Source organism: Cimex lectularius, unplaced genomic scaffold (genome assembly GCF_000648675.2).
Source record: "Cimex lectularius strain Harlan isolate CLEC.00 unplaced genomic scaffold, Clec_2.1 scaffold35, whole genome shotgun sequence".
In the NCBI taxonomy this organism is placed as follows: Eukaryota; Metazoa; Arthropoda; class Insecta; order Hemiptera; family Cimicidae; genus Cimex; species Cimex lectularius.
The window spans coordinates 2,178,309-2,439,105 of NW_019392746.1; the positions used below are offsets into that span (position 1 = coordinate 2,178,309).

General features: G+C 34.8%; 11 protein-coding genes, 2 long non-coding RNA genes, 1 other non-coding gene and 1 pseudogene across 24 annotated transcripts; 8 read left to right on the forward strand and 7 right to left on the reverse strand.

Moving 5' to 3' along the window:
• The first annotated feature begins 11,379 nt into the window (after positions 1 to 11,379).
• On the forward strand, positions 11,380 to 11,452 carry Trnac-aca. Its single transcript has one exon. It is a non-coding gene; the product is annotated as a tRNA-Cys (tRNA).
• Positions 11,453 to 17,886: 6,434 nt separating this feature from the next.
• LOC106669325 lies at positions 17,887 to 66,168 on the forward strand. Of its 2 annotated transcripts, XM_014398731.1 has the most exons (4): positions 17,887 to 18,009; positions 44,069 to 44,123; positions 57,848 to 57,974; positions 65,681 to 66,168. In XM_014398731.1, exons 1-4 carry the CDS (start codon positions 17,950 to 17,952, stop codon positions 65,853 to 65,855), a joined length of 417 nt encoding a protein of 138 aa, XP_014254217.1. In that variant the 5' UTR covers positions 17,887 to 17,949; the 3' UTR covers positions 65,856 to 66,168. The 2 variants fall into 2 exon arrangements, with proteins under 2 accessions (XP_014254217.1, XP_014254218.1); XM_014398732.1 differs by lacking the exons at positions 57,848 to 57,974; positions 65,681 to 66,168 and adding an exon at positions 56,065 to 56,409.
• Positions 66,169 to 83,110: 16,942 nt separating this feature from the next.
• Positions 83,111 to 84,960, forward strand: LOC106669326 (annotated as a pseudogene).
• Positions 84,961 to 86,324: 1,364 nt separating this feature from the next.
• LOC106669324 lies at positions 86,325 to 92,777 on the reverse strand. The gene is made up of 3 exons (XR_001340919.2): positions 92,554 to 92,777; positions 90,268 to 90,466; positions 86,325 to 89,386 (listed from the first exon to the last, which is right to left on the reverse strand). It is a non-coding gene; the product is annotated as an uncharacterized LOC106669324 (long non-coding RNA).
• On the forward strand, positions 90,364 to 94,408 carry LOC106669323 (solute carrier family 25 member 35-like). Of its 2 annotated transcripts, XM_014398729.2 has the most exons (6): positions 90,364 to 90,491; positions 90,660 to 90,769; positions 90,833 to 90,988; positions 92,574 to 92,792; positions 92,855 to 92,972; positions 93,284 to 94,126. In XM_014398729.2, the coding sequence occupies exons 1-6, from the start codon at positions 90,383 to 90,385 to the stop codon at positions 93,478 to 93,480; spliced, it is 909 nt and encodes a 302-aa protein (XP_014254215.1). In that variant the 5' UTR covers positions 90,364 to 90,382; the 3' UTR covers positions 93,481 to 94,126. The 2 variants fall into 2 exon arrangements, with proteins under 2 accessions (XP_014254215.1, XP_014254216.1); XM_014398730.2 differs by lacking the exon at positions 90,833 to 90,988 and having other exon boundaries at positions 93,284 to 94,408.
• Positions 94,409 to 96,004: 1,596 nt separating this feature from the next.
• On the forward strand, positions 96,005 to 127,642 carry LOC106669322 (dual oxidase). The gene is made up of 21 exons (XM_014398728.2): positions 96,005 to 96,239; positions 111,922 to 112,002; positions 118,399 to 118,560; positions 118,645 to 118,832; positions 118,886 to 119,090; positions 121,682 to 121,848; positions 121,915 to 122,151; positions 122,222 to 122,413; positions 122,481 to 122,936; positions 123,280 to 123,464; positions 123,591 to 123,735; positions 123,796 to 123,957; positions 124,020 to 124,499; positions 124,757 to 125,066; positions 125,134 to 125,508; positions 125,581 to 125,798; positions 126,004 to 126,300; positions 126,360 to 126,524; positions 126,789 to 126,944; positions 127,007 to 127,135; positions 127,215 to 127,642. Exons 1-21 carry the CDS (start codon positions 96,185 to 96,187, stop codon positions 127,341 to 127,343), a joined length of 4,494 nt encoding a protein of 1,497 aa, XP_014254214.1. The 5' UTR covers positions 96,005 to 96,184; the 3' UTR covers positions 127,344 to 127,642.
• Positions 127,643 to 127,722: 80 nt separating this feature from the next.
• On the reverse strand, positions 127,723 to 130,354 carry LOC106669279 (GATA zinc finger domain-containing protein 14-like). Of its 2 annotated transcripts, none has more exons than XM_024227156.1 (2): positions 129,027 to 130,354; positions 127,723 to 128,626 (listed from the first exon to the last, which is right to left on the reverse strand). In XM_024227156.1, exons 1-2 carry the CDS (start codon positions 130,052 to 130,054, stop codon positions 127,777 to 127,779), a joined length of 1,878 nt encoding a protein of 625 aa, XP_024082924.1. In that variant the 5' UTR covers positions 130,055 to 130,354; the 3' UTR covers positions 127,723 to 127,776. The 2 variants fall into 2 exon arrangements, with proteins under 2 accessions (XP_024082924.1, XP_014254107.2); XM_014398621.2 differs by having other exon boundaries at positions 127,723 to 128,522; positions 128,665 to 130,354.
• A 575-nt stretch (positions 130,355 to 130,929) lies between these two features.
• On the reverse strand, positions 130,930 to 135,435 carry LOC112126992 (GATA zinc finger domain-containing protein 14-like). The gene is made up of 3 exons (XM_024227151.1): positions 135,304 to 135,435; positions 131,215 to 134,667; positions 130,930 to 131,072 (listed from the first exon to the last, which is right to left on the reverse strand). Exons 1-3 carry the CDS (start codon positions 135,308 to 135,310, stop codon positions 130,930 to 130,932), a joined length of 3,603 nt encoding a protein of 1,200 aa, XP_024082919.1. The 5' UTR covers positions 135,311 to 135,435.
• Positions 135,436 to 139,507: 4,072 nt separating this feature from the next.
• On the forward strand, positions 139,508 to 198,676 carry LOC106669286 (excitatory amino acid transporter 3). Of its 5 annotated transcripts, none has more exons than XM_014398634.2 (11): positions 139,508 to 139,588; positions 143,805 to 143,935; positions 176,503 to 176,684; positions 177,934 to 178,248; positions 178,327 to 178,369; positions 189,235 to 189,283; positions 189,370 to 189,550; positions 189,616 to 189,849; positions 189,902 to 190,096; positions 191,910 to 192,044; positions 192,108 to 198,676. In XM_014398634.2, exons 2-11 carry the CDS (start codon positions 143,846 to 143,848, stop codon positions 192,223 to 192,225), a joined length of 1,542 nt encoding a protein of 513 aa, XP_014254120.1. In that variant the 5' UTR covers positions 139,508 to 139,588; positions 143,805 to 143,845; the 3' UTR covers positions 192,226 to 198,676. The 5 variants fall into 5 exon arrangements, with proteins under 5 accessions (XP_014254120.1, XP_014254121.1, XP_014254122.1 ...); XM_024227153.1 differs by lacking the exons at positions 139,508 to 139,588; positions 143,805 to 143,935 and adding exons at positions 154,439 to 154,567; positions 154,845 to 154,875; XM_014398635.2 differs by lacking the exons at positions 139,508 to 139,588; positions 143,805 to 143,935 and adding an exon at positions 154,429 to 154,600.
• On the reverse strand, positions 182,368 to 189,228 carry LOC112126993. Its single transcript, XR_002910338.1, has 2 exons — positions 185,282 to 189,228; positions 182,368 to 185,112 (listed from the first exon to the last, which is right to left on the reverse strand). It is a non-coding gene; the product is annotated as an uncharacterized LOC112126993 (long non-coding RNA).
• Positions 197,216 to 208,507, reverse strand: LOC106669301 (tetratricopeptide repeat protein 17-like). Its single transcript, XM_014398675.2, has 7 exons — positions 208,432 to 208,507; positions 207,808 to 208,269; positions 204,263 to 204,422; positions 203,999 to 204,199; positions 203,789 to 203,929; positions 199,038 to 199,190; positions 197,216 to 198,970 (listed from the first exon to the last, which is right to left on the reverse strand). The coding sequence occupies exons 2-7, from the start codon at positions 208,086 to 208,088 to the stop codon at positions 198,794 to 198,796; spliced, it is 1,113 nt and encodes a 370-aa protein (XP_014254161.1). The 5' UTR covers positions 208,089 to 208,269; positions 208,432 to 208,507; the 3' UTR covers positions 197,216 to 198,793.
• A 3,151-nt stretch (positions 208,508 to 211,658) lies between these two features.
• Positions 211,659 to 218,470, forward strand: LOC106669304 (NECAP-like protein CG9132). Its single transcript, XM_014398681.2, has 5 exons — positions 211,659 to 211,884; positions 211,941 to 212,146; positions 214,498 to 214,688; positions 214,758 to 214,948; positions 217,550 to 218,470. The coding sequence occupies exons 1-5, from the start codon at positions 211,799 to 211,801 to the stop codon at positions 217,590 to 217,592; spliced, it is 717 nt and encodes a 238-aa protein (XP_014254167.1). The 5' UTR covers positions 211,659 to 211,798; the 3' UTR covers positions 217,593 to 218,470.
• An 86-nt stretch (positions 218,471 to 218,556) lies between these two features.
• LOC106669302 (26S proteasome regulatory subunit 8) lies at positions 218,557 to 221,633 on the reverse strand. Of its 3 annotated transcripts, none has more exons than XM_014398678.2 (7): positions 221,549 to 221,633; positions 220,973 to 221,120; positions 220,483 to 220,899; positions 220,282 to 220,414; positions 219,392 to 219,545; positions 219,122 to 219,331; positions 218,557 to 218,797 (listed from the first exon to the last, which is right to left on the reverse strand). In XM_014398678.2, the coding sequence occupies exons 1-7, from the start codon at positions 221,567 to 221,569 to the stop codon at positions 218,657 to 218,659; spliced, it is 1,224 nt and encodes a 407-aa protein (XP_014254164.1). In that variant the 5' UTR covers positions 221,570 to 221,633; the 3' UTR covers positions 218,557 to 218,656. The 3 variants fall into 3 exon arrangements, with proteins under 3 accessions (XP_014254164.1, XP_014254165.2, XP_014254163.1); XM_014398679.2 differs by having other exon boundaries at positions 221,438 to 221,592; XM_014398677.2 differs by lacking the exon at positions 221,549 to 221,633 and adding an exon at positions 221,176 to 221,414.
• Positions 221,634 to 224,330: 2,697 nt separating this feature from the next.
• LOC106669303 (dolichyl-diphosphooligosaccharide--protein glycosyltransferase 48 kDa subunit) lies at positions 224,331 to 230,789 on the forward strand. The gene is made up of 5 exons (XM_014398680.2): positions 224,331 to 224,549; positions 226,486 to 226,787; positions 226,845 to 227,165; positions 230,087 to 230,476; positions 230,536 to 230,789. The coding sequence occupies exons 1-5, from the start codon at positions 224,408 to 224,410 to the stop codon at positions 230,692 to 230,694; spliced, it is 1,314 nt and encodes a 437-aa protein (XP_014254166.1). The 5' UTR covers positions 224,331 to 224,407; the 3' UTR covers positions 230,695 to 230,789.
• An 861-nt stretch (positions 230,790 to 231,650) lies between these two features.
• On the reverse strand, positions 231,651 to 240,630 carry LOC106669316 (ADP-ribosylation factor 1). Of its 2 annotated transcripts, XM_014398716.2 has the most exons (6): positions 240,529 to 240,597; positions 240,300 to 240,442; positions 236,964 to 237,132; positions 236,781 to 236,890; positions 236,573 to 236,698; positions 231,651 to 232,966 (listed from the first exon to the last, which is right to left on the reverse strand). In XM_014398716.2, exons 3-6 carry the CDS (start codon positions 237,109 to 237,111, stop codon positions 232,802 to 232,804), a joined length of 549 nt encoding a protein of 182 aa, XP_014254202.1. In that variant the 5' UTR covers positions 237,112 to 237,132; positions 240,300 to 240,442; positions 240,529 to 240,597; the 3' UTR covers positions 231,651 to 232,801. The 2 variants fall into 2 exon arrangements, with proteins under 2 accessions (XP_014254202.1, XP_014254201.1); XM_014398715.1 differs by lacking the exon at positions 240,300 to 240,442 and having other exon boundaries at positions 231,652 to 232,966; positions 240,500 to 240,630.
• Between the last annotated feature and the right edge of the window lie 20,167 nt (positions 240,631 to 260,797).

A 260,797-nucleotide genomic window follows, 5' to 3' on the forward strand; every position in this document is an offset into this window, starting at 1 on the left:
CAATTCCCTAAATTGGTTTCAAGAGGCCTTCGATTTTAAAGTAACTCTCTAAAATTAAGTAATTCCATTAAATGTTTATTATCTGCCAACAATAGCCAAACAATTTTTCAAGCATTCGAGCAGAAAAATACCTGTCAATTCAGTTAATCTTCACTGCTTGAGTCCTTCAAAGTTATTTTTCCTTCAGAAAATATTCTACTGATACATATTGAATACTGCATTCATAAACGTCCTTATCGTTGATGCGGTTTGTCTCCTTGAACAAGATCAATCATCGGGGTTGTGCGAAAAGAACACCTGTAATGATAGGACCCCTATCCCATTAGATGTCAATGTATCAATCATTTCTCCACATACCAACTGCTAGCAGTCATATCAAACATTTACAATAGTTACGTTGTTAATTGCCGTATTGGTTTTTACTAGTAAACATTTATTATTCACACAGAAAGAAAGATATCTTCATGGGCTATTTGGAAAATACATCGCGCATGATGTAACTTGTAGCACGATGCCTTGCAACGTATGCATAGCGCGCAGGGATTGCTGCTTTATAACATCCTGTTTATATAATTGAGTATTTGCAAAATTCAATAATATTAGATCTAGGATGAACAGTTATTACAAGCAACATTCTTGTCTTTATTTTATATTTTAAAATTAAAATAGTAAAAAATTAATCCATTAATTATACTTAACACTATTGAGTTTCCTCAATAGGGAGGAAATCGGGAGGCCATTAGCGAGAGGACTGCCTGGAAGGGTTCGTTTTTTTTTGTTTTTTTTTAAAGGGTTCGCAACAGCAGAGGTTGTGTCGACCTTCGGGGTGACGGTGTTTTTGAAAAAAAGCCCATTTGTACGTCGGGTTCGAATGCAGGGCTGCTGGACGGTTATGAAAATCGTATGTGTATAAAAGTGTATTATTAATATAATGTATACAGAGTGTTAAACTGAACATGACCCAGGGGAATTTTTCGATTACTAAGCGGAATTATGAAATGGGTATTTATAATTTTTAATATAATCTAATTAAATATCATTAACCCTTTTGCGGAATTTCAGGAAATCGGTGTTAAGAACACTCAACTTAATTTTTTTTAATAAACCCCCTACGTTATATCACTGAAAAGTGTTTTTCACTTTAGAATAAACCTTTTTCTTAGAACTGGAAAAATTATAGTGATTTTTAATGGCGTTACATTAAGTAAATTATCGCTGTTATTGAGAGTTTCTCCTCTTTCATATTATAGGTCAATGTTTCAGCTCCGATAAAATAATGTCAAGCCGTTCAGGTAGCAATGTTTCTTTAAAAAATACAAATGTAGCATGATTAATTACATTTTATGAACATGTCAAAAAACATATCATCAAAGTCTGAGGCGACAACGAAACACAAAAAAATTCTCGGAAGATAATTGATTGATTTTTCTTAAAGTTGACATCATGAAACAAAAGTTTCAAAAAATAAAACGATTACTATGATAATATTATCAGCATTTCAAAATGCTGAGCCGGCATAGAGTTACTTATTAGCGGGTGTGTCGAAGATCCTCACTGAAGATGGCAATGTCGAAAAGAGTTTGAGTAATTCAACAAACCCGCGAGTGAGAACGGACCCAATAAGTGACCTCTGCCGATTCAGCATGAGTTCACCGACTAGTAGACCAGCACCCTTCATTAACTCTAACATTTCAAAACTTGGAAAAAACAGCAATAATTTCGATCTTTCGATAATACCAATAAACGTTCTGCAAAATTTTCTTACTTAAGGCCAACAAAAAAATATATCCAAAAATTAGGCAGTGTATAAAGATTGACAATATATGCATCACAGGGGCAATGACTACAACCCCATCCTTTTTTTTTTTTTTTTTCTCTTCTCATAGGATCATATTTCGCCTTGATCGGGCAGGCGAACAGGCGCCCAGCCAACGGCATTCCACCCACCGGGTAATACCACCTGCATTGAACATTTAAGTTTTGCTTAGCCGATCTTTCAGAGGGATGTGCACGACACTGCTATCATCCACATGCCTCCCAGATCAGGGGTCCTAGTGCTGATCCGGGGTTCCCTAGGAGTGGATACCACCAACAGATAAGGGAAAGTGGCCCTTATTCTTGAAAATTCCTGCCTATATCAATAAGGGGGAGTATTTTCTTTTGGGAATTTGGCGAGATCCAGCAGGACTCTAGGCTTCGGTATTGTCCATGGAGGTTTTGAGGCAGCTCCCTGTTTGTAGAGCTGAGGTACTGCGGCATTGAGTGAATTTAAGCAGATCGTTGCTCTGGACATAAAGTGCTTTCTTTTGCAGTTTAAGGCATAGTCTAGTGGGGGTAACCGAGTGTGTATTCTAAAAATAGCGGGTGAGTCTAAAAATAGAGGGGGATGACCGGATTTTGGCTATCAGTTTGCTTCTAGTAAGCTTCCACGCTGGTCGAGGGGAAGCTCTCCTGCACCTATGTGCAGGCTGCTCACTGGGCTAGAGCGGAAAGCTCCCAAAGCCGTTCGCAAACCTGCATTCTGAACACTTCTTATTAGATTGAGGTTACTTTCACTTGCGGATCCATAAGCACAGCAACCATAATCGAGCTTAGAGCGAATCAAACTCTATAAAGCTTAAGCATACTTACTCTATCAGCTCCCCATGAAGCGCCAGCTATCACTTTTAGGAGGTTGAATCAATTCGTACACTGCGTTTTTACATGTTTGAAGTGTTCTCTCCAAGTCAAGCACCTGTCAAAAACAATCCCTAAGTATTTGACGGAGTCGGTGAATCTCACACATTGCCCATTGATCATCAGTGTTGCCATTTCTCTGGGTCTTTTCTTTGCAAACAACCCCATCCTTAAAAACACTATTCAACCTACCTCCGTTAGGAACGTAGGAAAAACTCATACAGAGTCCAAAACAATAAATAAATTGCATGGGAACTAATTTCGGTTATACAACAATAACAAATAAAATTTATTATTAATTATTTATCTCGATTATAATCCCGAAAATAACTTTTGCAACATATGTAAAGTTTTAACAGACTACAAAGAAGAAGACGAAACCATGAGAAAATCAAATTATATGATACACAGATGACTCCAAAACCAACTAAGGTACCGGGACTGGTATATACAAGCCTATCAACTATCAAACAAATTAGCGAGGTACACCTTGATTTTCAAGCTGAAATACATCTATCAAAGCTTGTGCCATAGAAAATCGTAAAATAGTTTACAATGACAAAAAAATACTCACAAGATTAAAATAACCAAGCAGCTCAAAAAGCATTAGCATGTAAAACGGTCAAATCCAAAATCTCGAACCTGGGAAAACATAACAACCTGACAATATCTTGTGTGCCAGGGCATCCGCAAAACCATTCGACCAGAAACTACACAATATTGGGATAACACGATGAAACATAGACTACTCCATCTAAGAATGGTCCTAAAAAAAAGCGAAAGGAGAAAAAGGTGAGCTCCAAAGACGCTAGATATAGTAAACCTACGAAGTTATGGTTAAAGAACCCTCGATAAAACTGGCAAACACATTGCTACAGTTAGACAAGGTAAAACTCAAGGGAATGATAGGGCTCTATACTGGTCATTGGCATCTGATAAAGCACCTTCATAACATGGGTATATTCCAATAATGACAGTATTTGTTGGAGGTACCCCAAGGGTTCCAAGAAGACCCTGGAAAAGACTTGCAGCAATGAGCTATTACTTGTTAAAAGAAGGATCAAGTGAACTGAACAAAGGAACTAAGAAAAGTACAATCACCCAAATGGCTTTAGTGTTTAGGGAATACCCCCCTCTTCCTAACAACCTTCTCAACATCATCATTATCAATACTAATAAAAACAACTGTAACTTTTCCCCTAGGTCCGATTTCAATTTTGTGGAAAAAACTTTTTCAATTGCAATTCATAGCGTTACATTTAACATTTTTAAGTTGTCCTAAACCTCGACTTTCCTGAAGTACACAAGGGTAGATGATTTTAATTGTATATGAAAAATATTTTTATAAAAACGTATTTTTTGCAATTTCAAAGTCTGTTTTAATTGTCGAAAAAATGTCGGGGGAAGGGTTTATGTTAACTAATTGTCAAAATACATGTTACATTATTTCACCGTCATGAAACATACCTGTTGCTTTATTGTAATTTGTACTTGCAATGTCATTTCTTTTAATATCATTTGATTAAAAGTATTATATTTAGCATATAATCGCCTTGTGCCTTATTGCAGGCAAGTTAAGAGTATTTATTATCATACCATGATCAAATAATCCATTCTAGGCAATGAAACATTATTTTTCCTACATAACATAGTAGGCGCAAACAAGTTCGAGACGGGAGGATATTTTCCCTCATATTAAATGCTTCGTGTTAATGGAGATGTCAAGACATTTTATTGCATCTCCGGCGGAATAAGAGTGCCCAGAACGAGTTCTAATATATCTTCCATATAATATTCATTTTTTTAGGTTAATATATGTTTATTTTATTCTTATCACGTTTAAAGTAGTATGATATAAGCTATTTTTAAATTAATAAACGGAAAAAATGAAAACAAATTATATTTCATCGTAGAACAGAAGATTCATATTTATAGAAATGGGGTGAATCAGTTTTAACCCTTAATGCGACAATATTTGCAACAACGCGTATTTTCTTTCTTATGAGTTCACAACTGTTTAAAATTAGGCTGTTCCGTCTTCATCATGAGAGTATTCCAAATCGCATTACATTTTAGGTTTTCAGTACAGCCTAGAACATTCGTACTATAATGTATTCTGTTGTTAACTTCTCAATTACGCTTTGGCAAAAATAGGTTTTACTTATTTATTTTTCGGTTTCCTCAATTATTTAAAAAAATTCGTGTTAAAATTAGCTTATTTCCTTATTTAACATATTTTTAACGTTAAAAATTAATCTATGTAGGTTTTAGAAAGTCATAATTTTTCTCTGCGTTCCATCTTTACTTGGAAAGTATTTTAAATATTTCTGAAAAACATTTTATATTATTTTATAATTTGTTGAAGCCGTGAGGAACTGCATGCACCATGAACCAACACCTGAACTGCACCACCGCCCAGCATACTCCTATTCTAACATAAACTAAATCTAAATTTTAACCTATGAAATAAATACCCCACTATATACAAACCATTATCCCAATATCTCTTAAAAACCTAAAAAGTTTTTCCTTAAATTCGCTGCCATGCTCCAGCATTCTCCTATAATCCGGCGTTATTACATTTCGGTCCCTATACGGGGCTAAGCTGCGACACCCTTCCAACACGTGTGGCCCCGTGAGTCTGTCAACTTGGTATGCTGGGCACCTAGGTCGACTCGCGTCAACCAACAGGTACCTATGAGTCGCACGTGTGTGACCGATCCGCAGGCGGGTCAGAACAACGCTTTTCTTTCGAGATATCCCCTCCGGGCTCCACCGGTTAACCGTCGGACGGACACCAGCGCCTCAGTCAAGTCGGCCCAAGACGCTTCCACTTGTCTAATATCATATTTTCACTATTCTCCTAGCGTCGTCAGGCCGAATCGGGGTGGTCTCAACACCATCACTGTGAGGAACGAGAGTACCCGCTTTCGCGGCCAGGTCCGCTCTCTCGTTCTCCTCCAGTCCGACGTATCCTGGAATCCAGGCTAAAACCACCCTTTTCCCGGCGCGCACAATGTGCCGACCAGTGGATCCCGTGTATAGGGGTCTCTCAGTCGCTTATTTGTTATTGTTTTTGATTTATTTCCTTATCATCTATCACGGGTTCTTAAGTATGGGGACTTTGACTCTCTTCCCGAAAAAATATCAAAATTATTGCAAAGTCGAGAGTGATAGAGGAAGCCAAACTGCGGTTGAGATAATTACTAATGCGATTATTAATTTAGTTAACTAGATTATTGATTTATTTCTTTATAATTATAAATTACATAATTAATCATCATATATAATTAATCAGCCCATAGTAATGAAAATAAAGACCAAGAACATTTCGAAGTCCTAGAGTTGGAAGAACCTGAAACTCTTGACTCTGAAGAACATGATGATTCGCGTGTAATTGACGTACAGGAACCGTGATCTCTTAACTATTTAAAATGCCGAGGAAATGTCAAAACTTTACCAAGGCACCAAAAGTCCTTAGATTTTATGTAAAGACATTAATGACCCTGCTTGGTCGACCATATATATTCACAATTGGTAACTCGTTTTAGTACAGTAGATGGACAACAAACCAGCTACTTTCACTAGCTCTTTTCAACAATACAGTAAAACCTAGAAAAATATCTCAAAAGAAAAAAGAAAAGAAAAACGAAAAATTGAGTTAAGTTATTATTATAAAAGTTATTATCCATCACAATCAGCATATAATTGGTGTAGACCTGTTTCGTCTTTGTTGCATCATTTTTTATATATGTAAAACTTATTTATTTATATGCCAGGGTAGCTCTCTTGTAGTATTGGTGATACATTTTTGATTAGCCCATTTTGAAGACTAAAAATTTGTTGAAAAGCAATGTGTCCTTTTTTTTCTGAACAACTTCCTGATTTTTCCGGTTCGTTGGAATTGAGAGATTTTCAATCCTTAAGTAGTGTTTTTTTTTCTTTTAGTTTTGACTAACTTCCAATATCACAATTGCATTGTTTTTTTTTCCAAATTGGAATAGTTAATCTTACGCATTCTAAGATCTCAGTACCTAATCTAGCTCAGGTTACTCTTGAAAGGCTCAATTCACAATGAAAATTCTACATCGTGTTTTAGTAAGCAACATGATTTTTACCCGAGAAATTCACCATCAGATTCAATTAACTCAAATTAAAAAAAAAAAGTTCACCGAACATACCACATAAAAAGGGCCATTATTTAATTGATAATAAAGGGAAATTAAAACAACCAACGGCTTTTGTTCCAGGGCTTTCAAACGATTAAATCAAAATGATGGAATTAGCTTGGATCTTTGGTCAATAGCGAAATAAAAAAAAACATTACGGCATTTTACACCTCTGAACCCCAAGACACGATTAGAATTTACTGATGGCCCCATACCCAGCACTAAAACGTTTACGTTGATTTGATTACCGATTTTATGTTATTTTGGAATCAAGAATTTCAGTAGTAATTTTTGGACCCATTTAAATAAAATATAAATGTCTCTTATTCATCCGCCTCAAACGGGCTATAAATAAAGTTTTTATGCATAAAAAATAATAATAATCAAACAAAAGGAGGCAAAAATGCAATTTTGTGCTGTAAAGCGTACGGAACATGTGGATCGTTAAGTAGTAAAGTATTTTATTTAAAGGAGTTTATTAAAAGCAAGTGTTTTTCTTTTTAAAAAAATAGCACTAAAAATGGATCTGCCAACCATTGTGCATGTGTTTTACACATTTTTATGATTAAGCTTACCGTAACTTTGAAATCCTACTTTTTCCCCAATATCTGTGACTGAAATCGTTCCTCGTCTCGTTAGGGCGCAGAATGAGAAGTTGCAAGAAGAAGAGTGAAATTGTTCTTCTGAAATTGATGACTGGCCGAAGAGAAAAAATAAACAGGGGCAAAGCAAAGGAAAAAACTATATCGAAAAATTTATTGGACTTTGACCTCTCGCCAACGAAAATATCGACATTGGTTTGCACAATAATATAACGCCTAATTTTTATGTTATTTTTTATTATGGAAACTATTAACCAGTAAATCAATAAGAAATATACATATGTGTACAATTAATTTTAAAAATAAAAAAAGTATTCCAATATACGGCATGGTAGCAAAAAAAGAAACATATAAAATGAGCTAGAAAAAGAAAAGGAACGGATCAAATAGATAACTGAGACTAGATACCGTTGACATCGAAGAGACAAGGCAGCCGGGCATAACAAATGAGGTGGCGACATTTCATTGTAGAATTGGGGAATTCTAATAGACGAGAAGCAGAAAGCCGTTGCGTACCAAAAAAGAAAAGGTACCAGTCACAATACCTAGAACACACTCCCAAGAAATGAAACAAGTCCTCTACATCCTCAGAACCGCATAAGACGCTTTGTTCATCCATATGTTCTCTCTAAGGTGTGTGATTGAAATAAACAAGCTCTCTTCGTAATTTAAAAATCCATCTTAACTGGGACAAAGACAATACGTTTGACAGTCAGCTAGAAGGCTACACATATTAAAGCCAGGGTTTAGATGTGGTATGTTATGGTGGAAAGGATGCTAGGAAGCGGTGTTTGTATTCCCCAGGCACTGCAGCCTTCTGGTTTATTGTACCTTCCTAGTTCCTTAGTTCAGTCAATAGACTCAATCCTTCTTCTTAGAAGTATCAGGTCATTGACTGTTACTGCTGCAATTTCATTCCCTAACTATTTTCCGTACGTTAGGTTAAACCTCCATTGAGCTGTTCCTTCGCATTCGAAGATGATATGAGTATCTGCAAATGGGGTCACCGCTGTATATACCCATGTTGTGTAGATGTTTTCTCACATACCAGTGACCGGTTAGTAGTACTACCACTCCTCTGAGTTTGACCCTCCCCAATTGTAACAGTGTTTTTGCCAGTCTCGGTGAGGGTTGTTTCATCATACGTTTACTATGTCTAGCACCGATAAAGTTGATCCATTTCACCTTTTGTTTTGCTTGGATCCATTCTGCGATGGAGGATTCTATATTTGTTTTTGTTATCCCAAGGATAGGTTCGGGGCCTATGTATGGTCTTGCAGATCCTCCTCTGACCAGTCTGTCTGCTTTCTCGTTACCAAAAATTCCTCTGTGCCCTGGCGCCCAAGATATCATCAGGTTGTTGTGTTTCCTCAGGTTTTGGAGATTTTGGATGCATTCATTGACTAGTTTTGATGTGATTCTTTTACATGCTAATGCTTTAATAGCTTCTTGGCTGTCTGATCTTATGAGGATTTTTTTGTCAGTGTAACCTCTTTTAAGATTTTCCAGGGCACAAGTATTGATGGCATGTATTTCCGCTTGAAAGACCGAAGTGTACTTCCCTAATGAGTTTGATTGCTCATGTTTTGGGCTTGTACAGAAAACGCCGGCTCCTTAGTTTGTTTTGGAGCCATCTGTGTACCATATCATTGTATCTGATGCTCTCCAGTGTTCTTTCTCTCCTTTGTAGTCCGTTGAGACTTTATAGGAAGTTGTGAAGATTGTTTCCGGGATCATGTAATCAGTCCCAATTTCTAATAATGGGTATCTGAATTTGTTGATTATGGTTGTATTCCCGAATTGTTTAGTTCCTTTCCAATTTAATTGTTTCTGGAGCCTAAATGAGCTTTTCCTAACCTCTCCTTGTATAATATTTCCAGTGGAGGTAGGTTTAGCAAAGTTTCTAATGCGTTTGTAGGGGTTGTTCTCATCGCCCTTGTGATATATAGGTTTGCTAGTCTTTGTATGCTGCCTAATGTTTTGGTAGTTACTTTTTATTGAGCTTTGTTCCACCAGTTTAGATGTGAGTAGAGAAAAAAAATGTGCAGAAGCGGCACGAGACGTGAAATGTTAACGGCTAGCTAATAAAGCTAATAATTGTTCATTCCAGAAAGATATATTTAGAGGTGAATTATCAAACGGAGAATTATATTTCCGAGTGAGATCTATCCAACTTGCAAACCGAAACGTGTTTTTGTTTATAATTTCTATAGCAAATAACCTGGGATTATGAGAGGGGGTTAGTTAAACACTCCAAGACAATACTTGAAGTGTAGCTTCAGAGTGTGAAGAAAAAAGAATGAGGAGATGAAACATGTAATGAGGTTGGCATTCGCGTAGAGCTAACAATTTCTTTATATTATTCTTTATATTCTCTCAAGTACCTCGTAAGCCTCGAAAATTCCAATTTGAGCACAATAGGAAGTATTGTAACGCCTATTATTAATTGTACCGTCGCAGCCCAAAAATGATTTGTTTGTGTGCATGATTAGGTGTCCAAAGGAACGTTTGATAATAGGTTATTCAAAAAGCTTAAATGAGTAGATAAGAAGAAGAAGAAAAATAACTTTATTCTGGGACTGGTATCTCCCGAAGAATAATACATGAAATAAGTAAAGGATATTCCTTCTATGAAATTAAAAATAAAATGAAATAAAAATCTTGGCACAATGTATACAAGTAAGGCAAGCCATAAGAAAAAAATAACAAGAATATTAAACAAAAATATCAAATATTAACGTAAGGTCCCTGTTTGGAAGGTGAGGAGCTAAGAAAGCTAGATAAAAAAGGCCGGTCCGCCTCCTCACACCCACCCCACCATATCATCTCCTTACTCCACTTCACCATCAACACCACAGCCTTCACCACATCCAAGCAGAATAAATTCAATTTCAACAAACGATTTTCATCAAGTCTCTTTTAAACATCTAGCAACTCTGCCATTTTATTTATCTTTGAGGTTAGAAAAAAAAACCCATCAACCTCAAACCGCATACATCAAGACATCTGACTGAGATAGTGAATTGGGAAGTCAGATAGATAGAAGGATAGACAGATTAATAGATATATAGATGTATAAACCGGTTGTATATAGATAAACAGATAGATGGATTGAGATATGAATATAGAAAGTGGTATATACATGGATAAATAGATAAATGAAGAGAACGGGAGGGAGGGAGAGTGAGAGATAGGGAGAGAACGAAAACAGACACAGAAAGGTAAGAACAAAATAAAAATACAGACGCAATGAAAGGGAATTGAAGATAAAAGATAGGGAGAGGAGAGAGAGAGAGAGTGAGAGGGTGAGGGAGAGGGAGAGTTCCAAATTTTATTTATAGACGCAGAATTTGGCCAACATTGACTGACCACTCTTACATCCAACAACTTTAAATTCAGGCAACAGGTGGACTCAAACATCAGGACATAATATTATTCAGATAACGAGATAGATAAACAGATAGATAGAAAATATTTATATATAGAGAGAAAGAAAGAGAGACTTAAAACACTTCCACATTTATAATTTACAATAAAGTATAGTGAAATATGTACAATAGTAATAATTCAATTCACTAGTTTCGTGGTCCGCTTGACCAATTAATATATTACAATTAATTAAGGTTTTCAGTCGAGATAAAAAAAGTCAATGGCACGAGCGGGATTCGAACCCACGATCTTCGGCTTGATAGGCCGCTGCTCGACCACTTGAGCTATCGTGACCTCGATCGACTCGGACATCAACTTTCCATCTCAAACACACCTTTTGAATTTACCCTCCTTTTTGCCATTTTTCAAATGTCGTGTAATCAATTTGATTCTCGGCGACAAATGAAATGGCCACGGAGAGCTTTAGTGAAGATATACTTGATTTTAAACGTATTCAATTCACTAGTTTCGTGGTCCGCTTGACCAATTTATCTCGCATCGAGGTCATGATAGCTCAAATGGTAGAGCAGCGGCGTACAAAGCCGAAGATCGTGGGTTCGAATCCCGCTCGTGCCATTGACTTTTTTATCTCGACTGAATACCTTAATTAATTAAAATAGAAATAATTATTATAAATAATATTTTAACGCCTTTCGTTGTGAAATTGAATTAAACGGAAAACAGAACGTATTACATTAATTGCAAGTTTTTCTGCAACGATCCAAGTATGAAGTGATTTTAACCAATAAAGCCACCACATCGAAAAGAGGTCGCTACGAAATAGTGTTTTAGGTATTTATTACAACTATTTTAATAAATTCTGAATCATATCTAAAATAAGCACGTTATGTTGGAAAATTATCATGGCTCTCCCAGTCTCAGGATTAATTACCAAAAAATCCGAAATATTAGAGATATCAGAAGACCTTAACCTTTATTTTTGTGAAAAATTTTAAGAGGAATTAATAATTATTATTAATAATCTAATCTGAAAGGCTGACAGCGTGCATATGTTGCAAGCGTTTTGCCCCGAAGTTTACCGTTTAGATAATAAATGTTTTAAGATAAGCCCCCGTTATCTTGACTGTATGTTATGCTGGTAAAATACCCCAGGTGCTTTGACGCATTATCGAACAAATCAGAATTCGCCTATTTATTAATATTATTTTAAACCTCAGTTCGCATTGACGGCGATCATCGGTCAAAAGATTCCATCGGTTTATGGTTGTGTCGGTTTATGTCTTTCGAACTGAAAAGCCGTTCTACATCGAATCAGATACAAATAAAAACCTTATCGAGCTCAATGCAAAGTTTAATTCCGAAAAGTAAATTGTAGAGACGAATATAGTGGCCTTTTGTAAATAATTCTTTTAATTTACCTTCCCAGCTTTATTGTCACAAAACACAATTGAATTAAAATAAATAAGACATGTTTATTTAAGTGAGAATTATTTGAACTTAAACCTTAATAAACCGTAACTCAAAATACATGTTATACGTTGGAATTAAACGGAAATAAATCACTACGGATCTAGTATATTTTAAGTCTCCTCGAATACGGTAACATAGTTTTTACCGAATTTACAAGTTTATTAACGCAATACACAATAGGTAAATTAAAAACTAAAAATAAGGATTGTAAGGATGAACTGATTAGAATTATTATACAAATTTTAAATAATCTATTTCTTTTTTCTTAATTTGGGATTGTTCTAAGGGGCAGAAAAAAGATGGTTATGAGATTGTCACGCAACTTATACTCATTGACTTTTAAAATTTGATTTGGTTATATAATTGTGATTATTTCTGTTGAAGACGATCGACAAAAGGTTGTTATCGTGACTGGATGGTTGTAAATTTAATGGCCATTGTTGATTGTAAATTGGGCAAGTTATCACTGCTTTTTGAATACATTTTCATTACACGGTGCATAGGGGAGCCGGTTGATGACTTTCTATCGTGGATTTTGTTAACTCCATGTTAGGACACATTTGTTTCCAATTTTTCCAATTCGTCCAGTTAAAAACTCTGATTTAGTTAGTACTGATTTTTTTGTACCGCATTGACACTTATTCCATTCTCAGGTAGAATGTCCAAAGATGTTCATTGTAGAAGATTTATACAATTTATGGTTGCATTACAAAAATACACTATTAAACAGAATATTTTAAAAATGATGAGAGAAGAAAAGGAAAACTAATTAAAAATTAAATTTCTTAATTAAAATTTTTCCGTATAACAACGCATATTTTATAAATAGGGGAAAGAGAATATTAATAAATCATTTTTAATATTTCAAATAAAATTTAAATTATTGTTACTTATTTATTATACCAATTCTATTTATTATTATTATACCAATTCAGTTCCCGCCGCGTTGAGTAACGAGTAATCTGGGGTGAGTGTGTACGTCTGGAGAGTAAAAGTAAATTATTAGCGAGAATGGATTGAGTTCAAACCCGCCCCGAGTAAAATCTAGTACTCTGGGGGAGTGAATGTGACCATCATACGTTTTCGTTCGCATAGAATAGTGATGTTGTGCGTGCGTGCGTGTTGTGTGTGTGCGTATGTGCGTGCGTGCGTGTGGTGTGTGTGCGTATGTGCGTGTGTGTGCACTGCGAGTCGGTAACAGATCGAGACGCTCAAATGACTGCAGGTTAAAAAATACGCATGAAAGACCAGGAAAAGATAAACAAACTCGCAGATGATCCGCGATGACCTTTTGTCGCCTCTATACTGGGTTCAAATAATGGGTCAAAAATTCAAAATCTTATAGGAAATTGACGCTGAGTAAGCCTGGGCCCGGGACGCCTTCAGTACAGAGCTAGGGTTAAAAAAATCAAGAAAAAACATGTTTTCTGACCTTGTTTGTGAATAGTAAGTAAACCTCTACTACTGCCATAAAACGTCTCGAAACAACAACATTCATAGTGCATTTACTTCAGGGTCGAATAAGACTAAAGCCAGCTTGATTGCTTAAGAATTAAAATTTTCCCGTATGCGATTTGGCACGCTCTCGAGGCTCAGCCTTCCTCGTATGTACCGACGCTCTGAGAGCTGTCTGGGCTATATGCGACAGGTTCTTTGTGGACCCTCTCGTCGTGCTCTTGTTAGAGAAATACTCGGAGCTGGAGCCTCTCGGAAAAACGGTGGTTGTTGTCTGGATTCCTGGTGACGTAGGCCTGGAGGGTAACGAACAATCGGACGAGGCGGCGAAAGCCGGTACCCTCCGGATCGGACCATCGCGATCAGGCCCCCTGACGCTAAACACGCAGTAAACAATATGATAAAAGAAAGATGGCAACGTCAGTGGGCGGGGTCGTCGGAGAGGCTCTTGCGAGTCAAGAGCACAACCGGTAGATGGTCCTCAGAGCATCTGAGCAAGAGACGAGGGATCGTCCTCACCCGACTGAGGATTGGCCATACGCGGTTGACACATGGGCACCTGCTTTTGTGCCAAAGACCGCGCATGTGCCCCTATGCAGAGAAAAGTTGCTCGATGTGTCCCACATACTGGAAACATGTCATGCCTTGGCTCCCTACAGGGCATCCAATCTGAAAATGGTACTCGAGCACGGCAGCGGGTTTCTGGGTCCCCTGTTCCCTTTTTAGGGGAATTTTTTTTTTTTATAGTATATAATATGTCTTATGTGTAGTGTGTCCGTATGTTTTGTCTGAGTGCATGTATATATTAGCGAGGAGTGAGGGTGAAATGTAACGTCATCGAGAACTTTGAGAGGGTAAGAGTGTGTGTTCGGGGTCGATGGCGGAATATTTATAAAATCTACTAATCTAGATTAGTTTGTATATAGGTCAAGTACTCCACCGACCAAACGGAATGAGTGTATTGTATGAATGTAGTGTTTGAAAGGGTATATAGAATATAGACTTAGTTGGGGGCGCTGAAATGACCTAGATGTCGGAAGCCCCAGCCAAAAAAAAAAAAAAATTAAAATTTTCGTGATTTTTCAAAGTTAGGATTGGGGTTGGTGTAATTTGACGGAAAATTCCATCACCGACAAGGTTTGTTTTTTAGTAGGGGGTGCATGTTTTGAATCTTTTCGATAAAAATAAAAAAGTCAGAAACGGTGAATTTTTTGTGCCCCTCCTCCTAATTTTGAAAAACCACGAAAATTATAATTCCCAGCCAATCAGGCTAGTTTTAGCCTTCATTCGATCCTGAAATAAATGCACTATGAATGTTGTATCGAGTTGTTTTATGGTAGTAGTAGCCGTGTACTTACTACTTCATAAATAAGGTCAGAAAACGTGTTTTTTTAAACCCTAGCTCTGTACTGAAGGATTTCCGGACCACGGTTTATAGGACCTTTTTTACCCAGTGTTCAATTTCCTATAAGATCTTGAATTTTTTACCCATGATTTGGGTTCCACCCAGTATGTACTATATATAATATAAATAATTGACCAAGTGGACATGAAGTGATAAAATAGTTGGAAAAAGCTTTCAAAATTTTCCAAATCGCACGAAGAACACGCATAACGAGCTTTTATCATTACTTGTCCCCTTAAAGAGAACCCTTAAAGTAAGACGAAAAATTAATTAAAACTTCAAATTTTATAAGTTTTCCAACTTTTTATATTTATTTAACTACATGCAGGTTTTGGTCTTCTGTGCCAACTATAGTTTAGTATTCGAAATAGATAATTAATCAATAATAAATAACCAATGAAGCGAACAACCCCTCAACCTTGTGACATGATTAAAAAACATCAATCGTCCTTTATAACTGATTTAAACACATGTTAAAATAAAAGAAACTATTTTAAACTTTACTAAAAATAATTAATTAAATTAGTTTTCAGTACAACAAAATTTATGTCAATACATACCGTCTGTCACATCCAATGTATCTAGACAACCCGAAAGTTAATAACTCTTTATTATTGCATAACACAAATATAATTACTTATTACAAATGATAACATTTTTTGAAAAAATGGAAGAATTAACAGTAAGCTAATTAAAAGTTAAATATTTCAATTAGCATATTTCTGTACAGTAACGCAAAGGACAGGATTAAACAAAATAATCCATTAATTAGAACAAAAAATCTTTACTACAAGAGACTTAAAAAATATTATTATACTTATTATTTATCTACCATTTACTTACTCTATTAACGATTGGGTATTAAGCCACGAAATGGATGGAGACAGCTTTTTAACATCAACGGACACGTTTAGTTTTGCCCGATAAGCCAAGTTTATTCATTTCTACTTTACACTCTGTTACAGTTTACATGTTCATTTAGTCACATGCAGCTATTAGTTATTCTTATCATCTTTTGTTTTAGGATTCATTCTCGATAATAAATTTATGACGGAAACAGCTTTCAAACTTGTCCAAATTGCATAAAGAACACTTGTAATTTACTCCGATAAGCCATGTGTATTTGTTTCTACTTTACATTCTGCTACGGTATACATTTTCAGCCATATGCAATTTTTTAGTCACTCTTATCATCTTTTGTTTTAACTTTTCATGTTTGATTCATACTCGATAATACCAACATGACGAAACCAGATTTCAAACTTGCCCAAAATGTATAAAGTACGAGTCTTTCGTTATGTCATGTTTGTTATTCAAGGTTTAAAAATAAATTACAATTAATTAAGGCTTTAGTTGAGATAAAAAAGTCAATGGCACGAGCGGGATTCGAACCCACGATCTTCGGCTAGACACGCCGCTGCTCTACCACTTGAACTATTGTGACCTCGATCCACTCGGACACTAATTTCTCATCTCAACCCCACCTTTTGAATTTTCCCTCCTTTTTCCCATTTTTCAAGGACAACATATCGCTCATCGGTTAAGCTAGTCAAAAAAGTAAAAATAAATTGCCATAACCAAATAAATGACAACCAAATCTGAAATTAAAGGTTAATTATAATATTTGATTAATATTAATATTAGTATTTTAGTTGATACAATTAAAGTTTAAAAAAATATCTGCAAATGATTGTCTATGGATTTTTTATTGTATTACAAGTGATACATATTAGAATATTTTAAAAAAAGCAGTAAAAGTGAACGTATTAAATTTCTCAATTAATATTTTTGCACTGTAGAGCGTATTTTATAAATAGGGCAAGTTTAACCAAAAAAATTCTGTTAATTATGTAAAAAATCCTCTTTCTGTGAAAGACTTCTAACTAAAATTACACAGCTTACAAAATGTATGTAAACCGCTTTTAAATTTGTACAAATTGCATATAAAACACGTATGATATACAACGCTAAGCCGCGGCCTGTCAGTTTTACGCCAACTCAAAGAGAAACACAAATTGAAAACATAAATAAAGCCCTAAAACCTTCTGTTTCACCAATAAGTTTTTATTGTAAAACCAATAAAAATTATGAAGTATGATAAAAATAAGACTAATTAAATTTTTTAAAAATAATCAAAAGAAAATAATACAATCATTTACATTAAGTATCAAAATATTCTTGTACTGTGAGAGGCTTTTGGCTAAAATATTGCACATTATATTAATTAAGTATATGGCAGACCGTAACAACATGAATGGAAGCTGCGTTAAATCTCATCCAGTTTTCATAAAGTGCGTGCATAAATTTACTTCGTCTTACTAAGTTGTGGCTTGAATTTTCTATATCCGCTTTATGCCCAGGTTTTCGTTTCCTCAAAGATAAACCCAAATCGATTTCTCTAACACTTTTTGCATTTAGCCATCTGTTAATTTGTCTCCCTTACCATCTTTTATTTTAAGAGTCGGACACTGGATAATAGGATTTATTAAAAGAATAAATTAAGCGAAAATCCGTTAACATTTTACTTTTGTTTAACGTATAAACTGCTTATTCAATGCCTGGAGAGAAAGAAAAAGTATTTTAAAAAAGTAAATATAAAATCGTCCTTTATAAATGATAGGAAAAGCGGGGGGGATGACATTTCATTTGGCGATTCTAGTAGGGGGATGTGTCGGAGGGTGGTGGGAGAGCCAGCAAGGGTATAAAAGGCTCGCTAACTCACCCGCGGCCACCACTTCATCCAGTTTGATCTGAAGGTAGTCAGCAAGTCGACATAACCAAAATGATCAGCAACCTAGCAGTACTTGCGGTGGCAGTAGTCGCAGTAACGGCTCTACCCAGGGTAAGTGGAAAGGTGTAACGGCTTAACTCATACCGAAAATACTCCAGATTTTTAGTTTCTTAAGTTTGTTTTCTGTCTGTCGCCATGTATTTTCGATCAACGAAGCCTTAATTGGTCAATAAATTTAAATAGCAAACGTAATATCGTTTCGAAGTAATATCTTTAGTTGAAAAGCACAGTCAAAATCTTCAGAATTTTGTCGTAATTATCTTTCGTTATTTTGATGCTATACATAACGAAATTCCTTCACGTGACAGACACGCTAACGATATTTCACGCATGTCTGTTTATAATTAAAATTTCAAACTCTTATTGCCCAAAAACGTATTTGCCGAGTTTCTAAGAAGAAATTGTTTTGAGAAACGTTCCATATTTTGCAGTTTTAATTGTATATCGAAAGAATATCACCCTGAACAGGCCTCTGAAACGGATAAACGAGGAAGTAAAATCATTAGATAAATTTCTTCAATATGGTGGCTTAATTTAAAATTTAGTTCTGTACCATCACGGAATAATTCATTTTCAGTTTTACTAGCATAAAGAAAAGAAAATTCTTATCGGTTTTGTGTGATAGGGATAAATTTATTTAGATGTTTGTAGGCGAAAAGAAATCTGTGGCATAAGTATTTCCTTATGTTGTCCGTTTTGGACTCGTGGCCCATCAGCGGCGTAGTGGGTCAGTCCTCAATCCGAGTGTCAGTATAAAGGACGGTTTGACACGCACTACAACTAAAAAACCGTGGAACATACAAAAATATTAAATAAATTACCAAAAATTAAATTTACTGCTACACCAACGCGCATCGAACTACATTAAAACCCCTGAACATTCTTCCCTATCGAAGCTCTTAACTGCCTTAAAATAAATTTATAACTAACAAAAGATTTGCCCTATATTTGTGTTCAATAAATTAAATGAAACGACTAAAAGAATTCTATGAAGATTTACTTTTAATATTTGTGGAACCGGCACTTGGTCCGTCCACACTCGGGAGTGTTTAATGTTAAGAGAACCGCGTTCCGAAATTGCGCCATCACCAGTGAGGAAATCTGAAATCGCAGAACACCCACCATCAATTAATTACATGTCCAAAAAACCAAATCAATTTTATAATTGGTTACTTTTCATATTTTGGAAGTTTACTAACACCACGAAAAAAGCCTGCTAAGCTTTTTATTATACAAATACGTTTATGTACAAAAAGCCAAATTGTATTAAATATTTTATTCTATATTACCTACTTCATACCTTCTACATTAACGTCCTGAATTCCAATAATAACAAAGGATTTGCAGTGTATGAAGTTTGGTTCGATCACTATCAACGCTCTAAATGGCGTTAAAGCCCCTGAACGAATATTGCACGATTATTATGAACTTTTCTTGCTTTTAACTTCCTTTAAACTATTAGAATAATTGCAGACCAACCCAGCGAAAAGGCAGGCCAAAATGATTGGTAACGACCAATTTCATGTCGACATCCTCTCGACGGGAAGAACTCACAAAAGGTATAACACAAAATTAGTTCAACCTAAATTAACCAAAGGGATTTTATGTTCAGCTCTCTGAACTGCCTTTAATTAGGAACGAATTAATGATAATTAGCTAAAAATTACTCCACTACAGACATAAATTGGTTTAACAAACCAAATCATCTTTTATGTTATTATTATACCTCAGAATAATAATAGAACGAATCAGTTAATGACAGAAGATTATCCACATCATAATTTTAGATTTAGCAAACCAAATTAATTTGTTTCATGTGCATCATATTGAGTTCTGCTATATCAAAGATCATTATGACTCTATATTCTTAAATTTTTTAAATTACATCGATCGATATTGCATAATTTTTGAAGAAAAAACCATCAAATTGTCTTCTGATATTGGTCGCAATCTCTGTGATCTTCGTTGTTCTGCCTTACAAAAAGTTCAATTTGGAGATAGACGTCACTAAGTATTTCTTATTTACCTAAGATTAACTTATTTTCCTTCTTCTCTTGACTTGCAATACCATTTTCTTATTTTCCAGTCTCGAACAAGAACTTTTTTTCAGCTTGACCACGTGAAAAATACAAATTTTAAAGTGGACTCGACATAAAAATGTAAAACATTTATGCACCCTGTTTATGCTTTGAAATAACTCTAGGTTTGCAAAAAAAGTATTGAAACAGATTTGTAGGGATTTGGAGGAAAAATGGGTTAATTTTTATTCTATTCAATTTTATGCCCCTTCTCCTCTGGAGGAAAACTCCCTGCAAATAACCGTCGTATTTTAAGAGAAAACAACGAATCTTATCCAAACGAAAGGAATTAATTGGTTTCTGAATAATACTAATCTTACTAATGTTTTCTTTTAATTATAACTTATGTTAGCGATTTCTATTAAAATTGAAACAGTGAACCGTCCGATTAGCACTTTTAAAAATTGAAATCACGTAAATTGAGTTAAATGGATGAAGATTTAAAAAAAATAAGAAGCGGTATAACTATAAAATTGTAGCAAATATCGCAAGTAGTCAACTTAGCAAAAAACCCTAGAATAAACTAATTTCTGCACGTTTGTGAACACAAAATTATTCTTTCTCCCTCTGAGAACACGTAAAAAAGAACCGTATGTATTATGCTTTTTCAAAAACAAAAACCTAATAAAATTGGACAACAATAATATACATTTGTGGACTTGGCATTGCTATTTTATTTATTTAGTTTGATTAGGATTAACTTATTTTTCTTCTTCTCTTGCCTTGCAATAACATTTTCTCGTACTTTCCAGTCTCGAACAAGAACTTTTTTTCAGCTTGACCACGTGAAAAATACAAATTTTAAAATGGACTTGACATAAAAATGTAAAACATTTATGCACCCTGCTTGGCGGAAAAGAACTAGAGAAACATTCTAAAAAAATCCCCTCCTGCTTTAATGTACATGGAAACTCTCGAGTATTTATTTTAAATGAACAGAATATCAACTTGGTCTTTACATCATTTAATTTTTTATTTTGCCCTTTTTTTGAATCCCGTGTTGGTGTAGAAATCACGTTAAAAGGACAGTTTAATTTATATTTATAAGTCACCAAGAAATGGGAAATTTCGAATTGGTAATAATACGATGCTACAATAATTGTATTAATGTAACATTATAACTTTATTTTATGAAACATTTCACAATGGTAAATGTGTATACCGTATATGCATTTATACTTAAGTTTGGAATTACATTTTTTAAATTATTTATTAAGTCTATCTCAGCTGACATTGGCTGTGTAGGTTTGCTTAGGGCGTGGCACAGCTCCAGAGAAAGCCCTGATTACTTTAAAAAAATTTATTTCTGTTTTACAGAAAACCAACCCTATTCTCATAGTACATATATATTTTTCATATGATAGTTTTTCAAATATTATGGAATTGCTTTGTTTCTCGAGGAAAGAAGCTTGAAACGTATCTTTCGCTTTTCAAGATCAATAAATTTCAATAGAATACTAATTTTCAGTAATACAATATTGGCGATTTTAAAACATAAAAGTAATCCCTTTGATTCGTGCCGGTAAAATAAGGCATTTTAAACAATTAATTTGTATTATAGAGCGATAATACCAGTTTAGAAGACGGCTCTAACAATGCTTCGCGATAACAAGCTACCGATATTGATACGTCCAATTTATCCAATAATGGTAACAAGTAAAGGCGTTTCGTCCTTGCGTCCGCAATATCATCTAGTTTTCCCTTCGGTCAAGAGGGTCTAGCGATTGATTGTTGATTGAATTTTAGCATTAACCAATGCGATTCGTCAAAATGAACTAGTGGTTATTATTTCACATAACTCAATTAGGGATAGAAGAAACCGCAGCTAAAAAACGCGCGCGGGCTTAAACTTTAAAACTTTTTAAATAATTTTATCAAATCGTTATCAATACTAAACTCTCACAAGGCGCAAGATATTTCATTAATAATGCTATCTGACTATGTAAAATACGAAATATAGAGCACTTGTTTAACCTCACATTTAATTGACGGTTAGATTGACTTTATTAATGGTTTTGGAAAACTGTATGTGTATGGATATGCACAATATGCAATTTTTATGAACAAGAGAATATAGGTCATACATTTTTTAAGCAGTTTTTTAATCTTTATTAGTCTACGAGGTAAATTTATTTTAGCAAGACATGATGAAATGAATAAGCAAATACTATCAAGAAGGCCTAATATGTTCATTATTTTATTATGTTATTTTATTACATTTATTTGTTACTTACATCTACAAATATTACGCATACGTGGCGCATTTCTATTTTCAATGTCCCCTGCATTCCTACACATGTTAACCTTTCAACATAGACATTAGCTGACGATAAGGGATTCTTACATGGAATTCTGTCTCCTTCATTCCATATAGACTCAACCCTTACAACACCTGAATGAATGAACAGTAATTTTGTACATTATTCATACAGTAATCATATACACTACTATGGTAACAGTATATTCTGGGCACCTGCTTTTGGGCCAAAGCCCGCGCAGGTGCCCCGTATGCAGAGAACGGTTGCTCGATGTGTCCCACATAATAGAGGCGTGTCATGCCTTTGCGCCATACAGAGAGCGTGTAGGCATGCCGCCGGACTTAAGAAAAGTTCTCGAGCACTGCAGCGAGTTTCAGGGTCCCCAGTTCCGCTTTTTAGGGGAAATTGTTTTTTTTATTGTATATAGTATGTCTTATGTGTTGTGTGTCTATATGTTTTGTCTGAGTGCATGTATTTATTAGCGTGAATGGCGAGGGGTGAGGGTGAATATAACGTCATCATCGCCCCTCGAACGATGAAAGCGGGTGAGTGTGTGTTCGGGGTCGATGGCGGAATATTTATAAAAGTACCCCATCGACCCCAATCTAGTTTAGTTTAAGTGTAGGTCGGTGGAGGAATATCAAGTACTCCACCGACCAAACGGAATGAGTGTACTGTATGGATGTATTTATGTGTATGAATGTATTTATTTGTATGAATGTAGTGTTTGAAAGTGTAATTAGAATACTGACTTAGTTTGGGGCTGAAATGACCTAGATGCCGGAAGCCCCAGTAAATAAAAAATAAAAAAAAGTAAATTAAAAAAAAATAGTATTATTGAAGATTAGAATTGTGATTTACGCGATCATAATGATACCAACACGAAAACAGCCTAACATCTTTGTTTTGTTGAGAAAATGACGGTCAACCTTCGATAATCCTTTGCAATCAAATTCCTTTGACAACCCCTGGTAAGAAGTCATTTGGAAGTTCAAGATAGTGTTGTTGTTTTCTTGTCAATGATTGTTATGTGGATTATGTTGGAGTACAACAAAAGGCAGTGCAATACTTGATAATCAAGTCTGACTATCTTCAGACAGAGAATTGCCTTATCACGATAAACTTACGGCTCGTGCCATTGACTTGTTTATCTCAAATAAAAACCTTAATTAATTGTAATGTTTTAATTGGTTAAGCGGACCACGAAATTAGTGAATTTGTATGTTCTAGTTTTCAGGTTGTCAATAAACAATAACAAGGGTAAAATAATTTACGATTAAGAGCAAATAATGCTGAGTTTATTCGAATTTTTTTGTGATAAATAAAATATAGATTTAAGATTTAGTGAAAAATCTTAAAAATTTCATAATTTCCAAACCAAACGTACTATTTTTACGAAACCAATCTCGTTTTTCTTGACAATTAATGTTCTTGTATAAATAAAATTTAAAAAAGGTAGACACATCTAAATTTTCAATGTTGCGCTCGGTCACCTGCTTAATCTGAAGAGTAACTTAAGATGACTTACAGGAGGGATTACGAGTTAAATTTTTTCCTTTAAAAATCAATTATTCATGATTTTTAAGTCAAAAGTTATTATTCAATTTATTATATCAAATGAAACAATGGATGTTTTCAACATAATATTCGTCAATTTTCAATGTACAATACAACATAACAACCAAATTTGTATTCGGAAATTTTAAAAATGAAATAGGAAAAATAGACGTTTTATTAGGGCTATAAACATGATACAAAAATAATTCCTTTTTGTGAGAACAATTCTCTTTCTACCAGAATATGTTTGCTTTATGTTTTATTTTCCTTTAAATACTCACATCTCATATCATCAGCAAAGAAAAACACTCAGTTCCATTTGTCAATCTTTCGACAAATATATCCCGTATATCAGGGCTTTGAAAATATTATAAATAATTCACAAGGATGACAAATATGAACGTACAGCACTCAAACTTATGGTTATAAACAGCAAACATCCGGGTTGATTGTGGAACTAGGCTATTTTATATCGAAATCACTATTTTTTTCAATGCATGATTATAATTTTAAAGGGTGATATAAATTATATCAAGAATACTCAATACTAAAAAGGAAACCATCTTTTACACACAAAAATATTTAGGTGTTGGGGGGTAGCCACTTAGAAAAATAGGTTAAAATATTATTTTAGCAAGAAAAAGCTGCTATTCGCTTTTTCACCTCAAAAAACTCACGCGTGCAAATTAAAACAAAAACAAAACATAATTTTCCTACAAAAATTTGTCCTTCTCAAGAAACACTTTGATTTTTTTAGAAAATCGTAAAAAAAGTGATAACTTTAAAACGACTCCACCGATCTAGGGGAAACGATACAGGGGTTTAGGGTTGCAATAAATCACATGTAATGGCACAAAACGTCGCCTCCGTAAATAAATTAGAACCGGGAAAATATAATAAAACTTTTAAGCATGTTTTTTTTCAATTTCATCCTTATTTCTGTCACTTATAATGACATATATCTAAACGTTGATGACACAGTAGTACAAGATATATTCTTCTTTCCAACTGTTGTATAAAAGCTGAATTAGGACAAAATCCAAAAAAGTTATGGATAAAATTTAAGTGGAATAGCAGACATCGGCGAATAAATTGGACCCTCTCACATCCTGCCTATCTTTTATCGTGATAAAAAATTATTTAAGGGTAAAAAATATGCATATAATGATTCGAAAAATTAAGTTTTTTTGGCCTACTTTTTTGGTAACGTCTTTTAGTTTTTAAAACTTTTTATACATTCAATCAAATTCCAATACTAACCTGCTTATTATTTGGTAATCCTATGTAAAAAAACAAGTTTGAATGATAATAACCTTGAAATACATGCACAACAAAAGCAGAATATTATTTTTCGCGAAAGTATTTCAACTGCTAGTTTATGTGAACCATCGGGGTGTTGTTTTTTGTTTTTTTTTAATGTCCATTTATAACTACGTTTAGCTCAAATTAGCTTTAAAAAAATGTCGGCTACTAGGGCCCGTTGGTAATAAAGTTCGGACACGTGTCTAATATTTTTCTACCTAATACCACCAAAAAAAGTCATAGTCATCGCAGTCCACCGACAATTCCAGCTTTGGATATTTGCACTAAATTTCCAGCAGGTCTCGGTCTTATCCGTGCACCCACCGAAGTTGAGCTCCGGGTGCTGCAAACTGCTAGGTCAGTTCAGCACCCTAAGCAAGCAGTTCCTAGATATAAGACCATTGGCATTCATTCATCCTTAATAAGTTATTTCCTATTTACGTGCAATTCACTCAATTTTATTAGGGTTGAGGAGTACTCGATATTTCTCCACCACTCTTTACACTTATTGTATAACTAACCTAAGAGAGGGTCGATCCTGCTACTTCTATCCACAACCTCCAATCCCATCTTCATATGCTTGAACCTTGGCTTTCCGTATACTCGGTCGTCTTAAAAAGGACAATGAGGATCTTTAACGGCCGCACCTAGCCTATTCGGCCTTATCGGACGTTTTGATTCTCAAGCTGAGAGCTGACGCACCTCCGCATACGAAAGGATGGTGTTACTGCCGCAGCATTGATGTAGAGGTAGCTCAGCCCCGAAGGGCCAAGACAACCTCGCTCCCTGCTTGCCCATTCCGAGTAGTCGGGTCTGCATTCAGCCCGTATCATCAGGGTATCATCAGCCCGTATGCCGCGCGCATCGGGCTACATAAGCCGAAATACATCAGCCCGGTTTCCCGCGCACTCCCTAGATAGAGAAGGCGACTCTATCTCCTTGAGTATTGGGGCTTCTTTAGCGTAGAAACTACCGGATCCTCTCCGGCCGCGTTTTCGTTTACAGTGGAATTTCTAACCACCCCCTAGAGGAGTACCGTCTACGGTAAAAGCTTCCAATCGAACCCAGCCTACACCTACGTGCAAAGCATACTCGAGTAGGACCAAACGATTCACTACCCATTCCCATCCGCCACTACTCACGCATTCGACCCTGGCTTTGACAGTGGAGAATCAAGGAATACGGTCAAAAATCTAAATACACAATTTTCACTCTTAATCGTAAACCTCTCCCAACTGTCTATTTATACCCCAATTCCTCCAGCGAATAGTGTACGATATCTTGGACTTCACTTGGACAAAATCCTTACGTGGATTCCACGCACCCGACTAAAACGAATTGACTGTAACCTTAGATTTAAAATGCAGAAGAAACAACTTGACAAAAGATCTACCCTGAAATTACATAACAAAAAAACTATTGTGCACTACCCTAATCGCTCCAATTTGGACCTACGCACTTGAACTATACGAGACAGCCAAGCGTACTATTGGATTAATTTAATTTATTTTTATTAAATTAACTAATTTAATATTGTACCTTTACAAAATTAAATCCCTACAATCCAAAATCTTTCGCGCAATAGTTGATGCCGTTCATGTTTTTGTTAATATTAAATTTCCGACGTTATACTGTTTCGCAATGTTCAGAGTTCTTGCTTGTTTAGTCTACACCACGCCTTAAAATAAACATCCTTCCATTTACGTACTACCCTATCCTCAAATCCTTCCTAACAAACCGATACTTCCAAGTAACCCAAGTACCTATTCCTTTTATATTTTTCTCAATTTAGCCGGCGTCTCCCATGGAAGCACACTTGCGCCCTTATTTTACTCCTTCTTTATAGCTGATCTCCCATTACTGATACCTTGATCTGTTGATGATTACTGATGTGTGTAAAACATACGCTGATGACACCGCAATCCTCTCTGCAAAAAAAGACCCTGTTACTTCTATCCGCAACCTCCAATCCCATCTTCATATACTTGAACCCTGGCTTTCGAAAGTGGAGAATCAAGGTAAACACAAATCTAAATACGTAGTTTTCACACTTAATCGTAAAACTCTCACATCTGTCTATTTATACGGCACCCCAGTTCCTCTAGCGAATTGTATACGATATTTTGGCCTTTATCGGACAAAGGATTTACGTGGATCCACACACACGACTAAAACGAATTTGCTGTAACCTTAGATGTAAAATACTGAAGAGACTACTTGATAAAAGATCTAAACTGACATTATTGAACAAAAAACTATTATGCATTTCCCTAATTGCTCCAATTTGGACCTACAGACTTGAACTCTACGGCCAAGCGTTAAAACCTTAACAAAATCCAATCCCTACAATCCTAAATCCTTAGTTCATTATCCACTCCGATCTTAATATACCCTATGTCCCAAACTTGGCCCAATCCCGGTATAAAAAGTTTTACTCAAACTATCCTCTCATGACGACCCGGTAATACACAACCCTCTTAGAAGACTGAAGCGCAGGTGGCCTCGCGACCATCTGATTTTGTAACTTCGGCAACTCTAGGGACTGCTGCCGACTTGCGCCTTAATGGCCGATTCCGACCACTTTCACTGTATGGTGGCCGTTCAAATCAATCACGCCGAACATGTAAATGTGCATACAATACTGTGTACGTGCATGTGTATGTATACAATTGTAAATACCGTAATTTTTGCTTGTTGCATTTTGTATGCAGTTATAAAATAAATAAATGAGGGAAAAAAAAGATTCTCCGAGGAACCCCCCTATCAATCGTGCTCTTGACGCGTAAGAGCTTCTCGGACGACCCAGACCACTGATTATTATTACCATTATGTACATCTGTTTTATTGCATCTTGCAAAAATGAGTTTTACGTCTAAGAAAAGCGAAAAAAGTGTTTTCGTAACTCCTTCCCTGTATCCATTCAAACTATTTTTTTTTATCTACAATTTGTTTACCTTCTAAAGAAACCGCCCGAACTGGAATCTCTTGCAGAAGTGACACTAAAAAGCTCTGTATACCCATTTCCTCAAAATTAAAACCCCTTTTAAATTCGCAATATAAAAATATTACCTCCCATTGAAAAAAAATTACATATTCAGTGATAAAAGTATTTTTTAAAAAAACTGTAGGAAAAATCATTTGACTCTCGTGTTTCATTTGCTAGAATATTTTTATTACAGAAAAATAGTGGGTGGAGTATGTAATTCTTCCTTAATATGTGAAAAATTCTGGTGAAAATAAATTTTTTATTAGTTTGTCATGGAGATATCGGTTTTTTGTCTGAGATCTATTGTCGGTAGCTTCGTCTTCGTTGAAAAATTTATTTACTATACGAACAGGTGTTGAGTGGAGTATTTCACCGTTTTGAATGTATGAATAATGCAAATGCTAAGTAGTACTACTAACATAACTAGTCATGCAACTGGAACGCAAGTATGAGGAACACTTCATTTGACAGAAACGTGGAACTTTTCTTGTAAGACGTCTTACTAACCATTTGTACTATTGGGAAATTTTTATATTTATGTTAAGATGTTTGGTATGGGAAATGGAACAGTGTTTCACTTAATTTTCCGAGCCAATGCGGCTGTTTGGTCATATGTCAACATAGTCATATGCTTGAATTACGCAGCAAATGCGGCGTTTCATTGTTATTAATTTGTTATAAGAGTGCTACATCGGCGCAAAAACGGTTGATCGGAAAAAAGTTGAGCTAACGGAGAGAAAAGAGGAGTGGCTGGCAGAGTGAGCGGGCCGAACAGAATTGTTCGTAACAATTAACCCTCATGGTGTTGAGTCTGGACGAACATCTACATTTATCATACTGTCAGACTCTTCAGAAAATACGGTTTTTGTATAGGTAACTTTGTTTTATCTCTGATCGGGATTTTTTTAACATTCATATATTTAAATTCGTTGGAACTCTGTTTATGCTTTGAAATAACTCTAGGTTTGCAAAAAAAGTATTGTAACAGATTTGTAGGGATTTGGAGGAAAAATGGGTTAATTTTTATTCCATTCAATTTTATGCCCCTTCTTCTCTGGAGGAAAACTCCCTGCAAATAACCGTCGTATTTTAAGAAAAAACAATGAATCTTATCCAAACGAAAGGAATTAATTAGTTTCTGAATAATACTAATCTTACTAATGTTTTCTTTTAATTATAACTTATGTTAGCGATTTCTATTAAAATTGAAACAGTGATCCGTCCGATTAGCACTTTTAACGATTGAAATCACGTAAATTGAGTTAAATGGATGAAGATTTAAAGAAAATAAGAAGCGGTATAACTATAAAATTGTAGCAAATATCGCAAGTGGTCAACATAGCAAAAAACCCTAGAATAAACTAATTTCTGCACGTTTGTGAACACAAAATTATTCTTTCTCCCTCTGAGAACACGTAAAAAAGAACTGTATGTATTATATTCACTAATTTCGTGGTCCGCTTGACCAATTAATACATTACAATTAATTAAGGTTTTTAGTTGAGATGTATCACGCGTTAGTGTGAATCTCCCTTCACACGAAGCAAACTCGTTTCCTCGCGAGTGTAAAATAAAAGTAAGAAAAAATATTTGTGCCACAAACTCAATTAAATTAAACGGAAAAGACAAAAATTGGGACCTGATCCAAATAAATTATAACAAAACCTTAAAAAAAAAAAAAACAAATGTATACAGATTTGAAAAAAATATGTGATCTTTGACATACGCAACTAACTCCTTGCCATTTACATAAAAAAAGAGCAGGTGCCTTCAAGCAAAATTGAGAGAGGGTCCTTCCTCGTCCTTTCGTAGCTCAGCTCGCACTGCCCGATCCTGCTGTTGGGGATTAGCTTATCCTTTGAGATAAGCTTCTCATTTTTGAAAATATTGTTATAGATGAAAAAAAATGGCAAAAAGGAGGGAAAACTCTTAAGGTGGGATGAAGACTCTTGAGTTAGGAAGTTGATGTCCGAGTGGATCGAGGTCACGATAGCTCAAGTGGTAGAGCAGCGGCGTATCTAGCCGAAGATCGTGGGTTCGAATCCCGCTCGTGCCATTAACTTTTTTTCATCTCAACTAAAAACCTTAATTAATTGTATTATGCTTTTTCAAAAACAAAAACCTAATAAGAATGGAAGACAATATAGACTTTTGTGGACTTGGCACTGCTATTTTATTAATTTCGTTTAATTAGGATTAACTGCTAATTGTTTATTATAATATAAAAATAAACCTTGGTTAATGGGGGGGGGGTTGAGATAATTAACAAGAATACGTTCATTCACGTCCATTTTAAGAGTTTTATTATATCCATCGCCTGATTTGTTCTTTTATCTATTACAAATAATATTAAAAATCGAACATTAATTATATTGTAATTTGATCGTTACGGATCATCCTGGTCCTATCCTAACATAGTCTGTCTACGTTTCGGCATTTGTTTTTAGACCCAACACTGAAGATGGCAAAATGCCGGTACGCGCCTAGGAGTTTAACAGTGCAAGGATAGGCAGACCAAGAACATACAAATTGCAGTTCAACAGACCTCATAGAGAAATCTCATGATTAAATTACATTGACAAAAACGTTGTTTGGTTTACATTTTGGAACATATATTTCAAGAATGACGTTCGGCCGATTTGTAATGCAATTGTTCTGTATTTATTTAGAGACAATTTCTGGTGTGAATATTTTTGAAACCAAATATTTTACAACTTTAATTTAAATAAATATTAAATTTATTAGTTATTCAGATATCGTGAGATGCGGTCGGGTGTGATGTAGGTTTCAGAAAACATTTTCTTTATCGTGCCAACGTTTCGATCTTTTACTGAGATCATCTTCAGGGCCTGGGATTTACAAACAATGTTAACATTTAACAATTATTTTCTGACGCGCAATATATGCCCGATTTACCAATCACAACCCTCGTCCCTACCCTTTTCCAAAATTTCATCCCTTCCTGTCCTGTTCCTTTGTTTTTACTTGTCTGCTAACCGTGAATCGAGAAACATCCTTACGCTTCACCCTGCCTCAAATATTGTCTAAAAAGGGGTATTGCACCTAATCGCCTTCAAGTTCGACCTAGTGTTACTCTATCATCCCCGGATCTTTATACGGACTTTCAACTCTTCCGCCACCGCCTTGAACGTCGCGTTCCACTTCATTCCTGGACCGCATGGTCCCAGTTCCTTTATCGCCCTTCTGTTTCTCCCTGAGATCTCCTGGTCTTCCCGGACATTCATCATCTTCCCATTCCTTGATACCCTATTACTCCGTGGACCGTCATCGTCTCACTGTCAAACACCGGTATCGCCTCATCTTATCATCACCGCCGCCGGATTGCATCATCCAATATCATCATCTTCATTCCCAACGTAGCAAGAAAGGGCTAGTGAACTGGTCTCATCATCACTACTCAACGCTTCACTTCACACCGAGTAGTCCACCACGTGTCTCACCCAACATTCTTCAGACGCAGTGAGTCAATCCCATCCTTTTATCTTTAGATATATTTTTCTTTTCAATCATCCTTGTTCAATCGGGAATCTTCCATTCCCGTTGGTGCCGAAATCATTCATTCCTCAATTCCTCCCCTTCCCCCCCCCTATAACCTCGATCTTTTTCTCTCGGTGGTGTTCGTCGGCGCCATTTTGAATTTTGTTGTTGGCGAACAATTACTATATTTCCCTTCGTCTTTAATCGTGAGTTTACTGCCTGGCACCTCTGGAGTTTGTTCACCTTTAATAATAATTTTTTTTTTTTTGACATGAGGATTTGGAGGTGTCTATATTTGAGTTTGCTATTCCATATATAGGTTATGGGCCTACATGTATTATTTTGAGTACTCCTCTGGCCAGTTTATGTTGTCATTACGCATTTTTTGCCCTGGCACCCTGGATATTGTCAGGTTGCTGCTTTCCCAGATTTTTGTGATTTTAGATGTGACTTTTTACATATTGCTTTCAGGGATGCTATCTTTTTTTTTTACCCATCCACCTCCCCGCCGTACCTAAGGGAGACCCTAACCGGTGGACCACGGCCACTAAACTAATTCAAATGGGATGCAAGTTTAGATTTTATTGTGCTTAACGGCTTCCTTCGACCTTGCCCTGAAAGGGAAGACCCAAGGAAGGAGGGAAATATTTTTCTTATTATTAATTTACCTAATCTAATAGGTCTCCCCCTTGCTGGTTAATCCTTTTGAATACACTTTCTAATAAAGATATATATATATATATACAATATTTTAATAAATAACTAACAATTATGGGTACAAGAAGTAACCAGCCCGGAATTAAAAGTTCAGGGAAACGATAAAATCTAACAAGTAACTTAGTTATCACAGGAAGAAAAAAAAAAGAAAAAGGAAAGAAAGAAAAAACTAGTACTTTATCGACTATAGCTCGGCTAGCAGGCTTGAGGACCTCAAACGACTTCTTTTCTTTAACCAGTTCGTTGAGGGTCGGTGGCCAAGTGTGGCGGAAGAGGAGCTTTAGGTTCCCTCGCACTCTCAAGGAGGGGGCAGTTGAATAGTCTGTGTTGGACACTGTCATCAACTCCGCAGTCGGGACACAGTGGACTGTTGGCTCTACGGAATCGGTGCAGGTAAGCGTTGAAATTTCCGTGTCCTGTCATTATTTGCGTGATCCAGAAATCTGGTTGAAACCACCTTGCTCTTGCTCGGTCCTCAATACTAGTAGAAACTCATGGGTTAACCTTGGTGCTTATGTCCCATCTTTCCTGGCTCGAGTTGTCTATCCAAACTGTAAGCATATCCCGGATCTGCTTTCTAGGTGCAGTTCGTAGCCATTCCCTATCTAATATTTGTATGCTGTCTGAACATATGAAGATTGTTTTGTTTGTGTAACCTCTTTTTAGATTTACTATGGAAAAAGCTTTGATAGAGTGTATTCTGATTGTAAGGCCGAGTTGTACTTCCCTCATGAGTTTGATTGTTGCGCTGATTTGATTGTTGGGTTGCGCTCAATATCGCTAGGATATTAGTAAGAAGCAAATGTTTAAAAACTTGCATTTAAACGCGATTTTAATTTTAATTTGCAATGTTAAAACTTATTTACATCAAAGTACATCTCCAAAAAACTTGACATAAGCAAATTATTTGTCCGGTAATGTGGAATAAAGGGGCAGTATTTGGTTAAAGAGATGAAAAATTTTTAATTTCAATTTAAATTAATTAACAATGCCTACCCTTATTTAAGGTAGGTTTACATAAAAGTGCGTGTAAACTATGAACAAATATTTTTAGATAAAATTGGTTCTATTTTCGTTACATCAAATACCATATAATTAACGTGTAAAAAAGGTTGAAAAATTGGAAATAAGTATGGCTCAAGAGGCAAAACAGACTCCAGGTGAGTGTCGATAATGTCTTCTAAACAAACCATAAAATACAGCAATATCATATAAATGGCCAAATATAAAAAAATATAAGAAAGAAAGATGTAAAACAAATTATTTTAGTTTTTAATTAAAATTTGGCTGTTAACTTTACGTAGATCGTACATAAAACAAAACTTGGTAAAAAAGAAGTCAATCAATCCGGTTAATAGTTGTAACAGAAATTTTAGTGGAAAATATATATCTCTTATTGTTGTATCATTATGCAATTTAGATAAAGGAGGGATGATCCAATACATACTAATAGGACATACATACTTGTTTGTGGGACAAGGGATATTGGCTAGTATACATAAAGTGTAATTTTCGTTATATGGAAGATGCGAACTTGTGAAACTACCTTAGTCGTTAATTATGATGGTAATAACGATTACAATGTATTATAATAGATTGATAAGACCAAATGTACTTATGTTCAAGCATAATTATTTATTCGTAAATTGGTAGCATGTATCAATAACCTGATTTATCCACCTATTACAACTTGAGTCAAAATTCCATTGAAGAGTATAAAATCGAATTTATCCCCTCAAAGCCCGACTAACTTTCCAGTGGTAATAGATTTTATTACCCTACTCCACTTCCCAAACAGGCAAATCTTGCACATGAGAGGGTTAATATTTTGAATAAATTGGAATTTGAGAGGAAGCACGGGCCTGTGGAAAAACACACCAGGGGGGGGAAAATATTAATTGGGAAATAGTATCAGGGGATCCACTTGAAAGATGAAATAATAGCACCCTGTCCGAATTGGTATTTGGATTATGAACCCGGAAAGGATATACAACGATCGGAACTCGATTGCCTTCTTGGATTGAACCAGTCCTTTGGAGGAAACGATTCTACTTCGATATAGGGAATTGGGGGCAATAGGAATTGGCAAAATAAAATGGAATTCTAATTGTTGATTCTGCTTCCAAGAAAGTTTGAAACATTTCTTGTAAAAAGCATTTCATAATATTTATTAGAAACTATGTACAACAATATATAAATTCAACTTACTGCTCTTCTTATAGACTTTATTACATATCAATTCAATTTTTGTATATTTAACAAAATTAACATGCACAACATTCTAAGGCTCTTTACAAAGAGCGAGTAGGCATACCTCTGACATGAAACAGCCCTCGTTAAAAATTTTCCATAAAAAAAGTATATTAGGGTAATCACATACACTTGTTCAATTCCAAATTATTGGGTTTTTTTTGGGGGGGGAGGGTTTACGCTGGCATATTACCCATGAAGTTTTCTATTTTCATTTTACTGTCGAGCGGGATCGGCCGACCAGGACCAGGTCCCCGCCGCGCGCCCGCACCCATTCACTCAGCTCCATCATCTTCTCATCTTCTAAATTTTCATGGTTGAAGATAATCAAAAAGAAACGTTTATCAACTTTAGAAATCCATAGATTACGTTGAATGCTGATGGATTGTTTCTTATTAGAACAGATTCTAAGTTTATTGGTTTGGAAACGTTTGGGACTTTGCTCAGATTTTTTAGCAGTTTATCTCTTTCATGTTCGTATTCTGGACATTCAAAAATTATGTGAGAAGGATTTGAAGGGCAATCGTATGTGGGACAGTTCGGAGACGATGCCAAACCGATTTTCTTCTTGTAGCTACCCCATAGGCCATGATTTGTCTTCAGTCTAAAAATAGTAGAATAGAACTCCTTTGACATTCCTTCTGCACTATCGCATTCCGAAAACCATGTTTTTTTCTTGAGCTCAGGGAACAGTGACCAGTAATAATTGCCGACATTTGATGCTTTGTATTTTTCTTGCCACGGATTTCTACAAAACTTTTCCAAAAAGTTTTTCCCGTCATCTTTAGGAATTTTAATGTCAAGGGTTGGACCTGATGTAGCAGCCTCCTTTGCAAGTGCATCCACCGTTTCATTTTGCCATAAGCCTGCAAGCCCTTTCACCCAACACGATGCCACCCTTTTTCCCCATGATTTTTGTCTCAAGCATTTTCCTACAGATTTGGGCAAAAATATAGTTTCTGCATTTATTATTGTATTTAGCACAACCGTAATATTTATAGAACATAAAGTTATTTTTTAAAAAATAGACTTCATTCTGCCTCTCAAAGCAAAACCGGACAAGTCAAAAACACAACTTTTCGCGGTTACGATTTTAAGGTGCCTTATTTTTGGAAAAATACAATTGTTTGGTAGCCTTATTTCATTGTGCTAATGTTTCATCATATTCAATGTAATGAATAGGTTTACATAGTAAATAAGGCAATTTCTTGAGATATCTAATCACATTACATTTAAAATTAAAATATTTCCTTATTTTATAAATTATACACAGTTTTTTAAGCTTAAAGAGTTATGAAATACGAACTTATCTCATTTTGACAAAATTTGACTTATTCAGTTCTGCGGAATTAAAAACTTATGAGTTACGAAGCCTTATTAAACACGCAAAAAACGCATGAGTATATAATTAATTTATTCAATTAAAACTCCTCTGGAAGAAACATATATTAAACTTTCAGGGTGTCGAAACTTGGATCCTTAGAGAAAGCGAGTAGGCATGGCACACGGCATGAAGCAGTTCTCATCACACTTCCAAACAAATCGAAAGGAACATGGACCCAATTAGAAACTTCTGAGCAGAAACAAAAATTCAACATAAGGAAATGTACTAACTGACATGAACAAACTACGAAAAACTAGACAATATATTAAAGGAAAAAAACCATGGCCAAGAAAAATAAATAGAAATCAGGAATCTCGGAGCCGACCACCTCAAATAGTCTCTTTTCTTTTCTTCTTATTAATTTTCACATTTGTAAAACAATTACAACAATAAAAATGCTGTAAGAACGAGCCAATTGACATGAAAAACATACGAGAAGAACTCACACAATTGTGAGCTTCCTTTAGAAGAAATAAATGACTTCACTTTTTCAATTTTCTTCGTCACTACGTAGGGAATCCGTGGCCATTGGCGTTTCAGTAGAAGGGGAAGATTATCTGGGATGGTAGTAGAATTGAGTTGACGGTCCAAAGCATTGGGATGTCTGGAAAGGGATTTATGGAATTTTTTGTAATAGGTTTTCGCTATTTCTGGAACAAAGGGAACAATATTAAGGTCTCTGTGTAGGGTGAGGTTCGATACATAAAAAGGAGAGTTTACACTTTTTCTTAGGGTTTTTTATTGGAATCTTTGGATGCGTTGGGAGTTGGAATGCCTTGTTGACCTCCAGAGTTGGTTACCATAAGTTTACATAGATTTGAAAACCATGGTGTATATCACGCTTTTGTTGTTGGGTAGAAGTTTAAGTCGTCTGTCGAGTAGTGGTGATAACAGTGCGTAACGTCTGTTTAGTTCATTTCATTTCAGTGTTTGTGCAGATTCCAATTAAGTCGTTTGAAGTCCCAAGTACCTATACGACAGTGGTTAGTGAAATCCCGTTAAAGTAAACAGGTGATAGTAGCAAATAAGTCTGTGTGTGAAGTTAACATTCGTTGCATACATTTTAGTTTTTCACGTTTTGGACCAAACTTATAAATAATCTCAATGTGAGATTTATGATCTTTGTTTATACACGTCTTCTTTCCACTCTTTTTGGTTTAATTTTGCTTATTGTTGTATAAATTGGACGAATTACGGAAAATACTTTTCAATTGTATTAATCCAAAAGTGTGAAGACCTTGATTTAAAAAGTATAAGCATAAAGTAAAAGTCAAAATTTATCATGAACAGGACTATAGTACCCAATTTTAAATTTTTAGTAATAAGCTAGCCTTAATCTCGAAATAAGAAAATATTTATCGTTTTTTATGGAATTAATTATTTTTGCCCGATTTAGAATCGAATCGTTGCTTAGAAATGACCTTTGTTTCTAAAAATAATTGACGACATCGATTAGATTTTATTCCACGAAAGAGAATATGTATTGGCAGTACAAGTATTTAATTTCAAACATTGTGAAATTCGGTTTCTCGTAATGAGAACCTATTTCACTGTTGTAGCATCATCAGCAGCATGGAAATTGTACACTAAGCATACATCATTCATATCTATGATTATTCGGAAATCGTGAGATGCGGTCTGGTGTGATGTAGGTTTCAGAAAAACATTTTCTTTATAGTGCCAACGTGTTTTTCTAAAACCTACATCACACCAGACCGTATCTCACGATTTCCGAATAATAATCATTCTTAATATGTTTTTACTGCATACTACTGCACTTCAGTATGGCGTTAGTATACCCGATATACTTTCATATACCTTCTTTTCTCTATGCACAACATATTTATAGGTAGTAGGAATACATCCCAAACATTGAGGACAGGGCACGAGAGAAGTGTCTCCGGATTTGTGGGACTGGGCCACGAAAACCTTGACCGGTCATGGCAACTTTTTGGCCTGCCTTTTTAAATTCAAAAGGTCCAACTGCCCGTTATGCCCCGAATGCTATACGGATGATGACGGTGCGACACAAAATTCTCTCTCTCGTAGTCTTTTTGAAAGGGAAAGAGAAGAACTAAAAGCCCTCTTCCGCAACAATTGTTCTCAAAATTTAAGCGAAATTGTTCAGAACCAAAACCGTTTCCAGGCGCTCAAGATATTAAGCCTGAAAATTCTTGGCCCTCAAATATAGAGAGTATTAAATTCACTAATTTCGTGGTCCGTTTGACCAATTAATATATTACAATTAATTAAGGTTTTTAGTTGAGATAAAAAAGTCAATGGCACGAGCGGGATTCGAACCCACGATCTTCGGCTAGATACGCCGCAAAAATGGCAAAAAGGAGGGAAAATTCAAAAAGTGGGGTTGAGATGGAAAGTTGGTGTCCGAGTGGATCGAGGTCACGATAGCTCAAGTGGTACAGCAGCGGCATATCTAGCCGATGATCGTGGGTTCGAATCCCGCTCGTGCCATTGACTTTTTTATCTCAACTAAAAACCTTAATTAATTGTAATATAGAGAGTATATTTATTTTTAAATTCCTGCAGATATATTTATTTAACTAACTGTATAATACACTTTAATACGTTTAATAAAGCTGGTTTCTCCTCCCGAATTCTGCAAACATTTTGATCATCCTAGTCAAAATCGTGTTACAAAAAATAATAACGTAAAGAGGGGGCCAGCAAGAGGAGGCCCATTAGCTTGCGATGATTCAAACTCAAAATGGGGAAAATAAATCCCCATACTTCCTCGAGCATCACCTTCATAAGGCGAGGCCCGAGGATGACGATAAGCTCAAATATTTCCCCCTTTACATATTTCACACCCAGTTTTTAGTTTGAAGTGGTCCGCCGATGAAGGGTCTCCCTAAGGTACGGTGGATCATAATAAAAAGGTCGTACAATCGTCCTCAATCATTGCTTATAAATATTGAATCTCACAAGCCTTTAACATGGGAACAATGATTTATCTGCGAAAAAACAGTACAAGGTTATTTTTGATCGTATAATGAACTCGCAACTCGCAGCAACTAGCTCATTATTATTATTATTATTATTTTACGAGGGTTCGCAACAGCAGAGGTTATATCAACCCTCGGGGTGACGGTGTTTTTTGAAAAAAGCCCATTTGTAAGTATGTCGAGTTCGAATGCAGGACCGCTGGATTCGAACCCGGAACCCTTACCTTACAGCGATGAGCGCCGTATCAACACCTAAACCGTTGTGGTCACCGACGCCCCCTAGCTCATTATTATTATTATTATTGTTTCTCTTTATGGACCTAAGATAGGATACTTATCAATTATAAGGACATCAGGCCTCTTTTTGCACCGTCTAAGTAGCTCTTTAACTATCAACCGCATATGTAATGTAGTATGTTAATATTATGTAGCTACGTGAGGAGTCTTGTTCGCGACTCAGTTCTTCAAGGATTACCCATACACACTGCCGTTCCGTACCAGCAATACCATCAGATCTTTTCGAAGATAAGAACTAATCAACAACACTTGAAACAAAAGAATTCAAAAACATGAAATAAAGGAAGAAATAATTTTCTGTCTACGCCGTTTTCGTCCAATTATTACAATATAAATATTTAGGTAATATTATAAAAGAAATTACAGCGTTGAGGAGATTACGAAATTGAACTGAGGGTAGAATAAACTGTATTTGCTCGAGGTGGAGCGTTTCACTTTTAGTGCCCCGACCACCTCATCTCGGTTTTCACTGTTTAACTATGCAGTTTTAACAAGTCTCGGGGAACAAATAGCTAGAAGGCCACAGAATGGCACGGTCCAAGCAATTTATTAAATAAACACCCTCTTGGTGCAAACGGTTGGAAGGGGGACATTTTTACTCGCTCCTTCTGGGGTTTGAGTGGATTTATTTATTCGAGAACTAATGCTGTTATAATCTTCGACCTTTCCTTATTTTTAAGTAGTAATTAATATATGTATGGGTTTTATCTGCATACCATCATAAGTAAACATAGCTCCTTGTGATTCAGTCAGTAGTCATTTTTCAGCCAGTTGCTCGTTCCCATGTAACTCCTTGGATGGCTGACCAAAAACTCTCGAACGATGGAATTTTTTCTGTTGAACCGTGTGGATCATGGACCGAAATGAGTCATAACAGACAGAAGCAAAATATCATTATTTTGGAGTTCAGTTAACTAACGAGCTCTGAAGAGGGACCAGGGACGTGGCCCGAAATGCATTAGCGACTGAACTATATTGCATAAAAAATAACTGCTGTGTTTAGTTCAAATAAATAATCAACATTCTTGATTCAAAATCTCACCATATCTAATCCCAAGGATATTTTAAGTTTCCGTTTTGTATTTCTAACTCAGCCTGCTTATAGCCTTGATCCAGCACTGAAGATGGCGAGAAAGCGAAGTCATAGACCTATGTTTATAAGGATTTAGCCAAGGACCAAATTTTCACCTCATATGTCAATCTTTTGATAAACCTCATGAGCTTTGTAAAATAATTTCCCGTGTTTTCATCCTGTTAGGGTTTAGGTTCATGAGATGCTAATATTTTTCCTTTTTCTTTTTTTACCCATTTCGTGTAGATGTCTATTAACCAACGTCTTAAGTTACTCCACACTCCATAGTAAGCTATTGTAGTTGTAATACTGTCAGCGAATTGTTAGATAACATGCAGGTACAAGATGAAAAACTCGACCCAGAAAATTTTTTCTCTTGAACAAAAAGGAGTGAAATAAATAATAATGTGCAATATCAAATTCCGAAACTCGGACCGGACTATATGGTCAGAAGTTCGATCTTCCAATGATATTTTAACTTTCTGATTTGTTCATCTGGCGCACCCTGCTTTCATCCTGTACCCAGCACTGACAATGGCGACCGAAATTCAATGATACCTAAACAGCGAGAATGGGCAGACCAGAAAGATTGGAAAGACCCAAAGGTCAAATGTTGGTTGCTGGTTGAACCGGTTACTAGTTCATTACCCTCAGACCTCATGAATGGGTCTCACATTTTAAAAATTTAACTTTTGAATATACGAGAAAAGTAGACCGTAATCCACGGCAGTATAGACAATAAACTTACACACACGTAACAATCTTTTGATAAATCCTTGTATCACGTGAGCTTTGTTTCCATCCTTTTGGGGCAGATGCTCATGCTACTGTTCTTTTTGTCGCCACACTTCTAAGCTAGGATTGTACATCTTTAGAACCTCATCAGTATGGGTTGATAGTCCTTTTGACCCCTTCGTCCATCACAAAAACTCCAGTGCTGCATCGTTCTAGAGTGTGATAGTCACTCTAACCTTTCCTTAACTGCTTTAGCGGCATTAAATTTTGTGGTGCAACAATGAATTAATAGAAAAAAGCTTTATACAGCCAGTCAAACATTTAATAACAAATCTTAGATAGCTTTACAATAGAGTATTAATAATTAACTTACTTACCACCCTTGCATTTAATAAACGTTATTATATGTACAAAACCATAAACGCAAATAATGTTCCGATTGTTTAAATTTATCTCGAAATTTAAAACAAATAAAATTTAGAACTCTATTAAGAAAGTTGAACAATGCAGATTATTAATGTTATCGCATATATGGGGTTGTTTACGGTCGAATGATCATGAGATGAAGCATAACAGTGACTAAAACAAGGGCGCCCTTACAAAGGGCTAATTCTGGGGTTGAACACAACTTTTCCTTCGTGAAAACTTCAACGGTTTTTCGCAATCTTTAAAAACAAAGTAAAACATGCTTTAACCCTTAATACGGAAAGTAATAATGATAATAATAATCTTTTCTATCGATTATCCACCGAATAAAAAGAAAATAACATGATAATTTCGAAACCACACACAAATATTAACTGGCTAAATGCAGATAAAAAATAATTATTTGATAATCAAACTGCTTCATCTTTTTTTAACTTTTTTGTTTGTTCTATTTTTCAAAAGCGAAAATATGTGATCTAGTCAATCTGTCTTACTTCATCCTTAAATGTGTTTTTCTAGAAAAATAACTATTTAGGTCACAAGTAAAAACCTGACAAAAAACTTATTTTTATCAGCGATTTCGTTTAATAAAATGGCCCCGTATTAATACTCACTAATAATACCTCATTGACGTTTTTTATGAGTCGTTGAAGGCAATTCCCTCTACGAATATTCCACTATTTGTTCTGGTATTCCTCTGGGTGTACTTACGGTACCCATACTTCACCAGGTGTACACAGCATTCCCTCTTATACTCAAACTGCCACCCTGATTTTCGTATTCTGTGCAGTGAACCACGAAGTAACTCTGGTTAGTCGTTTCTTGATGTGAAAAGAAAGTCGGAAAATTGACAGAAAAATCCACCCACATAACCTTCGGTGCGGACAAGGTGCGGTACCTAGGACTTACATCGACTAAAACGGCAAGATTTGTGACACTGGGCTTTTTCATTATTTTCTGATAAACGCTCTGATATCCTTCAAAAATCAAAAGCTGCTTCATAACACCTTACGGAAGACGATGTGTACATACAGACTAAAAGTGTATGGTTTGACCAACAACCCAATATCCACCGCATTGAAAATGCCCAATTCAAATTTGTCATCGATCGTTTGCTCACATTCATGCTTAACATGCCATTTTTGTTTTTCATGTAACCTATTAGTTTATTGCATTTATTTGTAGATTAATAATGATAATAAAAAATTGAGAGCAATTTTATTTTCCCATATGGAAAACACCTGTAGAGCTTGCCTTGTTTGAAAATGAAAAAGAAAACAAAGGAAAAACTCTTTTACTGCAAAATTCTCGTGTATATCCTTTAATAGGCTCATTTTATTCAAAATTACGGTAATAAGACAAGGAAACCTAATGAGGAAAATGGTTGACATTTCAATATGGAGCCAGTATATTACCGGTTGACTGTATGCTTGCAACAGTTAGATGGGTTTTCCAATGAACTTGTTTTTAACTAAAAATAACTATGCTTCTATAAATACATTATCATTTGGATATCGGAATTGAATTTAAAAAAAATAAACTTGTTGGAGGTGCCTATCAGTTTTAAGTGTCCCAATTAGTATAGTCCTGTAGGTGATGATCAATTAAAATTCAAAATTGATTATTTTATCAATAATATTATAACAATCTTTAGTACTTTCATCAGTAAGGCTGTTTATAAATGGAAAACATCTTATTAAGACAAATATAATAACTGGACACGAAAATATGATATTGTTCATCTAATAACTGCAGTGGCAAACCGGATTGTTTTCTTCCCAGTGCCGTTAACAATAGCTAGACATGAAATAATAACGGATCAGATCAGAAAACAATCGATGTACGGCGTATCTGGTGTCAGGATGACAAAACGGGTAAATAAAGAAATCGGTCGTGTGGAGTTGTTAGCAAAAGGGGCATTTTTATCTCAGTCATGAACACATTGTGACAAATCCATTTCTCATCCCGAAACAAAACAAAAAAAAAACACCGGGATAAATTTTTTCCCGTCTTCAGTAAAATTATCCGATGATGAACGAAAATTATTCAGGATTGTAATATGATATACTTTACCGGTTACGATGAACTATGTTTTTTTAAATACACTGTAATTTAAAAGAATGTTTCGAGTCATACAGATCTTTATGAATGCAATATCTTGTCACCTATAAAAATTTAAACCATTATATCTATATTTATAATCGGATTTTATTACAAGATTGCTAATACATAATTCTTTGTCTAGGTTAAAATTGATAAAGATTGTAAATTGCCGTTTGATGTGTTAAATGGTCAAAAGTTAGATTGTTTCAACCACGATCACCATGATCTACTGGGTATAAATTATTCGAATGGAAGCAAATCAATTACAGACTGTATGCATAGTGCAGATGGTATAAGCAATAGGATCGCAGGAAGAACCTACAAGTGTATATTATATGGGCACATCATACGGGCAAAGTTACACAAACATCTACATGAGCGCAGATGTGCGACTAGGGAAATTTATACCCCTTTCGGAAAATTTATTGCCTATCTGTTCAAATATTACTTGCAGTAATTTTTCATTCGGATCAATATGTTGCAGCCAGAGCCAGCTGAAAACTCGTTGTTTAAGGGCGAAAGGAACCTATATGGACTAGGTAAGTTTGTGCATTTTCTTCCACTAATGCAAACACATTATAATTATTAAAAGGTCACAAAATAATTATTAACATGAGGTAAAATTTATATGTAATAAATTAATTTTAAAAATTTTACGTGTTTCTAATCAGTTTCTTTTTTAAAGCACCATTTATTCGTTATAACAATTTAGTCAGCACGTACATGGGCAAGAAATTGCACGATTGTTGTGGTTTTTGTTGTTAGTAGCTGAGCATGATGCATGAAATAAGAACATTTTACTCAATTTTCAGATGAAATACGATATGGTCGAGGTTCACCGCCAAGTCAAAGTTTTCTGAAGATAGCACTTCATATTTTCTTTTTTAATAACATGACATCTTATTTAACAACATATAATTTAATAAAGGGTTTTTAAGTTTTAAGTCAGTTAACATTGATTACAAAAAAAAACAGACCGCGTTATTCCATTCTATTTAATCATAAAAATTTAGAAAATGAAGTTCGTATTTATCAGCGAAAACGACAATCTACTGGTTTTTTGTTTTTTAACTTGGAATTTTTTATGAGTTATAATAGTTTTATACAATAAATGCAATTAATTCTTATTAATTATGATTTTTTTAAATTATTTATATCTTTCTTATTACTTAATACACGCTTATTTTAGGGATTTTACAATTGGTAAGTGTTCGGAAGCAGTGTTTGATTATCAAATCAAATTCTTTTTATGCTTGATGTTGTTGGGTAGATTTAAGGCCCAGGATTTAGAGTAAGACACGTTTCATTAGTTTAATAGTACCTTCTAATTCTAACCTTGACGAATGAAGGTAGCAAAATTGACATTTTTTTTTTTTTTTTTTTTTTTTTTTTTTTTTTTTTTTTTTTTTTTTTTTTTTTTTTTTTTTTTTTTTTTTTTTTTTTTTTTNTTTACGAGGGTTCGCAACAGCAGAGGTCATATAAACCCTCAGGGTGCCGGTGTTTTTGAAAAAAAGCCCATTTGTAAGTTTGTCGGGTTCGAATGCAGGGCCGCTGGATTCGAACCCGGGACCTTTACCTTACAGTGATGAGCGCCGTGTCAAAGACTAAACCTTGCGGCCACCGACGCCCCCCAATTGACATTATTAAATGGAGGATACGATTTTATGCGGATAACGACTATATAACAGTACCAAACATTGAATACCTATGTCAGTCGTGATAAAAAAAAAAAAAAGTAAAAAATGCGTTTTTGTGAAAATTAAATTAATAAATAATTCATTATAAGCAAGTAATTTAAGAATTTTGACAGTTCTCATGTACAATAATTACAATAATTTTTGGAATAGATGCCATAGATGCTGTTTTAATAATTTCTGCGAATTCCTTTATGTTAGTATCAAGAAGTTTAGGGGTCACTGAGTGTAGTGAGTGTCTTCAATTTCTGCTGTATTATCTTTCTAAATTGTCCCTTATTAGTTTGGTTTTAGTTATAGTTTATTGAATTATTTTGTGTAACAGTAAAGGGTTCATTCAATGTGTGGTGGACTGGATTGTGATTAGATGATCAAAGTCAAAACTGAAGTAAATTTGGATATCAAAAGGAATATTTTTGATCAAATACATGTCAAGAGTACTGCCTAAATCTAAAGCAGGAAGGGAAAGAGGTGGGCACGTTTGAGGTATTAATAACAAAACTTAGTTGATAACTGTAGCATAATTTTTCCATTTCTGTCGTTAAAACAATTCCAATCAAGATTTATGGCATTTCAATCACCAAACATGTCTGTGGACGGCAAAAATAGTTGACTGCTCACTATTTTCTATTTTATGCAATTTTGAACTTGGAGTCTGAGAATCAGATATAGTTAATACTTCATAATTTCAAATTAAATAACTACACCAACAGCAATTAAACTTTAAAGTTAGGAGCAGAGCGAAGTTTAAAAAATGCTTAATGTTTTGTTAATAATTTCCGACCAGTAGGGAAGTAACGATAAATATAAACAGTAAATTCACTAGTTTTCGTGGTCAGCTTGACCAATTGATATCTTTCAATTAATTAAGGTTTTTAGTTGAGATAAAAAAAGTCAGTGTCACGAGTGGGATCCGAACCCACGATCTTCGGCTAGATACGCCGCTGCTCTACCACTTGAGCTATAGTGACTTCGATCCGCTCGGACACTAACTTCCAATCTCAACCTCACCCCCTTATGGAAATTCTTCAAGCTAACGATGGATTTTCCCTCTTTTTGCCATTTTCCAAGAGGATCGAAGTTACGAGCTCAAGTGGTAGAGTAGCGGCGTATTTAACCGAAGGTCGTGGGTTCGAATCCCGCTCGTGACATTAACTTTTTTATCTCAACTAAAAACCTTAATTAATTGAAATATAAACAGAATTATACAAATATGATGCATCTCTAAATAAATCCAACTACCTGGAATGCTTGGTTTCTATTACCTAAATTTTTCAAATGTAGTGAAAAAAATTAAAAAAATTTTTTTTTTCCAAAATGAAATCGGCCTAACAAAGAAAAGGTGGAATGCTGTATTAATCTTTTAGTTTGATTTTCAAATGTTTATGTCAAAATTAAAAAGAAAAAAAGAATTATCATCTTAAAATCAGTAAATAAAAAACGTTTTTTCGTCTTTGAACGATGAGACATCGGTCTTATGCCAATAAAAATTTTAATAACAATTATGCTAATAGCAATATGTATCATGTTTTCATTTGCTCATTGATTGGATTTTCAATTTAAACAAAAAAACGCATATTAAACGGTTTTAAATTACATTTTTTTTATTCTTGTCACTGTAATAGATGATATGTTGGTTTCCCGTTTAGACGTTTCAATTGGTTAAATTCGTTTCATCTTGTTTAAAACATTAAACTTAATACTTTTTGCAAAATTTCAGTTGAAGACATCCAAACAGTTCCAGCCAATTTACAAAAAAAAGAAAGATTTTTTGGTCTAGGGAGGAATACAAGTTATTTACCTAATCCAGACGGTCCACCCTGTTTACAACCGCACGTGAATAGGCTAATAAACCGCTGTTTGGGATAAATTGAGTGAAGTGAATGCAATTCACGAATTACCCCTCAAGACATCCGTATTCAATTGGATCAAATTGATGGTGAAGTTCGCCCGTTTTATGCGAACATGTTTTATTATTATCTTCTTGAAAATTGTATTATATTATGAAGTTTTTGTTGTTGAGATAGCCTTTTCAGTTCATTTCAGGTTTATTCAACACCTCGTTTATTCGGTCGTTACAGATCAGCCTGGGCTGCCTACGATCGCTTTATTGGTCTGTCGGACGCGTTTCGACAAAACAAAAATACAGACCTACACAGCGAGGGTAGTCAGACCAGGAAGACCGTAACGATCAAATTACAGGTTCATCACTCCGCAGACTACAGAAAAGATTTGGATTTATATAAGTTCAAATATACACACGTATGTACATATAAACTCACATGTACATAGTTGAGCCTATCACTTTTCTCAGTACACCGGCAATTCCAGCTTTTGTAATTCGCAATAAATTACCATTGACTCTTGGCTAGTAGATCCCGCGGTCGTGGGTTCGATCCCCACCGTCGCCTCTGAACTTTTTCTGACGCCTAAGGGGACCGGTGGCCGCAATTGAAAGAAATTGACACGGCACTCATCAATGGAAGGGGCGGGATCGGATCTCAGCGACCCTGAATTTGGTCCCAACCTCCTTTAAAAATGAGTTTCTTCGATGGAAGAACACCGGTACAACGTGGGCTCAAGTTCACATTTGTGTAGCGAGCCCTCCCCCAAAATATGGAGCCAGGGATAAAGTACAATAAGCTGTACAGCTTAGCTGCAGTGCTCAGGAGGGAACTCCTCCAGTCCCTGGTATCCATTGTAAAAAAAATAAATAAATAAATAAAATAAATTCCCATTAGGCGTCCAGAATTACCCACTCCAAGTGTTGGAAATCTGGGGTCAGATCTTGGTTTTATCTGTTCACCCACTGAAGTTGAGCTCTTAAGCAACGGTCGGTCAATTCGGCTTTCTCCATCAGCCCTGTTACACGACACATTCATGCCAATAAATATTTTCCCTCTCAACTCACACTAGGACTAGATTTAGATACAATAAAACAACCCTGTTTCCTCCAAAAAATCGGAACCGGAGACGCTGCCATGCTCAAGCATGAATCCTATGTTGGGTGGCATTCCTTGTTCTCTATATAAACCCAATGAGTTGCACCCTTCAGTTAGGCGGGATAAATCGAGCAACCTTTCTCTACATTCCGGACAGGCAAAATTCAATTGCACAGAAAGAAATATCAGATTTCACTCGTTCATTGAAGCACCTTCATTCCTAAGTATATATTTCTTAATCCAACAACGAGGCAGAATACTCAAAATTTAATCAACTCAATTTTAATAAATACGTTTACCAGCCAAATATCTAACTGGCTTGTTAGTTTAATATAGCTAATTTCTCTAAAGAAGGAAACAGTGCTCTGCTGTTTGCAAGAACCACTCAAATACCGACGAGTGTTTGCCCTTTTATGCAGCTAGAAATGGCACCAAATGGTATTTTATGTGTGAAAATAATTATTTTTGATGGAAGACTGACGGCACCTTCTTTGCTGCTTAGACTGCAAATTTTACAATTAAAAAGTACTTACTTTGTGATTTTCATCGTATTTTTAAGGTAATTTTCAGAGATTTGGCCAATATGCTAGACCATAAGGCAAAAAAAAGGGTAATTTTCCAGTCTCTCTGTTGGAGAACTAAGGCTGGTGGGTTTTCCAAATGTAATTCGACAGTCATGAATGGACCAAGTAGGTCCGCTTGTTTGGTACGCCAACTGGCCCTGTTATTGACAACCCCTTTAACCTCAACTATTTTTAAATGTTCGCTGTATGTATAGGTAATCCACGCTTGCAGCCATCATCCATACATTCTCAGTAAAACAAAAAACCGCTTGAACAATGAAAGAACTATATTTTGTTCAAATAATGAACCCGGCAGTCTGTGTTAAAAGACCATCATAACAGGTGTCATGTCAACTCTCCATATGGGGTCAATAGGCAAGACCTGTGCCACACATCGATCCAACTTTTTCTACTCGCAAAAACTTAGGAAAACGTAGCCGGACGTTTTTTCCCCTAAAGTATTCACAAGTCTGCCTCTTATTTCTATTAATTTCTCTTGCTTTCTGTTTTATTGTTTACATTTCTCTAAAACACTGAGAAATTTGAATTATATTGTTAAGGGGGTTTCCTAAATAATATTTCTGGTTAGCTTTTTATCGCTTGACTTTTATTTTTAAGCGTTCGGTTCGTGATTTTTTCTGTATTACATTTACTTTCATACAGATGTGAATTGCACTCGGATGTGCCGAGAATGTTATATAGGCACTTCGAATCCGTGTATCCCATCCTTCCACTGTAATAACACCGCTCATGAACAAATTAACCAAGACGTATGTATTCACAATCGGCAGTGGAGTTCAAAATCCATTTGAATTCTACAAGTTAAATAGTTTTTACCGTTCCTACGTCTGAAATAGTAACTAAGGAGGCTATACACAGTCTATCATTTTTTTAATCCTACAGCAGTAATAGTAATATTTAAACATATTACTTAAAGCTAATTTTTTATTTTTTAAACTCTAAATTAGACTTCCTTCAAATGAAACTATTTGAAATATTACGTACGGAATGGTGATATTAATGTATTGCAATAAATATTGGATATTGCCTTTTGTTGTCCCGCCCGCCCGCTGTTCCGTCGCCTACCGAGATCCCCTATTTAGAGGGAAAAATTGCGAAACAAAATCCACGATACAAAGGTGATGGTTATTGGTTATAAAAGTCTTAATTTTCCTAATAATAACCAGATGCTTTGTTAAGTTTTCAACTGTGACTTTTCATTTTAACCTAACACACATTTGTATAATATATCAGATGGGCTAAGAATGGGCATCCTGACAGAGTTGGGAAAAATCTAACTATCAATCATGATTAAGAATTTTGATTGAAGTTTAATCATGATTGAATTAGTCATGAGTAAATTAATCATTATATGATTTAATCATAATTAATTCAATCATGAGGTAATACTAAATCATATAATGATTAATTTACTCATGACTAATTCAATCATGATTAAACTTCAATAAAAATTCTTAATCATGATTGAATTAGTTTGATTTTGCCCAACAATGACCAACTTACTAAAATCCAAACGACTCCGGATAAAAATTTTGAGATGAGAGTCCGTGCTCAAGGCCAACCTTCAAAAATTGTTATCATAAACGAAAATCAAAGTTACATAATTATTCTACATGTCTATTTTATTACAATCAAGACCCCTAGATGGTGTATTTTCCAAATAATGTAGAAATCATTCCTTTTAACTGGAATACATTTTAATTCAAAGAAATAATTTTTCCATTGATCGGTTATGTAAACATATTTACTTTTCAAAACGTAGCTTGTTCTAGGATTTTTTATTTTATTTTATTATTATTATTGTTATCATTATCATTATTTTTTGGCTTTTCATAACGACGGAGTTTTACTTATATATACTCATATATAATACTTTTACTCATATATTGGAAGAATGATTTTTGTTAAATAAGGTGTTAAAGGATTTTCGTTTTGATGAAATAAATTTCTGTTAGAAAATGTTTTAAAAGTGATGAAGTGTATTTTTCATTTTTTTAGCACCCATTTGAACATGATTTATCGAAATTTAGTCATGACTAACTATATTGTGACTAAATTAGTCATGCCTCGTATTTAATTACTAGTCATGACTAATTTAGCCATCAATCACATATGGCGACTAATGACTAAATTAGTCACTTACTACCAATCATGATTAACGGTATGAGTGATCAATCATTAATCATTAGACATGACTAATTTTTGCCCAACACTGCATCCTGACAACCATCTTCAATTCGTTCTATACAGAAAACGAACATCAGCATAAAAGTTCATAGCCCCTGACACAAACCAGGGACAGTCGGACCATGATGATCGAAAAAACATACGGATTTTACTTTTTTTAACCTTTTGATTAATTATATAAAGAACATTAAAGTGCGTTTATCTTCAATTTTATTAGTTACAGTCGGCCGGTGTTGTCTTAATCATTCGTGTCTTCTTTCACCTGATATACCTAAATTTCAACTTTTTTCAAAACGATTAGCCCGTTAATCACATCCGTACCAACAGTCAATCCCTTCTCGATATTTGTTCACAACACTTTTGCAGGGTTGAGAACGTCTTATAACGATGTGCTTCCCCTTCGTCATATGATAGTCTTGTTACGCAAAAATATTCATACACTGCCGGATTAGTTTACCAACTTCTATTTTGCAAGAATTTTCCCACCTTGGCTTAAATGTTAGATAACTGGAGGATGTTTATTCCTATTGGGATACACATTGGTCACAGGAAATTAATTTGATTAATAGTTTTCAAATAGTGGCACCTGGCGAATGTTTCTTCTGCCGTTACGATTTATTTCAACGTTGCAGACGATTTCAGTAACAAACCCGAAAATTCCTAAAAATCGCTAACTTGGTTTTTATATTCCAAAAATTCATTGATTAATTATCATCAACTTAGATAAATGTCTTGTTCTACCGTGAAATTTTTAGTGATGCCTCTGCTCACATAATTTATATTTAAGGTAAACTAAACAAAATATTTATAAATAACGTTTGATAAAATTAACTATATTGTTTAAGAAGCTTTGGTCAATCTCATGCAAATTGAACTTACTAAGGCATGATTGAGTTAACTTTTTCAATGTGAAATTTTTTCCGGTTCAACCGTTAATGTGCTGTTATTAATTACGCGTTCTGTCTTGAAACGTATTCATTTCTAATTAGTCAATTTGCACCATCATTTCCACGATAAATTAAATAATACAGTAATTCTTCTCTGAGACCTTTCCGATTCTTTTGTATTCGTTAAAATCTTCTTTTGAAACGAACTTGGCTAATTAAATGAAAACCAAAGTTACTAATTAAAATCTCAAATCTGTAACAGAAATAAAGTTCGTTTTGTTAATGAGATAAAGAATCTATCTATAATTGTATCTATCAACATGTTTCTTTTAATTTTATTCATTTTTTAACACAAATACACGTAATAATTTAATTTTATTAATAAATCATTTAAACGAAAGAAAAAAAGAGAAATGCTGTGTTATTTTAAGAATTAAATTCTACATCACTGGGCAGAAACCAAACGATTGAATGTTTCTGAGTAAAGTGCCCGCTTCAGCATCAGTAATAGAACTAATGGAGTTTTATTTATCTTTCCTCTTGATTACTGAACCTCTATACGGAATCCATTTTTCATCCCCGGTTATAACATTGTAAGAAAGGCGTTTGAGAGTAAGTGACACTGAAATAAATAATGATGTGCATTAAAATATTCTGTCTTAGGGCAAATAAAACTTTCTTTTATTAATATCACTAATATCACCCTCTCCTTTTACGCCGAAGTACCTTTTGTAAGCTTTCTCTTATGATTAGGTTTTAATTACCGTTGTGTCATTGCCGTAAAATCTTTTCGATTCAAGATCTGAACCTTGTTCTTGGACTGCTTCTGTTGTTAGGGTAGGATCGGAGTGTGTGGAAAGGATCTAGATGTCGCCAGCAGTTGGTTGTGATTTGTCTGTTCAAATGCGTGGGTATCAGTGTATACTGCTATCTGCTATATACATTCCTTGCAAACCGCCAGCTTTTATTGACATGATGCGTGAAAAATCGGAACTGATTCTCACTTTAGACCCGCGATCTCAGAGAAAGGACTTCAGTAGAAAATATTGGGTGAGAAAGACCACATTTTTATACAATTCACTAATTTCGTGGTCCGCTTTACCAATTAATATATTGCAATTAATTAAGGTTTTTAGTTGAGATAAAAAAGTCAAAGGCACGAGCGGGATTCGAACCCCACGATCTTCGGTTAGATACGCCGCTGCTCTACCACTTGAGCTGTCGTGACCTGGATCCACTCGGACACTAACTTCCCATCTCAACCCCACCTTTTTTCCCCCTCATTTTTGCCATATTTCAAATGTCGTGTAATTGTATTGGATTCTCGGCGCAAATGAAATGGCTACGGAGAGCTTTAGTGAAGTATACATCATTTTAATTCATTAAATTCACTAATTTCGTGGTCCGCTTGACCAACTAATATATTACAATTAATTAAGGCTTTAGTTGAGATAAAAAAGTCAATGGCACGAGCGGGATTCGAACCCACGATCTTCGGCTAGATACGCCGCTGCTGTACCACTTGAGCTATCGTGACCTCGATCCACTCGGACACTAACTTCCCATCTCAACCCCACCTTTTTTTTTTTAATTTTCCTTCCTTTTTGCCATATTTCAAATGTCGTATGATCGGATTGGATTCTCGGCGACAAATGAAATGGCCACGGCGAGCTTTAGTGAAGTATACTTCATTTTAATTCATTACATTCATTTTATACAATAGTGATCTCTTCAAAAACCAGAGACTCGTTTCCTTTGACTATTCTATTTAGTTATTCAGTTTGAAGATATTGTGTAGACATTTTTTTTTAAATTTACTTCCATTCATACCGAGACGGCGCTGATGTAGGGAGGTTTTACTTATATTTTGAACTCCACTTGACGGCAATGTTTGACATGCCCTAGTTCCTCACTTCGATGTTTTCCACCATTGTTATTTCATTCTATTTGATGCCAGACTGAATGAATTCTATTTAATTCAGGCAAGTTAAACAGATATCACACGCTTCATTTGGAAAGTTAAAACTTTTTCATTCTGCAACAAAGGCTTATTTTGATGCTCTAGCTCAATCGAGTTCCTTCTGACCATAATAAGGTTTCTTCTCTTCCTTCTAATGGTGAGTGTTTCGAGGGGATATGTGAGAATCCATCTAGCTATTTTAAGAACAGTATTTCGAAATGCCACGATTTTTGTCAGTAGTATTTCGACTAGTGGTCATTTTTATCGAACTTCCAGTTGCTGGGTAAATCCTTGTATTAATGATCTAGCCTTGGCGCATTTGAGACTGTCATCGATTATAATTTGGGTTTGTTTGTACAGCTTCATCCTACTTCGAATATACAAATTTTCTGAACAAACAACAAACGTCCCAGTGTTGTTTCTTACTCTGGACATCGCAATCCTGTTCTTGGTGAGCTACATATCTTTCTAGGTATTCCCATGTCCTACTTGGATCAAATTTTTTGGTCATCTTATTTGTCAAGGACTTAGATTTACATTTGGCATTATTACGTGTTACACGAGTTTTTTTTCTTTCATAAAAACACTGGTACATCACTCAGCAGACTACACGGAGAAACTACAATTATTTCTTTCTGTTGGCCCAAATTAGTCATCTCTATTCATTTATTGTCTATTTTCTGCTAATAAACCGAATTCAATACCCATTTGTCAATTCAGAAAATCCAAAAACGTTTCTTCATTCGAACAACAAAAACCCAATGAATTTTAGATTTCCCTTTCTTTTTTTTCTTTAAAATCTTCCATACCCAAAAATAGAAGTAGTCATTTCTAGCAATAAATATCTAGACGTTTACAGGTTTCATCTATTCGGCTTGTTCTTCGTTTAAATCGTCACATATCAGCAATTAGATGGAGTTGTGACTTTACGCCGGCGAGTCCTATCGTCAAACTACAATGCAAAATATTTGGCTTTTCTATACATTTTATTGTATACTACCCATGTTGGGTGCCTGGCACACGAGGCATAGAAGCAACGAAAAGGGTGACATGTTGGCCAAAGAGGGAGCCAACATGGATTTCTAGGTCCAGAACCCTACTGTGGCTTAGTGTCCTGCCACATAAGAAGGTATATCTTACAATGGATTCTTAATGAGTCCAAACCACCAGGTGGATCAATACCACAGGCATGAGGGACGCGAAGTATCGTAGAAGAACCATCCACAAAACTTACTGGAAGTCAACCGCGACCGAACCGGGATTCTGGTTGGACTCCTGACAGGGCACTGCAACTTAAGAAAGCACATGCCCTGGATAGGAGTACAGACAGAAGAAACACTGTGCAGATACTGGCAGGAAGAGACCACAGAACACATTTTATGTTTCAGTGAAGGTTTATGTACGAGCAGGTTATTGCACCTAAGACAGAAAAAACCACCAGCATGATCCTACACTAAGGAGCCGCTGGCGAGGTTATGGAGATTGATTAACCACCTGAAACTGGCCAGTAAGATGTAATGATAGGAAAGCGCAATAGATCTGCTCAGGTCGAGGTACAGAAGTCCTTATGGCCGCCTCTTTTATCCCTATACGGCCCACATAGGTTTATTGTCATTTCCAATAGCTCAGTTCATCTATTCAAAAATGTTGGTTATGTATGCGTCATGTTTGGCTTTTTTTACGCAACCTACTAGGTGGTACCTACATCCTGCAAGGTTCGCATAATTTTAAGGGAGTTTATAAATACTTAATATAAATCTTGTTTACCTTATCATTACCTTGTCGGAATGTAAATGTCTCGATTAACATAGCGAATTAAAATTAATAATACTATAAAAGTAAAGTGTTGTTCCTTAAGGTTTCTGTCACCCAATGATGGACGGAGGGAAATCTTAACTGTTGCAGACATAAAACTGTTCAGAACCAGCAAGCGTATTAAATTTTTGATATTACCTGACCTTTTTACATTCGCAACTTTAATCACTGAAGTGTTCATTTGTATAAATGTATACATTAACAATGCTCTAACGAGCACCAAGGACTTCTACTGGACGAGTTAATGAGCCAGTTATTGTGTAATTTTAATTATCTGCCACGTTTATTGTCAGTATAACATATATCGACCTAAGTAATTAATTGTTTCTAAATCTTTTCAAATGTACTATTTATCTTACTGGAGAAGTTATAATTAAGGGAAAAAATAATTTTTGTCTTTATTCAATACAGAGAGTAGCGACGGTGATGTACTTCCTTTCAAGCACAGTGTACACATGGGAAGACCAGTTGCGGACTCCTTCAGAGGCGGTAACTTGCCTACGTACCTCTACGATAAAAATTACTACATGAATTATGGATACTATCCAAGAAATGAAAATGGCTTCCAATTACATCGGTCTTATGAACGCCCTGCCATCGGAGAGAAAAGATGGTTGGATACTTTGGGTGGAGGAAACCTATTATGAAATCCCGGCTGTTAATATCCGGAGATTAAAAAGAAAAATAGCAGAACAGAAATATTTTAGCCATTACCTGTATATGTATTTCTGTTAATAAAAATGTTAAATGTTTGCATGCTAGTGTATTTTTAACTAATAAATAATTTCTCTGACGCTTATACTCTCTTGCGTAGTGCGCATTTTTCGTGATTGCATAATAAAACAGTCTCAGGAGCGAGAGATGGCACAAACCCGATTTAAAAGATCCTAAATTTAAATGCACAAGTTCATTCATAGTTTTCATTATTATTTAACTTCAGTGAAGTATGGAGTGTAGGCCAAATAAATGTCGGTCAGGCCTCCTCTCGACCCTGTGCCCTTTTGCAGCATATCAAATTTCAAAAAAAAGTAGATCCATCAGCAATGAGTTAGAAAGTCCTTAGTTCAATGGGACTATATCCTTACTGTATCCTGTATCTGTAAAAAGTTTAACGCAGAAATTAATACAGAACTACTATAACTGGGACGTTAGGTCTAGAATGTTAGTTTCGAATCGGTGAGTACATGTTAAACTGGCACTGGGTCACTTACCAGGCACTGCTTTGCCCTCACTGGAGAATTTAATCTATCAAAAATTCACGCAAATAACAATAAATATGTAGAGCAACACAAACTCATTCATACAACTAAAAACACTAAATAACTTTTTTTTTTTAAATACAACGGAAATAACCTATATCAGCGGCAACCGCCGGACCGGACCATAAAGAGGACCTACTCGGACCACGAGACAGATAATTTTTCACTGAAGACGGCACAAAGCCAAAACGCTTTTGAGTAACATCAAAAAACCGTGAGTGTAGATGGACCTATTAAGTGACCCTGTGGCGGTTCAATATAATTATTTTCCCTTTGATGCGAAGGCCCATGCAGATTCTTACTCGTGGGGAAGGAAAATTCGCTAAACGTAACGTCGTAAAAACGCCTAATTCATTATTCGAGCTTGAAATAACAATCATAGTTTCATCGTTATATACTTTTATCATTTTATTATCTATTTAAACCTTTCAAAAGTTTTAAACTTATAAAACAATGTATACACTTTTGTCTTGCCTTGAATTCCTCTATGTTTGCATGAACAAAAAAACCTAGTAGCCAAAAATTTCCTAACTAAAATCTCTTACCTAAGAATCACTTTAGTTGTTTTCTAGTTCTTGTTGTTCTGTTTGTTGTTCAGGTCGATAAAATTATTTCGAATTATTGACGTAAACGTCTGGATAATAGAAGTATGCTTTAGTTATTTGTATTAATTTGTGTATTTTATCTAATATTTTTAGTGTTATTTTAAGCTATTTACTTTGATGCAACGATGCATGGTTAATTGTTTGAATGGCATGGAAAGCATCACTACTTCACTGAAAGGTAATGTTACCTAATATTTTTTATACATATACACCGAGCTTAATGGGAAATTCACTTTTTTTTCTGTTGTAACTAACCTTTATTATTAACATCTAATAATCTGAAATTCAATTGTTAATGAGTCATTATCATCACATTTTTTATTTATTCAGGTGGCGGCCATCTTTTAAGGGATTTAGAAAGCGCCCTACGAGAGAACCCCATGGTTTATGAAAGACCTTCTAGGAACCTGGACTCACTAGACGGAGTGACATTTGGCTCATCAAAAAGAAATTCCGTGTAAGAAAAAAAAGGAAAACAAGTAAAATAATAGAAAAAACTTATAAGAAGCTCATATCTATCTATACTTTCTTGTGTATATGTATTAGACTCGTCCCAGATTGAAATTTCAATATTCAAAGGACCAATCGGTATAACTAGGATCGTGGTAAAGTTCAATTCCACTGTATTTTTAACAACAACATTGAACATTCTGAAACATCTTTGTAAAAGTACAAACTGGATACCACGGATTCCAATTCAATGTTTAACTTCTTGCCAGTAAATATATATTATGTTTGTCACTTGATCACCATACTCCGTCACTCTCGCTTCTGTATAATATACTTTCAAAGAGAAAAAACCCGTAAACACTACATTAATCACTTATTGTTTACCTTTATGGAGTGTTACTAATTCTTTTGCACTTTGGATTAAAAATAAAGTAACTCAATCCTTTCCAGAACCAACTTGTCGAGTGAGTTAATTAGTTTTTTAAATTGTTTTCTTTGATGAAACAATAAATTTGAGTATGAAGTTCATTACTAATATTTTCTTAAAAACGTGGTTTTAATTCGAAAAGATGAAAAAAAAAGCCCTGGCCGATGCTTTGGCCAACGACGGATGTAGCGTCCGTTACGTATCCCACGTCCTGGGTGTGCCCACATTGGTCTACAGCGGTTTAAGGCAACCGGAAGTCTCGAGTTAAGAGAAGGTAGTGGTCGATTGCAATGTACGATGGCCAGAATCGATCGTTTTATTGCTCTTACTGCACTACGTACCGTCATTAAACAGCTTCCTCGATAGTCAACTCCAAACAGTCCAAACAGGGTGAGCTCTAAAACCTTCAACATAAATAGTCATCAGAATGCTTCGTGAGAATAGCCTCTTTTCTAGACGTCCCACATCAGGTTCTCTACTAAAAAGGCATCGAATAAAAGGGCGACTATCCTATTATATAAGACACTGTGTGCAGAAGACGTGGAGAACGCTTTGCTTCATGTGCCATGCACGAGTCATAGCCTATTTTTTTATGCATAGTTTTTACGAGGGTTTGCAACATTGTGTTCCCCAGTACTCATCGTCAACAAGTCAAGAGGATCTTTAGCGTCCGCACCTGGCCTTTTGGCCTTATCGGACGTTTTGATTCTCAAAATGAGAGCTGACGCACCTCCGCATACGACAGAATGGTGTTACTGCCTAAGCGTTGGTATAGAGGCCCCCCAGCCCCTAAGGGCCGAGACAACCTCGCTCTCCGCTTGTCCACTCCGACTGTGCATCGGATCGTAAGCCGCACGCGAGGGGCTAACAGGCCGAAATACATCACCCTGTCTTCCCCTCCGCTTACTCCCTAGATAGAGAAGGCCACTCTATCTCCCTGAGTATAGGGGCTTCACAGCGTAGAAACTTCCGGGAACGCCCCGGCAGCGGTTTAGTTTAAAGTGGAATTGCTAACCACACCCTAGATTAGCACCGCCTATGGCAAAGTCAATTATCGAGCTCAGTCAACATCTGTCATGCGCATTCGAAGGACGCCATAGGCTCAGCCTAAGTGGTCAAATCCTTCGCTTCCCCAAGGGTACCACGCCGGTCATACGCACAACAATACAAAGCATACTCTAGTCAGAGACACCGATTCACTACCCGCTTCCATTCGTTTACTCATGCATTCGAGGGACTATAGCATGATCATTGCGTCCTCAACGCTTACACGCTGTCGTCCGGTCACAACGTCTCCCGTGAGGCCGAGGGGTTTTACGTTGGCCATACGCCAGCTTCACTAAGGTCACAGATAGAAGACAGCCTCTGTCTAAGTTCCCGCCTGGGACGTCACCACGCGCCCCCACGAATCCATTCCCAGTGTAACTAGGGCTGAATTTGGAAAGTTTAGTTACCCTGGTACAGATGGCCATACACCCTCCCCCGTCTATGCAGACAGCATCTAGTGCACTGGCCCTCGTGTGACTCTGCTAAGGCACCCGCCGCCCATACCGACCCTAGGCCGACACGAGTACAGCTTGTGCTTGAGAGAGGTTGCCACGCCCTCTGGGCTGCACCTTTATTTTGTGCCCGGATACACCCCTTGTAACCAAGGGTAGGAGGGGTCACAGGATAGAATGGAGGAGCTCGGATTGAGAAAAAGGGCCGTGGATGACAACACGAGGTGAGCCGTTTCGGGGTCTCGAGTCTCAAACCACACTATTCCACCGTTGTCGCCGTAGTTCCACATAAAGTGGGCCACGACTCCCAAGGTGGGTCGAGGGTTCGCAACAGCAGAGGTCATATAAACCCTCAGGTTGCCACTGTTTTTGAAAAAAAAAAGCCCATTTGTTAGTATGTCGTGTTCAAATGCAGGGCCGCTGGATTCGAACCCGGAACCTTTACCCTACACTGATGAGCGCCGTGTCAAACCCTAAACTTTGCGGCCACCGACGCCCCCGCAGTCTATTTCAAAACACTGTATATGATGGAACCAACGCCCGTTCCCGTACCAAACTGATTATCACAGAATAGATCTTTGACTACACTGAGAAAGGTTTTCTGGAAGCCTGGTCTCATTCACTCCACCTATTGGAGACAACTTCGTGTTAAAGCAAGATAATGCTCGACTGCATGTAGTTCGGAGTCGTCACCCATTACTTGGAGTATGTAAGGATTACATATTGAAATTAATTGGTTGTTGGAATGAATCCCATAGAACATTTATGGGATAAATTAAGAGACGGGTCAGCAGACATCGTTCACTGCCTCAAACAAACGTTGAACATCTTTCTATCACTAAATGATTTTACGGTATTTTGTTGAATTTTTTTTAAACCTTCATAATTTAATCATTTTTATTAAAACTCACAAATTTCTGAGCTAGTTTACATTAAAATAAGTATGTTGTCATTAATATAGCAATAGAAATAAAATGTAGTTTGAAATAAACAACAAAATCCGAGGTCCGGTTTTTTGACTTGAGACTGAGATTTTATTTATTTTGTTTTATTTTTATTATGAATTCAGGTTATCGAAATGTAGAAAACGAGCGAGGAATATTGTCCGATTTAGGAAAAGTGTAGTTGGATTTTAGTGCCGACACGTTTGAACGAAGAAAAGAGGTACATACATCTTCATCGCGTTACCTGTCCATACACCAATCGAGTTTGAACCGCATCTGCCAACGGACAAAAATCATCATGATTCATCGCCTTTTGCATAATTTCTACTGTCAAAATACAACCAATATCGCGCACACGTAAAATCCAAAAATATATAATTAAAGAGCATCGTTGTAGAATATGATTCTCGTCTTTATATGTTTTCAACTTTGGGTCCCATAATTTAACGTATTCCCAGTCGTCAATTAAATCCTATTTAAAATTTCTGTTTATAATCATATTAGTCCGATATTCTCTGAAAAACCCAAAACTTAAAAAATACTATTGAAATTACATACTAATATACATATTTCATGTGAAGAAATTGTTACATCAGTAAAAAGATGAGAATATAAACTCAATTATCAGAAGGGGTGCTTGCATAGTGTAGCCGGCCATCTTGGATCGAAATGCATGTGTCTGTAAGACATGACCGGTATAGCAATAACAAGCCAATCCCTATGACAATCTACATCCTAGACTCTTAATAAATGACCGAATTCATCCGTATTTGCAGTTTTCAATCAGAAAAGTATTTCTAAAAATTATACCCTTTTTATTTTGCAATGGAGTCTAGTAATTTTTGTTATAAAGCCTTCTCAATTATTAGAATAATATTAAATTTGTTAACGGCTATTGTTATTCAATCCTTTTTATAGTTGGTCACCTTAGTTTTATATACATGTCATGAGCATGCATTCGGATCTGTACCCAGACTCTAACCAACCAATAATAATTTTATAAGGACTTATTGGTCATTGACACAATTGACTATACGCTTATATTAAAAATAAGCTTTCTTCCCTCTTCACTAATAGCGTACATTTTTTATTTAGCTTAAAAAAAGTCCCTGCAATATTTCAGTTACTACAAAAAACAACTTATTGGTATTAGGAATTAATTGTAATTTCTGTGCGATCGATCAGCTTTTATTCAATAATAGTCGCATGTAGGGTTGTGGTCACAACCCAAATCCAAGGGACTACAATGGAATTAGGAATTAGACATCAATATGGCAGTCATAGACCAATATTTTCTCGGTCCTGCCGATTTGTCTCTACAACTAGGTCCTTTCATCGTTACCGACCATTTTGGTCCGTCTACCCTCGACGGGTTGGTCTGTCAGACGCGCACTTCCCCATCACCAGTGTTGGGTCTAAACTAAACCAGCACTGTCTGGTTTATATGGCGGGTATGGCAGGAGTTCTGCCCCGAGTTAATTTTCTTTTTTATCACTCTGTCTCTCCCTGTTTATATCCCCAATAATGAAGACTGCAAAATGCCAAAATGCACCTGACAGTCCAACCCAGCGAGGACTAGAAGAGTAAAATGATCGGTAACGATCAAGTACAGGTTGATCTCTTCTCATACAACGCGGAAAAACCTCACGATTTAAGTTTATTTGCAGATCGTGAGATGCGGTCTGGTGTGACGTAGGTTTTAGAAAAACATTTTCTTTATCGTGCCAACGTTTCGATCTTTATTGAGATCATCTTCAGGGCNCTATCACAGTAATAGTGAATTACAAAAAATATTCTAGGAATAGAGAAAAATCCTCTAACTTAAAATATACAGAGATCGTGAGTTGCGGTCTGGTGTGACGTAGGTTTTAGAAAAACATTTTCTTTATCGTGCCAACGTTTCGATCTTTATTGAGATCATCTTCAGGGCTCAAAGTATTTGTGCTGTGTGTCGTGTTGGGTGTGCCCACAAAACTCACAATTTATGTTATTTCAGCCAAAAACTAATTTTTTTAAGTCTTGACACACCCATATTCTCACTTATTCTTAAACTCTTTCCTGCATAAATACAATTTAATTAGGGCGAAGCAAGTTTTATATATTTAATAGATAATTGTGAGACTAAATTTCGCCCTGAACCATCTCACACAAATAAATACACTCAATCTTATAATGCACAACAAAAAAAACATATATTATATCAAACATGCAAATACGTCCGTTTGCTCCGAAAAATTGGAAAAGGGGAACAAACATGATCACCATTTCTCGCTTTATATATAGAGCCAAGGAATTAAACCCTTGAATTACGTATTACATATGTTACCAATATTTAACAAATAACATTGCTATTTTTTTCTGCATTTATAATATATTTTCATATTAATTACATTAGTCAATTACACGTTTTGATTATGTATATTTCACTAAACTCGCGCATTATTACAAGTCAATTTTATTGGACACTATAAATCTATATATACATTTGTAAATCTTCGTGTTTTTAAGGATCCCATGTAGATTGGTACGTAAAGGAAGCTTTTCCTCTTCGACCTTCTTGCAGATGTCCTGACGTGCATGATCTAGCCGGGGGCATTCCAGAAAGACATGGTTTGAATCTTCGATCGCTGCTCTCTGACACCGCCCACAATGAGGTGACTCTTTTATGCCTATGCGGTGTAGGAGTGACGCCAGTCGATGATGGTTGAGTCGCAGACGAATCAGTGTGATGTAGAATTTCCTTTTCTCTTTGAATGAATGGTACCATGCTCTTGCAGGGACACGAGGGACTAGGGTTCCATAATACTTTCCTCTCTCCTGTAGGGATGTGCCACAACCTTCGTTCCACGAAGAGAAAACATTTTTTTTATTTGGGCTACTATGTCTAAAGTCGTAATCATTTGATCTCTGCTTTCGCCCGTTGAAGTCGCCTCCTTGGCTAATCGGTCCACCTTTTCGTTTCCGTGTACTCCGCCGTGCCCTTTGGTCCATATAATCGCGGCTGTGTGTTCTTGCAACTCAAACATCAGAGATCTGATCGTGAATATCATTTTTGGGCTTTTGGAGCTAGGTGCGTTAATGCTTAGCACTGCACTTAGGGAATCTGAGATGACTACTATCCTGGGCATCATTTCACGATTGGCATATAGCAATGCATTGCTATTTACAAACGAAATGAGAAAATCATAACTTCAAAGTTCATCTTCGGCAATTTTTTAGCATCAGGTCAGTCTATGGGGCTCGATTCCTCACAATGGAATTGGTTTTAATAATGGACTAATAAACATTACAACCAAATGAATTTTTGACTTTCATCTCAAGGAAAAGAGGGAAACTGGTCTCAATCAAAATACCTACAAATAAATAATTTAAAGTTAAGATCTAAGATATGAATTTGCTCTATGTTATTATTATTGGATTGATGTTTCAGCTGGGAATCATAATACGTTTCACAAGCCCAATTTTAAATTCTCAATGGTCATATGGCTTAACCATCAAGCTGTGGAAGAATTAATCATAAATCATAAACGCTCTCAAGGCGGTGCGGACCGCGGAGGGCTCAGCCTTCCTCATATGTACCGACTCTCTGAGCGCTGTCTGGGCTGTACGCGACAGGTTCTCTGTGGACCCTCTCGTCGTGCTCTTCTTAGAGAAATACGCGGAGCTGGACTCTCTCGGAAAAACGGTGGTAGTTGTCTGGATTCCCGGACACGTCGGCCTGGAGGGTAACGAACGCGCGGACGAGGCGGCGAAAGCCGGTACGTCCCACCCTCCGGATCGGACCATCGCGATCAGGCCCCCTGACGCTAAACACGCACTAAAAATATGATAAAAGAAAGATGGCAGCGTCCGTGGGCGGGATCGTCGGAGAGGCTCTTGCGAGTCAAGAGCACGACTGGTAGATGGCCCTCAGGAGACGAGAGATCGTCCTCACCCGACTGAGGATTGGCCATATGCGGTTGACACATGGGCACCTGATTTTGGGCCAAAGCCCGCGCAGGTGCCCCTGATGCAGAGAAAGGTTTCTCGATGTGTCCCACGTAATAGAGGCGTGTCATGCCTTTGCGCCATACAGAGAGCGTGTAGGCATGCCGCCGGACTTTTTAGGGGAAATTGGGGTTTTTTATTGTATATAGTATGTCTTATGTGTTGTGTGTCTATATGTTTTGTCTGCATGTATTTATTAGCGTGAATGGCGAGGGGTGAGGGTGAAATATAACGTCATCATCGCCCCTCGAACTTAGAGAGCGTTTGAATGTGTGTTCGGGATCGATGGCGGAATATTTATAAAATACTCCATCGACCCCAATCTAGATTAGTTTGAGTGTAGGTCGGTGGAGAATATCAAGTACTCCACCGACCAAACGGAATGAGTGTATTGTATGAATGTATTTATTTGTATGAATGTAGTGTTTGAAAGTGTAAATAGAATATTGACTTAGTTTGGTGCTGAAATGACCTAGATGTCGGAAGCCCCAGTAAATTTAAAAAAATTGATCATAAATCAAAGAAGAAAAACGTCATTTTAATAAAAATAGTTAGCACCTAGTTACAATGCCCGATGCTTAAAGGGATCTCCTTCTTCGCTTGGAAGTTTATTCCTGATCTGCCAATGAACAAAAACCATCACGATCGATAATGTTCAGCCAATTCAAACTTCATCCAGCATCACAACGTTATGTCACAGGGCATAATTATACAACGAATGTATTCTACAGAGAAAAAAGCTTGGAAATGTTTTCGAAACTTTGAACATTTCAAAATATTATAACTGATTAACTGCATACTTATTAATAACAACATATAACTTAAATATTACAACTGCATTTGTTTTATTTTACAGTGATCCCTCTGAGACAAAGAGGAACATGGATGAGATTGACAGAGCTGGATTCGACACATTCGTCAAGAGACAACTCTACAACGTTGGACTAGCCGACCGAGTTGCAAGAAAACGGAACTTTGTACCTTCACATTATGAGATGTACGGCAATTACAACCCGGTCCCATTCTTTTAGATCTGTTCGAGACTATCTATCACGCCCCGAATCCATCCAGATGATACTTCAATCGGAAAAGCAATTCCCCAAATTACACTCTTTTCTCTTTGTTTTAAAATAAAGTCATATTTGGTATCGTAGCTTTAGCCTCTATTGATGTGTCGCACTCGGTTTTGTTAACAAGTCTAAACGAAATTGTAGAATTGTAATTGTATGTTTACAAAAAAATTTATTAAATTGTTTTCCCTTGTAAATGTTCAGTATAAATTGTATTTTATTTCCCTAAGCCTATATACTTAAATAAAAGGAATTTCTTAATGTTTTAGCAATATTTTTCCTGTGATTCATTAACACATTATTATTTTAAGAAGTGCACTAACTGGGGCGCCTTATTAACTTTTTGGCGTCAGTGTTAAAATTTAAAATTTATGCACTAGTTCGTTTTTACTGATTGGTTATTTTTTGTCATGTTGTCTTTAAAAAAATGATCTTAAATAAATTAATACATGTTTAGCGGTCATAATTGACCATATTAATTATTTCAATGAATTATTCTTTTTATCTAAGGTCTTGGTTGAGATGAAAAAGTTAGTGTCACGGGATGTCAACAATTTGTAACGATAGCTCAAGTGGTTAGAGCAGCGGCGTATTGAGCCGAAGGTCGTGGGTTCGAATCCCGCTCGTGACACTAACGTTTTCATCTCAACCAAGACCTCAGATAAAAAGAATAATTACTTAAGTAAATGTTGAAGTAGTGAGGGGTGTCAGGTGAGATGTATTTCACAAAAAACACCTTCATTTTATTGCCGATTGAAGTTTCGACCTTTATTCGGGTCATCTTCAAGGCCTGGGCAAATTACAAACATAATTATGCTGATTAGAAAAAATTTAATTATACAATAAAAATATAACGTAAAGTAAGTAATACACATAAGCAGAGTCGACTTAAAGCTAATTTTCTATACACTATAAGTCACTTATTTCATCAAAGCGACAATTCACGGTAATATAGCAAAGTCCAATATTCGATGAAAAATACTTGATCCACGGACTTAAAACACTTGATTGTAGAAAAATATGATTGTTGGGTAGCCGATTTTTGGAAAAATTTAAGGACGAGAGGTAACCAGAGATTTTGAAGGAAGTACTATTTTGCGATAGAGACTATTTGAACAGGCGTGCATCACTGCTTCAAATAAAAATAATAGTTAATTCCTAGTCAGAGAATTTAAAGCATGTATATTGTCTGGGAAGACTGGAGGCGTAAGGTGGTCACAGGAAAAAATTTCTTGAAGAAAAAAAAATACTCCAGACCTTCCCGAAAAGAAGAAACGCTTCTGATTCGGCTTTGAATCGGCCACTCCCGGCTCACCCAGTATCCTCCTCGAAAGGAACCTTAAACCGATGTTTTCAATCTGTACATCTCTTATCATTATTTCCCACACCATAATTAATGCACTTTTAACAATGCCACACCACGACCAAATCCACTCCAATATTTAAGCAGGGCTTCTAGTGTCGGGCGTCTTGAACTGGATTGATGGGTGCTTCCCCGGACTCGGGGATCAAAGTAAATCCAGTGAGCTTGCTTGTTGACTAGAAACCAACCCCTACTCGATAAAGCCCTCCTGTGCGAATTGTAATATTTAATAGGATTTGACGCCGAAGGGCTGCCTCTGCATCGTGATATGCGGGGGCCTGGCTATACCGCACAGAAAAAAAGGCTCTATTGATAAATGTGAGGAATCCTCAGATGTCTTATCGATTTTTTTATCAAAAAAAGCAACCTTCTCATTAAAAAGTCGTTTGAGTTTGAGACTAGATATATACTTAAACATTTAATTAAAATCCGAATCTGACAACAGAGTTAATATAATACTTATTTTAGAGAATAACTACAAATAAAGGAGAACTTTAAACACGCCATCGTGTCGACATGGAAAGCCTGGTAAAGTGCCGTAAAGTATGCTCTGTTTTTTTGTTGACTACGCCTTTTATTGAAATGCTATGCAGATAATAGTAACCCAATAATGAAGATTAAGCATAATTTCTTATATTTATTTCCCATTGGGTTGTCTATCAAGATTGTCTCTATTAAAAACTGCTCTATTATTTTTTTTTATAATCCTGAGTCGGAAACATTCCTGTTTTGAATCTCACCACTTTTCATTTCTCATTCTCATTGACTTTTTGGCAGATAGACATTATGTCCATGTCTATTAGTGTTTTCAAAAATTAATATTATAATAATTTTATAGATTGTTAAGTAATAAAGCAAATTTATTATTATTATTTTCATTGAAGTTGAAATTTGTACCGTCGAAATCGTCGGAATTCTGTCCCAGGCAAAAAGGTGTATTGACGTGCGAAGAGCCGTCAAGAAAACAATTTCTTTATCATATTGAATTAATCAACTGAATTTGATTAAACCTGCCATAACCATTAATCAGTCGTCGAATGTTGAACTAATTGTCAGAATCAATTCAATTGAAACACTCCTGGAGACAATTAAGTCCATTTAGACTTAATTTATTAGCATTGTTGGCCAAATTTCTATTCATTTTGAAAATTATCTCTTTAATACTTTATTCGACGACTCATATATTCTATTGAGGATCCCCTATGGTTTAGATCATACCATGAAAAGAGGACTTATTCCCACAGCTCTTTTCTCGGGGTCTCTTCGCGATTTTCTCTTGGTGTAACTTTCAAAAAGGATGTGCCGAATTCTCTAGAGTCTCTTGGCAGTCACTGTTTTGGTTATCATCTTTAGGTGTAAGTTAAGTGGCTGGTAGAAAAGTTTTTTTTTTTAACTTGGCTGCTGAGAGATAAGAGTTCCTTCGCCTTCCTTTTTGTGAGATCCACGAATCTGTTTGTGCTTTTCTCCATTGCTTCAATTTTTCTCTCAAGCCAACTTAATACATTTTCCGGTGCGCCTCGAAGTATTTACAGAGAGGGCTGTTTCATTTGGCTAGTTGGTCAGCTTGTTCGTTTCATTCTGTACCTTCACGTTACGGATCAACTCAAGGTAAGCTTGTTGTGTTTTTCCTGAATCTAGAAGTAAATTTTTTTCATTAACACTAGGTAGCATATGCATTAAGTACATTTGCAGTGCCTGACTGTTCAACTCCTATCAACCGCTGTGCACGAAGTTGAACGCATTGACTTCAACTTGAATTAAGGTGGAACCAGTTCAAGGGGTTTTCCTAGGGTGTAATTCGGTCACTACTTCATGGTGATCCATCTGGGCCCTTTCCCGAACTTTTGGGCTCCCCTTGGCAAAAGCCACCTCTTGTTCATGAATATACAAAGGTAGATTGTTGCAGTTCTAGCAATGCTGGGACTGAGTCGGTCTGTACAAAAATTTGAAATCGACCTTAAAATAGGGCGAAGGCTCGGCAGTAACAACTGAATTTGTGATTCATAGAATTTGGCAGTAGAAAAGTGGTCGATTCATATAACACTTCGTACATTAATGTGTAAAGTTGAGAGATCGAGTGCGATTCGGAACCGAACTACGACGGCCGTTCAACAGCTGAACTATTTGACCAAACGGACGACCGGCAATATAGCCGAACGCCGTCGTCCACTAAAGCCGATTTTCGTCAGTTCACGACACAGCCCAAATGGATGTAGAAGATATGTTGCTGCTCGAAAATTCTTAGTTTACATACAAATGGAATGAAAGAAATAAATAAAAATATTGGAAGTTCCATTTCTAAAGCTATCCTTGACCACAGCTTACGCTGGACATCTCTCCGATGATAGAGTGGATCACGCATGTCCCAAGAGCCTGCTCCTCAACCGCACTTATCAATTTTTCGCAATCCATCGAAATGAAAACGAAACGAAAAGGTAAGCAAAAAGCAAAGAACAGAACGAAAAATTTGGCCGAATAGGACTGGAAAATCCAACTTTATTTGGATCGGAAAGTGCTTCGGCCGTACACGGCCCAACACGACCGAACGAATTGGTTCTAATGGACGCGTGCTCATTCGTTTCTTCGCTTTTGGACCATCCGGCCCTATTCGGCCGAAAACGGCTTCAGTGACGGCCTACCAGGCTTTGTCAAGAGTTATACCTAGGTTTCTTTGGAAAAGGTTTAGGCTTCTAGAGTTAGATAAACAATAGCCGATGGAATGAAATATAAATCTGGCAACTTTCCTTTTACGATTAAAACATTCAACATCAAACAACTGTATTTAAAATTCTTATGTATTAGATTATGTAGTAAAAATCAAAGCAAAAAAAGCTATTTAAATACATTTTTGTCTTTACACAAAGCGACTAGAGAATCAAAGTGTATTTTTAATTTAATAACCGACATGGTGACTAAACCGTACAGGTTAAAATTACAACAACGAATACTCCAACTGCTATGGATATGTTAATTTAAAATTTTTAATAAAAGAATGAAAAGTAAATTATCGATCCCTGGATTTCTCCCTATGTTCAGAGGCATTGCCGACTAAACTTATGTCCACTGACAGTAATTAAGCTAATGGACCAAGACAGTATTAATTCTAATTGGGGCCCGACAGTGGCGAAGGTCCAAATATGTTTTTTATAATAAAATGATAAAACGTCTCTTTACTTAACCAGTTAATGGAAAATTAAGCCTAATTTTCATATCGTTATGCTGAATACGAAATTAGGACGATATTTTACCCTTTTTTTAAATAAGTTATCAAATATTTTTCCGTTAATACACGGAGAAGAGAATTTTCAATTTTATTGTACGTAATATACTTTTGTGAGCTTGGATAGGATCGGCTTCACCTTACAATTGTATTCAGATGATGGACTTATGGTAATGACCCTTATTCAAGGAAAGGATTTAGGCATCCTATCTGTGTTCTGATGCAAAATGCATTAACCTCGCAGAGAATTGGAGCTCCTGCATGGAAGAATGATTATTTCCCATGCATGTTTGTATATAATAAGTCATATTTATTGAGTGTATGTAGAGATCTTTACAGTATTTTTGATTAAGTTAACATTAGTCTTAGTTTTTGTGGTTTATTTTTATATACATAAAAAATGCACCTTATACGGTTTTCAAGTCGGCAATCAATTAAATAAGAAAGCATTTCAAGAACATTCAGAATCTGAGAGAAATGTTCATAATGTCGAATATTGTCATCATCATTATATTATCGACTGAGATATGAATGACTTGTTTTGTTTTTTCTCACAAAAATGGATTTACTCGTTTACCCGAGAGCACAGACCTTTTTGAAGGAAATTGAATTTGGTTCTGGCAAAGTGACATTCGCGAGAGTGAACATTAACCGACTTTACCCCAATCCCGGTTTAAACCAATGGAATTAGAAAAATTTGTAATATCAAAATATCCAAATCTCTTTTCGCTTTACATTTTTGGCCGTATATATTGCATTAATTTTACAAACTTAATACGGTTACAATCCTTTTTTTAAGGACCATTAAAAAAAAAAAAAAAAAAAAAACAATTTCAATTCAAATCTAAATACAAGAGTGTTACATAGTTTCAACAAAGGGAAAGAACTAGATTGGTTTGAGAAATTTGAAATTAAAAAATGTAAAATTGAACATGATGATAAATGCATTAATAATATAACAGATTTTGATCTACCTCCCATTTTAAATATGTTCATAAATAATATCAAACATCCAAATAATTAAACTAATTTATTTTAACTGTTATTATTTTTATAGTAATTTAATAATATTAAGTATTTACTATTATAATATTTGTTGGTGTTATAATTTCAGCGTTTCGCACGTTCGAATTGAGCGCCATTAAAAAAAATCAGCTGCTAATTGGAACGTCGCGTTGGCGGAGGTATCAGCGGGTTCATGTCGAGAGACGTGGTTGTAGAAGTCCTTCAACCTGATGATGAGCTAAAAGGCTCGAAATCCGGATCGTTGCAAAACACCTTACTGTGAGTAGGAACTATCTTTTTAAAAAAGGATTGAACACCACACTCACTCCACCATTTATCATTTCTATTAATACGGTTACTTCTACACGGAAATAAATACATATTTAAGTACCTTTTAAAATTAATTTATTCGTTGTTTCACCTGGTCACACTACGACAGATACTGTACAAAGAAGGCACAGGTGAGAAACGAAAGGTCAACGTCGTTAAGGGTGTAAAGGGCTTCAGCAGTATAGGATGGAATGGAACTAACAGAGCCTAAAGGGGTAGCAATGTTTTTTGGTTAAAGAAATCCATTTTTTAAATTAATTACAACCATTTAGCACAGAATGAAATTGGTCCGAGATTTAAAAGTGCTTCAGATGATTTTTTGAAAGTTGTGCATCAAGTGCTCTGGTCTTGCTTTGATGAACTTTCAACTCGCCATCCCTTTCGGTGTTTAAAGACTTGTCTTTTGTATATGTTCTGTTCTAAAAACTACATTCTTGGGCACCGAGGTAGTCGAGTGGTACTTTGCCAACTAAAACATCGTCTATCGACCCCCTAGTGGAAGAAGAATCGGCATAACGTTTTTATGGCGGAAATGTGGCGGCAAGTGTAAAAATTCGAGCACGATCGAAAATAGAAATAGGAAACTTTAAAGTTGTATGCTTTCACCTTTTGGTACACATTTCTCCAAACATCTTCATCATAATTAAATTATTGTTTTTCCATTTTGTAGAGCAGTTATAGATACGTGATCATAGGTGAAAAGTAGAACATTTAAAAAAGGCTCAAGAGCGGAAAAATACATTTTTTAAGTTATCAAATTTTGTTCCAACTTTAGGTTGTTGTACAGACAATCTTTTGCAACCCTTCACAAAAAGTAAAGCTAACAACGGATTTGAGGTTACTTGGATTATATTGTATACAAAATACCTGAATTGCGAATCCTTTTTATTCATAAACGAATTATTTCGTATCAAAATTGATTGATATAAAATCTCAACTCAGTAAATACATATACATCCGAGCTTATTGACTTCTTGCGACAAACCGTGAGAATCACCTACTTCGGGTTTTGGCTCTCTGGTGTCATACCTCTGTCTTATCGTTTCTACCGCCGAAGTCAGGCTCCAGAGGATATCAACAGTTTAGGTCATTTCTGCCATAATGCATGCAGTTTTTAAGCCTAGTCACATTCTCGTTCATTCTTAAACATTCTTTCTAACATAGCACTCAAGTAGGGTGGTGGGGTAATCGATATCCCTACACAAACTATAACACTCACACTACAAATTCACGTTCGTACATACACATCTTTGTACACATGTTGAAACACAACACGAACTATCAATACCGCACTGTTTCCTCCAAAAATCGGAACAGAGTCTCCAAATATTAACACATCCAACAACCTTTGTCTACATGCTGGACAAATTTGGACATTGGCTTGTAAGTAAGAGACCGTTTGACGTCACCTCTTATTAATCGGTTGAGGATAATCCCTCTAATACGATTTGGATTCTCCGAGGGCCTTCAACCGTGCCTTTAATACGAAGAAGCTTCTGTGGCAATGCGATCTATCTTTTATATTATTTATATTTTTATTGCTTTTAGTGCCTCTGTATATTGTTGAGTTCTCTACTAAATTGTATTCTTGGGAAATAAAAATGAAAATAACTAAACCGTTTTCATAGGAAAGAAAATTGAGCACATGAAATTTAGTTAAGTAATAATGTGTGGTGATTAGTTGATCGTGAGATGCGGTGTGGAGTGACGTAGGTTTTAGAAAAACATTTTTTTATAGTGCCAACGTTTCGATCTTTATTGAGATCATCTTCAGGGCTCAAAGTGTTTGTTTTCTGCGTAATTGTATCATTCTTGTGTGTCGTGTTGAAAGTGACTTTTAATTGTGGTATCAGTTCTATGGATGTCGCTGTAGTGGAAACATCATAGAATTGTGTTCTCTATAAAATCGAATTTTCTTTCGAGTACCGCTGCCAGTTTTGCGCTGCTTTGCGTAAAGTGCAAACTAGGAGCTACGTGCTCAATTTTGACGGGCTTTGTGTTTCGTTTAGAACACTTTCTCAACGGCAAATACGAGAAATAATTCTCATAATTTCCGGACGGGAAGGTGCACGAACGAGCCGAGTCGCCTGCGACAACAGCGGTGGGGACATCGGATTATCTGCATGTTAGTAAACACAGGTAATACTAATTCATTTAGCAGGAAGAGTAATGCTTCGTCGTGTTGTTGGCTGAGGCCGATAACATGAATGAAAACGGCGATACCATTCACTCGCAAGAAGATCTTCCGCCCGTAATGGACAAGGCGCAATTCACCGTGCTGGAATCCGACTCATCCTCAGTCAGCATCACGAGAGGGAGGAGGAAAAAGCAGCATAAAAAAAGCACGAGTGCCCCATCCTCCCCAAAAAGTAAACTGCCCAAGGGAGGAAACAATAACGATAACGTTTGCACCGGTTCAACATCAACGCTAGTCAAGCCTATATATAAGACTAGCCAACCTAAACCTGCACCAATAATGGTGAAAAACATTACGAATTTTTCAACATTCTGTAAACATTTGCAAAGCCTATTAGGCAACGAAAACTTTTATTGTCGCTCACGTGTAAATGATCTTTTCTTGAATACCAACGAAAGCAATACGTACCGGAAAGCTGTCAAATACCTGGCGGCAAACGATTATGACTACCACTGCTACCTGCTGAAAGAGGTTAAATGTTTTCGCGTGGTGATAAGAGGTCTTCATCAAATCACGTCAAACGACGAGATAAAAAAAGAATTACAGAATAAACACTATCAAGTCGTAAGAGTGCACCAAGTTCTTCATCCCGTGACGAAAACAGCACTTCCCTTATTTTTTGTTGATCTTGAAAAAAATAAAAATTCCAAAAACATATTCAAGGAACAATATTTGCTGTACACGAAGATAAACGTCGAGGAACCTCGAAGACGCACCAATATTGTACAGTGCACTAGATGTCAAGACTACGATCACACACGGACATACTGCAATCACGCCCAGATGCGTGAGATCAACTTAGACCCAAGCTACCTCTAATATCCAAGAACACCTTGAGCTCATCGAAGGTTGGTGCAAAAAGTGGAGGACAAGATTAAACGGATAAAAGTGCATCCAATGTACGTTCACTTTGAAAAAACAGTCTTGCCCTCCCACTATACATCAACAATGAAGAGATACCGACTTCCACTCAAATCAAATACCTAGGACTATACCTTGACAGCAGACTGACGTGGAATCCCCACACAAGACTTAAAAGACAACAACTCAACAGAAGACTTGGACAATTACGCAGATTACTAGGACCAAAATCCGGGTTGCCTATCAGCGCTAAACTGACCTTATACAAGACTTTATTGCGACCACTCTGGACATACGGTGTGGAAGTGTGGGGTTCCGCCAAACCATCCAATGTCCAGCGTATCTAGTCCTTCCAATCAAAAGTCCTCAGAAAAATCGTCAAAGCTCCTTTTTACGTCTCTAACCTCACTATCCACAAAGACCTCAACGTTCCTTTTGTCCACGAACTGATCCATTTCCGATTCCAAAAATTTCATACCAACCTATCGATCCATCCTAACCCTACCGCTAGAGCCCTCTTCATATATTCCCATCCCGAGAATCCACCACGTCGCCTAAAACGACGATGGCCCCGAGACCTTCTTGCCCCTTAACCTATTAAAATGAGTGCCAGCACTGGCTGGCTTCTCATGGCATGCGTCCTCCGGGTGCAGCGCTGGCATCAGTGTTAGTGCTGTGACCGAGCGGTGAACAATATACATTGTGATCACATTTGTATTATGTACAAGTATGTATTATTACAAATAAATAAATTTTAAAAAAAAATTGTGGTATAGTTGTGCTACCCATGACTGTGCCAAATAGTTGTTTGTAACATTTATTGTTATATGTAAAATATCCGTTAATAACACCAGTGTCGAACCATTGTTATGAACGAGTTTTTTGATAGACTTGTGTATGGTGATATGTTGGGCCATTTATCTTTAACAATGTTCAGTGCTGTGTTTATTGGAATGTTGGCGAAAAATGATGAAACATCTAGGGATATGAGAGAAGAGTGTGAGGGAATGTGAATATTATTAATTTTAATGAAATGAATCTTTTACGTTATATGTGTTATCTGTGATGTTGGTGAGTATGTTTGTTAGGTATTTTGTCATGCTGTATGTACGGGAATTTTCAAATTAAATTACTGGTCTTACAGGGTGTTCAGGTTTATGTGTTTTTGTAGATCCGTATAGTCTCGGGGGCATGGGAAAATTGTTTTGAAGTGATTTGTAGGTGTATATGTCAATTTCTTTTTGTTTAAGTGTTTCATGAAGGATTTTATTTGTCTGTTTGATGAGAGAAGGGGTAGGGTCTGATTTGATTGTGCTGTGTGTTTGTGTCGTTGGCAATTTTGTTAATTTTTCCTTGTACTCTTTTTTGCTGATTTGTTTTGTTTTATCAGCAGAAAGAATGAATATGTCAGGATTATTTTTGAGAAATTTTTTTGTTTTGGTGTATGTTTGTTGAGATATGATGTGTTGATTGGTAATGAGGTGTTGTAAGTGATTTGTTATTGTGTTAATGCATTTTGGTCGTGTTATGTCTTTTTCTTCTTCTGTTTTGTTGACTTTTGGATTAGTCTACATCAGTAATTAATTTAGCTGTTGGGAAATCTCTTTTGTTGTAAGGAATGGAATGTTTGGGACCAAGTGATAAGAAGTTTTGGATTTCTGGAGGAATGTTAGTTTTTGTTAGGTTTAGAAACCAATTGTTGGTGTGATCAGGTGTTTGTTTGTTGATTACGTTGTTAAGTTTTATGGTGTCTTTGTTTTCAATTTGATCAAAGTGGAAATTGTATGATCTTTTGATGTTTGTCGAATTTTTTTAAATTAAAGTGTTTATATGTATTTTGTTGTCGGCACTGAGTTTTAATTGGTGTAATTTTTGTGTTAGTGTCTTAATGGTTTTAATGCTGGTACTGATTTATATGTTTGAAATGTTTCTTTTGAAATGTATTGTGAAATAAAAGTTGTTTTTGATGCGAATAGGAAAAACCTTGTGTTGTCTGCATTCCAACAAAAATGTTCTTGTCTGATAGGCGATGCAAGTTTCTTCTCATTGTCTTTCAGAATATTCTTTACTTGGTGACCCATATGTAGTTGAAATTTGTTCATAGAATCCCATGTTCTTCGTTCTTCTCGTGTAGAAATGTGTGGTGTTTAGTGACCGTTAGTCAATGATTATTCGGAGATCGTGTGATGCGGTCTGGAGTGCCGTAGATTTTTAAAAATATTTTTTATAGTGCCAACGTTTCAATCTTTATTGAGATCATCTTCAGGGCTCAAAGTGTTTGTTTTCTGCGTAATTGTATCATTCTTGTGTGTCGTGTTGAGAGTGCCCTTTTAGTTGTGGTATAACTGTGTTTAGTAGATGTGACATAATTGTGCCTGCAAGTAAGAAAATGTTTTTTTTAAACCTACGTCACACCACACCGCATCTCACGATCTCCGAATGGTAGGTAATGATATTTAAAAAAAATCTGGTTTCAGGTATGGGAGAATGTACATAATGTGTAAATAATATTAATTGCAATTGATGAGCCATTGATTGAGTTTAAAGATTGGAAATTAGAAAATACCTGAAATATTAAATAATAAATGAAATAATGATTATTGGGCCCTTTTTGCTGTTTTATCAATCACTATGCTGGAAATAATAAATTTGTATATTTTTGAGGAAGAACTTTATGCCTAGTTCCTTCTGAGAACTGAAGCATTTATAATTAGGATTTATATTCATTTTTATTGCAACAGTTATATAAATTAATAACAATTCGAATTAATGAAGCCAGATATATTTGAATGAGTTTAACATCAACCGAGTCTAGAAAAGGGTGGCACACAGAACACCTAAAAATCACCTTGTTACCAGTTGATTGATTTGATCAACTTGATTTTGAACTGTGCCGGTAGATTGATTGCTCGTGTCTCAATGGGGAATTTGAATAAGCTTCAAAGGACTATTACTCGGCTCTCGGGGGCCCTAGGGCCTACCATCAAGCCATCGAACATACAATCGATCTGTACTTAAGAAATCAGAAATTAAAGAACAAAAGATATACACATTGTCGATGTACTAAAGAGTACACAACAAAATAAGTTTTGTCCGCTATTGTAAAAGGACGAAAATTGGTCTCCTATCATTCTAAGAAAAACAATAAACCTAAGTCTAAATTCTTTAAGAAAAATATAGATCTTCATAGTCTTTAATATTTCTTTAAAATGTATGAAATGTTTAGGCTTAATATTGAACCATTTAAGTAAATTTGGAGTCTTATATTCTTCAAAAACACAAACTACACTGACAGGAAAAATATTCCACCCACTTGTAATATAACTTGATTTGTACATATTTTTATATATTAATGAAAGTTTCAGGTTTTTAACGTTTTAATAATTGAATCTTTGTAAAAAAGTTTAAAAAATGTAAATTGCTAAGGAAAATTTTAAAAAAGACGGACAGATAAAATTTGTTTTAGATTTTTAATTAAAATTTCAATATCGCGTATTTTCTCCTCTTGCATTATATCTCGAAGACGCCTCGGCATACTTTCTACCAGTCTGGAAATGTCACTTTGCTGGAGGTTAGCCCATTCTTCACGAAGAGTCCTTTCAAGATCGTGGAGGGTATCAGGAAGTGATGGACTTGCTCTTATTCGCATTTTGAGGTTATCCCATAAATTTTCGAAGGGGTTCAAGTCTGGGGAACGGGCTGGCCAGGCTAAGACCCTGATGTTATGCTGATGAAGGTACGTTTGTACTATGGGAGCGACATGTGGTCGGGTATTATCGTCAAAGGCGCTCCATGAACAACAACTAAATCTGTGCGACTCTCCATACATTCCCGCCCACACCACCACTGAGTACGTTGAAAAGGTTGGCTCTGGGAAAAATTACAAGCTTCTTCCTTTCATTTCGCCTTTTTCACACTCTTTCACGCCCATCTGGAAATCGTTGAGAAAATCTACACTCAACTTTAAAAAGTACAGCAGATCAATCGTCCAAAGACGAATAGCTGTGTTCTCGAGTAAATGCGAGCCCCCCATAAATGTTCAAAGGGGTTCAAGTCTGGGGAACGGGCTTCTGGTCAATTCTGGTACTCTTACGGGGCCATCAGCCAAAAGCCATCATTTCACCTTCTTCCAGCAGTGCGTTCAGAATGATGAATGATCAATCGCTTGAACAAGAGTAAGGTTCTTCTCACTTCTCACACTTCTCAAAGTCAAAAAACGGTCATCCTATGGTTCTGTTACCCTTGGGCGTCCAGAAACGAGATTTCTATGGTTGGACCCAGTTTCTCGAACGGCATCTCGCTGTGTTTCGTAGGGAACTCCGATGGCAATGGCCGCATACGTGATGGAACGTCCATCATCATTAAGTGCCACACCACTTCCTCAGCTCTAAGTGACATATTTAAGTTTAAAAATTGAAATTAAGATAACAAAGATGAAAACTAAACAGTTTATTGCTTCAGAATTCAAACGAGACTGAATAAACATTTTAATTTCCGTAAAAAGTAAACATTGAAAAATCCTTTATCCTTATTTTGGGTAAAGGATTAAGTGTGTTTACGTTCAATTGATATTCCCAATTTAAAACGTAGCATAAACAAATATTTATTGATAAAGACAATAAGACAAATTAAGGGCAGAATTTTCATTTATCTTGAAAAAATCAATTGGGTGGAATTTTTTGCCTTTATTTTTGAGTTTTGAAACCATGTTATTTTTCTTAATTGTCACCATTCTTAAGAGTAAATATTTCATTATGCGATTTTGACCTATTTAGATTATCTAGTCCTTAGATACTTTATGGAAAAAGGACAAACGATAAATAGGTAAATATTTTAAGAGATGTTATATAAATGGAACAAAATATTCTATGACCCATGGTCCAGGGATGATAAAGAAAGCTAAAGTTCAACAGCTCTCTTTAATTAGTTATCTCTACCTATAATAAATTAATAATGTTTTCTTTATATCGAAACTTTAATTTCAGGAACGGTGTACATAATGTAAAAGAATTAAGCGTCAATCACATAAAATCTGCAGTGGTTCAAAGGGTTTTGCACGATGCTTCTTCTGACATAAATAAATTAAAGGAACTGTATGCACAAAGAGCATCGTTTGCAACACAACTCACAGCAAAAGAAAAAGTTTACTTTTAAGATTACATTTGCAAGTCAATTATATTTTGACATCCTTTTGATCGTTACTGATTTTATTTGTATCGGGTTTGGGTCGTTGACTCACTTTGGCAATACACAATCTTTAGTGTTCTTCCTTTGCCCTTTTCTATTAAAAAAATAAATAAAGTAAGTTGATATCTAATAAGTTTATTAAAATCGGAGTTCTTTTCTTTATATTCTGTAAATAATTACCGAATGCATATGCGATGAACCCATAGTTCGGTCGTTTCCGGTCATCCGGGTCTTTCAGATATGATTCGGCAATCGTCATCTTCAGTGGCTGGTCAGGAGTGAGACAACACTTCTTTCTTTTATATGAATTTCGCCTTTTTCAAATGCTCAAAAGTATGTCAAATCAAAACAGCTCGGATGCCAAGGTAATTATAAACGGTATTTTTCCGTATTTGAACAACAAACGCATGGAGACCCAATAAAACATTAACTGTACCATCACAGGTTTCTTCAACGTATAATAGACAAAACTAAAGTTGGTAACTTAAAAACTCACTAGATTCATTTGATCGGTTTTCAGTTTTTTTTTAGTCTGACATTTCATAGCGTTTTGCTCTCTTATTTTTAAGATTATTTTATCTCAAGAGGTATTTGACACCACAGAAAAAATTCACATAGATTCGGCGCCTTGCCTCACCCTGCTTATGACCCTGACCTACCAGTGAATATGATGTAATGCCAAAACGGCTAGCTGGCATGAGAAATCACCGACAATAGACTGACCACGGCCTAGCTTCAATATCTCATAAAACCAAAACTAGTTAGTATAAAACATTCTTCTTAAAAACCATCGTTCTAAATAACTCTTGTACTAACATCTTCAGTGATGGTTTAATGTTTTATAAACAAATGATGTACGGTTGCCTTCTCCACACGCTACTTATGCGCTAGGCCACCACTGAAGATGGTGGAAAGCCTAAATGAGTCTGTCAGACCGAAAAGAGTAATTCCAACTTTGTAAAACTGATAGTAAATAGACCCGTGGGATTGCAGGTGTGGTCTTTCGAGGCACATCAAAGGCTGCCAAGAAACAAAACAAGAAGACACTCAAACGAATTTTTTTTTCACCCGATCTTAATCTTGACATATTCACTAACCTGAATGCACCAGAGAGAGTCGCCTGAAATAGACAAATTAAATAAATACAACACACTTAGGACACACGCGCGCGCGCTCTCTCTCTCACTCTCTCTCTCTCTCTCTCTCTCTCTCTCTCTCTCTCTCTCTCTCCTTTTTCTTTCGATATAAAATAATTATTTATGATAAGTGTAAAAAATACGCGCGCTCTCTCTCTCTCTCTCTCTCTCTCTCTCTCTCTCTCTCTCTCTCTCTCTCTCTCTCTCTCTTTCTCTCTCCTTTTTCTTTCGATATAAAATAATTATTTATGATAAGTGTAAAAAATACATTAATTATGCCATTTTTTAAATCAATAACATCTACTAATTTTAACGCATTTTTTACATTTGATGTTAATTTCTTTGGTTATAAAATGATTATGTATGCTAAGTATAAAAAAATACCTTAATTATGCCAATTTTTAAATCAATAACATCTACTAATTTTAAGAACTTTTTTACATTTGATATTAATTTCTTTGGTTTTAGAATGATTATTTATGCTATATACAAAAGGAACTAATGAATTAATGTGTGGTGATTAGTGACCGTTAATCGATATTTATTTAGAAATCATGAGATGCGGTCTAGTATAAATAATATGTGTATAAATTCACTTTTCCACATCCAAAATGTAATTGTTATATGTAAGCAATGTTGTAAATCCCAGGCCTTTAAGATGATCTCAATAAAGATCGAAACGTTGGCACGATAAGAAAATGTTTTTCTGAAACCTACATCACACCAGACCGCATCTCACGATTTCTAAATAAATAATGAATAATTATGCCACTTTGTGCAGGAAAAATAATACATTGGAAAATAGTAAAAGAGTCAGTCTGCCACTTTTTACATCAATGAATTTGCAAATTTTAACACTGTTTTTTTTATTTGATATTAATTTCTTTTGTTTTAAAATGTTGTTGTGAAGTTTTACAAAAATAATATATTAATTACAGAAAATAACACGAATAATGGAAAATAGCAAAATGGAGTTAGTCTGCCACTTTTTACAGCAATGATATCTGCAAATTGTAACTTTTTTTTCATTTGATGTTAACTTGTTTTGATATAAAATAATTATTTATGCTAAGTTCAAAAAAATAATACATTAATTATGCCACTTTTGACATCAATAATATCTACTAACTTTAACATTTTTTTTACATTTGATGTCAATTTCTTTGATTATAAAATTATTATGTACGCTAAGTGAATAAAATACCTTAATTATGCCACTTTTTACATCAATTACGTCTAATAATTTAATTTTTTTTTTACATTTGATGTTAATTTCTTTGGTTATAAAATGAGTATGTATGCTAAGTGAATAAAATACCTTAATTATGCCACTTTTTACATCAATAACGTCTAATAATTTAATTTTTTTTTACATTTGATGTTAATTTCTTTGGTTATAAAATGATAATGTATGCTAAGTGAAAAAATACCTTAATTTTGCCATTTTTTAAATCAATAACATCTACTAATTTTTTTACATTTGATGTTAATTTCTTTGGTTTTAGAATGATTATTTATGCTATATGCAAAAGGAACTAATGAATTAATTATGCCACTTTGTACATGAAAAATAATACATTGGAAAATAGCAAAATGGAGTAAGTCTACCACTTTTTACATCAATGAATTTGCAAATTTTAACACTGTTTTTTAAGTTGATATTAATTTCTTTTGTTTTAAAATGTTGTTTGTGTGAAGTTTTACAAAAATAATATCTTAATTACAGAAAATAACAAGAATAATGGAAAATATTAAAATGGAGTAAGTATGTAACTTCAGACATCAATTTTGATATTGATTACATTTGTAAATCGTTTCTTTTGTTCTGGTCAGTTATTTTTGCTATGTATAACAAAAATAACATTAACATTACAAAAAAATATCAATAATTACAGAAAATTGCCAAAATGAGTAAATCTGTTAATTCTTAGTTTGTGATAAACCTTCAGTTGGGGAATAGACTATAGGCGTGATGAGTAGGTCCAGAAGGAAGTAGTTGAAGCAAGCGCCGCCAGAAGAAATGAGGCGAACTGGATATCATTGATAAAGTAGTAAACAATCCAACCCCGCTTAACCAAGCATCCGTTACATTTCAAATTTGTTTACGTTAATAATATTATTTCATTAATAATGCAGAGAGTTGGTGTTCACTGAACCGGGAGATAGAGAGATAACGCGTGGACTCTTTTTGTGAGCAAACATGTTTTTACTTTTTGATTCTATAATAGTAATAAATAGTGTAAAAAGGTTATAGCGGGACAGGATTCTTTGCCAGGGTTTTTTGTTTATATTTGTAATTTATTTTTATGTCATTTATCAGTGGGGTTAAAAATGGACGGTTCGGCAGTGAAGACGAACGGGGAGGAGATTGGGTCCGTGCCGATCGAAATCGGACGGTTTTACATGATAAGAAAAGACAACGAACTGCGGAAAGGCGAAGTGCTGCAGGAGAGGCTGAACGGGGAGAAGAGCCTGATGGAGTACTACGTCCACTACAACTCGTTGGACAAACGTCTGGACGAGTGGGTCACCAGGGACTGCGTCGAGATAATGTGCTGTGAGGCGCCGAGTCAAGAGTCGGGCATGGAAGAACCTATGGAAGACGACTCGGACGGCGGCAGGTACTACATGACTCGGAACAAGACGAGGGCCTCCAGCGAAGAAGAGAGGGAGTCGACGGACGACGAGTTGGAGAAGGAACACGAGATGATAACAAAAGTCAAATACATCAACTGCGTCCAGTTTGGGAAGTACGAAATTCAGACGTGGTATTTCAGCCCTTATCCGGAAGAATACGGCAAGGAGTCGAAACTCTTCGTTTGTGAATACTGCCTCAAGTATATGAAATTGGAGCAGACCTATTGCTACCATTTGGGAGATTGTAAAGTCAGAAAGCCTCCAGGGAGGAATGTGTATTCTAAAGGCACATTAGGCATTTATGAGATAAACGCAGACGACAATCATCTCTATTGCCAGAACCTTTGCTTGTTCGCGAAGCTTTTCATCGACCATAAGACAATATTTTTTGACTTGGAGCAATTTGTTTTTTACGTGTTGTGCGAAGTGGATGCAGAGGGATCGCACATAGTCGGCTATTTCTCAAAAGAAAAACATTCACCCGAAGGTCACAACCTAGCTTGTATATTGACGATACCCCCTTTTCAGAAGCGGGGCTATGGTAAACTTTTAATAGGGTTCAGCTATGAACTGAGCAAGTTGGAAGGTGTAGTTGGAAGCCCGGAAAAACCGCTTTCAGATTTAGGCCGCCTCAGCTTTTTGTCGTATTGGTCGTGGGTTGTTCTCGATCTTTTAAAAGACCACAGGGGAGAAATGTCCTTGTCCGAGGTGTCTCATGCGACTAGCATATCTATCGAAGATCTAATAGCGACTCTTAAATACCTTGACCTGAGCCGCAGAATGCACGATTCGGGTACAATTGTGATACCTGCGGAACTCGTCGACGAGAAGGTGGCCTCTGGAAAGTATAAAAGGCCCAGGCTGACAGTCGACCCGGCTTGCGTTCTACTTAGACGACGATCTTCCAGGTCTAGGACGCGGACCATTACGACCAACAGTGTGGAGGTTGAGAACGGCTTTGGTTCGCATTCGTCCGAAACACTCAGTACTGCAAGCGAGTCCGATGACTCCGAATCTACCTCAACACGGACTGCAAGTGATGTTGATTTATCAACTGATTTTTTTGAAGAAAGTGGAACAGATTAGTTGTAAATGTTAGTTTTTAAATAAAACTATTTTTTTATTTATCACTCCTATTTTTTAAACATTGCCTATTAACACATGTATTTTGTTAAATAGTAAACATATGTCATTAAGACCAATTTTAAAATAAATGATTTATTTAACTTTATAAAAAGTCTTATTTTAGTATTTTGTATAGAACAGAAAATTATACACATTTTTCAAAAAGATTAATTTCATTAGGGTAATGCAGAGAATCATAAAAAACAAACTAAATTCATATAAATTAATTGTCTGACAGGATTAGATGTGGGGTGACTTGGCTTTTTCCTTTCCCAGGGTCTGGTGACCACTCTTCTGTTCTTCCACTATGACCTAAAAGATCTATTGTGGAATTGACCCTTCTTTACTTCAATTCCCTATAAAAGCATAACGCTTAAGAAATTTTCTACAGTTCCTCTTCACTCATTTCTTTATATGGCAAATTCAACTTTACGGGCCAGCCGAAGCTTTTTTTAACACACATTTTACATGTAGCCATGTTCATTACTTGGCAACCCCCACCAAACTAGCACAGTCCCCGAGACCGGCTAGGTATAAGACTTCCGCTTAAATCTGGGTCGTACTACTCAGTCATACCTCAGCTTTGTAGCATGCTAATTTATGGTTCCAGTCCAATGAATGTGAAGGCTACCTTTGCTAGCTAGTCAGCTTGTTCATTGCCTTCAACCTCCTTAGGTCCTGGCACCCACATCAGCGTTACCTGATTACGCTGTGAGCCGGTATATGGAGCCCTTTAAGAGTTCTCTACCTATAGCACACCGGTAGCATCGAGGACTTTGATTATTAAGCCTGGTTTTAGCAGTTGTATCTCTTCTATGGTTGTACATTTCACATTTCCTCCCATGAATTCTTGCGTTGAGAAGTGGACTGAACATGAATTTGGTAGTACTTAAAAGATCCTAGAGTTTACTAAAAGAGATGAAAAATATTGCAATAATCAAGCAGAAAAAGATTTTACCCAAACTGGCAGGAGAAAGAACTGTAAACCTTGAAAATTATCAAGATGTAAAAACAAAACTCAATTAAATAGTGACATTTCTCAGAGGAGAGACCAATTTTTTAAAAGAAAAACTGTTATTTATTATTTTTTACAGCAAATTATTCAGATAAAATTGTTATATTTCCAGCATTAAAGATGATTTATTTATTTTTTATTACTAATTTTCATTTCAGGCATTCCCTTCCCACAAGATATCCTTATCAGTTATCACCATTAACAGGTTATTCCTTGATTAGAATGTTACTTTTTAGTTCCTGCGTCTCTTAGCTCACTTGTTGGGCCTTACCTTTTGTGGTGTACTTACTTGAGTAGGATTTTTTCAATTTTTCTTACCAAAAGCTGTTTTTACTCTACTGATTCAAGGTAAAAAATAAAAACAACGTTTGTCACCCCTCACGCCTTGTTCTTTTAAATAGTCAAACAAAATCACATCTCATACTCAATGGAATTTAAGTTGTACCCCAGTTGAAATAAAAACTTCACACATTGATTTTTGTAATTTGGAAAAATGGAGAAAGAAACACATCAAATTTAAAAAAAGAAAAAAACAAACTTCTAGCAAGAAAGGAAGTACATATGCTTACATTTAACATACGAGTACAGGATGAGGATTTTAGCATAGATTCTATTCAAAACACATAACGTATCTGTATTATGTTGAACCAGCACAGGGTAACTTACTGGGTCTGCCTCCACTCATGGGATTTTTGAACTTTGGGTTTCGGTCTGCGAGTCGATGAACTCATCAATATAAGTTCACTGACTTGCAGGCCAAAACCCATCATCAACTCTACATCTGAATTACACTTTGCTTTTTATGCAAAGAATAATCAAAATAAATAAACACAAAATGTCAAAAGTTGTAATTTAAAATGCTAAATTGTAGAGTTCTGACTCATATTTCTAGATTTTGTTCAATAAGAGGAACTAGCGTCAGAAAAGAATTGAGAAGTTAATATTTTGACTTTCTAATTATTCTTTTGTTTTCTTTTTGTAGTCTATGGAGCGTTAAACCTGTAGTTTGGTCATTTCCAATCATCATGTTCTATCTTCAATATTTTGGTCCATCAGACGTGGCTTAACATTTTGCTATCTTTAGTGGTGTTTTTCTATCAGTGATGATCATTCTATTCCTATTAAATTGTGGGATTTTTTCTTGTAGGACTATAAACTAATTTGTTCATTTCCAATAATCACGATCCGGTTGTCTTCACTGTTTGGTCTGTCAGATGCATTTTTTTACCAGCTTTAGTTGTGTATTTGAATAGAGATGATCAGGCTATTAGTAATAAATTGTGGTATTGCTTCTTGTTTTCAAGGCGATAAACTAGTAGTTTGGTCATTTCTGATCATAACTATCTGACTGTCTTTACTATTTTAACCTGTCATAAGCAGTTCAGCATTTTCTTATATTCAGTATTATATTTTAATGAGAGATGATCATGCTATCATTAAGTTGTGAGATTCCTTCTTGTAGTCCAAAAAGAGTTAAACCTATAGTTTGGTCATTTCTGATCATAATAATCTGACTATCCTCACTATTTTAGCCTGTTTTAAGCAGTTCAGCATTTTCCTATCTTCAGTATTATATTTTAATGAGAGATGATCATGCTATCATTAAGTCATGAGATTCCTTCTTGTAGTCCAAAAAGAGTTAAACCTATAGTTTGGTCATTTCTGATCATAATAATCTGACTATTCTCACTATTTTAGCCTGTCATAAGCAGTTCAGCATTTTGCTATCTTCAATATTATACTTTAATCAGAGATGATCATGCTATCATTAAGTCGTGAGATTCCTTCTTGTAGTCCAAAAAGAGTTAAACCTATAGTTTGGTCATTTCTGATCATAATAATCTGACTATCCTCACTATTTTATCCTGTTTTAAGCAGTTCAGCATTTTCCTATCTTCAGTATTATATTTTAATGAGAGATGATCATGCTATCATTAAGTCGTGAGATTCCTTCTTGTAGTCCAAAAAGAGTTAAACCTATAGTTTGGTCATTTCTGATCATAATAATCTGACTATCCTCACTATTTTAGCCTGTCATAAGCAGTTCAGCATTTTGCTATCTTCAATATTATATTTTAATCAGAGATGATCATGCTATCATTAAGTCGTGAGATTTCTTCTTGTAGTCCACAGAGAGTTAAACCTACAGTTTGGTCACTGCTGATAATCATGGTCTGACTTTTTTGGTCTGTCAATCGTGGCTTAACATTTTGCCAAATTTAGTGGTGTTTTTGTGACAGTGATGATCATTCTATTCATATTAAATTGTGGGATTTTTTCTTGTAGTCTAGAGGACAATAAATTAGTTTGTTCATTTCCGTTCGTCATAATCTGGCTATTCTCACTAAATATTTAAATTGGCTATTTAGGAGGTCCAATGTTTCTGCCTATTGGATAGGTAGCGTTGTAGAGTGGTGCATATAAGATAAATTATGACAAACAGAAATAATGGGTACCTTGGATATACTTTTTAAGTAAAAACCCTTTCCTAAAAGCCAAAGCAGCGAGGACAGACAGATCAGAACGATATTTGATCCTCCTTTCTGTCAAACAGGACAATTGCATTTGGAAACGTTGTTCCACTACAGTTTTAACCAATTTTAAAATAATGCGAAACTATCTAAAATTGGCTACACCTATTGTGAAATTGGTAATGCCTTTTAGGCCAAAAAGTGTAAAAATGCTTGTAAATTTTCTACCTACCCTAAATTTCTGACGTTTTATCATTAATTTTTTTTTTAAATTCGTATTTTCTTTGTTATTGTCCTTCTTTTTCTTTTTATATGTGATAAATTTCTTTTTATCTTACTCTTATTCTTGTCATTTTTTAAAACTAATAAATAATGTACTGCTCAATGTCCAAACTAAATGTAACACTTAATTATTATACTTTGTATCTAAGTTGTTGGTTGTGATGAAAAGTTGTCATGAGCCAAAGGTCGAGGACACTAACTTTTTCATCAAAACCAAGACCATAGATAAAAAGTAAAATTAATTAAAATAATTAATACAGTCAAGACTACTAAAGATTATAATATATGAAATTAATGATTAATGAGATTAATTATTATGATAACTAAACATATGGATTAATATGTAACACTTAATGAAAGAGAATGGGATCAAGGGTTAAATTGTTCTATTTTGTTGTTATATTTGTTAAACATCATTGCAATCAAATTTGAGTGGAGATCCAAACAAGTAGGAGTTATGGATATCCATTTTTTAAAATGTTTAAATATTGTGTAAAATATTAAACATTTTAAATAATGGAGGGGGCGTCGATGGCCATAGTGGTTTAGGTGTTGACACAGAGCCCTGTCATCACTGTAAGTAAAAGTCCTGGGTTCGAATCCAGCGGCCTTGCATTCCAACCCAATATACAAATGGACTTTTTTTTTCAAAAACACCTGCACCTATAACCACATATTTAAAATATCACAATCATAATATCATATAACATCATATTTAAATCTGGGGGGGATTAAAAAATGGGTATCCAGACTTGTATAAGAGATTTTTTTAAATCGTGTTTTTCATTTTTTTGCACTGGAACAAACTAGACAAATTAACACAACTGTTAATACAAACAATTAATTAAGGTTTTTAGTTGAGATAAAAAAGTCAATGGCACGAGTGGGATTCGAACCCACGATCTTCGGCTAGATACGCCGCTGCTCTACCACTTTAGAAAAATGGCAAAAAGGAGGGAAAATTCAAAAGGTGGGGTTGAGACGGGAAATTGGTGTCCGAGTGGATCGAGGTCACGATAGCTCAAGTGGTAGAGCAGCAGCGTATCTAGCCGAAGATCGTGGGTTCGAATCCCGCTTGTGCCATTGACTTTTTTATCTCAACTAAAAACCTTAATTAATTGTAATATATTAATTAGTATAATTGGTGGCGGACCACGAAATTAGTGAATGTTAATACAAACATTCAAACTCTGAAAAAACAATCTTCTCATTTATCCAACTTTATACATGCAACTAATCTTTTGAACAGTTTTATTAGCATTGTTTTCTGATGCTGTTTGATGACCAATTTGAATTTATAGTATTGGTGATGTAGTTACAGTTATGCTACAACTACTAGTTTAATCATACACATATAACAAAATAATATTGAAAAGAAAATCATGTGTACCCAAGAAATTATAGAAAAATGGTTTTCTTCTCCAACTTAACAAATCACAAATACATTTTCAGCATCAAACTATATAAATCATTCAACTATATAAAAGAAATAATGTGATAACAATGGATATATAACATAAAAATACATAAAAAATTATACTTACATAATTATATTTCTATTGTGTTTTACTTTTCGTTTCCAGTGCTTTTTAAAAAAAGGTCTTGACTTTTTCCTATTCACATAAATTTGTAGAATAAATAAACTTTTATCTATACAACATGGAATTTATAATTGGAGCCTCGTCTGCTGTCGGTGCTGTTATATTCACAAATCCTTTGGAGGTTGTCAAAACCAGATTTCAACTACAAGGGGAATTAAAGAAAAAAGGTAAGTTGTGGACAAAACATCATAGAACCAAAATCCTTGGTCAGAAACAGTAATTGAGGATGTATATCAATATTAATCTGCTTTTAATAATTATACATTGAAAATGTTACCTATATATTTCTTTGTGTTAATTTGTATTGATTTTTAATACATTTTTACATGTTTTAGGACAATATACAGTTCATTATAAAAATTTCTTTCATGCTTTTTACCTCATTGGTAAAACAGAAGGAGTTTTGGCATTGCAAAAAGGGCTTGCGTCTGCAGCCATACATCAGGTTTATTTTTTTTAAAAATAGTAATGCTATATGATTTTATCACAACTCATAGAATTTTTTAAGGTATTGTTGAACGGTGTGCGCCTTGGGGGTTATCACCTAGCTGAACAAAGAAAGTTAAATTTAAAAGAAAATGGAGAGGTATCATTGGTTAATACGACAATCATCGGTGTGGTAATGGGCTTCTTTGGAGCCTATGCTGGAAGTCCTCTATACCTAGTAATAATTATTATTATTAATAAATATTGGTGTTGGATGTTGATTGGAGCTATCGGTGTTTGATGGTTCTTCAGACTCTAAATAGTACCAAATATTGCAGGACATGGTTGTTTTATTTTATTCCAGCCACACTGTCCTCCACACAAGTTTCTTTTTATAACAATGTGTGATATTTCACATAGGTAAAGTTTATGTATTAAGTTCATCTTCTGTTCTCCGTATTATTTTTATTAGATTGTTTTTGGGAAAAATCTGAGACATAAGCTTTTATTATTATGTTTTATCTTGATCCTTGAATCCATAAAATAGCAAAAACAATATTATCGGTATAAGATAATACAGTTTTTTATTAGCCTTTATTTTTGTATAGTTCCTTATGATCCTAAAAGCTTTGATCTAACTCTCCAGGATAATGAGATGTGAACAAACCAATTATTTCATAAGGCTCATCAAACTGAATTCATAAATGTACCTTTTTTAAAGGGTTTTTGATGCTAAATTCAATTTTTAATTTGCATGCAACAATTGTTGTTATTTGCAAAAACCTTTTCCGAACACTGTTTTTTGAGAGAGTAACCGATTAAAGCCGAGCGTATAAGTGTTCCTTGTCTTAGGATACGTTGTCACGAATTTAATGTCCGAGCGCCTTCCGCCCAGACCCCCGAGTTTTTTTGATAAATGAAATCTTCCCCAACTCCTTCAACCAAACGCCAATTTAAATTAATTGCTCATGGTACTTAAAGAAAAATTTGGCAACAATTTCCTCAAATAACACTAATTAGTAGGACGCTCTGGATGTAACTCATTAATGCACGATTCAGCCTAGTGCAAATTTCAGTAATGCCAAGATATTTTCATGTTTTGCACAGTAAGTCAAAGAATGTAAAACTTCACTTTAGTGTCATTTTTTTAAGATGTCTTTTTTTAAGATCTATTAAATCATTTCAATCTTTTTTAGGGATTTTTCAAAGGTCAAAAAATCAATTTTGATTTACATATTGTTTGTCAAACATTGATTTCTTTTAAGTTTGAATTTGTGAATTGAAATTTGCACCAGGTTGAATTATGCTGTAATGAGCTACATTCACAGCATACTGTTTATTGATATTTGAGGAAATTGTTGCCAAATTTTACTTTCAGTATCAAGAGCAAGTAATCTACAATCAAAATTATAAATAAATAGATGACTGGTTGAAGGTGTCAGAAAAGATTTTGTTTGTCCAAAAAATAGTATTTGGAAAAGGTTTTTTTGCAAATTAATTGACAATCGTTTTTCCAAATTACCTTGCTATTTGAAATAGTTAATCCTTTAGTTAGATCAAAACATTTTGGAAGGTGAGAAAACAAAAAATAAAAGTTTACATGTCTCAGGATTTCTTCAATTTTTCCCAAAAAAGGTCCAATAAAAACTAATTAAATAAAAAAAATATATAATATACACACCAAGAAGTTAAACTCACCCTGTATACCTTTAATGAACATGAACAGCATTTAACAAAAAAAAAAATTGAGTCTAATCAAGCTACCTAACAAGTGATAATGTAATAATGATGAGATATACTTACTATGAGTAGGTACTTTTTAGGCAAAAATCAGACTCCAATCACAAGCAAATAAGAGCATAGCAGTAGGATATCAGCATGAAGCCAAGAATACATTTGGAATTTTAAACAGCGTTTATAGGGAAGGCGGAATAACCGGGCTGTGGCGAGGTGTGATTGGAAGCGTACCCCGTATTTGTGTCGGTTCAGCTTCACAACTGACAGCTTTTTATGTTTCTAAAGAGTTTCTTGCTAACAATAAGGTTGTAAACAGATAAACATATAATAAACACACGATTGTTTCAATAATTTTACAAATTTGCAGTATTTTGTAATACATTCTGGGCTTTTAAACACTTTCGTGTCAAGCATGATTGGAGGTATTTTTGTTGCAATTACAATGGGTCCACTAGATGTTATATCAACACGATTGTATAATCAAGGTAAGTGCTATGAGAATGTAATTTAAGATACTTCAATCTAGATAAAGCCATGTGCATGACGAAGGAAGGGATAATTGGATAATCAAACACAAAAAACAGGTACACAAGAGACTTTGACCTCACGTTGAACATCTCTTTTTTTCTTCAATGATTTTTCCTCTTGTTCTTTATTGAAAGCTTTCATGTTAAAACCTGTAGAAAAAATATATTCAGGTAATTGATTAGCTAATTAATCATTTTAAACAAGATAACCTCAACTTCTTGACTAATAGTTTTTTCTGCGTGTTAGACAACCTGTTTTATAATTTCAGGTATCACAAAGGACGGAAAAGGGATTTTGTATAACGGATACTTTGACTGTGTTACAAAAATTTGGAAAACAGAAGGATTTAAAGGTTTTTATAAAGGAATTGTACCATGTTATATGAGAATAGGACCTCATACAGTATTGTGTTTTGTGTTCTGGGATGAACTTAAAAAATTACAGGCTTATTTGGAAAAAAAATAAAGCAGGCTTAAGAAAATAGAAAATAATTAATTGGTGCCATGGAAATATTGATTAGATCGAACAATTTGAGAAGTAGAAATACAAATAAAACTGTAATCTCAAGCTCATATCAGACAAGAACCTTATACTTTACTAAAATTAATGTTAGAAATATAACTTTAGTGGAAAAAAAAAAGCATTCTGCTGAGTAATTGTTGCGTCAGAAGAACAATTACCATTTCATGATTTAGACACATAACATTTACATTATGTGTTGAAAGCTTGGTTTTTGAAAAATTGCTTAATGATAAAACAACAATGCTATATTGTAATAAATGATTTATCACTATATATCAAGAAACTAACCTATTTGGGTTTAGAAAATTCAAATAAATATATCTGATTTACTGTTGTCCTGATTTGTTTGTATAAATTATTGTATAAAAATAATGTAATGGTCAGCATACAATATGGCAATATATACTGTTAAGTATAGTCAAAGTAGTTTCTATTTTAAATTAAATCAACGCAATTTAATGGTTTAATTTTGGTTTAACAATTTTTGGTGATATTCTGTGATAGAAATAATTCAGTGAATAAATATGCAGTTTACAAAAAATTATGTGATAATGCATGTTACAGATTTATTAAAGAACTATTTTTTCAAGTTTTTTTTAGCAGCAATTGTTTTACACTTCACCTAACAATATTAGAACTCAGTTCGTACAAATGCAACCTGTTGGCTTAAACAAGTAATCATATAATGTAATATTAGCATATAATTTGGGCATATATGGTGTTAAATAAGTTTTTTTTCTGTAATTAAATCAATAGTTCTTGGTGATAGATATTCTGTGATAGTGACAATGTGGCGAATAAATAGTTAATAAAAAAATTATTTTATAATTTTGAACTCAGGTTACAGAATTATTAAAGATCTATTTTTAAAGTCTGGAGCATTATTGAAATTGTATTATATCCTACCTTACTTAACACTAAGAACACAGTTTTAACAAAGATGATTAAATTTAAACAAAAACAAACAATTCAATTTTGAAAAAAATCTTTATATATAATTGTGAACACCCGATTAATGGCATCTTCTATAGATGATAGAAGAATAGGGCAAACTGCTATAAAATGGAAAATGTCCTTGATTTCAAGTTAAATTTCAAGTGAAAGACAGCATTATTCTCTCGTTTTGAAGTTTTGTACGGTTTGTAGTTCAAGTTAAGCAACTTGCCCCTTAACTTCACCATCTGATGGATCGAGGATCTAATTTATTTATTTTTTTTTTTTTTTCAGTCAAGCTTGCACACTTTACATCTTTACATTCAGATTTAGTTCCCTGTTTAATGTATAATGTTGGGATATGATGGCTCTTGCCACAAACTCTGCTCTTTCTAACCAATATATTTAAAGAATGGAGTTTAGTTTTAACTGCATGGGAGTCAGAAAAATCAAAATTAGGGTCAAGAAGAGCATTGGAAATTTGGAATCATAATATTTACGAGCTAGTGCCTTCCGTTCAAATGCCCAAAATAGCCCTTTTTTCCACATTTCACATGCCATGGTCTTTGGAAGCCTGTATGATGGTAAACTTTTAACTCTCGTTATGTATTTAACTGGGTTTTGCTCAGTTTCTAACGTCATTATATAAGTTGGAGAGAAACAGGGAAGGTAAAATAATTTGCGAATAAAAAAAACCATTGAACCTTTTTCACCTCTAGGAAATATGTAAATCCCCAAACCAGGGAAGTGAAACAGAGAATTGATTGAGAAACTGAGTTAAACACTTGTAATTTAATTTTGTAATCCTTTAATGCGCTTAAAGGAACTGATGAGTGTGTGATAGCTCCACTCCAGGTGGTACTTAATACAAACTTTGCAGGTTTGGCTTTTTTCAACTATAAGTTTTTTGAAGGACAACTTAGAGGTTAGAGTGACGCCTGAATACTTGTACTACTGTGACCATTTTGTTCTGATATTTCCAGCTTTCTTCCTTACAAAGTCTACCTATATGTCATAACAATGTCATCTGCATATAGTAAAATTTTAACTTCAGCTCCCCCAATCTTTACCCCTCTAGTCAGCACATCCACAACATCGTTTATATACAGGGAAAAAAGAATAGGGCTTAAAAGACATCCTTGCCTAACACCGCGTTTTACTTCAAAAAAGTCAGATCTTCCTTCAGGGCACGATATACAGGCTTTATATTCCAGGTGTAAATTTCTAAGTGTAAGTCCATAATTATGGAATTAAAACCTTTTATTTTGTTATTTTTCAAAATCCCTTGATTAAATTTCCTTTTAGTAAAAATAAAATAATTTCTTACATCCCTATTCATTTTTGAGCAGTTTATGTACTTGTACCGAATCTTTGATGATGACGACAAATGTTTAATATTTAGAGCCAATTGTCAGACGTAAACGCCGTTTCGTATCAACGAAAACATAAAATTTAATAATATTAAAGGCCGAAAAAAAGAAAAATTCGTCGCTCCTCATCGTCTATCGAGAGGCAGACGCATCAGACGCGTTTCTGGATAAAATGGCACCTACGCCTTCACTTTGTCTTCTGGTTCAGACTTCAGGTGTCGTGTCGTCGGATCCGGGAGAATGCTAGGGGAGGAGTTGCTGGAGGGGGCCCAACTCTGTTTCTGCCTGGCTTTCACTCTTCAGTGCAACTTTCACCTTCGGGCTTCCAAGTCTCCTTGGGTAGAATGGACCTCTTGTTTGTGACAGTGTTTGTTAGTGCTTTCGGAATCGTTATTACACGTGAGTCAAACTTTCGACAACTCTCAATCTGTTATATCCGTTTATTTTTTATGGTTTTATTTTATTTTTTTTTTTTTTTTTAGTAAAGAAGTAACTGTTTTTCGTGTTTAAATCATTCTTTTTGTTATTCGTTAATAAATAGATATAACGATATAGAAAAATCTATGAAAAATCCTGACGAAATTTTAGTCCTGTAATAAAGGTTTATTATAAATTCTAAGTCAATTTAAACAAAAAAATCTTTTTTTTTTGTACTTTATCGACCACGAGTTTTAAAATTTATTTTGGTTTTGTATACTTTATTTGGTTTTGTCAACATTTGTTCGAATGACAGATATACTCCTTCAAATGTGTTACTTTTTAAACTGTTTCCCATCCAGCTTTCAGGAAAGGACTTTTAATTTGTGATTCAAATTAACAATTCGAATTAAATGTTTGACTGACGAATCAAAAACAGCCTTGTAACAAGTTACGAAACGATTAGTGTAATGCAAAGTCGGTTGCGGAGTTTTGATACAAACTTAACGCTTTCACAGCGAGATCAAAATCTTTTAAACTTGTTTCCAGCCGAAACGGTTACAAGATGCTTAATTTCAACAAAGTTGCCGACTTTTTATGATATCAAGGTATAAAAGCCCATTTGTATTACTCGGCCGTCGTTGGGATTTGAGGCTCAAGAACTCTCTCGTCTTTGTATGAGGTCTCGTTTTACGTAACGGTCAAAGTTTAACAATTTAACAAAAGGTTTAGTAATAAAGTTGTAAGAAAAAAAAGGTTCGACGTTCTTAGCGGGCATTTTTGAATAATAAACTTTAGTTCATTTATTCATTTTCCACACTGAGCCACATCCCCCAACAATAAATAAACTCTTGTTTTAATTTTTGTTTTAATTAGGTCGGATTTCGAAATGAAACCCAACGTTAATTGTGCATACTCGCTTGTCGAGAAAAAAAAAGTACGATAAGCAAAATCTGACAAAATGGGAACAGGTTAATAGTACGTTGACACGTTTCCTTAAATTGGAGCAGAAAATATTGCATCTTTTATCATTCGATTTATCAGACACACCTTTATAAAGCTCCTTGGCTCCTTAGTCCTGTCTAATTTAAGGAAAATAATAAATTTACAGAATGTCAATTAATAGAAGTTTAATAAAACATTTATTAACATCATAATTATCACATCACAATATTTATCCTGACGCTTTTAAATTGTAGTGCGAAATGCAGCTGCGTTTTATGACCTTCAACTAAATGTTTATGACTATGTTACATTGGCTTTTTTGCTTTATTTTCTTTCCTGACGGTTCAACGGCAGAGAAAATTGAGGAAAATTAGAGAAAACCCCACTGGCACTTGTAATTCAAAGTGAAAATTAATAGGCTATAAGAACAAATTAAGTATTACTTAAGTTGAAGCCATACTACTTGTACGTAACAATTAAATTATTTATATATACAAAGATAAATTTTAATTAAATATATAAATAGGGAATAAGTAAATATGTAAATGTATAGGAAAGTAACAATAATTAAATAAGCAGATAAACATATGAATAAATAAATTTGGCTATGAAGAAATAAATATTATGTATATTCAAATTATTTATCACAGAATCGCTTTGATACGTTTATTTTACTGTGTATTATGGTACTTTCCTATGGATCTGTAGAGATTTTTGCTTGAGACGAGCTTACAATAAAAATTTTTGGTGTGGGTTCTCACCTTATTTAAGCAAGAAATTTCGGAAATACAGGTTTGCTCTAGTCTGGTCCGTCTGCGATATGTCACTAGCCATAAAAAACTTTTCTAAATTCTTTGAATTTTTAGCATATTTGATTCTCATACATGCATATAATATCATGGTTTTGACAACCAATAGACCTTTAATAATGGTCATTAATATTTGTAATAATAACACGTTCGACATCTTTATCGCATAATGTATTTATTATTATAGTTAGATTGATTTCACATTACTCTAATTCTACATGATATGTAACTGCACATTGTACATGTAACATTGTAACTGAAAAAGGTTTTAGATGGCTTATTGACTATGTAATTAGCCGTGTTTCTGGCTTGTTTGGATTTAAAAAAAATTAATTAATGATTTAAAATGTAAAACTACATTTGACTTACTATTTTGTGACTTACTACGTACTATTTTATATAACTCTTTCTTTTATGCACATAATTTAAGCCATGATTAACCAACTGGTGCATTTCTTTCATCCTGAAACTAGACTATTGAACCAAGCTCTTTTGGTTAGGTATATATGAATATTTTAAGCACGATCAAATAGCTGAATCGTTAAGAGCGAACGTGGGCAGTGTTTCCTCATAAAATAAACCTGCAAAACATCGAAATAAAATATTTAAAAAAAAAAAAACACGATTTAGTTGAAGTTTATGCATACTGGTAACACGAGTATCCTTCGTAATAAAACGTAGGCATTTATATAAAAATACAGGCGTACTAAGATAAAAAATAGTATTAAGAATAAAATGTAGTTTATTTACTGAAAAATTATTAAAGATCTTCAAAATGAATTTGCACAACGAAATTAGTGCAAAAATCGCTGTTGAAGAAACACGTTGGCGGACTTAGCCGAGGCTTGTAAGTCGTGAAGTCGCCTCCGGGAATGAGAAACGCGGCCGATTCACTTGTTAGGAATGAATCATGGACGAAATTAACAAACCCGTCAAATACAATGGTGTAGGAGAGAGCACAGATCTCATGCCCACCCCCACCTGGTACATTAGCACTACTCAATGTTTCTATTTAGCAAGTAGCACGGAATTTTCGTTTCAAGCCGTCGTATTTTGTACGATGTCTTATTTTTTTTCTCGGCTTAAACATTGTATTATTTAATAGTTATTTAATAGATCGTTTGTAGCTCATATAGTAATGTAATTTACCGAAATGATTTAATATTTAAAATTCCTCGATAGATTTGGTTAAGAGGACGCAGAAATAAGCCCGATTTGTGTCCTTTTGTAGTTCAAACAACTTCGTACAAGCCCTTTGCGAAACGGTGAACTATACGGAAAAAACTTAAACTAAACGTGTTTTCCAGCTAATAAATACAAATAGAGCAAAGCTTGGAAAGATAAGCGATTAAATTCCATTATGAACACTGATGTAATGGCACAAGGGCTTAGTCAAAGCAAAATGTATCTTACGTTTTCAAGCAGTTTATGACCTACAAGTCGACAGATTTCTTTCATCCGGAAAATCCTCAAGTTATCAACATGGGAAACGTTGAAGTTGTGGCGAAAGTGTCAGACCTTGGCTAGTCGCGAAACGAACCTTTGGATGCCATAAGACCTTGACTCCCAACCGGTAACCCATTTTTATAACATCCGGGTTACGTTATTGAAGGTATCGAGTGAAAAAAAGGAAAAGGAAAGAAAGAAATGATTTTCTTTGGCCGAAACGGTCTAATAAACATTTCTATTGTCTTTTCTATAATTGCACAAAATTTACAACTTTACACTTTTTTTTTTCTAAAGCGTTTATAGACGCCGATTTATGTATGTGTATTTATGTGTATAAAAAGTGAGAGAAAAGTGAAAAAAAGACAGTTCATAGGTAAAACCCTGGAAATAAGATGGTGTATAGCAAACCATTTTCACCATCTATTCTGCAAAAGTTCATTTCTATATAAAAAAAAGGAACATAGTTTCACACAAAATGAGAAAAAAAAAGACAAACGCTCAAAATTTTACCGTACGCCAAAAATGCAGGATTCAATCAAAAGTACAGATTTTTGAACAATTTCAATAAATAATTCAGGCTAACTCCATCAAAATAGTTGCATTTCTTCTTGGGCCTATATTTTACTCGTTTCTGATCAATTTGGCATGCCTGCCCTCGTCGTTTTTGTCTGTCTGGTGCGTTTCAACTTGTCGCAATCTTCAGTGTGGATATATAAACTAACACACAAAACACTAAAAACAACCATACAAAAGTAACAATCATACCGTTAAAAATGACCGAAATGCCTCTGACAGAATTAAAACAGCGTGTCCAGTCCAGCCCAAATGGTCGAAAACGACCAAGATAAAAGTCGGCCGATATGGTGACATTTCTTCTTGAGCCTGCACTTTGTTCGTTGCCGATCAATTTGGAACCCCTTACTAGCCATTTTGACCTGGCAGATATGTTTCGATTTTTCGCATGTACCTTTTATAGAAACGCACAAAAATCTATAAACAACTATATAAACAGTAACAAACATGCCCTTCAAGATAGAGAAAATGCGTCTGACGGAATGAAAACCGTTAGTACAGTTTGGCCAAAATGGTCCAAAATGACGATGCTACAAGTCATGAAACTGGTGACATTTCTTCTTGAGCTTTCACCTTGCCAGTTTCCCATAAATTTTCATATGGCGACTTTTCGCAATTTGCGTTGTTTGAGTTTTATATTTTACATCATACCAATTTTTACAGTAGGTTGAAATGTGTCTGACAGGACCAAAACAGTCTGACCAAAATTCCCTAAAAAGAGCAAGCTAAAGGTCCATTGGAATTGTGATATTTCTTCTTGCGCCTGCACTTCGCTTGTTCCCATCAATTTGGTCTGGCTATCCTCGTCGGTTTGGTCTGTCTGATAATTTCGTGTGTAGTACGTATATAAACTAACTCACAAAACACTAAAGACAACCATAAAAAAAGTAACAATCAACCAACCAAAATGCCGAAATGCATCTAACAGAACAACCAAAATTTTCGAAAACGACCAAGCTACAAGTCCATTGGAATTGTGACGTTTCTTCTTGAGCCTGCACTTTTCTTATACCCCATCAATTTGGTCTTCCTAATTTCGTCGTTTCGGTCAGTCTGAAGAGTTTGACTTATCGCAATATTTGCACCTTTTATACAAACACTAATCAAAAATAAACTGTAAACAGCTATATAAGAAGTAACAATCCAGAAAATGGCATACAACCTTGCCCAAAATGGTTGAAAACGACCAGTGTAAAATTCCTTCCAAATTGTTTTCCTGTACATCAACCAGTCAGTAAATCATCATGATGCCATGTCTTAATCGAGAAATTGAAAAACGTTCCCGCTAGTAACACGTTATCTAAGGATAAAGAGAAAGGGTATTTTACTTTTCAAATAAATCTTTCTAATGAGCCATACACGAGACGTAACCGTTAAATAATGCAAACGATGGTATTTCAGACAATCTTGAATAAAAAGTATTGATCCATAGAACTCAGCTCCTTTCGTAACCAAATGATTTTTAACTTCTCAGGTTCCACTTTTTACAGTTTTGTTCAAACAGCTTTATTATTTCATTCTATACCTGTTGGAACCGTTGGAAGGTCATCTAGAAGATAGGGCTCAACAAACAACCCTGACAAACCCTGCAAAGCATTACACAAAAATTCTGGAACGCCTTGCTATCCTCTCAACCAAGAAGGAAAAGTCTTAGAGGACAAAAATTTCCGAATATTAATCATTTTAATAAAGAAACCCATATTGTTAAGTTTTAAAATCGACCAGAGTCTCAACTTGATCAAAAAGCTGCTTTAAATCTAAGTAAAAGCAATACGTTTTTTCTTCGGTTTATTACATTTGTCATTATAGATGAATTGTCATTAATAAACCTATTTCTAACCACTTAGTAAACCGTCATCATCCACAAAGGTTTTAATTCTGCCAAGCAGTCGACTGGAAACCTTCACCGCAGGTTCATTGACATACCCATCAGAGCAAAGTTATTAGATTTGCCAAATCATGAGTGGACTTTATCAAAAAAACCGTAGTTATTACGATCTAGGAACTGAAATAACAACAGAGAACAAATTTAAAAAAAAATTGTATTCTATCCGACAAGGGGTTTGACGATTCTTTGTCTTATTTAAAAACCTCTTAAGGTCTTCAGATTAAGCACAATAGGTTATCAATGGAAGCCGAAGTTCCAGTGTTTATCGGAAAAAGTGAACGGAGAATTAAGCTCATTCATAATAAGAAAACACCTCCCCAAATTCTTTCTTTTTGGTACATTAACATACGACACGAGGTAAAAAGAAAAGGATAGGGATAGGGATAAGAGAGGCGGCCACAAGGCCTACTGCACCTCGACCTAAATAGATCTATTGTGCTCCTCTGTTAATTATAACTCACTGGCCAGCTTCAGGCTATTAACCAGCCTCCACAGCTTTGGCAGCGGTTCCTTGGTGTAGGATCTTGCTTGTTTTTCTTGTCCTAGTCGCAAGAACCTGCACCTACATAAACATACCTTCACAGAAACATAAAATGAGTTCTGCAGTCTCCACTTCCTGGCAGTATCTGCTCAGTGTTTCTTCAGTCTGTACTCCTATCCGGTGCATTTTAAGTGGCAGTGCCCGGTCAGGAGTCCAACCAGAATCCTGATTCGGTTGCGGTTGTCTTCCAGTAGTTCTTTCGTAAGTTTTGCGGATGTTCCTTCTATGAATCTCTTCGCGTGCCTCATGCCTGTGGTATTGTTCCACAGGTTTTGGACTCATTAAGAATCCATTTTAAGATGCTCTTTTGTGGCAGGCTAGGTTGCAGAAGGTTCTGGGTCCATAGAGTCTATGTTGGCTCCCTTCTTGCCAACATGTCAACCTTTTCGTTGTCTCTATGCCCCGCATGTCCAGGGCCCCATGCCAGGGTTGGACATTAATGTCGCTGACTTCCGTCAGGGCCTCCATTCATTTCCAAACATTCTTTGCCTTCGCCTCGCAAAAGGCCCTGAGAGCTGCCTGGCTGTCAGAGAAAATGGCTATATTCCGGGAATGTATTCCTAGCCTTTTTATTTCTCTGGCACATTGTTCAATCGCTATGATTTCAGACAGGAAAACTGTGGCATAGTTGCCTAGGTTAACCGTCAGTTCGGTTTTGGGGTTCATCGCAAAGACCCCAGCTCCCGTACCCTTGTCGGTTTTGGAGCCGTCAGTATACCAGAAGGAATTTACCTTGAGAGTGTTCCCTTGGCCCATTCTTCCGTTCTGGTATCAGTATTTTGTACTTCTTGGTGAAGTTATACTTTGGAGTAGTGAAATCAATTGGCATACCTAAAATGACATCTCCCTGTATCTCCTCCTTCAGTTTCCATTGTTTATTCACATGGTCTATCCTAGCAGATGGTTGTCCATTTATGATCCTGTGGGCTGCTGCTCTGGCTTCTCCTTGGATTAAAATGTGAAGTGGTGGGAGGTTTAACAAAACTTCCAGGGCCGCAGTTGACGTTGTGCTCATAACATCAGTGTCATGAAACACGCTTGTGTTTGGGTGCCACTTAGCAGCCTTATTTCATTGGCTTGAAGAGTTTTGGTTCACGATACCACCGACCCATATGTCAACATTGATCTTACGACACAGGTGTATAGCCATAGGGTCATTTTGGGGTTTAGACCCCAGTTCTTGGCGCAGAGCCTTCTGCACCTTCCCCAGGCAATTTTCGCTCTTTGGGTAGTTTTAGTTAAGTGTGAGCGGCTGATCTAGTGTAATCCCTAGATATTTGACCTCCTTGGAAAATGGAATCAGAGTCCCATTTAGGCTTGGAGTTTTTAAGCTTCCTGTTGTCCTCTTCCTTGTGAATGGAATCACTATGGTTTTGTGGGGGTTGGTAGATAACTCCTCCCTTCTGCACCACCTGACAAACAAACCAGATTGAGGGCTCGTTGTATACGATCCATCACGATGTTCGCATTGCGGCCTACGGCAAGGTCGTCCGCATAGCCTAGGCAGTAGAATCCTTCTTGTTCCATCATTTGTAAGAGTTCGTCTACCAGCGTCGTCCACAGGAGAGGTGAGAGAACACCCCTCTGCGAGCATCCCCTGGCTGTCTTGGCCCGCTCCGCCCAAGGTTGATGTGACTATCCTGTTCCTTAGGCCTTCCTCCACCCATTGGCATATCTTCTCCGAGACTCCCCTATTCTTAATAGCTCTATATAGAGAGGCTGTTGTTGCATTGTTGAAAGCTCCTTCTATGTCCATAAAAAGTGTAACGGCTATCTCCTTGACGTTTATGGACTTGGTTAGGCATTTACACAGGTTGTACAGGGCTAGCTCTGTGGATCTCCCTGGTTGGTATGCGAATTGTCGCTCACTGAGAGGTTTATTCTTCAGTGCTGTCTCACGAATGTGATTCTCCACCAGTCTTTCTAATGTCTTTAACATGAATGATGTAAGACTGATGGGTCTGTACGTGTTAGGCTTGTAATCAATAGGTCGTCCTTCTTTTGGTATGTATACCACTCGTATCTCTCGCTATCTTTTGAGAATGTAGCTCCACGCTAGGCAGGCTCTGAATATTCTTACTAAGTATGGCACGAGAATCTCTTGTCCTTTTTGTAGTAGCGCTGAGTATAGTCCATCTATTCCTGGCACCTTGTATGGGCGGAACTTTTCTAGTGCCCAGCTTATGGCTTTAGGTTTTATTATGGCAGCCACCTCCTTCCACTCTTCCTTTGTGGTTTTTATTAGTTTTGAGCGTTCAGGGAGTATTTCTTCATGCATTATTTGTGCTCCTGGGAAGTGATTTTCAAACAGTAGAGTGAGTGTTTCTTCTTCCGTTTGTGTGAAGCTTCCATCCGTCTTTGTGAGGAAGCTTACCAGTCCCCCTGTACCATCCTTGACTAAGGTCTTGTGTATGCGGGCACATTGAGGTGTTTCAGTGATTTCCTCACAAAATCTCCGCCATAAGTCCCGTTTAGCTTTACGGATTTCTTTATTGTACTGGGTGAAGGCATTTCTATATGAATTCCCCTCATTATGAGCTACGTCGGGTGATGAAGGTGGGTTCCGTGCCTAATTAGCAATACGTAGCTCTCCTCCAGTTGGGTAATCCGATAAGGACTCATCTCGGTTGTTGATGTCAGTGCTACCCCATATAATGTGGCGGGCATTTTCATCACATCCCATGACCAGTTTGATGTTTTTTTTCTCTAGAGTACCTCACGATATCGTCCAGCAACTTGGGTGGGCACTGTTCCTCTCTTGGGAAGTAGGCTGAGCCCCCTTTTTGGTGCCCAGATGTATTCGGAATTTTTGGTTAAATTCAAACCTCCTGTTCATGTCATCTCTTGGAGCCATGAGTGATGGATGGTTTTTCCACAGTTTGTTTCTGCCTCTCCATTTCAGTTTTATTCCTGTTGGAGGTTTCTCTCTAATGAAGTTGATTATGGTTTTCTGTGCTGTCCTTTCTACCATGTGATGTAGGGGGANTTAATAAGTTACCAACACGTTGGGAGAAATGTATTGAGAGTATGGGAAATTATTTTGATTAAAGAACATTGCTTTAAAGTAACTAGTTTCTTTTTTTTTTGTTTAATACCAAAATCCTGCATTATTTTCCGGACAACCCAATACTACTGCTTCTTGTCTCTTCCCATCGATTGGTATTTCTACCTTGATGGGAACTAAATCTCCAGTCATGAATTCTGAAAGACAGAGATAATTTGTGTTTTTCCTAATCAATATACATGCACGGGGATTTTCCTGTCTGGAATCTCATACATGCTTACCGTCTTTACAGGACAAACCTCTAATTTGTCTTTCCACTGCCAGGGTTCCTGGATGAGAACTGCCCATAGATGTTGTGCAGTGAACATCCTAGCTATTACTGCCGAAGCAGCTTTAGCGTGGTGGATGTTCACCTGGGCCATTCTCATTTCTTCCATGTTAGTTATTCTTTTAGGGGAGGAGGAGGTGTCTCCTCTCCCAATAGCTCCTCCTCAGTGAGCACTCTTGGCTCCATCTGTAGAGGAGGAGGAGTCCCGGTCTCTGTGATGATCTGGTCTACCTCCATCTCAGCAGTATTTTCGGAGGTAATCTCCGTGGGTGGAGGCGTCGCTGTAGGGGCCTGCTCCGTTTGAATGGATGGGGGGGTGATTGGGGTGGAGGTGTGAGATTTCTCTCGTTTTGTAGCCTCCTCCCCCCTCCCTTTTTCAGGCCCCTAACAGGGATCCTTCCAAAACGAAAGTTGAGGGTATGTCCTCTTGACATTATCGTTTTTGCTGAGATGTCGTCGCTGCCCAGGATCATGACAATCCCAGGCCCCTCCGCTTTCACTGAGTGGACTTTCCATTCCTCATCGCTGATTCCATCGTTCTGCGCTTTGACCAGCGCTAAGGTTCTCTGTTCTTCTCCTAGTTTTGTCCTAGGGAAGAACAATGCTATCGAGTGAGGGTTGGGGATGATGTACCCAAACCTCACTCGATAGCAGTGAGGAGCAACATCCTCCCCAACCCTCACTGTTAGTTTCTTTTCTTTGTTTAGCTCCAGTTTGGGAGCTATTTCCTGTAGCCATTGTACAGTTTTGCCATCTTGACAGTCTAGGACCATCATTCCTGGCCTGAAGTGTATGCCTTCAAACTGTATTTTGGCTTCCCATCCTTTTAGAATTTCTTCTATGAGGGTTTTCTCTAGATGGGTCAACTCTTCCGTTGTTAAAGTTACCAGAGGGTATTCCTCCGGTAGCAAAGCCACTCTTATGATCTTTGCTGCTCCAGCGTAACTTACGCTAGGAGCAGCCTCTCTGGCTTTAGACAGTGCCTGAGGAGTGGAGGGCTTAGCTTTCTTGTCCTTTCTCAGTTCCTTGGGGGTAAGAGATTGCTCTCTTGCCCTCTTACTGGATGGTTGTGTCTCCAGTTTCTCTTGTTGGATTTTAGCCTTCCTTTCGTCGGCTAATTTCCTTGCTTCTTCGGGTGTTTTCCCCGATTTTATAGCCCTCAGGTACCATTTGGTCATAGCTCCGCTAAGACCTTTCCTGAGAGGGTCGTCTTTTCCGCCTGGTTCTCCCAGCTTTGGTAGTTCGGCGGAGGCTTTTTTCTTACCTTTTGGTTTCCCAAGAGGAGGTCTGTGTCTTCTAGTGTCGCTACTTGAAGGTAGTGAACCTTTCATTTGAGTGGTGTTTAATTTCCCACGTAGCCACTGAAATTTATCTTTAGAAGGGAGAGGTGGTCTCTCCTTTGCTTCTGAGGACTGAGTATCCATCTGGGGGTTGATTCCCAGATTACTTATTGGGTTTGGAGCAGTGGAATCCTGCTCTAGGTTTTGTTTTTCATTTACTTTGCTCATTGAAATCCCACGAGTAGCTAGGGAACTATAAGGTCCGCTCCATCAGAGCCCCGCATGATGGAGTAAGGCTAAATACTCTCTGATGTCGCCCGGTGTCAGAGAGGCTCCGTTCAAGACAGTCACATTAACTCCGGCTGCCAGTGAATCACTCGGCACGGAACGCATCACACCTTTGATTGGGGCGGATGCTGTTTTCTGTCAAGCCCAAGACTCTTTTTAGGGGGATGATAGGATAGAGGGAGAGGGGTTGGTGATAGGAGTCTATTTAGTGAGGAGTGGTTAGGAAAGTGAGTACCTCACTTGGGGATAGGACACCAGAGCCCCTTTAGCCTTTTCGCACCGTACCATGCCGTGGGGATCAGTGTGAATCCCCCCGTCAGGACGGCGACGAATGTTTCCCGGGGTTCACTACTTGGAAGCGGGGTTGGTCTTTGAACCCCGTATTATACCCTTTATACAAGAGCTATTTGTTTTGTGCTTACAGCACACCGGTAAGTCCTAGTTCATCTTCAAGGAACATGATTAGTATGCCCGGTTTCAGTGGTTGAATCTCTTCTACGGTTACGTTGTATGTCCCAAAACACTTCCTCCTGCGGGCAAGTGTAGCACCACAGTTCGTTAGTAGGTGTATTGGTGTCTCCTCTGCTTCTTTGCAGAATATGCCGTGTTGGTTTATGCCAATCTTCTTCAGCTGTCCATTTAGTTTGAAGTGTTCTATTAAGAATCCTGTCAGGATTCGCAGTTTTTTCCTGCTCCTTTAATAAATTCTGTTACCTCTTTCTTTCCAAATTGTTAGGAGTTTCTTGGACTGAGTCCAATGAGTGAGTTCTGTTGTTTCCTCATTTTCTTTTTATCCTTCTGTCTGAGGTGCTCGTTGATAGTTTGTATTCCTATGCCATAGAAGGGCTCGGGTCCTAAGAGCATTACGACAGCCCCTCTTCTTGCAAGGGCATCCACTTTCTCGTTGCCTTCTACTGCCTGTCCTGGGATCTCAGCAAAAGCTGACTTTTTTACATACCTAATTTGTTTAGTTTGGTTTTACAGTCCAGACCATCTTTGAGCTAATGATTTTTAAATTTAGCGCTTCGATGACTGGTTATCTGACGTGATAGCTGTATTCTTTGTTCAGATTGAATTGGGTACATCGTTCATTTGCATGGAACTCAGCTTGGAAGATACTGGTGTATTTTCCCATAGGTTCTGAATAATTAGTTCCAGGACCGAATACTCCTGCCCCCCTACCTTCTAGCGTTCTAGATCCGTCTGTGTACAAGTAGAAGGTGCCATTCTTCTTCTTTTTCTCTCTCTTCCTTGCTTTTTGGTACCTAAGTTTATTTGGAAATTTGGGTTAAACTCAAACATACTATAATGTTGTCTCTTGGTATACTTGATTAACCCTTTCTTGCCCAAAGTTGTTGTCAAAGCAATGTCAACTTTTATTTATTACTTTTATTAATTTTTAGCAGGAAATCACGTGAAGTTAGGGCGGGAAGTGTTGGCCCTTCTCTGTTGATGCACGTGTATATTGGCAAAACACTTTCTTTTCTCTTTTTTTTTTTTTTTTTGGCGCCAATAACAAACTTTTCGGAATTTCTCGCTAACCTTTTAATAAAATTTTTAATTACAGTCTCGCTCTCTAAGGCAGCATTGGGCCATAAAGAGTTAACACCTACAATTTTTTGTTATTTACCTATATAAATATTAAAAACGTAATAAGATAGTATTTCATTAGATTATAATGCATCATTTTCTCCTTTTCCAACCAGTCATTCCTCTTTATAATAAAATAATCAGCTCCTCCCAACAAGACTTTTTCACATTTCGATATTTATAATCGCTACGCTCCACGTTCCACAATACAGGTCTTTTTTCAAATTCGTCGATCAGGAGATCGTTGTCAACATCTCCGTCATGATGATCGAAACAATTAATATTCGCTGATAAAGCGCGCGTTGAACTGAATGGACCGATTAGCCACTTGGTATCTGGACACGGGTGTTCAAACGCGCGTAGTGAGGGGATGTCGAGTCGCTCGTTCGTACGCGCGTTGAGCTTAATCGCGCGTTAGTGGACGCTCTACTTTGAACTTTCGTATTTCACTAACGCTTCATGTGTACTAGGCTGTTCTTCTTGATGACTGCGTGATGATGAGGTGATTAGCTTTCAATTTCGATCGTTCTGGTCCGTCTATCCTTGCTGTTTTGGTTTGTCAATCACGTGTGGCGTCTTTGTGTATTTTCCTTAATCTGATCCCTTGATAAGTTCGTGAAAAGTGAAAGTAGTGCGTCGGCGTTGGTTGTCTGTCGGCGCCTTTGATATATTTTTTAGGTTATTTGATTTGTTTGTTCCTTTTCTTTTAAAGTTTTACCGTGTGCTGAATGTGTTTTGTTTCAAAGTTTTCACGCATGCGCATTTTTTCTTCTCCATGGAGCAATTTTTGGCTCGCATTGTTGAGGGTTCGTGGTGTGGTTTTGTGTGAGGTGATTGCGTGGCTTCATTTTCCGTCATTGACTATAAATGACCTTATACACGTTCTTTGTATCTGACTTTTATTTCCCCGTCTGTCAAACCCGATGTATTTTTCTCCTTATTTTTAGTTATTGCAATTGCTGTTTTTAAATTCACTAATTTCGTGGTCCGCTTGACCAATTAATACATTACAATTAATTAAGGTTTTTAGTTGAGATGAAAAAAGTTAATGGCACGAGCGGTATTCAGCAGCGGCGTATCTAGCCGAAGATCGTGGGTTCGAATCCCACTCGTGACATTAACTTTTTTTCATCTCAACTAAAAACCTTAATTAATTGTAATTGCTGTTTTTGTTGATTTTTTCTTTTTCAATTGAGTTTGTCATTTTTATACCTAATTTATTAAATTTGGTGGTTAGTTTGTACGTCTCCTTTTGTATGTAAATGTCCATTTTTGTGTGTCTTTTGTTTACCAATTTGTTAATTGTTACAGCCGTTATGTGTTACGTTATTGTTTGTTCCTGAGGCATGCATAGCAATCGTTTACGTGAGACGCTAGTTATAACATCATCTCCATGGATATCAACCCGCGGTGTGATGATATGGCGAAACCAGGATGAAGGTGTCTTCCGCTGGCCCAATTAATCTAGAAAAATTTAAGATTTGCTAATTGAAAAATAGTGATTTGACAAGAAACTTTTTTACTTTTGAGTACTGTAGGTTAGAAAAAAACCAAACAACAGTGTCAAAAGATCTGCACCCCTTCGGGTCAGCATGTATGGATCTTTTTTAACTTCTAATCAAAAAGCTCTTCTTCTTGGTAAAGAATCTTGTGGGAAATGACACCTTCAACGTTACCGTGCAGTATGTCATGATGTCATTACCGAATCCTGGGGACACCGGCCTTTCATGCCCAAAGTGGGCGGAACAGACTGACTCGAAACTTCCGCCTTGTGTAAACAAAGCGATTTAGTTCGAAGGCCGATCTCTTTATATTTTCGTTATGCCACACATCTCGATTTATCACATTCTTTCGAGGTCGAACAACAAGGCTCTTGTGCACAGGAAAGAAGTGTATTCGACATACAGAACTAAGCAAGATATCGGATAACTTCAAACTAAGCTTAACTTAAAATCCCAGGTTGCGAGAGGTAAAAATTATATTGTTAAGGACGAAGACGCACCTCTTGGCGAGGCGGCCACTCGGAACGATCCACTTTGTAAATCTTTCATAAACTCCGATTGCATAAGACCTGTGACTTTATGAATTATGTGCTCGTATGTGCACCAACCACTTTCCTCCAGACTTCTCTGCCACTCGACTGAAAAGAAGTATCGTTTTATCTGATAAATCGCGTTTTACCATAGATAGTAGGATAAATGTTAATGGCTGCTCTTTATACAGCATCTAACTTCTTTACTACAAACAAAGATGATCATATGAAGCAATAAGTATTTAATTATGGTCCACCCCCTAACAAAAAAATGTTAGTGAATACAAATTATCACGATAACTTGGGGGTTTAAATATGTTTTAAGCTTGTCCTTCGATTTAATTGGTTTGGTTTTCTGGTTGGCCTAATTTCAACAACCATGATTTTTAATAATAGCCGAATTCGGATCGCGGCCAAGCTTTCATTCCCAAATTGATCGGATATTCAAATTAAAATCGATGATGATTTTCTTGGCGTGATCATCAGTTATAAAAAGTGAAAATAATATCAACATTATCAACTAACTTTGATCAATCATGCAGTTTTTCAGCTAGGAGTCGTAGGGATTTTTCACATTTGCACATAAACTTAAGTCTATTGTGTCCGAGCTTTTAATGGTTTTTCGTAAAGAAGTACAGAATTCTTCTCAGGGTATGGCATCGTGATCTTCATTACACAGGCATGGCCTTCCTAGGTACCATAGACTTTTCCTAGCGATTAGGGTAGTTGCATAGGATATGTAATGAACTAGAACTTGATCTTCTATTATTTATTGTAAAAATAAGTTTGTATTTAAAAAAGTATACGCTTGGAATAAATAAATTCGCCAGTTTACACAGCAAATCCGTATATTTGCAAAACTGGCCCTTGAAACGAATACAATCATGGTTTAAATTTATCATATATTCTATATTAAAGGAAACTTATTATTTTACAGAGAGGGCATTCAGCTATACTGAGATCCAGAGATATGACGGATGGTTTAACAACCTTGCCCATCCTCACTGGGGGTCTGTCGGTAAGACTTTTCTTAATTTTGTTTTTATCCAAACCAACAATCAACTCGTATTGCGATATATTTGATTAATTACAAATGAAATTTCATCAGAGTGGCTGATCAAAGGCCTTACATAACAATAGAAATTGCACGCACAATTGCATTAAAATGTAATTAATTATCCATATTATAATTTATTAATACTGCTTCTTCTTAAATTATTATATTCATGAAATACTAGTGTACTAATTTTTAAATATTGATTAATGTATGAATTAATTTGTTTTATGACAAAGACATGTGTCAAATAGATTGAGTTATTGTTAATAAATCATCATTGTTGATTGAGTTGTGTGTGTGTTGGGGGGGGGGGTTTGTGAGTGTGATGATACGGTTCAGCGTTTCATGTGATGCTTCATTAAGTGGACTGCTATGTTTTGATTGTTGCGCAAAGCTCGCCTCACCCAGCTCTCCCTGTGGGCTTATATTTCCACCTTTCTAACCTCGTTCCTTGACACTTAATCAATTCTATTTGAAACCCCATATTTAAAAAATGCTTGATATTCAATCACCGACACTTCGGATCTGTCATAGATTAAATATATAGCTCATAAGCAAATATTTGATGGACTTTTTTTGCAACTTGTAAATAAAGTAATTAATAAGTGATACCCGCGATCTTTTAAGCGGCTAAACCTCTAAATAACGCAGTTCATTTTGTATTTTAATGCCATCAATTTTGCCTTCTAATTTGAAATATAAACTTTAAAATGTAAAATCACTTTCATAAGAATCGAAACGGCATACTTTATCAGACCTCGACGTTTCGGGACCGCTGATCAACATAGCAGATAAAGGAAATTTGTTTGTGTGATAATCACGGTCACAGAAACATTGAAACTTCCTACTTCATGCCAAGCTTCCATTTAATTAGTAAACATCTTCAGGGCCTAATACGAAAAAAACATATCACCTTAAAAACACATTAAACATTCAACGAAAAACTTGGCATGAAGTTGGCAGTTTCAATGTTCCTGATTATCACATACAAATCTACACAAGTTCGATCCATCTCTTAACAGAATCTTAAAGGAAATTTGTTAAACCATTTTATTGTTTAATAATTGAACGAGTTTTCTTCGATACGCTCTTAACTTGCTTCTTGTTTAAGGTGTGTCCAAGTTATCCGGGACAAATGTATGTCAATGCAATGTTTTATTTTTTTATATATATTTTTTTTGACTTGTGCAAATAAGTTTACATTCAAGGTACACGTACCACCCAATCTTGACCCTGTTTTCTGCAAATGTACTTATTAGACAAGAAACCTCATTACAACAACTTGCATTATTTTAATAATAAACATTTACCACATACTTTGACTTTTTTTATTTTTAAAAAATTGTTCTTCAAATAAAAATCCAACGATAAAACGACCCAAGTTGGACGAAATGTGAAATTCTGCCAAGTACGCCCATTGACGAAGCCTTTATGTGCTGTTCTAGTTTTAACGTCCAAGATCCTTCAATAAAAAGTATTGATTTAGTACGAATACGTTAGATACAGTCGTATCGCATGTTCGATAATAGGGTTGTTTTTTTTCAGACCCTCCGACAATACCTCTACAAACGAGCAAATATGACTAATCGATTGTTAGAAATACATAATGTCATAAATAGAAAAGTTAATGGTACAGCACAAAACTGGGTCACTTTCGAAATCTGGTCAGTGACGGACAAACCGATGTAAGATCTCGAGTCTCGTTAAAAGCGTTTGTTTGTAAAATTCTTTTTAAAAACACTTTTGTAGTTTGTTCTTTTAAAAATGTATAACATTGAAATAATTAGGCGGATCATTGAATTATTTTTAAAATTTTGAAATTTACGGCAGTTACACATTGAGTGTCAATGTTTAATCGGCAAAAATTGATGGTATTTTCTTTATGCCACTAAAATTGAAAATTTTAACGATTTTTTAAAATCTCTTTTAACGAACCAATTTTCTTACAGCCTACAAATACAGCCAAAATATCAGTTCTTGTACCTCGTGAAATACGATAGCCACTTGTTTCTTGGGTCCTAGACGAACCTAGAGGACCGAATGGGACTATGGCTGTTTTCTTCTTAGTTCAAAATTTTGTAAACATTGTAAAAATAAGTAATGTTCCGGTGATTTTCTATTAAGCACAGTTCCATACTGAATTCTTATGTAATATGCTTTATGGCGGTTACAACGCGCGATGGCCCTTCATGAGCGGAGGTGCCGTCCAAAACACATTCACGGGGATAAAACATCAAAGGGGTCGTCGGTCGCCGCAACGGTTAAGGCGTTGACACGGCGCTCATCACTGTAAGGTAAAGGTCCCGAGTTCGGAACCAGCGGCCCTGCATTCGAACCCGACATACTTACAAATAGCGTTTTTTCAAGAACACCGGTACCCCGAGGGTTGATATAACCTCTGCTGTTACGAACCCTCATAACAATAAGAAAATAATTTTTAAAAAAGTCAAATGTTTATGCTGTTAATAAAGAATGAACCTTTCTTTCATGTTTGATACCCAAGACAAATCTTTCATCATGTTGCCACAACTAAACAAGCGAATTTTAAGAAATTGGTATTACATATGCCAATGTCTTGATATATTCTCAAAATTATTTGAGGAGGGCAAGATAAATTGTCGTTTTTATGGGTCTATCTCTTTTAATTGCACTTCTGTTATATGTAGATTAGACTTACAATTTTTTTTACACTAAAAAAACTACAAAAAACGGAATACTATGTCTTCATTGGTAATAATAGATTGTCAGTAAAAAGCTCCCCCTAGACAAAAACAGACACCCATTCTTAGAATCCCGGAAACATTCTTTACAGCATCCTATAAAGGAGAGGAAGAACTCAGGAGAGCATCACATTCAATGAGATGGTATACAGATTGCTCAAAAGAAGATACTGAATCGGGTGTTTTCTATACAAACCAAAATATGAGCAATCAAACTAATTATGGAAGTACACTCATTCTTTCAAGCAGAAATACATGCCATCAATGCTTGTGCCCTAGTAAATCTTAAAAGAGGTTACACTGGCAAAAAAAGTCCTCATAAGATCTAATAGCCAAGCAGCTATTAAAGCATTAGCGTGTAAAAACATCACATCAAAATTCGTTAGTGAATGCTTCCAACATCTTCACAACCTTGGGAAACACATCAGCATGATATCTTGGGTGCCAGGACCCAAAGGAATTTAGGGTAACGGAAAAGCAAACACACTGGTCAGAGGAAGATCTACAAGACCATACTTGGGATAACAAAAACAAAACAGAATCCTCCATCATAGAATGGATCCCAATAAAACAAAAGGAGAAGTGTATAAACTCTAGTGGTGCAAGACACAGTAAACTTATGCTAAAACAATCCACACCAAGACTGGCAAACTCACTGCTGCAGCTGGAGAGGGCCAGACAAAGAGGAGTGATAGTTTCTGACATCTGAGAATACATCTACATAAATAAGGGAATCTCATTTGCGGATTATGTTGTGAGCAATGGCTCAAAGGAGACATAACCTAGCGTACAGAACAAACCTAGGGAATGAAATTGTGGCAGCGACAGTAAATGACCAAATACTTCTGAGAAGAAGGATTGAGTCGAATGCTTGGGGAGCACAAACCTCCGCTTCCTAGTATCCATCATCATCATCATCACATTATCCCATAGACCATAAGGTTATCCTACCATTTAAGCAGCAAATTTTTTATAATTTTTCCCTGGGATCAATGGTGACTAAAGTCTGTTGCTGAAACCCCAAAATTCAGATTCGATAAAAAAAAATCTAATTAAAATACCTAAGCAGAATGGTATATGTCTATCCTACAGATGGCTGTAAGACTTAGTTTGGGTCAGGTATTTATGGAAAACAAGGACTATAGTTCATATAAGCTTTGGGTATATGCCACTCTTCATGTGGAGTTTGTGGCTATTACACAAGCCAAGGAAATTAAAAGGCTGGGTATTACCAAAAAAAGAATAGCCTTTTATTGGGTAGTCAGGTCCTTGGTAGTAAAGTCTAGCCATTTAGAATTGCATCTGTATCAGACATTGGGAAAAACAACAAAATTATTCTTGTTTGGTAACAGGGTACCCAGAACGGAGATTCAATGAGGACAATAAATTGGAAAATGAAAGTTCAAAGAGGACACCTATCGGCCCTGTACCCTTTTGCGGCGTACCAACTTGCCAAAAATATAGATTAATCGATCCTTTTTTTAATGGAGTATTCAAGGACAGAAGCATGCAAAAAAGATCATCCAAGGACGATTGCCGAAACTAGTGGCAGAACTACAAAACCTATGACATGTTTGTACTAGAATGATAGGAGGATTGTGGACAGGACTCTGCAGGCTTCAGAGGTGTATGCGTAGACCAATCAGCAGAATCAAACCTATGCAGATATTGCCAGGAAGAAGAAGAAACAGCAGAACATGTTGATGCAAAGGCCTATGCAAGCTGACATTCCTACTCATGGGAGAGGAAAAGCCTAGGCCTGTAGGAAGAAGTCCTTTACTAAGCTTGGGATCTTATGTAGATGCACATAATAGTAGAGGTTGTACAATAGACAGTTGGCAGGGTATAAAATTGAAAGAGGCTGACTCCTTTTAACCTTAAACTTAGTCTTCCTTTCTTCCATTGTGACAAAAGAATTATTGTGGGATTGACCTTTCTTTATTTCAATACCCCAGAAAGTAAAGTACCCTAAGGTAGTTGAGCACTCTCCAGGGTTCCTTTTCACTTAGTTCCCTAGGCGTTAATGTCACCTTTCTGAAGTGGCTGTATCTTTTCTGGGTTAATACTTTGCAGTCACATAGGGCATATTTCAATGTCTCTGCTATTTCATGACAGAGTCGGCAAGTTTCTGTCTCAGTTTTCCCATTTTTGGGTGGTATTAAATGGACAATCACCACTAATTTTTTCTTAATCCTGTCTGCTGAGAAAGAAGTATATCTTTGTTTCCCTGGTTGACAAGTTGAAAAACTTCTTTGGTTGTTTTTTGCATTTGGTGAATTCATCCAGTGTATAGTATCTTTCTCCATACATTTGTTCAGTTACACCTTTAGCGTGTTGAGGGATGTGCTAAGTTGCAGTTATTGGTTCAAAGGACAGCTCTGTTTTTGCTAGTGAGCCTGTGTGTTGCCTTCAATCCCATTGTAATAGAAAAGGAATATTACAAAGAACTCACAATGTAAACCTGAAGTAGGCTTTTAAAATCTGTTCTGCAATTCTGAGATTCACTGTCACATATCCTTCGGTGTTGGTTTTAAGAGATGTTGAGGCCATAGACACTCGCCCCTCACTGGGCACGATGCTAATGTTGTTTCAGTACAAAATCCAAACTAATAAAGCTCCCTGAGCTTCCAATGTCCACTAGGCATTGAGCAGAGATACCATTCACCATAGCCATAGTGATAGCCTCACCATAGCATGGCTCAACTGGTGCAAAAACTTCCCATTCAAAGATGCAATGATAGCTGCGGAGACAGTCTTTGACTTAGGTTCCCTTGTAGGTTTTCAACATACTCTTGCATAGTGGCCACGGGTCCCACAGTTATTACATTCTACATCTTTCGCAGGACAAGAAAAACAAGGATGTCGGTTTTGCCCATAGAAGTAACATCTAGCCCTTTCGGTTTGGATGGTTGTGCAAGCATCTTTGATTTTGTCTGAGAAACTCTCAGGATCAGTCGCGGGCAGTTCTGCCTCCAAACCCGCACATGTATGCTGACTCCGGGAGTATTCCTCAGCCTTTAGGAGGTTATCAGTATTAGAAAAAGCGGGCTATTTAAATCACCACACCCATCAAGCATGGCAATCACATCAGAATTGCCTGATTTCATTTTCCCAAGAGCTGGAGATATGTTAGGCAGCTCCAGACCAGCTTGGTGTGGAAGGTAGAGGAATCTAAAGTGTCCAGTTCTGTTTGCCTCTAAGAATATGTATTTCTGTGCACTTTTTAATCTCTTTTTAAGTGTTTTGTACACATAATTCTATTGCATGGTCTGAGCTTGAAGAATTGATGGTGAGGAGCCTATAGGTTTTGCTAGGTCAAAATTTGTGCCTTTGATTCATTTGTTGGATCTACCTGTGTACCACTTTTTTTTTTTTTTCAACTATGAGGTTATATTAACTCTGCTGCCAGGGGTGCTGACGTTTTTGAAAAGAAGAATTTGTAAGTATGTTGGGTTTGAACCCGGGACCTTTACCTTACAGTAATGAGATGGCCACTAACGCCCCATCAAACCACTTTATATACTTTTTTCATATTTTTATCAGTTAAAAGATTTCTGACCACCATACTAGGGTTCTTTGTGTGACCATCGATGTGACCAGCCGGTAGAGTAATATTAAAATTTTAATTTCATTATAGAAAGTCAAATGACTCGTAAGACACCAGCAGCCTATAAAGATGGTGTATATATGATGTCAGGCGAAGACAGGCCTAGTGCAAGAAGGATATCACAGCTTTTTATGAAAGGCAGTGATGGATTGCCTTCCTCCAGAAATAGGACTGCTCTGCTTGCATTTTTTGGTAACATTATTATCCTTATCACAATATAATTATTATTATTTGAATGATTTTAATGTATTTTTTCTACTGTTTCATAAATATTAGGCCAGGTTGTCAGCAGTGAAGTAGTGATGGCTTCTGAGAGTGGATGCCCTATAGAGGTCCATCAAATACCAATTGACAGGTGTGATGATATGTATGATCCTGAGTGCAAAGGAGGCAAGAGCATACCGTTCCACAGAGCCAAATATGACCCAACGACAGGGCAGAGCCCTAACAGTCCTAGGGAGCAGGTAAATTTTTGCCTATATCTCGATTCCTAGATAATTTAAAAATTTGCCATTAGATCAACCGTGTCACAAGTTGGATAGATGGGAGTTTCGTCTATTCTACAAGTGAGGCTTGGCTGAGCACCATGCGATCTTACATAAATGGTACATTTCTGACGGATGATACTGGGAAGCTGCCGGTCAAAAATACCATGAGGGCTCCGCTTTTCAATCAGCCTGTACCTCATGTGCTTAGGACTCTTTCACCAGAAAGGCTCTTTTGTAAGTATCTAATTAAATTATGTAAATTATGAGAGGTCGATGTTTGGACACAGTACGTTACACGTCAATCATGTAAATTAAACGTTTTTCTGAAAGAAAATATTGATAACAAGATATTGTTGGTAGGTGATTGTAATGTGAGAATAGGATCCTCCCAAATAATTCCAAAAGAACTTTTTATTAACAATTGTAAGTGTAGTAAATGGTTTAGACAATCAAATGAGACAGGTAAAATGTTTTTAGATATGTGCGATGATCTTGATTTGATCATTTTAAATGGCAGATTTCCCCGTGACTTCAAAGGTGAGTTCAATTTTGTGGAGAGTATGGGCCATCCGTGAATGATCTCTGCTGTGTTCTGTTGCAGTGCATAGATTTGATTGAAGACTTCAAGGTGCTTTCTGAACCATTTTCAGACCATCTTCCCCTTTATTTCTCTTTATCCATTGTAACTACCCCAGATGATAATGTGTTGCCTCTTTACCCTCAGTTAGTTTGGTGGGATAGTGCTTCAAGTGCTTACAGGAAAAATATTGTGAAAATTCTTAAAAATTCCGATGAGATTTTTTGTGGATCCTCAAAGATGCTTTAGTGGGGGGGCCACGGTAGCCGAGTGGTTAAGGCGTCAGACTCTCAGCTAGTAGATCCCGCGGTTGTTGGTTCAGTCCCCACTGTCGCCTCTGGACTTTTTCTGGCGCCTAAGGGGACCGGTGGCTGCAATTGAAAGAAATTGACATGGCACTCATCAATGGAAGGGTCGGGATCGGATCTCAGCGACCCTGAATTTGATCCCAACCCCCTTTAAAAATGAGTTTCTTCGATGGAAGAACGCCGGTACAATGTGGGCTCAAGTTCACATTTGTGTTGTTAGCCCTCCCCCAAAATATGGAGCCGGGATAAAGTACAATAAGCTGTACAGCTCAGCTGCAGTGCTCAGGAGGGAACTCCTCCAGTCCCTGATATCAAAAAAAAAAATGCTTTAATGGCAATTGTAAAAAAAGCTTACCCTGTCTCCGAATCCAATTCTTCAACAAGGTTTGAAAGAAAACAACTATAGTTTTACAGTAAATGTTTCCATGCAAGAAATCGGTCTTTTAGACTTTTAAATTTCTTTCGCCAAACTTAATCTACCTACACCCAAATGGCCTACAAGAACTCCATTAATGAGTACAAAAGTATTTGTGCAGCTAAAAGAGGGATTTCCTCACTTCTACGGCTAGAAAATTAGAGCAAATAAACGAGCCGAATGAATTTTGGAAACAAGTGAACCACTTTAAAAGAAAAAGAATGGTCCGCAGATCCAATATTTTAATGGATCAGTGGGTGTACCACTTTAATATTCTGCTCAACCCTGAAATTAATGTAGTATCAACTTTGTACGCAGAATCATTTATTCAGGATCGATATTTAGATGCACCTTTTACTCAGGATGAGTTGACGGCAGTAATTTCCGGTTTAAAGAATGGAAAAACTCCTGGTTACAACAGGGTAAGTTATGAGTTCTACAAATTTGCACCCAATATTTTTAAAGAAACCCCTGCTTCTTTCAGCCCGTCAGTTATTTTTCCTCTCTTCAAGCACGGAGATATCAACGAGGTTGCCAACTATAGGGGTATCTCTTGCATAGATGCAATCACTAAGATATTTTCTGGTCTATTACTGCTGCGTCTTGAAACTTAAATATCTAATAATCATTTATTGTCTGAATTTTAAACAGGTTTTAGATGAACCTATTGTACTGTTGACAATCTCTTTGTGTTGATAAATATTATTAAACTCCGTTTCCTTGAAAGAGGTAAGAAGGCATATTGTTTCTTTGTAGATTTTCGGGCTGCGTTTGACCGAGTAAACAGAAAAGCGCTTGTTTTAAAACTTTTTAATATTGGGGTCTCAACCAAATTCATAAATTTTATATTCAGGTTCTCAGTCTGCAGTACATGGAAAAGAAGGTATTTCAGAGTGGTTTTATGTGAACTCGGGGGTAAGGCAAAGGTGTATGCTAGGTTCACTTCTGTTCTCATTATTTTTAGATGACCTGCCAGCTGCTTTAGATTCTGGTGTCAGAATCGGCCATACATTGATTAACATTCTAATGTACACTGATGATATTGTTCTCATCGTCAATAATGCAGCTCCGACAAAAATTTTCCAGTCTCCGACCAAAAATTTAAGTCAAATGTAAATCAACCTCCGGCAGACTTCCATGCCATAAATTTACTTTAAATTATATATTATTTAATATTTATAACTATTCTTTTTTGGCAATAAAAGTATATTATTATTATTATGTAAATTATGAACTTGTGTCTGGGAGTTTGTTATTTTTGAAGGGCCTGCATATAAACAGTTTTGAAATACCTAATGGGCAGTACCTGAAAACATTTTTTTTTTTTTTTTTTTTATTATTGAAACAATAATCTATACTGTATTATATCATTTATTTATTGATTTTAACAAATTGGCAAAATTTATAGCTAAGAGCAGGAGAGTTAGCATTATAATCACAGGCATTTGTTTGATCAAATAATTTAGAATTTAACTATTTCAGTTATTAATTCATACATATTTGTAACTACATATTGTCTTTTTAGTATTGGGTGATCCTAGAAGTAATCAAAATCCAGCCTTACTTTCATTTTCAATTCTGTGGTTTAGATGGCATAATAAACTAGCACAATTGGTCCAAAAAGAATATCCGGAATGGCCAGATGAAGAAGTCTTTCACCGGGCCCGACGTCTCCTTATTGCTCATCTTCAGGTATTTACTCCTTTTAAATTGAGCATGTTTTGTTTTTATGTACACGTTAATTTATTTCTATTTCAGAACATCATAGCATATGAGTACTTGCCAGCGTTTACAGGCCAAGAGTTACCAAAATATTCAGGGTACAAGTTGGATACTCATCCGGGTGTATCTCATGTTTTTCAGTCAGCAGCGTTTAGATTTGGGCACACGCTAATACCTCCTGGGATATATAGAAGGGATGGGAAGTGTAATTTTAGAGAGACCGCGATGGGTAATCCGGCTTTGCGACTCTGCTCGCATTGGTGGGATTCGAGTGTAAGTTTTCAAAAGCCCAACTAGAAATCGTATATCAAATTTGGTATTAATTTTTTTTCTCAATTTGAAGGATGTTTTGGGAGAAACCAGTCTGGAGGAAGTTCTTCTTGGAATGGCTTCTCAGCTTGCAGAGAAAGAAGATACAACGTTATGCTCTGATGTGAGAGATAGACTTTTTGGCCCAAATGAATTCTCAAGGCGAGATCTTGGTGCATTAAATATAATGAGAGGGAGAGACAATGGCCTCCCTGATTATAATACTGTAAGATTAGGTCAATTGTAACATAAAGAAACGAATCATGAAATATTCATGTTTTTTTAATTTTTAGGTCCGGTCTTTTTTCAATTTGCCAAAACATGAAAAATGGGTGGATATAAATCCCGAACTGTTCGCTGCAGATCCAACTCTAGAGGAGAAACTATCTTCAGCTTATGGCGGTTCGATTGACAACATTGATTTATACATTGGTGGAATGTTAGAAAGTAAAGATGGGCCTGGTGAACTCTTCTCAGCAATTATCATGGACCAATTTGTTAGATTGAGGGATTCAGATAGATTCTGGTTTGAAAATAAAGAAAGTGGAATTTTCACTGAAAAAGAAATAGAAGAAATAAAAAAAGTCACTTTGTGGGATGTTATCGTCAATGCAACCGACATAGATCCGGCTACTTTACAAAAGGATGTTTTCTTTTGGTCAGAAGGTGATCCATGTCCACAACCAGCTATGCTTAATGCTTCCATGCTTGAGCCATGTTCGTACCTTAAAGGATATGATTATTTTGAGGTATTTTAACAACTTTGAATAAGGATTTAGACTATTAATTCTCATCATAATGAACTTTTAATTTTTTTCTGTGTAAACAAATTGATTCCTGTTGTCTGATCATTTCAAATCATCTTGGTCTGCCTACCCTTGATGATTTGGACATTTAGGTGCATTTCAGAATCTTGTCCAATTCCAAGAATGTTGGAAACAACCAAACTACAGGCTCACCACACTCCACCACTTTAATTCCTTAATAATAAATCTATTATATTCCCTGTTGAGTTGTTTTATTATCACAAGGAAATACATTCTAAAATATTATATTTGATGTTTGATAACTATTGATTATAAAAAAATTTAGGGAAGTGAACTGGCTTATGTCTACGCCTGTGTATTCCTGGGCTTTGTGCCATTAATAACTGCCGGAGCGGGTTATGGCGTTGTTAAACTTCAAAATCGACGAAGAAGACAATTGAGGATGAGACAGGAAGAAATGAAATCTGGGAATAAATCATCGAGTGCTACCGTTGACAAAATGGCAGTTAGGTAACTCATTTTTAGATTTATTTCTCAGATTGAATTCTCTCATAGATTTATTTTAAAAAGAATTATCTTTGAATATCAAGATATTGTTACAAATTCTGTTCGTTTAAATAGCTCGCTTTTTTGTAGAGAATGGCTTCATGCTAATCATAGACGATGCGTTAAAGTAAGGTTTGGCCCAGAGGCATATTTGCATACGGTTGACCGAAAAGGTGAAAAATTACGCACCGTAAATTTTAAAAATACAGATACAGTCACAGTAGAAGAATCAGTGGTAAGCAATTAGTTTACAATATTATGTGTTTGTCAGTACAATACAAACATTTTATTACAGTCTCCAGAAAGAGGAAAGAAAAAACGACCGATGGTGTTAGTGAGGGTGCCCAGAGATCATGATCTAGTGCTTGAATTTGACTCTTTATCAGCAAGAAGGAAATTTATAAACAAATTAGATTCATTCTTAACATCTCAAAAGAAACATCTAGTCATAATACAAGTACGTTATTTAAGTTGTAAAAAAAATTCTAATTTTACTGTTCTGTATTGTGTTTTATCCAGTCTGGCAGAGAAGCAATGCTTTCTAAAGCAGAAACAAAGGAGAGAAGGCAGAGACGCCTAGAGCACTTCTTCAGAGAAGCTTACGCTCTTACTTTTGGACTTAAACCCGGTGAAAGGCGGAGGGGGTCAGACCACGCAGACGGTGATGTCGTAATGCGTACATCGCTTTCCAGGGCTGAATTTGCATCTGCCCTTGGAATGAAGCCTGATGATATTTTTGTTAGGATGATGTTCAACATAGTTGACAAAGACGGAGACGGCAGAATATCATTCCAAGAATTTTTAGATACAGTGGTTCTGTTTTCACGAGGAAAGACTGAAGACAAACTGCGAATAATATTTGACATGTGCGACAACGATAAAAACGGTGTTATCGACAAAGGGGAATTTTCAGAAATGTTAAGGTCACTTGTAGAAATTGCAAGGACTACAAGCCTATCGGATCAACACGTGACAGAACTAATAGACGGAATGTTTCAAGTAAGCCTGGAAAAATTAATAAAATTTAAAAACTGAAGTTTTATTACTTGTAAATACAATTAATTTAATCATTGATCAAAATATTAAAGTCATAATATTATAAATAATCAAATTTATCAATGTATCAGTGTATAACTGACAAAACATTTTTGTCATTTTCAAATATTTGGTTTAAAAATTGTCTTTACATTAATTTTTGTATCACTTTGATATTAAATATTTAATTAATTCTTTCAAATAGTAATTTTGTTTTATAGAATGCTGGACTGGAGCAGAAGGACTTTTTAACATATGCAGATTTCAAGCTTATGATGAAAGAATACAAAGGCGATTTTGTGGCTATTGGCTTGGATTGTAAAGGAGCGAAGCAAAACTTCCTGGACACTTCGACAAATGTCGCAAGAATGACAAGTTTTCAAATTGAACCAATAATTGATGACGATAAACCATGGATTACAAAGAGTTATGATTGCATAGTTACATTCTTAGAAGAAAATCGACAGAACATTTTTTATTTATTCCTTTTCTATGTGGTAACAATTGCATTATTTGTTGAAAGATTTATACGTAAGTTTCTTGTTTGTATTATTTGAAATTTTTCTTCAAAGCGAGACTTTCGAATGTATGTTTTTAGACTATTCATTTCTGGCGGAACACACCGACCTCAGGCACATAATGGGCGTTGGCATAGCAATAACAAGGGGTTCTGCGGCATCTCTGTCATTCTGTTATTCGCTAGTTTTGCTAACAATGTCCAGAAATCTGCTTACAAAATTAAAAGAGTTTCCGATACAGCAGTACATACCTCTTGATGCACACATAGTCTTCCACAAAATTGCAGCTTGCACAGCCCTTTTTTTCTCTTTGCTCCACACTGTCGGTCACATCGTTAACTTCTACCACGTTTCAACCCAACCAGTCGAACACATACACTGCCTCACAAGTGAAGTCCACTTTTCTTCAGATTACAAGCCAGGGATAACATTCTGGCTTTTCCAAACAGTAACTGGTACATTAATCTTCATTTTTGTTAACTACTTTATAGAGAATTTAAATTAAATATTGTAAATTGATTTCCCAGGAATTACTGGCGTTCTACTGTTCATAGTGATGACAATTATATTTGTATTTGCTCATCCGACTATTAGAAAGAAAGCATACAAATTTTTTTGGTCGGCACACAGTCTCTATGTTGTATTGTATTTGCTTTGTTTAATTCATGGTCTTGCTAGACTGACTGGACCTCCAAGATTTTGGCTATTTTTTATCGGTCCAGGCATTGTCTACACATTGGATAAGGTAAACATTTTATGCCATTAGAAATAATGTAATTTTTTTAAAGCTTGAGAAATGATATCTTGATATTTTTAAACAATAGTCTGATTAAAACAAACTCTAGGTTTTAAATTTTGTATTTAATAAATAGTAGACACCGATGATGACAAGTTTTTCTAATATTTTCCATGGTAAAGTTACAACCTGAATATTTTTGTTACAATTTTAGGTAGTAAGTGTAAGAACAAAGTATATGGCCTTGGATGTCCTCGAAACTGAACTATTGCCGTCAGATGTTATCAAAATTAAATTTTACCGTCCTCCCAACTTCAAATATCTTTCTGGACAGTGGGTCAGACTTTCATGCACATCATTCAGAAGTGAAGAATTCCACTCGTTTACGCTTACTTCTGCCCCGCATGAAAATTTCCTCTCTGCGCACATCAAGGCCCAAGGGCCATGGACGTGGAAGCTGCGTAATTATTTTGATCCTTGCAACTTCAACACAGAACTTGATCAGCCAAAGGTAAGCCGTTAAAGCCATTAAATAATCTTCCATGGGAGTGAATTCGATATATGTTCCAGATAAGACTTGAAGGCCCTTTTGGAGGAGGAAACCAGGACTGGTATAAATTTGAAGTGGCGGTTATGGTTGGTGGTGGTATTGGAGTTACACCTTATGCATCAATCCTAAACGATCTCGTATTTGGGACTTCTACTAATAGATACAGTGGTGTTGCTTGTAAGAAGGTTAGTAATTTTATTGTCCATCTCACCATCTTACTAAAACCAGCAGTGCAATACTGTACTCTGAAATTTTGTTGATAAAAAAAAGCCCAGTTTCTGATAATTCTGTTTGTATACATGTTAAAATCATATAATAAGTAAATCAGGATAATCAAGGACATTACAACTGTTAAAAGACATTTTTTATGTGTGGTACTGACGATAAATATTTCTGTACATAATGTTTTAAATATGGAGTTTATGTAATCAATGCATATAACTTTATAGGTGTACTTTCTATGGATTTGCCCTTCACACAGGCATTTTGAATGGTTCATCGAAGTTCTTAGAGACGTTGAAAAGAAGGACGTAACAAACGTTTTAGAAATACATATATTTATTACTCAATTTTTCCACAAGTTTGATCTTAGAACAACAATGCTGGTGAGTTATTGCGAATTAAAATGTTTAAATTTGGAAAAAAAATATATAACTTTATTTTTCAGTATATTTGTGAAAACCACTTCCAACGCTTGTCTAAAACTAGTATGTTTACTGGTTTGAAAGCAATAAACCACTTTGGAAGGCCAGATATGTCTTCGTTCCTCAAATTTGTACAGAAAAAACACAGCTATGTAAATTATAAAATTATTTTTAAATAATAAAACATTATCTATTTAAAGGAACGAATAATTAAAAACTGTCTTATTTCAGGTAAGTAAAATAGGTGTATTCAGCTGTGGACCAAGACCGCTCACTAAGAGCATAATGTCAGCATGCGAAGAGGTTAATAAAGGAAGAAAGCTACCATACTTCATTCACCACTTTGAAAACTTTGGCTAAAACCAATTGAAGTTGTTAGTTGTTTGAATGTAAACTACTTAATTCAGTTGGAAAAAAATCTATATGTAAATATAAAAATGTTAAAGAAAAATTGTCCTTATGTTGTAAATAATAAATGTCAACCAAATAAAAATCTATATTGCATCATGTAGATTTAAATACTACATGCATCCTACTTGTTGACATTATTTTTCCCAAACTGAAGTGCCATTTAGCCTTCTTGTTTCAGGCATTAGTTATTTGACTTATCTTGTATTTATATACTATATGTATTTATGTATTATATAAATAATTTCAACTTAAAAAATATCAATGAAATTTTTATTACAACTATATGTACAATATTTATTAAATTTTTTAAATTTATACTCATGCGTTTAAAAAATTAATTCCATGCATAAATTTCTGAAGAGTATTAGTTGATTTAAGATGGTTATCCTGCCAAAGCTGTAGCACCACTCAAACTGGTGTGGACATAATTTTTACCAGCACCAGCACATCCTGAGCTTTTGGGAATTCCAACAACAGAACTGGAAGCAATAGCAAATGGATGCAAGGGAGATTTAAATGTTTTATTACTCAAATTTGCAGTCTTGCTTTGCTCATTATTGTTACAATTAAGAAATTTGGAATTATGTTTGCTTGGGGATCCTTTATTGTTTTTCTGTTTTGCTTTACTGTTTCTATTTTGTGATTCTCTTGTTGATTGTTTATTTTGACTGTTATCCTTTCTGTTTGTTGTTCTATTTTGTTGGCTTAGGTTTTTTTCATTATTTCTTTTGGGTTTGTTAGTAGATTTAGCAAGATGGTTTTGTTTGTTATTGCTTAAAGAATTATTTTTTGATTTCTTTTGTACCCTGTTGTTTTCCTTCTTCCATTTACTTTTATTTCCTCCTCCACTTCTACTCGTACCATTGTTGTTTTTGGGTTTATTTGTTGATGTCTTTTCCTTATTATCTTCTGTTTTACGTCGTTTGCTTTCATTTTTTGAATTATTTTTTCTTAGTATATTTTTAGATTGACCTGGACGTTGTTGTATGTTTGGGTTTGAAGAATTACCTATTGATTTATTTTGTCCCGCAGTGTTTTTTCCATTTGCTTTACTTTCATTTCTTCCTCCACCTTTACTTGTTGTATTATTTCTGTTTTGAGACCTATTTGTTGAATTTCTATTATTACCTTTCCTGCTTGTTGATTTATTTTGTCCCGCAGTGTTTTTTCCATTTGCTTTACTTTCATTTCTTCCTCCACCTTTACTTGTTGTATTATTTCTGTTTTGAGATCTATTTGTTGAATTTCTATTATTACCCTCTATTATTACCCTTCCTGCTTGTTGATTTATTTTGTCCCGCAGTGTTTTTTCCATTTGCATTACTTCCATTTCTTCCTCCACCTTTACTTGTTGTATTATTTCTGTTTTGAGATCTATTTGTTGAATTTCTATTATTACCCTTCCTGCTAGTTGATTTATTTTGTCCCGCAGTGTTTTTTCCATTTGCTTTACTTCCATTTCTTCCTCCACCTTTACTTGTTGTATTATTTCTGTTTTGAGATCTATTTGTTGCATTTCTATTATTACCCTTCCTGCTTGTTGATTTATTTTGTCCCGCAGTGTTTTTTCCATTTGCATTACTTCCATTTCTTCCTCCACCTTTACTTGTTGTATTATTTCTGTTTTGAGATCTATTTGTTGAATTTGTATTATTACCTTTCCTGCTTGTTGATTTATTTTGTCCCGCAGTGTTTTTTCCATTTGCATTACTTCCATTTCTTCCTCCACCTTTACTTGTTGCACTATTTCTGTTTTGAGATCTATTTGTTGAATTTCTATTATTACCCTTCCTGCTTGTTGATTTATTTTGTCCCGCAGTGTTTTTTCCATTTGCTTTACTTTCATTTCTTCCTCCACCTTTACTTGTTGTATTATTTCTGTTTTGAGACCTATTTGTTGAATTTCTATTATTGCCTTTCCTGCTTGTTGATTTATTTCGTTTGGTATCATTTTTTAAAACCTCATTTTCCTGTTTCTTCTTTGGACGGGTTTGTCTATTTTTGCTTGAAGAATTACCCCTTGGTTTATTTTGTCCCGCAGTGTTTTTTCCAGTTGCCTTACTTCCATTTCTTCCTCCACCTTTACTTGTTGTATTGTTTCTATTTTGAGATCTATTTGTTGATTTTCTATTATTATTCTTTCTGCTTGTTGATTTATTTTGTTTGGTATCATTTTTTAAAACCACATTTTCCTGTTTCTTCTTTGGACGTGTTTGTCTATTTTTACTTGGAGGATTACTGTCAGATTTCTTCGGTGGCCTATTGTTTTTCTTGTTCTTGTTACTTTTATTTCTTCCTCCATTTCTAGTAGTACTGTTTCTGTTTTTAGGTTTGTTTGTTGAGTTTTTATTTTTAGATGTACTTGCACGTTTTTGTACATCTTTGCTTGACGAATTGCTTTTTGATTTCTTTTGTCCCCAACTGTTCTGTGCAGTTACTTTACTGTTATTTCTTTCTCCACGTTGACTTGTTGTATTGTTTTTATTCTGCGATCTATTCATCAATTTATTTTTTTTATCCTTCCTGCTTGTTGATTTATTTGGTTTTGTATTATTTTTTAAAACTACATTTTCCTGTTTTTTCTTTGGACGTTTTTGTTTATTTTTGCTTGATGAATTACCTTTAGATATCTTTGGTGGCCCTTGGTTTTTCTTGTTCATTTTACTTTTATTTCTTCTTCCTCTTCTAGTTGCACTATTTCTGTTTTGGGGTTTATTTGTTGATTTTTTATTGCAATTGTTATCTGTTTTACGTTGTTTGCTTTCATTTTTTGCTTGTTTCCTTGTGGGCTTATTTTTAGGTTTATGTGGGCGTTTTTGTATGTTTTTGCTTGAAGAATCATCTCTTGATTTATTTCGTCGCCCACTATTTTTTCCATTTGCTTTAGTTCCATTTCTTCCTCCACCTTTACTTGTTGTATTGTTTCTATTTTGTGATCTATTTGTTGAATTTCTATTATTATTTTTATTGTTATTGTTACTTTTATTTCTTCCTGCATTTATAGTTGCACTGTTTCTGTTTTTTGATTTATTTGTTGATTTTTTATTTTTATCCTTCCTGCTTGTTGATTTATTTGATTTTGTCTCATTTTTTAAGACTACATTTTCCTGTTTTTTCTCTGGGTGTTTTTGTTTATTTTTGTTTGATAAATTCATTTTAGATTTTTTTGGTGGCCCATTGTTTATCTTGTTCGTTTTATTTCTGTTTCTTCTTCCACTTCTAGTTACACTATATCTGGTTTTGGGCTTATTTGTTGATTTTTTATTATTATTGTTATCTGTTTTACGTTGTTTGCTTTCATTTTTTGGTTGTTTCCTTCTGGGTTTATTTTTAGATTTACCTGGATGTTTTTGTATGTTTTTGCTTGAGGAATCACCTTTTGATTTCTTTTGTTCCCCTTTGCTTTTTGCTGTTGCTTTACTTTTATTTCTTCTCCTATTGGTATTTTTTGTGCTATTTCTATTTTGTGATCTATTTATTGATTTGTTATTCTTATCCTTACTCCTTGTTGATTTATTTTGTTTTGTGTCATTTTTTAAAACTGCATTTTTCTGTTCCATCTTTGGACGTTTTTGTTTATTTTTGCTTGATGAATTTCCTTTGGATTTCTTTGGTGGCACATTGTTTTTCTTGTTTGTTTTACTTCTATTTCTTCTTCCACTTCTAGTTGCACTATATCTGTTTTTGGGTTTATTTGTTGATTTCTTATTCTTATTGTTTTCTGTTTTGCTATGTTTGCTTTCATTTTTTGATTGTTTCCTTCGGGGTTTATTTTTAAATTTACTTGGACGTTTTTGTTTCTTTTTGTTTGAAGATTTACCTTTTGATTTCATTTGTGCCCCGTCGTTTTTTGCTTTTGTAGTATTTTTATTTCTTCCCCTATTTGTACTTGTTCTGCTGGTATTATTTGTTGATTTGCTATACTTACCCTTCCGGCTTGTCGATTTATTTGGTTTTGCATCATTTTTTAAAACCACATTTTTCTGTTTCTTCTTTGGACGTTTTTGTTTATTTTTTCTTGAAGAATTACTTCTTGAATTCTTTTGTGCCCAATTGTTTTTTGCTTTGGCATTACTTTTATTTCTTCCTACATTTGTATTTTTGCTGTTTCTATTTTGCGATCTATTTGTTGATTTGTTGTCCTTATTCTTCCTGTTTTTTGTTTTACTTGGTTTTGTGTCATTTTTTAAAACCACATTTTTTTGGTGCTTGTTTAGATGGTTTTGTCTGTTTTTGCTTTTAGAGTAACCACTTGATTTCTTTTGTACCCCATTGTTTTTAGTGGTTACTTTTCTTTTTTGTCCTCCAGCATTTCCTCTTGTTCTGTTTCTGTATTTAGGTTTATTAGTTGATTTATTATACCTGTTGTTTTTCAATTTACCTGGACGTTTTTGTTTTTTATTTTCATTTCTTGTCCTGTTTTTTGATGTATTTGTTGAATTTGCTTTCTTATTGTTATTCCTCCTGTTTGGTTTCTGAACTTTTTTCTTCTTCTTTCTTGAATTATTCCTTCTTGATTTGTTTGTCGATTTGGGACCTTTTTGTATATTTCTCCTTGAAGAATTAACTTTTGATTTTTGTATACCATTATTTATTTCATTGTCTTTACTTTTATTGCCTCCTCCTTTTCCTTTACTTATGATGTTTCTGTTCGGTGATCTATTTGTTGATTTTGCTTTCTTATTGTTATTCCTTCTATTTGGTTTCTGCATTTTTTTCTGTTTCTTCCTTGAATTATTCCTTCTTGATTTGTTTGTAGATTTGGGATGTTTATGTATATTTCTCCTTGAAGAATTACCTTTTGATTTTTGTAGACTGTTACCCTGTTGACTTCTATTTCCATTTCTATTTTGTTTTCTATTTCCATTTCTTGTACTGTTTCTATTTCTTGGTATATTTGTTGATTTTGCTTTCTTATTGTTATTCCTTCTGTTAGGTTTCTGCACTTTTTTCTTCTTAGTTCTTGAATTATTCCTTCTTGATTTGTTTGTCGATTTGGGACCTTTTTGTATATTTCTCCTTGAAGAATTAACTTTTGATTTTTGTATACCATTATTTTTTTCATTGTCTTTACTTTTATTGCCTCCTCCTTTTCCTTTACTTATGATGTTTCTGTTTGGTGATCTATTTGTTGATTTTGCTTTCTTATTGTTATTCCTTCTATTTGGTTTTTGCACTTTTTTCTGTTTCTTCTTTGAATTATTCCTTCTTGATTTGTTTGTAGATTTGGGATGTTTATGTATATTTCTCCTTGAAGAATTAGCTTTTGATTTTTTTACGTTGTTTTTCTCTTTTGGTTTACTTTTATTCTGTTCTCCATTTCTTCTACTTTTGCTGTTTCTGTTTCTTGTGTTATTTGGTTTATTATTATTTTTTAAAACCATATTTTGCCTTGTCTTTTTAGTATTATTTCTTCTTGGTTTATTTGTAGATTTATGAGGATAATTTTGTAGGACTTTACTTTTATTTCTTCCTTCATTTCTATGTCGTTTTTTGTTTATGTTTTGCGATCGAATTCCTGATTTTGTATTCTTATTGTTCCTTCTTTTTATTATTTTATTTGGTTTAGAAACATTTTTTAAGGCTAGGTCTTTCTGCTTCTTCTTTGCGTTATTACTTCTTCCTTTGTTTGCAGGTTGATAAAGATCTTTTTGTACTTTTTTCCTCGGTGACTTACCTTTTAATTTACTTTGCACTCTATTGTTTTTATTTTTGTCTTTGATCTTATTTTGTGTGCTGTTTCTGTTCGGTAATTTTTTTGTTGGTGCATTAATTTTTTTAATATTATTTTCTGTTGACCTTTTGCGATTATTGTGTAATGTTTTCTTATTCATCCTCATTTTAACGTTCGGTGTATTTGTGGATTCTTTTTTCAATTTTGTTGTCCCACTTGGTTGATTCATGCTAGAAAAGTTAACTGCTCGTTTTGTTCTTATGTAGTGGTCTTTCTTCACGCCAGAAGTTGATTGTGTTTTAGTGTTAATATTTTTGGTATGGTTTTTAGTTTCTTTGCTTCTTCTAGTATCAATTGTTAGTTGAATTTTTTTCTGTTTTTTTCTACTTCTTTTCTTCCAATTATTTGTAGCTGTTTTCATTTTATTCAGTTTGCTTATGTTTATATAATCTCCAAAATTCATACTTCTTTTCATTTTTGATCTTACCTCCATTTCTTTCTTGATATTTCTTAAATAGTTGTTTGGTTTTTCAATAATAAAATATTCAAAAAATATTTTTATGGTATTGAATTTTTTTTTGTTTCTCATTTTTTGATCATGTCCTGTCTTATTCTTCTTAGCCAAGTCTGAACTTTGACTCTTTTTAGATTTTTTATTTTTCCAATATATTTTATATTTCTGTAATTTTACACTGTTTTTAATTATCATTTTGATGTTGCAATTAGAATTAAATTCCTTTCGTGCAATCAAATTCTCTCCATGCCAATCAGAATTATGTCTATGTGTTATATTTCTACTGATCAAAGTTTTAATTATTGTTCGACTCACAAAGACAAATTTGTTCAAATTTAAATTAGTGAAAAATATATTTTTAATACTGTGTCTGTATCGTTTCTTTTGACTGTGAGGAATACTAGCAGAATTAGAATCATACATTTTTTTGGCTCTGTTGTTTATATTCACCATGTATTTAAATTTAAGTTCATTATTTGTTATGTGCTTTTTGTACATTCTTTGTTTATTTAATTCTGTTTGTGTAATCATCATTGCAATATAATTTTCATAATTGGTATTTCTGTACCTAAATGTTGTTACATTCAGATTTTTATCTTTTATTTGTCCTTGTTCATTCTGCCCAGTTGGCATTCCATTTATAAATGTTTGATTGTTTGAATTTGGGTCGTTAGCATGATTTAGTTTTGAACTAATTAGGTTTCTATTTTTATTTCCTTCATTTTTTGATAATTTGGAGATATTTATTAAATATGGTTTATTTATCTTTCCTTTTTCATTTTTATCTCTTGTTAATCCTCTTTTCCAGTGAGAACATCTGAATTTGTAGCTTTGAATTTGTATTTTCACTTGTTGCCTGTCTTTGTCTTTATTCTTGTTCGGATGACTTTTCAATTTATTGTAATACTTTTGGGTATTTATTTTTTCACTCACAATTTTTAAACGTGTATCCCTTACTTTATAGATAAATACGTGACTTGCAAGCGGGCGGATCCAGTTAAAGTTATTTTCCGACCTTGTCGTTAAATACCAACAAAATGTGAAATGGACAAAAGCTCCATAGCACACCAAGGCAATGATCAGACCTGAAAAATTAAATTAAATATATAAAAACATATTTTCTCAATTTTTAATTAAACAAAATAAAATGCTAATTTTTAACAATCTTTAATATATACTTTTTCCTATACAACAATTTATGCATGTCTCATTTATAGCTTGATCATCTCTGATCATCATGTTGTTTCTGTTCTCACCAGTTTTCTCTCTCAGATAAATTTTGGTCTCAGTCAACATCGAACTTCTTTCTTTGGTAACTAGTCTGCAGGCAATTTTTATTTCATCGGAGAAAATAACTAAAAGACCAACCTCTGTAAGATATATATTAGTAAAAACTGTGTACGATGTGTGTACGATAAAAATGTGTAAAAGTGTACGATAAAAGTAAGAAAGAAAATAAAAAGAAGCCCATTATTTTAAAAATAATAAATATGTAATCTTATTATGAAATTTCTCCAACTGATCAGTGTGAAGATGAAACTGAAGTTTGGCTAGTGACAGAAGAAGACAGGCTAACCAAAAATGATTCGAAACAGTCAAACTGAATATAACGTTAAAAATTTAAATTTATTTAAAACTATTGGGTTGACCTGAAAATAATGCACATATAAAATAAAAACATTTAAATAAATGATTTTAAACATTTTTATTTATTAAAATACCCTCCATCACTCTCAATATCCTTCTCCAAGCGTGATAGCAACTTTTCTATATCCTCTGAATAGAATTTTGAGTCGTCATTTTTAACAAATTCTATTTCAATATTTTCAATTGCTTTAAGTTTGTCAGTGACAGTCAATTTGCTAACTGAAAGTTATCTGCAAGTTCTCAAACAGTCACAACAATATTTTCACTGAACGAGGATTATCTCAAAGGATAAGCTAATCCCCAACCGTAGGCTTGGGAGTGCAAGATGAGACACCAAAGGACGAGGAAAAGCTGTTTGAAGGCACCTGCCTTTTTTTTGTAAATGGCAAGGAGTTAGTTGCGTATGTCATAGATCACTTATTTTTATTTATTTATTTTTAAATCTGAATACATTTATTTTTTAGAAGGTTGAAAGAAAAAAGAAAAAAAGTGCCATAAAACAAACAATTTCACTAATTCTATAAATCTAATATTACAATATAAACATATGTGATCAACTGTGATAATACCTACTCAATTCCTATTGCAAAAAGAGAAAGAAGCTGTAGTCCATTTGCTTTCCACAACAGATATTAGAGAAAACACAGCTCTATATTCCTCAACATTTCGCACCAGACTTTTGGACACCTAGCCTTTGTATTCCAGGACTTGGCGCTTATGGACTGCATTTCTTTAGATCCATCCACTCCTGGACAGTGGCTCATACTACTCCAAGGACTACCTGTTTCTTGATCAAAGCATGGCACATCTCGCTTTACCGTAAAAGCCTTTATTTGTACCAGCATGACAATTTCTACTGAGGACTCCATCGTTGACTGGAACTACGCAGGCAAGGCCCATCTCTAAAGAAAGTTTGATAACCATTATTTCTTCTAGATCTTCAGCCATCTTGAACACTTGTTGAGATATATTGATTATTGTAAACTGTCTTAAATTATTTCTTTAAGCTCCTCCTTGCCATATTTCAAACATTTGAATGTATAAGAATAACAATTTTCTTTTATTTTTTGGGGGGGTAATTTTATAACAATATTTTCAAAAACGAGGAGCTTATCTCAAAGGATAAGCTAATCCCTAACCGCAGGCTTGGGAATGCGAGCTGAGACACCAAAGGACGAGGAAGGACTCTCTCTCAAGCTGTTTGAAGACATCTGCCTTTTTTTTTGTAAATGGCAAGGAGTTAGTTGCGTATGTCATACATCACTTATTTTTTTTTTTTTTTTTTTTTTTTTTTTTTTTTTTTTTCTGATTTTTCATTTCCTTTTACACTCGTAAGGAAACGAGTTGCTTCATGTGAAGGGGATTCATGCAAAGATCATAGTACAGTTGATTTTCTACGATCAAAGCTTCCAGAACATTCATCTAGGCAAGAAATCCTTTCACGACTTTCTTTGTCTTCAAACCTAAAGTCTCTCTCAAGAAATTTTTAAGCCGGAACGTAACTCTTACTTACATTGCCATTGCTGCATACTTCATTAAGGTTTCTGGCCATTTGGGCATCATTCGGACTGAGTTTCAACTTGTAAAACAAAATTAGTTGAAAATCACAGTTGGCATCTTAGTGAATTACTGAACTATCCCCAAGTAATGAAATGGTATAGGATTAAAAAGTGTTGACATCCATCAACCCATCAAAATGTAAAAAGTTTATTATACAGGGTGAATTGCTACTCGTGCTACAAACTTCTCCAGTAGATTCTTCACCCTAAAATGAACAAAAAAGTTCATATTGTCCATGGTCCGATTCTCAACCATTTCAGAGTAATTTCGCTTTTTATCGATTTTGAAAGATATCACGTCCTGGCGTCGGAAAATCGTGATATCTTTTAATCTAAACATTTCTCTTAAAATCTATAAGCACCGTTGAAATCCCCGTTAATTTTTAGAGAGAATCAAAATCATAATTCCATTGAAATTTTTTAATTTAATTTAATGCCCATTTAGTATGTAATGCTTAAGAAGTTTACAAACAGCTAGAAGGTCAAGGAAGAAAGACCCAAACGTTTTGCCACCTTCATCTTCTTATTGAAAAATTAACGGGGATTTCAACGGTGCTTATAGATTTTAAGAGAAATGTTTAGATTAAAAGATATCACGATTTTCCGACGCCAGGACGTGATATCTTTCAAAATCGATAAAAAGCGAAATTACTCTGAAATGGTTGAGAATCGGACCATGGTCAATATGAACTTTTTTGTTCATTTTAGGGTCAAGAATCTACTGGTGAAGTTTGTAGCACGAGTAGCAAGTCACTCTCAAACATTAGCAATCCTTGAACCACCATTTTTTCTCTTTTTGTCATCAACATCTTGGTCTCACAACCACTAAATAAGAAAATGACGAGTGCGTTGGAAGCGTTATTAAATCAGGTAGTTTTCCTCAAATTTGCTGCCTTCTGAGACTAAAATTAGAAACTCTGGATTACTTTATACACTTTCCGATTTACACAATTTTCCACTCTTTTTGTAGTTCTGGCTGAAATAAAACACAAAAAATTAGCCCAAACATTTTGCCACCGTCATCTTCTTATTGAAAAATTAACGGGAATTTCAACGGTGCTATTAGATTTTCAGAGAAATGTTTAGATTAAAAGATATCACGATTTTCCGACGCCAGGACGTGATATCTTTCAAAATCGATAAAAAGCGAAATTACTCTGAAATGGTTGAGAATCGGACCATGGACAATATGAACTTTTTTGTTCATTTTAGGGTGAAGAATCTACTGGAGAAGTTTGTAGCACGAGTAGCAATTCACCCTGTATAGATGGGTAATTGGAAAAAAACATAAAACCCTATGCCGTTGCCATTCAAGACATCTAGGAGTATTGTTATTTCATTCAGAATGTAACTAAACGTTTGCAAGATGTGTAAATTGGAAAATTTTATGAAATTTATTTATTTATTACATCAACGGCAAGCAAGCGGTTTTACAACAGTACACATACTTACAGGTCTACGTGACAGCAAAGCATTTGCTCTTCGGAAAGGACTCACTAACACCTAGAGAATTAGCAAAGAGGGGCCCTGAAAGTGCTCAACTACTACAAAGGTAATATACATTAAGGGGTATGGAAATGAAGAAAGGTCAATTCCACAATAGATCTTTTTTGGGGGAAAGGGAGACTTAAGACACTAGTGATCACACAAAATGAAAAAAAAAATATGGTATGTCTTTGCATGTAGGCCTGGATTTGACTGAGGTTGGAACCAGTAACCTGAATATAAGTAACAATTTTGTATTTAAGTGTTTTAATAACCAGGTATTAATTATTAGAAAGAAAGAAAAAATCTAATCGAACAAATGTAAAAATTGAAAATTAACAAGTTTTGTAAAATTTTAGCATTAATGCATATTCCTAACAAATAGTTTCTGTCTACAGGGGGTGGAACAATGATGGTAAAAAATTACCACAAAGTCATTTTTCAACCTCATACGGACATTTTTTTTTTTTTTATATGTTTGTCATTATTTTAATGATAACTGAAATTTAATCTATATAAGACAGATCGAAGGCAAATTTTCACGGCACAAAACAAAAATAGGAAAAAAGGGACAAAAGATCATACTCACGAGTGGTCATATCCAGTGTAAACCGCCTTTTCTAAACGAATTCTAATCAGCCTGACTCCTTAATATTTTTATCAACTACGATTAGTTTAAGTCGTTGCCCGTTAATCAGCTTTTTATGAGCTGAAGTAACACCTTTTTACCGTCAACTTAATTGCTAATGTATGCGTATTATGTTAAACGTCGAGGGTGTTGAATTTTTGGCAGTGTAAGGGGTAATGCGAGTCCGTTTAAGGATTCAACGAGCAGTATAGTAGGTATTGTTTAGAAGTGTTACTGTAATAAGCATTTTTGAAAATTCGATAAGTTATAAAGTTATTGCGATACTATATACATCAACGAAGCTCGCCACTTGTGTCGTACTACAAACGAACGTTAAAAGTCTAAACAATAAGTATAAATTACTCTTGTAAAGAAATAAGGCGACAATAATATTATAAAATTGATTTAGGTCGAAAATAAGTCAAGTAGTAAAGAGAATGACAAAGGTTAAACATAATACTAATTTTGTTAGTAGAGGAAAGAAAAAAAAATGAAATTAGAGAAACATGTATAGTTTAAAAAAGTAAGCTAAGATAAAAAGCCAATATCTAGATATTTCTACGTTACGCAATTCAAACACTCCTCATTTCAGCTTTGTATTCTCTTATCGCTATTAAAAGTGTGATCTAATTCACATTAATTGCCTCAGTCTTTCTCTATATCACGGGTAGTGCACAAAGTTACAAGGTATTTTTCCTTTATTGCTAAAAAGTAGATCTTGTTAAAAACAAAAATAGAGAAGTAGATAAATAAATTAAAACAAGAAGCTGACGATTTTAAAATTCTCTTGGGCAACGTAAACAAATCGAAATGCAGGTCTTTAAAACGTACAATGTGTAAAATGACGAATTGCTTGACGTTTTGACACAACGCCCATCTTCTGGATGCTATTTCTCAGTTTTGACGTTTTACAGCTTCCCAAAAAAGTCGGGTGAGATTCTTAAATTTATTCGTTATTGGCAGTGTGTGTGTCGTTGTGTTGTTAATTTGGTTAGTCGGTTTAAAGTAAACAAACTTTTTTAGTGCTCGATGCATTTCACAATCCGTTGGAATTTATACTTTTTCAAATACATTCACCTTACGTCATTTCTGTATATGGATCAATGATTAACTTGTTTGTACTGGCTGGTTCGTTGTGGTTCTGTTAGGTTTGATCTTTGATGTCAGTTTTTGAGTTGCATTTTGCATGTCCACTTCTACATTTTTAAATAGGTTTGTCTACGTAGTCGGTTTGGCTCTTTTCCTAAATGTGTAAATGTCGTTAGATTAGTTTTCTTCTGTGTGTATTTTTGTTTAAATGTTGTTGTTTCCTTTATTTTTTGAAATTTTTGATTCTTATCTTTCCGTCTGGTTGACCTGTGTTTTAGTGATGTAATTTTGTGTCTTTTTTAAGCTCTGGGTGTTCTACATTTAAATCAAATCGTTTCTCATCATCCTCATTTGGTCTGTCAGGACATAAGTAGGGCGAGGCACAAGCCCAATTCCAACTAGAGATGCCAGAACGGAAAACGCGTCTGACAGGCACGATATGAGGAAGGCCAAAAAGGACCAAAATGTAGATTCATCACCCTTCATCTTTCACAATCTTATATTTATGATTTTTAAGGCAATATCAAGCTATAATTCCATTCTTTTGTTCTGTATTTAATATGAACGATTATGTTTTATGGGTCGAGTTAAGGTTTTCGGAGAAAACGTGAAAGCTAAGCCGTTCAATGTATATTTGAAATTTAGATCTTGATCTTGTTTTTATGTAAGGTTTTTAATTAAGCTGCTGGTTTGTTGGAAGTGGGATTTTGCGTTTTTACTCATGTTTAACCAACGAGTGTTCTTGTTTAATGTTTCTTTAATTTTTACGGACATTTTGTCGAACAATATCCTCTTCCAGAAACCTGGCAATCCAGTTCGAAAAGTCTTATCATATCGTCCATTAGTTTAGATGTAGATGTATATGTAGATAAATACCACGCCCTTTGAGAACTATCATATCCCCCGATCTGTACCTACACTAGTTAATCAAGATATTTGTTCAGTAAGATCCGTTTCAATGGTTGAATTTCTTCTACGTTGTAAAACCCAAAGCACTTCTCCGTGTGGCTAAGTGTAGTGCTTCAGTTTGTTAGTAGCGTTGGTGTTTCCTCTGCTTCCTTGCAGAAGATGCATATACCGTGTTGGATTATACAAATCTTCCTCAAATGCCCGTTCAGTACAGTTTTGTTAAAAATCCTGTTAAGATTCGAAGTTTTTTCCTTCCTCTTTTGATGCATTCTGTTGTTTCTTTCTTTCTGAACTCGTTAAGAGGGTTTTTTTTTCCTACCATTCTTACGTTTCCTGGGACCCATCAGAGAATTTGCAATTCAGCACCAACTTTGAGCTAATAATCTTTTAGCTTAGTGCACTAATAGTTGCCTGGCTATTTAACATGATATGTTCTTGTTTTTGTACCTTTTGTTCAAATTGAACTAAGCAATTCGTAAAGTATTTGAAAAGATTCTTTTTAAAAGATACCAAAATTAAACTCCTCATACCTTCTCTCATATCATCACTTTCACTTTCGCTTGCACCATTCCACAGTCCGGAGAGTATTTTGCGTATGTAAGCCTTTCTTGATTTGGCAGAAACAACACAGCATAAGGCAGAAATCCTCTACCTAATCACCAGGCCGTCATCTCAAAAAGCTGCTTCTTTCTGGTCCGACAAGGACAAAAATTACTCCAAGTGCTATCTGGTCAAGGGAGTATGCAAGGCAGTTTCCTTAGACCAATCCTTTTTACCGCAGATGTCCCAACACCTGCCTCTCTCCTTGCTTCTTTACAGCATACCATCAGAATGCTACTTTGGAAAATTTGCAGACGTATCTCATCTATAGCAGATTAGTGTAGACAATGAAAAATTAAGATAAATGAAATGCGTCTATATCATATATGCACTCCGAAGCAAATCTTTCACAGTATATTACAGCAATGTTCCTATGCACAAATCAGCCATTGTTACCTTGGGTTCCACCTAGATTCAACATTATTTTTTTGTCCTTGTGTTTTTTATTTATCAGCCTGTATTTTAGCCTTTGGGTGTTTTGGTGTCAGTGTAAAAATATCGTCTTTTATCGGTTTTTATGTGCGTATATTTTATTAACAACTTCCCTTCACACTTGACTTTTTAAAGAAATAGTAAATAAAAACAAAACAAGTGAAAAATAGGAACCAGAACGATCAAGGACTACCTAGCAACACAATGCAGCGTTTCCTGAGCGGAAGGTGCATTTATTTAACCACAGATAAAAACAAATTCGTTTAAAATGTAGTTTAAAAGTCACCTATCTTATATTAGACCTTATACTAAACACTGCAATGACATATCGACACAATAAAATCTAAAAATATTTATCAAATTGACTTTTAACTCTAGATATTTAACTCAAGAAGCCATTAAAAAAGAAAACAAAATGCTGCGAAATTTTCAATATTTGGGTGTAATGTGACAATATACGATGGCACGTTTCAACGGACAAAAAATATCAGAGTCTCTAGTTCCTTGGGTAATGTTTAAGTCACAGTAGACAATGTTTACTCCACCGTCATTATGTGTATTTACTAATTAATACCTCTTAGATTTTTTGTAATAAAAGATCAAGCAGAAGACACTTAAAAATGTGTCGATTCGATTCGGATATTGCACATAATTGCTTTGTGCAAATATTGGATTTTTTCCCTTTATCTAAATGAGAGTTGTTTACGTTGGATTTTTAGATCTAGTTAAATCTTGGATGTAGAGATAATTTAAGAAATTAATGTAAAGTTCACTGTTCACGAAAAGTTATCCTGCACGGCATTATTTTTTAATAAAATGGCTAAAAAATTGAGCCATTCTTGCAAATTAACTGTCAGTTTTCAAAATTTTTCAAAATGAGATAACTCCATGAGTTAACTTTCTATCACGATTTGATGCATTCTAATAGATGACAAACAAAATGACTTCATGGAATTTATATTTACTTACGGCCAAAAAATTGAGCCATTCTTGCAAATTAACAGACAGTTTTCAAAATTTTTCAAAATGAGATAACTCCATGAGTTAATCTTATGATTCTTCCTTCTTGAAGGTGGGATAATAGGTCATCTCAAAAAACCACAACCAGTTTTTATCCACAACGTTTCGGATTTATTTTAATCCTTCTTCAGGTGAGTTAACGCAATGGTTAAAAAAGTGGTCGTCAGTCATTAATATTTTATAACAATTTATTTTAAAAAAGAGCCAGTGTGGTACTTATTCAGACTAGAANAAATAAATCCGAAACGTTGTGGATAAAAACTGGTTGTGGTTTTTTGAGATGACCTATTATCCCACCTTCAAGAAGGAAGAATCATAAGATTAACTGTTGAGGTCAAAATATAAGAAAACATCGTCCATGAGTTAACTTTCTATCATGATTTGATGCATTCTAATAGCTGACAAACAAAATGACTTCATGGAATTTATATTTATTTCGAAATGAATCTGAATGAGGTAGAATATTGTTTTCCCAATTTAATAGGAAGGGGTGATAATAAACTATAAAATTTCTTAATAAGTTTTTTTTTTTTAATTCAAAAACGTATATAATATAAAGACAATTTTGTTAGAAAGCAAAAGATTAGTGTCTGCAGGAAAAGTTAGATCAAAATTGATCTGGATTATTTATGAAACGGGTTGTTTAGCTTTTAATTGAGATTCCTAAGTTGGGATAATACATATAATAAAGTTAAATTAAAAAATAAAAAAAAAACATTAAAACGAAACAAGTCGAAAACGGAGAGCGTTGGAGTTGCTGACCTTGCAAGCCCACTATTGAGAGATTAGTATTCTGGGAGTGAGTCAATAGGCCGAGCCGTTCAGTTGTATCTTAGAGCTTTTTCGAACCTAGGTCTGCCTCGTCGGTGTCAGTGCGAAGAGCCGGCAAATGAGATGGAGGAGGACTCGACAGAAATGAAAAACATACCCAAACCGAAAAAAGATGAATACTCGACGACAATAACACCAGAAGAGTTGGAAAAGGTGAGTTAACGCTAAATAATCATGATATTACATTTAAAACAAAAATCTCAAAATGCACATTTTCTCAAATACAATAATTCACAAAATATTATAGTTATATTTTATTGGCATGCTGTTGTAATAATAATAATAATAATAACGCCCTTAAAAATTAATAATAATAATAATAATAAATAATAATATAAAGATATAACAATTCTTGTGAACACAAGTCAGGACAAAAATTACAATTATATACATCTATATATTTTTTTAAATAATATTTTTGAGAATATTATTATTTAAAGTAGGCAAGAAACAAATACTATGTACGTCTATAGCTAAACTAAGTTTTGAAAAAAAAAAGATTTCTTTGGACTTGCCAAGGTCGGTGAAACACATTAGCATACCAAATTTAAAAAAAAAAGTAAATGAATAAAACTGCAAAAAATAATAATTTATTAACTGCAGGAAATTACAAAGATAAATCAAGTGTTTAAAGAAAACAAGACTACAAACTACACGTGCACAGCAGGCTTATAGTAAACACAGAGCGTCGTTGAAGTTCATTCCACTGTAATTTAATTGCATTTGTCTTACACTCTACCCCAATTAACACATTCTTGAAATATGATTTTTTTAAATGCTTTTCCTTCATTCGCTACATCTGGTTAAGATAGTAAACGGCGATTACAGAAATTCCTCGACAAATCGTGCCCAACGACATCAGAAAACTTACTGTTCCAGATAATGCCATAACGACCGAAAACGATTAAGTCCTTTTTAGCGTGTTTTCTTCTTTTTAAAGATTTAAGCATTTTTCTAGGGAAACCTTTTTGAATTTTTTTAATAAGTATGGACATTGATTTTAACGAGATTCTTTTTGGTACTAGGTCGAAAAATGTTATACACGTGTCCCAGCGTTCTTGGCAATGGGCCCTGGATGCCTAGAAAATAAATCGTATCTTAAACACTTGTTTTTAAATATGATTTCTATTCTTCTTTATGAATGTATTTAAATCATGTATTTAATGTATCATGTATTTAATTTAAATTAAAGATAAATCGATTAAATGAGATTCAACATATAAAAAATTACAAAAACCAAAGCTTGCAGTTAAGTAGGCCAGAATTTTATAAATTGTTTAATACGGTACAAACTTCTCTTAACCTCACTTTAATTGATTTATAGTTAAAGAAATAACTAGAAAAGTCGACGGAAATATTTTTTAACGAAATTATTTTTATTTATTAGCCGGCCCATAATTCATATTTTATTCTCATCTTTACGTGACCGATAATGCATAAATATATAAGTTATGTGAAATTATCTGTTTACAACGCTTAGATGCAGGTGTCATTCCTAGTATTGTAGTCAGCATCTTCTCCCTCCCAAGAGACCTACTTATTTAATTCAGTATTTTTAATAACGATTCCTTGCCTAGAGCTTGACGAGAGTACATCGTTAAATTAGGTTAAAACTTGTTCTTGTAACTTCAAATAAAGTTTTTTTTAAAAAGGAATCCGCAGTTGAAGTTATTTAACTGGCGCAGTCGGTAGGACGGCAAAGGATCTCAAGAGGACATTGAAGATCATCTGTTTCTACAGTTAACTTGCCGACCGAACATCATCTGCAATTTGAAAGGAACATCTAACTTAGAGACAATAATGAATGAAATCTCGAATTTACAAACAAAAAATCCGTACAAATTATATGAAGAGACACAAGACAGATTCTTTGAATTTAAAGGCACACTCGGACTAGAAAACTACAATGACCAACAGCAAGAAGCGGTCAGCGAAGTAGTCGAAAAATGGGTGGTTCACAAGTTCATTGGGAAACTGAACGAACCATTCAGAAGTAGCTTAGCTAATAGAAATCCGAAAACTCTGCCTGAAGTTGGACGTCTTCTCCACAACGATTATCAGTACCTAAAACAACATAATTTCACAACACGACCTCAATTTATTAATAAATCACCCGGTAATCAACGATTCTTAAATTACGGGGCGACATCTCAATTTAAAAATTTCACAAAGGAACCAGGAAATTCCCAACAAACTCATTACCAACAAAACATGTTTGCACCCAAACAACAGATTCACAACGGGCAAAACATACACCCAACACTTATGAGCATTTCCACACGGGGTACGCAACAAAACCCCACATTCAACCGCAACATTCACAATTTTAATAAAACTTCTGGACAAAACAGGTATAAATTAGAAGGGTTAAATAACGTTGCAACTACGGAAAATTTTGAAGACAACGAGTCTCAAAATGACTTTGAATATGATTTAACAGAAAATTTTTCAGGGGATATAGAAACAGAAGAACTAAGTCAGAACCATTTTTTAGAGGGTGGAGAAAAATCCCCGAATATCACTTAAACAATACTACCGAAAGCATACTACCGTATATTTTATTCCCGAATAATAATTTAAAAATCCTTATCGATACAGGTAGTACGAAATCGTTTATCAAACCAAATATTGCTAAAACATACTTTAACGCAAAATTTAAATTCAGACCATTTAAAATCCAAACAGCCCATGGAACATCTTTAGAAAAATACAGCACTGTCATAAATTGCTCCGAATTATTCAACTTTGATTCTCTCTTCCTAGAATTCAATGTGTTTTATTTTCACGATTATTTCGATATCTTAATCGGGCTCGACAATCTACAAAAGCTGCACGCTCACATAGACTTCAGAACAAACACACTTAGCACTCCTCGTCAGAAAATTAAAATTCTCTATTATCAAATACCTAAATCAAACCACAACATAATAAACAGGAATTCAAAAACAATGGCAAAAACTAGAAACACCAGAAAAGAGGAAATTAAAAACCCAATTTTTGTAGAAAATTTAGAAAATTTTGAAACTTCACACACTCCAACATCTGAGAGTCAAATGACGGAACCCACGGTTAATCTAATTAGAACCGACCATATGAATTTTGAGGAGAAAGCAGCAACAACAAAAATTATTAAAGAGTTCAACGAAATATTTCACACAAACGGTAAAGCACTCTCATTTACAAATAAAATTAAACATTACATCAGAACCACAGACGAAATACCGGTTTACACTAGGTCATACAGATACCCTGAAATTCACAAACACGAAGTAGAAAAACAAATTAACGAAATGCTTAGTCAAAAAATCATCCAAAATTCGCACTCTCCATGGAATTCTCCAGTATGGATAGTACCCAAAAAACTAGACGCATCAAAAGAAAAGAAATGGAGACTAGTTATCGATTACAGAAAATTAAATGAGAAGACCATTGACGACGTATATCCTATACCGAATATAACGGAATTGTTAGACAAATTGGGACGCAGTCAATATTTCACCGTGTTGGACTTAACATCGGGTTTTCACCAAGTAGAACTTGAACCGGAAAGCATTCCGAAAACGGCCTTTTCTACGGACAACGGTCATTTCGAGTTCCTCAGAATGCCGTTCGGATTGAAAAAGAACCCACGAATATTCCAACGGGTAATGAATAATGTACTGTCAGGATTAAAAAATTGTCAAGTCTATCTCGATGATGTAATTATATATAGTACTAGTCTACAGGAACATGTAGAAGACATAAGATCTTAACCCGCTTTAAAGATGCAAATCTAACAATTCAGTTAGATAAGACGGAATTCTTTAAAAAAGAAGTGGCTTATTTAGGTCACATTGTAACTCCTGAAGGCGTGAAACCTAACCCCGATAAAATACGTGCTATTGAAAAATTTCCAATCCCCAGAACAGCGAAACAACTCAAAGGGTTCCTAGGACTCCTCGGTTATTACAGAAAATTTATAGCCAATTTCGCTGAATTAACAAAACCACTAACGCGTAAATTAAAAAAGGGAGCCACCATAAACGCCAATGAATTGGAATACAAGGAATGTTTTGAGAAATGTAAACATATATTGATAAACGAACCGATCCTCAAATACCCGGACTATTCAAAACCTTTTTCCCTTACAACGGACGCCAGCAATGTTGCATTGGGAGCTGTCCTAAGTCAGAATTTCGATGGTAGAGACCTACCAATCGCATATGCCAGCCGCACGTTGTGTGAATCGGAAACGAAACTATCAACAATTGAAAAGGAATTACTTGCGATCGTCTGGGCTACTAAATACTTTAGGCCGTACCTTTATGGTAGGAAATTCCAAATCCTAAGTGATCACCGCCCGTTACAATGGTTATTCTCTATGAGAGAACCAAATTCAAAGTTATTTAGGTGGAGATTAAAATTAGGAGAGTTCAATTTTGATATTAAATATAAAAAAGGATCTGAAAATGTGATCGCGGACACATTGTCAAGAGTAGAAATTAATGCCAATGAAACCTCGGAGTTTGACGATTTGAATGATAAAAGCGTTGAAGACTTGTTGCAAGACTTTTATGATTTATTTCCAGAATTACGAGAGGAAAATCTGAGCGACTTTGAGCTAACCGACGCCGAATTGGAACAGACAATTAACGAATCCATAATAGCAAATATCGACCCGGAAGAACCAAATGATCCGTTTGACGACGACGCTACGTTCATTCAAACGCTGATGACAATACTGTGGTTACAATACCCATCATAGAGGGACCAATTAATCCAATCACAAATCAAATAATAATATCAGAAGTAGAATATGGACCCGCTAAACCAAAAATATCCAAATTACATAATAACACAAAGACACGAATCCTAGTACAATTTTCTAGAAATGAATCCGATAACGATGTAATACAGTTCATAAAAACATTTATCATCCCAAAAACTAAATATGGCCTATTCTTTGAAAACGAAAACTATGAATCATTTTGCTCTACACTTTCCAAATACTTCAAACATTCAGAAATTGATTTCAGCAGATACACTAAAAAATTAATAGATGTAGACTCTGAAGAAGAAATTCGAGAAATAATAGAAAACTATCATTTGGGAAAATCAAACCACAGAGGCGTAGACGAAGTACACAGTAGGATTAAAGAACTCTACTACTGGCCAAATCAAAGAAAGTCGATTCAAACTTACATAAATCAATGTGAAAATTGTTTAACTAATAAATATGATAGACACCCCCTGCAATTAAAATACAATATTACACCAACACCCACAAAACCATTTGAATTAATTCACGTAGATACCATCACCCTAGAAAACACAAAATTTTTGACAATCATTGACCCATTTTCTAAATATGCAGAAGCATATAAACTAAAATCTGGACAGGCCATAGAAGTAGTAAACAAACTAGTAAAATTCTTTTGTAGGCATGACATCCCAAAACAAATCATAGCCGACAATGGAGTAGAATTTAACAATTCCTTGGTCAAAGAATTGCTAAAATTGCACAAAATCGAAACTCACTTCATCTCATCACAACATCCCGAGTCAAATGGAGTGATCGAACGTTTCCACTCAACCCTAATCGAACACATCCGACTCCTAAACAATAATCCAAATTTTGAAAATAATACAATTAAAAGTAAAGTTAATTTTTCTATTTTAGCATACAATAACTCAAGGCATTCCGTCACCAAACTAAAACCCATAGAAATTATTAACGGTCATATAGAACGAGAATCACCACTGAATATAGATTTAGAAACCCAATTGATTAACAATTATATAAATAATCATAAAGAAAAAGTAAAAACCATTTACCAATTAATTAATGAAAATAATTTGACCAGCAAAGAAAATGTTATTAGTAAGAGAAACTTGGCAAGAACAGAATTACCAGAAATACCAGACATAGTTTATGTCAAAAACAAACAAAAACAGAATAAGTTGAGACCACGATTTAAAAGAGAAAAAGTAAAAGCAAAAAACCCTAATTTAAAAACAGCTCTAATAGAAAAATCTCATTATAACACTAAACCGAACATTCATTTATCCAATATAAAACGTCCAAGACAGTTTCCTTATCAATTTCACAATAAGAATGATGTTGTTGCAGGACCCTCGCGATGCTCACACCCAGCTTCTCCTACGAGATAAAAGACGTGACGCACATTAACGGAATTCTGCCGATTAGCTTAGGAACTGCAAGATTAGAAACCTCGGAACACATGATGATCCATTATTACGACTTAAAAGATTTAATCTCTGAAGTAAACATTTTAAATAACCAATATCTCAAAATCACAAAACACATAAAATCAAACAAAACAATTCTAGAAGAAACACTACCATTTCGTAACTTAATAAATTATACCAAATCACTCATCGACGAAAAAATTGACCATATAAGCGTGCACAGAACCAACCGACAACGTCGAGGACTTATTAATGGACTTGGATCAGTTATAAAATTTATTACAGGAAACCTGGACAACACAGACAAGGAAAACTTTGACAATCTTATCAATAAAATTAAAGACAACCAAATAAACATTGAAAATCAAATCAAATCCATGTACTCGGTAAATAATGAATTAATTATAAATTTCAATGAAACTATTCAAACACTTCAGACAAATGGCGAAGAATTGGAATACAAAATAAATTTAATAGGACGGAAAATAAAATACCAAGCAGAAATAATTGAAATCAAGGATGCATTTCACCAAATTCAGATACTATATGAACTGCTCTTGAATACTCTTCAGGACATTGAAAATTCCTTAACATTCTGTAAATTACAAATCATGCACCCAAGTATAATGAGTAGTAATAATTTATTTAAAGAATTAAAACGATTAGAATATTATTTAAAACCTCACCTCTTGCTAGAAGTAAAATTTGAAAAATTATTAAATTTTGAAAATATGTTAAGAATGCATTGTACGATCGATACCGATCTTAGGGTAACTTATTTCCTCCAACTGCCTATATTTTCTGAGGAAATTTTTGAATTACTTAACTTTTATCCCATTCCAAGAAAATATAAAAATGAATTTTTTACTATAATACCAGATTCATATTATGTGTTAAAATCGAAAAATAATAAAATTATAACTCTAAATGGAAGCTGTTTAAAGCACAAGGTATACCAATGTTCAAAAAGATTAATATCCACTCATCAAGATTCCTGTACAGAAGAACTCCTGCTGAATGGAAACACTACACTTTGCAAATTCAGTAAACTCACAATCCAGGATAATCAACTAGGCTTTATTCCGGAAATCAACCAATTTCTGGCAGTATTCACAACCCCGGATAAAATCAAGATACTACAGCATAACTTCATCGAAACTAAAGCCATGGAAGGAATATTTCTCATTAAGGCTAAGAATGAAGAAATGATGTACAAAAACAAACCGCTAATCTTCGAATCGTTCACTTATGGAAAACCTACCTTGATGCAAAACATCAACCTATTAATTTCACCGAAGCAATCTTCAGGGATTACCATAAAACTACGGAACTTCAACCTAAAGAAGATTTCGCCGAATACATTTAACTCAATAAATATCCCCACCAATATGTTTACCTACCCTACCATATGGACATGTATACTGTATTTTATATTCATTGTAATCATCATATGTTGTATAATTAGCTATAAGAAATTAGAAAAATATGTACTCTCAAATTTTATGAAAAATAATGTTGATATAGAAAGTGAAGTAAATTTAGAACCCCAGGGTTCATCTATGAGGGGAGGAGTTATGTGAAATTATCTGTTTACAACGCTTAGATGCAGGTGTCATTCCTAGTATTGTAGTCAGCACCTTCTCCCTCCCAAGAGACCTACTTATTTAATTCTGTATTTTTAATAAGGATTCCTTGCCTAGAGCTTGACGAGAGTACATCGTTAAATTAGGTTAAAACTTGTTCTTGTAACTTCAAATAAAGTTTTTAAAAAAGGAATCCGCAGTTGAAGTTATTTAACTTATATTAAGCAGATAGATATTACGTATAGATATTAAGCAGCTTTTGCACATGTCATCGTTTCTTTTTATTTTAATTTAAAACAATCTTGCTAACAACTAGACATTTTTATCTGACAGAATTATTTTCTTGCTTTAGTGAATCTTTATAATAGAAATTTATATCTCTCATAAAACTGGCAAGAGGAAAATATCGAGCAATCATATACTCAAAACTTTGTTTTAAAGTTGTTATTTTATAAGTAAAAGTCTGAATGATAAGAAACAAAATCCTCGTTACGAATTGCGAAAATGTTAATGTCACCCGGAGAAAAAAAGTTGCGGCGTGCAATTGATAATAGACAATAGCTATGATACAACATGAAGGGGACATCCTAGGGAGCCAAGGCCAGTATCGCTAGACCCAGTAACTCGTGCAACCAGTTTACAACTGCTATCGTACCAGCTTGTTAAACTAAACGATCATTGACCCACCTATTCTATTGTTTTCGAACTTGGGTGTTTTGTTGGAACCGATTTATATAATTGTTTATTATTTCTCTTTCCTGCTAAATAGCTCGACGTGGAAATATTTTCACAAAAAAAAACTGTCGAGAATTTAAATAATTAACCATCTAATAACATTTTTGAAAACGGCATGCAATTTATAACAATTTAAATTTTATGAAGTTTATCAGTATCGAAATCGTTGAAATATGAGAAAATTGAATTATAACATGAAATTACAATGAAATAATATAACTGAGACTTAGATAAAGTTTGGCTTAAATTTTGTACATTATCAATCATCATTTTTTTTTAAAATCCTTTCTGATATTTCAAGCTGTATTTTTGTATAATTAATAAGGCGTAAATTATTGTACTAAAGCTTGTATTAGTATTAGTTCTTTTACTAAAAACTTATTTAATTGATTTATAATCACCTATTCAAAATTTACATATTTTAGAATAAATAATTTTTTACTATTGTCATTTCAGTACAGTTTCCCAGTAGATTTCTATCCGGGTTTTCTGATGTTAATTACTTTTTGACGAAAGAGAGAGAGAGAGAGAGAGAGGGAGAGATGGAAAAAAGTCCATTTTTCAAACAGAGAAAGAAAGGGAGAAGAAAGATAGATAGATAGATAGATAGAGAGAGAGAGAGAGAGTGAGATGGCGGAGGAAGAAACAGAGAGTAAGAAAGAGAGAGAGAGAGAGAGAGAGAGAGAGAAAACGAGAGTGAGAACGATGGAGAGAGAGGGAGAATGAGAGAGAGAGAGAGGAAGAGAGAGAGAAGCGAGAGAGAAACAATGAAAGCTTGTGTGTATTTATGCGTGCGCGAAAATTTGTGTTATAAATAGGTGGATATATTAGGTATATAGATAGAAAGTCGGACAGATATATAAGCTAAAAATAAAGATGAGTGATGAATAGACAAAGAGTGAGAGGGAGAGAATGATAGCTCGTGTATGTTCGTGAGTGCGGAAAAATTTGTGTAATAAATATGTGCATAATATTAGGTAGATAGATTGATTATATAGATAGGTAAAGAGATAAATAGAGAATAGAGAGAGGTAGGGTGAGAGAGAATTATTTTGTGTTTGTGTGTTGATCTATGTGTGTGTAAATGTGTTCGCGCATGTGCATTTGATTGTGTTTTGGTGTGTGTGTTCTCTCTCTCTCTCTCTCTCTCTCTCTCTCTCTCTCTCTCTCTCTCTCTCTCTCTCTCTCTCTCTCTCTCTCTGTGTGTGTGTGTTTGGGTGAGAGAGCGATAAGGATGGAAAAAGAGTTTGTGCGCGTTTTTGTGGTGCTTTGTTCTATACAAATTTCCGAACGTAGTTTGTTGAAGTATTATAATTTAAAATTCCACATATGACATCGTAGTCAATTCAGTTCCGCGATCTTTTGCGATTTTGCCTCTATTAATGTTATACAAATAACAAAAAATAACAACAAAATTCGTTTTTGTACAATGGCAGTACTGTGAGTAACTATAATTGAATGGCACAATTATGCAAATAACTCACTCAATTGTTTGGATCCGAATAAGATTGACAGCGCAAGGTTTTCATGATATCACACGCCACAATTAAAACGCTAATGACAACACATCCTGTCGTCTACGCATTTTAATTGTTAATTGGCCCAATCTTCTCTGAACATAACACATCCAACTGTAATTATATTTTACGTCAGGCTAAGGTATTAATGGGGGAAGTCAAACTTTAATGCCCCAACAGCCTCCTTCAACGATCAAGTCCTCCATTAATAATTTTTATTTTTAGCACATCAATTTCTTTAAAGAATTTATTTTAATATAAATTTTATTTAAAAGATTCGAGATTGTCGGTAAAAAGTAGTTGAAATAGTGGCAATTAAGCATTTGATATATTGTCTCGAAATAAAATATAAAAATATTAAAAANAGATAAAATTTCCGTTGCATTCGATTATCTTTGTCTGAATAATAGCTAACAGTATAAACATATTGATCAATGGGTGTCTTCTTGTAGACGTCATCAGATTGCAATAATTGTAATAACTGAAAAAATGAAAAAAACAATATCGACAGTACAATTCGCGGTAATGGTGAAATAAAATCTATGTCATAACAATATAAAAATTACTATCAAGGCGATAATTTTTGGAGAGGGAGGCCATGTAGGAGACTGGTATCAATTGTTATTGCAAGGCGCGGCTGGACTGTCAGTATTACTTTAGTGCAGTTACAGTTCTCAGCATTCACTGTGTGATAGTTTGGTAGTTTAACTGTCGGACGGACGCGGTTTCACATGGAGAAATCAAATGAAATGCCGCTACACGTGAGTTGTACCGATCCAGTAATTGTAATCAATGTAAATATTCTAGTAAAAATTAAGTCGGTATAGATCACGTTAAAATTAAAACATTTGTATCAACAATCGAAAAAAACGAGTATTTTTGTGACAGTGACACTCCAATTAAGCAATTCGAACGTCTATGGAATAATACTTTACATTTTTATCTTTTAGATATAGGGCATTTTTTGTCACTGTTTACGACGATATATTTATCTTTGTTGTTAATTTAATTTAGTAATTGTCCACTTTCATTGTCCAGATTATCCAGAAAAACGTCGTATTATGCGTGGGTATGTATACGTATGTGGTCTAGTTTTTTAATAAAAGTTTACGATTGTAATAATCTGAGTATAATTTATCATTTGGCACATAAAAAGAAACAGTCACGTATGACATCATTCTCCAGTAAATTTTGCCATCCTTTGCAGTTTTCCTCTATCAGTGTTACATAACACCAACACATAATAATTTCGTTTTTGTACTGTGAACTACTTGAAGGCACAATTGTGCGTGCGTGTGTGTGCACGCGCGCGCGTCCTTTGATGTGAACGTGTACGATACATAGATTGATGTAAGATCTATTAAATAGAAAGATTCGTAGAAAGAGAGAGAGGTTTTGAGTTGGTCTGAGTACCAGGGTGAGTTAGCATATTCCTGTGCCAAATATAAATAGGTAGATAAATGGATTATATAGCAGAGAAACAGGAAAGATGAGAAAGAGATTGAGAGAAAGGGATGGAACGAAAGTTTATGTGTTGATATGTATGATACGTAGATTTTCATTTCAAATAAGTAGGTAGAAAGATTGATTGATTGATTGAGAGAGAGAGAGAGTGAGAAGGAGGGAGGGAGAGGGAGAGAGAGATGGAAAGAGAGCTTGTTTGTGTGTGTGTGTGTGTGTGTGATTTTTTAAGCTTATAAGAAAATTAATTATTATTTTATTTATACTTTATTATGTATTAGTTTGGGATACATCATATGACAGTGTCCTATAAAGTGAATATTAACTTTTCCAAACTTTATCAACACAATGTATCTCAAAAGTTTTTTTTTTAATTTATTGTTACTATGCTTCCGTTCTTTGCAGTTCCTTCGTGGAATTAAGTGTTCAAGCCATTTGGTAGATAGTTCTTAACTACGAAAAAGCGGCGTAAAATTTGAAAATTTAAAGTTTGCCATGTTGTTAAAATAAACAGTCACCTCCTTTGAAAAATGGTACGTCAATGGCAAAACCAGAAACGATTTTTCATAGAAATGTAATCTGCTGAAATCGACCTATCGTGCAATTGCAGATAACACGGTTTTTTTTAAAGATAGCTCTTTTAATACAATTAATTTAAATTTTATCGTAGACATTTTTTCTCGACTAAATGGAAATTTAGATCAAGGACTAGTTTCCGCTGTCTGATTGATACTGAATAGCATTAGTGAAGGATAAATTTGAATTTATATATTTATTTTTGGTCTCTGCACTTTGAAACAGATATTTTTGGGAATTGTCTTTGAGAAATCTTTTAGTACAATTATAATTAAAAATTGTCATAAAAATCATTTTTAAATCTAAATAGAATTGTAGATAAATGACATATTTTCTCCGTCTGATTAATCCTAAATAGCATTAAAGTGAAGGGTAAATTTGAATTTATATGTTTATTTTTGGTCTCGGCACTTTGAACACAGATATTTTGGGGGATTTTTTGAGAAATGTTTTAATAAAATTATAATTAAAAATTGTCATAAACAAACATTTTTAAAACTAAATAGAAATGAAGTTCAACTACATATTTCCTCTGTTTGATTGATCTTGAATGGCTCTAAGATAATGAAGGAATAATTTGTATAGTTTGTCTTCACATTTTCTGTATACTCTACCCCTTTGCTCTAGAGAATAAAAATTATTGTTTGGGTGCGTTATTCGATGTGGCACAGGCTTTTGATAGGGTCTGGCACCCAGGCATGCTTTATAAACTTAAACGCTTCCTACCTCCTTGTTATTTTATCCTGAAATCCTACCAAACATACCGCGGCTGAGTGAGGTGCGGCAACGAGTTCTCGGAAGTCCGTCCCACAAGGGAGCATTCTCAGTCCCACTATTTATATCGTTTATACTGCTTACCTACCTAGGTATATACGTAATACCGTCATCACCACCTACTCTACCTCGAATCCTATCCAAGCTACCTCCAACATCCAAGAACACCTTGAGCTTATTTGACCGGTGCAAAAATTGGAAGACTAAATGAAGAAAAATGTACGTTCACATTGAAAAAAAAGTCTTGCCCTTCATTCAATACTTCGGACTGTACCTAGACAGACAGACATGGAATCCCAATACAAGACTTAAGAGACAACATTGAACACAAGACTTGGACAACTACGAAGAGTATAGACGAGAGAAAAAAAAGGATTTAACTACGGAGACTTCTAGGCCAGAATTTGCCTTGTCCGTCAAAACAAAACTAACCTTACACAAAACTTTATTGCGACTTTGGACATACGGAGTGGAACTGTGGGGTTTGCCAAATCCAACAAAAGTCCTCAGACAAATTGCTAAAGCTCCTTATACACTAACCGTACTAATCTCTGAACATCCTGGCCATACTGCCCGAGCCCTCTATACACATTCACATCCCGAGAACCCGCCACGTCTCCTTAATCGACGATGGCCTCGGGACCTCCTTATCCCTTAATCCCTCACATTGAATGCCAGCATTGGCAGGTTTCTCATGGCATACTCGAGTGCAGGGCTAGGATTAGTGTTAGTGTTTGACCGTTTTTTACTTAAGAGATAGAGATATTCTTTTTTTAACAATCTCAATGTTTTTATTGGACGGATTGTTGGTTGTTTTTCACCTATGGAGCAAACATAAAAGCCCAAATAACTCAGAATTACCGAGTAATTTATACTGAGAAAAATCGATTTGAATAAATCGTGTAAGCCAACGCCTTTGAATACAAATGCGGAATGCCAACAAGAAAAGTATAACGAAATATTAATATTTCTTTTTTATGCCCTTATGGACTTATGGTTTCTAAAGGATACAAGTTGTAACATATTGCACAACACTAAAGTGAATTAACTTTACTTCAAGGTGAGCGGCTTTAAAATATTTCAACACGAACCACATGCTAGAAAATGGCCGCATCAATCTCCAACTTAATATTCTGCGGTGCTAATTCGTCTTCTTTATTGTTTAATTGATATTTTTGAGAAGATTGTTCGCAATAAAACCTGTTGACTTTTGGAACAGAAATCTTCCAGACGAAATTCGGTTTGATTAGTTGGATTTTAGTTTTTAATTTTTTTTATGTTTAAGGAAGTTTTTCAACTATGATTTTTTGATGATCGTACTGAATGTGTTTTTATATTAATGTCAAATTTAATTTTGAATGGTTTATTGTTTTCGGTCACATTTCCAGATTTATATAGGCATTGGCCCATAACGCAGAAAAATGTTGCGGGCTAACTATCCCTTCGAAAAGAAGGTGCATGGAGGCTCGTGCAGATTTGCCCGGATTCTCACCCTCGTTTCTATGAACAACCCGTACACGTTTTCATTTATTCAGTCAGAAATTTAAATATAAACAGTAAAACCGTAAATAATTATTTTTTTGCTCTTCTAAAGAGAGTGGGGAGGACGCTTGTGGGTGGGGAATAGAAGTCCTCTCGTGCCAGTATCCATTCAGCTTTCGCTCGGTGTACCGTCTCTTTCATCGGTTCGGTAAGTCACGTTTCTCTTCGTATAAAGTTACTTGAGAGGATCCCTTGGCAGGGTGTGTGCCAAAAGAAGGGAAAAGTACTTATGACACGGGGATATGTCGGCCTTATCATTGCCGGTTAGTTTGATGGCTAACAATGCTGATTAAAACGGCATCCTCTTTCCCACACCACTTTGTTTCTCGTGGGGACACCCCCTCGCCGATTCGTTCATCGTTCCGACAGTACCAAAACACTACTCATTTACATTACGCTAGAGTCCTACTGTAGACGAACATCCTGCCTAAGGCGTAATAAATCTGCATTGTATGTGCAAATGGGATCATTTGGCTGGCTGCTTTACTTTTTAAACCAGAGAAACGGGACTTTTAGCGATTTAAAACAGGCAGTTAAATAATAAACTGAAAAAAAATCATTAAAAGTTGGTCTTTATATCATCGACGTCCAAAAATCCTTAAAGTAGGCCGTTAAATTATAAACTCAATTTATCACGCAAAAAAAAAAAAAATCACCATTATGTAGCTTACTGAATCTGTAGTTCGAACATTTTATCATTTATTTTTATTTTCAGCAAAATAATGCATTTATTCTGCCAAAAATTTAAAAAAACGCCAGTAACAGCTGAAACCTAATTTCCAATCTGAGCCTTCTTGGAATAGTTATTTACGTCGCTTAAAATAATAATAGTGCAATTTGCAATTTTTAAAAAAATTAAAACATCGCTATTTTTTAAATCTGTACCTTTAATTTTAAATCAAACTCCAAAGAATTTCCAAATAAAAATTTTAAAAAATTACTTACATGACAACGTGATCGTCTTGTTAACTTAACGTTGTAAACTTAACGTTCAAAATTTGTTAAAAGATTTTTTTTAACAACTAATAACACGACAAAAATTATTTAATATTTTTCATAAAGATAAAGACGAAAAGGACTCCCAGATTTTTTTTTCTTTCCATGTTATTAATTACAATGGACTAAAACGGCCTTGGTAGTCATAGTTACAAATAATAGCTTAATTCTTCTACGTTCAGCTCTAACAGGTTTCAAGTAAAATTTTAATTTTTAACATCACCCAACCACAGCGTAATTGAGCTTAAATCGCAATTTCCGCCTGTAATCTGTTATATATTCCTTTTTATATATTCCGGTCTTGAATGTTATATTTAGGGTTACCAATTTATCTTCTATACCTTCATTCCCTCTAATGTAACTCGAAAATAAACTAAAGGTAACAGTTAATTAAATATTTAATTAATAAGAAATTATAACTCTGGGGAGAATGTGATGATATTAATGTTCAAATTAATCTACAATAGTCCTTTTGTTGTCGCTCACAGTAAATTAGCGTACGGCGAAGCTCTTTTTGAAATCATTACACTAATTAAATCAGACAGACTTTCATAATCTCATTGTTAGGTTCGATATGACAAAGTCTGTTCTTTATCCTTCTTGCTTTTCCATTGTGTACAATATATTGTTATTGAATTATTTGCTTTTATTTAATTTTTTTCTTATGGAAGACGTGTTAAAAGCTTTGCTATATATTATTTTTAAGATTAAAAACAGTTGAGGCAGTAAGTTTGAATGAAAAACATTTGAGACCATCACATGACCTGATTTTATAAGTTGACTCATATGGATCACATGCTTTGATCCGCCAAACGTTCAGTAATACTAATTTGTTTGATTTTTAACTTCCAAGGATTACACTTTTTAAAGATGTTTAAACGACAGTATCCTTGTTGTAGGTCGTGTAATTATTATAAGGCGTGCGTATTTTTTTAGTCAACGGAGGGAACCGAAGTCCAACAGGTTGTTTCTCGTTCAGACTTTCGGCTTGTTCCTTGTATGAATGACAGATGAAGCTGTACAGTCTGTTTTGCCTGGGTTGGGGGGGGGGGTTGGAGTTGAATTATAAAATCGATGATGAGCAGTGATTCTGAAGCACTTGAGGCAATTTGTAATCTTTACCAGTGGAGTGAAAGTGCCTCTTGATATCGACGTCGTTACCATGGCAACCCTGGTTCTCTCCGTTTGTCTCCCGATTCAACAACCCAGGTGAAGTTCGTGTGATTAAAGTTTCGTGTAGGGGAAGAAAAAATAAATTAATTAAAATCGTCGGTCTTTCGCTAGACCTTAGGCGATGGGTCTATTTTTCTAAATGTGTAGTCGGTTGTTTTGACACAATTGGGCATTTATTTAATTGATCTATCGACCAATGCACGTACTGGCACATCAAAATAGAACCCGGCATATGTGTACTCTACCGACCCTGTCGGTACTTGAGTTGTTGGAAGCCTTAATTGAAGAATTTTAAGCCACCTTCCTATGAAAAGTGAAACTACAAGAAACTATGGTACATTACAAAAATAGTTAATAATAATAATAAACTTTATTTAATGTATAAACTCTCTTTATTCTGTGTGTGTGTGGTGATTAGTGACCGTTAATCGATAATTATTCAGAAATCGTGAGATGCGGTCTGGTGTGATGTAGGTTTCAGAAAAACATTTTCTTTATCGTGCCAACGTTTCGATCTTTATTGAGATCATCTTCAGGGCTCAAAGTGTTTGTCTTGCACTCTCTACACGACACGCAAGAATTACACAGAAGACAAACACGTGTATAATTTTACAAATTATGTTCATCAATTGAACTAAAGGAGTATACAGAGAAAAAACTTTAAAAAAATGCCTTTTAGGGATTGTGTATACATTTTGAAGACAAAATTTTGAACTTATGTAATTTTTTACATGTGCATAACTTTTAAAGTTTTGTAAATTAATTTTATATTTATAGAAAAACCTGAGTGCAACATACAAAGAAAATTTATAATAAATGTTGTATTGTCCCTGGGCAAAATCAGATTAACAAATGATTTTTGCCTTGTGAGTTATTTATAATATGATCCAAAAATAGTAACATTATGTTTACATGCATATAGACATGAGCGTTTAAGAAATTTCTAATTCAATTTCATTACCTTAAAATCATTATATAGGCTCTTAATATGTACATACAACCACAAAGTGAAGTCCTACCAAGCAGGAAACCATTCTGGTTGGATAAAATTATTTTATTGGTGGTAAATAAATCCAATAATATATTTTTAATTAGTTTTCCAAGCACCCCGATAGTTCATATAATCTGGCAGTTGAAATACCCTCTTAAAAAATAGTAATAAAAAATTTAGATAAACAAGAAATTAAAGTAATAGGCCTATAATAATTTTGAGCCGTTTAAATAGAGATTTTTTCTATTTACAACAGTATTTATTTTTATAATTTGTTTAAGTCGTGAGGAGTGTCAAGAATGAGGTAGTTTAGAAAAACCCTTTTTCATTTTTTTTGCCGACGTTTCGACCTTTATTCGGGTCATCTTCAGGGTATAAAGTGTGGGGTCATTCTTGTGCCACAACACTTTCACACAAAACCAATATGACACCACAAGAATAGCACCACACTTTATGCTCTGAAGATGATCGGAATAAAGGTTGAAACGTCAGCAAAAAAAACGAAAACGGAGTTTTTTCTCAATTTTTTAATTCCTCACGACTTCAACAAATTATGAAACAACAGGTCACCAAGAAACACACATTTAGTTTTATACTGTAAGTAAAATTGTTAACATATACAAATTGAAAAAACTAAGACAAAATCTGAAAGCAATTAGAGTGTGAAGAATACCCAGTCAAACACTTCTACTAGGGTCTACGTGTTATGGACTCGCTGCCAAACAGGCGAGGCCACTGCCGGTTCAATCTCCTTGGGAAATTATTGGGGTTAGTTCGGGGTTTCATGTTTGAAACTAAAAGATTGGGTTGTAATGAAAGGGAGTTGTAGAAATTTTAAGTATCCGGATTTTATGACATCTTTAACAAAAGGAATTTTACGGTCATTGTGGATTATTTGGTTATATACGTAGAAGGGAACGTTCACTATTTTTTGGAGGATTTTGGATTGGGAAATCTGGATGCAATGATAATTAGAATGTTTGGTTGAACACCACAGTTCAATGCCGTATGTGCAGTTTTGATCGTTTGTCTAGTAGTCGTCAGAGTGTTTCGTCTGGTCTTTTGTCGATGTACAGGCCAAGATAGCGGACGTGGTTAACTATAGGAAAGGATATGTGATGGAGGTATAGTGGTGGCATTATTCCAGATCGGAGGGTAAAGGTTGTATGTTGGCTTTTAGCGACATTTATTTTTATACGCCACTTTTTTAGCCAAGGTTCCAGTTTGATTAGATGAGCCTGTAAGGAGCGATGTGAGATGACAGGATCTTTATAGGGGGGTAGGATAACACTGTCATCAGCATACGTGGGAATGGATGTGTCAGGATGGGTAGGGGAGTCAGGAGTATACGTTGAATGAAGGATCGGACCGAGGATACAGGATACACCATAACAGGACAGTAGTCAGAGCAAGATGTTCTCTGGTTGACCTGAAAGAAGCGGTCAGTCAAGTTTGATTATGAGTAATGAGTCAAGTCTGAGAAATTATTAAAGAATTTTTGAAGAGCGAGAGGAATCAACCAAGTGAAAAGGCTCAGTTAAAATATGTACCAGAGAGGGTGTAATCAATGTAAATTTATTTTAGTACAAAACTATTTAAAAACTTTTCATTAAAATTGTTATTGTCCAGATAGTTGAAAAGTGGTTCTAATTCGAAATAACTGGCTTTAAAAGGTTCATAAAGCTGGGATTCCCTATTTAAGGGGGACAAAGATTTATAATATTTTTCATTTTTAATAGATTTTTTAATATTTTTACTAACGTAAGAAAAAAAATTATTAAATTTATTTGCAATTTCTAAATTATCATATATAAGCTCACCAGAGTTAAGTCTTTAACTTTAAGACTTTAGTCTAATCAATATTTCTCGAGAACAATCAATAATCTTTTTAATCAACGCCCAGATCTTTTTAGGTTCATTATAGAATATTTTGTTTAAAAATAAATTTGGTGAGTTTTTATACAATTCAACAAATTTTTATTTTATTAAACTTAGGTACATGAATTTTGCTTCTTTATAAATTAACCCTATTCTTCATAGAAACAAGAATACCTTTAGCGATCCAATCTTTAATATTAACATTTTTTTCCTAATTTGAACAATCATAAGGGATCTAAATCATCACAACGGAAATAACCAACATCACCAATGAACACCTCAAACTGCAAACGCCCCTAGCGACAACCGCCGTACCGACCGACACGACTCGGACAAAGTGACAGACAGTTCCTCATTGAAGATGGCGCAATGCCGAAACCAGTTTGAGTAGTACAACAAACCCGCGAGTGAAGAGGGGCCCAATGCCGGTTCAGCATGAGTTCACTAACTTGCAGACCAACACCCACCATCAACCCCAACAAATCATAATTAATGATTTGTTTAAAGTTACTATTAGTGGTTTGAGGACAAATCCTTAGGATCAATACTAATAGCAAAAATAATTAGAAAATGATCTGTTATATGTGTCAGTGTAATATAACTATTCAGTTGTTGAAAGAGATATCCTTCAATGAATACATAATTTTAATTAAAATCTCTTGTATACCTTTATCAAATTCAATCAAAGGTCCATGAAAAGCAAAGATGTTGAAATGAAAAGTCTGACGATTAATATTCATATCTCCATATACATGATGATCAAATTTAGATGAATGTTGGAATTGGAAAAGGAACAAGACACACTCGAAATACGTATAAAATAGCGGTGATATTAAAAAGTTTTTTTTTAACTGAAATTTTTATATTTATCTGGATTGTAAAAACTTAGTAAGATTTTCCAACTTTTTATTTTTTACGTAGATGCATTTCAAGACTCTTTCCGCCTTGTACTCAGTATATTTTTTTTCAAATACGGTTTTTTACTTTTGACTTGTCGCTGCTGTAGTTATTTCTAGCTTTTTCTTTATGTTCTTTATGTTGGATATGGATGAGAATCTGGATTATAAAAACTTTGTAAGCTTTTGCAACTTTTCATTTTTTACGTAGATGCATTTCGGGGCTCTTTCCGCCTTCTCCTCAGTATATTTTTTTTTTCAAATATGGTTTTTTGCTTTTGACTTGTCCCTGCTGTAGTTATTCTAGCTTTTTCTTTATGCTGGATATGGATGAGAATCTGGATTATAAAAACTTTGTAAGCTTTTGCAACTTATAACTATAAACTTTTATATTTATACCATTAGAGTATAAATATAAAAGCGACAAGTCAAAAGAAAAAACCGTATGTTAAAAAAATGAACTGAGGAGGATATTTTTTTGACGTACGGTTTTTTTTTCTCATTATACTCTAATGGTATAAATATAAAAGTAAGAAATAACAACAGGAGCGACAAGTCAAAAGAAAAAAAACCATATGTTAAAAAAATGTACCGAGGAGGAGGTGGAAAGAGCCTCAAAATGCATCTGTGTTGGATAACATCAAATTCAACAACCATCACCTCTAAACGATTGGATTCAAAAACAGACCCTTCAGTTTTATTAGCGTTATTTTTTATAGAAATAATAGAAGTTTTCAACTTCATAATTTAAAAACTTAAAACTCCACGCTTTGGTAAAATGATGATAGCAAAAGTTTCAATTAAATTCATCCTGAACAGGCATTGGGTTCGTTTAACTACACAAACGGGTTTCGGTATTGCGCCATCTTCAGTGAGGAACAGTTCCTCGCTCAACCCGCGAGTGAAGACGACCCAATGTCGGTTCAGCATGAGTTCACCGACTCGCAGACCAACACCCAGCATCAACTCTATTATTAAATTACTTGGAGTTATTTCATTCATTGGCAAATCCCCAAGATTCTAGTAAATGAAAGAAGGCGCGTTTTTGTCGGAATCAAGTTTTGTTAGAAAAAGTAAGTCATAAAATAGAAAATATGGAAAATGAGAAATATCATATTCACTCCCAAAAACAAAATGATTAAACTTTACAGTCATTTTTTATTTTAAAAAAATACAAAATCAAATAAGAAAATAATATACAAACAACCCGGAAAACAGGAAAAGAAAATTGAAACATTAAAATCCCGGTAAAGTATACAGTGGAAGTTAAATTGAGTATAAGACCCAAAATTAAAAGCTCGTGATTTAAATCGCATTAGTTTTTTATATCCCCTATCGGAATTTATTTTAAATCTCTGAAGACTCTCTTTTCCTTAAGAAGATGTTGCCTCCTCTAGTCCATAAATATTTATAATAGTTGCTTTTTGAATGCCGTTGCTTTGCCCATCAGGATTCTCCGTTTCTCGGTTAAAGCCTCTGATATCCAGATGGTAGAATCTGCAGTAAAATCTTCAATACTTCTCGTATTGAAAGAACTTTTAAGTCTTCTTTGTTTTAGAATGGATTCCTTACCTAACTGTTTGGTAAATTCAACAATTAAAGGAGTACCTTCAACAGCAATCGACAGAAATGTTCTTATTGGATCCAATAGGATAATTCAAAGAGAAAGAATTTTTTTATAAGCGCTTTTCCTTTGGGAGCGCCCTAATCTCAAGAATGTTGCCAAGAGATTTTTGATCGAAGGCATAAATTTGTAAATCTTGTTCATTTATGGTTTTCTCCAGTGGGACGTTTTTACTTTTTAAAGCATCAGTTTCTTCCCGTTGACCCCTGAGTGAAAAACCCATCCATTCAATTCCCTAGAGATTTCTTGAAATTTAGTATGATTTGAATCATCTAACTTCCCAGGCGAAGTTGCAATCTCCTTAAGTCTATTAAATAATCGCTTTCTTCCAATACTTCAAGTCCCTTGACAGGTCCACACCCTTAGAAGAAGGCATAATTTATCTTCAAAGCATTTTTGATAATGTTCTTAACAAAGCGTTCACATTTCTCGAATGGAGGCATGTCAAAAATACGGATTCCTGTTTTCCCTTTTTATAAAAAAAAAAATTCAATGCAGCAAAGTGAAAACATGAGGTAAGGGATCACACAAAACCCCATCCTTTCTCTCTGATTCTAAACTAACCTAAACATCTAAAAACTATAAACATACATACTTCATCAACTAAGACCACAGTTAGACAATAAAACATAATAGTAGACCAAGTTAGGTAGTTAGAAAAAGAAAGCAAAAGGTAAAATTATTAACCTAGAGATATAACTACTTTCGATGTCTGTAGTACGGTCGCTTCTGGTCGTTTTGATCTCGCTATCCCCATGGTTTTCTCGGTTATTCTATTCTTCAGTGGTGGGTTCGAGAGAGGCACCACCGCAAATCCACCACTGAAGATAGCAATAGCGAATAGATCAAAAAGGAGGACCAGAATGATCAGATCTCAAGAAGAAAACTCAGGACTGGTCATTTTGCCTATTGTACTGTTAGGTTAAAGTTTAAAAGGAGTCAGCCTCTTTTCGGCCTACCCACCGCGACCAATATTGGTCTATTGTGCATTATTATCTAGAGCTCCTCATTAAATTTAAGGCTTTTTACCAAATTCCAAAGTTTTCTTGAGGACTCCCGTGTGTAGCCTTCAGGCCGGGGTATTCACTTTTCCTGGGGTAGTAATCTCATAAACCTACGCACCAATAGAGGACATGTTTCACTGTTTTTTTCTTCCTGGCAATATTTGCACAGACTTGTTTCTGTGCTCCGCGTCTATTCATATGCCTTTCTAGTCAGAAGTCTACCTATGAGTACTGGGCTAGAAAATACAGCTTATATGTATCAAAGGTAGACATCAAGGCAAAAAATTAATGAATAAATATTGGTAAGCAAATCTACATTTGCAACGAGATTGAGATGGAAAGAATTTAGGGCAGAAATAACATCAGTTTTAAAAACAGACCGAAAAAAAATCAACAGAAGAAAAGCCTAGATGGAATTTATTGCCGTTAAAACTGCTAATAAATGTACACAAAAAATAAGATACTTGAAAGATTCAGCTCGTCTTCCAGTATGGCACAAACTTGGACAACAAAATCTGCAAAATGACTCCAAGTAACAGCTATGGAGCGAGGTCTGTAAGTTGTCAAAGAAACACAGTAAACATGTACTGAAAATAGCGGGGAAAAATAAAGTAGAGACGAGAAATACATACTGCCAGAACGGAAAAATCAAGATTCGGTTCAAGCACCAAGTGAACCGAAATGTTGAGAAGGAAGAGGAACCCCGCTAGATTTTGGTGAAAATTATGCATTTAATAGCGTTTTGAAGAAGGTCAGAAATCATGGAAATGGGTTAATGCAGTTTTTATTTTCATCATTTCTTTACTTATATCGGTGTTCTTGAGACCTTGAACTTCTTCCACCTCAAAAAATCGTTGTATTAACTCATTACGGTTTACGGTTTAACGTCGTAGCGAATAATGAGATACTCCGTTCAGAAATCCCCTCCGTTCAACAGCAAAACGTACCCATCGGACGACACATTTTTTGTAATATTTATGTATTAATATACATAAATCTTAGGTGGGCGGTATGTTAACGAATGTAAACCGAAATTTTGAGAAGAGGAATTATAAGAAGGTTATTGGCGACAATGGCGAAAAACTACGCACTTAATAATTTTGAAGAGGGGCGGAAAATGAGGTAATTCCCCAGTCCTTTGTTCTCTGGTTATCAACTGTTCTTTTTCAAGTCGTTATTTGTAAAAACTCTTGTTGAAGTCAACCAATCTTCGAACGTTTTTATCATAAAAACTACCATCTTATTTCACCGTTCTTTTATACTACTTTGTAAGTAATAATTGTATATTTTATTCCTTTTTTTAGTTTATTTTTAATCGTTTATCATATTCTGTTTTGTCAAAATATTCGTCATTTTGTGGAATATAAGTTTCGCCCTATTCTCACTCAAAGACAAAAACCGGACCCTTGAATTTTGCTGTGTTGAAGTTGTTCCAAATCAATGGAGGTTATGGAACGACAGCTTCCCCAAGAACGTCCTCAACGTTTGTGCATCAAAGCTCAGTTCAATGATGATACCACCCCATCCATAACTGACTGTTGTGAAAAGACTATGCTCACGCATGGCACATGAAACAAAACGTTCTCAGCAACTTCTCCCCACACGGTACCTGCCTATCTGATGCTACAAACAAAAGAACAGAATAGCCCCTTGTTCAAGTGTCCAAGTAAAATGTTAATTTTGGAATAGTCGCCTTTCTAGTAGTAGAGAACCAGATGCGGGACGTCTGGAGAGTAGGCTATTCTAACAAAGCCATCTGATGACTGTTTTTGAGCTCGTCTTACATTACAAAACGGGGTTATTCTTACCTAACAAGGATTCAGTAGTGCGGTAACAAGCAATAAAATTATCTTCCCTAACCGAAATAATCGCGGTCGACCACTACCTTTTCTTCGATCGAGACTTCCTTTTGTCCTAATCCGCTCTTGACCATCGCGGCACACCCACGACTTGGGCTATGTAACGGATGCAACGTTCGATGTTAGCTGAAGATTCTGCCTGAGCGAGATCTCCTCGATTTAAAATAATACTTTTAAGGGAAAAAATGATCACATTTATTCATTTTTTAATTAATTAAAGTATATACTTTATTTAACACAATTACAATCTAGTTTTGCCGAATTTACAGTAAGCAGGGTGCTTATGTTAAGGACCTAATTCACGTCGGATATTGTGTCCGAGTACTGTGTAGGAGCATCTACATATTAATTTACACATTATAAGTATAATAGAGAAACGAATGTATACAGTTGAAATAGTAGGGACTAAAGCTAAAGGAGTGCCTTTACATTATTTACAGTTTTTACATTTTTATCAAGCCTTTTCCTTTAAAGGACGTCGGTTATTTCGGGGTGGTGGTGGATGAGCAGCAAAGGGTGCTAATACTTCTTTTCAGTCTTGTGTAAGCGTTGGTCGCAACCATCGGTTTTTTTAGGTCTGTATGAAGTGGTGTGTTCCTCACATACCATGGGGCACCTGTGATTAACCTCCGAACCCGATTTCGAACAAGCTCTCTGATGCATCCATATCTCACAGTCATGCATCCATATTGGTCTTATCACCGACAAGTATATTCAACATTTCACGTCGAGAGGTAATTTAGACTTTTTACTGAGAAGAAAGTACAACTGCCTGACTCGGTTTCTGAGCTGTTGAACTATCTGGCCTATATGTTTGTCAAATATAAGTTTTTGGTCAAGGTGTAGCCCGAGGTATTTAGCTGAAATTTGCTGCTGGATTGCTTCCCCTCGGAGATTTATAGAAGACGTTTCTACGCTTCTTTTGAAAGTGAAACACACCAGTTGCGATTTTTTTTGATTAAGCATCACCCTCCATTTTTCGCTCCAGTCACTTATTTGTTGGACGAAGAACCGTAATCTCTGCAAAGCTAAATCTTAAGCGCCAAAGCCGCAACATCATCAGCAAAATGCGCCAACTTTGTAAAGTAATGGACCCCATCCGCTTTCTTGTAGAACTACAGCATAAATGGCTTTTTTTGGAGAGATAGAGTCTTTGTATTTTATAGAAAACGAACGATTGGTAAGGTATGACGGTATCAGTCGATACTTCGTATCCGGGATATAGTTTTTTTTATCTTTGAGAGCAAGCCATGATGCTAAACTCTGTCGAAAGCCTTTTCAACATCTAGGAACAATCCGTGACACACTGCGCCTTCCTCTACGTGTTCAGGATGGTGTCGACTATAGTTGCTGAACGCAGGAATGGTTGGGTCGCAAGCCAAATTGGGTGTTAGCGATGCTTCTTCCAATGTGGAGAGTAGTTTACGCAAAATAGTCGTTCCAGCACTTTAAAAAATAACGGTAACAAACTTACGGTACGATAACTGTTAGGATTGTTCCTTTGTTTACCAGGTTTGTGAACCATGATGATGGCATATTTCCAAGCTGTTGGGAAGCAGCCCAGTCTGATAACTACGTCATATACTTGCGTTAATTGAACAAGAGCTTTCGTCTTCATCTTCCTTCGTATTTTTTCGGGGGGTTGGACGACCATATCGTGGCCAGGAGATTTTTTGGTCGTAGAGCGCGCGATAGCATTTTTAACCTGCCCTGGAGGGAAAAAAAATCGTTAAACGGAGATAGTCGCAAGGGGTCTTTTATTACTTCTGTGACTTTATCACATTTGGCTGAAATTGCTGCTCTAGTATGTCGGCAAAGAACTCGCATTTTTCTGAACTGGAGGAATAAAACATGTTTTCAATTTTTAATGGTGGTATATCACTACGGTCTTTTGTGAGAATTTTTTTTTCTTAGTGATCCCGTTTAAAACAATTTAAGAAAAAATTAATTTAAAAAAAATTAAAAAATCAATTCACTGGACAAGTTGATTCTGGAAAAGATGAATTGATTTTCTTTATTATTAATCTAAAAGGGGTAAAAGGTTTGATAACATTCAATTACATTTTAAATCAACTATTTTTGTCTTCCAGTGTATATTGACATTGCTGTGTTCTGAATGACACGAGTGCAGTAGGCTATTTTTTAATTAAGAAAATTTTAAAAATTTTAAAAAGAAATTTTAAATTTTACTACAATTAATTAAGGTTTTTAGATGAGATAAAAAAGTCAATGGCTCGAGCGGGATTCGAACCCACCATCTTCGGCTAGATACGCCGCTGCTCTACCACTTGAGCTATCGTGACCTCGATCCACTCGGACATCAACTTCCCATTTCCACCCCACCTTTTGAATTTTCCGCAACAGCAGAGGTTATATAAACCCTCAGGGTGCCGGTGTTTTTGAAAAAAAGCCCATTTGTAAGTATGTCGGTTTTGTTAATGCAGGGCCGCTGGATTCGAACCCGGGACCTTTACCTTACAGTGATGAGCGCTGTGGCAACGCCCAAACGTTGCGGCCACCGACGCCCCTTTTAATTTAGTTGTACAATAAAATGTTTCAATACAAAATTACAATCCACTATAAACCCCTCCTATCGAAGTTTTTGCTAGAATAACTTTGGGTTTTGTTCCAATATGGAGTTTCACTGAAGAAGGGATGTGGAATGTTTTTAACAAAATAATTTCCTGGTCTGAAAATATACATACATTTATCTTCTTTTTTTTAATGTAATTTAATTTGCAGACTGCAGCAGTTTCTGGCTTCAGACCCACAAACGTCTATAAATACACTTAACTGGATTTTATGAACGAATGAAAGAAAACGTACATTACTAGCTATTTACAAAATCTGTAAATAATTGATTATCGATTCCCATGGCTCCACGAATATTTGAATTCAGTACTTCCTGACCTACCTGCACACCTAAAAGAAATGGGAACGGGTAATCAGGTCAAAGAAGGAACATTCCGTGGATGTACATTTCAATCTAGGAAGCAAGAAGATGCACAAGTTGTTTCCAAAATTAAATAATCAGCGCCCAAGTATATGTGTACCTTTATCTTTGCAAAATCCATGGAAAGATGAGATTGAAAACCAAAGATATAAGCTTATAGCTGTAAGCAGAGAGAACACTACTCGAATACCATCAAGATATTGCTAAATTTTAAAGCCCAATTAAATAAGTTACGTGTGCAAAAATTGTTAAATTGTAAGGCCAAACTAAATATGTTTTGTATGTAAAACAGAGTCAATCGCCAATGGGTTCCAATACTTGCAAGAATAGAAAAAAGTTCTAGGGAGAGGTGCAAGGTACTCTGAATATCGTCGGATTTAAGTTGCAACAAGGTACACAGGCAGATTTCGCAAAATTAAGTAATCAGACCCCATCAACATGTACTATATCTTTCCGAAAACCATGAAAAAATGAGATTAAAAACCAAAGAAATAGCTACAAACAGCCATCAGAGTATTGCACTCGATGAATATGTACATCTTTATATTTCAAACCAAAATCCATGGAAAGGATATAAAATTTGAACAAATGTTACAAAATCAAATACATAACTATAAGCAGTTTGTACTCGAATATCATCAACTCGAAGAATTATAAGAGCAAAACAGAGTGGATTCTGGGACATGCAAAGATGTGAGGTACACTCTGTTATATGACGTTGGATCTAGGATGCAAGAAGGTACACAGACACGATTTCCCAAAATTGAGTATTCAGATCCTATGGATTACATTATCTCAAACCGAGGTCATGGAAAGTTTTGCAGAGTACGGAAATCAAAGACATGTCTATAAGCAGCCATCAGTACAGCTACCTCGAATATCAGTCAGCACGAAGAGGTTCTGTAGAGTGTAAGACCACTAAATTGGATATGTATGTAAAACATCGTCTCTACTGCTTACAGGACTTGCCAGAATAGGAAAAAAGTCAAAAGTACACTCTGTTTATACTGAAGAATTCTCAAAATGAAGTGTTCACAGCCTATGGACGTCATCAACTCGAAGATGCTGTTGAATTTCAAGACCGAACTAAATATGGTAGATATCTAGATATCTTGTCTGGCAGCAGTAAATTAGAAACAAGAATAGAGGGAACCAACGAAGCTGGCACACTGCTGACAGTACCCAGACTCTTTTGTCTTATAGTGTGCTGATATAGGTCCATACTATCAGATATCATAAAATACAGGGTGAAAGAGAAGAGAGAATGGGAATTACTCGCTTCGGACAATTCAAGAGCCTCCTTGCGAGATTTGTAGATATTTTCAAGGACTACAGATTACATCAAATTGGTCTGATATGAAGTGTCTTGACTTGCAATGGGCATCTAAGAAAGATTTCCATCAAACAATACAAAAAAAGAACATGCGAGCCTATTGTATTAGCATCGTGTATGTAGTTTTTATCAATTCTTGTCAGTTACGAGTAAATATTTTTCATATTCATCGATCATAAGGTAGACATTTCAGACTGCCACATTAAATACCAGATTATTATTCTGGTAATAATTAGATATCTTTGATATTTTTTTGATGTACGCCAGCTGTTTATGAACCATAATAAATTATATTTAAACACCAGTTCTACGCTAAATAGATTACCGTACAACAGTGGAACTATAGAAACTATAAATTTTTACATTTTTTAACAAAGATAGACCCTGAATAACCAAAATAAATTAGTCTTCTTAAAAAAGGCAGTTTAATACACTTGTCTAAATAAGAACAGCTGAACTTATTCAAACAGCTCAGTTACGTTTGAAGGCGCAATGCCAGCCCTCTTCAACTTATAGTTTTTGATTTAATAAGTCGTCGCTTTGTTTCTTAGTTGATTGAGAATGAGACTGCAGCTCGAAGCAAGTGTCGTTAATACTTTTTGACTCCCTAAGCAACTGAACAAGAAAACATTCTATCAGTCGACAAAGGACTACGTTAAACCATTACGGTTCAGTTGAATTTCGAATTTTATTACAATCAAACCCAATTAAACTGACAAGTCGTTTTCTTTACAAGAATCATCTTATTAGAAATTACAAGATTTTTGGCTTTGGGACTTTTGACACAAGTCCAACTCATATAAAGTAAAACTAAAATAGTTTATACTGGATGGTTATCATTTTTATTTAGAGTTGGTAACGAAGCCAAAGAACACGTTAGGCAAGCATTTCTAAGTACTGATTTTGGCAATATGCAGACCCAAAGCTAGACTATCTGAAAACCAAAAGTTTTTTTTTCTCTTTCGGATGACTTGTCTAGGGTTAATAATATCCTTCTATTTGTGTTAGTCGGCTGACCGTTACTGGAAGTCTTAAATAGCAAACCTAAAAAGCAAACGTTGAAATTACTAAAATCATTAATAGGAATAACAATTTGGTTTATTTATGTTTGGGGTGTTTCTAAAACTTCCAGACTAACCCGATTTTGCTATGATTTAAGATTATTCACAAAACTATTAGCAGAGTAAATTTTAATCATGTTAGGTTTCCCAAAAAATCTTATTACTTTTAGGACATTTTGCGATATTATTTTTAATTATTAAGACGCTGTATTCTTCGTTCTTCCTAAAATTTAAGCAATAAATATTGGAATTTTTGTATTATTTCACTTCAAATAAAATCGCACTTTAAGTTAGTGAAATGAAGGGTCAGACTTTACAGCACATTTTTCAAATTAATCTAATAAAAAATTTCATGACCTTTGTCGGGATTCGAACCCAGAACCGGTAGCATGGCAAATAGTACACGTACTAATCACTTGGCCACTGCAGTTCCCATTAATATAATAAAACTGCTCAAATATTATAGAAGAATTTTTTTTTTTGGGGGGGGGGTTCAAGTAAGGATTCTAATCTCTTCTCCACTGAGATCTATCTAGGTCTATTGTATGGGGTATTCTATGTAGAACCCCTATGATTAAGACCATACAAGAAATGTGCTTTTCTTCACTATAATTTGCCTCTTTCCTTTTGGCTTTTCTTCGCGTGAGAACTTCTTTACGAAGTTGCAATACTGTATGAGCTAATGCCTCACAGTCCCAAAAGATATGTGCCGAAATCTCTGGTTTCCATTGACGTAGTAGGCTTGATTCTTTCTCCGTTTTGCTCATCTTGGTGGTAGTTAAAAGAGTATTGCCGCATACAGGAACCTATAGTTTTTTGAGGACTTCCTTCGTCTTCCTGATGCTTTTGTACAGTGCTTGCGTTTTTCTCTCTCAAGCCATTTTTCGAACTCCAACGTTAGCATACTCTCACGTCTAGTTTCCGGTTCCAGTGTTTGGAGGTCTGCTCTTCTTTGGCCAGTTGGTATACGTTAATGTCCTGGACCCCATCTCAAGATAACTTAGTTGGGTTTTCCTGGGACCATTCAGCAATTCAGTCATTCCCTGACTAGTTAGTGACTAGTGTAGTGCTTTTAAAGCTGCCTGACTGTCTGGACGTATCCGTGCACCTTTTCTTTTTTTTTCAACTCCTGTGCCCAGAGTTGGATCGCAAGTACTTGAAAATAGTCGGATCCAGTTCAAGGTGTTTTCGACGAATGATTCGGCCCCTTTACCCTACACATACTCCCTCTTTTATCCATCGGTATACCATATTAGGGCCTCTTCCTTGGCCTTTCTTCTAAAGAATTAAGCTATCTATGAACTTGGTTGGGTCTATCAAAGTTAAATTTTCTTCTTATTTTGTCAGGTACCATTATAGCCATCTCATTTATTTTAATTTTTTCTAGAATCTTGTGATGGCTTCTCATTAGATCCGTTTTTTTTTTGGATCTCAAGAGTCTATTAGAACTTTAAAAAGGCACCTTTCGTACATGAATCCATCGAATACTGCGAGGAAAGTTTATTTTGAGACAAATAAGATTTTTTTTTTTAGGAGAAAACCCAGTGAACCAAAGTGGTCTTAAATTTTCAAAAGAAACTGCGTACACGGTTTGAGTCACATTTGTTTTACTTGTACAGCAACAATATTATAATAATTATTTATTAAGCATTCATGCTGAAAAACAATGGAAATCGGAGGTTTTCGATCAATAAACTGTCCACAGGATTTTGTTCAAGGCAGATTATTCTGAAGGGTTGAATATTTGCGACGGACTGAGATTGACAGCGTGGATAGACAACCAAATGATCGTCAGTTTCGATCAAATTACGTTCATAATATTAATGTAAACGAGAAACATACAAAATCATGTTTATTTATTTTATTATTCTCTTGTATTGAAGGCTATTTTTCATAGGAAATTGTAATATCAAAAATTCAAGAAAAATACGTCCTTTGATTAAGAAGTTTGTAGAAATGTAATTTAAATAATATTGAAATTTTGAGATGTTGACGAGTCAGAGAAAGAATATCAATCTAAAAGTATTGTTTCAGTTTCCGGGGGAGCAGTATCCCAGTGACCCTATTGTTCCTGCTTGTGTTCAGCTTATTGTTTAATAGCCCTCATCGCCTCTCGTTATGTTTATTCAACACGTGTATGAAATGAGCGGTAATTAAGAATTTCCTGCTTAGTGTATTTTTTTATCTTGCCAGTTTTCAATACCCAGCAAAACCGAACTAAAAAGTTGCTCATTCCGAATAATTGAGGCCAGGGATGAAAATTTTAATCGGTCCTGCGCCAACCTCAATAAAATTACTAGAGCAATAAACGTTTCTTGTCGAAGATGATTTCTCTTTCAAATTTTTTCCTAGTTAAACATTATAGATCAATGTCCATAGAATGTTTTTTAAAGCAGAAGTTCATACATAATTTCTGACGGCAAACTCCACTATACTATATGACCTCGATGTCTCAGACAAAATAACAAAGCTTCTTAGCATATGAATTTTTCCACAAATAGTTGTGCATGTTTAAGAAACTAAAGAAGCATACTAATAAAACAAAATATATCTGACCTGTTAAATTATTTTTCAGCTCTATGATAGAACGGAGGCGGCTGAGATGGAGGAACCTTTACGACGAGAACCGGCAAGTAGTGGTGCCTGCAGGCGATTCTTCTCCATCTTCAAAGGGAATCTTTTGCCCATACTTACTGTGGCCAGCGTTATCGGCGGAATTGCCTTCGGCCTTTTATTAAGGTTCTCTTCTTCAGATAGGTAAAGTGGTTTATTATTTTCACAAACATTTCCAGACATAATATTATCAGCAAATATAAAACCAATCGTACAGATGCTATGCAAAAAACCAATTTAGATTTCATGATTCATTTGATCAAAATTTATCATTTAATAACATATCATTCTCAAGATAATCACTGTTTTTTCCTCCTGGCATTAGCCTTTTTAGCCATAGCCATGTCTACAGATCTAATCACTGTGATTAGTCGTTACGATTCCATTTCATTATGTCCCTCACGCAATAGAGTTGTCTTGATGAATTTACATTACTAGTTTACATACAAATTTAAAAAAATAAAGACGTCTAAATGGAAGATTATATACATCAAAGAAATAATGCTTGATCCTTGTTAAGGCTGTTATAAATTTGATAAGCAACTCGATCTTTATATTCTTCTTTTTTGATGCATAATCATTCTTTCATGTTTTCGATCAGCAGAATTTAACTGTTTGTCTGGGAGTGATGAACTTTGTCGTCTACGATCATCTAATTATCCTGGTTTTGCTCTGTCGGACGTGGTTTGGCATTTTGATTTTTTCTTTGTTGTACGTGTTTGTGCAGTCGTTAGGCAGAAACCCACCACCTAAGATGGCAAAATGCCGAAACGCGTCTAACAGACCAAAACAGGGAGAATTAGTAGACCAAAATCAAAAATGAACAACATACATACATCACCAAGAAAACCCTAAGAGGAAATCAAAATTTTAATTATTTAATTACAAAAAATATCCTTTTTCGCGTTTTCCCATTGGCATATAAATGTATTTAAACATTGAAATTAATTGTATTACAAAATTATAAGTAGTAGTAGTAGTGTGTGGTGATTAGTGACCGTTAATCGATATTTATTTAGAAATCGTGAGATGCGGTCTGGTGTGATGTAGGTTTCAGAAAAACATTTTCTTTATCATGCCAACGTTTCAATTTGTGCCATTCTTGCGTGTCGTGTCGAGGCACTCTCGACACGGCGCGCAAGAATGGCACAATTACACAGAAGACAAACACTTTGAGCCCTGAAGATGATCTCAATAAAGATCGAAACGTTGGCACGATAAAGAAAATGTTTTTCTGAAACCTACATCACACCAGACCGCATCTCACGATTTCTAAATAAATAGTAGTAGTAGTATAGTAGTAATAGCACTTTCAAGGGTTATGAAAGTAGGGAGGACCTTTTTGTTGATTTATTCATTTGCACGATTGTGTGCATTCATGCCAAAATTTCAGATGGAACGCCAGAGAAGTAATGTACATCCAATTTCCCGGAGAGCTGTTTTTGAGGATGCTCAAAGCACTCATCATTCCACTTCTAGTTTCCTCAATTACATCGGCGATCGGTTCCCTCGATCTGAGCCTCTCGAAGAAGATCGGTGGCAGGGCGATAGCCTACTACCTCCTCACGACTGTCATCGCAGTTATTGAAGGTATCATCCTCGTCATGGTCATACAGCCTGGTCGTGGAGGAGATTTCGGACCGGCTACAGCGACCGAGGTGATGAAAAGGCCGGTTACAACTGTAGATACTCTTCTCGATCTCATAAGGTTTATTTCGCCATTCAAACACCTTTCTAATATTTATTTTTGTACTGTTTTACACATTTTCATTTATTTTGTTTACAGGAATATGTTTCCTCCAAATTTAATCCAAAGTTGCATTTCTCAAGTAAGTTGAATTTTCCTTTTGTCTTTGAATCTATAAAGCATGTCATTTCTGAGGTCTGCGAGGCGATGAGCCAGCAGTTTAGTCCTTTCGGATCATTCTGGTCAGCTATAATGCCAGGATAGGAAGAGCAGAATGATCGGAAACGACAAAACTCCGAAAATAAAATTACTAACAACACATAAAAATTATGTATAACAAGATGGTTTTAATGTAAGATTTGTTTTTGAGGTCTGCAGGGTGATAAACCTGTAGCTTGGTACTTTCTGATCAATCTGATCACCTTTAATCCTATGACATTAAAACAAACCGATCAGAAACGATCGATCAACAAAAATAAATTTTATAAGATCCTAAAAATTATACGAAAAAATTATTTGATGTTCTTATGGAGGCCTGCGGGGTGATGAGCCTGCAGTTAGGTCTTTTCTAATCATTTTTGACACTTACATCTTAATAGCTGCAGATCGGATGATAGAAAACAGATAAAATAAAAATATATGATAATAAATAGAATCATAGATGATAATAAAAACAGATAAAATAAAATAGACGATAGAAAACTAGATAGAAAACAGAAATAAAATTTCTAGGATCCTTAAAATGATGGATAACAAGTGGTTTTATTGTGAGGATTCTTTTCACAGGCTGCGAGGTGATGAACCTGTAGTCCTTTCTGGTCCCCTATCATCCTAGAGCAAACTCAGAAACGATCGGCCAATAGAAAAAAAAATTGTAGGATCCATAAAATGATGGATAACAAGATGGCCCTCCCGGGCATGAGGTTAAACTGCGTCCATATACTCCTCCGGTACCTGATGGCCTCCTTAACTTCCCATCGTTTTACCAATTCCCCAACCAAGTGAAGACTCCTGTAACCACCCTTTTCCAAAACTAATCTCTTTCTTTTCCTATCCTCGGCGTCCCAGGATCTAGGGAGTGGGAGGTACGTCGGTCTACTTTAGTGGCAACCGCACTGGCCGACTAGGGGTGACTGGATAGCCACCTACCACCCTGAAAATTAGCTGGCTTCGATTCCATTAAATAAGGCAGTAGACCCGGAAGGCCACAATCCCGGTGAGCCTGTGGATAGGGATCATCCACATGCTTATCCACTGGATCCCGTCGAAGTTGGTGAGGCGAGTGGCACCACCCGACCAGAGGCTACCACAAGGAGGACTGATAAAGGACTTTCGTTTGTGAAAACTATGGCGCTGTACTACCCGGCAGCCATGAGAAAAAGAAAAAGAGTGAATATAGAAGGAAATGTAATAGATAATTTTGTTTCAGAAAGAAAATTTGCAAAATATTGGGTAATGTGTAAAGTTGAAGGAGATTTTAAAAATGAATCACCCATCAAACTATGCAGGATTATAACAACCCAACTTGGAAAGGTAGTGAATGTGACAAAAAACCGCAGCTGGCATTCTACTAATTGAAATTGATAATGCGCTCCATGCCAAAATACTAAATGAGACAATAAAGTTAGGAAATATTCCCGTCACCACCACGCCCCACAGAAAACTCAGTACCTCCCAGGGAGTGATCTCGGCACGAGATCTGCTGATCTGCCCTGAGGTGGAAATTAAGGGAGAATTCCGTGATCAAGGAGTGTTGGAAGTAGACGAAAAACAGAGCGAGGTCTCATCGACACGACCTCGCTCGTTCTGACGTTTAACACCACTACACTTCCAAAAAGCGTAAAAGCTATCTATCAAACATTCCCAGTACGCCCATATGTCCCAGCACCTATGCGTTGTTACAAATGTCTTCGCTTTGGGAAACAGCGATGCGATGTAAATCAGAAGTAAGCTTATGTTCGTGTGACTCCCAGGTGCATGAGGAACAGCCCTGTTTAGACAAACCAATATGTGCCAATTGTATGAGGAACCACCATGCGAGATCTAGTGAATGTCCTATTTTGCAAGAAGGGAGACAAATCGAAAGAATAAAAGTGGAAAAGGGAATGAACTATATACAATCAAGAATGTTAGTAAGAAGCCCAGGATTTGTGAAATGAAATATAAGTTTTGCAAAAGTTGCGGCTTCCGCAGCGACTATAAAAAGAACAGTGGAGATTTCCATCCAAACTGAGGAGACTCCAGTATTTCAATTTCGGAATTTAACTCCAAGTACAGCCACCCTATCAGCACAAGCGAGTGACGACTACCAAAGAAGGGATAGTGATAAACCACACGCCCCTTCTCTTAACACCCCTGGGGCACTAGGCATTTCCAATAATGCTTCAACCACCAGAGGGGCTTTATTACTGACAGCCCCACCACTTTAGCCAAGGTGGTTGAGGGCGTCCCAATATCAACACCAAACCCCATAGACCCGAATACGGGTCATCCTCCTCGTCCCTCTAACATCGAGTCCACTTCCACAGCAGCCTCGGATGAACTGAATGTTCAAATTTACGGGATTATGGATTGGGAAACGAGGAGTGGTAGATCGAAGACATTTGATACTTCAGCAGAATCAAACAAAGAAGATGATTTTGCTACCAAAGAAAGAAAAAAAAGAAGGGATGGCCCAAAGGCAAACCCCGAAAGCCCCCCAAGAATGAAGATCAGCAAGAGAAAAACCTAACTCCAAATGAATGGTACAATTTTACAGTGGAACTTGAGAGGAAAATGCCATATCGAAGGATTGAAAAGAATTATAATCGAAAGATCACCTGTAGCCCTCTCTCTACAGGAAACCCACATCTGTCCCGACGATCAATATCCCCTTAGAGGTTATAGGTCCTACAGCCGGGGCGTAGCAGTCGGCTAGGGGGGAGGGGTTGCTATCTACATCAGAGAAAAGATCTCAGCGAACTAAGTACAGATCAACAACGATAATGTACAGGCAGTAGCAATAAGAATCAAAGCGCCCAAATATATAGACTATATGCTCAATGTATTTACCAAATAGGGATTGGCACAAGGACGATATTGACGGAATAATCAATGCACTGCCCCACCCAGTCCTCCTTACTGGGGATTTTAATGCGCACAATATTTGGTGGGGCTCTAGTAAAACCGTACACAATTAGAAGCAATAATAGATAATACAAACTTGATATTGTTGAACTCTGGAAAACCTACGCATATAAATATCCATTCTGGAAATTACAGTGTAATTGACTTAACATTTGCCTCTCCATCTCTTGTTCCCGATGTACAGTGGGACACAGCAGGAGATTTCTATTTCAGCGACCACCTACCCATATTCATCCGTAGCTCTATCTGTTTAGAAAAATATGTGTATTATAAACGATACAATATGATAAAAGCTAACTGGTCTGCCTACTCCGCAGCTGACACCTTTCCAACAACGGCAGGCGACGTAAACATCGATGTTGAACATGTAACTGCAGCGATTAAGGCTGCCGCGGCCGAATCAGTGCCGGAAACGGGGCTCAATAAAACGCCATAGAGTTCCCTGGTGGAACGGCATGTGCCAAGCGTCCAATATCGAAAAAAAAAGCTGACTCTCAAACTATTCGATAGATTCCCCACAGAAGAAAACCTAATGAAATTCAAAATAGCCCGATCTAAGGAAAGAAGAATTCTGTATGACGCCAAAAGGAAAACGCTTCCGAATTATGTATCAGAAATGGACAGTAGTATGTCAAACAAAGAAATTTGGAAAAGAGTGAGCAACTTAATCGGTAAGCATAAACCCCAACTATACCTATCCTACAAATAACTGGTTACAACCATCACTGAAACTAAAGAAGTTGCCGATTGTTCGCATCATATTATGCGGAAATTTCTAGCGATTGGTCTTACTCAGAAAATTTTCGAAGAGAAAAAGTAAGGATAGAGCAATCGGAATTTTTAAATTTAGAAAGCGATATTACGGAAAGGATTAATGATGATCTCACGATGCGGAGTTAGATTCTGCTTTAATTAAATCAAATGAAAAATGTCATGGTCAGGACGGTATTCCGAACGCGATGCTAAGAAATTTGCCGAGTGCCGCGAAAGTTAGATGCCTGTATAATGAAATTTGGACTTCAGGAGTATACCCGAATAATTGGAAAACCGCTATCGTTATGCCAATTCATAAAGCCGGAAAAGATCTTAGCGCCCCTGAAAGCTACCGGCCAATATCTCTCACATCGTGTGTCGGTAAAATAATGGAAGGAATAGTAAATCGGCGGCTGGTGTGGTACCTGGAATACAAAGGACTCCAGCTCTTATCAAGCTGGGTTCCGACGGGGCTACTCAGCTGTCGATCAGGCAGGCCTTCTCGAGGATGCAGTACAAGGAGCATTCCTAAAAAGAGAACACTGCTGTATTCTTTGACTTAGAGAAGGCCTATGATACAACGTGGAGAACGGAATTATAAGAAAATGTTATAAATGGGGGCTTAGGGGGAAAATCATCAAATTTATTAAAAACTTTCTCAACGAAAGAAAATTTAGAGTACGATTAGGAACAACTCTATCGAAAGAATATACTCAAGCAAATGGAATCTCCCAGGTCCTTTTCGTAACCCTCTTCGGGATAGCTGTAAATAATATAGCCGACAAAATAAGATCACCTCTCATTAAATCACTATCCGTTGACAATCTAAATATTCTCCCAAGCGGAACAGATGTTGACGATATCGGGGTGAAAATACAAGAGGCAATAGATACGGTTGTCACACAGGCCGCGAACGTTGGTTGGGTTTACATTCTCCAGGTCTAAAACAAAAGTCGTGCATTTCTGCAGACAGAGGAGGGAACATACACCCCCCTTTTAACAATGAACGGACAGTCTTTGGAGTATGTTGAATCAATAAAATACCTCGGCCGTTATTTGTCTCCAAATTAAGCTGGCAACTGCACATAGATTACACAGCATCCCGAAGCAAGAAAACCCTGAATATAATGAAATTGTTAAACAACTGTAAATGGGGAGCAACAAGAGAAGTTCTGCTGATGATATTTAAATCACTGTTGTTCTCTAAACTAAACTATGGCTGCATGGTCTATTCCTCGGCTAGGAAAAACAGGTTAAAATTATTGGATAAAGTGTATATTGCAGGCTTAAGGATTGCAACTGGAACCTTTAGAACAAGCCCTATCAATTGTCTATGCGTTGAGGCCGGTGTGTTACCTCCCGGTGAAAAGAGAAATCAACTCATGCTGAGCTATTGTGGAAGCATATGGGCGAGACCTTCTCATTTCCTCCACCGGGTGTTATACAACGAAAATAAGGCAGGTGAGTACGCTCGGATGAGGACCCGTACAAGACCGATGGGTGTAAGGTTGCAAGAACTAATAACTTCGAGGAGTGCGAGCATGGATAATGTCCTACCGGTCATCGAACCAAAAATGGATCCGTGGACGCTTCCATCACCCATTGTTCAGATCGATATGGCAATGAAGAAAAAGGAGGAGACCCCCCTCTTACGTGTATAAATCAATGTTCTCATCTTTAAAAGAAGAATTTTGTTGTGCACTTTTTATATTTACTGACGGACCGAAAAGCGCCGGTGGGGTAGGCTGCGGGATTTATATACAGGAACGCAGCATACAGATCGCTCTCCCGAGTACGGCCAGCATATACACAGCATAAATGACCGCCATATCATCTGCACTAAGACAAGATATTAACCTGCCGGATAAAAAATTCGCAGTTTGCACAGATTCCTTAAGTGCAGTTTCAGCCATACAAAAAAAAATTTCTGTGAACCCATTAGTGTGAACAGTTTATAAAAACGTGAATATATTAGCAGAAAATAAGTGCGAAATTATCTTCCTCTGGATTCCGGGTCACGTCGGCCTTAAAGGAAACGAAGAGGCCGACAAAGCGGCGAAAGAAGCATCGAAAATGCCGCATGACCCGGACACTCTGGTTAGACCGGCGGATATTAAAAATTCCTTGAAACAATTAAGCTGGAATGAATGGCAAAACAGATGGAACGCCCTGAATGAAAAACTAAAGGTGATAAAACCGACAGTCAAACCTGAAATCCATGAAATTTTCAGAAAGAAAGAATTGTACTTACACGATTAAGGATAGGCCATACCCGCCTAACACATGGACATCTCATCGGCAAGATACCGAGGAAATGCCCCATGTGCGGCGCAACTGTAACAGTAAGACATATTTTAGAAGAATGCGAACAACTAGCGCCGCAATGTGGCCTTCCCAATGACATAACAAAAGTACTTAAAAGCACAACAGAAATTATAAACGAAAGGTCACTGATTACCTAAAATTAATCAATGCGTATGGCTATATACACGTGGTATATCCCCCCTATTTGTAAGAATGTATTTATTTGCGTGAATGTCTAAGTATGCTTGGGTGTGGCTGTGACGGAATATCAAGTACGGGGGACGGGTCATTGGCATTTCGTTGGTACTATCTTCCGAGGTGTAGTGGCCTGTCCTGAATGAATGTATTTATTAGCGTGATTGGTAATGCGTGAAAGGACATGGCTGTCGAAGAATAACGAGTACTCCACAGGCCCGTCAAACAATTTAGATTAGGATAGTTTAGTGTATGAGTGGAATTTTTTAAATACCGTTTGAATGTATTTATTAGTGTGATTTTAATTTATCACGTGTGGGAGGGTAACAACAAACAAGATAACGAATCTCCTATTAGGTGGGCATAAGAAGACTCAGAAAAGATAAGATAGCAAAGAAGACAAATGTGAGCAGGCGATGTGGGGCGCCGGCCTGTGAGCCGGCAAAAAAAAAGAAAAAAAAATTGGTTTGGTTGTAAGATTTCTTCTCGAAGTCGGTGAGGACGAACCTGTAGCTCGGTCCTTTCTGATCATTCTAGTCCCCTATCATCCTGGGATATCAGTCCAAGCTGGTCAGAAACGATCGGTCAATAGAAAAAAAATTGTAGAATCCATAAAATGATGGATAACAAGGTGGTTTGGTTGTAAGATTTCTTCTCGAAGTCGGTGAGGACGAACTCTTGTTCTGCATATCCTTGCTGTTTTCGTCTGCCAGATGCGTTTTGGCATATCGCCATCATGAGTGGTACATCAGGGTTATAAGCAGGGTGAGGCACTATCTCTGATCACTGAAGAGGCGAGTTGCGGAAACGCAAAACAACATCGAAAGCAGTCAGATGAAATGATCGGAAGCGATCAAACCACGGATTCGCCACAATTCAGATCACAAAGTTCCCACAAAAATACAAGTTTGATTTTTTCATTAATGCATGAAAAATTCATTTACTTGGTTAAACATGGAAAGCAACTTTCACATTCCATGAAGCTTGACAGCAGTTTTTTAGTCTGGCCATCCTTTCTGATTGGCCTTCACTAAGGATAGCTAGCGGCCGATTAACATCTGACAAAACAATGAATAAAGGAAGAACAAAAAAATGATCGGAAACGACCAAACTAAATATGATCGTAGCTAGAAGGCTTTTGGACAAACTTGTAAATAAAATTTATATACACCTGGTAAATTAATTTTTTAACGAATAAGCCTATTGTATACGTAATTTATACAAAAATACAAATATCTAATTTTTTACGCGAAACTATTTCATCCAATTTATAATTAATAGCATCGAATAAACCTGTTGAGGTTGTTTTTTAGGTCAATAGTCTGGTAAACCAGATAAAATTTCTCTTTTATGCGGTCTAGATATTTGGTGCAGTTTTAGGTAGAAGAATTCCATGTAACTTTAGTATTCTCATAAATCTTTGTTGCACTTTGTTATTCTTGAGTTAAGACCTGGTAAATTATTATATTCCTGTGATTAATAAGGCAAATAACTTAGGAAATCTTCCTGGTGTCAAGTCTGATTTAATTCCCGTTAGAAAACACAATGCTCCAGGCTAATTCAAATACGAATTTTTCAAATACGATCCTAAATTGACATTCCGTACAAATATTTAATTGGGCCTCTCCCAACCAAATTTTTGACGTCGTTATTTTACCCCAAACTAAAGTTAATTTTTTATACATATGTAGGTCGAGCACGTCTATCTTTAATACATTATAGGACGCCGGATAAACCTGCTTTGTCCGGAAATGGACTTAATTCGTTTTGATTTATTTTTATGGGTTTGAATCGTCGGGTCTCTACTGAATTTCGCCAAATCGAAAAGTTTTCCGTCTAGCTTTTCAAAGCTTGGCCATTATTTAGGTCTAATTGCTTTTTTATTTTTCCGATGTATCGTCCACCCAAAGTAATTGTAAACCAGTTTTCGACGTTTTTCAACTAACGATTACGGTTCTAAATTTCTTGATCAATTTTAGATATTTGCGTGGAAGAAATTTTAAGTAAGTAAAAATGCATCTGGGGAAGAAAAAAATCCTAAATGCTAAAATCTCCCTACTTTATAAATAAATTATATTTACTAAACGAGTCTTTTGAGACTTTAGACTTTATTTTTTCGTTTTGGATGTACATATGTTTTAGTTTGACTACCCTCCTACCCAAGAATTTAACACAGATAATCCTGTTCACTTTCTCCGAAGTAGAACTTGTTTTCTAATAGGATGCTTGTCTGATCTCTTTTTTTACATTGACATTGAGTCTGGACGAGCAGTTAAGCACGAAGACTTTAAAAATCGAAATCCGCTGAATCGTAATTACTAGGTCCAAGGAAGAAGTGTTAGAAGGACGACCTACCCGGAAGTCATTAATTCTCGACACTGCTGAGGGCGGCTTGCCAATCTAAATATAAATTGATTTTCTCCTGGATCATCTTCATTTTCGTCAATGGCTGTGCGGTAATTTTCCGCTAGAAAACATGTAAGAAATGGTTTTGAACGTTAAAAATCACATTTCAGAACTTTTGCGTGAATTATTTTCCAAAAATATTGCCAAATGATACCAATAACTATATAATAAATATAGTTTCCTAATAACTTCTACCTTTCTTTAAGACAGGAGCTTTCATTGGAAGTTTAGTTCTTTAATAGCTTTAATAGCTAATAACTAATTAACGAAAAAATTATCACACTCAAAACTATAACTATATGTAAACAAACATTTTCAGTTTGCCAAAAATACTGTAAAATATAATTCTCTGTATAATTAATTTTTTTTCATAATCTATGAAAAGAAAAATATATCTTAGGAAAAAATGATTTAATAAACTTTTTTCAATTTGCATGGCATAATTGAAACAGTGATAGTAAATAGATTCTGATTTAGAATGGAGGGTTGTAGATCGTGTTCCGCTATCAACTCAGAAATTCAATATAAGTTTCAGTATCGTAAGATGTTCATTTTTGTTAAACTTATGAATTAATAATAATAGTTTTAAACTTCAGATGAAGGGTGTTTAATCTTCAAATGTTTTACAAAGAAACAGTGTTTTTCTTTCTTTTTTCAAATTGACCTATCACTGTTTTTTAATTAAAAATTACAATATTAAAGGCTGATACCAATTATATTGAGATAATTATTTCATTTGTTATACACTGTTGATACGTTTTACACAATATCTCTACATCTTGATTCTTAGTATCTTTACAAATTACCTGATGTCCTTATTACTTTCTGTGTTATAATATAAAAGCTTTTTTTATGTCTCTGATATCTGCTTTTATTTTTAACATTTATATTTATTAATTGTTATAACTACAGCCTAGATTTTTAGTCAATCTCATATTTTTTGTAAACATTTACAACCGTGGTGATTTTATCCAAATCATGCCTCCGTGGTACACTGGTTCTAATTTTATCCTGCATATTTTTTCATATTTGAAGAATATTGAAATTTGCATTTTTGAATAACATTACACATTTTAATAATTTTTGATTACTTAGAAAAATAAACCAGGAAACTAAAGAGCATGAGAAGAAAAAGACAAGTACCTAAAATTTGATTTGGACTTCCATTAACTTTCCAGGAGCAAACGAAATAATTGGCATTTCCAAAACTTCACGGTGCAGTTTTTTTCCTTTCTTGAAAAATTAATATTTCTTAAGTAGTCAGGTTGTGGAATGAAATAGAGGCCCCATTCGAAACACAAAAATAATCAACGTCAATCCTCTTTTAATTATATTACAAATTAAATTAAAAAGCATCCTTGTCAAAAATACCAGATTGACTGAAATCTTAAATGTAAGCAACTTGTTCTGCAGGAAGTACACAAGTCTGCTCCCATTACCTCTGTCAACGTTGAAAAGATTTTTTCAAAGCACAAATATTTTTTGAGAGATAAACGCTGTAGTTTTACAGAAACTAACTTTGAAATGTATATTATTGTCAATTTAGTTCAGATCATGAACTTAAACTAAATTATTTATTTTGTACAATATTTTAAATTATTTGATTTTGTTGTGACACTGAAACTTTTCTGTTCTATTTCCTTTCAAAATGAATATGTACTAAACCAAAAAATGTCTAGTATAAAAAAAAGTTAATTATTAATCAGGTATCCTGCATATGTTAACATTTTTAGTGCATATGACATATCTGAAGGTTTGTTAGTATAATATTGCATATTTTTTAGGTTTTTTTTAGTGGATCTTAAATGCATATTTGAGGATTTTTATTGTGTATAAATCTGGGCTCTAGTTATAACCATCCAGTAGATAGATGTTTCTAATCAACGTTTTATTTTCCTCATAACAAGTTCCATGTTCTTTATACGTTGTCATTGTCAATGTCATTTTGGCAATCTTACACAAATAAAATTTTCATGTAATCAAAATACATTTTGGTAAGGCTAACTGATGAAACTTTTTTCGTCTATTTTTTCTTTACTAATATGTCAAATGCATTTTAAAATTTGGGCATCTAGGGTTTTTTTGTAATGTTATACCCATAATAGTATAAAACCAAGCACTGAAGATGTGTAAAGATAGCTATATTCCAAAAACACACACACACACACACACACAAAATGTAGTATGTTGTATTTGATGTAATAAATGCTGATATTTTTTCAGTACCGAACTTTAATTATTCCACCAGAACACATTTTACCTGATAACAATGGTAAGTTTATTTTATAAAATTTAATTGCTCGATAAAATTCAAGCATAACTTTTGTCATACCAGACTTAGGGATAAATTTTGTTTAGATACCAAATTATGGCCTATCACGTATGAGTATACCAACAATTCAAATGTACTTGGGCTGGTTATTTTTGCTGTCGTCCAAGGTATCGCAATTGGTCAACTGGGAAACGTCGGTAAACCTTTGCTTAAGTTTTACTCATCCCTTGGAGAATCCATGATGTTGATTACAAACTGGGTCATATGGTTAATAAAAATTGTTTATTTGCTTTTGCTTAACCTGTATTAATAAAAGTTTTTAATTATTCTAGGTTGTCACCTGTTGGTGTGTTTTTCTTAATTGCGGGTAAAATGGTTGAAGCTGAAAGTTTTGCGGCTATGATAGGCCAGCTGGGTTTATACTTCTTGACAGTCATAATCGGTCTGTTTGTGCACGGCTTCATAACATTGCCAGCAATTTATTTCTTGGGGACGAGGAAACTGCCATTTAAATTTCTAACGAATATGAGTCAGGCTATCGTCACAGCTTTTGCGACTGGCTCAAGGTATAATATTTTCTATAAATGCGAATACAATTATCTGACAAATACGTTCCAGCTCTGCCTCTTTGTCAGTCTCGATGAGTTGCCTCGAGGAAAAGAACAATATCGACCCCAGGGTAACAAGATTCGTCATGCCAATCGGGGCCACTGTCAATATGGATGGAACTGCGCTGTATGAAGCCGTCGCTGTTATATTCATCTCTCAAGTCAGGAACTATTCACTATCCCTTGGGCAAATTATAGCAGTCAGGTATTAATTACATAAATCATTTGTTGACGTGTGCATACATCTTATACTGTGTACAATACAGGGATAAATATATAGAAAGAATTTTTATTTAGTCCAGGTGGATAAATTGTATCAATATATTATATTCATGTTATAACTTCCACAAGTTTTCATGTAACTATATTTTTCATGAGATATGCATGTGGGTATAATGATGTATTCTTGCATTAAAACTTGGTTAACCTTAATAAGTAAAATATATTAGGAAATTTTCTTGATATGCATCTGCTTCATGCAAACTCAGATAATTTTTTTAATAATTTAATAATAATTTTAATAGTAATAATTTTTTAAATTTAACTGCTGTATACAGCTGACGTATAAAAAGTGATAAAACTAGCTGAAACAAAAGGAAGCCAATTGCTGAATAATACAATAAAATAATCTTTATATGAAACAAAAGGCACCTTATCTCTACTAAAATTGAATTAATTATTGCCTTATGTGTAGAACTGTTGAACTATTTGAAGGTAGAGTTTTCACTATCAACCTTCAGCAGATGTGTCTAGCCATGACTTTAATTTAACAGCAAACCTAACGGGACCAAGGTGGTCAAGTGGTTAGGGCATCCAACTCTTTATTCGCCATGCTGTCCTGGGTTCGAATCCCAGCATGGATTTTAATTGTGAATAATATGGAGAAAAAATGTAAAGAGGTATGACCCCTTGCCTGTCCTTGTTAAGCCCTTCTGTATGACAGGAATTGCTTTACTTTAATTACAAAAATGGCAAAAAGAGGAAAAATTTGAAAGGTTGTAGGTTGAAATGAGGAGTTGGAGTCCAAGTTGAAGTCCACAATAGGTCAAGCGGTTAAGCAGCGGCGTATTGAGCCGAAGGTCGTGGGTTCGAATCCCGCTTGCGACACTAACTTTTTCATCTCAACCAGACCTTAGATAAAAAAAATAATTAATCGATTTAATAGCAAAGTTAAAAATAATATTTGATCATTTTGAGGCTGCCGGAGCGTAAAAATGAAATGGAAGAAACTACAAATTGCGGGCTAATAAACTGCAATGCCAAAAATTGCAATTTAAATAAGAAAGATAGCTCCCTCAAAAAAAAAAAAAAAAAAAAAAAAAAAAAAAAAAAAAAAAAAAAAAAAAAAAAAAAAAAAAAAAAGGATGAAAAAAAGAAGTGTTATTGTGTTTTGTTTCTTATTATCTTTATGTAGAATTAGTTTATTTATCACATTTGAATGGAAGAATAAAATGATAAAGATGAGCCTATGCTCATGCTGAGACTGTTGCTAGTCTGACTCCATTATTATTATTAGCCATACAAGCCTATGGGAAATGTTTAAATTATGGAACACAAATTCAGAATTCTAATGTAAAAAAAAAAAAAAATAAAAAAAAAAATAAAATAAATTTTATATGTAATTTAAAATGTGATTTTTGCATACATTTGGCCTTCCAAATTAAGAATTTTAAGAGGATAAATTAGTTTATGAGTGAATGTTTGGAGTCAGAGCTTTATAGCACTCAGAAGGGATATAGCTAAACTAAGATAGAAGGTTTGAGATGTTAGGGCATGAAATGACCTAAGCCGTTAAAATGCCCTTAAAAATTAATAATAATAATATTTGATCATAATTTAAATTTATACTTTTCATAATTATGAAAGGAAACCTAGTTTTTAAATCTAATGCTATTTTCATTCCTAAAAATTGATTTAAGACACTTTTTTAAAAATTCACACCTCCAAATTTTATATATAAATTATAGGTATGTATATTGAATTACTAAATCTAAGTAAAAAGTTTGTTATTCATACAGCATATCATCTACAATGGCGAGTATTGGAGCAGCGAGTATACCACAGGCTGGCCTCGTTACCATGGTCATGGTATTGGATACAGTGGGCCTTCCGGCAGAAGATGTCACCTTAATTTTTGCTGTTGATTGGCTTTTGTGAGTAACTAAAATTAAAAGCATATGCATTGACATTTTTTTATTAACGGATAACATTTTCAGGGATCGTTTTAGAACGTCAATTAACGTCATAGGTGATTCCCTCGGTGCTGGGATAGTGGCACATCTGAGCAAAAAGGAACTTGAAAAAGTAGCGCCGGTGACAAATAACCGAACCTAAGAATTTTAGACAATAAAAATGAATGATAACATAAATATAATTTTCCAAAAATAAATATTAATAGAAGACAACATGCAGTGGGGTCAACACTATAAATCATGAAACTTTCGGTGGGCGACCGCCAGTTGTTATTTTTTATTTAATTTTATATTGTTTTTTCTGCTAAGAGCAGAACAAAAAAAATCTCTTGTAAACGTTATAAAAAATTTATTTTAAAAAAAGTACGTGCCATAAAAATTTAAAACTTACCGGTTTAAAACCGTAACAAAGGGTATGTTATCTTTAAGTTTTTATTTTAAATTTTAAAAAAAATTATATGTTAGTTTATTAAAACCAGAGAGTGAGTTAATTGCTAAGTTGTTACACAAATGTTGCGTTTAAAAGAAATTACTTTTAAGGTATAAAATGTTTAGAAGAATTAAGTTAAATAATCAATGATGAAATAATGTAAATGTTGTGAACCTTAAACAATTATTAAGATTAAAAAATAAACTAATGTGATGTAATACTGCTTGTTTCCTACTGTTTCCATTTGCCGAATGATTTTTAATTATTTTCATTTTAAATACTGACATGACCTCATAGTAGCCAGTGGGTAAAAAAGGGGATAGAGTTTCTTGCCTAACTTTTGATTATTACATAAAATGTTAACATCGTGTTCAACTTTTTGTTAAAAATTTGAGAATGTATATGAAGGTTCTTATAAAATTGCAAGAAAGTACCAAATTTTTTTCACAACCTTATCCCTTTTTTTACTTTTTACCTATGATTATAAAATTCAATTATTAGCTAGTTGATGAAAACAAATATATTTATACTTACAAATTTCAATTGAACTCAGTATTATATATCGTACATATCTTCTATTAACTCAATTATATATACATAAAATTTTGTAGTCCTCACATTTGTGTCTATCTATTATAAATAAACTTTAAACAATATTTAATCTATTTGTATGTTAATAGACACACAATACAAAATATTTTTAGTATATTGTTAATAAATTTAATTATAAAAGACAATCAACATGTGATTTTAAATAAGTACAATTTTTTTTCGTTTATTCAATGTAATGATCTTTTTATTAATGTATTCTCTAGAATGTAGTGTTTACCTTAAGTTTATGATTAAAAAAACCTTACTATATCAACCATACAAGTTGCAATTAAGTTTTGTACTTTAAAACAACAAAAATTGGGCACATTTTTAATTGAACAGATACAATATGTAAGTAAAATATATTTACCCAAATAAAAAAAAAAGATACGATTATAAAATTGAGATCACAATTATTTATTAATTATATATTAATTTAAATTAATTATTAATGAGACCATCTAATTTTGAGTTTGCGATTTTCAAGGTCACTATAAAATGTATCATTTATTATCTTGAGGTCATTTACAAATTATATAAACCTTTTGGCAAAGAAATAATTAATACCGACTAACTTGACAAAATGAAACTTATAAAATTAACATTTGTGAAAGTATTCATACAGAAAGTAAATATCAATAATTAATTAACAAATTAAGAAAATTTTCTATAGTTCACAGCTTTTATAAAATTCAATATAACTAATATTTCATGGGGGCATCAGTGGCCACAACGGTTAAGGCATTGAAACTCACTCAAAGGTAAAGGTCTTCACATGCCTCATACCTACGGTATTGTTCCACCAGGTTTAGGACTCATTAAGAATCCATTTTTTAGATTTATCCTTTTTTGTGGCAGGCTACTAGGCTGCAATAGGGTTCTGGGCCCATAGAGTCCATGTTGGCTCCCTTTTTGGCCAGCATGTCAACCTTTACATTGCCTCTATGCCCTGAATGTGCCCATGCCAGGGTCAGGTCATTAGTGTTACCGACTTCCGTCAGGGCCTCAATGCATTTCCAAACACTCACCTTGCATGAGGCTAAGGCCCTGAGAGCTGCCTGGCTGTCAAAGAAAATGGCTATCTTCCGGGAATGTATTCCTAGCCTTTTTATTTCTCTGGCACATTGTTTGATCGCTATGATTTCAGACTGGAAAACTGTAGCATACTTGCCTAGATTTACCGCCAGTTTTGTCTTGGGGGTCATCCCAATAACCTCAGCTCCCGTACCGTTGTTGGGTTTGGAGCCATCAGTATACTTGTAGGAATTTGCCTTTAGTGGTGTTCCCTTGGCCCATTCTTCCCGTTCTGGTATCAGTACTTTGTACTTTGGAGCAGTGGCATCAGTTGGCATACCTAGAATGGCATTTGCCAGTATCTCCTCCCTCAGTTTCCAATGTTTATTCACATGACCTATCCTAGCATATGGTTGTCCATTTATGATCCTGTGGGCTACTGCTCTGGCTTCTCCTTGGATTAAAATATGAAGTGGTGGGAGGTTTTACGAAACTTCCAGGACCGCAGTTGGCGTTGTGCTCATTGACACTGAGACACACTTGTCTTTTGGTGCCACTTAGCAGCCTTATTGCTTTGGCCTGAAGAGTTTTGGTCCACCATACCACCAACCCATATGTCAACATTGGTCTTACAGCACAGTTGTATAGCCATAGGGTCATTTTGGGGTTTAGACCCCAGTTCTTGGCACAGGGGCACCTCCCCCAGGCAATTTTTGCTCTTTGGGTAGTTTTCTCTAGATGTGGGTTCCACATGAGCCTCTGATCTAGTGTAATCCCTAGATATTTTGCCTCCTTGGAAAATGGAATCAGAGTCCCATTTAGGATTGGAGTTTTCAAGCTTCCTGTTGTCTTTTCCTTGTAAATGGAATCATTATGGTTTTAAGGGGTTGATAGATAACTCCTCTCTTCTGCACCACCTGTCAACCAGATTGATGGCTCATTGTATCCGATCCATCACGATGTTCGCATGGCGGCCTTTTATGGCAAGGTCACCTGCATAGCCTAGGCAGTAGAATCCTTCTTGTTCCATCATTTGTAGGTTTTTGTCTACCAGCGTCGTCCACAGGAGAGGCGAGAGAACACCTCTCAGCAGGCATCCCCTGGCTGTTTTGGCCCAGATGGTCACCCAAGGTGGATGTAATTATCCTGTTCCTTAGGCCTTCCTCCATTCATTGGCATACCTTCTCCGAGACTCCCCTATTCTTACAGCTCTACATAGAGAGGCTGTTGTTGCGTTGTTGAAAGCTCCCTCTATATCCATAAAAAGTGTAACGGCTATCTCCTCGTCATTTATGGACTTGGTTAGGCATTTACACAGGTTGTACAGGGCTAGCTCTGTGGATCTCCCTGGTTGGTATGCGAACTGTCGCTCACTGAGACCTTTATTCTTCAGTGCTGTCTCATGAATGTGGTTCTCCACCAGTCTTTCTAATGTCTTTAACATGAATGATGTAAGACTGATAGATCTGTACAAGTTAGGCTTGTAGTCGATAGGTCGTCCTACTTTTGGTATGTATACCCCTCATATCTCTCGCCGTCTTTTGGGAATATAGCCGCAATGGTTAAGGTATTGACACTCACTCAAAGGTAAAGGTCCTGGGTTCAAGTCAGCGGCTCTGCATTCAAATGGGCCTTTTTTTAAACACAAGCACCCCAGGGGTTGATATGACCTCCGCCTGTTGTTGCAAAACCCCGTTAAAAAAAAAAAAAAATAGTTCTTTTAATGTAGTAACCTTCTTTAAACTTAATTGCCTGTCAAATTGTGTGAGTATATTTATTAGCATGAATGTTGTGAATGTAAATAATTAGCAAGAATGAGCAGTTTATCCCCACTCTGAGGAATATTGAGTACTCTGGTGTGAGTGTGATGTCTGCAGAGTAAGTAATTTATTAGTGCGAATGGAGGATTTAAACCCGCCCTGAGCACTATCAAGTACTCTAGGGAATGAATGTGACCAGACTTATCTTATGTTGGGAGATGAAGGCATCGTTGAAATGCCCAGTATCACACTATGGCCTGTTCCAAAGCATTGTCGTGTTTTTAGGCCAGGAAATGTTCATTTTATGTGTTTGTACGTACGGTCTTTTTTTTAATTAGTAATTTGACAACCTGAGAAAACTAGAGGTTAGCAATTTAAGGAGTAGAAAATTGAGTTAGTGTAACAGATGCGTTATAATAAATTTGGCGGCCCGTAAATAACTATTACTTTTTTATTTATTTATCCCCCTCCTGCCAGCAGCTTTATGTACAAGGTTATTTTCTCCATTTTTGGGAGGTCACAACAACACATCTGTATTGAGCTCCTATTGTGCCAGTGTTCTTCCATCAAACTCATTTTCGAGACTTGAATTCAGGGCCACTGAGATACGATCTCCAGACTTCCCATTGATGAGTGCCGGGTCAACGGCGGTCACTGCTCCCCTTATCCATCAGAAATAAAGTCTAGAGAACCCACAAACACGAGATCAACTAGCTCAGAGCCTGAATCTTTAACCACTCAGCTACCGCAGTGCACTACTACTACTACCTTCAATGACCTGTGGATAGTGGAATCCCCCTCATTCGTTTGTGTAAAGGGTGAAAGTGTAATAACATGTAATAGCATTGGTGGTAGAAAATAGAAATACATAGGAAGTAAAAAAAAGTTAAATTGATAATTTTAGAACCCAACGTGGGCAGGAAGTACAAGTCCAAGATTTATCCTCAGACTGACACTGGATAAGTATAATATAAATAATAAGTACATAATACCAAATTACACATTAAACAATTTAAAACAAATAAGTAAAGCATGTCTACATTATTAGATTTGTATCATCGGTGGAAGAATATTGGCAATAAGCCAAAAAGAATTTTTTATACGTCTCGTTTTATTTGTGTAATTACTAGCACTGAAAATACTAAATACTGCACGTTACCTAGTTTTTGTTGATGATTTTTATTTTAAAATTAAAGGATTTTTAAAAACAATTGAATTCAAACATAAACTTTAACCATTTTTTTATTGTTGTACCTGTATGTGGATTGAACCATTTTACATGCATAGCAAGTAGTAACTAAAAATAATAATTATCTTACATAAAAAAAAGGAGTAGAAAAAAGACACAATAATATATAATTTTATTACACATAATGTCCTGGAACACAGTCAAATGGAAGGAAGGGCTTTAAACTAACTACTACCTCTGAGTCTTGTTTACTTTGTTTTACAAAAATCTTTGGTTTTGACTGTTTGCATCTCATAGTCAAAAATTATTAAAAACTAACGAACTTTTTTCAACAATGAATATAAAAGCCCACCTCTCGAATATGATACAGTTCATTTTTATAAACATTGAAATGCTTTATATTGACCAATTATTCAAAACAAAATCATACAGTAGTTAAATTAAACTTATAAATATTGGTAGAGGTGTAATGAAAAGAAAATCACATAAACCTTTGTGCACCAACAAAGCACCCTCTTATTTGTAAGACAAGATGACCTAACTTGTCAATACTAAAAAGAAGCTTTTCTTTGCTACTTTTTGAACCTGAGTCTGGACTAGAAATAAATCAAAGCAACCACTTAAAAAATAAAAAAATAAAAATGGTAACTCATTTACTGATTAGGTAAAACATTTTTTATCTCCATTCAGATATATAAATTTAAACAAGGTTGTAATTTTTTTAACATATAATATTACACACCATTTTTTTAATCATCACAAGAGATCTTGAGTCCAAAATTATTTTTACTACAATAAGGATTCTTCTTGTATTTCTTCAATTTGTAAATACCAGTCTCAGAAAATTTTATTTCTTTTGCTTTTCATAAACATATAAATGAAGATAAAAACATAAATTTTTTAAATATATTCATCACTTAAATTTGGCACTGAAAATCAATCAAATCTCACCATAGTTAAGATTTATAATTATACTAGTTACAAATATCGTTTATTTTACAAACTAGTGTTCAGAGTGTAATTAAATTTAGCTAAAATTATTACAAAAATAAAATGTATGTATGTAAAATATAGTGGTAGCCTTGATATATTATATGAATTGTAAAAAAAAATTTCAATTTTAAAACTATAAAACAAGAGGTTAAAAAAAGTCTGATAAAATGTTGTCCTTTGGATTGTTGTACAATACTATAACTCATAATAGTTTAAAATTGTTGTAAATTATACAACTAAAGAAAGATCCATTCAAATTCAAGATCACAACACAATGATCAAAAATGAGGAACAAATGGCACATTTTGCCTAGTGGTATTTAAAAAAAAGTAGAATTGTAATATATGACTAGAACATCAGGTAATTTTATCGCTTCTGACAACATATTATATAAAATTTTTTAATAGAAATGTATTTTAATTTAATTGTATCAAATTAAAAAATCTACTATTTTTTTAATAATATGACGCGCAAGAAGTAAACAAAAAATCGTTTGTAATCACATAATTAATCAATAAAATGCTAATTTTTAAAGAAACAATAAATAAATAAATAAAAACAGCAATCGACTCTAAAGTATTGATTGACAGACAATACAACAAGAAAAAAATAAAGCTTATAAAATTGTGTTCCAAATTATGAACTTAGCAAAAAGACTATTTGCAAGAGAGAGTGCTCCCAAGTGGAGGTAGGAGAATAGATAGAGATAATTAATGTAACGTGTTGATAACTTTTAGCCCGAAGTTCCATTATACCGTTTAGATCTAAGTGCCCTAGGTGAAATGCCCATTTTTAGTGATCTCATAGCCATCGCTCTGTTGAAATGGCGTTGCCCCTTAACAACTTCCGTATAATCACTTTCGAGGTTAGAATCCATCGAAGAAATTATCACTAACAACACTCCAAGCACCTTAATAAAAAATAAAATTATGGATTAGTGTAAAAATATTTATCGTATTTATTAATCGAATTATTACCAAACAGACGATGATGAGTAGAGTATAAATATGTATGTTGTTGTCAGGCGTGGCCTCAAGATCTTTGAGGACTGCTATGGCTGGGTCAAATCCCGGCCGCAGATGAAGACAGTGGCGCATATGAAGAGAAGCTTCCTGGTAATGACCATAAGCCTAAATGAATAAAGCAAACGGTTATTTTTTATTTTTTTAACAAGGTTATTTTAACTATGAGGTTATATAACCTTCAGGGTGCCGGTGATTAAAAAAAAAGACCATTTGTAAGTAAGTTGGGTTCTAATGCAGGGTCGCAGGATTCAAACCCGGGACCTTTACCTTACAGTGATGAGCACCGTGTCGTCAACCTGCGGCCCTTTGCAACTTTTTGTGCGGCCCGCCAAAGCCCAATATAATTTTAGGAAAAATCAACAAACTCAGAGCGTGAGCGTGCCGAAATGTGGCCGGTGACAAAAATGCGCGCTAACAGAAGCATAGTAAAAACCTATTTTACTGCGCAAGTTTAATCCCCTCTCCCCATAATAATATTTATACTCGTATATGATATAAAAGCACTATTTAAGTTACATTTGAATGTGCGGCCCGGATAAAAAATTTTATTTTGAAAATGGCCCGCCGTCCGAAAAAGGTTGCCGACCCCTGGTCTAAACCATTTCAGCCACGATGCCCCCTAAAAAATATGTCCGCTAATTGTCAATGGTATTTTTCAGATAGGACCATCAAGTTTGATGGAGAATACCAAAAATAAATAGACCATTGGGCCCAATCATTTACAGATTCATTTCAACCTACTACAATATTTAAAATTTTATTGTCAAACAATCCCCAATTAAGGGAGACACATTAAATTACTATAGTATATATACTATATTTATTATCAAAATGTGACATAAACATAATAAATATTTTTAAAAAAATCAAATGTTAATTTATACAGCTGTTAAAAGTCATAATTTTTTTATTTACAATACATTTTTTTAACATTTTGTTTAAAAATCAATTGTTTTAACCCATATGATCAAAACTAATAATTGTTTTAGTACACATGTACAAATTACATACACGTTACAAATTTTTTGAGTAAAATTATAAAAATTAAAAAAACAAAAACACAAGTATAATCAGTAGTAGTTATGAAACCAACACAACAGTTATACAAGCTCTCAACGGAAAAGTTCTTGAAGGGTAAGCAAGTATGTAATATAAACAATGATTGTAATGCCATATTAGTACAAAGTGCCAATGCGGCTCAGGCAAGATCTTTGTCACATAGTCCAACAGTTAAATCAAAGAAAAAAAATGACCGCCCTTTGTCATTTCCGACAAATTTCGACCCACCACTCGATACAAAGCAGGATGAATTTATAGTTCACAAGCCGCTGGTTGTTAACAAATTGTTCTCAGACCAAAAGGAAGTTTGGCTAGATATACAGAGCTATTTTAAATCTCGATCAACTGAGTTAGATGATAAGACTAAGGATATCAAAGAGCCAAAGCGTTGTTCTGATGATAAGGCAGACTTACAAGACAGTCGGGTCAATGCAAGAAAATTGTTTCAGGCCTGTGATAAGGGGGACAATAGCATTACTGGGACAAACACAGAAAACAATAAGCTTGTGAAGAACCAAGAAACGAATACCCTTTCAATCATAATGAATTTAAAAGGCAAATCTAACCCATCAATGCTAACCGTGTTAGGACAGATGTTAGGATCAGGTAGTTTGTTTTCATTTGTTTCGAACATAGGACTTCAAAACAGAAAGACTGAACTCAATCAGTTCAGGTGTTTAATGACATGTGCTCCCAAAGCAAGTTTGAAAACTTGCTTACCTGTACCTCTCCCTCCTAAAGCTCTTAAGTGTTCTATACCAGTTCATACAAAAGAATGCAAGATCCCAGCGCTTCAAGTGTGGGAAGGTTGTGATAAAATCTGCATGCCTTGCTGTTGCCCAGCTCATGAGTCTTGCAATGATGAAAAGTTGCCGCAGTTAAATACATGCAAGAAGCTAGAATACCGAATCCCTAGTTACACAGAGTGCAAAAAGGGAAAATTACCATCAATAACCTCAAAAGAATGTTGCTATAATAAATTCTTTTGTGCTGATTCCGTTGGAAGTTCCTTTAAGCCTCTTATCAGAACAAAAATAAGGCAAGCCTGGCTTCTTGGAAGAAAAACTAATATGGATCAATTCAAGGACTTTTCGACTATGCCAGTTTTACGTAAAGATGACAAAGACTGTAAAAAAATGGGTCAATTGCCTTGTTTAAGAGCTAGTGAAATATTGGGAGCCTCCAAGAAGAAGAAAAGCAACAAAGACTGTGAGAGATTGTGCATGCCTTGCTGTGCCCCAGCAAGAGATCCGCCAGACTGCTTTTACCCTTATGTAAAACCCGAATGCAAAAAACTAAGAGCTCCTCGGCCTTCATATTCCGAGTGTAAGAAAGACACAATGAAGAGTCCCAAACCTTGTGAATGTTTGATTCCAAGACCACCACCTTGTGACAAGTTGGCTAAAGACAAAGGTAAAAGAGGATGTGGCGGTAATTAAATTCAAGACAGGTTTCTCACAGATGTTAAAACAAGGCAAGGGTCAAGAAAGCAATAACTGTTATTTCTTTGATTGATACTAAAACAATAAAACACTACACAAATACAAAAAGTTATTTATTTATTATTACTTATTAGCAATAAATGCATATTAATTTTGCAATTTAAAAAAGTTTAAAAAAATTAAACAATTTAAAATGCTTTATCACCTACTCAACCCACAATCAAAATTATCATTAAAATCAAAACTTTCAACATACATGTACTTTATATATATAATATATTATGCAGGGTGGGCGACCAAGACCCGAGGGGTTAAATGCCTGGGTAGACTCGTACCCCATCCCTAAAAGGTCCGGGACTTGGTCGGCTCACATGTCCTGCATAAACCTCTTGGCCTTGTTCACAAGCCCCAAGATTTTGGACCATTTTATCTCGGGGAGTGATTTGGTGATGTCCTCTCCTTCAAAGATATCAAATCTAGACCTAGCATACCTATCACACTCTGCAAGGTAGTGCCTTGCCGTTTCTTCTTTTATTTCGCAGAAGCGGCAAAAGGGATCTGGTAGGATACCCATTACGAAGAGGTGTCTTCTCAGTGGGCAGTGGCCCATCAGAATACCTATCAGCCTCCTAATTCCCTTCCTTGAGATAGAGAATAGCCGTTTCGATTCTACTGGTTTGATTGCCTTAACAAACTCTTTCGATTGCCTGTATCCGGGGGATAAATTCCACTCCCTAAGGAATTGTTTCATGCCCCAGTTATTGATACTCTCTTTCACTGTGCTCATAGAGTGAGGTAATACCGGTTGTGGCCCGACAAACACAGTATTAGAACCTTCTTTGGTTAGGCCATCCGCCTTTTCATTGCCATGGTGTCCTTTATGTGCTAATATCCAAATAAGGGTCACCTTATTCTCAAACCTGAAAGAGATCCTACTGATAAGATCTATAGTTTCCTCCACCAGTCGTGAGGTTGACAAATCTTCCCACATCCCTTTCAACATACATGTACTTAATCAAACCTATTTGGATGTACTGGTGTCAAGCTTATGTATCAGCCAAACATTCCAATATTCAAAGATTACAAAGTTTTAAATCCACAAATTCCAAAACTAATTGTTTCTGCCCCCTTTACGTAAAAAATAGCACACTTCACAGAGATCTTCATATGCCAACAGTTTTTTTCATTCATCAAAACCATATTACAAATGTTTTCATAGTAAAGTACAATATCACACTAACAAGCAAATACGATTTCTCCATCCCCCACAATTACCACATAAACGACTGAAAAGAATATGGATAAGAGACCTCTTATGATTAATATCATTTTATTAATCCAGAGCGGCTGCCAATGGGTAGCTTTCTCTATAACGCCCATAATGCCACAAACATAAATTGAAATCCAAACTGCTGGTTGTATATAGTACATGTACAGTTGTAGATAAACAAATAAATGAAGTAAAAAAAAGTATTGTGTTGATTAAACACATTCAATGCGGATGAACCCATATTGGAGTCAAGCCCCTCTCTGAGATGTCAAAGTATTTTTTATCTGCATTTTAGTTAGAAAAGTCGTAAAATGCCCTCATAGGGTCCAGGAAGCATAGGCAGACTAAAAATGATTATTGCAGATCTCATGAAAAAAAAATCTGAACTTTTTAAAATAATGTTGTTGTTTAATGTGGTTTTACAAATATTACAATAAATTAAAGCTTAAGCCTTTAAAATAATCGAGTGGATCAAAGTCACGATAGCTCAAGTGGTAGAGCAGTAGCCTATTTAGCCAAAGGTCGGGAGTTCGAATCCTGCTCGCGACACTAACTTTTTCATTTCAACCAATACTTACCTAAAGATTAATTAATTGAAAGAAGTTATTTGATCAATCAGACCATGAAATATAATGGATTTAATAAGTAAAACGAAGTATATCTTCACTAATGCTCTCCGTGGCCATTTCATTTGTCGCCGAAAATCTAATCCTGATTACACGACATTTGAAAAATGGCAAATAGGAGGGAAAATTCGAATGGTAGGTTGAGATGGGAAGTTAGTGTCCGAGGGGATCGAAGTCACGATAGATCAAGTGGTAGAGCAGCAGCGTATTTAGCCGAAGGTTGTGGGTTCAAATCCCGCTCATGACACTAACTTTTTCATTTCAACCAGCAACTTACAAAAACTTTATAATAATTTAGAAACTTACTTTAAATATTTCACCCAGTGTGAAGTATTGCTGCCACGCACTTTTGTCAGGCGGTTGAACTTCAAGCGACCTTCTTGTCAAGTATATTGCATCATCCAAATACTGAAGAGTAAATAATACTCTCGCAAGATTAAGCAAAACCTTTCGTAAAGATAGTTATTATTAAAAATGTTTGGGGTATTTTTCCCAATAAAAATCAGTTCAACTTACTTCTGCATTATGCGGTGAAACAGCAAGTGCCCTACGGAAGCATTCAATAGATTTGTACGTATCGCCCTTTAGCCTCCAGAAGTTGCCTATCTGGTTGTACAACTGGACCGATTTCGGTTTCTCCCGCTTGGCCTTTTTCAGCTTTCTCTCCAAAGCGATTACATCGATGTCGGTACTTTTTTTTTTAAATATTAACGCGACCTGTAATCGAAAACATTTCAAATTTAACTTGCTCCTACTTACTTTCTTATTCATGAAACGAACCTGCGGTTCTGGTACATTGGGATGTGTAAAACGGTTTGCCACTCCGACTAAATTGTCATAATATGTAAAGTTGACTGGCTTCCCACAGTCGAGTACTTCATCATCTTCAGGATGCTTTGTTTTATTAACATGATCAGGATTGGAAAGTAGACCATTTCTTCTAAAACATTTGGAATAAAACCTCATTAAAAAAATATGTATTTGTTCCTAGACAGAAAAATAATGCATATATATTTTTTAAAGTAAAATACAAATATATTTAATTCGGTTAAGTTGAAGAGGATCGGAGGGCGGTCGATCTAAATATAATTAAGTTAATTAAACATATATTTTTTAAATAACCTGAAGAGAAGGTATGAATAGAGAAAAGTAGACCAGTTGATAAAGTTAGCTTCTTTTATAATGGTGTTTAACTTGGACTGCGATGGCCGAGTGGTTAGGGCGTCCGACTCGTATTTTTGTTCTAGGTTAGAATCACAGCAGAGCCCACAATTTTTTAATGTATCATTGTATGAAAAATGTATTGTAAAGTGGTTTGACCCCTCACCCACAACACCCAACGAACGTTGTATGATAGGAATTTAAAAAGAATTGCTGTTTAACCTCACATTTTTTAATTACTGCTGGTTATTTTTAATGATTGCCTAAACAGTTTTGGAATTTTATGAGGTCAAAAAATACTTTTCCTGGTGTATTTTTTGCAAACACTTGCATCTTAAGCTTTTGTACAAAATATTGTTTCTAGCCAACTTTTATGGTATTGTAAAACATCATAAATGATAAATGAGAACAGAAGAAAAAAATGTAATCACTATAGTCCTGGTTTTTAGAGGAATGTATAGAGATCGACAATCAAACATTACTTTTTAATGAACAATTATATTTGCTAATCTTTAAATATCGTGCTGAAGAAAATGAGACAAGCAAAGAAGTATTTATGCATTTATTATATAATTTATGTAATATTCATTAGAAAATATTTAGTATTATGCCCATTTGCCTTCTCGGCATGGACTTTTTTTTTAGTTTTGTCAAAGATGTTAGGATAGCTAATTTTTTTAAAGATTACTGACATGGGATATAACGTTTTGTTGTTTATTACATTAACTGCCACAGGTATTTTATAGTTGATCTACCATGGATTCTTGTTATAAAAGCAATTTTTTGTTATTTCTCTTATCATAAGAATTCCTTCAAACCATGTTAGTTTTTTTTTTACATGCCATAACAGTATTCTAAGTTTTTATCTCAACTAAAAACCTTAATTAATTGAAAGATATTAATTGGTCAAGCAGACCACGAAACTAATGAATTTAATAAGTTTAAATGAAGTATACCTTCACTAAAGCTCTCCATGGCCATTTCATTTGTCACTGAGAATCAAATCAACGACATTTGAAAAATAGCAAAAAGGAGGGAAAATTCAAAAGGTGAGGTTGAGATGGGAAGTTAGTGTCCGAGTGGATCGAGGTCACGATAGCTCAAGTGGTACAGCAGCAGCGTATCTAGCCGAAGATCATGGGTTCGAATCCCGCTCGTGACACTGACTTTTTTGTCTAAAAACCTTAAATCATTGTAAGATATTAATTGGTCAAGCGGACCACGAAACTAGTGAATTTAGTATTCTAAGTGTTGTGTTGACAACATTCCTCTTCACTCTGCAAGTTAATTATTTAGGATGCTCCATACCTTGATTTTCAATTTGTTCAACATATCGCACATAGAACAATTTAACTTCCAAAAGTCTGCAATTTCTAAATATGACTTTTGTTCATTTCTAAGTAGTACTTTTATTCCTCATTTTTAGCATGATGAGGTTATGATACAATCGATCTCTTAAAGATTCAACGTAACGAATGTAAATGTAAAATAATAAATGTCTACCATAAAAATATAAAATAAGCTAAGATAAAATGTAAACAATAACAGACAAACGATTTTATTCGTGGCATGCAAATAATTTTTATCGGCTCAATTTAAACCAATCTTTATTTTATTTTTATTTATCTTTTAATCACTACAATAAAAAAGTATGTTGATTCATTATAGCACTAATTTTGGCCAACAAACAGAAGAAAAACAACAGTGTGGACACCTATCAACGCTGTACCTGCAAGAGATCATTCTGGTCTGCCAATCCTCACTGTTTTGGCCTGTCAGACAAAATTCAGCCTTTCATTATCAACAGTGGGTATGTGAGTTACAACTAACAGCACAGTCACATCCCTTTAAATTTATTTATTTATTTTTTTTTTTTATTTATTGTTTTAACGCACTGGTGATGTTAACAAAAGACAGGAACATATATAACAGCCCAAAACAAGCAACCAAACAATCAGAACCGAAATAACAAGAATAGGTAGATAAAATAGTACAGATAAACAGACCAAAAAGAGTGAGGATAAGAAAACCAAAAGGATCAGAACCAAAACAGCAAGGATAGCCAGATCGAAATGATCAGTACCAAAACAGTGAGGGCTAGGCAGACCTAAATGATTAGACCCCCAAACAGTGAACATAGGCTGGCCCAAAACAGCTAGGACAGCCAAAGCAAAATGTTCAGACTCAACACAATGAGGATAAGGAAACTAACAAGATAAGAACCAAAACAATGAGGATAGCGAAACTGAATTGATCATAACCAAAACAGTGCGGGTAGCCAGATCAACATGATCAGACCCAAAACAGCAAGGATATGCAAAGCAAAATGATCGGAACCAACACAATGAGGACAGGCAGATGGAAAGTATCAGAACCAAAACAAGACAGGCACACAAAAATGATCAGACCCAAAACAGTGAAGATAGCCAAACCAAAATGATCAGAATGAACACAATGAGGATAGACAAACCAAAATGATCAAAACCAACCCAATGAGGATAGGCAAACCAAAATGATCAAAACCAACCCAATGAGGATAGACAGACCAAAATGATCAAATTCAAAACAATGCGGGTGCCAGATAAAAATGATCAGACCCAAAACAGCAAGTTTAGGCAAAGCAAAATGATTAGAACTAACAAATGAGGATGGGCAAATGGAAATTATCAGAACCAAAACGAGGATAGGTACACAAAAATGATCATTATCAAAACAGTGAGGGCAGACAGACCAAAATATCTGACCCGTGATTGAGGATAAGGACACCAACAAGATCAGGGCCAAAATAGTGTGGTAGCCATACCAAAATGGTCAGACCCAAAATAGTGTAGGTAGGCTGATTAAAATGTTCAGAACCAAAACGATGATGGGGCAGACCATCAATAATGGCAAAGCTGCAGGTCCATCACCCCCAGACCTGCAGACATCTTCAAGAGTAGGACCATTGTAGTTGTCTAATTTTGTGACACAGAGCCCATTTTATGCAAAACAATTTGAATTATTTCAGCAAATGCTTTAATTTGTTAGAATAAAAGGAGTGAGTCAGTGAGATGTTTGTTTGTGAGAGTGAGAGAAAGAAAGAGAGGTAGAGTGCGAGATCTTCATAGATATGAGCATGCATTACTTCTGCTAGATAATCCTTTTCCTGTCTCGTGTTTACTTACATGTTGTAAGTAGAATTAGTCTTTTGACAGTCAGAACAGAAAGTCTCTAAGCTTCTCTTAGTCCACGATTTACCGTAGTGAACGGTTGAGGTGATTATGTTGAAAATCGGGTCGTCAATAATATCCTCCGGGTTGTAGGGAAACTTGTTGAAGTTGCCGGCCTCAATGACTTTCCCGTCAGTGCTCAATTTCCACAAATTCGACGTCCTCGAGTTGGTGTGGATTATCTGGACGACGACTATATACACAAACACAAATGTCATACACATTTTACTCGTCATCTTCACTAGGATTTCGGCCTTCTGCCTGTCTCTAGCAACCGAGGGCTTCAGGTGGCGGTTTTACATTATTGTCAGATTATCAGTATTCATTCGCCGCCTACAGGAACAACAATCGCCAGGAGATTTTCAAAGCGAGCAAGAACGGACCAATGTCCTGTGAGCACCCGAAGTCCGGGTCAATCTGATCAAAGAAAACAAAAAAATTCCCTCAGCTCTCTGTATCGAAAAAACCACCAATAATTGTTAAAAGCTTATTTTTTACATTGATATACATTGGTAAAATGGAATTATTTTATAAAAACCCTTAATTCGTAATTTGTAATATATGCTCGTAAACTAATACCTAGAGGCCGTTGTGCATCGCGAGCATCCCTCCATTTTTGATCATTTTGTTTCATTTGTAAGCATTAGTTTTGTGTACATAACGTCAATACATAAATAAAAACAATACAGTTCTAATTAAATTTCTTAATCCACATTGTTTCCATTGGAGGATCAACACCCCCGCCATTCTATGACAGGCTACGTTTAAAATCACCAAGAATCATCAAACGTTTAGGTTTAACATTTATAATCATTGTTAGAATGGGATTATATTAAAAATACTTAATACATAAAATATGATTTATGTTTTTTAAATATGTAATACCTTGAGGCCGTTGTGCATCGCGAGCATCACTCCATATTTGGTCATTTTGTTTCAGTAATTGAGCATTAGTTTTGTTTACATAACGTCAATAAATAAATAAAATCAATTCAGTTCTAATTACATTTCTTTTTAATCAACGTTGTTTCCGTTCATATTAAGTTTTTATAAATATTTACAGCTTTATTTTTGGAGAATCAACACCCCCACCATTCCATGAAGGGCTACATCTAAAATCACTAAGAATCATTAAACATTTATGTTTGTCATTGATAATCATTGTTGAAATGGGATTATGTATTAAAAGAAGCTTAATATATAAAATGTGATATATGTTTTTTAAATAGTAATACCTAGAGTCCGTTGTGCATCGCGAGCATCACTCCATATTTGGTCATTTTGTTTCAGTAATTGAGCATTAGTTTTCTTTGCATAACATCAATAAATAAAACCAATTCAGTTCTAATGACATTTCTTTTTAATCCACATTGTTTCCATTTATATTAAGTTTTTATAATTATTTATAGGTTTATTCTTGGAGAATCTCAACACCCCCATCATTCCATGAAGGGCTACATCTAAAATCACTACGAATCATTAAACGTGTATGTTTGACATTGATAATCATTGTTGAAATGGGATTATGTATTAAAAAAGCTTAATATATAAAATGTGATATATGTTTTTAAATAGTAATACCTAGAGTCCGTTGTGCATTGCGAGCATCCTTCCATTGTAAGCACTATTTAATTTGAAGGAGATGAATTTAAAAAATTTATTTTTAATCTGTTTGAAAGAATGTTTTTAACTGAAGATTTGAGACCAGAGAGGAGAAAAAAATTCAAGATTTGGATAGACAAAAGAACAATAGAGTTTTTTAAAGGCTTAATTTTTAGGTTTAATATTATTGAAATTATGACTTCTGCGAGTTCTGAAGTCAATATAGAAGATTTATTTACTATTGATGAATTATGGAGTGAAAAGGATTTATTGGGTGAAATTCTTCCTCTTTAATATAATTGATAAAACAATATTATTATTAATATTATAGAAGAGAAGAATTTTCAGAACTTTGATAGAAAGACATTACATAGGTTTTTGAAGTGTTTATAATCAATTCATTTGTATGATTTATCTGCAAGTTTGTAGGCTTCAGAATGAGCCAATCCCCCCCCCCCTTCTTCACCATAATGAAATACAGTTTTTATGTTATTTATGATGAAGCATAAAAAAATATTAATGAATTTACATTTTAAAATAAACCATCTTCTAGCCTTACATTGAGCATATTTTTCAAAGAGCTTAACTAAGTTATTAAGTGTGTGGTGATTAGTGACCGTTAATCAATATTTATTTAGAAATCGTGAAGTTATTAAGGTTTTTATATGCATCAATGCCAACATTTTTATGAATTATGCAATGAAAAGCCATGTTGATTATCAGATTAATAAGATTTTTTTAATTCAGGTAAATATGATGACTATATGGACTTATCAACCAATGATACATTGTAAGGTTCTGATGTATCAAAAAAGAAGAAAGAAACTGTAATCACTTGTCAAGATTTCAGCCTTTATAAGGCTGTCCTCAGGGCAGTATTGTATTTAGAGGTAAAATACAGTTGATGATCTTTCGGGGTTTTCGGACTTGAAAATTGTTCCAACATGTGGATTTTTATATTGTTATTTTTAATTTTAATTTTTTTTTTGTAAAAAAATTTCTTGGATAAAAATATGCAAATTAAAAGCCACGACTCTTTTTGAAAGGTATGATGATTCATTTTTATGAAATCAATTTTTTCGAATATTTTGTTAGAGTAATATATTTTTTAATTACGTAGATAAAAGCTTTTATTTATTCAATTGTTTGTTTTAAGAATGTTTTATGCCCAACAATTTGTTTTCATTCATAATTAAAATGATGCACATAGATCTTCATACATCTTCATTTACTTTATTCATAATTCATTTATGTTTAGTGGTCTAATTGACCACATTAATTATTTCAATTAGTTATTCTTTTTATGTAAGGTTTTGGTTGAAATGAAAAAGTTAGTGTCATAAGAATTGAATGGATTCGAACCCATGACCTTCGGCTCTAACCACTTGAGCTATCGTGACTTTGATCCATTCAGACACCAACTCCCCACCTCAACCGTTTGAATTTTCCCACTTTTTGCCTTATAATATTGGGTTGTCCGGAAAATAATGCAGGATTTTGGTATTAAACAAAAAAAAAGAAACTAGTTACTTTAAAGCAATGTTCTTTAATCAAAATAATNAAATGAGTAATCCTGTAAACGTAAACAGAATATTTTATATAGATTTTTTTTAATGAAAACTTAAAATCCTGCATTATTTTCCGGACAACCCAATAAGACTAAAAACAAGAATGATAGGCAAAGCAAAATGATCAGAACCAATACAATAAGAATAGGCAGATGGAAATTATCAGAAGCAACTCAATGAAGATAGAAAGGCCAAAACAATCAGACCCACAACAATGAGGATAGCCAAACCAAAATGACCCAAAACCAACACATCGAAGATAGACTAAAATTAAATTAAAAATTAAATGTTCCTTCAGTAATAAAAATAAAAATGCTAGGAAATGTAAATATTACAAAATTGGCAATACTCCTATCCATTTTTGAGCAGTTTTTTAATATTTTAAAATATATTGTATTAATTTACAATGACAATTTAATAAAAATAAATGTGATATTTTTTTAGGTATATTTATATAAAACATGCTTAAGTAATTTTGCCCTTTGTTTTCTTAGTTTGCTTTTATATTGTTATGTATATTTTTTATATTGTATATTTCTATATTATGTATTATTATTATTTTATTAAAGATTCCTGGAATTGTGAGTTGTGAGTAAAGTCCATAGAGAGCATGTGCTCACTGGAGCCCTATTGGCTTGCTGTGGCAAAAGCACGAGAACAGATAAAAGTGAAACCTTGTCCAATAGAGACTTAGGGTATATAATCCTGTAAGTCAGTTGTTGTATTTATAAATTAAAACGTCACAGTTTTCTAACGAGATCATCAAGAAGCTGGAGATGGATTCGTACGAAAGTGTTCTTTTGGTCAAGAATGAAGTGTTCGTTTTCAAGATCCCACCGCTTACAACGAATCGAGGCCATAAGTAAAAAAAAAAAAAAAAAAAGCAAGAATTAGCAAATTATGCGATTTTTTTTCCAGAGCCGCCGATTGGAATTTGGCAGACCCTCAATGGACTGGAAGGATGCGCCTAGTCGCCAAAGACAAAGAGTGTTTTATCAAACTTGAGGACAAAGCATCTGGAGAACTTTTCGCGAAGTGTCCAATCGACAAGTATCCAGGAGTGGCTATAGAACCCGTGTCCGACTCGTCTCGTTATTTCGTCCTCAGAATCCAGGATGACAACGGTACGACGATTGTAGCGAAAGAATTTTGCATCGTTACATGTTCTCGATGCTCGAGTTGTGAGAAAATGAAATCGATTTTCATCACTTTCTTCACTTTGTCTAAAACAATTAGTATATTTTTTATCCATATTGCACGAATATTTGTCAATATGTGATAAACGGTACCATGTACTTTATGGTACATTACATCTGGATAGTAAGGGTACCGTGATGGCCTGGTGGATTTTCCACTCGGTTCTTCTTGATCCCTTGGACCGTACAGTTCAATTAACGACAATACCCTTGGAATTTTCTTTTTCTTGGCTCATCCATGACACCTACAGATGGTTGGACAGTAAACCATCTTGTCTGAATAAGCATTAAATAATAACATATTCAAAACAAAAAAACAAGATTTTTAAAATTTAAAAAAAAGAAAAATTTGACCTTGATCTATAAGCATCTATATTCCACTTTATTCCAAGTATAAACTGTATTTTTATTGAAATGAAATGTTAATTAAAACAATTTCCTTTGTCAATATTTGTCGACACAGTGAATAGCTGTCATCCGATCAAAGCTGAATAAAAAATAAATATGAAATTCTGATGAAATCGACAGTTATAGTGAAACATTATTAATCTCTCTTTAAAAACAGAGTATAATGTTTTATGCTTACAGTATTACTGTTATTTTTAATAAATATTTTGATTGTAAAGTGTGTTCATTGGCACTCACATAAGGAGTGAGTAGGAATCACCTGATGTGAAAACGTCTTTTTGTCTCTGCTGTAATTTGTTGAGGAAACAGGGGTTCTCTACTATATATAGTTGTTATACATTTTGTTGAAGTCGTGAGGAGTGGTCAAGAATGAGGTAGCAAAAAAAAGCACCTTTTTTTCATTTTTTTTGCCAATGTTCCGACCTTTACTCGGGTCATCTTCAAGGCAAATAAATTACAAAACGTATGTAATTGGAAAAAATACAATTTAAGATGTAAATATAAATTTTGAGGCATTTCATACTCTCATAAAGTGTGGTCATATTGGTTTTGTGTGAAAGTGTTGTGAAACGTGAATTTGTATTCTGCTGGTTTTATAGGATTGTGGTACGGTAGGGGACATGGTAGGCCCTACAGATGACCCGAATAAAGGTTGAAACGTAGGCAAAAAAAATGAAAGAAGGTTTTTTAAAACTACCACATTCTTGAGAGCTCTTCATGACTTCAACAAATTATGAAACAACAGGTCACTAAGAAACACACATAATATATATTATGAAATTATAATAAATGTGATCTATGTATCAAGTCTGGTCAGTAAACAGCTCTCTGAAAATATGAAATTTACAAGAGAGATCATTCTCACACTAAATTGAGAACTAGAATAGGCCATATATGATGACGTATTGTCAATTACTTTTGGGTCAGAGTTTGTGTGGGTGTTCCTTCTTGGCTTATATAGGGAGATATAAGTGTACTTAAGCGTGACAGCGAGTCTGGTGACAAGATTTTGTTAGATGTTTTTTGTGTGAAAATGTAAAGTGCGAGATGTAATGGAAGTATATTTAAACAGTAACTATAACAAAATAACTCAAACAAAAGAAAATGTTTAAAAATGAGTGTGAATGTTTAATTTTAATAACATCACATGTTGGGGTTTGAAACGACCTAGTTGTTAATAACGATGGTACTTGACTCAAGACAAGACAGACAACACAGTAGTTGATTTTCACAGATTGCCGTTTGGAAGTTCCAATACTTTTTATTTATTTATTTTTAATGGCCGTTTCTCATATTATTCAGAATATTTGTTTGAACAATACTTTTACAATACTTTGGGGGTAGGAAGACAGATCAGAAATTCCATGGGGACGGTGGGAATCGAACCCATGACCACGGGGTCTACGAGTCAAGATTCTGACACCCTAATTACTCAGCTTATCAGAGATTAAATTAATATGATCACATATTCTTTTGCTTCGAAACTATCGAAGGTAGGGAAGTCGAAAAAATTGTTGTCCTCCAAAAGCAAAATTACAACACATTCTGCGTTTCAGACTTTTCTGAACAAATTTGGTTCAGTGTCTGTCTGTGGTCAATTCCTTGTATCAGGCAAAACTCTGAAACCACTAGACCACTTTATGAATTTTTCAGAGATTGTCTGGGTTGGATTCTAGATGATACAAAGTTTATTCCAAATGGATTTATACATGTGCATGTACACAAAATATGAGGCAGCTATACTGCTAACCCATTTGGTAGATGTTTGTAATTTATGAGAAAATTTTAGGGGATAGTAAAAAAAATTGAATAACGTTAATTAATTAAACATGTAGCTGCTATTTGATGTTTTTTAATGTTAATATTTTTAGGAAGATCTGCTTTTATCGGTGTTGGATTTTCTGATCGCTCAGACAGTTTTGATTTGAATGTTGCTCTGCAGGATCATTTTAATTGGTTGAAGAAGTCAGAAGAAATTGAAAAAGAGAAAGACGTACCTAAACCTGAACTTGATTTAAGATTTAAGGAAGGTGAAACAATTAAAATAAATATGAAAATAACGGTAAGTATAAGACGCTGTTTACTGTTATCAAAATTTCCAACAAGTGGTCATTTTTGGAAAATCTTGTAGAAAAAAGACGGCTCGGAGAGTACAAGTAAGCCAAAAGCTCGAGTCGGAGGATCCGGTCTCCTCCCGCCGCCTCCAGGCGGAGTGAAAATCGCGCCACCTCCAGCCCCGTCAGTCAACTCTTCCCCATCTCATGGTGTACCGAGCACCAAGCCTGAATCATGGGGAGATTTTGCTTCTGCTACTAATTCTGGGTAACTATTTGTATTAGAAAAATAAAAAGACACATTTAATTATTTTTACATTTTAATAAAAACAATGTTATTTATAATTGTTTCTGTTGTTTGATTTGTTGAAAGAAGGTCAGTAAAATTTTATGTATTCTAACTTTAAATTTAAAACAATATCAGCTTATGTGCTATCAGTCTCTCACTGAAGATAATGATAACAAAATCGTCAGTCTCTTGACAACTAGTATAGACCAGAAATGATTAATTTTAATTCATACCTCAACTTTGTTCCCCATAATTTGTATCTTATTATATACATGATAAAAATTGATTCAGCACTAAAATAATGGATGAAAAGCCATACACCAAGGTGGGGAAAAAATAGTGTGTACGTTCATTTAATTACACAATAAATTATTAAATTGTAAGTATAACGAATTGAAAGTTGTGAAAAGACGCAGAAAAATAAACAAATAAATAAAACAGGTAGCTATATTTTGATATAAATAAACAAACATAACTTGTGGTGATTGATGACCGTTAGTCAATTATTATTCAGAAATCGTGAAATGCGGTCTGGTGTGATGTAGGTTTCAGAAAAACATTTTCTTTTCGTTTCAACCAACGTTTCAACCTTTATTGAGATCATCTTCAGGGCCTGGGATGTTACAAACATTGTTTAAATTTAACAAATACATGTAGGATGTGAAAAAAAGTGAATTTATACAATGCAAAAAATATTTTTTATATTCAAAGTGTTTGTTTTCTGTGTAATTATGCCATTCTTGGAATATCTCACTGGCACTCTCAACATGACACGCAAGAATGGCACAATTGCGATCAAGGCCTCTGACGCTAAAAATGCAGTAAAAAACACAATTTAAAAAAATTTAATTTAATCTCGGGGAGTGATTTGGTGATGTCCTCTCCTTCAAAGACATAGCATACCTATCACACTCTGCGAGGTAGTGCCTTGCGGTTTCTTCTTTTATTTCGCAAAAACGGCAAAAGGGATCTGGTAGAATACCCATTAGGGAGAGGTGTCTTCTCAGTGGGCAGTAGCCCGTCAGGATACCTATCAGCCTCCTAATTTCCTTCCTTGAGTTAGAGAATAGCCATTTCGATTCTGCTGGTTTGATCTCCTTAACAAACTCCTTCGATTGCCGGTGTCCGGGGGATAGATTCCATTCCTTAAGGAATTGTTTCATACCCCAGTTTTTAATACTCTCTTTCACTGTGCTCATAGAGTGAGGTAATACCGGTGGCCCGACAAACGCAGTATTAGAGCCTTCTTTGGCCACTGGGTCCCCTATTTCGAATTTTAGAGAAAACAGGGCTATTTTACTGTTTATAATCCTTTATAGATATCTTTATGTGTGTTGAGACTGAATCTATTTATTAGCATGAATTTGTACTGTGAGGGCCGTTGGCAGAATATCGAGTACCGCATTGACCCCCAAATAAACTAGCTATATTGCAGAGGGTAATTGGCTGTTGATAGCCTCTGAAGCCCAACCTCATGGATGGGAGAATGAGACCAAGGTCACCAGGACTGCCAACACTTGGGGTCGGTGATTCGCGAAGCCCGCCAATAATTTATTGTAAATTACACAAAACCTGGATTTTTTTGGTGGAATGCAAAAGTGATAGGCATAGCTCTGTACATTTGTATGTGGATGTACATCCATGTGAGGAATTTGGCTTACAAATCAGTAATCAGTTATTTTCTTTAACATAGGATTAAGGATCCTATTAAGCCATTGAAGCTGAAATATTTTCCAACAGCATAGGGATAGGCAAATCAAAATGACTGGAAACAACCAAACTCGAGAAATAGATGTTAAAATCTTCACAAAATATAGCATTTTTCATTCAAATTAATAATTATTCAATCAATTTAGTAATCGTTTCATTCAATTTAATAATCATCTCAACCAATTTAATAATCGTCTCATTCAATTTAAACTTCTTTTAAATTGGTTGAAAAATTATTAATTTTCTGACAAACGCCATAATAATAATCCTGCTCGTGACACTAATTTTTCATCTCAACCTTTTGGTTGAACCTTAGATAAAAATAAAAGTTAATTGGCATACTAATAATATTGCAATATAATTAATATTGAAATTAATTATGGCATTTTTTCAGTCAAATTAATAATTTTTCAACCAATTTAATAATCATCTAATTAAATTTAATAATTGTCTCAACCAATTTAATAATTGTTTCATTCAATTTAATAATAGTCCATTTCGGGATTTCATAGTTGGGGAAAAATAAATTCGAGCTGAGAAAACCGTTAAGTAGACAAAAAGTAAAATTATTTAATCGAAAAATATAAATATTTGAAAAATGATAATTTTAACATCAATAATGGAGTGGCAGTCCTGGGGCAACCATTGGCAGCTTCAGAAGGACATCATCAATTGCGTAATTGGTGCAGTCGATGCTCAAAGTGGACTTGGCACTTCAGCGTTCTATTATTAAATTGGTTGAAAAAATTATTAATTTGTCTGAAAAATGCTGAAGAAAAATGTGGAATCTATTGAGTAGTGTCCCATTTTCAAATTTGTAAAAAATTCCTCACTTTTATCTGAGAAATTATTATAAAGTGTTTGTTTCAGGGAAGCAACTACACCAAATAATCCCAACTGGGTGCAGTTTTAATGGTTCAAAAGGATTGTTTATCGTTGAATAGACTGTTATATATATTGTTTAATTCCCAATTATTTGTTAATAATAATTTTTGTGTGATAACTAAGAGACGTTATTATTTGGAATTAATAATTAATTGAATTTTATATTATTCATCAGAGGCAAATTATCATTCATTTAAACACTTGTTTATTTTTATATCAAAATGTATTATTTATTGCAGAAAAAAAATTATACTTTTATACAAATTATTATTATTACGATTATTTATCACACAAGTTGTAAAGTAATTAATTACTTAATATATTTTTTTATATATTAAACTGTTAAATCACTATTTTCTAAAAATAGTGCCCTGCATCTGTAGTGTAAAAATGATCGCTACTTTTAAAGTAATTGGTATAAATTTGTTATTGTATTAAAGCAAGAAGAAAATTGAGACTTCTTTGAATAGTAATATGTGTAAATTTTGTGATAATCTCTTCATTTTATATGGAAAGTAAGAAAAAAAAACTTGTTGCAATTGTGGATTTAAATTTGTACGTATATGCGTGTGTACAGTTCTACACATTTCAATAATTATATTTGTATATTAGGACAGATTATTTTGTATTGTTTTCTATTTCATTAAAACAAATGTTTACGTACAAACAACTACTCGAATATGTTTGTCTTACAATCATAGTTTATTTAAACGTTTTAACATACCAAAGAAAAATTGTTTGAGTAAACTTGTAGGTGATATGTAAAATGAAACTATTTTATAATGGTATAATCTCAAATGTATTCCTTGATTAGAATTGTAAAATCATTCCAGGATATTGAAATTATTGATCTATATAATTTATTACCACTATTGAAGAAAATAATAAAAACTAGTTTAACACAAACATTTTTCCTTTAATACCTGATTTTATTCATAGTATAATTATGTAATGGGTTCATTGAGGATTTTTACAATACAATATAAACAAAATGGTGAGATAATCTTTTAATAAATTTTTATAATATTCTTATATTAAATACAATAGTAGTAAATTAGACCATACAACAAAGCCTGTACATTTAAGCTTATTTTATTTCCATAATTTCTTGATGGACATGTTCTTTTCAGAATCTTTCTGCATTACTTTGGCAACAGCCATTTCAAAATCCTCCTGGGTCACGTGTATTCGCCTTTCCCTGAGTGCGTACATCCCTGCTTCAGTGCACACGCCCTGACAAAAAATATTTAAAAATAAATAACAATTAGGGGCATGTTTTGGCGGTTTTAACAAGATAATGACAAAATGCTAAAATTCATTTGAGAAAAAATAGGATTGTCAAACTAATTGTTGACCACTTTAACGATTATAGTTCATTTACTTGATTATTATTTCAAAAGTTGCATTGGCTATGGGCCTGCCCGGCTTGTATCACTGGACTGTACTGAATTGATTTGACGGTTTAAAAAAGAAGGAAGAGATGTCGACATGTAGACGTCAACTGCGGTCACCATGTTTAATTCTCTACACTATATAAAAAAAAAAGTTATAATTTACCTTGACCTCAGCACCAGAAGCGCCTGGCATTAACTCAGCAATTTTTCTCAGGTTAATGCCTCGAGTCAGATTCATTTTCCTCGAGTGGATACGAAGGATGTCAAGTCTGGCTTCTTCGTTTGGTGGTGGGAATTCGATTTTTCGGTCAATTCTTCCAGGTCTCAACAAAGCTGGATCCAAGATGTCAATACGGTTTGTTGCCATAATTACCTAAGAAATCAAACCGAATTAAATTCATGTTAACAGTGAGAATTTTTAAAAGGAATTTACTTTAATATTTTTGGTTGCTTCAAAACCATCGAGTTGATTTAGAAGTTCTAACATTGTCCGTTGGACTTCGGAATCTCCTCCACTGCCCGATTCAATACGGGATGATCCAATTGAATCAATCTCATCCATGAATATAATAGACGGTGCATGCTCTCTAGAATTTATTATTTTATGAGTAAATTAATTGTTTAAAATATTTAAGCAAGACTTCAAGTAAGTTTCAACATCAATTTTCTACTTAAAAACATGTGGGATAAGGCCAAAGAGAGCCATGGAGAAAGCAAACACTCAGTTCGACCTTGGGAAGAATATATTGTAACAAGTGGAAAATAATAAGAAAAAAAAAATTTGTTTGTGCACTGGGGTGCCTAGAATCAGTAGACAAGGGTACCCAGTGCAAGGTTGAGCAGGGCCAGGAAGAGGCCTGGTTAGCGAGGTAAGGTGAGGCTCAAATTGGAGAAAAAGGACTTTATTTATTTTTTAATAACTATTTTGGACTTTATTTTCTTATTTCACGAGAGGAGAGTTCGCATGTGCGAGAAAAGAACTATCCTGGACCAAGAAGAAACAGGACCAGGTTCATACTTTTATTTTCTTTTTTGCAATTTTGTTTTCTGACCATTTCTCTTTCTTTTTCTATTGTAAAAGAGGACTTGTTTATTTTCTTTTTGTTTTCCGTTTTATTGGCAATATGGAGGATATTGATTTTTTTTAGATTTCACCCCAAGGGTTCACTGTTTCCTGAAAGGAAAGGAAAAACAGAGTGGTGCCCGATTATTTTATTTTTGGAGATGAAGTCCAAAATAAAATGCGATTGCGTGGGAATCTGGTCTTTACTTATTATTACTTTATAATACATGCTCATGATGGAAAATTTTTTAATACATTACCTTGCCATAACAAAAAGTTCCCTCACCATCCTTGAACCTTCACCAATGAACTTTTGAACAAGTTCTGATCCAGAAACACGAATAAATGTACATTCTGTATGGTGAGCGACTGCCCTCGCCAAAAGTGTTTTTCCTGGTGTAAAAACATAATTAAATGATAATAATGCATAATAAAATATACATTGAAAAATTTTTTTATACCAGTTCCAGGTGGTCCGTATAACAAAACCCCTTTGGGTTGAGCTATACCCAAAGCGTCAAATAATTCTGGGTGTTTAACCGGCAATTCTATGACTTCTTTGATCTCCTTGATTTGCTTGTCAAGGCCTCCTACCATTTCGTACGTTGAATCTGGCACCTTCTCTACCATCATGAGGGAGACGAGAGGGTCGACTTTGTTCGGGAGTATCTTATGGAGAGTATAGCTTTCATTACGAAGTGCAACTCTTGAATTTGGCGTGACATCATTGATGTCAATATTTTTGTCGATGTCGACAACAAATTTTCCTTCTGGGTGGACTTTGACAAGCACTTTCTTCTTATCCATAGGTTTTACTACTTCGCCCACATAGGAACCCTGTTCTTGAAGGAGCTGCAGTTCCTCCCTGAGCATTCGAACTGGTTTAAAAATATAAAAGTAGTTAGGATCTTTTTCCTTACTTGTGTAGAAATTAAGAAGCATAATCAATACCTTTAGCGTTAAGTTCATTTCGCTGAGCCTGCAACCGGCGCAGATTCTGGCTTTTTTCAGCGACGATTAACTGCAGCTCCTCTATTTTTGTTATGTAGTACGGTTTGAACCCTTCTCCCTTTGAGGCCTTTTCATCTACCTCCATTTGCTACAAACATTAGAATTCAATTAATAACTACGAGTGCGAGTTTTGGTAGCCGTACTTTGACCTTGTTCTTCCAGGAAGGTGACGGCTGAACCTGGAGGGCTGCGATATTTGTCGCATAACCCTGAATTTGTAATCTAGTCAGGAAATATTCAAAAACCCAAGCTAACGCTCGAAACATGGCTTTTTTTAAATTAATCTAACAACTATATTTGACTAAAGCATAAAACTCTTAATTCTACATCTAATAAAAGCCAAAAAAAGAAAGGAAAATAATTTTTGAGTTGTTTATAACCCATCTGATATAAAAGCAAACTTACTCTGCCAGTTTTATGTAAATTTCTTGAAAACAGTAGTTTTTTCATTTTGTTAATATGAATGCAATTGCTTGTAATTTGAAAATGTATGTCTTAAAATCTTTTAATTATTACCTCAAAAGCGGTGTATGTCATTTTGCTGTATCACGACGAATCTTAACACACAGATCGCTCAACATAACCTGATCAATCGATAACAGTCGATAAAGCTAATGAAGACTGGATCGCTTATTTATTCTATTTTATTTATTATTTTTTTCTTATTTATTTATTTATTTATTCCTATCATATATTTTTTATTACTTTATATGGCCTGTATTTACTTGTATTATAAACACCTTTCGAAGGATAATCTAAGATTAGTTAAATTATGACAAAAAATTGCTTATTTGGTCATAGTCATTGATTAGTTCTTTTCTTTAAAAAGTTTGACTTTATATCTGTAATTCTTTCTTACCCTCATCCTTCATTTCACCTTTCAAGATTATATCTGGGGTGCCCCAAGGGTCAATTTTGGATTCATACTTTTTTCATTTATCTGTCCAAGAAATGCCCACCTAGTACCTCTCTTCAGCTCATCCTACAGTCCCACCTACATCTTATATCTTACTTTTCTTCGGCATTTCAGGACTGTAAATGGTAATGCTTGGTTATACCTCTCATACCAAGATAATATTAGCATTTTTTAAAATTAATTAATTTCTGCAGGCAATATATAAATGTTTAGATCAGTTTATGTACTATTTTCATATCCCTTTTATGTATGCCTCATTATTATTTTGTTAACATAGCCCTTTTTGTTTAATATTTACAATCAAATAATGATATTATGCTAGAGCTTGTATATTATTAATAATTATCTTTTTCATTGTTTTTTGTATTTCATCAATTATGTTAAAAGCATATATTTACAACTATGCTTTATTTAATAATTCATTCTTCAATTATTGGTGACTGTATTGTAATGTTAATCCAGTTGTTTCTTGAATTAACTATTTATGTTTTGTAATGAATCCCTATATTAGCTCTTCTAAGTATATTTACAACTATTGTATAATTTTAATAGGCGTTGCCCATAAAATAAATAAATAAACGCAGTAATTATCATTATTTTACGATGTTTATAAAACTAAATTTATTTCTAATATATCTACATGTAAGGGGGCTTAAAGCCATAATTGTATCTTTAAAATAAATAATTAAAAAATAAAATAAATAAAAACCATGAAGAATTATACCTCCAGCATACCTAGACTAATAGACAGTGCTAACTTCCCATTGTTGATCAATATTATTTAATTTATCTCTGAATAATCTTAAATATGATCTCTGACATGCAATTAAAAATTTACGTCTTTGTATAATAAAAAGTGCATAAATATATATGATTTTTTTATATATGTGAAAATTTATTTACAATATATTATCTATTTATTTATATGGGTAAATATACCCAGTTATAAGTTTTATAAGAGTTTAAGCTGTAAGTAATAATTAATAATTGAAACAAATAATAATAATATACATTTAAAATTTATTAAAAATATGTACATATTCAACATACTAAACACAAATAAAATATTGTTAGTATTATGTCATAATACACGTGTACAAAAAATATAAAAGAAGTAAGAAGGAATGATAAAAATATAATTAAATAAAAGCAATTTATAAATCAACTTAAAGGAAATGAGAAGGAATCATAAAATTAATTAAACAAAAGAAATTTAAACAAAAATAAAAAAATGAGAAGGAATGATAAACACTTAATTTACAGAAATATATAAACAAATATAAAAGAAATGAGAAGGAATGATAAAAACATAATTAAACAGCAGAAGTATAAACAAAAATAAAGGTATGTGAAAAGTGTAATTAAACAACATAAATATATAAACAAATAGGAAAGAAGCGAGAAGGAATAATTAAAATTTAATTAAACAACATAAATATATAAACAAATATGAATGAAGCGAGAAGGAATAATTAAAATTTAATTAAACAACAGAAATATATAAACAAATATAAAGGAAGTGAGAAGGAATGATAAAAACAATTAAACGATAGAAATATATAAATTAATATATGAGAGGAAGGAAATGAGAGGAATGATAAAAACGTAATCAAACAACAGAAATATATAAACAAATATAAAGGAAATGAGAAGAAATGATAAAAATTTAATTAAACAACAGGGATATAAACAAAAATAAAGAAATGATAACTATTTAATTAAGTAACAGAAATATATACAAATATAAAAGAAGCGAGAAGGAATGATAAAAACGTAATCAAACAACAGAAATATATAAACAAATATAAAGGAAATGAGAAGAAATGATAAAAATTTAATTAAACAACAGGAATATAAACAAAAATAAAGAAATGATAAATATTTAATTAAGCAACAGAAATATATAAACAAATATAAAGGAAGTGTGAAGTAATGATGAAAATTTAATTAAACAACAGAAATTTAAACGAATATAAAAGAAATGAGAAGGAATCATAAAAATTTAATTAAACAACAGAAATATAAACAAAAATAAAGAAATGATAAATATTTAATTAAACAACAAAATATATAAATAAATTTAAAGGAAATGAGAAGGAATGATAAAAATTAATTAAACAACAAAAATATACGAACAAATAAAAAGGAAATGAAATATAAAAATAAATATAAAAAAAGTGAGAAGGAATGTTTGTAATTTGGTTGTTTTAACTGCCTGTAAATAAATAAACTCGTCCAAAAAGCTCCAATTTTCTTCGAGAAGATAAATTAAATTTAATATTCTACTAGATGATTCATTTTGTCCTTTTTTGAGGTAGTGCACCACTCATAGCTGCTCCACTCGGAACTCGTGAGCAACGGCGCCAGTGTCGGGAACCGTTTCGATCTGTCGCCGGTTCACGCAAAAGGCTGCCGCTGGATGTCACGTCGTTGTTTGTACCTCCTCGTTGGCAGTCGAAATGAATAGCCGGTGTTTGATTTTTACCTATTTTGCCCTTTTCCACTACGTTTCCACCGTCCTGGGTGAAAATGAAACTCTGGTGCTTTTAGATAATTTGGCCATCAAAGAAACACATTCTTTATTTTTTAAATCCCTCAAAGGTAAGCCTCGACTCTTCTACATTAGTACTCATATCAATCAGTTCAAGATGTACATTGATAAAACTTTTCTGAGTTTGCTGTTAATTAATCAATGAAACTTAATTTTTATACTGTTTGTATTGACTTAATACAATTTAACTTGTGTGGGGTTCTTCATAGTTTACTCACCCGATTAAGAATAGGCCATGCTAGGTTGACACTACTTGGACACTAAAGCGGCCCATAGACGGTCAATATTATTGTACAATATAGATTGCACAATAATTTGACGGTTGCCCCTTAACATTCCATAATATTGTACAAAATTTTGTTGGTGCTATGAACTTGAATAGTTTGAAGGCGATATTGAAGTTTGTGCAATATTTTCCACTTATTGATACTCAACACACTGTCTGATATTGCGCAATAATGCCAACAGACTGTGCAAAATTTTCCAGGTTGTACAATATATTTTCAACTTTTCGTCAATCATGCAATGTATTGCACAAACTTTCAATATCGTCTACACACGATCAATTAAATTGCACAACCCAAAATATTGTGCAATAATATTGATCGTTTATGGGCCGCTTTACTTTTGCAGTGTGTCCCACCTACTTGAAGGGTCATCCTTAACTCCATACAGAGAGTGCATAGGAATGCCACCCGATATGAAAATTGTGCTTGAGCCTGGTAATGAGCATCTAGGCCATCTATTCTGGTCATGGAGGAAACGGTTGTTTTTATCCTTTTTTAATCCATTAATTACACTCCTATCACAGGACCATTCACTTTCCTCACTAGGGGGGAACCGCATGACCGTTAGTGTCTTCGGCATCTTAATAGGATTGTGGAGAAGTGTTTGGGATGAAAAATGTTGGACTGGGGGGTTGGGATGAGGGTCTAGAGTTTTATAGTGGCATGGTACGAAGTAGGAAGTTGGGAGGAAATGTCTCAAAATATTGACTATTTGAAGTTGGACGGCTTGGTTAAACTCCACAGTTTGCTTCCATGTTTTCAGATTGGTTGTAGTAGTAATCATGTGTGATGTGACGTTTGTTTTGTAGTGAGAGTTTTATCTGTGGTCAAATAGTCTTTTGAATAATTTATATCATCACTGCTTTTAAAACATTACCGTATGTGAATAACATGCAAGTCTTCTGTCATTTGTGAATCCCCAGTTGTTATACAAAAAAATCTAAGTGAGTTTTTGTATCAGTTTATTAGTGCTTTTCTTTATAAAGTAAATGGAATAATGTTGGAGAAAGTGAAATTATCCAGTTATGAGGGAAATTTGATTGTATTAAAAGAAAAAGAATATATAGAACTTGCTGAAAGAAGCCTTCATTTTTAGCTATTTAGGTATAAAAAATGAATAAAATAAAATAACAATAATAAAAAAAGAAACAGAAATAAATTTTATAATTTTATTAAATTTTATGCAATTTAAAATGGAAATTTTGTATACATTTGGCTTCCGAATTAAGAATTTTTAAAGAAAAATTAAAGCTTGGATGGCAATAGGATAAATTAGATTACGAGTGAATGTTTGGAGTCAGAGCTTTATAGCATTCAGAAGAGATATAGCTAACCTAAGATAGAAGGTTTGGATGTTAGGGCGTGAAATGACCTTAGCCGTTAAAACGCCCTTAAAAATTAATAATAATAATAATAATAATAATAATAATAATAAGATGTTAGGGCGTGAAATGACCTTAGCCGTTAAAACGCCCTTAAAAATTAATAATAATAATAAAAAAATGTATTGTTTTTGTGTGTATCATAAAATATAAATTAAATATTATTTTATTTGATTGTATTTTATAAATAAAACATTAGAATAAATAAGTAATTGTATCACCGTCTGTTTAAATGAACGAGTAAAACAATATTTTTAAAATTTGCTACCTTACATTTTCTAATATAAAAAAATTATTGTAATTATTTTAAATTTTAGATCGAGGATACAGTTTAACATTTAAGTTAGCCGATGACCCGGCATTAGTTTTGTCAAGATATGGGGAATTTCTATATGACCACCTGATACTTTTTGCCCCGTCAGTCGAAGAGTTTGGAGGAACACTTAATGTTGAAACAATCACCGAATTTATTGACGGCGGGGGCAACGTCATTGTGGCCGGTAGTTCAATGTCTGGAGACATTCTAAGGGAAATAGCATCTGAATGTGGCTTTGAAATCGATGAAGAAGGTTCGGCGGTTATTGACCATATAAACTACGACTCTTCTGACACGGGATCTGTAAGCAATGCCCACATTGTGAACATTCCATTGTAATTTATCAACACGATTTTTCAGCATACACTGATCGTAGCCGATCCTGAAAATTTGATTGATGCTCCGGTAATTGTTGGCAACAAAAATATCCCCCCCATGCTCTACGAAGGGACAGGGCTTATTGCAGACTCTGACAATCCTCTAGTTCTACAGCTGCTGACTGCATCAAGCACTGCATATACGTATATTCCTGATCAGCCCATAAAAGATTATCCACATGCTGTGGGAAAAAATACACTTCTAATCGCCGCTCTACAAGCCAGAAACAATGCGAGAGTTGTGTTTTCTGGTTCACTTCACTTTTTCAGCGATGAAGCATTTACCTCTCCAGTCCAAAAACATGTAAGTAATGATCATATTTTATGTTCCTTATAAACCTGTAAACATTGAACAACATATAGAGATTTCCAATGGCCTGCAATCTTAAATAGTTTTACTTACAAATAAATAAACTGAAAATACAGGATTGATAAGAAAACTAGACAATTGGTCTGCTTCCCTCAGCTTATCTACTTGCAAATTATAATTTTTTTCAGTTTAATTACATAAATTTAATAATCTAACTAAAACTTTATTCTTGGTGAGACCCAGAACCGCACTGGGTTCGTCTACACTCATGAGTTTTTTGATGTTACACATCTCAGCTTGGAGCCTGAACTTCTCTTCTCTCCATGTTACTGAAGATGGCATTAAGCCGATATATGTAACATCATAATTCCAGTGAGTTATGTACCCAGTGAGCCAGTGCCAGTTCAAAATGCATCTCCAACTTACAGACCGACACATGTAATCAACATTTCTGAAGAGTGATGAACTTGCAGTTTGGCTATTTTTAATTTATTATAAGTTAGAGTTTTTCTTGAGATCTAAAAGGTAATAAACATGTAGTTTGGTTATTTGTTATTTCAGTTTCATCCTCGTTGTTGAGATTCATCAAACAAAAAATGATTTGCCAAACAGGTTCATTAACTCTCAGACCCCATGAACATCTCACAAAATAGACAATGCTTAAACTTTTAAATTTTAGTTTGTTTATTGTGTTTGACATTCTTGGTCAGCTCATTCCAGCCAGATTTTGTCTGATTTATGTCAGCTTTATTATTTCCATGTTAAGTACTAGAAAGGTCAGAGACCTAACTGCTTGATCAAATAAAACATATCATCATTATATCGGCCATCTTCAGTAGTAGATTTATCACTTTGTGAACTCTATAACTGACACAATTCTCTAAAATGAAAGTAATTATTAGACTTCTCAAGGTTTTTTATGAGTAGAGCTGGAATTTATATGTAATAAAAATCCTCAAATATCCCATAAAGTATGCACTATTAAAACCTCAAATATACACTAAAAAACCCCTCAAATGTGATATAATTTTGTACTAAAACTATTAAAAACGCAGGATGAATGTGAGAGACATCACCTGACTAATAATATAACTAAATTATTTTTATTTTTTTAAACGTATGTACTTTGAAAAAACTTTTCAACGTTAACAGAGGTGATGTGAGCATATTTGTAAGAACTTAAAATAACTTTATAGTTGATTCCGTGTATAACGGTTTAATTTTTTCCATTTAAGATTTCATTGATTTTCCCCAATTCCATCGATCTGGTATTTTTATCAAGTATGTTTTTTAATCTCTTGCTTTGGTAAAAATCCAGTTTGCTATTTAAAAAAAAGTTGAAGTTAACATTTTTGGCATTTGTTTTAGGTTTACTAGGTTGAAAATACAAAAGAGGATTAACACTGATTATTTTTGGGTTTCAAATAGCCCCTCTTTCCACAACCTATGTCATAAAAATTAATTTTTCAAAAAGGCAAAAAAACAACCCAGAAGTTTTGGAAATGGGGAGCCTCAGATAATTTGCCGATCATTTCAAGAGAATTATATTGTGTTAGTCGTTAACTGCAATCTGATTCAAATTTTAGACACTTGTTTTTTCCTCTAATGTTCTTAGTTGCCTAATTAATTTTTACTTTTTTAAGTGAGCAAAAATGTTTCAAATTTGCAATATTTTTTTTAATAATTTGTTGAAGTGGTGAGAGTGGTCAGGAATGAAATTTATAAAAACACCTTTTTCATTTTTTGCCAATGTTTTGACCTTTATTCGGGTCAGCTTCAGTGCCTGGGCGAACTATAAAATATATTTTGACTGAAAAACATGCACTATACAAGTAAATATTTTTTTCAAATGTGCAATATCCTTCAAATATGCAGAATAAAATGTGAACCATTGCACCATAGAAGTATGATTCAGATAAATATCTTAGAAACCATGGTTATAAGTGTTAGTCAAAACAAAATACAATTGCATACGGGCTCTAGTCATGAGCCTTCCACCATTCCAGTGTTCTTGGGGATTCGGGCCCACCGAAGTTAAGGCTGTCAACAGGTAAATCATTTCAGCCCTTCTTTTTTTTCTAAACATACATTCATACTCAATCTTCAATTCATTCTTCATACATGTCATTTAGTTAAGAACAATAGAGTATTTGATCTACCCCAATTACCCTGTACTGTAGGGTCGATTGTACTAAATATTCTGCCATAGCAGTTCAGATTTAAATCCATAATACATTCTTTGTTTGTGCTAATCTTCTCATTAAGTTTATGTAGAAAAACTTTCACTGCAGATTTGGCCATTTACCGTTTATTATTAGACCATGTTTAGTGCCTGCTGTTTTATTTTTGTAAAAGGAAAAAATTCTTTTCCTTTTAAATTTTATTTTTTGTAAAGGTTAATTTTATTTAAGAAGTTCACTATTTTTCGTGGTCCTCTTGACCAATTAATATCACTCAATCATTTAAGGTTTTAAGTTGAGATAAAAAAGTCAGTGTGACGAGCGGGATTCGAACCCACGACCTTTGGCTTGATACGCCGCTACTCTACCACTTGAGCTATCGTGACTTCGATCCCCTCGGGCACTAACTTCCCATCTCAACCCCACCTTTTTTGAATTTTCCCTCCTTTTTGCCATTTTTCAAATGTCGTGTAATCTATTTGATTCTCGGTGACAAATGAAATGGCCACGGAGAGCTTTAGTTAAGTATACTTCATTTTAATTCATTAAATTCACTATTTTTCGTGGTCTGCTTGACCAATTGATATCATTCAATTATTTAAGGTTTTAAGTTGAGATAAAAAAGTCAGTGTCACGAGTGGGATTCCAACCCACCAAGCGATACATGTATGGCGTAATGTGTATTTTTTCTTTTTTTGTACATATTTACTAATCGTATATATGTTTGTTTGATAGGGAGGCAAGAAATACGAGGTGTCTGGAAATCAGCAAGTCGCTACTGCTCTGAGCAAATGGGTGTTGAAAGAAAACGGTGTATTACGAGTGAAATCTGTAGCCCATCACAAATTAGATGAAAGCAGCCCTCCTCCTTCATATACGATCATGGAAACAGTTGTTTACGAATTGGAAGTCGAAAGAAAAACCCCGCAAGGTTGGGTGCCCCACGACGCCAACGATATCCAATTAGAGTTCGTGAGGATTGACCCGTTCGTAAGGACGAAACTTATCAGGAAGAAACCCGGCGCGTATGAAGCTGTCTTCAAAATTCCAGATGTTTACGGCGTCTATCAGTTTAAAGTCAATTATTTACGAGTAGGCTATACCAGCTTGTACAGTTCGACTCAGGTGGGCTTATTGCATCTGTGATTCATTGAAAACTCCGTTATAAAAATACTTTTTTCTAGGTATCTGTGAGGCCCTTGGAGCATACGCAGTACGAAAGATTTATCGCTAGTGCATATCCATACTATGCTAGTGCATTCTCAATGATGTTTGGTGTATTTATATTCTCTATAGTTTTTCTCCATTATAAAGATGAGCCCGTCAAATCTAAACACGAGTAGAAGACTTACTTGTATGAGTGCACATATTGTAAAATAAGCACTATTTTTGTTAACTTTGTAAAAACAACATAAATACAAATTGTTTCTAATTGTTTTTTTTTATCACGTTCTTTCCCATTCTGACTCATTTAGATCAAAAATAAAATAATTTTTACATGATTTAATATAATTAGTTGTTATTTATCGTATCAATGATTAATATTGATTTTATGCGAATATAAAAAATATAAGTTTAACAGAGTAAATTTATACTGTTTTACAAAGATGAGTGTTGGATTTGAGTGAGTATTGGATTTATTAACATATAGCAAACATTAACAATTGACAAGTTTAATTTGTTATAAACAAGATTTTGAAATTTGGTTGTTACTGATCATTTGGTCTGCCTATCCTTGTACAGTTGGTCTGTCAGTGTTCGACATTTCGCGATCTTTGCCCAACACTGAAGATGCTGAGTAGGCAGACAACCTGTAACGATCAAATTTCAGGTTCATCACCCCGCATACAACACAAACAAGTTTTATTAATAATTTATTTATTATTTAGTAATTTATCCAGTATTTATTTTAATACTATAATATTTGTATCATTTCTGTTTTGTTTTTGTGCAGTGTTACATTATTCCTTCATTTTATCTCGAATCCTAAAAATTTGCTAACTTAATGGTGTAATATTTATAAACATTTTGGGAAAGAATAAATATAAATTTAAAAAATTGCTCTCTGAAACAAAAGCAGTTAACTAGTGAGCACTATGTCGAATGGGTACCAATTTTGAACTGAATTCAAAGACAAGAAAAAAAGAATTTGTATTACACTAGATCCAGATAGAAAATACGGCATGGCAGTAAGTGGTCATAAAAAACTGTTTATTTAATAACACATTAAAAATAGAAAATAAACAAAGGATTAAAATGTAAAAAAAGAAAAACATAGTAAAATAAAAATTTCTAAAAAATAATTTCACATACTATATTTTAAAAATGAAAACATATTACATGGTGAAAAACATTTCAAGGGACTTAAGCACTGGGTATGGCTGACCTAAGTTCTAAAGCAATGTTTTTTACATATGTAGCAAAAGAATATAGACTGTTGCTTGATCAAAAAATATTACATGTTCGTTGTCATATAAGAAAAGGATGTTAACCATCTGCCTTTTTACTTCACATACTTAAGTCCCTCATTATAAATTAACGTTTGCTGGTGTCCACCAGTAAAAGACATTTATGTAATATATTTTTGAGAAGTGCTAGCAGAAGTGAGCTTGACCCTCTGTTTCATCTAGAATATTTTTCAAGAAATGCATTTTAAATTAAAAAATAAGAAAAGGAAAAATTAGGATCAGTATGTTTGGCCTTTCGGCTTACAGTCATCATTATTTCCCTTTACATTAATAAGGTGTGAAAAAGTCCCTTTATTTGTGTTTTTATAATTTTCATAATCCAAAAGAAAAAAGAAGCAAAGTTGATACATGAAACCACTTATGTGATAACTACAGATAGATACTACAATTATGCAAAAGAAAAAACATTTATTTAATTTAAAAAAATTATAATAATAAACATAGTGAAGGTTGAGTACTTAAATGGGTAAAAAATAATTTATACAGTCACTCAAGCGCAATATATTTCCATGAGTTCAAACATTCATTATAAATAAAATATAATCAAAAAGACAATCTTGAGGAATGTTAGATCTGTTGAATTTTGATGCGAAGGGAAATTTCACCGCACTTCACTTTAATGTTTAAATTTTCTTCAATTTAGTATAACTTTATTTTTTCTTTAAAGACAAAATTAATAGTTCAAAGTCCAACTGTGAAGACTCTGCAACTGAATTATATATTTTTAATTGTTCAATGTTGTATTTTTTTTAAATTTAATTTTCATTTTTTGTTTCATAACAAAGAAATTATTTTATAATTTGAAGAATGGGAGGGTTTTAGGAGGGAGGGGGTGAGGGTGATAAACCCCCAATGGTCACCCCCCACCACCAGCTTCCATCCATCTCGCTGCGGATGAAACGATGATGATGAAGATGAATTTTTTTTTATATTCTTAATTGATGAGTTGATGATGTTAGCGGTGACTTGCTGCCTTCATATACTAGCGGTTTGCATTTTTCAGCTGGGTCGACAGCCAATCTAGCCCCTCGTACAGTCCATCCCCACTTGTTGCGCATGTTGCTTGGATGTACCAGTTGCGGTTGCGTAAGGAGTGCAGGCCTAGTTTATCAGTGATCTCGGCTGCGTTCATAGCATTTGGTAAATCCTGTAATACAATGGAATTTGAGAAATTTGAATCGACTGCTAAAATTAAAGAAAAACCATCCTATGGTTCAAAAATGGATTCTGAAAAAAAAAAAAAAAAGATGCTAACATTGTCTAGTTATTCATTTAAATTAAAATTTAAACATGGAATAAATTTTTTGTCAGTCTTCAAGTAAGATTTACACATTTCAAATTTGTTTTCAACTAATTTTATACTATGGTTCATAAAGAGATTCCAAACAAATAAAAAAATACAAACAAATTGTTCTAATTCTGTCATTGTTTAATTAAACTATTTAATTTAATTTTTATTAAATATCATAAAATTAATCATAAACTGAAAGTTGGACAGTGGACAGACGGACTACCATTCAGCTGAATGGAATTAATATTGAAACATATGGAATTGAAAGATTATTGTTGACAGATCAAACCAGCGAGAGATGGTGAAATGATGCTTAACAAGCTGAGAGAATTAAGCAGGGAAGGAACACACTTACCCGATGCAATGCTACCTGATGCTACCCGACGCAAATCCAAAGTCCAATTTTTCCTAAGATTGTATAACCCCTGTGCACATCTGCCCGATGCCATGCAACGTAGGCTACCCTATTCAATGCTATGTGATCCCCACTGTCCAGATTTTTGTCGAGTAGCATCGAGTACAGACGAAGACAAAAGAACCGGACACTTATATTTTGATTTCAAACTATATGTAGTATTGTCGTTATATTATTCACAACACACTTATTTTAATATAAACCAAATTAAGAATTCATTATATTTATTTAAAAAATTAATTTTAATGATTTGACAGAAAATTGATCAAAATACCGGAAAACCATTTATTGATAGAATGAATTTAACTAACAATTTATTGCACAGATTTGCTAAAAAAGTTGGACTAAAATTTATTACATGATTTTGATCATAAAATTTAACTAACAATTTATTTCATGGATTTGCTCATAAAATTTAACCAATAATTTATTACATGGTTTTGCTCATAAAATTACACCATTTTTTTTTTTTTTTTTGAGTAGCGTGTTAGAACCGGACACTCATATTTTTTGTAGTTTATTTCCAACTATGTATATGTAATTTTGTCGTTACATATATTATGACATGCTTATTTTATTGTAAACCAAATTGAACAAGATCAAAAATTTATCAATATACCGGAATAACTTTATTTAAAACAATTAAATTTAACTAACACTGTATTACATGGTTGTGCTTATAAAATTTAACTAACAATTTATTACAAGGTTTTGCTCAAAATAGTGCATTAAGAAGAAAAGAGGTGTTGCGATTGTGATACTCGCTGTGTGATTGTACATGGTGCTTGACGTCGAGTAGATGTACGCACCCTACCAAAACGGGGTATCGAGTAAGCGTGATTCCCGCTTTAAGGATGATGTAAAACAATGGTCCACTGCTACTCGAACCTCCTGTAAGGAAGAAACAGTCCTAGCAAGCCTCCGAATAGGTCATCGCAGACTCACACATGGTTTTCTCATGAGGGAACCTCCACCGACAACTGTAAAGGTTGTCAGGAACGGCTAACAGTCATATTCTTACTGTCTGAATTCAATTTAAGCCAGAAAGGAGTGCATGTGGTGTTTCGGGTAGTTGGGGACAGATTTTGTCAGATGATGAACACAGCATAGAAAAACTTTTCAATTTCTTAAGGATGGCTGGTCTACTCTCTAAAATTTAGAAGATGAGGCATGAATGGGGGTGTTGGCTGAGGCTGCTGCGGGTATGGCGAGCCTTGCTTGGTCATGTTGGCCCTCTTGCTGGCCCGTGGTTCTCCTAAACATATTTCTGTTCAAGGCAGATTATGAGCCTTGGAGGTTGCTTGCCTTTCATCATTAAAACTAGCAAGGATATGCTGGCCAGCAGGATGATCAGCTAATTTTTTTTTTTTTAAACGAGGGTTCGCAACAGCAGAGGTCATATAAACCCTCAGGGTGCCGGTGTTTATGAAAAAGAGCCCATTTGTAAGTATGTCGGGTTCGAATGCAGGGTCGCTGGATTCGAACCTGGGACCTTTACCTTACAGTGCGCCATGTCAACGCCTAAAACGTTGCAGCCACCGACGCCCCCATGATCAGTTAATGACTAAACTATAAATGATGAAATAATGGTAAACATAATAACATATTATTGTTATTATTTAACAACAGGAGTAACTGAGAAAATATTAGATACAAACTCAGTATGGGAAAAAAAAGAAGAAAAAAAAAAAAAAAAAAAAAACAACCAACTAGTTTACAGTGTTAGTAATCCTTTAACACTCTTGACAAAAAAAGGTTCAGTTTCAACTTTTCTAGAGCCAAATTGTCAAGTAAGTTATTTGGTTTTTAAAATTGTTTTCTTTGATGAAACAAATTTGAATAAAACATTAATTATCAATTTTTTTTTCAAAAGCACGGTTTTAAGCCAATAAATCGATATAAAAGCACGATGCAGTTACATCAATTTAAATTGTATTGTAAAAAAATAAATGAGGAAGAAATTAAGAAAAAAGAAAGAGAGAATAGAAGTAACTTACAAATAAAATTAAACCCAAAAATAAATAAAAAAACAGAAAATTTGCCTGGGTGTGCTGTTCCTCTACTATTCTCGATAGTCTACAGCAGTTTAGGGCCATCGGAAGACTCAATCAAAGAGAAGGCAGTGAACGACCATGTACAAGGCACGATTGTTTTATTGCTCTTGCCGCACTATTATTTAAAGGCTTGCTTGGCAGGTAGTCAACTCCAAACATCAACGTCCGTGAACCCATTTACCGAATGATTATCATATAGAATGGATCTTTTACTGCACTAAGGTACAATGAGGAAGTTTTTCTGAAAGCTGAAGACCCATTCGCTCCATTTATTGGGGACAACTTCATGTTAATGTGTGACAGTGCTAGAGTTGTCACCATGACTTGGAGGATGAACACACTGAATCAGCCAGCACGTTCTCCTGACAAGTCTCTTATAGAACCCTTATGGGACATGGCAAAGAGGGGGTCAAACATCATTTGCCGCCTCCAGCAAGTGTTGATCAGCTTCAAACCAATCTTGTTGAAGCATGGAATCTGGTCAATTATTTACTCGATGTGGTAATAAATTAAATGATTAATACTTTGTTTGAATATAAAATATATTTTGCATTGTATAAATTCACTTATCCACATCCTAAATGTATTTGTTAAATGTAAACATTGTTTGTAAATCCCAGGCCCTGAAGATGATCTCAATAAAGGATCGAAAGTTGGCACAATAAAGAAAATGTTTTTCTGAAACCTACATCACACCCGACCGCATCTCACGATATCTGAATAACTATCGATTAACGGTCACTAATCTCTACACATAATAAATTAAAGTTAAATTTTAATCTACTTGTTATTATATAATCATGATTTATTATGAAATTATGACTAGATTTTATTAGTAATGAAAGTGAGAATTTCATCTGAATTTGACATTCACATTAAATATTGTAAATATTTTTTTGATAACGTAGGGTTAACTTTTGGTCAAACATTTAATATCAATATTTAACTTATAAATGTTGACCGTATGTTGACTGTTTAAATTAAATTACTCACTTGTTTATTAGCAAATATAAGAAGTACTGCATCCCTGAGTTCATCTTCTGCAAGCATTCTCATGAGCTCTTCTCTTGCTTCTCCAATACGTTCCCTATCATTACTATCTACGACAAAAATAAGCCCCTGGAAAAAATAACACCACACTTACAAAAATAGACACAAAAGAATTTGAAAAGTCGACTTTCTAAAAGCAAGTGGTACCAACTTGAGTGTTTTGAAAGTAATGTCGCCATAAAGGCCTGATTTTATCTTGGCCACCAACATCCCAGACTGTAAAACTTATGTTCTTGTATTCGACAGTCTCAACATTAAAACCTAGAAATAAAAAAATAATATAGAATAAAAGTTTACATTTCAGGGTTGTCACGTTTTTACTGAATTGACTTACCAATAGTGGGAATAGTTGTAACTATTTCTCCTAATTTCAATTTATATAATATTGTTGTTTTACCAGCAGCATCCAGGCCTACCATTAAAATCCTCATTTCTTTTTTGCCAAAAAGGCCTTTGAAAAGGTTGGCCATCATGTTCCCCATCTTGATTAGGTATAATTAAAACTGGAAAAACGCCGATATCAATTAGTTTTCATCTAGTGAATAAAATTATTTATATATGTCAGGCCAAACGAGAGAGAGCACACACTATGACAAACTGCTCAAATAAATATCTTTCCTATAGTAATATTTTACTTTGCCATAAATTTAAAAAGATATTAACTTCAATATATAAATTGAAACTATATAATAGAAATGAATGACAGACAAAAGTTTTTGCAAATTGTACTTTATTTTTGATTTATGACTCACTCATGTACTGTATAATGCAGAAAGGGGATTACCATACCTGCTACAATACGTTCTACAAATCATCATTGTAGGGGTAATTTATTGGTTAAATTGTACTTTTAAACCCAAATCAAATTGTTATTTACTTTTTAAATCACAGCTTTATATATTTCCTGAAGTCTGGTCGTTTACTAATATTTTGAACTGCCTATATTTGCCATTTTGGTCAGGATAGGCTGATCAGGAGGATTTGAGAAGGCCAAACCACATACAAATTGTATCCATGATAATACAGCTAAAACAGGTCAAAATGATTGGAAAACTTCATCACACACGAATATTGTGGGGTGAGATCTGCACGATGAACTTGTACATCCTGGCCTGTAGACAAGTTAACAAGTTAAACCTCTGAAGAGAGAAGACAAAGGCTGAAGCATACAGATAAATTGCATTCTTGACCATAATCTTTTAATATTGTAAATTTGAAAATTTTAAACCATTTGAACAATAATCTGCCCTCCCTTACTGTATCGACCTGTCGCCATCATCAGTGAGAGGTTTGTGGATGAAAACCATTAAAAAATAAAATGAAGGTCAATAAGAGACTGACAGGCCAAAATGATCACAACTGACCAAACCAACTTATACATTACATCTATTGGGTTGTCCGGAAAATAATGCAGGATTTTGGTATTAAACAAAAAAAAAGAAACTAGTTACTTTAAAGCAATGTTCTTTAATCAAAATAATTTCCCATACNTTCATACAAATGAGTAATCCTGTAAACGTAAACAGAATATTTTATATAGATTTTTTTTAATGAAAACTTAAAATCCTGCATTATTTTCCGGACAACCCAATACTACCGAACTTAAGAGGAAATCTCTGTTTATAGATTTATATAGTAAATAAATCCTCTGTAATTATAATAATGTAAAAGGGTCAGGTTTTATTAGCAGTTTAGACAACAGTTTTATGACTCGTGAAAAGTTTGAAGGAATGAGATAATTTTGAGATTTTTCAAATGAAATTTAGTAATTTCTGATCATTGTGGTCTTTCATTCTTCATTTTAGCCTGATACCATCATCACTGGTGAATTAGAATGTGACAAGCACTAATAAAAAAATAATAGCAATAAGACAAACCAAAGATTGAGAGGAGACCGGCCAAAATTATAAGACATAAAAGTTTATAACACTGCAGAACTTGTTTGCAATGTTTAATCATTGTCAGTGTAAGTCATTGCCATTATTGTTTAATCATTTATATGAATTTTATAGCGAAAAATGAATGTAAACTAATTTATGATTTATGAAAATTTTGTAGGAATGTTAATTATGAGATGAGATTATGAAATTTGGTCGTTTCTGGTTATTTTGATGAGTTCAGCTTGCTGTTTTGGTGTGTTAAGATGAATTTGAACATTTCATTGGTCGAACCACCCACTTCTGAAAGACAAATTAAAAGAGCGAAGGTAAGCCAATCAGAATTCCAGATATGACCAAATTATAAATAATATCTAAATAAATCCTCATCATTAAAACTACGTTAACCGGTGGTAAACAAAAATTTTGACCAGCAAAAAATTTATCATTTTGAGATTTCCCCATGGGGTCTTTGTGGCGGCCATCGTGCAATTTGGTTGTTTCCGACCATTTTGGTCTGTTAGAAAGTTTGAGCCTTTTGTTTGTCGATCTCCCCCCCCCCAAACTTTCGAAGACAGAAAAACTAAAGTAGCAAGGGTTAGCAAACCAGAACGTTCTGAAATGACCAAATAACATCTAAAAACTTCCTTGTCATTATAACTACGTTAACCAGTGGTACACATAATTATGTCCTGTGAAAAGTTTGTATGAATGAGATCATTTTGATATTTCCCCAAGGGGTGTGGTGATGATCGTGCAATTTGGTTGTTTCTGATCATTTGGCCTGTTGGATGTGTGAGCCTTTCAATTGTCGAATTTCCATAGATGGGCAAACCAAAACATTCAGAAACAACCAAAGTACAAATAATATCCAAACCCTAAATCTGTAAGTAATAATAATATTGTTTTAACATTTCATTATATGTAATTGGCCCCTTCCATATGAACCTGGTTAGACTTGATAGATCACAGTGATGACCAAGAAAGAACCATTAACGTCTTCGATTAACAATGAGAAATCAACTTTTAAATCGAGTAGTAGTAATAACCATATTGGATAATATGTAAAAGGTAGAAAAACGTGTCTGACAGACCAATATGATACAGACCTAACAAATATGGCAAAAAGCTGAAACACTGATATACAGATCCAACTGATTAGAAACCAAAGTAAAGAAATTTGGTGAACTATGGTTCAAATTAAAACTTATGATGAAAACAAACTGATATTACTTATAATTGTAATATCAGGTACTAAACTAACCAAAAAATGGCACCTTTTCTCTCTCTATATGTATGTAATACAATGTTCGATTTGACAGTAAAGAAGTAGATGTTAGATGTAATAATTTGTATAAAAGTTTGTAGATTTCTGTTTAGAGCTTAATTAACATATCGTATTGTACTTATAAGGCGGTGAATCAAAATTATTCATAAAGTCAAAGTGGTACCGCGTGTCGGACATTACCTTAGTACCAGGAAAACCTAGGTGGGTATGACAAAACACCGAATCGGGGTTTTTTAGAGAAAAAAAATTGTTCGGGGTTAAAAACCTATAAAATCCGAGTAATTTTGTTTAAAAAAATTGTACTGAATGTAAAATTATTTTTGACTAAAACAATAGGTTGTATATGCGGAATTTGTATTAGAAGAGTCTGTCGGAATGCCAGTTGAGTTTTCACCAGTTTCCTTCGTGAAAATCGGCCACTTTTAGCCGACATTTCTTTTCCCCTGGTGAGAAAGGAAAAGCGGAACATTGTAGAATAGACCAACCGTTGAATAAACAAAATTACCAAAGTGTAAATCGTAAATCGAGACGTGGTTCCGAGTTGTCGCTATTTAGACGTACAAAAGTGAGGCCGGAATCGTTTATCAAGGACTCCTCCCTGAGAATGCCGGACGGAGGGCCGGGAGTGGAAAAGTCCGCCGGGAAAACCTTCATGCACAACAACAACAAAAACGGAAAACTGTTAATTAATCAAATTGGACTTACTTTTAATAGAAATCACTTAAACTTATTACAACAATAAATAATGACAGCTTCACGGGTCGGATATCGCGGAGCCAATATGGCGGACGTCTTTGGGAAAAGGCCCGGCCCGTGGTTCTTGCCACGTAAAGTTATGACGCCATTGGCCGAGCGCTGGTCACGTGATTATTAAAAACAATTCCATTTCTATTTTCATTCTCAAATTTACCTGAATTAATGTCAAATTTCAAAAGGTAATCGTTTAATTATTATTATATTATGTTGATCCAATAAAAACGCAAAGTCATAAAAACTCTTTTATCGCGATTTCGCAACAAGTTGCTATCGATGGATAATCGAACTCAACATTTGAACTATCTTTAACGTAAAGTCGTAAAGTGCTTAACTTAACTTTGATTATTCCTACTTTATTTAAAAAAAAGTTCGACTTCTATTTTTACTTTATTTTGACAAATAGTATTCTATGAAACAATTTCATCTGACGTGGAAGAAAAAGATTGAGAAGTTGAAGACCCAACATGGTCATGAATGACGCAATTGAAGTACATACTCAGACAGGTTAAATTTCTTAAAAAATAATTTATTCAATAAACACATGCTATTTTAGAGGAAAACACTTTTTGCAACATAATAAATGTATTAATAATGCATAGGCAATGTGCACAAACTTAAGTAAAGCATTCGATAAAGTACATTTTTCTTTTATTATTTCTAATTTACAAGTTTTGGTATTGCTGATCTATTGTTAAGGCTGTTTCCATCATATCTTCAAAAACAGAAGCAACAGTTAAAATAAACTCACAAAAATCTCGTTTATTGTAGTATATGTGCAGCTGAAGCGAATATGTATGTATTTATTAGCGTGAATGGGTACTGTGAGAGATCGATCGTTGAATTTTGAGTACCCTATCGAACCTCAATTAGGTTAGTTTTATCTGTGTGGAGGGTGATGGAGAAACAGGAAGTACTGCACCACCCTGAGTGAAAAACGAGTAAATAATTGAAAACCTGACATGGCGATCAAGACACAAGTACTGAGACGGGTCAGATTATATAAAAAATAATTTATTAAATTATTAAATAAACAAATGCTATTTTAGAGAAAAAAGCTTTTATTATACATCTTTTAATTTAACATGACCTTTAAAATCAGATAACACGTTAAAATGTAGTCTCTAAAATCCCGTTTATTTTAGTATATGTGCAGTCGAAGCGAGTATGTATTTATTAGTGTGAAAGGGTATTGGGAGAGACCGATTGTTGAATATTCAGTACCCAATTGACGATCAATTAGGTTAGTTATTTATGTGTAGAATGTAGAGGGTGATGGAGGAATATCAAGTGAAAAACTTGTAAATAGTGTAAGTACAGTGGTGTGTGAGTGTGTGTATATGGATTCGTATGTGTGTCAGTTCTGGGGAGCGCGTACAGCCAGCCGAATTTTGTTGCTTATGTTATTTGTGTGTTAATGTAGTGTTATTGTTATATATAGTTGTATAGTTTTATTTTTTAAGATACCCGATGACTTTGTCAACCATTTGCTGCTTATCCTGTAGGAGTTGTTTAAGTGGGAGGTGTAAGGAAGATGTGTAAAACTGTTGGCAGTTCCTTGGGGGGGACAAGACGTGTTCAATGGTTAGGCGTTCACCACATAGGCAGAAAGGAAGGTCAGTATCTTCCATCAAGAACCCGTGTGTTATTCTTGTGTGTCCAATTCTGAGTCGGCAGATGATAACCTCTTCCCTCCTATTCGTTTGATAGGAAGTTTCCCTGGGGTGAATGCTGTCTTTTATCTTTTTTAGTTTGTTGTCTCCAATATTCATCCAATCAGATTCCCATTTTTTTAATATCTCTCTTCTGAAGGTTGAAACGAGATCCTTTGCACACACGGGCGGCTCAGACTCAGGTAAGCGCAGGGCTGTTTTAGCGGCAACGTCTGCCCGTTCGTTGTTTTTTATTCCTATGTGACTTGGAATCCATACAAAGGAAATGGAAATTCCCCTTAAGTATAGTTCATACAGTGTCTCCCACACCCTGTTAACTATGGTTTTTTCGACATTATAACTTTTAATGGTTTGCAGGGCACTGTAGCAGTCACAAAAAAAAAAAAAAAAACGTATTATGGTTATTATGGTTATGGTTGTAAATAGGTGAAGACCTAATATGCAAATCAAGATACAATCAAAGTACTAAGATGGGCCAAATTATTAAAAACAAAAACCAATTAATAAACACATGTAATTTTTGAGAAAACACTTTCATTAACACAAAAAATATTGTAGTAGTACATACGCAGGAAACACAAACTTTAGTAAAGCATTTGATTGAATGTATTTTTACCATGATTTCTCTAAATGACAAGACCACATTACAAGATATTTTATCCTAGTCAGTGCTTTTTTGGATGAATATCTGAATATCATGGCCTCATATATACTGGTGTTTAATTTTATGTTCTACCTAGCCATGTCTGTGATGTTATTTCATCCATTGCCTTTACAACTGTGTAACACAGTTGTCCTAGTTTTCATGCTAGAAAAAAAAAAAACAGGTATATGTTACTTGTCAGATATATATGTTATATAGAATTGGGCCAAGTACCATTCTTTGAGGGACTACATAATTATAGTGGTCGTCACAGGGGAGGTTATTCCATGGATTTAAATTGTAAATATTATATTTACCAAATGTTCCAGCACATATAGTGTGCCCAGTTTATATACAAGACCTTTATGCCAAACACTATCAAAAGCTTCCTGTTGGTCCAAAATAAAACTGCCATATAGTTGCTTGCTCAAAATGTTTTATAATACTTTTGTGCAAGCCCATTAGTCAGAGAACGATTGTGCGTCCAGATTATCAAGCTGAACTGAAAGTATGACGTAATATTTTTCCTATTCATCACCCAAAGGAACTAAGAGAAAATATCATAAGTTGAAATGTGTAGAGATTAGTGACCGTTAATCGATATCTGAATAACTATAAGTTGAAATGTTCGAAAAATGTAAATAACATGAATATTACAAATATCACAATTATTTTTGTTTAATATAATGAATGATAAGCAAAAAGGGTACTTTTGACGTAGTAGTGTTAAAAATTTACTGCTATGCTTTCGCACACAATATACAGTAGCTTAAAATGGCTTATAAATGAAATATTTATTTACCTGTTCTAGAAACTATTTAAAATTTATTTTTAATAATAGATAATGTGGGGGGAGTTGTTGGTTGCTGCAATGGTTTAAGCTTTTGGCGCAGTGCTCATCACTTTAAGATAAAGGCCCTGGGTTCAAATCCAGCAGTCCTGCATTCGAACCTGACATACAAATGGACTTTTTTCAAAAACTCCAGCCCCCCCCCCACCCCGGGATTGAAATTGTAGTTGAAATACACTTGTAAAAAAATAAATAAAAAAAAAGAAAAAAATGGATATTGAAGCAAATGTAAAATAAAAATATGTAAAAGTAGTAAAAGATAAATTTTTATACATGAGAGAACTTGTGTTGTTGGGTGCACTAATAGATAGCACAGGAAGTTTCAGGTCACTCTTTACAACTTGATAAAGTTCAAGATAAATAAGTCCACAAAACAAACACTACATTTGTTGATTTATCAAATAACAGTTGTAAAAATATCTGACATTTTAGCTGATTTTTGTTTATTAACAAATTCATGTAATTATGGCTGAGTCTAATCAGGTTCATTTAAGTATATAACATGAATAAGAATAAATTTAAGCAATCCATAAGATTTATGCTAGTACCACAATTTTCTTTTATTTATGATTGTAAATAATTTATAAAATGGCCACCGATTAAAAAACGTTACAATATTGCTGGTGTGTATAATAAGAGTTTGTAGTAGTGAAAATTAAACATATACAATAAATTCAATTTAATTTCATATTTTAAATTATTAACTATTTTTTTAAATGGTAGGTTAACATTATTCATGTTAGTCTCGGACTGACTAAGGTAAACTTGGATGTAAATTGACAAACAAAAGACTTAGACTTTATTGGGCTTTAGGCCGATGCTGAGCGCTCACATAAATCAAGACACACATTACAAAAAACATCCAGCGACTAAACTTAGTACAATGATCGTCTGGTAGAGTGGAACACAACAATTCACTGCAGCCAAGTTGAATAGTCATTTTAAAACACCTGCAACACAAATCCCTAAAAAAATCATCTATAAAAACTCTCTTTATAGAGAGTTGTTTAAAAGTGAAGATAGTTCTAGTTAATTTTTAGATTATTCAATTTATGGGTTTGCTGGAAGGGAGCAATGGCATTCCATCAAATAATTCAACAGAACATTGCAGAAAATGCAAATGATGACAGAGATCACATTTTTGAAAAGTAACAATTGAAGACCTCTGTACAACAGTATTATTATCGTATTAACACAACAATTTATGGGACAAGATAATAAACCAATGGGAAGACATAAACCGTATTTATGGATGAAGTTGTGCAGTAATAAATTAAAACATGAATAATCATTATTCATGAACAGACCTAAAACTAGTGGAAAAAACTGTCATTTTTATTTAATTTATTATATATTTTACTACATTTTTTGTTAGTTGTTTTATCAGATATTTTTTTATTACTAGGTAACGGAATTTATATTCCGCATAACTTCTTTGTGTCTACAAAAAAATTTGGCATGCTGTATAAACTTACCAGTTATCTATCATCAGTAATAATAAATATGTAATGTACTTATAATTGTTTTAAAATACATTTCTTTGCCTGTTTACAAGATTAACACTGTCACTATTTCTGAATTAGTCACTACATTTTAGCACATGTGCCATATTCATTTATTTATTATACCTAAATTAAATTGTGAATTAAAAAAAAATAAATAAAAAACTACATAATAACCATAATTACTGAATGTTGATATACGTTCTAAGTTCTAAACAAGGCCAAAATAAAAAATTATATAATAAAACTGTCAAACATGAAAAAAGATAAATTTAATTTCTGGCAAATTGTAATGACTTTGATTAAAATTAGTCAAGCTAAAAAAAGTCACTTTGAAAATGTGTATGAACCAAACAGACAGTTTAGGCTGATTATTTTAATTTGTAATTCATTCGTAGCTTTAAAAAAATTCATATGTTTTAAATGAAATAAAGCCAGAATTTAAGAGGGGGATTTATCGATTGGAAATAAGTTTCAAGTGGCTAAGCTCCTTTTAGACTTTGTGCTCCTGGATCAGGGGTCTCTGGAAACCAAACCGCCCCCGAACGGGTGGTTCCGTGGGGGTGGGCTCTAGACGGATTCATAAACGGCCTTAAAAAGTATCCTTGAACTGCCTTCAATTTCATGCCTAATAATCAAAATATTCAGATGAATTCGTAGAACCAGGAAAATCAGATATAAAATCAAACCGCGTGATGAGGCGAGCATAAAAAATCACGCAGCAATTAAAAAACCATTCCGCGCCGGTCGGCTTATTACGCCGCTGCGTTTGAAAATCTGATTATAGTTCAGCTCTGCAATTATTTTTTAAAATTGGGAGCTTAATTGAACTCCTTTTCATTACATTCGCGCATACAAATATCTCAGACGAGGGAAATCATTTCACCACAAAGACTAGGTTTCTTCGTTAATTTTGGCCTCGGGTTTGAAATTTTAAAAATAAATTTTATTTATTTGAACTTAATAAAAAATAGAATCAATGCAAAGGTATTTCATACGGAAACGTTTTTATGCCCCTAACTACAAACCCCCCCCCCCCATTATTTCATGCACCTAGCGACTGGACGTAATACCCTGTATATACATATAAGCTACACTCTCTATCACAAAATTTAACGCTTACTATTTCGTATACCCACGCGTGGGATGAACAGCATGATGGTCGAATATGGCAGTCTTAGCCAGTTAAATAAATGTTACTTCTTAACGCCATTTCCGCCTGGCATCTACGTTTGTAGCACAGCATCACGAGATCCTGTCACATGCAGCCTCGCGTCGTGTCCTCCTGTACATCTAGTGGAAGAACTCCCTTTCCTGAAGAAAACGAACTGCCGTTTCCTTGGTTTTAACAGCGTCGTATAGTGCGAGAAAGTGCATTTTTATTTAACACCGAACTCAAAACATGATAAGAAAGATAGGATAAGAACCGAAGCCCAGAAACCTACCCGTATCTCGATCTCTGTCACCGAGGGAGGTCGATTGGTTAGGGATTAACGGAAAAGGCCCGACCTTTTGACATTTATATTCACCTATAAATATGTAGTACTGTTACCCTTTTTTTTATACCCCAAAAAAGGCTAAAATAGTCGGAGTTTGTTGTTAGGAATGGAGCTGAGGTGACAGAAAGGCCGCGAGGAGGAGTCGAGAGAGACGAGTTTGGTCAGGTGGGCGTGGGGACACAGACAGAATCAAGCTCGCTGGAGATTTTCCTCTGGAAAAGAAGAAAATACGTCATCCGCAGCTAAGTGTGTGTGATGGTCAGGCCTGACTTGAAGTCCTCGGGCAAATATAGGTATAGGAATAAGGAAACTGTGGTAGAGTGTGTATACGTACTATTGTTATCACTCCGAGCTAATTAAACTATTTTATGTTTTAGTTATAAGAGGCACCTTTTCTTCTGATTGTTAACAATTTTTTTAAAGTAAGGACGTTAGTGTTAAGTTCATTTCTTTTAGTTTATCGTTCTGTTTATTGTAGAAATAAGGAGTTTTTGGTGAAAATAAATTGTATGAAGGGATCTGTTAGTTGTCTATTTTACCATTATTATCAGTGCTAAGTATTTTGAATAATTTTTAAGGTCTCGCGCTACCTCAAGACCAACGGAAGGGAATTGACCATCAGTCCACGGTAGCAGTGTAGGTAGAGGCGCTGTTTCCCAATCGTAGGCCCGAGATCTATTTTGTCGCTTCCTCCTTTGTTTCCCTTGGACTACGAAGGAGGACGACTGGCGCCCAACATTTATCCTTTCGTTTACATTTTTTTTTTCTTATCCATTAACCCATCGCCTTCCTTAGGCCACCTAGGTGAGGTTTCGACCGTAACAGTACATACAACATTGTGTATGTACCTTGTGGTAATATACAATAGATGGAAAATAGTGAAATGCATTGTTTTCTGTTTTCACCCTGGATAAGAGAACACAACCTATTCCGAACCTGGGTGTATATCTAATACTCAATATATCTAAGAAAAATTCTTTGACACGTTACGTATTTCTTCCATTCCATGTTAGACTTCGATTTAGCGTTAATTGGATCAGTACAAAGTAGGAAGGTTTAATGAACTTAACGCCATAATTTAACGGTTCTCATCTATTCATTACCACGATAAAACTATTTTCTTTGTATTTCCTTGGAATGAGAATATAGTTTTTTTATCATTTCATATTTGTTGATTATATTTTTTCAAGCGGAAAGATTGTTTTTCTAAATTTCGTCAAAGCTCAAACCGTCAAACGGTTGAAAATTTAAAAAGCGAAAAGGAAATTTCCCCTTTTGTACTTACAACTCAAACCTAGGACAATGGTGGTACCAGAAAGGCGATTTTGAAGCGAAAGTGCAATTTTCCGGACATGGCTGAAAATACACTCTGACCATGTTTTGCTCCGATGACACAGAGCGACACATATACACCGTCGGCAAGTGGGCTGAGAAGGATTTTTCGTGTGGACAAGTCGGATAAGACATGACAAGTCCGTTCTGACAATTAGATCCCTAATTGTTCCGACAGGGGTAAGCTCCAATTGTTTTTGGAGTTTTCGATCAACTTCGGTGACTCGCGAACGGACAAAATAGATCGCAGATAACGGTTAAGTATGGAAAAAAGGTTTTTCCATTTATATTCAGTCTCACGGACTTCATTCATATTCAGAATTATTTTTTTCAATATTGTCTATTTACTAAAGCGAGATATCTCCTTGAGGTCTGAGGAGTGATAAATCTGAACTTTGGTAATATGAAAACAGATTTCATTTAGGCAGAAAACAATAAAGACCGAAATACACAAAGTGGATGAATAAAGTAAAAGTATCTTCCTAACATTTTTTAAATCAGCTTTTCTTGTAAATTAAAGTATAAATCTTGTAAGTTGTAAGTTAAATAAATGTATTCTTTGTATCAGTACATTTTATTGTTAGTTCGGTTTTGGCAGTACAGCATTGAAAAAATATTGCGGAAGTGAACAAGCATGCTGAAGAAGGTTTTGTCAGACCATCGGGGTTTACGTTACTAGGAGTAGCTTACAACGTTGGGCACGTCGACTAATATTACACAATCTTCATTTCTTCGTTGAGGTTTTTACCAGATCCCAGATTTGTTGCCGTGTCATTAACGCCTTCGCTTTTGTTCTGCTGTTTCTTCTTCTTCTCGATAATATCTACACATGTTTGTTTCTGATGCATATCTACATACACATGCATACTTACCTCTGTAGTCTGCAGTGACCAGTCCTACTATCATTCTAGCCCTAACATGTCCTGGGATGGTTGCCGTTAGTTTCTGCGGTGGCCCTTTGATGAACTTTTTCTTAAGTTTCTGTCTTGGAATACATTCTCATTGAAACGTGAACTTCTTAACCCTTGTCTTGATGAATCTATGTTTTTGTAAATTTTGTTTGCTGCAAAGCTGATGTTCCCTGACTGATCTTTGGCCGTTGGCCTCTTTCGTTGCCTCTCTGCTCTGTATGAAGGTTCCCAAACAAGGGTGATTTTGTAATTTTCCTTTACGTCTGAATGGGTTATTAGATACCATCCCGAACGGCTCTGAACTTTAGTAATCATGAGGTAGTAGCCTTTAGTGCCGCCTGGCTGTCAGAGTAGATGTCTTTTCTTATGTTAGAACCCCTGATTTCCCTGGAAATAGTTCAATAGCCACAATTTACGCGTAAACGACGCACATTGCTAGTCCTTAGTTTATTTACCTAGATGTACCTGACCTATCTTCGCTATTAGAGCCATCTAAATACCATATATGGTCGGCTTTAACTGGAATCCCTTTCTTCCAGTTTGCTCTAGCGGTATTTTGATTTGAGTTGACAGGCATCCCCAGAACTTTATCTCTTTGATTTTTTATGTAATAGGCTATTCAGTCTCTCCCTGCATTACCTTATTCATTTGGCTCTAGCTTCTCTCTAAGTGAAAATGGTTAATAAATATAACAGATACAAGCAGTGGTAGATTCAGGAGGACTTCCATGGCAGCTCCAATAATGCACACTAGTCTTTCAGCTGTAATGTATTAGTCTACCAAACCACCAATCTCTAGCTTATCTGCAGCTCTAACAGCCACTGTAACCATACGTATAACCATATGGACACATCTGGATTTAGTCACATGCTTTTCTACGTAGTGGTGATTTGCGCTGTTTGTGTGAGTCTGTTTAGATGCTGATTCCAAGAAAGATTTTGGTCAAAGATGGTGGTTAGGTATTTCTCTTCTTTAGAAAAGTTACAGCTCAAGTAAAAAAAGTTAATGGCACGAGAGGGATTCGAACCAACGACCTTCGGCAAAAGAAGGAAAACTCATAAGGTGGAGTTGAGATGGGGAGTTGATGTCCGAGTGGATCGAGGTCACGATAGCTCAGGTGGTAGAGCAGCGGCGTATCTAGCCGAAGGTCGTGGGTTCGAATCCCTCTCGTGCCATTAACTTTTTTTCGTCTCAACTAAAAACCTTAATTAATTGTCATGTAATTGGTCAAGCGAACCACGAAAGTAGTGAATTAAGAATTTGAAGCTATGGTTTAGGTCCTAATACCAGAGTGTTTTCGCTGAGGTGTATTTGGTTCATTAGCTATTTTAGAGGATCTAGAATAGATAGAACATATAGAAACCATCCGTTTTAGCCATCAAAATCGTCGTGTCCTTTTCACCGTATGAAAAACTATTTTTTTCTCTCCCGTCGAGCGGAACGGAGTCGATAATACGGCTGTTAAAAGGACTGGGATATAGTTTTATTATTATGCGTCATGAAAGAAAGCGGCAGCCAAACCGCTTTGACACTGATGACAAAGCTATTGTCACACAAGACACAGCCGGTGGGGTACCGGGATGTCAAACAGGAGTAAACAGATCTCGGCCCGAATTCTTGACATTGTGTCGACTGTTCTTCATCCAGGGAACAATAAAATTCAAAGAAAGGACAAGCAGAAAAGCACGCGGAATTGGCGCTTCGGGACTTTCTTCAACCTTCCACTCGGGTTTAACGCTAAATAACCAATTTTTATTGTACAACTCGTTTTTGAACAAGTTTCAAGATCCGATCAAACCTTTTAAACTATTCTGATAGGAAGCTACTTTAAGTTTTTCTACAAGTATTTCTATTTCCAAACATTATGTGTTATCGGGGAGAAAACGTTCAGGACGTGCCCTAGAGTCCTGGCTAGACTTGAAAAATAATGATGAACAGCACTATTTTTATTATCCAAATTATGAGTGAAGTTGATACCATTTTGATTACTAAATTTGTTTGTACGCAAACATCAGTGTTTTATTTTCAAAATGTTTATAATTTTTTAAGACTTTATGATTGTTAAGGTTTTAAATGAGTTGTTTTACACTACTGAATCGTAGCATCGGAATGTACAGTAACGGGTATCTTTTGTATTCTAGTACCATACATGTTCTGATTTTTTTATATTTGCACGTTCATACACTTTTGTACCTTGAAGCCTTTTAAATTTCTTGATTGTATATAAGGTTAAGCTTGTGTGTCGGATGGTCCAAGATGTTCCAAGCAATCGCATGACTTTTGTTCGTGATTTTTTTCAGCGTAAAATCGTGATTCTGGTAAATTCGCGTGCTAGTTGAACAAAAAAAATATGGGATGGGTTCAAAAAGAAATCACGTTGCGGGTTTATGTGCCCAAGGGGGCCCAAATTTCAAGGGAAAGTGTTGTTATATTAATAATATATTATTTACAATAAAATATACAAAAAACTCTTCAGGATGAGCATGCTTCTTTGTACTTTGAGATCGATCGTGTTTATAACTGAAGAACTCTTTCCTTTAAAGTAATTCTTTCGTCGGTCAATCTTCTTAATTGAACTATGTTAAATTTATAAAGGTGCTCAATTATTCATTGAGGTGAAACTTTTAAATCTTAATAAAATAACAAGCTCACATGTTCATCTGAAACTTTTCATCGAGTTGTACCATTGTAACACGGATCCTCCTTCGTTATTTGAGGAAAATAGTAGGACGAATAGATTAAAATCTTTATTTACATATTAATCAAGAAACTCACTTCTTTTCCTCCTCGGACTCCAAAAGTGAACCAAAACGGGACTTGATCTAAAGTAAACCGGTTTTAAATCTCCAACACCAATTAGGGCGGTCCGTGAAATCTCTCTTACGACGTCTTTGCCCACAGATTAGAAAGGAAAGTCCTGTTTGACTCTTCGAGGCCAGGAAAAATCGATTTGAGTCTTTCTTTCGACTGTCAATGCCTGTACTATTATGTTGATAGAGTGTGATCTCTCACTCCCTCTCACTCTCTCTCACACCAACGGACACGAACAAAGAACTTAACTACGCTCGTGCATTCATTCTTTCCGTCATTAATGATACTATTTTATTATTTGTCAGTTAATAACTGAATGATCCCTATTGACTGATTGTTTGACCGATTACTTACTGACTTTGAAATAATTGATTGAGAACAGTGATGAACAGCATCGTATTTGTCACATTTCAGTCCTAGATATAATCTTTGCTCTAGAAAAAATTCTTGAGTTATCTGGACGATAATAATCATTAATTAATCTGAAAAACTTGTATCGTAGAAAATTACTAAAATCTAAAAATAACGGCCATTAAAATAAACATTACGCTGATCGATTGACTGATATGATCGATTCTGATCAGCAACTTTTGATTGACTTAAATTGTAAGAGTTCTTTTTGACGTTTTTAAGAGTTCAATGATTATCTTGAGTTATGCTGGGTGGATGAACCCAGTAGTTTTGTCGTTTATGAACATTCTAGTCCTCATAATTGTTTTGTCCTGACAGACTTGGTTTGGTATTTCGCCATATTCATGACTGATAATGCCAGGCTGACTAAGTTTTCCATTTTATTGGCTAAGTTCGTACGGAACGACTGATTTTCACATCTCTTATCACCAATGGCTGATTACTGACTTACAAGAGTAATCTTGACACTCTCTAATTATTTACTTGAAGTCTGAAAAACAATAAAATTGGATGATTGATTAATGTACTGACTGTACTTACTAATTGATTTATTCACATCCTACTGAATGATTGATTTTCTGACTTACCGAAGTGTTCTTGTTGTCACTCATAATTAGTTACTCTTAAAATTCTATTGGATGATTCTTACAATCAACTTCTTATTAATCAATTGATTAATTGACTTACTAACCTTATTTTCACTAAATCAATCTGATCTTATCGTTAGCTAAAATCCTACTAATTGGTAATAGATTGACGGACTGAACTGAATAATCAATTTTTTAATATATCATATATATTAACACATTTTAAATTTATTTACTTATATAAATAAGCCGTTAACTTACTAACTTTCTATTGATTGATTAACCGACTGAATAACTGCTTACTTATTTTATTTGAGTTACTGAACATATTAATTTTTTCCTAAACTGATTTCTCTGGGGGAATGATTACATCGTTTATAATTGGTAACTTTTTTTCTACATTGATTTGAGTCAATTTGTGAGCAATCTACGCATTTTGAACTGTTGCAGAGTACCTTCGTGCTTAGGAAAACTTTGACTTTTTGACCGGGAAAGAAAGTCAAATGACTCGACAGTACGTAAACAAACGAAATCTGGGCCGGTCATCATGTGTATGCAAACAATGGCGTCCCAGGGGAAATCACGAGGAGGTTCAAGAGCGCGTGAAATCAATGCCACGGATTCTGGATCATCAAAACCGAAGGGCAATTCAAATAGACGGTCGTTACATATCTCAGGCATTCACCGCGGCTTTGATTCAACCTTCTTAACCCGAGAAGATACAAGGGCTAATGACAGGTTGCAGTTCTTAAGACTTGATAAAGTACATTTCGGAACGGAAAGCATAATGAATCAATGGTTCAAGGTGGGAACCGGATAAAATGAAGTTAGTCCGACTTTATTGTTTGATTTTCTCAATGAACCGACATCTCCTTAATTTAAAACTGATTGGCCATCATATTTACACTTTTTTATTATATCGTAATTAACCACGTGGAGTAACGCTTTGATAACTTTATTAATTTGTTGATTGATATTCGTGTCGTTGAACTCACTTATTCACTGAAAATTCGAAATTAGATTTTGTGGACCGATTGATCAAATAACTTCTTTCGATTAATTAATCTTTATGTAATGTATTGATTCGAATCTCGCTCGTGACACTGGCTTTTTTATTTCAACCTTTTACATAAAGATTGCTAACAAAAATGAACTTATTTGTATCATTATTTCAAAGAAAGAATAAAAATTGACAGACAAACTTTTTGTTTCTTTGTATAGGAATTTTCTTTTTTTCTTTCATTTTCTTAGCAGATAGGCACATATTTTAGTCTGTTGGTTTGTTTTTTTGGTGAATATGCGTTTTTTATCTTTTCTAACAAGAGAAACTAATCACATGAAAGAAAGTTTAAAGATCTCTTAATCCAATACAATATTTGGCTACATCATATAATTAACACTTATTGGCTGTGTTTGTCGATGAAGGAGGATGAACGTGAGACATTTCATATTGAATCACTGCAAACACAGATTCTCTATCTGATCCAATATCACATAAATCTACAAAAATTGTTCAATTGAACGGATAATTAGCAATATTATAACTTAAAACGAGAAAAGGTGGACAATTTTGGTGAACATTGTTAACAAATCCATTAGATTTCTTGGTCCATCCTTATTTCTTGGACTTTACCAAATAACTTCTTTCAATTAATTAATCTTTATGTAAGTTGAGACAAAAAGGCCAGTGTTACAAGCGGGATTCGAACCCACGATCTTCGGCTAAATACGCCGTTGCTCTACCACTTGAGCTATCGTGAAGTCGTATTTAGCCGAAGATCGTGGGTTCGAATCCCCTCTCGTGTCACTGACTTTTTTATCTCACCCAATACCTTACTTAAAGGTTAATTAATTGAAAGAACTTACTTTAGTGTAGACATGCAGATTCTAACCGGTTCTATAATTTCCTGAGCATATTTTTTCGTTTTAAATAAATTCAATTAATTAATCATTATGTAAGGTATTGGACGAAATGAAAAAGTTAGTGTCACAAGCGGGTTCGAACTCACGACCTTCGGCTAAATACGCCGCTGCTCTACCACTTGAGTTATCGTGACTTCGATCCACTCGGACACCAACTTCCCACCTTTCGAATTTTTCTTTCCTTTTTGCGATTTTTCAAATGTGTAATCTATTCGATTATCGGCGACAAATGAAATAGCCACGGAGAGCTTTAGTGAAGATATACTTCATTTAGCCTATTAAATTCATTGTTCAATTGAACGGATAATTAGCAATTTTATAACTTAAAACGAGAAAAGGTGGACAATTTTGGTGAACATTGTTAACAAATCCATTAGATTTCTTGGTCCGATTTACCAAATAACTTCTTTCAATTAATTAATCTTTATGTAAGTTGAGATAAAAAGGCCAGTGTTTTTTTTTGCTTTGTTTTGGAACATTCAGCAAGAGTACGGACCTATGAAGTATCAAATTCCATTTTTTAGCATGACTAGAAATTCATAAAGCAATAAATAAATAACACACAATAAGTGCTAAGAATAAAAAATTTCGGTGCGAAAACAACAACAGCAAAGGATAACAACAACATGAATAAATAAAGGTGCAGACCTACCAAATAACAAATTACATTTTGACAAAACTAACAATTTGAAGACACAAACTAATAAATTAATAACAAGTAACAGATGCAATGATTAACTATCAACTAACTACAATAAATACTGCAGAATAAATACAGATCAAACGCTCGGGAAGCTAATAGCCGTCCTATGAGGAGGGGATCTCTGCCGGCCGCAGAAAGCCATCCCCGGGGAGGCTCTCGTCCACAGTTTTACACAATTTAAAAGGCTACTGTTCTTCATAAAACGGGTGTTTCAGGAGGATGTGGATAAAAACCATTTACAAAATATGACGCATTGTCCTATGGAAAAGTCCACATCCCCCCCACATCCCGGGGACTAAATGCCCAGCGCGTTTAGAGAGCCCGACCCGAAGACAGCCCCGCATGCGGGCTGAAACCCAAGGGGATTGAACCGACCTCTACCTTAACGATTTCACGTTTACACGTTGATGCCACTATTTTGTAAGAAGGAATATATGACCTGGTATACGTCCACTCTGTTAAGAGCAAGTAGGCTCTCCCAGCTGACAGGTTTGTTGATTTCTTTTATGTTGTACAGATTTTCAAGGAAGTCTGTTCTGGTAGACTCGTATTCTGGACACTCTAAAATCAAATGCTTGATAGTTTCTGGTTGATCACAGGTGGGACAGTTTGGGGACGCTCTACGATTTATTTTGTGCAAATAAGCCCCGCAAATGTAGTGGTTGGTGCGTATCCGAGACATTGAAGAATAACATTTTTTGCATCCGAATTTGGATGTAGCAAACCATGGGATGGAGCGCAATTCTGGGTGTAGCGATTTGTAAAAGTTTCCCGCCGTTCCGCTGTTGTACCAGTTGCGCCACTCCACTAACCAGTGTTTGTTTAAGGTACGTTTCGCATCTGTCTTTGGCAGTTTTATGTCCTGGTATTGTCCGGCTGTTGTCGCTCGTTTGGCTAACTGATCTACTATGTCATTACCCTTTATGCCACAGTGTCCGCGACACCAACAGAAAGCTGTTTGTATGTGGCGATGCCGTAAGGTACAAACGATATTGACTATGCGTGTCACTAGATAGTCGCACTTTGAGTTGGCCAGTGTTACAAGCGGGATTCGAACCCACGATCTTCGGCTAAATACGCTGTTGCTCTACCACTTGAGCTATCGTGAAGTCGTACTGGCTTATACACTGGCTTATAAGCGTAGGCGAATTATAACACAATAAATTAACAATTAGTGTTTTATTAGGTAAATGCTGGACTGTTTTATTTATGGATAAATTAGTTTCGATTGCTTGTAATACGTTCTGACAATGCAATCTTCACGCAGATAATAGCTAAACTGGGGGCGTCGGTGGCCGCAACGGTTTAGGCGTTGACAAGGCGCTCATCACTGTAAGGGAAAGGTCCCGAGTTGGAATGCAGGGCCGCCGGATTCGAACCCGACGTACTTACAAATGGACTTTTTTCAAAAACACCGGCACCCCGATGGTTCAAATAACCTCGTAGTTGAAATACCCTCTTAAAAAAAAATTAAAAAAAGATATATAAATATAAACATTTGGAGGGTTAGCAAAGTGGGATATAGATAGATTGTTTGTCAGAAAAAGATACATAAAGAGAGCGAGAGAAAGAAACTATAAAGAAGTAGGTGCACGAATAGCGATAAAGAAAACAATGTGTATGAGAGAATAGTAGGAGAGAAAGAATCATAGAAGAATAACAAGGGTGAATGAGAGATAGTGTGAGAGTTAAAAAAATAAAAAAGAGAGAGAGAGAGAGAGAGAGAGAGAGAAAAGGAGAGATAGAGAGAGAAAGTAAGAGGGTGAGAAAGGGAACAAAGGTAAACTTATTTCATAAAATATTGTCAGAATTTGTAGTTTCACGTTTCTACTATTTCACTGACGCTGAATTGGCATCCTGACTACCTGACTAACTTTATCCCTCAGGACTAATTCCTGAAACTTATATTGACTGTTGAGTAATTGACTGACTTACCTAATAAATTTGGGAAATAACATTTCTCACTGACTTCGTACTGATTGATTCACTTACGAAATTCAATATCATATCCCTTCTACTAAATTTCTGCTGGCTGATATATTGTTTGATTGACTGAACCGACTAAATCAATTTTTCACAATATCTTTACCAGGGAATGATCGAATTACATTACTTGATAAACTATCTTATATATTATTGACTGATTGATTAATTAACTCACTGAACTGACTGACTTACGTTTTGAGAGTATCAATTAACAACCAATGATTCAATTATGAATTGACTAACTCACTTACTGACTATTGACTGATTAATTGGCTGGCTGACTTAAATTTGCAATGTATCAGTAACAATAATGAATTACATACTGATTAATGTACTTACATACATTTCCTGTTGGCTGATTGATTAATTGATTGACTGATCTGACCTTACTTTTTTCCCTGCGACTTAAGTTTTCAGTACAACACTTAACAGGGAGTGATTGAGTTATATACAGACTAACTCACTTATTGAGTAGTTGATTGACCGACTTATGTTTTGAGTGTATAAATTAACTGTCAATAAGTAGATTGGACTTACTTCCTTCTGATTGATTGATAATTGACTTACGTACATTTTGAATGTACGAGTTAACAGTAAATGATTGAATTACATACCATCTAACTTACTTAACTTAGACGGATTGATTAATTGTCTGAATGAAACGATTGACTTTTTGAGTGTATCACTTAACAGCGAATTATTGACTGGCTCGACTCACTAATTACTACCTAACTTTATACTGACTGATTGATTGGCATATTAAACACAATAAATCGGTTTTCCATTACATCATTATCTCATTCAATGATGGATATGCTGACTGAAAGTTTTCAAAGATTTTAACTTCATAAAAACAACTCCCACATATGTTTACGTTTTTCTTTTTTTTTAAAACGAGGGTTTGCAACAGCAGAGGTCTTATAAACCCTCAGGGTGCCGGTGTTTTTAAAAAAAACCATTTGTAAGTATGTCGGGGTCGAATCCAGCGGCCCTGCATTCGAACCCGGGACCTTTACCTTACAGTGATGAGCGCCTTGTCAACGCCTAAACTTTGCGGCCACCGACACTCCCTTATTATTGTTGCTTATTATTTAAAAGGTTATAATTTTCAATCAATTTTTCGAATTGAATTAAAAACATTGTAATGCAGCTTCAATTAGATGTTTATAAAGTGAGTGAATTTTAGCTCAGATAAACGTTTATCTTTTGTTTTCTTACAATGCACGCCGTGAGATGTGTTTGTAAACTCCTTCAACCTGATGACAGATAAGCTATAAGCTTGAAATCAGGATCATTGGAACCAACTTAATTTGAGTAGGAACTAATTTTTTAAAAGGACTGAAAACAAACTCACTCCACTATTTATCATTTCTACTAGCATTTATCCTTATATATGTATATATATATATATATATATATATATATATATATATATAACGTGTATATATTTCTCGTGTATTTATTTCAAAAGGGCCTTTCAAAATTTGTACAATTTGAAAACAAAAAATCTGTAACTATGAAAGCTAGATCAGACCAGATCGGTTGATGATTATATTGAGAATAGAAGGCCCCGGAAAAAATGAATAAAAGGAATGTCCGAGTTGATTTAGAAGTTTATAGTGATTACTTGTTATTATTTTATCGGTACCGACAACGAGAATGGTTGTTATGTCAGTTTTGGTCTCCAACGTAAAAATTTTCTCGTTTGCGTTTCTTACAAATAATCTGTCTCATTTATGTATTTGCAAAAAACAAAAAAAAATATTTCCATTCGTATTCAATGTTAGCCGGTGTGAACTGTGAGAAATTGAAAATTCACCCTACACAATGTCAGGCTTTCACTTAATCAATTCCATTTCAGACGAGGAGCTATCTTGCTGATTTGCGGTTCTACGGTTAATTTAATTTTTTATTTATTTTGTTACTTCAGAGTAGTTTGGTTCCTTTCGCTTTAAGTATTCATAGAGAATCGCTCCTCGGGTTCAAGAAAGTGAAGGATAATAACTGCATAAATCGATCGTTTGGGGTTATTAGAACACTATTGAACTCGTAAATATAAGGAAAAAATCAATTTTAATTAAATACTTTACAGGTCGTGATGTGAGATTTTATATATGGATTAATGTACCATGACCACAAAATAAAATTAGAGGATAAACTATCAGGAAGAACAAGGGAAATGTCCAATATAATCAAGTTATAATTATAAAATTAATATAATATTACTAATTAAAGTTCGTTTGAAACTAATCTGAATTGTACTACTACTTTACCGAAAGTGTCTTTTAGTTTTAGCTTTGTAACTTTTTACACAACTAGGAACTTAGTATTTTCTTATCCTACGAAAAAACAATCGATTGATAGCCTTGAAATACACATATAGCAATATACAACAAAAGTAGAAAACCACACGAAAAGATATATTTATATTACATAAATTATTTACTCTACTTTTTTTTTACGAGGGTTCGAAACAGCAGAGGTTATATCAACCCTCGGGGTGCCGGTGTTTTTGAAAAAAAGCCCATTTTTAATCCAGCGGCCCTGCATTCGAACCCTGGACCTTTCCCTTACTGTGATGAGCCGTGTCAACGCCTAAACCGACGCCCCCATTTACTCTACTTAAAACTTACTTTAATAATTAAAATATATCCAGAGATTGGGAAATGACCCATTGGGCTGCTGAGGATGTGCCAATGGGCCCGAAACGTCAATAAAAAGATTTTGATGCCACACAACATTTGAGCTCTCTTTTCTCCACCTACCATCTGACTGAAATATTTAAACATGTTTATTTTATTTATAGTTTTACTCTTAATTAATCTACCTGTTTTTCATTCATATCACTTTGTTAATCAAAGACAAATAAAAAAATTAAAAAGCTTTTATACTAATGTAAATGTAGGACGACCAAATTTTCAAGTTTATTTTACACAATTTTTGCCAAATCATTAAATATGTAAACACACATGAATAACGTTAAATAACATATTACTTATACTTGCTTTGTTTTCGTCTTTTTATGGTGCTAAATAAACTTTTATTTATAAATAAATACATAGATAGAAAAAGAAAGAGATTGATTCATTAATGATGTATTTATTAAAATACACGCAAAAGTTAGGTCTGTAGGACCTTTCTTACAATATCCGTGTAATTACAATTATAATATTTGTTTATAGTCGTAACAGAAATAATATAGAACTAACAAATTATTATAAAACCAACAATGAACTAAATGAATGAAGTGAAAGTAAGTTGAATTTATAAGTTATACTATTTAATTTTACAATTTAAAAATGAAATAAAATACAAATAAATTAATGGTAAAAAAGTATATAAGAAACAGAGAAAAATGAAAGTAATAAATAAAAGTAGAGAGAGAGAGAGAGAGAGAGAGAGAGAGAGAGAGAGAGAGA

Excerpts from the sequence above, each read along its gene's own strand:
- LOC106669325 (XM_014398731.1), top strand. The coding sequence starts at position 17,950 with ATGATCAGCAACCTAGCAGTACTTGCGGTGGCAGTAGTCGCAGTAACG. Across the intron at positions 44,124-57,847 it reads AAGGAACCTATATGGACTAG|GTGGCGGCCATCTTTTAAGG; the intron begins GTAAGTTTGTGC and ends TTATTTATTCAG. Across the intron at positions 57,975-65,680 it reads TCATCAAAAAGAAATTCCGT|TGATCCCTCTGAGACAAAGA; the intron begins GTAAGAAAAAAA and ends TTTATTTTACAG.
- LOC106669323 (XM_014398729.2), top strand. The coding sequence starts at position 90,383 with ATGGAATTTATAATTGGAGCCTCGTCTGCTGTCGGTGCTGTTATATTC. Across the intron at positions 90,770-90,832 it reads CGTCTGCAGCCATACATCAG|GTATTGTTGAACGGTGTGCG; the intron begins GTTTATTTTTTT and ends GAATTTTTTAAG. Across the intron at positions 92,973-93,283 it reads AACACGATTGTATAATCAAG|GTATCACAAAGGACGGAAAA; the intron begins GTAAGTGCTATG and ends TTATAATTTCAG.
- LOC106669322 (XM_014398728.2), top strand. The coding sequence starts at position 96,185 with ATGGACCTCTTGTTTGTGACAGTGTTTGTTAGTGCTTTCGGAATCGTT. Across the intron at positions 122,937-123,279 it reads AAGGATATGATTATTTTGAG|GGAAGTGAACTGGCTTATGT; the intron begins GTATTTTAACAA and ends AAAAAAATTTAG. Across the intron at positions 127,136-127,214 it reads TACAGAAAAAACACAGCTAT|GTAAGTAAAATAGGTGTATT; the intron begins GTAAATTATAAA and ends GTCTTATTTCAG.
- LOC106669279 (XM_014398621.2), bottom strand. The coding sequence starts at position 130,054 with ATGAACAAGAAAAACCAAGGGCCACCAAAGATATCTAAAGGTAATTCA. Across the intron at positions 128,523-128,664 it reads TAAATCAACAAGCAGGAAGG|GTAATAATAGAAATTCAACA; the intron begins GTAATAATAGAG and ends CAAGCAGGAAAG.
- LOC112126992 (XM_024227151.1), bottom strand. Across the intron at positions 131,073-131,214 it reads GGCACAAATGAAATCAAAAG|ATATAGTGCAACTAGAAGTG; the intron begins GTAAATCTTCAA and ends ACCCAAAAACAG.
- LOC106669286 (XM_014398634.2), top strand. The coding sequence starts at position 143,846 with ATGGAGGAGGACTCGACAGAAATGAAAAACATACCCAAACCGAAAAAA. Across the intron at positions 190,097-191,909 it reads GGGCAAATTATAGCAGTCAG|CATATCATCTACAATGGCGA; the intron begins GTATTAATTACA and ends TTATTCATACAG. Across the intron at positions 192,045-192,107 it reads TTTGCTGTTGATTGGCTTTT|GGATCGTTTTAGAACGTCAA; the intron begins GTGAGTAACTAA and ends TAACATTTTCAG.
- LOC106669301 (XM_014398675.2), bottom strand. The coding sequence starts at position 208,088 with ATGACGAGTAAAATGTGTATGACATTTGTGTTTGTGTATATAGTCGTC. Across the intron at positions 204,423-207,807 it reads ACTAATTCTACTTACAACAT|AAGAAATGGTCTACTTTCCA; the intron begins GTAAGTAAACAC and ends CAAATGTTTTAG. Across the intron at positions 203,930-203,998 it reads TTTCACCGCATAATGCAGAA|GTTTTGCTTAATCTTGCGAG; the intron begins GTAAGTTGAACT and ends TCTTTACGAAAG.
- LOC106669304 (XM_014398681.2), top strand. The coding sequence starts at position 211,799 with ATGGATTCGTACGAAAGTGTTCTTTTGGTCAAGAATGAAGTGTTCGTT. Across the intron at positions 211,885-211,940 it reads ACAACGAATCGAGGCCATAA|AGCCGCCGATTGGAATTTGG; the intron begins GTAAAAAAAAAA and ends TTTTTTTTCCAG. Across the intron at positions 214,689-214,757 it reads AAATAAATATGAAAATAACG|AAAAAAGACGGCTCGGAGAG; the intron begins GTAAGTATAAGA and ends AAAATCTTGTAG.
- LOC106669302 (XM_014398677.2), bottom strand. The coding sequence starts at position 221,298 with ATGTTTCGAGCGTTAGCTTGGGTTTTTGAATATTTCCTGACTAGATTA. Across the intron at positions 220,415-220,482 it reads ATACGGACCACCTGGAACTG|GAAAAACACTTTTGGCGAGG; the intron begins GTATAAAAAAAT and ends TTTTTACACCAG. Across the intron at positions 219,546-220,281 it reads GAACTTTTTGTTATGGCAAG|AGAGCATGCACCGTCTATTA; the intron begins GTAATGTATTAA and ends AATAAATTCTAG.
- LOC106669303 (XM_014398680.2), top strand. The coding sequence starts at position 224,408 with ATGAATAGCCGGTGTTTGATTTTTACCTATTTTGCCCTTTTCCACTAC. Across the intron at positions 226,788-226,844 it reads ACTCTTCTGACACGGGATCT|CATACACTGATCGTAGCCGA; the intron begins GTAAGCAATGCC and ends ACGATTTTTCAG. Across the intron at positions 227,166-230,086 it reads CCTCTCCAGTCCAAAAACAT|GGAGGCAAGAAATACGAGGT; the intron begins GTAAGTAATGAT and ends TTTGTTTGATAG.
- LOC106669316 (XM_014398716.2), bottom strand. The coding sequence starts at position 237,111 with ATGGGGAACATGATGGCCAACCTTTTCAAAGGCCTTTTTGGCAAAAAA. Across the intron at positions 236,891-236,963 it reads TACAACTATTCCCACTATTG|GTTTTAATGTTGAGACTGTC; the intron begins GTAAGTCAATTC and ends TTTTATTTCTAG. Across the intron at positions 236,699-236,780 it reads ATTACTTTCAAAACACTCAA|GGGCTTATTTTTGTCGTAGA; the intron begins GTTGGTACCACT and ends TATTTTTTCCAG.